Source organism: Eschscholzia californica, unplaced genomic scaffold (genome assembly GCF_041429995.1).
Source record: "Eschscholzia californica isolate CP2 unplaced genomic scaffold, dmEscCali1.0.p SCAF_6, whole genome shotgun sequence".
NCBI lineage: Eukaryota > Viridiplantae > Streptophyta > Magnoliopsida > Ranunculales > Papaveraceae > Eschscholzia > Eschscholzia californica.
In genome coordinates, this window is record NW_028238483.1 from 30,297,062 (window position 1) to 30,578,303 (window position 281,242).

A 281,242-nucleotide genomic window follows, 5' to 3' on the forward strand; every position below is an offset into this window, starting at 1 on the left:
CCACGTATTGGCCACCTATAGGAAATCTAGTATAAGAAACCCAAAGGGAGTGGCTAAAAACACCTGGAAAATTGTGTTAGTATCCAGTGGAAGAGATTGACTAAGGTCAATTTCGTTTGACACCAAATATTTATTGGCACTCAAGCACAAATCGACTCGTCTGAAACTTAAAACAAGGTTACAGACTCAGACCATTCCGAAACTTTGGTTATGGTCGATTGACCAGTCTGAAACGGTGAAACCGCTCGGATTGGTCTGAGTCCGAGACCAGTCCACCCTAAACCCTAAATCGAGATTAGGGTTTTCGAGAGTTTTTCATAGTGGTTTTGGATCAAGGTTTTTTCTCTCTCTGACTCCACATCATAGATAAAGGTTGTTTTGGAATCAAAGCTTTCCCCATGATGTTTTTATTCTCTTTCTCTCTCTAAAATAATGGTATTTCTCTCTAACTCATCATTGTAGATTGATGATAATGGACTTGAAAACAAGGTTGCTTCCATGATAACGCGATGATAATGCTACGAAGAAGGAGAAGGAAAAGAGAAGAAAAAAAGGGATGGGTGCGGCATGGGTGCTATCAGGCAACCGACGAACAACAATTCTGCCAGGTGCCTTTAGCAAATAACATAATCAAATTGTATTATATCTTTGGTTAAAAGTTTATAGCTACAAATAACATAATGAAATTGTAAACTTTATGTTTTTTTTCGTTGAACTATAAACTTTATGTTTAGATCTTAAAATAATATCATATTGAATATAAGTATGAGAAATGAAAATTTGTCGACAGAACATTTATATTTAGATCTTAAAATAATATCATATTGAATATAAGTATGAGAAATGAAAATTTGTCGACAGAACATCGATGATGGTAGCTCACATGCGAAGGGATATGAAATATGGAAGAAAGAAATATGGATAAAGCAATAATTCCTAATTTTTCAATTAAAAGAGAGATATCCCTAATTTTCCGCTCAATTCTCTTGCAAAAAAAAAAGAAGTAACGTTAAATTCCTCCTCTCATAGACTTAGATTCTCACAGCTACTTCCATTAAATGTTGATGGTTATACTTGGTGGTATTGATGATGGTGAAGAAAAGAAAGCCAAGGTGAGAGAGTAGACAAAGAGATGAAAGTAAAGAGAGAAGAGAGTCTTAATTCCCTTACTTAGAGTCTCAAATTAAATCAAATACATTCTTGTTTTACCAAATCAAAATATATGTAGGATTCATACAAATAAATGTAGGATTCATATAAATATACAAAAAAAAACATTTCTTATATGGCAATCGAATCAGAGAAATTCTTGCTTTACAAAATGAAATCGGCACATTCACACAAAAAATGTAAGTCTTATTCCATAAATGATTTTGTTATGTATTTATATAAATCCTACATTTATTTGTATGGCAGTCAAATTAAGACATTCTTGTTGTACCAAATAAAATTGGCACAAAAGGAGCAAGTCTTATTCTATAAATATATAAACTCTGCCATATTTTTATATGACACTTAAATTAGAGACATTTATTCTTGTTTTACCAAATAAAATTGGCCCATTCATAAAAAAGAAAAAGAATAGTAAATCTTATTCCATAAAGTATTCCCTTGTTCGCAACAGGGGAAGGAAAGTTCGATATCAAAAATGAAAAATAGATCATTCCCATATAACTAAATATTCAGGATCATTTTGCAACAAAAAAGAAATTCTTGATGGCTTAACAAAAAACTATCATATTTCAACAAAAAAACGAAAAACAAAAAACTATCATGACCAGGATCTTTTAACCCTTCAACAAAAAAAAAAAAAAAATCTTTTAACTCTTCAACAAAAAAAAGAAAAAAAAAAAGATCTTTTAACCCAATTTCTTTTTTTTTATTGGCAATTAGATAAGTGCATTCTTGTTTTACCAAATAAAATAAGGCAATGAATACATGTGTGTGTATATATATATATATGTATGGTTTATTTACAAAAAAAAAAAAAAAAAAGGTTATTTACTTGAAATCGCAATGGTGAAGGATTTCCTTTATGAACAGAAAGCGTAACTAAAACGCAAAAACCTCTAGATCTGAAGAGTTAGCGTAACTAGCTTAGGATGTATGCATGCATGCAAGGTCGTAAATTTTGAGATCAAACCTTATTCCTTTCCCAATTTCGTACAACGTGAAGTCTTAGTACTTCAACCAACGAGGACCCTAACCTGATTCTTTATTTAAATAACTACTCGTTAAGCGGAGATCACTAAGAAATATATTGATTTTGTTTTGGTGTATGTTTTTGCTCGTCTAAACCTAATGGGCCACCAAAGCGGTCGTTTTGGGCCTCAATGTGGTTTTTTTCTGAAACCATATTTCATTCATAAGTGATTAAATCACTGATTTACATGGATAAATTGATTATTCTTCTCGGTTCGGCGACATGAGAGTTACATAAGTAAATTTTCAGAACTTCAAATGTAAAGTACCTCATGAGGTGAGATAAATTGACTAGACTTTGACGAAAAAGAAAGATGAAAGGATCCTAAAGATCACGGATTAAGAGACCCTAAAGGTCAAAACAAATAAAATTACATCAATAATAATAAAACTAATAAAAGTGAAATCTTGATCGGTCTTTCTCTTGTTTTGTAATTCATCTTCAATCTTCTTGAGATGATCATTGTAGAAATAGGCAACATTAACTCTTCTTTTCTCATAACCTCTATATCCATATAAATCACCAAAAAGTTAATTATATCCTTTATCCAAATTTAATTGTTGTGAGGCGATCCATGTTGGAGAGAGAAGAACAAGAAGAATACAATAAGAAGAGAGAATTGACAACCATGAAACTGATATTACCCGAGTTACGAGAGAAAAAGAAACATTGTTTAAGATGAATTAGATTCCGCAATTTCTCTCTCTAAAAACCTACAAGACCTTATTATAGATCTAATAGAACATAACAACTAAAAGAGGAAGATCCGGAGGAGGGATCCCTCCTCCAGATAAAACCAAGATCTGGAAAAAGTTTAATAGAGAGAGAGAAGGGAGGAAACGGTTTTTGGCCCCAATGTAGTTAAGGGTCTCAAATTTCGATTTTTTTTTCTTTTTCATGATTTTTCATTATATTAGGGCCCCAAATTTTAACTTCGCTTGGGGCCTCCCAAATATTTGGGCCGGTCCTGAATGGTGGCACTATAAGAGCTCATGATGAAACTTTTAAACTATAAAGCGAAGTCGAAAATTGAGTCTACGAAAAAGTGAACAAATCAAGTGACATTGACATGTTAATAATGTAGTTTGCTTCCCAAACCTACATAAAAGAGATTTACTAATAATTGAATCGCTTGATGTCTTTATTCATGTATATGATATCTTTTGTAGTCGAGATCTTTAACATAAAAGTTGTTCGTATACATACATAATAAATCTCTCTGATACACATTTAATTTCTCTGATAGATGGAGATCTTTAATATAATCTTTGGGATTGCATAATCCTAGGTTAGCTAATACATATTTAATTTCTCACTTAAAAGTGACTAAATCCTAGGTTGCTACCTCTTATTAGACTTTGGTTGTTATTACATAAGAAAAGAGGACTATATCCATTAACTTGGGGACTAAAAAGTGCTAAATTCAAGTGGTTGGTAGGTCTGAAGTCTAAAAACCCACACTCCCTTTGGCCACTATAAAGTTCACACACTTGTGAGAGATTTTTCATTCATTTTCTAGCTTCCCTCGAAACTATCGACGTTGGAGAAAAATGGAGACGAACTCGACTTGAACCGCCATTACCGGTATATATCTCTCTCTCTCTCTCTAGATTCTCTCTCTCTAGATTTCTCATTTGTAGTTGAATCAGTTCTAAATTTTTCATTATTCAGAGGAAAATAACGGTTTAGTTTTTTTTTTGCTTGTTTTTCAAGTTTTTCTCTTTCTCAATTTCAATCTAAAGTCCGATCATATTATTGTGTTGATTTTGGTGAATATCTGAGTTAATCTAAGGTTAATCGGCCTTTTGTTTTTCTTTTGAAATTACAGAATTGGTTTTCTTTGAAAAAGATGTTTTTTTTTTCTTCATGTTGTTTAAGATTATGGGTATGAATGATGAATCGGATTATGTAGTTTGATAATTGGAGTTAGTTTTTGGGTTTCTTGTTTATTTAGAGGTTTTGATGTTTAGGGTTTTAATTATGGTTTAGATTGTTGGATGGGTTGGTTTTTCTAAAGTTTCTATTGTTTTGTTATATATTTAAAAAAAAAAATATGTATCTGCATGTTGAAGGTACAAGTTAGGGTTTGTAAAAAGATGATGTTTTTATTTAAGGGTTTTCTAAATGGAATTGTAGTTCTCTCTTGTAGTTGATTTTACTTGTTTACATTAAATCTACTTTAAGTACTTTATGATGTATTCCTTGAATTGTGAATCCTACTTTGATTGGGTAGTAATATCAACATGTATGTTTCTCTACCAGAGAGGTGAAGATTCGAATCTTACCATCTCGAGATTAATGTATTACTTGGCTTATTATTCAACAAGTCTACATGACCCGCCTCTTTGAACTCCCACTTGAACCGACTGTGAGAGAAACAAGGATTTCTCTCTCCACGTGACTGAACATGTGAAAGGAGAAAGAAACCCTTGTTTCTGTCTCAGTCGGTTCAAGTGGGAGCCTCAGGAGGCGGGTTGAGGATACTTTTTGTTTATTATTAACTTTGTCGAGTTCTTACGTTCTTCATGAAGTTTATACTTTATATGCATGATGCAGATGAACTTTTAATTAACTTGTATAGTAGATTGCATCTATTGATATCCTAAATTAGACATTAGGTCAAATTTGTCGTTGGAAGTACCGTTGATGATTCATGTACTTATATCTTGATTCAGCTTAGCTTTAATAAGTTTTGATGATTTTAATGCAGGATAATTAACTACTGTGATTTTGTCTGACCAAAGGTATAATTTCTTTCCGTTTATTTTCAACATTTTTCTTGAACACGATAATGACCTAATTTTTATTGAAAATGATTTAATGAGCTGTAGCTAATAGCCATATATCTCGAAATGATATGGTGAACGTGGGGATATTTTATCATATCTTGTGATACTCTATGGTATACTCAGTAGAGTTCAAATGTATTGTGTGAGTTCCAGCTCACTGAATCGTGGCACATGTTTATTCAATGGTTTTCGACTTCATCTTTAGTAATAATTAAAGATGTTACGTTCATTCCGGTTTTGACAGGTTCCCGCCGCCTCTCCTTCATTTTCGGTGGTTAATTTGGAACCTCGGATCTCATTGCTGAATTGAGGAGTAAGAGAGACGTGGCAACTATGGCATCCGGGTCTAGTGATTCTAAAGATGGTATTCAAATGTCTTCTAGCGAGTCACCCCAAGAGAAAGGCGGTAGAAATAAGAGAAAATTCCGAATGGAAATTGCTGATCCAACTAAGCTTAACTCTCCGTTCCAGACAGACAGCTCAACTTTTGAATTGTCTTCGGAGAAATGCGGAAACAGTTCAACCGATGAAGATCATGGTATTAGTCATGTTTGTAGTAAAAAACAAGATGATGCCAATACATTAAAACAAGAATTTGGATCATCCGTTGAGGCTGGGTCCAGCAAGCAGAAAGAGGATACAAAATCACAGAATTACCGATACGCTAGATGGAGTGATCTCACGAAGAGCGAGCTAGAGGAACTTTTGTTGAACCTTCTACACAAAACATTCGAGAGTGCGATAAATAGGATTACTGTGATCGGCTACAGTAAAGAAATTGCGACAAGAGCTATCCTAAGATATGGCATATGCTATGGGTCTAATGACCCAATCACAAATATTGTCGAGACCACATTAGCCTTTATGAGAAGTGCAGAACAAATTGATGGTCCAAGAGGTGATTTAGTTGAGACTCTAGAGGAGCTGAAAAAGTATACTATGATTGAAATGGTTTCTGTGCTTAGACAGGTTAAGCCAGTTCTAAGTGTTGCTGATGCTATGTGGCGCCTATTGCTATGTGATTTGGATATGAATCTCGCTTGTAAAATGGCCGATAATTCTTTCACTAGCGTTAATGCTTCTACCGCTGACCCAGGCTTTAGTTCATCAGGTCCTGATCAGTCTAAATTGGACGAGAAACCTAAGTTACCATGCACAAGTGATGTTCTTGAAGGATTGCCCCCTGAGAAAACAAATCCAGTTCCAAAATTTGATTCTAAGGGAAAATCAACCATCGATGGTGATCACGTCCAAACCAGTTCTCAGTCTTCTACCCCACCAGTCGAGCCAGTACCAGGGAATGGCAGAAAAGGTCGTACTTCTAAAACGGATCATGTCTTACAACAGAAGTCAATGCCATCGAATAAGAAGAATAGGGGTAAAGGGGCTAAAGGTTCTGCAAAAAAAAGTAATAGTAACTCCTCGGGCGGTTTGATCTTGGATAAGAAGCAGGATTCTACCACTGTATCGAAATCTGTCGCATTTGCTTTAAAGCATACTTCAGTAAGGATAACACAGGTAGCAGGAGTTGATATCTCTCAAACAAAGGGACTTCATGCCATAGCTGCACCTTTGTCTTCTAATACGAAGCCTTCCGGTGTTGCATCTGCACTACTGATGTCCAATACCGATCTTTCCTTCGCCCTAGCTCCAAAGAAAAACATTGCTCTGAAGCCCCCAAGTTCAAGTGCCGCGTCTTCCCATGATGACATGTCTTATATTCCTTATGCTAGAATAAATGAGATTGTGCCTGATTGCAAGAAAGATGAGGTGATTGCAAAGATGCTTTTGCGGAAGAAGGAATTGGAAAATGAAATTGAAGAGTGGACTTCATGGGGCAATGAAAAGGTAATGCAGGTTGCACGTAGGTTGGGCCAGGACAAAGCTGAAATGAAGTCTCTAAGGCATCAGAAAGAAGAAACAGCGCGTCTGAAACGAGAGAGACAACAAGTAGAAGAAGCCTCAAGGAAGAGGCTTTCTGACATCCATCATGAATTGAATAAGGCTGATTTTCAGATTGCGACAGCTAAAGTTTCTGCTGAAAAGCTCAAAACTGAGAACAAAAAGTTGATACAAAAGATGGAGGCTGCTAAAATAATGGCTGAAGAGTCGGCTGCAGCTTGTTCTGAAGCAGCTGAGAAGGAGAAGAAAACTCAGCAACAATTGCAGTCTTCAGAGAAGAAGAAAGCCTTGATGCAAGAGGAGCTCGCGACTCAAAGACTCGCGCGAAATCAGCTGCAACAAGAAGTAGATCAAGCAAAAGAGTACCTTGATTGGTTGGAGGTAACAATTCTATCTATCTTTTCTTTACTTATCGTTAACCTAGTATTAATCTTTTTTGGTTATATCAATATATCACTTTGTAGTTTCTCATCAATAATGAAAAAATCATAGGCAAACCGGAGAGCAGAAGAGACAACAAAGAACTTGTTACTCGCACAGGCCTATGCTATTAGAGAAGAAACACTACAGATAAAAGCTGCATCGAAGTTGAATGAAAAGTTGATTCTATCCAAAGCAGAACAGGACCTTAAGCAATCCAAAGAGTACAAGCAGAAGCTGGAGAACGAGATCACTCAGCTGAAGTTGAAGAACGAGTCTTCAGCATTGGCCGCGTTAAGGCAAGGTGCTGATGGTAAAAATGTTTCTAGTGGAATAGGAAGTCTTGAGATGGATCGTATCTCGGGGCTGATGGCAGGTCTTGATATCAAGCAGGGAAAAGGAGTTATGAAGCGGGAAAGAGAGTGTGTGATGTGCTTGTCCGAGGAGAGAATTGTGGTTTTCCTCCCTTGCGCTCATCAGGTTGTTTGCGCAAAGTGCAGTAAACTCCATGAAGAGCAGGGAATGAAGGACTGCCCATCTTGCAGGACTCCTATCCAGCAGCGAATTGTGGCTCGTTTCCGCGATTCTTAGTCCGTTTCATCCTTACCCTTTATTTCGTACTTTTTAATTGAATTTTACTTTGTTTTTTTAAAGACTTTTAGGACACATGTGTTTGTAAATCTCTCATTTAAAGAGAGATCCAAACACCCGCAATAATAATTGGGGAATGAATATTTAGTAATTTCATAAAAACCTTGAAGAATATTAAAACAATGAAATAGTTCCCTTCAATTACTTTCATATCTATCTTTCAGCTTATTACTTTCATATCTATCTTTCAGCTTATTACCCATTATTCAGCCACTAGTTACAAAAGTTTCGATTTTTTCGTTCATTTTAAATGAAACCTTAAACATTCCAGATCTTGGTGAAACTTTCTTAAAGTAGCCAACAACCCTTGGTTGGAGTGGTAAGAGTTTTAATCTTCCACCTTAGAGGTCAAGGGTGGTTGGAGTGGTAAGAGGTATAATCTTCCACCTTAGAGGTCAAGGGTTCGAGGCACACGCTGAACAATTCAAAAAAAAACTTTCTTAAAGTAGTGATTTTATGTAACTAGTGGGTTGAATGTTGGGGCCTTTAGCATTTTCGATATGATTTAGCTATCGTTTTTCAAACCTAGCAGTTAGTAAGTTGTATCCATATTTTGGTATGAGGTTTTGATTGATCTTTAATAACTTTGTGAGATAGGGGATGGTCTATCTTTGTGGATAGTCTCTATTATACAACTTGGTAGATTAGAACCCTGTGAACAAATTGCGCATACAAGATTATTAAGTGAAAATTTTGCTAATAGATATGCAACCTGATTTGCATCCAGCGGAGTTTGCACAAATTCCACTTTGCATAAGGTGCTTCGGCATCTTGTTTTGACTTGGTTGAATGTGAGTTGTTTGAGTCGGACTTTGTTTTGGTTAGAGGCATAAAAGTTATTTTCAGTTAGTTCGGACAATGACATCGGAATGTAAACTTATGTGTTATGGCTCACTCAAAATCTGCACGAGTTGGCTGTTCATATGACTCAGGTGATCGAGTCATAGAAAACAAATACTCTAAAACTTTAAAAGGAGAACACATTACCTATAATAAATCCATTATTAATATTTCTTGCTTGCAGCAAAAGTGGATCCTCACCAACCTAAATATTATAAATTTTGTCGAGTAAAGTTAGAATGAATGTGTGACATTCATATGGACATCAGATTTTTTTTTCTTGCAATTAGCCAGAGGGAGGAGCTGAAGGTGCCTAACATGATTGTTGTAGGCGCCCGATTTAAACATAAGGTCTTTCCAAAATTTACTCGTGAAAAGGTGCGTACAGCAAGTCAGTAATTATGATGGCCGCCTTTAGACCTTTCCTTGGGAGGAATATCTATAATTACTTTGGAATATATAGACAACGTACGTTGATCCCATGTACGTACAAACATATTTTAGAGATAAACCCTAAGTTTATAAATTTAGACAGTTTGATATCCATATTTGTGTGGGAAATTGATTACAAGATTTGCTCAATAGAAGAATTGTGAAGTTGCGTCCTGAAAAGAATATGATATTCGCATGAAAATTGTTAAGTTGTGACCTAAAGAGAATAGGGTGATACTCCTAAATAACATAAATAGAGAAAAGTAAATATTGAAAAAATGTAAAGTTGTTGATGATGTTTTATTTTGAAGGGGGTCCAGAGATGTTTTTCTTGAATGTAGAAATGGAAGGTCTTGATCATCTGTTGCTGGAGAGAACTGATGATTGTGAAAAAGGTTGAAAAGAAGACAATGAAAAGTGTCACTGATTCTATCCTGGCAAGGGTGGCTGGCAAAATTGCCAATCTCTATCCTCACTGATCATAGGGTCGGTTCGCCTGAAACCAGTGAAACCCTGCCCAAAGGTTTCGGGTGGCCAGTTCCGTAAAAACCCGCCACCAAGATGTTTCGTGCACGATTTACTGATTGATCTTCTGATCACTGGCATCACAAAGCTTCAAAATGTTGATTCAAACCTAGTTAGTACAACTGAAACATAATGGAGATGCTCCCAATTTACATAACATAAATGACTGAGAAGTCAACCTACTGAATTCATATGTAAGAAGTAAGAACACCATATAACATTTCACTAACTAAATTACTACTCATTCTAAATTCCCGAGTACAAATTACACATTTCTAAAACTGTTCTATACTTTTTATAGCATCTGCCTTGCAAGTTGTCTTGTAATGTCCAGTTTGGTTGCATTTACTGCAATGAACTGTGTGCTTCTCCCTGTTAAGGTCTTCTACACAAAGTCGCTTCTTCTCGGGTCGTCCTGGTGGTCGTCGAAACTTGGGTGGCCTAACAACTCTACTATCTTCATCCATGGGAGCTTCACTCTCCTTACTCCATTCAATTTTATCAGGCATAGGATGTATCACTTGTGAATATGCTGATCGATAACTTGAAACGGTAAAATACCTTCCTGAAAATTCGTAGATGTCTTTTCTACATGAGAGTATAGCTGCAACACCATGGGAGCAGGGTAATCCATAAAGTTGCCAGTCTCGGCAAGAACAACAGTGGGTGCCAATATTCACAATATCTGCTCGATCGGAAGATAAAACCTCAAATTCTACTTCATCTGATCTAAGGACTTGGTAAGAAGCAGAACGGGTAATTGCTTCTGAAATACGTTTTTCAGCAGATGGGGCAAGTGTTGATATCCAAGCTGCACCTCTTGATTGTCGTTCATTAAACTCTATCATTAGTTTATTGTGAATTCTTTCGACGACTTGGAGTATGGGTAGCTCTCGTGCTTCAAAAATCCATTTATTGAATTCGTCAATGTTAGAAGAGAGATGCCCAAATCGAGTCCCTTCAAAATATGGCAATGCCCACTGACAAGGTGGAATTTCTTGAACCCATTTCGCTGCTTCTGCAGAATATTCTTCAATTTCGGCTATTTTTTCTTTAAACCCAATGGTGGTAATCGAATAAGCTGCTTTCCAGAGTAGATGAACAAGCCTTGAGTTCTTAAATTCTTTACCAACACTTTCAGTCATGTGGCGCATACAATATCCGAGAAATGAAGTTGGAAATTTCCTTTTCACGGCATCTACAATTCCTTTCTGTCCATCTGATATAAATGTAAGTTGGGGCATTTTTTCAGTATTCATCTCGAGAAGCTTGTGTAATTCCGACAAAAACCACGTCCAACTTTCATCATTTTCAACATCAACGATACCAAAAGCCAGTGGAAACAACCCACCATCGGCATCAAAAGATGTCGCTAAAAGCAATGTCCCAAGATACTTGTTTTTCAGCTGAATCCCACCAAGACAAATAAGTGGCAAGCAACCGTTCACAAACCCATATATCGATGCATAAAGAGAAACAAACAATCGTTGAAACCTATTGTCTGCACCAACGGTGAACACCTGTGCAACGCTTCCAGGATTGGTTCTCTTTATTTCTTCACAATATGCAGGAAGCAAGCAATACCCTTCCTCAGAAGACCCATAAATTGCAGCTAACCCTCGTTCTTTGGCTCGCCAAGCTTGCTTATATGGTATAGTAATCCCGTACTGTTTCTGAATATCTTGCAATATATCTTTAGGCTTGTAATTCATGTTATCCCTCAATTTTTCCTCTATGAAATTCACAATCCAATCAACAGAAGCTTGGTGATGCCCATTTTGCGCGTTCTTTCCACAAGTATGTGTGCCATCAAGACTCCTTATTGTGAAAGTCGAAGCCTTTGGAAGCTTAACTGCACGAACTCGCCATGGACAACCCTCTGTGGCACATTTCGCAAAGTAGCGAATCAAATCACTTTTTATAATCCGAAGCTCAAAATGTTGTGCAATTGCTGCCTCTTTAATTGTTTTTCGGAAAGTCTTAACGTCGGGAAATTGTTGGCCAACATAGAAGTTGTAATCCTCCTCCTCCATATGTTAAGAAAAAGTTTCCAACTTTTCCACTTTCCTTGCAGAAACTCAAGTCTTTTCCCTCTTATTTTATAGCTTTGAACAAACTCCTTTTCAAGTAAGAAGTGATTAAACTCTCTTTCTCCAATTAGGGCAGAAACTGCAAGCAATCAATTGGAACTAAATTGACTTCCTCTTTTTTCTATTATTACAAATTTGGGTCATTCTGTCTAGAAATTGTTTAGAGAGAGAGATTCATTTTTCCAGTTACTAAGCTATAATCTTCAATTAAGTTCAAGAAAATTAAAACTTAGCTAAACAGTGTTCAAGCAATTGAAACCACAGAAGATATAATAACACTTACTCGTGAAATAGAGGAAAGATAATCAAATTCGAACTGTGAGATTTCAATATTAGGGCTTCTGTTCCTATCTGCACACTCTGATGACAATAACACCAACCTCAGAAATTCTTCTACCGGAAAGGATTGAGCTTTACGAGGTATATGTGCTATAGAGCGAGAAGAAGGAACTAGATCTCAGGAGATGATGAAATTTGGGAAAACATGAAGGAAAACAGAGGAGTTTTCGCCATGAGAGAGGATCAGAGAAGACGGTCTTAGGGATGAAAGAAGAAGAAGAACCCTTTCGGCATTCTGAAAAAGATTAGGGTTGATTAGGTCACCTAAGGGTATTAAAGGGATTTCAGTTAAAGAGCAAGGTTGTTTACGGGTAATATTTTTCTTAGCCTTCCAGCCCAATAAGAGAATTAACGGTAGTGAAGTTTGAGGGCACGCAAGAATTGCAGAGACATAATTGGTTCTAGGGTTTATGTTTTGACACCACATTAACCACATTAGATATTTGTTACATTGCACGATATTGATACATTACAAATATATATAATATGAAAATAAATGTAAGACCCATCGTGAATTCAATAAGTTTTATAAACACAAATCTACTTTTGTCTTCTACTGAAATATCTAATAGATGAATTGCCCTTACATAAAAATAAAACTAGACACGAAAGCAAATCTGATTGTATTTGAACTAAGACAAGATTAGGCTCTCAGTTTTGAACTTGGGAATCATGCCTCTTTCGGATTCAACCTTCCTATTGATTTGATACGGGTTGACTTGTTGAACTTTTGGTCCTTTCTTGACTTATAGGATCATCATTTATGAAAGATATTTTATGGTTACAAATGTTCGAGGTTTGTCAAATCGAAATTCGAATAAATCGAAGTTTGAAAGATATGTAAGCATTTTCGTTCGAACTTCGAACACATCCATTAGGGTTTTAGATCACTATGTGACGTGTCACATCAAAGAAGACAAGGCCTATGAAGGTTCCATGAAGACGGCCAGATCTGATGAAGACGATCAGATGTGACGAAGATGATCAGATATGATGAAGATGATCTATCTTGATGATTGTGTATTCTGGATTTTTTCGTCGTTTTTAGTTTTTTTATCTCTACACATACAAAATATGTTTTTGTCAACCGCCTAGAGAGAACTACACGTTCATAGTGGAAGTTGTTGATTTACGTTTTTGCTTAATTTGTCCATCTAATTTCCGTCTTTGGAAGTAGATAAAAAAAAGGGAGAAAGTTCGGGTATGGAAAGAAGACCATTCTTCCATTCTTGATAAGCCATCATCAGATGTAGTCGTTTTAATTAGTTAAAGTAATTGTTTGATTTAGTGGTTTTCTTCAAGTACTTTATTTGAAGATTATGAAAAATTTGTGATCAAACAACTTAATTTAAGGGTTTCTCTTTTATGATGGTGAAATGGAGTTCAACATTTCCCCTACCTACATCTATCACTGTATTTTGGTCTTTGTTAGTTCATCTACATCTTCCAATTCAGATTTGGCTAGAACAATTACGAAGAAATAAGGAAGAACACCAAAAAGAAGATTGGACAACATTTATTAAATAAAGAAAATACAACAACTTATTGAATCAAGGGGATAAGATGCGGGACAACATCTTATTCAGTCAACAACTTCTACTGGCTTAATAGATCCTACATATATTTAAGTATAATAAGTTTAAGACCTTTAGAGTCTTCTCATTTGTGATCTTTAAGATCTTTTGATATTTTTAGATTGTTATTGTTTGATTTGCTTGTTTTTTATATATTTATGATCTTTGTACGGAAAAAGAGATCGTTGGCATTACAAAACGATTAATGGGTTCTCCCAAAAGATTATTTTCCCTCATCACCCGAAGAATGATAATGTGCTAACAGAAATCGGTTGTGTACTTACAAGTATCAAGTGCATCTTTCAACAAAAGAAAAATAGAAGCATTAGGTGCATGCCTAAAACAAATACCACACACAAAAAAAAGGTAAGAACATAAAGATATTAATGCTACGTGCAATAATATGAATGATGCTCTAAGTACCAAAAGATCAAAAAATTATTGAGCATGATAAGAAGTTAAAACATACCAAATCGGTGATGAATTTTCATCAAAAAAAAAAAAAATCGGTGATGAACAATACAAAAGTTCAGCATTTTTGCAGGCTGATCAAAGCTATGTATTTTTCTTGCACACAAATATCTTCGTCCGTTTTGTCAAATATTATATTTTTGTCTCACATAATTAAGCGAAAAGTTACTCGTTGGGAGGTAATTTTATCCCCACTCTCTTGTGGCACATTTTTTTTTAAATATGTCACAAACTAAACTTACATTTTCCCTTGTTTTTTTATACTTTTTGCTCATCACTCCTTTGGAAATTGCCCAAATATACTAACTCTATTTTCTACATTTTATGGAACTACAATTGTCTAAATATAGCTAACAACTGCTAGCCCAGTTGATATTGTATCTAATACGAGCAGACGACCTTCTAGTAGGTTAAATATGGTTGTTGTCCAAAATAGATTTTTGACATTTACTTAAAGAATAATCTGTGTGACATACATCAATGAAGATGTGACTTGATGACTTTATGGAATGTTTTGGTAGGCTGGAAAAATGAGACCATTATCTCCCATTGCTAGGCTCTCCTACCAGACTGGACGGGACCAACCTATCATCTCCACCGCACCATTATCCGGTTGTCACATTTTCGCCAACACATGTAACCTATCCTCTCTTCAGTCACCACATCTTAAAGTATACAATGTGGAATCCCAACATCTTAGATCTCAATATTATGTATCTCTAGAAAATTCCATCCATGGATGGTTCAATAATTAATCCCAAGATTATACTACTAGATCCAACAAATTTAGTGCTATGTATTTTATATCAAAGATTGCTTGTAGTGCGAGTCTAATTAAGCTCCCAAAGACAGGGCTTTGTCGGACGGTTGAATATTCTAGAGAGAGAAAGTCTTCTGTCTTTCTGGTCTTTCTCTCTCTATCTATCCAGAGAACCAAATGGGTTTTCCACATGGGCCTCGTCATGTTTGTTGTCAACCACAATCATCATATTATATCAGGGAAAAGAAAAAAGTGACTTCCCGCGTAAATCACCATCCTCAAACCGAAACCCCCACAATTAAACCTCATTAAATTCCCACAATTAAATCTCTATCTTTTCCCCTCTTCCTTCCTTCTAATCCCTCCCTCAATCAATTCCCATCAACCCTAATTTATCTCATCTCTCATCCCCACTCCCCGGATCGCCCCAAGTTTCACTCAATATGACGATTTTGACCTTCTCAAACGAGAGGAAATACCGTCGTAGTCCAAGAAGCAACAGCGATCCTCTCCTTCTTCCCCAAAAACACGACAACAATTCATTCAGATCTCGTTACGATCTTGAAGAAGAAGATGAGGTTGGATTTGATGGTGCTTCTTTTTCTGGTGCTGTATTTAATTTATCCACCACAATTGTTGGTGCAGGAATCATGGCGTTACCGGCGACGGTTAAAGAATTAGGGTTAATACCTGGATTGACTATGATTGTATTGGTGGCTATATTGACTGAATCGTCAATTGAGATGATATTGAGATTTGGGAAAGCATCCAAATCGGTTTCTTATTCAGGGGTAGTTGGGGATGCGTTTGGTGGAACCGCGAGAAGGTTGTTGCAGATTTGTATCATTGTTAACAATCTAGGGTTACTCATCGTTTACATGATCATCATTGGTAATTTCTTCAATTCCCCTCTTTTTTTTTCTCTAATCATGATCCATGCATGCCAATTTAGTCTTGAATTGAGTAGCAATTTGAATGCTTTAGAAATTGGACTTGAATTTTATACCCAAGTAGATAGTATTTTTTTCCTCAAATTTAACATCATTTTTTAGGCGAGCTTGCATAGAAAAGATCAGATTTTTTTAAAAAAAGAAAAATGATAGGCGAAAATCTCAGCCTAGAATGGGCCGAAAAACGGGATTGAAAAATGAAAGACTCATCTTTGCCGTTCATCACCCGTTTCATCTCATGTAGTTTTAGGGAAATCATATGGTAGGTTGGTCCGAATCCCCTAAGACATAGCATAGAACTTGTCTTCACTGTACTTCGTTTTATATTCAGCTCGAAGCTTTTTGAAATTGAGCCATGTCTTCTGTCTGAAGCTAGAGATTCGAAGTTTTTGAATTGCTTCTTGCCCGATCGGTTTCAGTCCTTATATCGGAAGGATACTATAACGCATGAAGAAAGCAACTTGATTAGTTTATTAAGTCTAAGACCTTGCTTGTCAGTTGGTAGTGAATGCAGTGAGAACTTGTGTTGTCCGCTTTGTCTTCAGAACATTTCTTAACGAGAGTTGCTACTGATATAATATATATCGATAGTCCCTTACTTCTATGGATACTGAAGAACATGGTTCAATTATCAATTGTATTGTGTGAATTAGTTTGGCTTTTCCTTTTTGTGCCTCTTATGCAGGGGATGTGTTTTCCGGGACGAGGTCAGGTGATGGCAGTGCAGTTCATCACTCTGGGATTCTTGAGGAGTGGTTCGGACGACATTGGTGGACTTCACCTATACTCGTTCTCTTCCTCACCACTATTCTTGTTTTCTGTCCTTTAATCTCCTTCAAGCGTGTCGGTAAGTAATCTCGCTCCTCTTGAAATTTCTTTGGTACTTCCTAGTTCCTACTCTAGCTAATTCAAAGAGTATGCTCACTTAAAACTTCCTTTTCTTGTTCTTAGATTCCTTGAGATACACATCGGCCTTGTCAGTTGCTTTGGCAGTTGTTTTCGTTGTGATTACAACAGGAATAACTGTCATGAAATTGTTTAATGGAAGCATTGGAATGCCGCGTTTGTTTCCTCTTATGGCGGATCAGGCTTCCTTCTGGAAGCTTTTCACCACCGTTCCTGTACTCGTCACAGCCTACATTTGCCATTATAGCAGTAAGCCTTCACACTTGAGTAGTTTGAGTTCGAATCTGATTCATAAGCTACTTTACCGACCTGTTGTTTTCTTTTTCGGGTATATTTTTGACAGTACATCCTATAGAGAATGAACTGAAAGACCCATCACAGATGAAGTCAATTGTTCGAAGTTCTCTCACATTTTGTGCATCAGTCTATTTTGCGACCAGTTTGTTCGGATTCCTACTTTTTGGAGAGCAAACTCTAGACGATGTACTCGCTAATTTCGATACAGACCTAGGAATTCCATATGGAGCAATACTAAACGATGTGGTGAGAGTGAGCTATGGATTTCACTTGATGCTTGTATTTCCAGTTGTCTTCTTCTCACTTCGACTTAGTCTCGATTCCTTGCTTTTCCCAATGGCTGTACCTATTGCATTTGACAACAAGAGATTCTTGTCTATAAGTATAGGCCTGATGGGATTCATCTTCATCACGGCTAATTTCGTGAGAAGCATATGGACTGCATTCCAGTTCACTGGAGCAACTGCTGCTATCTCCTTAGGTTTCATCTTTCCAGCTGCAATTGCTCTAAGGTAAGTGTAAAAACTGAAACTCCCAAAAGAATTCTAAGAATCCGACATTGGATTAATAATGTTTTTTTTGGTGCAGGGATTCTCATGGGATAGCGACGAAGAAAGACATGATATTGTCTTGCTTGTTGGTGTTTTTAGCCGTGACTTCTAGCACAATTGCCATTTCCTGCAACATTTATAGCATATTTAATGGTCAATCAAGGTAACACAAGGGGGATAGGATGAGAAAAGTATTTTGGACTACAACCAGTGTCGAGCTCTTAATCATCCATTTTCGCCTTTTCTCTGCATCTTGTAATTTGATAGAAAGAACTAGGCATTGATGGGAATGATAGATAAGTGTGTGAGATTTGAAAAATTGCCCATTTATAGCTTCCAGTTTTAATTTTGAGCAGGAAGACTGAAAGAAAGTATAGCAAAGCTTGGGAATTTACCTCCCCTTATTTACTTCCTGTTGTATACCCAGGCGCTACATGCACCAAAAATCATGTATCGTGGACTTAATGTGAACAGAATACTTTTTAAGTGACATTTCAGATTGAGTTTCTTGACCTTTTTATAGTTTCTTTAAACAAATCCTTTTCACCTTCTTCACCATCACAACACCCACCGAACAATCACGTTTCTTTTTCCTTTCTCTTCTCTCTACTGCAAAACCTTCATCTTAGACAGTTTCCGCTGTCATCAGCAAGAAGGGAATGAAGATAGAGAGAAAATGAGGTTAACGGACGTTATTTTTTGAACTCTCAAAAGGCTACCTTTACTCTTCAATGCTACAAATACACCAAGAAAAGTTAAGGTATAACGCGGCACAAGTGAGATGAATGATATTAAACTAATAGTTTAACCATTTATAGGTACAATAATGTGGATTTAGTTCTCTTAATAACTCAAGGGCCAAAATTTTATAGAAGAATATAAGTTACAACTTCAATTCAATTAAACATCTCTGGCTTTCTTCTTCTTCTTCCTTTCTCCTTCCATGTCTCTGTCTTTCCTCTTTCCACCCTTTTGGAATTTCGTACCTCCCTGAAACCAAGTTCATCAAAACTCCATGAGCATATATAAATGTAATCAATAACTTTGTTACAGGCTACTAAGTAGTATCAAGTTTCAGTTCTTGGGTGGAGAAAGGTGGAGGTATCATTAGAATAAAAGGAGTAGAAAGAAAGAGAGCAGTTACCTCTTTGAGTGTCCCTCTGTTTCTTCTAGCTTTTGGTGGGAAAGTTGATCGACGGTTGGAAGTATTCCCCATAGCAGCTCTAGTAAGTTTTACAATCTTGCTGGCTTCCTGAGTTGTAGGATCTATCAGGTACTCAGGCAATTTATTTTGACGAAGATGGGGTTGAGAGGGTTTCTTGCTCAGTGCTATTCCATGCTCTAGCAAATCTGTCGAAATCGACAGCACAAATGGACAATAAGTATGCATGTAAGCATATGTGGGACGCAAAAGCTAGTTTACAAGAATAAATCACACTATCATATTGTAACAATTCATTACCTTTTTCCCTCGGATTAACCTGAGCTTTCAACCTGGACAAGTGATTAACGTTGTCAGTGAAAGAACGAAAAGCATGAACATCAAAAAAAAAATGTAACGAAAAACAAACATGGGAATAGAGAAAGAGGCCAAAGGTATAAAAGTTAGCTTTATCCTAGACATGAAGATTACATAAAAAAAGTTCAGGACATTTGGTAACTTCTAACCCTGCTAAAAGCTATTGGAGTTTGCGCTAAATCAAAGGTTCCATAACAAGTGGATATCGCAAATGACTTCAGAACAACTTCCAATGGGATTAGATGTCTTAAAATTAGTTGAATTTTTGCAATGTGTACTGGTGGAGGTAATCCACGCCAAGATTCAGCTATGGGTCTCTCACACAAAGCATTGAAGTACTTTATAGTGATGTGATAGCACAGTTTTATTTTATTGAATATGGTTCAAATGCAGCTTAAGAACTGAAAAGTACAGAAAGTAAAAGAATACACCAAGAAATAATACTGACGTCTCAGAGTTGAGCATTTCATTCCTCAGATCCTGAGCCCGTGCTTGCCTTACAGCGACTTTTGTGACACTCTTAGCTACATCCTGCAAAATGGGACAACTTCAGCTTTTAGCAAGAATAGTATGCTCTTAAGCTTCAATAAACCAACTCAGTTTCTATCATGATTAAAATGGTAAATCAACAGACAAGAAGAAAAGTAGACAACAAAGAATGGCGAGCTTATAATATACAAAAAGATACAAGGACGGACGACCAAGTCTCAGACGAAGAAACTTGCAGACATATAGCAATATACTAGAGACTTGTCCCTTGAAGGTTCGGAGATGTTATTAAACAACTCAGATCTGAGTTCAGTTTAGATGCAAGAGTGCCACTATGGGTAAAGTTTGAAATGCTTGAGATTAGGCTAAAAGAAACCTTGTGCGCGTGAAGTCACTAATGCTTAAGAAGGGATTTGCAGCAATGACTGATTCCAGGCAATGTCAGATTAATAATCAGATTCTTCTTCAACGCAAAATTTATGGGAAGGAGATACATACCTCGGCTCTATACCGCAAAGACTCCACAGCATTTTGAGTGAGTAATGGGAAGGGTGCAATGAAGTTTGAGCCCTCCTCGTTCTCATCTTCTTCACCTAATGTGGCCTTGATCTCATTGAAAATTTCCGTCTCATCTGAAGATACCTGACAACAACATAGTGGAGCAAACTTTTCAATCTGTAACATACCTAAGACAACTACCCAAGTAGACATTTCATACTTCCATCTAGGACAAGGAGTCTAGGAGATTCACTAAAGTTTTGGTTTCCAGGGATAATTACGAACCCCAGATTTGAGGCAACCACACGGCTCACATTTATATAGTCCAGTTACATGTTTGTATGAATATATGCTTTGTTAAACTGAAGTAGATTTTCTTTTACGAGACGTAACCATTTGAAAGACAGTTCTCAAGATAACAGTTCTACTGCATTACTCCTACATGCGGCCATGTTTTGAATATATTTTATTGCAAAGGGACTTTTAATTTATCATACAGAAAATGCAGTAGGCTTACAAGAGAAACTGATGCACCGGTGTTATGAGCTCTTCCAGTACGTCCAATTCTATGCACATATCCAGCAGCACTTAGAGGCATGTCAAAATTTATAACCTGCATAATGTTGTGAAGCAGGTTACAGGTAATAATAATGTGACAATTGCATTAGAACGTATTAGGTCATATTTTTACTTACTGTGAACACATTTTTGAAGTCGATTCCTCTTACAACTCCAAACTCTGAATCCAGTTTCGGCTTGCGATGCTTTTTTGATTTTTGTGACTGAACATTATTATTATTATTATTGTTTCCATTTTCTTGCGCTTTATCCTTTATATGGCTGTCGTCTGTAGCTATTAAGTAATCAAACATTCCTGCGTTGAATTTCTGAGCAAAACACCAACATTAATCACAATCATTTAAACTGACCATTATGAAAATTATGAAACTGAACCCTTGAAGACACATGCTCGATGAAAGCTACGAAACTGAACAAAATGCAGTAACTGGGGATACAGTGAACCATAGTCCAATAAGCTATATGGTGCTACTGATATGCTTCAAATTTAAAGGTCATCAAGAAACCAGCCTGTAGCTTTTAGCCTTAAGGCATTCCGCATCTTGAACTCTCTAAGGTGCCATAAAGCCTAGAGTAGCAGTGGGCACTGTAATCCCATTTTATGACAACTGCCATCGTTTGGAACATAAGATTCTCCTCTAAAATAACGTGTTAATGTTTTCAAGCTTGTTTCTCTAAGGAATCCTCGTCAATTCTGATGTCTACTTTGTATGAAGACGGACTGTATACAAGATAAGTGTTTACTAAGTCTTTTGTCTGTACAAAAATAGGTAACAGCTACTGCCACAATTACTTAGGCTTATTAAATGATCACTAAAAAATGTAAGAGAACCAACACCATGGCGTGGAGGTCAGAATCAAACTTTTCACGTAATTAAGATGAAATATGGTCTTTGAAAGCTTGTCCTATTTACTTTATGATCGGGGTTCCTTACACGGGAGTAGGACATGTTATTCATTTACATTCGCCTCCTCCTAACTGATTCACCATGTTGGGAGCAATTTATTATTACATCAACAGACCTCTTCTCAAGAGAATAAGATATTGAGAAAATGTCAAAATTTGGTCAGTTAATACTTCGTTAGTAGACAGGCAATGCAAATTAAATGACAGATGAAATAACTGCCCATTTTCAGAAATAAATACCGGAATTCAACAATCAACCAACATACCTCAAGGATATGCATACGTGAATTGTGTGGTAACTCTGCATTCAAAATAGCCGCTTTGATGCCAAACTGCAGTTAATGAAGTATCTCAATATCAGGAGCAAAATGAAAACAAAGCAATTATTCTTACTTTTTTTAATCAGTTCAATCATGAGTAAACAGAGAAGAATGTAGAGAAGTTATAACATCATAATTTTCAGTGTTATTTGTGAAAAAAAAACTGTCACCTAAAAGTTTGAAATCCAAGTTGCTGCTATAGATTATCTATATAATTAGAAATTAGAACTTCAAGGAAATAAATCCTTCACATTAAGGTCTAAAACCATCATTCTTAGAGTTAGCAGAAATACAACTGTGTCAATCATGTTACTTTAAGGACATTGGCAACCTGTGACAAGTTGAGTCTTGATAGACTAAAAGAGCACCTCATAGATACAGCTATCATTTTGCTACTTAGAGACTTGGAAATCGGAAAGTCACGGCACATAACAGGCACTTCATATCATTACTGACGTAGTGTAAGTAAGATTTTATCTCATAAGATGACACTAGTTGTCAAGCTTGAGTTAACCATTCAATTTTTCTAGTGCAGCATTGCATGACATACCTGTATGTAAGATCATATTTTTCCTTAGGATATAAAAAGTACCATACTACATACTTTCTCTATTTCTCACAAGACATTTTCAAGAAGTAGAAATGAGTATGCTGACATCACAAATATGTGAAAGTGACCATGACTCTGTCGTGCTAATAAAAAAATGAGGCATTAAAAAACCCAATAAGTTGATAAACCATGTAAAACATCTTGGAAAAATACTATGGAAGAAAAAATTGCTAGGACATAGAAAACACAAGAATATAAACTGAAATGTCAAATCTCTAACGGTTGAGGGAGTACCTGTTCAAGGAAGAGCCTCAATCTGAAGGCCATATCGATAGTGTTTACAAATATCAGAACCTTTTTCTGAACAAGTTCCAACTTCAAGAGCGGAAGGATGTAAACTAGCTTATCACGAACATTGCACGAAATCTGGAAACGCAAGATTAGTTATATAAGCTTATGTCTCTGTAATCAAAATCCATATGAATCTTGGCGAACTAGTAAGAACTGACACAACTGTTTTCGGGATATAGTAGCCATCTAGATACAACTCTACAGTTATGGACAAGAAATTACAAGACCGTGGCTCTTACCCAAAATTGTTGAACATTTTTGGGGACAATATCGTCTTTACTATCTCCAACTTCTGATTGGGTCAAAATGACTGGATTGTGCAGCACGAGCTTCTTCAATTTCTCAACATCATCACTGCCACAGTTTAGGAGACCAGAAAGAAAATATTTTTAATACCAATAACCGTTAAAGTGAGTTTGTAATAAGATGTTATGTGTCCATAATCCATATACAAAATTCGAAAGCTGGTAGAAGGTCCAATGTAACCATTGACAATCTACTTATAAGCAGAATAAATAAAGTGGTTTTGGAATACTATGATGAACAAAAAGAATGTGACACAATACATAGGAGCAGCAGTAATAAGTGCTAGATTGGCGAAAAGGGGGAATTAGAGTCGAATTCACAATTAAAGAAGGAACTCCTAATCTGTCAATAGAAAAATTATACATAGTAAACCAAAAGACGAAATGAACCAAACAACAACTTACCTAGAGGTGGCAGACATAAGTAGGCATTGGCAGCTTCGTGGAATATGAGGGGTAAGGACTTTCAAGTCGTCTTCATAACCATAAGACAAAAGAAGGTCTGCCTGAAGAAAAGTATGTCTGGATTAGAAAGTGAATGTTATGTCAAATACACAATATTATTATGCTATGCATTTTACCACTGGTTTCCCAAAAGTTACAATATCAGCCAACCCATATGGACTAAAGCACTAATTAGAGACTGATCACAATAGTAGTTTTTTTAAATGTTATAATAGAACATCCTAACTCCATATGTGTTAAAACTAAGACCCGCTACTGGTGAATAGCATTAAATATACATAAGTATTCACTTTAGTGTTTGAATCAAACCTAAGGTCACATAAACTAATCAAAATACAAACAAAAACATGATGTAATCAACTTTGTACCTCATCAAGCACAAGGATCGAAATAGAATCTCGGATAGAATTTCTATCCAAGACACCTGATGATATGGCAGTTGAAATACAAGCTGGTGTTGAAACCAAGATCTCGGGTGGCCCAGACAATGCTGCACGCTGCGAAAATATTATAGTAAACCAATCATACATATTTACGTCATATATGTACTAATCTGTTGTTGTATAACTTGACATAAATAATGTTTCAGAATGGGAAGCTACCAGATCAGAATTTGCCATGCCACTAGTCAATGAAACAACTTTCATTTGCACTTTACAATACTTAATAAGAGAGTCTACCTCTGAATACACCTGAATCAGATAGATATGATATTAGTGAATTATCAGAAATAACAACAAAGTAAATAGTTATCTACTAGGTGGATAGGTTATCTTGCCTGTTGACATAGTTCTCGAGTAGGAACTAGAATAAAAGCACTTGGGGCAGTTTTCTTAGACAACCCAGAATCAGAAAAGAGCTTCTGAAGAATGGGTAGGAGATAAGCATACGTTTTTCCTGAACCAGTTTTTGCCCTAGCAACAACATCTTTACCTTCCTATAAAGCAAAAAAGTTACAAATTTGGCAGCATTTTACGTTAATTGAATGCACTGAAATACAAAATTAGGGTTGACTGATTTGAAAAACTATATACTTGATGGTGTATGAGAAAAATACCAAAATCAATGGAATGGCTGAGAGTTGAATTGGAGTTGGTTTAGAGATATCCTTCTTTTCTAGGGCACGAACTAAACGGGGTTCTAAACCAAGTTCTTCGAATGTCTTTTCCTCTTCTTCTTCGTCTAATTCTTCTTCTTTTATCTTCTTGTCATCAGCTAAATCCTCTGTAACTGTTGACATTGAAACCTAACTAGAAATTCAAGTCTTTTCAATGGCGGCTTTAGATTGGGATGCAAAGAGATTATAGCTTCAATATCGTACAGATAAGTTCTCCGACGAAAGTGAAGGCCCTTGGCGCTTAAGAGAGAGGAAAAGCGAGAGAGACACTGAAAGAGTAATGGCGGAATTAGGGTTTTGCTAAAACCTTATGTTGACCGTTGGCGCGCGAAAGACACTAAAAGTTTTGAAGGCACTTCCTGGTTTTGTTCTATGATCTAGCCATGACTTAAGTCATTTGACCAAGATAAAAATATTGCAAGAATAATCTAAAACCCAAGTCCCAGGTTCGATTTTCAGAAGAGGTGATCCATGGTTATTGAATTTGGGTTTACTAAATGTATGAATAATGTAATAAGTTTGTTTGTCGGTTTTTAGACCTCTTTCATGTCGTTGGGCTTTTGGCCTCTTTCATGTTGGGTTTTGCCTCTTTCATATTGTTGGGCTTTAGGCCTCAATCATTATTTGTTTAACTTAAGCGGTTATCGTGCTTATCACATCTTCATGATGTTTCAATGTCTTGTAACGACTAACGTAGGTTGTATAAAAAAAAAATTGACTTAATTCGTGAGCTGCTGAATCACATTCCCTAAGGCCAGGTTTGGCGCGCGGGAATGGAATGTCATTCCCGGGAATCACATTCCGGTAATGTGATTCCCGGGAATCAGATTATTTTGGTTTAATGTTTGGTTCAACCAGGAATAGGAATTCCATTCCCGATGGATTCCTAACTTGTTGTTTGGTTTGTATAGGAATAAGTTTGTAAATTTTACGAAAGTCTTGTTATATCCTTTTACTTAAACTACATAAATTATAGGTTAACTTTGTTATATATATTTTAATTAGTATTGTCTATTCAAATTTATAGATATGAAATAGTAACGTAATACACTAATTTAAATTGTTTTTAAAGATTTATCTAAAATAAATAAGGTCTCGATTAAATTTTTTAAACGTTATGAAATCGATTTTTAATGAACAAAGAGCAAGAGAGAAGAAACAAAACTAGAGATATGGAGAGAGAGTTATGTTCGAGCGAGAGAGAGGGTGGGAGAGAGAGAGAGTATGTTCCTATGGTGGTAGTTCAAACCCTAGGTTTTTAATTTTTTTAGTAAAAATATTATGAGAATGACGATTTTAATATTAGTCATTCTAATATTTTATCAAGGATTATTTTGTCTAGAAATATTAAGTCAAATCATTCCCGGGAATGAGAATCACAAATCCACCCCCCTCCCGGGGTTTGCTATTACCCCATTTGGGGGGAATCCCATTCTTCCAGGAATAGGATTCCCCCTGCATTCCCGCGAGCCAAACAGTAGTCATGAATGTGATTCCCAGGAATCACATTTCATTCCCACGCGAATCCCGCGTGCCAAACATGGCCTAAAAGAACGTCCTAGATCTTTCTCAAACTTTCAACTTAAGAGCTACAAAAATTGTTCTTTTTTTAGATTGGATTCCAACAGTCGTTACTTTTGAACGACATTGATACATCATGATTATAACATGCATTTGAATGAGCACTATAACTGCCTAAAGACATCTTGGACCCTAAAGACCAAATAAAGATGCTTGGCGGGTCATCTTACAAAGCCTGAAAGTCCATCTATTCCAGTATCTACTTTATTTGTTGGCTTGAAAGGGGTATGCAACCACTTTAACAAAGGGGGTGGACTACAAAAATTGTTATATGCACGTATTGTTGACATGTTATAGTTACATATATCCCAATGGGAAGAGGGGTTTGACATGTTATAGTTACATATATCTCAATGGGTAGACGGTTTGACATGTTTGGAATCAAGAAGTTCCAAGTGAAGGACTACTTATGGATATCTTATGTATCTTAGAGGCCCATCATCCAGACTAAGAATATGCACACACTGCAAGTGGAATGAATGAGAATGCAAGTTTTTTTTTTTTGTTGAGAAATGAGAATGCAAGTATAACACTACAAAATTGTATACCAATGAAGTTTATTTGGCGTGAGCAGTGTAGAATTAAATTTTGAATGTTTATATTTCATTTCCTTAGTAGTAAATTTAAGGAAACTTTAATTTTACATTTCAGATCTCACACTATATACATTACATTCGAAGAAAGAAATCCAACGGAATATAAAGTAATATCTGATCTCACACTATATACATTACATTTACAATAGAATAAAGAGGCCCTTTCGTGGTGAGCTCTATTGTGAGTACCCAACCCTCGCCCCTCGGGCACTAGTGTAAGTAACATCTACTTAATTGATCAATATATAAAGGCCAGCGCTTTGGGGAAAGCTAAATAGTTTCAGGGGTGTAAAATTTTAAAGGGAATATGCAAAATTTTGAAAAGTTTCCGGGGAAATATATTTTATGGGGAATATGGTTCAAAATAAAAAAAACCCTCCACTTCACCTCTCTCTCTTCTCCGATTAAGTCGCCGGCCGGAAAATTTTCCAGCTGGCGACCTAATCGGAGAAGAGAGTGAGGTGGAGGGTTTTTTATTTTTATTTTTATTTCCCTCTAACAACTTACAAAATAAAATTGTCAAACAAAATTGACCAATTTTTGACTAAGTCTTCAAACCCCGGAAACTATTTTGCTTTCCCCAAAGCGCTGGCATATATAAAAATCTTATTAGTTCTTACATCTACTTTGTAACCCAATAGTTGTTCGTCCCTCATAAATCAAAGTGTTAACTCATAAGGTCGATTTATATAGACTATTGGTTAATTTTTCGAATTACTCAGATTAATTTATATGTATGAATAAAGTAAATATCGCCCTAATGAAAGGCATTGAGATTGTGCTTCATAACTTAGAACATTAATCTAAATTCTCGTATTGTTCTCGTAGTCTTGATAGGTTTGTTCCACCGTCATTTACTTCAAAACTTGATCTTTTATCTTCCATCGAAACAGTGCATCTAAATCATCCATCATTAATTTTCTCAAATTCAAGACCTCCAACAATCTTGATTGTTTCGTCTTTAGTTGGTTCGGTTCACACTACTTGCACTCTGATTCCAATCTGGCTCACGTTTAGTAGTCTGGCGGGCTCGGGTACGGCTCGAGTAAGTTTGTCGTCTTACGGATACCCACGAGCACTATGGATCCGTCTAACGACCGATCCGGCCCACGGCTTTTTCCCACCCTTAGTCCCCCCAAGCCCCAACCGAGAAACGGATTCCCGTGAGATTTGAAGTCTGGCTTCAGAAATTCAAAAACAGCAGAAGCTTGGACTTGGGAAAAATGCAGAGTGTGTCTTCCTCAAAAATTAGGCTCTTATGGAAATCCAAACTCCCATCTCTTGTCATCATTGACAGAGAAAACTTCAATTGCTTCAATCCAGGTCGACAATCTTTCAGTCAATCATCAAATCCCCAATTTTGTTACTCTCCTCCTCCTGGAATCTCAAGGCAAGAAAAATCAATCCTTGTTAGAAAGTTTTCAACTTTTTCAGTCGATGAAAATCATGGGTCAAGATTTATATTTCTCGAAAACAAAGAACATTTGAACAATTCGAAGCAAAACTCTGATGGGTATTCTGCAGATGTCGAAAAGGTTTATAGAATTTTGAGAAAATTCCATTCTAGGGTTGCGAAATTGGAACTAGCTTTGCAAGAATCAGGTATTGTTTTGAGCTCTTGTTTAGTTGAAAGAGTTTTGAATCGTTGTGGTGATGCAGGAAACTTAGCTTACAGATTCTTTTCATGGGCATCAAAGCAACCTGGTTATAATCCAAGTTATGAAGTTTACAAATCTATGATTAGGGTTTTGAGCAAAATGAGGCAATTTGGTGCAGTCTGGGCTTTAATTGATGAAATGAGGAGAGAGAATCCTCAGTTTCTTACAGCTGATGCTTTTGTTGTTTTAATGAGAAGATTTGCTTCTGCTAGAATGGTTCAGAAAGCAATTCAAGTGTTAGATGAAATGCCGAAATACGGCTGCGAACCCGATGAATCTGTTTTTGGATGTTTATTAGATGCTCTCTGCAAAAATGGTAATGTGAAAGAAGCTGCTTCATTGTTTGAAGACATGAGAATCAGATTCAAACCCAGTATTAAACATTTTACCTCTTTGTTATATGGTTGGTGTAAAGAAGGTAAACTAATGGAGGCGAAATTCGTTCTTGTTCAAATGAGGGAAGCTGGTTTTGAACCAGATATTGTAGTCTATAACAATCTTCTTAGTGGGTATGCCATGGCAGGTAAAATGCAAGACGCGTTCGATCTTTTGAAAGAGATGAAGAAGAAAGAATGTGATCCAAATGCAACTTCTTACACAATTTTGATTCAAGCTCTTTGTTCTAGAGAAAGAATGGAAGAAGCAATGGTGGTTTTTGTTGATATGAAGAATAGTGGGTGTATTGCTGATGTTGTTACTTATACTACTTTGATAAGTGGATTCTGTAAGTGGGGGAAGATAGCGAAAAGTTATGAACTTTTAGATAGTATGATCAAACAAGGTTGTAGTCCAAATCAGATGACTTATTTACATATTTTGTTGGCTCATGAGAAGAAAGAACAGTTGGAAGAGTGTTTGGAGTTGGTAAAGAAGATGAAGAAACACGGGGTAGTTCCCGATCTTAGTATCTATAATACAGTAATTCGAACGGCGTGTAAGCTTGGGGAGACTGATGAAGCTGTTCGATCTTGGAACGAAATGGAAATGAATCGTCTAAGTCCGGGTGTTGATAGTTTTACTATAATGATTCATGGGTTTCTTGGGCAAGGTTTTCTAATTGAAGCTTGTGAGTATTTTAAAGAGATGGTTGGAAGAGGACTTTTCTCAGTTCCTCATTATGGAACTCTAAAAGAGCTTCTTAATTCTTTGATGAGAGCAGAAAAGATAGAAATGGCAAAAGATATCTGGAGTTGTATAATGAATAAAGGGTGTGATCTTAATGTATTTGCATGGACTATTTGGATTCATGCATTATTTTCGAATGGGCATGTTAAGGAAGCTTGTTCTTATTGTTTGGATATGATGGATGCTGGTATTATGCCACAGCCAGATACTTTTGCTAAGCTTATGAGAGGTTTGAGGAAACTGTATAATAGACAGATAGCTATGGAGATTACAGAGAAGGTTAGAAAGATGGCTGCAGATAGAAATATGACTTTTAAGATGTATAAGAGACGAGGCGAAAGAGACTTGAAGGAAAAGATTAAGTCTAAAATAGATGGAAGGAAGAGAAGGTCTAGGAAACGTCAATGGGGTTCGCGTCAAGGTCGAACTCAAGCTGATGTTTTGTAATTCAAATAAAAATAAGATAAAATTTTGATCTATTGTTTCGTTATCAGACGGTTTTGGATGAAGCAGCAACGCCTCTCTATGTCGCCATGAACTACATCATTCGATCCGCAACATGATAAGAATTCTGCAACATATATGGTTCCAACTTCTCAGTTCTAAATGTGTGTGATTTTGTACTCTGTATTTTTGAATGAGTAGTAATTTAGTTGCTTAGTGGGGGTGGGAATCCATTGGAGACCATGAAGGCTCGAGTTCACCAAACCCTACACCTCCAACCTAGCCGGCTGATTTCTCTAGGGGAATCCCAGTTTTCGTTAATAGTTTCTATTGGATAACACTGAGTAGATATTCAAGAATTCTTTGTTTGATGATTTCCTTTTCTTGTTACAACTAATGTTTTAATATATGCTGTTACAATTTAAGGAGGTTTTGCTCTCACAAAGCAAGGTGGCGCCTCGTCCTTCTTGATTCGTAAAAAGTGTAAACTATTTTTCTGTTAGAAAAACGACATCATTATGTAAATTGTAACACAGTTTTTCTATCTTATTACCATGATATAAAGTCTCGAATGTTTTATAAACAAAAATGCTAATACTTTTATGTTGTTCAACAACTCAAAAATAACAGGTGACTTCAGATGTACAGCTTCTTTATTCTTGGATTCAAATTCATATTCCTTGAGGCGTCATGTAACGACCATCACCAACTTATTTTTTGAAAGATAGTTTGCCTTCATGGGTTTTATCGAAGTACCTTTACCGACCGCGATGTAAAAATTCAAGGCAATGTCTTCATCGGTTTTTTAAAAGTACCTTTTCCGACTGCGATGTAAAAATCCAATGCAATGTTGGCATTTTTATCCAAGAGGTTCAACCCAGGGTCATGAGGAAATTTGGGAGATGGCATTACCTGATCGGAATTTGTCTATAATAGCACGACCAGGCGGTCCATGAGGAAGGCACCATTTCAGATCGTCTACACCTCCATGTCGTAACATGGACTAGACTTTATTCCCCTTCCATTAGTTTCGGACTATGATGATAAAGCAGACTCCTTTTCTATTAAAATTCAAGACATATTGACGTGGATGATCACTCCAAGACTAGATTCACCTGGAGGGGGCATATGACGAAGACCATCTAAGGGTTCATCGAACTCGATGCTTCTAAGCCAGCCAGCGGTTATTCCTTAAGCAGAACATTAGGGTATTCAGGCTGGTTTGATCAGACCTAACTTCAGAATGTAATGCTCATTCCCCGACTAACTAGCCGGGCCAATGGGGTATCGGCCCCTTGGGGTCGAGCGACGATCAGGGCGTCTGAATCAGGAAAAAAGACAAACAACAATAATCTACATCAATATATGATATCATATCCAAATTACAAAGTTAAGACTTGAGCATGCATTTGAGATTCGCCATCACCAAATACAAATGCAGCAAATACATACTAGAAAGGTTACAGAGAGATTTCAAAAATTATAGGATCTAGAGGAACGCAAAAGAGAAGACGAAGATGGTAGGGCACAAGGTTGGAGAAGATAAAACAAGGTTGAAGAAGAGAAGGTTAGAGAAGAGTCGAGAGATCGGAGGACTTTTGGTTTCAGCATTGCCAGTCCAGAGAGATCAGATAACTTTTGGTTTCAGCGCTGCCAGTCCAAAGGTCCACAATTGTGGGGGCTAATGGGTCACGGGCTGGACAAAGATAGACCAGTCACTTGGTCAGGGTCCTCGTCATGTCCCAAACTAACCATCTGATTGGGTGAGTATACCCGTGTTAGATAGCGGGTAAAAATGAACCCTCGCGGGGCTTTTCCCCGAGCCTAGTGAGTTCCCTGAGCCTAGTGTAACATGTGGGTTCGTAATTCTTACCTATGAATTTAGAGGGGATTGCTTACCCATTTATGTACTGTAGACTGAGAAAATCTCCATAAGATTTCAATCTCACTGCTTAAAATGACATGTTGGTTCTTGATTCTGAGACTGGTGGTGCAGCTTCCAAATCAAACCTAAGGCTAACCTAGTGCAACATATCATCACTTCATTGTCAATAATTTCACCACACAATGACAAAATAAACATATAAAAGGATGCTTCTTGTCAACCCTCTTCTTTGTAAAATTTGAAATTTTCACACATCACATTCAACAGATTAATCAATTTATTCAAGGGAACTACTTCATTGTTTTACTATCCTCCAAGGTTCTTATGCAAATACTAAAAATATTCATTCCCCAACCATTATTTCATTGTTTCGACTCTCTTCAAAAGAGAGGTTTACAAACACATGAGTATATCCTAAAAGAAGTCTTGAAGAATTGCTATTAAACTAAGAAGGTAGGAAGAAGAACAGAGCAAGGGATGAAACAAACTAAGAGGAGCGGAAACGAGCAACGAGACGCTTCTGGATAGGGGTCCTGCAAGAAGGACAGTCCTTCATCCCCTGCTCCTGATGGAGTTTGTTGCATTTTGTGCATACAACCTGATGAGCACAAGGGAGGAAAACCACAACCCTCTCCTCGGACAAGCACATCACACACTCCCTTTCCCGTTTCATACCTACTTTTCCCTGATCAATATCGAGACCTGCCATCATTCCCGAGATACTAGCCACCTCGTTGTTTCCCTTTCCACCAGACACATTTTTACCATCAGCACCTTGTCTTAACGCAGCTATAGTTGAAGACTCGTTCTTTAACTTCAACTGAGCAATCTCGTTCTCCAGCGTCCGCATTTTCTCTTTAGATCGCTCCAAATCTTGTTCTGCTTTAAGTCGAATCATGTCTTCCTTTGACTTTGATGCAGCCTCCAGCTGTAGTCTTTCTTCTCTAATAGCATTAGCCTGGGCAAGTAGTGTTTCCTTCATCTTCTCTTCTGCTTTCCTCCTTGCCTACAATATTTCCCGCTATTGATGAGAACCCACGACGTGATATACTGATATAATGTAACATTTATAGATCTTTAAAAAGAACTGCAATTAAGAAACAAACTAACATAGCTAGCCAGAGCCAGGGGTGAAATCTATTTTACCATGGTGGGGAAGAGGGCTAAAGTTAGTAGATCAACTCCTGTTGCATCATGATGATTCCTCCCGCCATTGATTACCATAGTTTTGTAGTGACATTGAAAAATAATTTAAAAAGAAAAGAAAGAACATTACCTCCAATTGATCGAGGTATTGTTTAGCTTGATCTACTTCCTGCTGCAGCTGACTTCGCTTGCGCCTTTGACTCACAAGCTCCTCCTGAGTCACCATTTTCTGCCTCTCCGAGTTCCGGACCAGCTCCTGAGTTTTCTTTTCCTTTTCAGATGCTTCAACACAAGCTGCAGCTGACTCCGCGGCCCGTACTTTAGCAGCGTCCAACTTCCTTCGCAACTCCGTGTTCTCACTTTCAAGCCTTTGAACAGACATATTGGCCCTCTCAACCTGACTAGCAGCCTTACCCAATGCGTGATTCATTTCAGCAATCTTCTTCATGGTGTTCTGTTCCATTGCTTGTCTTTCTTTTTTTAGACGCTCTGCTTCTTCTTTTTCTTGCCTGAGAGCCTTGAGTTCAGCTCTGTCCTCCCCCAACCTGCGTGCAACCTGCATTACCTTTTGATTGCCCCACTCTGTGTACCTCTCGATATCATTCTCCAGTTCCTGCTTCCGCAAGAGCATCTTTGCTATCACCTCATCTTTCTTGTCATCAGGCACCAACTGGTTAATTTTGTCGTATGGAACCCGATACATGTTGTCTTTGGTAGACTCTGAACTAGAACTAGGGGGCTTTGAAGCAGTGTTGTTCTTTGGTGGTAAAGAGAGAGAAAGATCAGTGTTGGCCACTGGTAGTGGAGATGGAACACCGGAAGGTTTTGGATTAGAAGACAAATGTGCAGATATGTCATGGATTTCCCTTGTTTGAGACATTACTACCTTAGTTATCTTTGTGGAACCATTCTTTAAATCCACTGCAACAGAAGTCGAGCCAGAGATAGAATTATGTTTCTTATCGTAGATCAAACTCCCCAAGGAGTTATTCTTACTTGTTCTCATAGAACCTTTAGGCCCTTTAGTCCTATGGTTCTTATCCAAATGAATGGATTTCTGTCTTAAGATATGGTCTCTTTTAGAAGTACCTAAATGGCCCTTTTTGCCACTCACTGATACTGATTCGACGTGTGGGGCAGAAGACTGAGAACTAGTTCGGAGCTGACCACCATCGATAGTTGATTTTCCCTTAGAGTCAAATGTTGGAATTGGATTTGCTTTCTCAGGGGGTAATCCTTCAAGAACATTGTCTGCACATGGTAAATTAGGTGTATCTGCACTTTTTGAGATATCAGCCTGTGATGCATGGGAAGAAGGTAACATTGGAGTTTGTTTCTCTGGGTTTAGGAGTTGAGATGAAGTAGGACCTGGGTTTGCATTATCTTCAACTGCACAAGCAAGGGATACATCCAAATCAGATACCAATAGACACCACATAGCATCACCGGTACTGAAAAATGGCTTCACTTGTTTAATCACGCAAATCATCTCAGCCAATGTATACTGTTCCAGCTGTTCCAGATTTTCAAAGAAACTATCTTTTGGACCATTAATTTCTACTCCACTCCTCAGAAAGGTTAGTGTAGTGTCCACAATATTTGTTATCGTGTCTTTAGACCCATAGCAAAGGCCATACCTCAGAACAGCTGTTGTAGCATCTTCCTCGCTGTAGCCAATTGCAGCGAGCTTCTTAATCGCACTCTTGAATGTCGTGTCTAAACTGTTCAACAAAAGTTCTTCAAGCTGGTCCTCTGTCAGATCACTCCAAGTCGCATGTCGTGAATCCTCTAATTGAAGTTCCTCTTTCTGCTTACTAGACACAACGACTGCTGATGGCCCAGACTCTTGTCTCAAAGTATCGTTGTGATCTAGTTTATGACTACAAAAATAACAAAGACCATGGTCTTCATGTGAAGAGCTGTGTCCAAATTTCTCAGCAGATAACTCAATAGGCGGGCCTTCACTTTGAGACGAAGGGATAAGCTTAATTGGATCAGCAGTAGGTGTTTCCATTCGAAATTTTCTCTTATTCCTACTTCCTTTTTGTTGGGCTGATCCTGTAGAAGACGTATGACTATCACCACCAGAATTACCAGCCCCAGATGCCATAGTTGCCGGATTCCACTAAGCTGACACTTACTTCCAATAAATCCTCAATGCAGAAAATGATGCCTGGGTTTTAAAAATAACCACCAATATTAAAAGGGGGAAATAGGAAAAACTTGTCAAAAGCACAAGAAACATAACATCATTTACTTAATACTGATGAAGTCGAAAACCATTGGAACCTTTGTAATCAACGTTCAAGAGAAATGACGAAATAAATAGAGATAAATCATATTTTTTGTCACAAAATATATCCAAAGTTCGCTATCCGGCATCAAAATCATCATTATTTTTCCCTAAAAGTGCCAAGTACAAGTACATAACTCCTCAGCAGTTCCGCCCTGAGAACATATTGAGCTAATACCACATTTAGGATACTAGTACATGAAATCTAATTCACAATAAGTTTACAAGCTCATTCGGATCATGTATATAATTTTCATGAAATCATGCAAAAAACAGGAAAATTGATTTAATCTCAACAAGTAAAATTCACAAGCAAAAGAATTAAACTTCCAGCTCACTTCACAAATAAAAATCAAACTTTTAAAAGAACACGTCATTCATTTGGAGAAAAAAATCCAGAAACCCTCACTGATACCATAAGAAGCTTAATACTAATTCATCCAACAATCAAAACATGATCAACCCTAATATCAAATCGTAGAAATAAACAAGAAAACCTAAACGTTCAAACTACATGATATCTATTGTTTTAAACAGAAAACAAAGAACATCTTTCTCAGGACATCAATTCAACAATTTCCCAAAAAAAAACCAAAATTAGTCTAGGTTTACTTAGATATTCACCAAAAGGAACGAAAATAAACTATGATTGAAATGAAAATTGAAACTGAGTGAGGAATAGAATCGGATAGAGAAAATACCCAGCAAACTTTTCTATCTGATTCTCTTTCTCAATAGCCAATTATACGAACAAATAGATATTGAAAGTAATGAAATGAAAAAATGGTACATGAACAGATCTAGAGAGAGAGAGAGAGAGTAAAACCTAGAGAGAGATAGAGGTACTCTCAATGGCGATATCCCTCGAATTCGACTACGATTTTCCAACGTCAATAGTTTAAAGAGAAGATGAAAATTTCCCCTCAAAAATGTCTCCAACTTTTATAGTGCTGAAGGAGAGAGTGGGTGAATTGATTTTTAGACTTCAGACATACTAACCTCTGAATATCATCTTTAGTCCTCAATCCTAAAGATTTCATATTTTAGACAACCTCAGGAGTAAGGATTATATTATGCAATCCTAGGGATTACATTAAAGATTTTGATTAGGGAGAGCCAATTGGTACATTAAAGGAGAAGTTATAAGAAGAGTCCATTATAGTGGGGATTTTTGCCATACTTAACAAGGAGATTAATACACACTCACTGGAATTGTTCAACCACCGAAAAAAAAGTAGGGGTGGGAATTATGCGGACGGGTACCCGAGCCCAACGAGGATCATGGACAGGCATGAGTTAAAACCTGCCAAGTTTTGGTAGACGAGCATGGGTTAAAATCTCTACCCGCACACCACCCATGTCCGCACCTACTTAGCGTCACGCAGTGATACCCAACCAAATTACGTCAACTTTTTAGGTTGATGAAAAACAACAGTCTATGTTGCTAGACCTAGTTGAGCTAGTAAACAATACGTTTAAGGGCAATCACACACAACCAATGCATTGCTTTGCAATGATCCAAGAGAATTCCTAGTGGGTTAGTGAAATAGTGCTTGCTTTGAGGAGGCAATGAGCGGGATAAGTTTATATTATCACAATCCCTTGAGAATTTTTCCTTATTTTTCAATGTCAGGTTAAATCTCAAAAGAAACAACACAAATAACTTCTAGTTTTAGTCTGACATTGTCTCTTTAAAATTAGAAAGGGTGTTTGGAAACTTTATAAATGAAGAGGAAGGAATTAACTTTTCTAAGTCATGGGCTACCCGCTACCCGTCTGCCAATACCCGAATTACCCGAGCTTCGTAATGGTATTGAGCGGGTAATGGGTAAGGCAAATTTCAAAATTGCCCCCCTCCCCCCGATTAACCCGCTCACCCTAATAGCCATTGAAGTTTGGAATCCGATCCAGTTGATCTGATGCTTCAAGTGCCCGTGAACGGGCCATACATGCCCGATTATCACCCCTACTATCTAGTGTTCTATACAAACAAGTGCAAAAATATAAATTAACAAACCGAGGACATGGGAAAGTAAATTAAAGATAAGTTTTTGTAAGGTCTCCTCACCGTACGTCTTATTTCTTTCTACTTTTAACTAAAGTGTGTTTGATATCTCTTATTTCTACGGAAAGAGATTCCCTAGAAATAGGTGTCTCCGGTATTTGATAGAAAACACATTTTTTTTTGTGGTTTTATTTTCACTAGAGGATCTATTTTTATGAAATAGTTCATTTTTAATGTTTTGCTCCCCAAGTTGCTATCTGGTTTAGGGGAATCCTCAAACCAAAAATCGGTTTAGTTTCGGTGTTTCTAATAGACTAAATCAATTGTTTCGGCAAAGGTTATCCTTCGTCGAAACATATAAAGAGATATGGAGAAAGAGAGAGAAAAAAAAGGAAAAAATGAGCTAGAAATGGTGACGGTAGACAGAGGTAAGGTTGAAAATGAAGATTAAGGGACAAAAAACATAGAAATTGGACTTTGGACTCAAGATAAGGTCGTTCCCTAGGTCAAATCTAATTGACCAAAGTCTTTTTTCCCCAAAGAATATTTTGATGCCCCAAAACTGCGACCATTTAGATACTTAAAAACCTATCTTTGTCTCCATACATGTTCAAGACATTCTTACATATCAATATTAGCAAAGTGAGTCTACCGCCACTTGTTGCAATGGTTGAACATCTACCTGCATACTTGAGGTCCCAAGTTCGATTTCTGTGGATGCTGGAATCCACAATTTATTGAACTTAGGTAAAAATAAGGCAGATGTAGCAATCAACGGACTCTCATACCCCATAAGATGTCTTAAGAGTTTTTATATGGCCCTTATAACTCAAGCTGTATCAATGCCTTATAATGACAAAATAACTCTCGAGTCCTTATCAAACAAAAATATTAACAAAATGCATTTTTACATGTTTAGCTGCAAACGACTTTTTTTTACGGTTATGTTGATAAAATAACACTTTTACCCTTAGTTGGTAAAATGGCATTCTACCTTTTATACTACCAAATGACATCATCCACCCGTGCTACAATGTAGAGAATGAACAATTATAGTAAATAACCGTAAAACCTAATTGTATTGTGATTCAAGTTTCGATGTTTTGTGAAAATATTAAGTTTGTTACATTTAAAATATGAGTTGCTTAACCTTTACCTACTTTGTTATATTTTCTTGTCGCACTATCAATATTCACAAAAAATTGAATTTATGTAAATTTCTTATTTCAAACGTGTCATGAAAAATAGAGACACCAGTCTAGTCGGCTCTGATATCTTATGGGGCCAGTTGTTCAATGATAACCAACGTTTTCCATGTAGAGGTGATGCTCTAGTACACCTTTTGGCCAGGAGTTACTTTCTCTATCTATATCGTAACATGCCAGCCACGTACTCCTGCCGGGATTTGACAAGATTGTGGCAGGGCAGAGAAACATTTCTCTTCCATGTTGGACTGTGAGCGGTTGATCCACGGGTCGGTTAGGGTCAACACCCAAATATCGGATACTTATGGAATACCACTTCTTTTAGTTTTCTAGTTGAAGAATCATCAGCTCGATTAAACCCAACAATTCTTCAAATGTTCAGAGCCATTTCTCTGTTACGATCTCCACTTAGGGCTTTACCTTCTTCTCAAACCCTCACATCACTTTCTCTCTCTTCACTCTGTTCTTCAAACCCTAATCTTCTCACTTCATCCAAAACAACACATTTCAATCCTTCACCATTGATTTTCTCATCTCCAATACCTCCATCAATCTCCATTGTTTCTTCTCCTTTCTCTACGCGACAGAAAAATGAAGAAGAATACGATGATAATTATGTATACAGTGAAGAACCACGTAGCCCTCCTAAGCTTTTCGTCGTTCAACCTCGTCTTCGACCTGATCATGCTTTGAATGTTAAACTATCTGAAGCTTTGAACCTTGCTCATTCACTGGAAGAGGAGAGGGATGGAGATATCTTCGGCGGTGAATTTGGTGGAAGAGATTTGCCCCCTCATCTTATTGTTCAAAATCCGTCTGCTAGAGCGAAGAGAACTCGCTCAGGTTGATATCTCATCAAAGCTTCGATTTTTTATTTGATTTCTATGCATTTATGGTTATTGTGAAAAGAAATTTGGGCAATTTGAAGTGAAATCTAAAGTGGGTAGCTGATAATTGCAAAAATTAAACACTCTTTCAAGTGTTAAAAGAATTTGGGGAATTTAAGTAATTGCCATCATCTTTCTGAAAGACTTTATGTTCTTCAAATATGTACTAAATTTATGGATAGAAGTTATTCTGATCATCAATTATAAAATTTTGATTTGGGTATTAGAGTTATAAATTAATGTGTCAAACTTGGGTTTTTGTGGTAGATACATACTTTGGACCTGGAACTGTTGATACTGTGAAATGCCATCTTAATGAAGTGGAATCAAAGGCAAGGAACACCCAATGCTACTTTTGATTTTTTACCGATTAGATATTCATGGGTGGTGTTGTAATGAGTAATTTTAACTATAACTTTATAGTTTAACAGGATGGTTTAGATGCAGTTTTTGTAAATGCAGTTCTTACGGCGATTCAGCAGAGAAACTTAGAGGTAAGTGCTGTTTGTTTTCTAATATACGAAAACTGTTTTCTAGATTGCTTTAGTTAACGTCTTTTAGAATAAAAACTAATGATTCTGTTTTATCGCTATTCACCAACTATAAACTGCAGCGTGCTTGGGGGATGCCTGTTTTGGATCGTGTGGGCCTTATAATAGAGATTTTTAATGCTCATGCCCAAACAAAAGAAGCGAAGTTACAGGTGCAGTTACTTTTTTCTCTTGAAATTCCTATTGGTTTGGTTCTTTTTCGGATTAATTCCTGTTGTTGGAATGGCCTACTGACCGCGGACTTTTCATTTTAATAGTCTGAATTAGCAGCTCTGATGTACAAGAAAACTAGGCTCGTTCGTGTACGTGGAATTGGTGGTAAGCTTACTTTTGGAGCAAGTGGAGAAGCTGAAGTTGTTAGTGCCCGAGGGTGAGTGTGAATCACGAAATTTAAGCTATATTAGTTGTGCTATATGTGGTGGGAGATTTTAAATATGTGATGCTCTTAAGGTTGTTTTTTTTGTACTGTGATGCTCTTAAAGTTAAGCTATTTAACATGCAAAATAATATGAGCTATTTAATAACTTAACCAAAACTAGTTTAAAGGAAAAGAAAAGAAACAGAGACAAAAATCAACACGAATTACTCCTTCCAACTTCGTTCAATTTCAGGTTTATTTCAGATTTTACTTCTGTATGCATTTACGAAGTTTTGATTTACTATCCCAGCTAAAGAATGACTTCTTATTATGCGAAGGATTCTCTGCTGATAAGTATTCTAATTTAATGCACCGCGACTTTAGTTGCTTCAGGATGAGTTCATGTTGTTAGTTATTAATTTCTTTGAATTTACAAAAACGATTACTGATGTGAAACTGCGAATTTTATCAATCAGGAGAGGAAGCGGGGGTCGTGGGTTTATTAGCGGTGCTGGAGAAACTGAACTCCAGCTTCAGCGGCGCAGGTTTGTTCTATGATCTGCTCGAGTAGTTTATCTAGAAAGATCTATTTTTTTTCCTCTCAATTCCTTTCTACTTTTACTGTTAACTGACACGTATCGTATCAATGACTGGAGCTAGTATTCCTTTACTGTTTTTCTGCCCTGAGACCTGCACCTATGAACTTACTTCATTCTTTCGTTTTGACTAACTTATCAGAATTTTAGAACGAAGAAGTCGTTTATTAACTGAAATTGAAGAGGTTCGTCGAACTCGGGCTCTGCAACGTGCTTCCCGCAAGAGGCGTGGGGGTTCAGATGGTCAAGGTCTTGCCACTGTTGCCATTGTTGGCTACACAAATGCTGTACGTGGAGCTAAATCGAGTGCCAAGCGCTTTCATTTCTATATTTATATTTTCTAGTCATATTCAAATTATCTTTTTCAATATGTTGTATTATGCCAGGGGAAGTCTACTTTAGTTAGTGCACTTTCAGAAACTGACCTATACAGCGATGATAGGTATTTTTCTCACATATAGCATTCATTTTGCAGTCTGTTTATTTGTTAATCATTCTAACTTGTTGCTTGTTACGCTCTCCGGATATTCTTAGACTATTTGCAACAGTTGATCCTCGATTAAGGAACGTAATTCTCCCATCAGGGTAATAATACCTTCAAACATTCTATGACTGTGACCTTCAGATATTTAAACTTTTCACAGAGATTTCTCGATGTCTTTACCTTGTGATAATCAATCATCTGACTGAATGAACAGGAAGAAGGTGCTTCTTAGTGATACAGTTGGATTTATCTCGGACTTACCTGTGCAGGTAGGATGAAATAAAATTTAATACATATTGTACCTACTCATATGTAAAGTTAGTGACAATGCATTTTTGGACTGATTCTCGGTTTTCTGTAATTCGAAGTTAGTTGAAGCATTTCATGCAACTCTAGAAGAAGTAGTTGAAGCAGATCTTCTTGTGGTATGAAAAACCTCATATTTGGTTTCTTGTTACTCAAACGAGACATCGCGTACTTTTACTTGCGTAATACTGAATCCCTTTATTTAATTTGTTGAAGCACGTGATCGACTCAAGCGCCCTCAGTGTTGAGGATCAACGATCAAGTGTACTACAAGTGCTACAACAAATTGGAGTTCCAGAGGATAAGCTTCAGAATATGATTGAAGTTTGGAATAAGGTACTATTCTAAACTGCTTCTTTGATATGCATTCTTCTTGGTTATATGAACCATAAGTCCTTTCATCTCATGTACTTAGATCCTCGTGGTGTAAATTGTTTTTGTGAAATAATAATCTTGCATCCTTGTCGTCTTCAGGTAGACCTTCTGAGAGAGAAAACTGGAAGTGACGAGTTCATAGATGAAGGCGAAGATGATGATGTGGAAGAAGAAGACGAGGAAGACGTTGATGCTGAAGAAGGTGAGGAAGATGTTGATGCTGAAGAAGATGAGGAAGATGTTGATGCTGAAGAAGAAGGCGAGGAAGATGAGCTGTCATCAGAAGAGACTGTTCACAAGGATCCCATATCATCTGAGCTTTTAGCTGGAGAGAATCCAGAGTGTGTGAATGACCAAGAAAGTGAATATTCAGAGGGGTGGGAGATGGAAGATGACCAACAAGATAGTTGGGTGGATGTAAAAGGTAAACAAGGCATGTCAACAGAGAACTTGAAGGTAAATGATCAACAACTTCCCTTTCAACCTGAAAACGTCCAGCGGTTGGAAACTTCTGCTGTCATGGGAATCGGCTTACAAGAGTTACTACATGCCATCGACGAGAAATTACATTCACAAAAGGTAGTCGAAAGAAGCAGCATTGATTGCTTTGACCGTAAATGGAGACCCCCTCGAGTTGTTGATGATGATGCAGTTGTTCAATAGTAGCAAAAGATATAAGTTGATGGTCAGGCATGACTGACCAAAACCTTGAAACCCTAAACCACGACAGGAACATTCTTCAGGTTTCATCTCTTTTCTATATTCTGTTTCAGGAGCACAAGTACTATAGGCGTATTGTCTAATTTAAGTGAGCTTAGCAAGTTTTTTGTAGGTAGGAAACGAATAAGCCAAATCATAATGTTTACTGGGTGCTCCAAAATGTAATGTACTGGTATTTAATCTCCTCCTTTGAGTTTATAGCGCAATCTGGCTTTCGCAATTTGATGCATTGGCTCTCTTAAGGAGTAGGTTTGGAAATCCTCTCAGGTACTTCTCTGAAACAGATTCATGAATGTGCTTAAGAGGACATAGGAACCTTAGGGCTTTTATGATGTGTTTATATTAAAAAATCACAAGGTTAATCTCGCTCGACTCAAAATAGAAACTGGTTTAAAAATGTATTCTACGTCTTTTAATATGCTAATCCACACTAATACCTTTTAACTTAACGCATTTAATCCACAAAATTGGGGACTTTGATTGGTTTTAGTGTTTGTTTTTCCAAAATAATCTTTGTCGTGAGAAAAATGGCCAAATCTTATTTTTCTAATCTTCATATTGTTCTCCTCTAAACACTATCAACAAATAGAATAAGTAGTAGCTGTCCTCTCTCTTTGGCATCTAAAAATCGTCCACGTCTCGAATTACATCTACAACGAGTATGATTCTTCTCATCATCTTCATTGATCTAAATACGAAGAGTTGAATTTTTGTTGTTTTCTTCATCTAAAAGGAGTCTGATTTTGATTTGAATTGATTTCACATTTTTGTCTTATGATCGAGAAGATCAAAATCTTTTTAGGGTTTTCTTTCACTTTCTGGAAATTACGGGTGTTTGATAATGCATTATTCTCTGTCATAATGTTTTAAGTATACGCTATATCATTTTCGATGGTCTTAGGATCCAATTATTTTCAGAGCCGTCTTTTTAACCACTTCGTACTGCATTAAGAAGACTTCGACTTTTCATTTGATAGAGTTGATGAATCCAGTTTTTACAATCATAAAATTTGAGAGTAAAATTTTTTATCCATCCTTTCATTTGGTCCCTCCCCCAACCCTCCACCTGATGTGACAACATATCACTGAAGTATATACTCTCACATTCTCTATTCAGTTCTCCACGCTCAAGTAATATGTTGCCACATCAAGCGGAGGGCTGGGTAGAGACCAAATGAAAGAATGAATAGAATTTTTATTTTTCTTACCATAAATGGTAAGTTTATTGTGGAATCTCCAATACCCCTAGATTTAGTCCCCAATTAAATACAAGGTTATTTCTCAAATAGCTCCCAACTTTATGACTTGTTTCCTGCCTAGCCTTCTACTTTATCAAAAATATCCAGATGATTCCCTTTTTCAGTTACCGTTATAACTCCGTTAACTAGTCGTCACCTCTCTCTCTTCCATCTCATCACCTCTCCGCCACCTCATCGTCACCGGCCGGCCAATTTTCCAGCAAGCTACTTCGGTCTGTTCCACGAACAGATATGTCGAAGGTCTGTTCGTGGAACAGGCCTACTCTGGCGAAGGGTTTCCCTCCGCCAGAGTATTAGAGAGAGAGAAGAGAGAGATTTTTTTTTTAAATGCTTGGAGGTCGCCGGCCGGAGAATTGGTCAGTCGGCGACCTTCGTCGGTAAAGACGATGAGGTGGCGAAAAGATGAGGGCAGAGAGAGGTGATGAGATGGAGGAGAGAGAGGTGATGACTAGTTAATAGAACTATAACGGTAACTAAAAAAAGAACCATCTAGATATTTTTGATAAAGTAAAGGGCTAGTCTGGAAACCGGTCATAAAGTTGGGGGTATTGGGAAATAACCCTTAAATATACTAACAAGTTTGTACATAAAGACTTGGGTCGGGAACATTAACGATTAAAGAAGACATGACATATATAATTGAAAGCACATCGAATGACGGCCGTACGATCACACTACTTATAGATTCTGTGTTTATAGATCGGGCCAAGAAAGATTCTTTATTAAACTTAAAAACTCACTCTTCTATCTTCCCCTCTTTCTATCTATCATTTGATCTTCTTCGTTCTCTCTCTAAAGCTAATAAAAGTGGTACATGAGAAAACAGATCTAGATCCGGCTATCGAGATCCGTTGAACTTCATTAGGTAATTAATCATTCTATCCAATTCTTCATCTGTTTTTTTATACGATTTTCTTTCTCGTTTAGAAAATCCCTCAATTTTCAGGTTTCTTTTGTTGATTATTAGTGTCGAATGAGTAGAACTTGTGTTTTTATGGTTTTTCTGAAGCGCGGTTTACTCTGTTTGTTTCTTATCTCGAAGAAATTCGACTCTTATATTTTGCTTCACATTTCGTCATCGATTCAGGTGAAACTATATTGTATATGATTTCGTTCTAATATAATGGATCTGTTTGTTAAATCTAAAAATGTAGAATCTTGTACATTTTCCTGAATCTTCACATTTCGTCTAGTTTTCTGAATTCTAATTTGAAGATCTTCTTAATTTTCATCTTGAATTGGAATCCAGTACGTAATGTTTTAAGATCTGTAGAAATTGTACTTTTTTTTTTTTGCTTACATAGAGTGTGTGAGCAATCAGCAATGTGTTGGTAGGGAAATTTTATATTTTGATTCTGATTAGTACTTCTCCATTTTCTCTATTCCAATCAGCTGAGGGTTTCATTGGGTCGACCGTTTTCTTTTACCTATAAATATGTCGAGGAGGCCAGGAAATCCTGCTCGGCGATTTGCAGATAGTGGTACCACGTTTGGAGGCTCGTTGCATCACAAGTCACGATCTTCATCCTTGCTAAAAATTGCCCTTGTTGTCATGGTATTTTTCATTCATTCCTTATGGTTCTTTTACTGATGAGTCCATTGTACTTTTCGATTAGTCTATCAACTTGCTTTGGCGACCCCTCTAGTATGAACCGTCCATGTATATATATTGAAATACTGATATTCGTTTAACATTTTCAGGGCGCATTGCTTCTCCTTGGTTATACTTATAGTGGTTCAGGTTTGTGTTTTTGTTGTACCCTTACAATTGAAATTTTAGCATATCTTATCGTGAAACCGCTAGTTGCTCTCTAATTTCCTTTCCTCATTTTTCAGTGCTGATACTTTTTTGCTATATATAAACCGGACATTGTGTTTTAATTTTTCTCGTGACAGGAAAATCCAGTTCTGATATAGATGCTGTTAGCAAGGTTGAAGGTAAGATTGCTCAAATCTTCTTTTTTTGTTGACACTTTGAATGAATATATCATCGAAAGCAAGTATTTAGAAAAGCCCTATTATACAATCACCTTCGGAGGCTGGGTGGATCAGCTAGATGTTGAAAAAATCCGAAAATTATGTAGTTGTCAACAGTGTGTCCCAAGCGACTGTGATGTCGTAGATAGAAAGAGATCTTGCCCAATAAATGAAAATGGGTTTCAGTTTCTCCATATGTTCAAGGAAATTTCTTTTATAATACTTTAGTATTTAACATGTCAAAAAATGGGTTTCAGTTTCCCAGTTAATATTTATGCGATGAAACGAAATTAAATGAAATGAACCAATAATTGCTAGAAGTGTATATCTGCAGGTGATCTTTCATGTACAGGAGAACTTCAAAGAGCAATACCAATTCTAAAAAAGTCTTATGCTGAAAACATGCGTAAAGTTTTGCATGTAGGCCCTGATACTTGTTCAGTGGTCTCTAAATTGCTAAAAGAAGAAGATACCGAAGCTTGGGGTGTGGAACCATACGACATAGAAGAACCTGATGCTAACTGCAAGAATCTCATTCGCAAGGGCTTTGTCCGGGTCGCTGATATCAAGTTTCCTTTGCCATATAGAGCAAAATCATTTAATCTTGTTATTGTTTCTGATGCCTTAGATTACTTGTCCCCGAAATACCTTAACAAGACACTCCCCGAGTTGGAAAGAGTCTCAAGTGATGGACTCGTTATTTTCGTCGGTAACTTTCTAAACAATATATTACGACTTCCTACTAAGTTTCCCCATTTTTGCTGCGTATCGATCAATGTCTCTTAGTTTTCCCGTTCTTTCTTTAATTTCTTACGTAGGTTATCCAGGTAAACAGAGAGCTAAAGTTGCAGAACTATCGAAGTTTGGAAAGCCGGTAAGTGCATTGACTTAATGGCTTAAATCCTCTTATGTTTTTCCGATAATGACATCCTAGAATACATCCTTTTTTGTGAAGGCCAAGTTGAGAAGCTCGTCTTGGTGGATTCGGTACTTCGTTCAGACTGGTTTAGAAGAGAATGAATCAGCCATTAAGAAGTTTGAACAAGCTGCCGAGAAAAAGGGATACAAATCAAGCTGTCAAATTTTCCATCTGAGCTCGTAAGTTTGCAACATTATTATCAGCCATCTTCTCGAGTCAAGGCGATCTTAAATACATGCACGCGAGGTAAATTTTGGTAGTCACGTGCTTCTTAATCAGTTTAGTGTCTATTGATTTATCAATATTTATGGGAGAAATTTAGCAGTAATCGTTATTCCAAGCTTCTCTTTGTAGCTTCACAGACAGTTTCATTTTTTTATGTTCCATTTTTGTTCAGATTGTAATTCATGAACCAAAATATTGTCAATAATTAGTATGTAACTTCTTTTCCGATATATGTTTCTTGTGAAACTGCGATTTCTTTACGTTTATTTCAAGAAGAACCATCTTGAATTCTTGATATTATTAAAAATATGGAATATATTGTATTCAAGTTAACAGACTGCCCACATAAAAAAAGAAATCAATGAAATATGAATTCTAGTTATTCAAGAACTAAATCTCAATATGAATATTTCTAGTACCCTAGATGAGAGTAAAAAATCAGTACAACACTTGAGTTTTGGTGAAGGGGAGATTTTCAGAGTCAAGTAACTTGGGACTTTCCTTGAGATGATAAATCAGGGAGCTGTCTTTTATAACTTCAAAATGCCTAAGCTTAGCTCAGGTGTTTTTTATTCTCATCGTCTGAATCTGACTTGAACCCAAAATCAACCTGTATCAACCATTCAAACGGGCCAAACAAAAAACAACTCTGAAATCCGAGTCGAGTCAATTCAGACATCGAGTCTGAGCCAATTCAGACCTGACTTTGAAAAAACAAACACGACCTTAGTCTCCTCAGACTTCACTGGAACTTGTGAGTCACTCTCTTTCCATCTTGAGCTTGCTTATCAAGTCAAAATTAACTTTGCTCGAGCACTTTAGAACGGCAGATAGAGAGGTTTTGATGAATGAAGCTAACAATATTAGAGTTGCTCGAATGGGTCGAATATTCATCTTCATCCTCTTCACGTCTTGTGTGCAAATTGAAGGTAATAATCACCAATAATCTCCACAAGAACACTTGCCTTCATTGAAGCAATGAAATCTATGTGCATCTCTAACAGTAATCTCTCTCTTAGTAATTGCAGAAATGAACTTGATCGCGTTATGGCAATCCCCACAGATTCTAAGGTTCTTCACTACAAGTATAGGAACTCCATTTGGAGTACTTATCAACCCAAATGCAATCGCAAGCTTCTCACTATGATGACCTAACATCATTTCCTTCTCTCCATTCTCTCTACCATCATCCTTAACCAATGCCCATTTCAAATCAGGTATATATCCAGCTTCTTTCATTTTCTCTCTCATCTCCCGTAAGAATCCATGAATCTCTCTTATCCTTGGATGTGATCTATCCTCTGCAACAAATATATGTATTATCTTGTTTACCTCTATCCAACTACATCCTGGTTTCTTCTTCACCCCTTTATCTCTCATCATTTTTCTTATCGTGGCAAATTCCTCCCATCTTCCTGAACTTGCGTAAATATTTGCAAGCACGACATAAGGTGCAGCATTCGAAGGCTCAAGCTGAATAAACCGATTCGCCGCTTTAGCTCCAAGTTCTATATTCCCATGTGTTCTACAAGCACCTAGTAATGCCGCCCAACCAATCGAACCTGGATCAAATGGCATTGATTCTATCAGTCTCTCGGCTTCTTCCAATTGCCCCGCTCGTCCAAGTAAGTCGATCATACATGAATAATGTTCTGCAAGTGGCTCAATCTTGAACTTCTCACTCATCATATTGAAGTACTCCCAACCTTTTTCTACCTTTCCAGTATGTGCACAAGCAGAGAGAACAGATATGAAGGTGATGCTTGTAGGCTCATGATCTGATTCGAGCATTCGTTGGAACACAACTAAAGATTCATTTCCAAGCCCGTGTTGTGCATAACCTGCAATTATTGAATTGAACGAAACACCGTTATGCTCTGGCATTCTCTCAAATAATCTTCTAGCATCCTTCAAATTCCCACACTTGGAGTACATTGCTATCAATGCATTATTTACTGAGATTCGATTCATCGGGATATCCGATTTGATCACTAATGAGTGCATCTGATTGCCTTGTGATGGTGAAGACAGGTTCGAGCAAGCACTAATCACACATACAAAACTGCAGTCATCTGGTGAGTAACCAACTCGTAGAACCTGTCGAAAACAATCAAGAGCTTCTTCACTGAACTGCTCATTTTGAGAGTAACCTGATATCATAGTGTTCCAAAGAACCAAATCTGGTTTCGGAATTTCTTCAAACACTTTTCTTGCTTCTAAAACACCAGACCCACATTTAGAATACAAATCAATTAAACCACTTCCAACATGAGAGTTCTGATGAAACCCAGTTTTAATCATCTGAGCATGAAATTGAAACCCACCCCATAAATCTTTTAAACAAGTAAATGCAGTTAAAACACTAGCTAATGTGAACATATCAGCATTAAACCCTTTATGAATCATTTCTTGAAACAAATCCAAAGCTTTTGATCCTTCTCTATGTTGTCCATAAGCAACAATCATAGAATTCCAAGAAACTTCATCTTTAATACAACCCATCTCCTCAAATACCCTTTTTGCATCCATTAAAAACCCATTCTTACTGTAATAAGTAACCAAAACATTACCAACAGAAACAAAAGAATTCAAACCAGTTGTTATAGCTAAAGAATGAATTTGCTCAATCAAAGCAACATTATCACAAGAAGCAGTAATAGCTCCAGATAAGGTAAACCCATCCATATCTAGACCCATTTCTCTCATTCTGATGAACAATTTCAATGCTTGTTGTGTTTCGCCACGATCGGCATAGCCAGAGATAAGAGTGTTCCATGACACAATATCTGGTTGAGGAATTTTGTCAAATAGTTGATGGGCAATATCAATCTGTGATTCTTTAGCATAAGCAGAGATAATTGCATTGAAAGAGAATACATTTGGATCTTGGGTTTGATTGAAAGCTTTGTGAGCTGAAATAAGACGACCACATTTTGAGTAAAGGATGATGAAATGGTTGGAAAAATAAGTTGAAGAAGGAATGATGGATTTTATGTAAAGTGTGTGAAGTGATTTGCCAGTGAAGAGATCTCTTTCTGAAATGGAGGTTTTTAAAAGGTGACGAAACCATTGAAGATTCCATGAGAGTTGGTTCATCTACTAATTTAGCATAAACTTCTCTCTTTCCTTCTCATAAACATTTCCTGGTTTCTTGTTTTGAAGTTTAATGGAAAAGACCACGGATTTGGAAATTAAACCGTCACTATTGCCTTATGTTTTCAGTCAAACTTGTTTTGGTAGGAGTTAATCTCTTTTGAGGTGGGCCGAGAGCAATTTCAGGTGTGTCTATAGATGCACATAAAATTGAACACGGAGAATTTATTGGCAATGGCTAAACTTGTTAAAGACAATGCAATTTGCAACCTTAACTCTTCTTCTCCTCCTCTTCTTTCTCTCTTTAAGTTTGAAGGAAGAACAGAGAGAAAAATGGATTCTTTTAACTCTGATGGGCGGAGGGTGTCTGCCAGCGGCAACCTTCCGACGTCAAACATTGCCCCTTACACATACATTACCTGTAACTAAATTAGTGGTTAATGCCTAGGGGTGGGATTTTGGCCCGTGGCTCATACCCCCTCACGTTTGGTGTCCGAAGGGTCCGTGAACGTTCGGTGACCGAGCCGGTCAAAACCCGTCTGATCGATATATGTTTAGTGGACAGACGCGGATGAGGGGCCCTAACCGATGTATTGTCGAGTCCGCTCGTTTAGGTTGTCCGCTTACCTGTCAGAAGTACCCGCCTATAATAAATATGAACCATTAAATGTTTAGAGTAAGATGATAGTCTTAGATTAGTTTAAGCTATGCCATATAACCCTCGAAATCAGAAGAAGTTCAACCCTTTATTTTTCCTCTTCTCTTCGACTCTCTTCCAGTTATGCCTCGTCTGATTCTCAATGGGAGATCCTAACCTTTAATCATAATAGATGCTTCCTTCTCTTTTGATTTTCTTCTGAGATTATTTTTTTTTTTCTAATTGACGATCATTTATCTCAGTGTTTTTTAATTTTGTTCACTAAGTTAATGAACTTGGTGACTTTTATTTTTTTACAAATTACGATGTATATCCAGTGCCCCCCCCCCCCCCCCCGGTGTCCGGCATGTCCGACTAAAAAACGGACACGAACGAATATTTTTAGTTTTATAGAGAAAAACTGAAATGCTTGTTTGCCCAAACGGACAAGTTTGAGTTTCGTCCGTTCCCCACAGACCAGATGGGTAGTTGTCTGTGAACTGCCCCCGGACCGTTTCCCATCCCATGCTTGCCCGCGGTATAAAGTAAACCTTTGGGTCCGACAGTCCGAGCCTATTACCATGGAATATTTTTTTGACCCTTTAGGACAAATCCAACGTTTGGGGGCCGGGCTCTCAAAATTCAAATTTTGGGAGCCCAGAGCCCGTGCCTCCCAAACCGAGAGCCCCAGGACTGTGAACCCCATGCTCCCGGGCTCCCAAATGAAAGCCCGGGCTGGGGGGCTCCCAACCCCATGCTCTCGGGTTCCCAAATGAGAGCCCGGGTTGGGGGCCTCCCAGCCCCAATTGTTACCTTTGAGAAACTCCCAGCGGTAACAAATGGGGTGGATACCCCAAAAAAGGATCCACCTCACTTATATATATTTAAAATTTTTTTTTTAATCTTCTTAAAATGTTTCGAACTACTTTTATATCTTTATTTTTCCTTTTTTTTTTTGAAATTATCTATCTCGGACAATATCACATTTTAATTTATAATCGAAATATAATAATTCATAGTCGAAATCTAAAATCAAAATTTCGCACACGTACATTATTTAGATTTTGGAGCCTCTGTTGGGAGCATGGCGTTGGAATTGAGACAAAATTAGCCCCACATTGGACTTGCCGTTAGATAGATTGCCTTTGAAGGGTTGCCTACAAAATTTCCCAAATTGAACTTCATAAACATCACCATTCTCAACTGTACCAGATCACTAGATCCCGCCTGTTTAACAAGGACTTGTTTTCTTCAACCTTGGCTACCTCCGCAGTCCGCACTCACTCCCCAATTAATTTCTGGTACTAAACTAACAGTGTTGTATGTAGTAAGGACGAGAACAGTTCATGGCTTCCAGAGATCACATCTCCAAGAAAACCAACACTAATCTCTCCTTCTCCTGCAACACTTCCTTTCTCTTTCTCTCTCTACTCTCTTTCACTTCTCTTTTCTTCCTCTTCTTCTTATTCTCATCTCTCACTAACTCAACTCACTCTTCTAACAATCACAAAACCCTAGAATTCCAACACGAATCATCTACCTCATGTAATTACACACAAGGATCATGGATCTTCGATCCAACAACACCGCCATCTAAACGATACGATAACACTTGCAAAGAGATATTCAAAGGCTGGAATTGCATTTCTAACAACAAATCTAATGCTGATAACATCATCAAATGGCGGTGGAAACCTAACGGATGTGATCTTCTTCAATTCGATCCGATTCACTTCCTCAACAAGTTTCGGGATACTAAAATCGGTCAGTAGATTCTTCTTTATTAGACCTAATTGTTCATTTCTACAGAGAATTTGGATTAATTAGGAAGATTTTGATTATGAAATTGTTTGAAATAGTGTAGGATTTGTTGGAGATTCATTGAATAGGAATATGTTTGTTTCACTTGTTTGTACACTGAAGAAAGTGTCAAACGAAGTGAAAAAATGGAGACCTGCTGGAGCAGATCGTGGGTTTACGTTTCTTCAGTATAATCTCACTGTCGCGTACCATCGGACTAATCTTTTAGCTCGTTATGGTAGGTAAGATGTCTTAGTTGTTTATTTCTTGTAGTTATGGACACAATTGCTATTTAGAATTGTACATTAGGTGATAATCTGTTTTCTGTGTTTTGGTTTCAATCCTAAATGAGTTTGTGAGCGAATACATTTTTCGAAACAAAAATGTTAACTTTATAAAAAATAACAACTTGAGTTGCTATCATGAGCTGATTTTGTCGTAGCCAGATTGCTGTCTATGGGTTTAAATTTGATATTCTATTGTGAACGAAGGACCATGTTCATAAGATTCAGGGCTCATTGTAATTTGTATCCGGGGTGCATCAAACATTTTTCCGATTTTTAGACATGATTATGTACTTCAATTGTATTTGATTTTGCTTTGCCGAAACATTTTGCTACAAGAACCCATTCAGGGGAACTTTTTGCATTATTTGGAATTTCTGTCAACTTGGTGTTTTGGTTGCCTTCTCAGCGCTTGAGAACTTCCTTTGACACTTCCACTGTTAGGTTTCCGAGTCTTTTAAATATCTTGATCCTCATTGAGTTTATTCTGTCGTAATTTCTTAAATTTAAAGGCAAGTTTTGCTGTTTGAATCTGACTGTTCTTGTATAATATTACACATCTGAGAATGTGCATCGTTAAACTTCCTTATCTTCTTGATGTTTTTCGACTGCTTCTGTAATTTCAAAACAATATCCTTTTGTAAGAGTTAGTATGGGTGTAATAAAGGTATCAGTTATCTGGGTTAAGTGATTGCTTAAAAGAACGTTAGTGCACCAATGATAGTTATGTTGGTTAAGCTATTTAGAGGTCTCTATAAATACTGAAGTGTAATCATTTGAGACTATTGAAATTACAAATGAAATAAAATTTCATTACACGAAGTCATCACTCATCACCTTCCAGTGTCTCTCTGTACATTAACTAGTTAAGTTTCTAGCCTCCAAATAATGTGGATAATTTCCGTTTGTAATACTTATGTGGTGCACTGCATATTCAATAACTCCATGGTGGATGGTACTTTGTATCATTGCACAACTAAAACCATTTTCTATCTATTAGATTTCACCATTTCCAGTTTCTTGTTTTCTTCGTATAGGTGGTCAGCCAATGACGAAGGGGGTGCATTAGAATCCCTTGGATATAAAGAAGGTTTCAGAGTGGACGTTGATGTTCCAGAAGGCACATGGGCAGCGGCTCCAAGCTTCCATGATATTCTTATCTTAAATACAGGACACTGGTAATTAGTTTTCTGTAGTGCTTTTCTTATATTTTATTTTCTGCCAGCAAGTGCAGTTTGATATAGGAAGAATCATAAAGTGCTGGCTTAAAAGTGCACGGTTCCGTAGTCATTCGATGCATGACTTTGTTGGCTTTGATGCCGTCGTGCATACCTTCAATAGTTGCAATTTATCTTTTAAGTTATTTTAGGTCAATAGATGAATATCATTGATTCATCTGGTTTCAACTGTTTATTTTCAGGTGGTGGGCCCCTTCCAAGTTCGATCCTATTAAATCCCCGATGCTTTTCTTTGAGAAGGGATTGCCTCTGATACCTCCCATTCGTCCCGATCTTGGTCTAGATATGGTTCTAAAAAACATGGTACGTAGTTGCGTTAATTAGATGAAGTAGAGGATGTAAATGGCTAGCATCATTCGGATATGTTACTGATTTAGAATACGTGCCCAAGTTTGTTTAGGAAATGCACATCTATGGATTACTTCGCATAAAAGTACTTTTTCTCTGGATATGTAGAACTAGCTTGTTATGTTGGGATTCTTATCTATTCGTCATTATTAATACGTCATTCGGCTATAACATTTCACTGTATTTCAAACCAGATTTCGTATGTTGAGAGAAAAATGCGACCAGGAGGGATCAAATTCTTCCGCACGCAATCCCCTAGGCACTTCGAAGGAGGTGATTGGGACCAAGGTGGTTCATGTAACCGCATACAACCATTATCAGCTGATAAGGTAGTTTACTCTCCCATGATAATGAATCTTATTTAACAATGACCACCAACATATTTGTAGGAGATATGCTGAAAATGCAAATCTCTAGATGGAGAAAGGGATCATTGCGTATCTCCATTTAAACAATTTTACTTGAATATATCGATATTTATGTATGAATGGAAATTAATGAACTCTATGTGGAAACAATATATACTATGCAAAATCATTTGGTTATAGGATTAAGTAGGCTAGTAGTCATCACTTCACTAGATTGAACTCGTTTATTTATTTTTTCGCTAAGTACATGATCTATTAGTATGACAGTATCATACCTGTAGTTTGTAGGGTTAGCTGCATTGGCTTGAACTCTATCCGCGTTTAAGGATGTATCTGCGGTTAAATCCAATGGTTCGTGAGAAGCCCACTTTAGTTCCGCGGTAACATGTGCCTGTCTTCTTTTTGGAGACTAGGGTTCGAATCTTTGTTTATCCAAAAAGTCCAATGGTTCTTTTTCCATAAGTGACGTGACTGAAACAGAGAATAATCTCTCTAACAGTCCAAAAGAAAAGAAATAAAAATCATAGCGACCCAAAATTGTAAAGGCCATCTATAAGCACAAGTAGGATCATAGTTTGGTAGATATATTCGACCTTATGCTACTAGACATTTCGCAGTTACTGACTAATCGTTCCACTCCCACTTATACGTCTTTCTCTGCAATTTCTCATCTAGTTAAAATATACTAAATTGTGATATTTACTTATTTCAGGTTGAGGAATTCTTTGATTTGAAGAATAATGGGACTAACGTAGAAACACGATTAGTCAATCAAAACCTGTACAAAGCACTCAAAGGATCAAGTTTTCGCGTCTTGGACATAACCCATATGAGCGAATTCAGAGCAGACGCTCATCCATCAACTTCAGGTGGTAAAAAACACGACGATTGTATGCACTGGTGTTTACCAGGCATTACAGATACTTGGAATGACTTGCTTATAACATATCTTAACAATAATTTTTAGTGTCAAATTGTGTATTCTATAACCCTTTTATTTCTTAAAAATGCATTATCTCATTCTTTATAAATATACTAAGATCTGCATTTCCTTTTTATTGCTTTTAGAATCTGCTTCATTTCTTTTTTAGAGAATGCAAACTGCCCGACTTGTTTGAGATTTGATTAGTCTGGCTTTAATGAACACGAAATCAACCCAAATCAGTCATACAGACGAAAAGAAAATTTCTGAAGTCCGACTCAAGTCAATTCATATCTCGAGTCAGATTTCAAATCTGACTAAGAGAAAAACAAACACTACCTCAATATTAAGCCTATATCTGTTTTCGAGGATTTCTCGAATCTTACTTCAACTTCTAACACAAACTGTATTGTTCTAAAATGAAGCGAATGTCGTTTTCTTGAAGATCTCTATTTTATTTGAGTTAGGTGAGCAGAACTTAAGAACAGTCCAAGAGATTGGACATTGGGCCCAGACAGTCTCGTAGGTGGGCCAGCCGATGGCGGTCCATGTTTTTATCAGTCATGTTATGGCCAGACGGGCTCTGGTACCTCGGCCTGGTTGACATGCCAACACTGTTATTTTGTATGGAAGAACTAAAAACAATTCCACCCACCATAAAATTTTAAAATGGCTAGCACTTGTAAACCAGAGTTTCTTACATGTAACCTTCTTGCTACCTTCCCTTCATTCTTTTTAATGATGATGAAAGAAAACAATATTTCAGATGTTATAACCGGCGAAAGTTTATTAGAAATTCAAACTTTGAAGTCATAATTCAAATGTAATACGATTCTTGTGGTAAAACCAAAACAAACCCATATTCAAGAAAGCCAATTATGAAGACACAAGAATCTAACAGAGGGGATTTTTCATCTAAAAGTAATGGGTAATTTTCAAACTTCTCTTTTAAGAACAAGAAAGAAGAGGAGGAGGAAGAAGAAGAAGAGGGGAGCTTTAAAAACGTGGACCTCTTTTAATTTGATGAAGAAAGAAAGTAATTTATGAGTCCCATGGCAATGTTTTCTTGGGAGTTTTAATATGTAAGGGAAGGGAGTAACATGGGTTTCATGTTAGGTTGTCACCATGGAAGGGCACTTAATAGAGAAAAATAAGGTAGCAAGCACTTCACATGAGGCTCATTAAACCTTCTTCTACTACATTCCACATGTCTCTCTACCCCTCTCCATTTATTCCAAATACCTACTTATTCATTTTGTTTTTTTCATTGGCACATCCATTTAGAGAGAGACCGACTCATACATGACTTTACATTTTTCAATATTCCATTTTAAGTTGTTTATTCGAGCTCTTTAACATTTTCTAAAGTTTGTCAATGTATACAACATTAGACAAAATCATTCGTTTGACTGTCAATTTTTTTTTAGCTAATAGACTGTTTGACATTTTAATTAACGCTTTTGTTAGTGGACTTATGTCATCTTCCTTTTTTTTCTTTTGAAATTTGAAGTTTTGTTCTTTTTTTTGTCATTAACCTTTTAAACATTGTAACTTCTTGAAAGGATTAGAGAGAAAATGAGCAGAGAGGAGAGTGTTGGTGCTCTCCAAAAACCTTGATAGAGACAAAATGCCATGTTGACCCAAGTCTTTGTGAGGCCTTCTCTCTCTCTCTACGAAAGGTAGAGAGAAAATGCCATGTTGACCCAAGTCTTTGTCAGACCTAAGCTGAAGAAAAATGTGGCCCTTTGTGCATGAGGTGAAAAGACCGTTCATGTGATTTATATAATTATAGTTTTCTATATCTGAGAGTTTTTCAGTTTTTTTTTTACTTGATGTTTTTTAGAATTTTACAAAGTTTTATGATGTCTCAAGAACAAGAGAGAGAATAGAAATGAAGAGTATAAGAGAGAGTAAATGATGGCCAAAGAGAGAAAATGAGAGAGAGAATAAGTAAGATTTTAGTTCAACAAAAAAAAAAAAAAGTAAGATTTAAGATAATAATAATAGAGAGAAAATGAGGGCAGAGGGCCCAAGAGAGAAAATGAGGGCCAGAGAGAGAATGTGTGAAAATAAGAGCCTAAGAGGGGTAGTGGCTCCTACCCTACTCCCCAATGGCCCGGCAATGGGGCCATTTGTGTAGATGTATAGTAAGCCCCTTTAACCATCTAGTCCCTAACTTTGAGGCCTTTCCCAAAGTACTTACCACCCATGGCGGGTGCTAACCTTCTCTGTCAATATTCTCTCCCCTAAAAAGTCTAATAAAGGTGAGGGAATAAAATATGGACGCATGCTCACATATACAAAGTTTTTTTTTTTTTTTTGATGAAACTCACATATACAAAGTTGGAAAAAAGAAAATTAACTCACCGGCTCTCTAACAAGACTAAAAGTTGGGAGCCAAATCTATTTAAAAAAGAACACGAGATTAGTTGTCTTTGATGATGGTAGTTATCGGACTTATTCAATTTATGAATTTTTTTCATGAATATTTATGTCATATTAAATGTAATGACTCTTGAATTTCATGTAAAAAGGGAGAAAAATAGAACATTATATTCTAAATAGTGACATATTTGTCAGGCAGAAGAATTTGAAGTACCATATGGATTAAGACATTGGAAGTAGATGTATATGAGTGTACATCCCGTCACAAAAATATTAGTCCCTTTCCAAATGAATAAATTTCACTGTTTCCCTTGATTTGTCGTATATGTATTTTGTGTTTATCCAGCTTAATTATATATCTATTTGTCGGAAATTAATGTCTACTTCACATATTTATGCTAGATGTGACATGCACTCTGAGAGAGACACTCACATAACTACCCTCGATGTAGATACTAGAGAGGAACTTGACGGCAAAGAGAGACTAACGAAGCAACAGTTGGGTTAATTTGTAAACCTCATTTTCCCGAGAACCATTGCAACCGAGAAAAGCTCAATTACAGGCATTCCCCATGTCGCCAAATCAAACAAAGTAAACAAATTTCTGTATAATACTTTTTATATAGTCTCCGCATCATTTGAGGAGGTCCACAGCCTAAATTGTAGGTGTGTGCTTAATTTAGTAGGTATCGAGGTTTTTTAGGTGGATTCGTGGACTTTTGTTAAGAACAAAACCCATACGCATAGACTAGATGGGACTATGAAAAGCGGGAAAATATCGATAACTAATATGATTTTGGATGTTACTGATGGTATTAGAGCTAAGGACAACTCGTCTTCATGGGGTAGGTGTCCTGCATGGATGAGGAGAGCGTCCAAAGTCAGGATGATAGATGCCTGCTAAAGTTTAGTAAGTGTAAGGTTCCTTTGTGCCGCGGGGCTTGTGGTGCTTTTGTGGCAACAAAATTCCATATTTATATATTTAGTCCGGGTGTTAAAAGCGAACATAATATCGATAACTATTAAGGTTGGGCCTTCATAGATGATACTTCTTACTTCTTTATTCCACAACTCCTAAACTCTGTTTAGACTGTTCGTTTCATTAGCCATCATCTATTCAAAGATAACTAGAAAGTAATACCGTGCGACTTCCACTCGCCTCTAGTGGAAGGCCACTCCTAGTATTCTGGAACTTGATTTGGCAACTCTGTCCTCCTACCCCCCCTCTCTCTCTCTCTCTATCTGTTTCTTCGAAGGAGAAGGTCTCCTTTGGAAGCGGGAATGGTTTGGAATGCTTCCAAACCAGATCTCATTTTGCTTTGAGAGTTTCAAACCAACAACTAATTTGGTTTGTGGATTCTCTCACACCAGAATGCACTGCCATCTGGTTTATGGGGTTCAAACCAGATCGGCGAAGGGGACTACCCTTCGCCAGAACAGATGAAGAGAGTGGGAGGAGAAGAGACGTGGAAAGAGAGGGAAGAGGAAGGAAAGAAAGAAAGGGAGGAACGGGTAAAAGAAATGATGGTGGTGGTCAGTGGTAGGAAGAGAAGAGGAAGGAGGAAAAAATCTAGATTTTCATGTTCCCCGACGATAGAGTAAGGAGGGAAAAAAATCTAGATTTTCATGTTGCAGACGATAGAGTATTGACTGCTCTTGCCAGGGTGAAGAGAAGAAATGGGAGCTTGGGGCAAAGAAAAAGGTTCTCCTCCCCCAAATATTTTGAAATATCCAAAATTTATTTTTTGTTTTCACAAAAATCTAACTTAATTTAAAGTATTGCCCTAAGAAGTTCGAAGAAATCAAAAGGAAATGAGCTTTTCTTTTGATGATTTATAAATGGGGGAAATGATAGAGTGACTTAGAATTTGGTACTTAGTGGATGACATGTTTCCTCATTTGGAAATAAAAGCAGTCCCCATCGTGGTCAAACTTTGAAAAAACTTTGCCTTTTAGCGTTTTTTAGTGTACTCCACGTCATTATGTCATCCTCTAAGTCACCTTCTCAGTCATGGAGTGTCTTGCTATTCCATAATGTTAGTAATAAACACTCCATTTGATTGTTATAACATTATAATCCTGTCAGATTAGTAATGTGAGAATAGTCCAACAAGGGAGAAGGGCTATCTAGCAACCACGAATATAATATCTAGGTTTTCTCCAATCATTGCCGATTGATTTTGAGTTGGATGACCACAAACTTAACATGGTATCATAGTCTTCCGCTTAGCCGGCGATGGTGGTTCCATTAATAGCTACCTTCCGTCGGATTTTCGCCGAAATTCTCTTTTCTTTCGTGGTATCAGAGTTAAGGCCACACGTGATAGGCTTAAAATCAATACGTGTTCCATGTCACCCGAAAAAGAAACACGAGTTAGGCTAGCCACGCCACACGTGAGGGGGCGTGTGAGAATAGTCCCACATGGGAGAAGGGCTATCTAGCAACCAAGAATATAATGCCTATGTTCTCTCCACTCAGTACTCATTGCCAACTGGTTTTGAGTTAGAAGACCACAAACTCAACAAGTAATATGCTTATACATACGCGTTAAGTATCCCGCCTGGGGAGTTCGTTCGCAAGAATGAAACTCAAAGTAATTGACGGGGACCGTACAAGCGGCGGAGCATGTGGTTTACCCCGATGCAAAGAAAGTATCTTACCAGGACTTGACATGTCGCGAATCCTCTTGAAAGAGAGGGTATATTTTGTGAGCATAGAGAGGCCTCTTCTGGCTTCTGCTGCATGTATAAAAGAGTTAACCTTAAACTTTTAAACCTAACCAATTTAGAACCATGGGAGCTACCGTTTTGAAGTTAGAACTCCACTCATGTTTTTGGGGTTAGTTTAAAGGGGGCATGGTGGAGTGATGTAACAATGGGCATCAATATGTTGGCTGATGATGATCATAACTCAAAACTAACAGTACTACGTGCAATTGTTTATATATGGCATATCAAATTTAATGAAGGAATGATCCATTTGGTTTCTATTGTAGGCAACAACCAAAGCAAGGCTAGAAACCATCCTCACAAGGGCATACATAACTAGTTTAGTACAAGATTAGATTAATGTTATGACATTGCTGATTAGTGTTTGATTAGTAACTAATTACTTATTGGACTAATTTACATGCATGAGATGAGTAGGTAAAAAATCCATTAGGTTGTATTAATGTGTGATGCCTCAAGATTGATTTAGTTAGAACTTGCATTGATAGAATGTCAATCCCATTAGTTTCTTGACGATCTTCTAACAAATGTGAAGTTATCACAGGTTGTCACGTTGCTATCTAAAATTAAACATTTTACAAAGTTGCTTGTATTTGTGATTAGATGACAATTTCATAATAACAAGATAAAGAAAAATGAATTGGCAAAAAGCCTAGGTAATTAAGCATGACCTAGCTAGATGTGGGGTTCGTTATGGAGCTTGAAGAGACAAAAAGACTAGGGTTCTGATTTTGGTCTGTGTATCTAATTTTCTAATTAAAAAAGAAGTAGTTAATTAATCAACTCATGAAGTTACATGGAAGTATCGGATCAGTGTGACAGAATCCCACCTATAAACTCCAATTAGTCCAACCAAATTGTCTGTCAAATATTCAATCCCACAAAAATCACAAATATTCAAAAAGTCCAACTATAGTGAGCTGTCTTTCTCCATGACAAATCCAAGCCTAAAAAATAACTAAGAACAAATTAACCCCTTTTACATAGACCATTATATATACGAGAAATTTGATTGGTTAAATAACAAAATTATTTTTATTTTGTTTAGTTAAAAACCTAATATTTTTTTGTACTCCTAATTTTTTTGCAAGTAATTGCGATTATTTTAGAATCAGTGGAAACTCTTTTACAAACCGGAGTTACAAATGACAAAAAATTTATAGGGAGCTGAAGATTAAGAATGGGCAAGTCTTTTTCATCAAACCAAAAATTCTATAGGAAGTTTCGGTCAATTTTTCCCGTGGATCCGCATATTGGTCGGTCTCTTTACTAATAGTTATGAGTTTGTTAGTTTTTCTAGTATTTTCTATACAAGAATAAACAAATAAAAAAAAGAAATTTTGAAAATAATTTGACTACTCCAAATCGAGAATCGCATCTCACCAACCACATAATTTAGTAATTTAATGGCAAGAAATTAGTATTCTAATTCACTTTTAGGAGTGTTTTGTGGTTGAATTTTAAAAAGAAAGGATAGTTGGTATGATATAATCAAACAACAAAAGAATAAATGTCTTTTCGAAACAAACTTTAAGAACGGTTGAACTTGAGAATCAGGTAGCTAATATAAAACAAAGGGCGATTTACTAAATTGGTAAATTAATAGTAACTAGAATTTGTTTTTTCAAAACATACTATGTAAAAAATACTAATAGTTTTGTAATGTTTTTCTTCCCCTTTATTTCATTTTATTAAAGCATCCCACCCACTAGGAAAACCTAGTTAAACCCATGCGTGCTGCATCGCTATCCGCAAAAAGTAGGAGGAAAAATATCCGTTGCAACAAAGTTACTGTTTGTCTTCCTTAATAACTAACCATTATCAAAGTGAGAATAGTTTCACATTGAAAAATATGACATAAAATATTTAGACTCTTCAATTGTAATTAATTGCCTCAAACAATTGAACCAATCCGCTAAGCTTGATTATGACATGCAAACAATTTATAGGTTTGGACAAACTAGTCAGATTCAAACAATGTGCACACGTTAACTACTACGTGTACAGACACCACACTTTGTGTTACCTAGAGAGATGAAAACGTGACAATTTGATGGATAATTTTTGTCAAAAGAAATTTTGGTGCGAGAATTATGGTAATTTTCTTAATTAGATGTCGAGGCATATATTTGTTACCACGTGCTCAATAATGACACCTACTATGTGCCTCAACAAAAATGTATCAACTTTACATGAGAACAACGAGTAAATTAATGCCACATGGACAAAAGAAATACATATAATATGGTAATAAATGAAGAAGATAGATTAGTTAACCAAATCAATCTCTATATCAATATTTTGAGGATTATATAGTTAATGTATACTTTGAGTAAGATAGGTAAACTAACCAGATCAAATACAATTTGTATATGACAAAAGGGTAACTAGCTAGTTAAGTTTAATTAAGGGGAGAGAAATTAGCTAGCTACCTTTCATTTTAAGGGGTGGAGATGGAGAAATGGACTAATGGTGGGGGGGGCCTAGTAGAAGAGGAAGGAGGGAGCAATGGCGGACCATCTTGCATGGTCTTTGTGTGGTTTGTCAGATTTCTTGTCGGCAACTTTCTCTCTCTCTCACTTATTTTCTCCCTCTTTGTTTCATTCATTCAATTCAAGAAATATTCATTTTATTTGCCTCACTAAAAATAACATATAAATTGAAATCTAAAAAAACCCTGATTTTTATCTTTTCTCATTTGGAGGTTTTGGTCAAAAGTCAAAACAGTCGACTCATTGGTCTATGTGGCATTCTTCACCAACTACTATATATATATGTATCTCATCTCTCTATTGGCTATCTCACCTCTAATCTACTCCTTCAACATAGAGAAATAGTACTAGTACTAGGTCGACATTTACTAGCTAGCCCCCTTTCTCTCTCTCTCTCTCACTCCCTAAAGATCATGACACTGCTATCTAGAAAAGCTGGGTGTAATTCCCATGGGCAAGATTCTTCTTATTTCTTAGGATGGGAGGAATATGAGAAAAACCCTTATCATGAGGTTCATAATCCAACTGGAATTATTCAGATGGGTCTGGCTGAAAATCAGGTTAGATACTAGTAGTGATATTATTATCTGCGCATATACCACAATATGTTGGTTTAAAAAGCTAGTACTTGACCCCATTGGAGTAGTTTTCAAGTTGGTTTCTACTGTCGGGTCTCGTGGTGTCAGAGACACGGATACATTTCTATTTCTATTCTAAAAAGATTATTTGCTTAAAAAACCCCACATACCAAAATTGCTCCTTTCTTTTCAAGAGTTAATTCCGTTTTGGCCTCTCAGATGTGACAAGCGGTTTTGGCCCCCTTAGCTAACATTTCTCTTAGGAGAGATTTAGTGAGTTCTCAATCTCGCGAGTCTTGTTGATCTCCGATTCTCATCTCATATCTTATGCTTTTGTGGTGCATGCAGCTCTCATTTGATCTTCTTGAGTCATGGATGGCAAACAACCCTGACGCATCGGCGTTCAAGCAAAAGGGTGAATTGATATTCAAAGAACTTGCTCTATTCCAAGATTATCATGGCCTTCCATCCTTTAAGAAGGTAAATACACATACCTTTCATCCTTCTATATATATATATACTTAGATATGCTACTAGGAGACATTTTCATTATGACCTAATCATTCATAAAATACACCTTATTATTATTTGTTTCTAAAATTAGAGTTTGTTATTGACAAAAAGTTATTACTTAAATGTTGCAGTCATTGGCGGATTTCATGGCTGAAATAAGAGGAAACAAAGTATGCTTTGATCAAAACAAGCTGATATTAACTGCTGGTTCAACTTCAGCTAATGAAACTCTCATGTTTTGCCTTGCCAACCCCGGCGAAGCTTTCCTCCTCCCTACCCCTTACTATCCAGGGTACGTACATACATACATATATACGCGTTATATAGTTTTAATACGAGTATAGAAACTCAATGTACTTACTGAAGTTTCTTGTTGGATTATTTAGGTTCGATAGAGATCTCAAATGGCGAACAGGAGTCGAGATCGTTCCCATACAATGTTCAAGCTCAAACAACTTCCAAATCACCCAAAATGCACTTGACGAAGCTTATAAACAAGCCCATAAGAAAAACTTGAAAGTTAAAGGGATATTAATCACCAATCCTTCAAACCCCTTAGGAACAACTATAACCCGAAATGAGTTAAACCTTCTAATTAACTTTGTTGATGTTCATAAAGACATTCATCTAATAAGTGATGAGATATATTCGGCCACCGTTTTTGACTCACCAGACTTTGTAAGTGCTATGGAGATACTAGAGGAGAAAACCCTTGACAAAGATGAAAACAATCTTTCGGACCGTGTTCATATTGTTTATAGTCTTTCAAAAGATCTAGGGTTACCCGGATTTCGAATTGGTGCAATTTATTCAAACAATGGTGATGTTGTTTCTGCAGCTACTAAAATGTCAAGTTTTGGTCTTATTTCATCACAAACTCAATTTCTTCTATCTGAAATGCTTTCAGACAAGAAATTTACTAGCAATTATATCAAAGAGAACAAAACAAGGTTGATGAAGAGACATGACATGCTTATATCTGGTCTAGAAAATGTTGGTATTAGTTGTTTGAAAAGCAATGCTGCTTTATTTTGTTGGGTAGATATGAGACATCTATTAAATTCAAAAACATTCGAAGCCGAAAAAGATCTATGGAAAAGAATTCTTTTCGAAGCAAGATTAAATATATCTCCTGGAGCTTCTTGTCATTGTAACGAACCGGGTTGGTTTAGGGTTTGTTTTGCTAACATGTCCGAAGAAACGTTAACTTTCTCAATCAAAAGAATGAAGGATTTAGTTGAAACTATTACTATGGATGAGAATACAAGAAGGCATAAAAAGTTTTTGAGAAGTTCATCAAGAAAGATTTCTTCTTTAACTAAGTGGGTTTTTCGATTACCATCGTCTCATGAACGCGAACCTGAAAGGTAGAATTCATGTGTAGTTAGGTGATTCATAAATGGGTTTTGATTAGTTGCCCAAACTCCCCATACTTGGTTCATAAATTTGTGATGTAACATGAAGTCATGATGTATCTTTCTTCTTTTTTACTTTTTCTAAATTACCCTCTTCTTCAAATTATGAACTTAATTAAAATTCAAATTTTGATTAAGTTTTCTTTTGACAAGATATAACTTGTTAATGCCAGCATGCCCCTACATTAATCCTTTCCTTTTTGACCAATGTGGAATATTTAAATTGAATCCGTGTGGTTGTCTTTCTTAACTATCATGTCGATCATGAGACTAACTTTTTTAATTAAAAATTCAAAATTAAGGAATAAAAGGACAATTTGAGTTGATTTTGGTTTATAAGAATTACAAATATAATTTTATTTTAAAGTTGTATGTTTAATATTTTTAGGTTTGTACTTCATGTGCAACTGCAAACTTAAGTATACTGCTTGCACATTTGCTCGCATAAACTGTACAAAATTTAGGGAGTAAAAGCTAAAAAATTGGTAGATTATTTTTAATGAAAACATCAACCTATAGAATATTGACCAATTTCGGCTTGAGAAATGCTATTAGATCTAATATTACGCTACATGTTGGAGAAATAATAAAGTAAATAGAGACGGATTGAAGATTTGATCTGACTTGATAATGTCATAATTAGTTGTTAAGTTTCTCTTATGAAAACAAGGGAGCTAGCTTGTTGTTTTTGTCACTTTTTGTGTTCACCCATTACCACCATGACCGACATCAACAACTTTATATTAGAATACCTAATTAGCTTAAAGTCTAAAGTACCAAATAAACTAATGTTGGGAACAGGTAAACTAGATAAAATTTTAACAGGTGGAACTGTCGAAGAATGAAACTTATTTATACCGTTGTCGTCTATCACTTTAACGACAATCAATTCAAGATTATATTTAGAGAAAATTTTGTATGATGAAAAATAGTATCAGAAAGCTGGATCGAGGACTAAATTTAAATTTTTTTTAAGAAAAAGACAAGTTATATTTTATTTAGTAAAAACTCAATATTTATACTTTATTTGGTTAAAACCCAAAAAATTGGATTTTGTTAGTTAAAAACCTAATATAATTTTATCTTTTTGTAAATTGTCTCAACCATTTTGCATGTTGTGGTTTGCAAGTTGTCACAATCCTTTTGCAAATTCGGAACCCTTTTGCAAAGACAAATGTTGAAGGTTGAAATCATCCTCACGATACCAATCAACCTACTGTATAAAAGGATAAGTTTATCAAAGTTAAAAGACAAAATAAAACGAGAAAAGGTAGTCGATTACCTAATAAAAAAATGAAATGATAGCTAGGGTTAGAAACCACCAGTTTTCTTGGTGAACAAGTCCATGAATAAGTTATGTAAAAATAAAGCAAATTAAGCAAAGACATTATCATGGCCTTTTGACCTTTTGAATGTCTTTTTGTAGCTCCACAAATCTTATTTTACCGCAACTCTTCGTGGGGGCCCCTTTCTCCAAGTTTTGCTTATCACAAAAAATTCATTGACAAAAATACACATCAGCACTCAGCAGCACCTTCATAAACAACAAAACTAACCTATCTTGCTATCTCTCTCCAACAGTCGTAGTCCGCCTAACTGTCTGGCCAAAATTGAAACAACAGTCCGAACGTATACAATTATTTTTAATCGGTCTCATAAACAATACTATTGCTTGCTTAGTAGACCAATGAATCAACATATATTATGTACGAGTCTAATCAACCTACTTGCAATATGACGGTTAATTATACCGTAATAGAATTTCAATGTGGATCGACATGGTATGAACATTGTAGGCCCTTTCACATTTCAGGTGAAAACAAAACCACCTGCATTTTCTCTCTCTCTCTCTCTCTATATATATATATAATATATAGATTGATTTCATAGTGTCTATCTGCAGAAGCAACCTGGTATGCCAGGCCCCTATGGCCTTTTGTTTTTAGTTACTTTGGTGAAGACAAGATGGGGCCATATTGACATTATACCTTGTCCACCATTACACCAGACAACTTTGCCTAATATTTCTTTTACTTGTACAAGAAAAAAATAAAAAATTGTTATGAGCCGAAAGGGTCCCCATGCATAATGCATATATCCATGGTTTTCAAACAAAAATAGATGCTATGTTTGAACTTTCTATCTGTAATAATATTTGGTTAATATATTATAAGTCATTTTCTTAACTTTTATACCTGTTTTTCTATGATGATGAACTCACAAGCGCACGTATATATACAAAAGTTTAGGGTTTCACTAATAACCTTTATTTTGATCTCCTAAATCTTAATGTACTAATAACCTTTTTCTAAAAGGTCTAATAATGTGTGTGAGAGAGAGAATGAAAGAGAGTTTGTATGTGTGACAATCCATGCCCCAATAGTTACTAATTTTCTCTCTGCTTTTGACATTAAGGCCCGAACCGAAAGCAGACTGACTTTTGTTCCTAAAGAAGACTCAACTGAGCCTTAGTAAAAAAGCCCGGGCGCTTATTACGCATGAGTTTACACCTATAATCCAGACTACGAATGCTATCTCTCAAGTGATGTAGGATTGTGACGAGAGAGTATTTTTGCACAGACATCTCTAAGAGGGAACCAAGTAGTTACTGATCTTAAGATGTACTTTAACTGGAACCAAAGCACCAGAAAATGTAGAATGCCTATCGGATGCACATCTTATCTTATTCTTTTGAGATGCTATTAGTTTTGTTATACGTTACATACGTAGAAAGCCTATTTTCATTTTGGTAAGCGGATTTTATCTAGCCTCTTTCTATAGTGGAGATAGTCGCACTTACGACGGATCACGGCTATATTTAAAGCTTCAGGTAAGAATGGGTTTAGTCCTAGTGCCCATAAAAAATGTTCCCAAGTGTAAGCTCCCTGTCGCTTGTGTGCATAAGGCCCGTGTTATAGAGTATATATTTTCGATATAGGGATCATCCATCAACTTCCAGTCTCATTTTCCTCGGGATTAAGTTGACATCCGTTACATCTGTCCATTCTATTCAAAGAAACGACTCCTTTTTGTGCCAGTCTCTCTCTCTCTCTCTCTCTCTCTCTATCTCATTTATTCATTTATGTCTCTCAAGTCTCAAAGATCTATTTATAGACAAGAATCCCATTAGTTCAACAAAAAAAAAAAAAAAAAGACAAGAATCCCATTCCCTACGGCGATTGTTTTGTACCTTTTATAGGTAAAAGTGTAAAATACTGAAGTGGATTTTTTGCACCTACTGAAAAGTAACCCTAACTGTCAGCAAAAAAAAAAAAAAAACCCTAACAGTTCAAAATCAGTTTGCTTGACTTTTACTTTTGCTACTTGAGCTTTTTCGTTTTTCATTTTCTTTCTCCTCTTTCATAAATTTGTTCATCAAAAGAATAAACAGGTATCTCCACCAACCTCAATCATGCTTAAATTGCAGATTTCATACAGATCACAAAATCAAATGCACAAGCTAACTGACCAGGAAACAACAAATTCAGTACTTCATATGCAATGAAATTGTGCTGAAAAAGATGGCACATCAGTCAAAGAATCCCACAGTCCCAAGCTTTGAGTCGTAAGCTCATAGAATGACAAATAAGTCAACAGAAACATGAGATGTAATAGAACCATCTCCGTCTAAGTAGTATAGGCACCTACACGATTCCCTCAGCTGCCCCACTTTTCGCTAGGAAAACTTGGGAACTGAGTGGGGGCGAAGGAGCATCCTGTTGAGGTCTTACAAAGTAAATTAAAAAACACAAGCTAGGTCTAAGATCATCTTGCCAGAGAACAGAGCTGTTGGTATTCACTGATTAAACCAAACCTTTAGTTCAAAACCTGAATAAAAATTGCAATACAGAATGCTATGAAGCAGATGTTACCGTTTCATTATCAGTAAGCATGGAAACGAGGACCCTGAACACTGTTAATCCTCTCAATGCTCATCGAATTCACGAACTCAGCTAGTTGGGACCCATTTAGAACGAAGATCGGTCATTAGATAAGATCAAAATTTTGTCCTGAAATATACAACTCCCAGATACTTGGGTATTCTCAGTTTTCGATATTTTTCGTGATGGGAGGCTCCTCGTCCACATCTCGTTCTTCATGTGAGTTTTTCGATGACCACAAGATCTGCATCAATCCACCATTTCCGATGTGTGAAAGCAACACCTTTCCTCCTATAGGGAAATAAGCCGACACAACCTTTAGAAGAACAAAAAAGGCACTCATAACAACAAGGTGCCGCTTCAAACCTTCTTCCTGTCATAAGAATAGCACCATATAGAACAAAAATATCAGTAGATGCCAAAAAAAAAAACTAAGGCAAGAAGTTAAATTAGGAAGCATACTTTTGGGCTAGGAATTAGTTCCTTGGCAGTTTCCTTGAAGAAATCAGCTACCAAGCATCCAACGAAAAGACCTAGTGGGATAACTAGTTCCTTGTTTCTTGAAATGGAAAGCATTACATCTGATATCAAGCTGAGGGCAAGTAGAGTAAGCAGTGACCATTTCAGTACTTTTTCTCCAAGAAACTTTAATTGCTGAAACGCCGTTTCCTGTGCCGTTTTCCATGGAAATTCTTTGAGTTGTTGCGGGAAGGTCTGATAAAGTTTTTCCCCAAAGTTCTCAATTTGTATCTTCAGCTTATCTGGTTCACCAAACTGTGCAATAGATGGAACTTTGTTGGAGCATCTTATAGGTGTTGATAATCGATGATTAGGAAATTTCGAAAAATGTGAGAAACAACGGCCGTCAAATGTCTGCCCTTTGAAATGCTTTATCTGTACAAACAGGAAGGGAGGTGAGTTCCGGATTCACGTTTGGCCACTATCGAACAGAATTTTAGGGTTCATGGAACCGCTTCAGCAAGAACCAACCTATATAAACAAGAGGGAATCAAAGTGCAATACTTTTTCACTAAATAAGTAGTAACTAACAAATTATGCTTCAAGGTCAAGCATTTACCACACAATTCCAAATTGAATTCACTATTACTACCTAACATAAATCATAATAATTTCGCTTGTTTTTGACACTATCAATATGCAAAATCAGCAGTTTCGACAAAATTTAGCACTTGAATCATTTAACAACAAACCCAATTTTTAATAAGTGAGAATCATGTAAACTGAGGTCATTGACATATCGAACTTGTAAATTCAACATTATACTTGCTAATTGAATCATTTACCTTTGAAATGGGGAAATGTAGTACTGAATTACCTAGATACACATGATAGTGTCCCATGAAACTCGAAATGTTCGAATACAGGTCATAAACCCTAAGTTATGTTTGAAGTTAGAACGAGTGGCATATGTATGTATGTAAATCCTAGCTTCTATAACCAGAGAAACCCTAATATATATGATTGAACTAAATTAGTAAGCTATTGCTAGCTTTTTTCTTCTTACTGTTTTCTAGGTTAATAGATAACAAATTTGTAGAACAATTCGACAGTGCTGGAATGAAACTGAACAAAAAAGAATTAGAAGGATAAAATACCCGAAATCCGAAATTAGAAACTGAAGATGCAATTAGTGCCATCTCACTCTATCTCTATTAATCACGCGCCTTTTTTCTTCATCGTCTACCTCCAATCATCCCCACTTTCTCACTCTGGTTTAAGTCTGACACCGACAACCAAGAAAGTCCAACGGCTGAAAATAAATTGAATATCTGTAAATACTTTTTATCCGTCAGATCAGAGATGATTAGATCTTACGGATAAGATATAGGGAAGTTGAAAGAGCCCCCCCCCCCCCCCCCCTCATTTTTTGGGTTATTTTGGGAAAGGGTGGTATATAAGTTTCGGGTTTTGCGAAAAAGACATGACCGTTTGTTATTTTGTGAAGGGGTCGTGGATTACTATTGACCGTTAAATAAATGTTAGATTTAACTTCTTGTTACATGAACATGTAACGTCGAAATGTACATGTAACGCGTTGACTTCAAGTGAATTCAATGGACATCCTCCACATGGATGGTTAGTTTCTATTGATCAATTTTGCCTAACCTCACTTTTTATTTTTTGTTTTGCACGAAGAAACCTGTTCAGTTCATCTTTTTTTTTTTTTTTCTTTATTCAACTTTCCAGATTTTGGTGAGAGAGGTGAACACAAGCACCTTTCTTGACTGTAATGGAATGTTTATTAGTGCTTGTTGTGCACTAAAATGCTCATATTTGGCAACCACTTTTAATTGGATCATTTTATTTCATCTAATAGTTTAAAAGAAGTCAAAGTTAAGTGAATGTTTAATAGAGGTATCTAGCAAATCAGGAAAAATAATATTTTTCAGGTAAAAGTCATAATTTTTCTCTTTTGCCAATTTTCACGGTGAAAGTAATGTAGTTAGAATTAACGCTGTTAAAATGTAACATTGTTAGAATTTAACTGGTCAATACTAGTCCACAGTGGCGTGGCTGAGATTTCGGGGGCCCGGTGCGAAATTGTGATCGGGACCCTTTATATCGCGATATGAAAATAAAATAAAATCATACACCCTAAATAATTATCCAAACTAAATTTGTTGTAATTATTGTAAGTATTCAAAATAAATTTGTTGGAAATTTTTTTAAGTATTAAATCTCAAGAGCTTACAATTTCATTAAAATTGTTGTAATGATCGGAAAATAATAGTATTCATACAACAAACTAAGTTGACTATTTTTGCTTAAATATCAATACAAAAACAAAATGATTTTTTTTTTAATTTGATAGAGAAAAATACCTAAACCCTATGGAGAAAAAGAAAAATTGAAACATCAAATATTTAATTTTGATATTTTCGTTTGGGTTCGTCATTTGTGGGGGCTACAAAATAATATATTTGAGTCTTTAAACAATAGAGCCCAAGTCAGTCTTTATGCCCCATAAAACAAAAAACGAAACTGAACGTCCTACAAGGGAATCGAACCCGCGACCTTCATGTAAGTAGTCAAGAACCAAACCAGCCGGCCTAACTTGATTGTTGTTTTGAAGTTGCTTTCTCACTCTATATACACTTTCTCACTGTATATATACTTTTATATAAAACAAATTCAGAAAAAGGGGACCTAAGGGGAGGGGGGCCCGGTGCGATCGCACCGCTCGCACCCCCTCACCCACGCCCCTGCTAGTCCACGACCCCTTCACAAAATAATAAATGGTCATGCCCCTTTCACAAAACCCGGTACTTATATACGACCCTTTCGCAAAATAACCCATTTTTTTTCCTAAAAGCACCTCCCACCTTCTCTCTAAATTTGTCACCAAACGAATACAAATTGTGTGATTGAAGTTTTTTTCTGTGTTAGAAATCAGTTGAAGATGTTATTCGAATCAGTAAGTTAACTTTTTTTTTTTTGGAATTTGATAACTTCATTGACAAAGGCAACACAACCAAAAGAAATAACGAAGTTAAAAGAAAGAGTACATGACACTAAACACGGTTTGGAGTGCCTAAAGAGGAACAAACAAGTTAATGCAACGATGTATCCTGGGCCAGATTGTGGGCCTCGACGTTAGCTTCTCTAGGACAATAATGGAGTGTCCCTAGATTTCCTCTTGCGACCAAGTTTTTGGCCTCTTGGATGTAGGGCTGTAAGCGGCTAAGCGCCAAGTGTTGAAGATTGTGAACTACTTTTCAGTAACAAAATTTGTGAGTCACAAAATCCGTTCAATCATATCGATTTCAATTCTAGAATCTTCTCCAAATTACTAGAGTTGAAATCGGTGGATAAACTGGGTTTGTAAACCAAAAGAGGCTAAACCAAGTCCTTTTCGAGTTTTCGGGGGACAATGGGAGGAGCCAATAGAATGGAGGGTCCGAGGCACCACAGATGAAGGGTTACGGGGTACGAATAAAACTTGCTAAAGACACAAAAAACAGATAGTAGTTTGTAAAGCGAGGAGATACGATCATACAAATAATTGAGATCCAAGCCTTAGCCTGTGTATTCAAATATCCTTTTAATCTGAAGGCCCTAAACAGGACTTTAAGGTACTATAATCAAGAGACTAACCTCTTCTTCTTGGCAAGAGAATAAAATAACAAATTCATTACCCATTACAAATAATATATTATATAATTAGTCCTCCAATTAATTACTTAGTTTATTATAAACTAATTGTAGACCATGAATACTTTACAAATAACTTTAAATTTCAAAAAACATGTAGAAAACATTTGAAATCCGATCAGGATAATACGAGATTTGTTATGTTAGCAAGTGTCATAATCATCTAAACAGACAAACTTTTATTAATCTTTGTTTAATATAAAATGGTAAAAAAGTAGAAGCTCGTCGGTTGAGCTAATCACAATTGACAACCCAAATAGTCCTCCCTTAATTGTGGATTAAAGTTACTAGTAATACTTAAATTATTTGGGTTTTTTCTTGATGACTCTTTCTTCTCAACATCTTCTTCTAGGGATGGTTCTTCCTCTTTTGCTCATTAACTTTACAGATAACTAATAAGTTCTATATTTTGGCGATCAGAGCTTTTTGATCACTAACCCAAGATATATAGTCGTCTTAATTGAAAATTTAGATAATCTTCCTCCCAATCTCTTTTTTTTAAGCCTTTTCTTGAAAGTTTTGATACTTTATGCATTCCTTGTCTAATTTTAAAAGTTTTGTTTGCCTTAGAGCATCTCCAATGGGAGCTCTATCCCTCCAAAAAGTACAACTTTTGGAGGGATGGAGCTCCACTCCTTCTCCAATGGTTCTCCATATCTCCAAAGATTTGAAGAACCATGAATAGTGCTTCTTCAAACATGAAGGGGCACTATTCACCTTCTCCATATGAGATGTGACTTTTTATTTGGTCATTTTGTTTTTATGTATTTAATTTAAGTCTTTTAAATTATTTTTTTAGTCCTAATTTATTGTATAAGTTCTTACTTATTCATTTTAAGTCCCTGCTTTATTTTATTTTTTTGTACTAATTAAGTTTCATTTCAACATATTTTAATTAATAAAAATAAAATATATTGTAATTTTATTTTATAAAGATTAACATAACTAAATTTTCATTAATAGAAATAGATAGTACAACTCGAAACGAAGACAAATTAAACTGAAAACCAGACAAATTTTCATTAATAAAAATTTTCATTAATGCGGAGATGGATCCGGAAATGGAGACTTACCTCCATATTAATGAAGAAGTTTAAGTTTAAGTAGTGCAATGTATTGTAATTTTTTTGGGTTTTTTGGGCTTACCCCCTCGTCACTAATTGGTAATTGAGTTTACCCCCTTCAATAATGGGTAATTGAGCTTACCCCCTTGAACGTACTATTAGTGACAAAAACACAAAGGCTATGTTTGGCGTACGTGAAATAATTGCCACTACCAAGAACAACTTTTCTTCAATATGATTCATATTAGGGATCCTATCTCATTTTATTGTTTGATTTGGTCAGGAATATGATTAGTAAAGATCGATTTTGCTTATATATTATTTACTTTCTGATTTTATTATCACATACCAAACATATCTTTAGTAGTTTTGACAAAAAACTAAATTCAAGGGGGTAAGCTCAACTACCAATTACTGAAGGGGGTAAACTCAATTACCAATTAATTGTGAGGGGGTAAGCTCAAAAAACCCAATTTTTTAAGACTATTTTTAGTTTAATTTTCTTTTCATGCAATTTTTTTTGCATTTTTTTTTCTAATATATTAGTGATTTTTAATATATTTATTTTGTCTTTTTTAATTTACTATGTATGTAGTAAATGTGTTTTTGTTTAAATGTTAGGTTAAAATAATGTAGTAAATGTTTTGGAGGGGTGGATAGAGTTGGAACTATTGGAGAGCCCCTCCAAAAGTGGGCCCCAAATTTGAAGAAGATGCTCATTTGGAGGGGCATCTGGAGAAGAACCATTGGAGATGCTCTTAGAGATTACTATATCATATACTCGTATTATTACTATGTATATAAGATGGGAATTCCCGTTTTTTTTCTCTCGTTCTTATTTTTATCCTATATGACTTTAATATGATACTAGTGCCTATAACGTTATATAGATGTGAAAATGCTTGACTTTAATATCAATAAAGATATTTCTCCCTTGTTAAAAAAATTGTATTAGGAGTTGGAATTGATAATTTTGAATTCTATAAATAGTTTGACAACCAAAATATGTCAACCAAATATTCCATCTAACAAATCACTATGTACTCGAGCTACCAAACTTGTCTTATAATAACAACTTAATTTTCCCAATTCATTAGAAGAACAAGGAGAAAAAAGAAGGGGATGAGTAATCAGAAATGATTGAAGTGATACTATACTAGCATTAATCTTAAAGTATAACAACTCCTTTGAGAGTCAATTTTTTATTTATTGATTTAATCAATTTAGTAGCTTTTAAATTCATTTATTCCTCCTTCAATTAAACATATGAAGTTACAACTTAGGTAGTCAGAGAAATAATCACAAACACCTATAAGAAAAAAAGTGCGGACTTCAATAACTTATCACAAAATTACGGTCGAATAATCTCCTATGTTATCTCTTGCCTGCCATATGCTAAATTATTCGTACTATTTTTTGGACAGGTAATTGTTTTAGTATTCAAATTTGTACTTTACTGATCTAGGACTGAAATTTCTATTTTTCCAAATTTATCATCTAATTTTCCCATTTTTCGAAAACGAGAGGCATGTTTAGGATTTTCTAGCTAGCCCTTATGGTATTGCACAGCCTTGAACATGTACTTGATTAGATGCCCAGAATTAGTAGTGCCAAATAAGGTGTATCCAAAATATAAAAGCACATTCTTCTTCTTTATAATATCCTAACTCATTGGGAGAAGGAAATTCTAATGAATTTTTGTCAGTAACATGTAGACTCAAGACTCTTAATTCTGTGGAAATAAAAATATTGCAAGTTTTCAGAGATCTCTATGGTATTAGCTGCTCAAAATCATAAAATATAAACAAGAGCCACATAAACCACATTCTCACACGCTCCTTTACGTATGGGGTTCTTGAACTTAATACGTTTTTTTCTTTTCAGATGACGTAAAACATGTGTGGGTTTTAAACTAATCACGTGTAGATCGACTTAGCTTTTATGTCACGTTGAGTTTCCAATTTGTAATGAGTGGATAGTACCTGGGCAGTATATTCTTGTTATTGGATCACCATTTTCCCATGTGGGACTATATATTATCTGATAATTGAAACATTAAGTTCGAATTGTAATGGTGACAAAGAGACATATAAATTACTAAGGCAATCAAAATTAGATGATTTAGATCAATAATTCTTGAAGAAGAGAAAATAAACAAACAAACAAACAAACAAATCATGACTGAGTTGAGTTTATTAGGGTTTTATCAACAGGAAAAACCAACATAACCATCACAACTGAAACAACTTTTTTACACATAAGACATATTTCCATTAATATCTATCTACACTTCCAAGTTTTTATGACTCAGTCAGGTTCTTGTGATTGGGTTCTTCAAAATCATACCCATAGTTATTGGTATTGATATGAGTAGAAGGGTTAAATTCAAAAGAACTCATTTGATTATCAACCCAACTGCTGCTACTTTGATTATTTCTCACATTGCCAACTGATCCTTCTTCATTATCAACCCTAATCAACTCATCATTCTCAAACTCATCATCTGGAAAACAATTTAATCCTGCTTGCTGTAAAATCTGCATAGTCGAAATCGTCCCATCATCAAGAATATGATCATACTGCTGGTTCTTCTGGATATCCATATTGTTCAATAATTCAGTACAAGATGTGTTGTTATTCATCATAGAATAATTCATAGAGTCATGATAAGAAGTAGATGAAAACCAATTCTCCATTGGGTAGTCCTCATGATCATCATAAATTTGTTCTTCATGTGTACTAGAAACCTCACTAGGGTTTCCAAGATTCTTGGCAATACAGTCTCCGCTCATGACTAATTGGTTTTGATTAGCAGTACTAGAAAATCTTCCCCCAAGTTTGATTAGTAATTTCCTTATCGAATTGTGATCGTTGTGACTAGGGTTTCCATTTTGGTTGGTGTGCAGTGGCGTAGACGATGAATTAGTACCTTGTGGTTGTTCAGGAAAGTATAGATTTTGAGTTCCATTGTCAATAGTACTATTACTAGTACTCATGAAATTACCAGCCCTAATCTCTTTTTTGATCATATCTTGTTTTAGTACGGAATTAATGATCGATCTACGAGATTGTTGATCCTTTCGCTGCTTACCCAAGAGCTTTTTCTTTAGCCTAGTGTTCCAATAGTTCTTAATATCATTATCAGTTCTTCCAGGTAGTTGTGCTGCTATAATAGACCACCTAATAATTAAGATGTTCATATAAATACATTTTAGGGCAACCAATTCATGATCATATACCTAGCTATAGTAGTTTTGAATACATAAACATAATTGATAAGAGGATCATGAAAGAAACTCTAACCTGCTTCCAATACTTATATAAAGGTTACAAATGATGTTATCTTCTTCTTCTGAGAATCCTCCATGCTTAATATTAGGGCGAAGATAATTCAACCATCGGAGACGACAACTTTTACCACATCTCTTGAGGCCTAATAGAACCCCACAAGGAACCACTATTATTATGTAGTTGATTTAAATGTTCAAGCATAATATCAAACAAGTTTATATGTATCATATATAAGGTCTAAAGTAATTTCGATGTATATATGACCTGCAGGATTCGAATCTTAGCATATCGAAAATAAGAAACTAATGTTTTTATGTATGAAATATGTATGTACCTATTTTTTGTGGCAAGGCGATCCAGTTTCCGCCAGTGCCATGTTCTTGGATATAGGATTTGAGCTTGGAGTCTTCTTCAGGTGACCATGGACCTCTCTTAACATTTGCTTTGTCACAACATGGAGCTCTTCCCATGGTTATGTCCTCTAGGTATGTTAACTTGTTCTAGGAGCTCTTGTTAGGTTAGTGATGGATGAAGACCAAGATGGGTAACTATTTTGTATAATGGTTGGTGTTCCTGTGAGAGAAAGAGAGAGAGAGAGGGTTGATAAAAAAATGGTGGAAATGAGGGAAATGTTTCCTTCAACAGTGATAATGACTTACTTTTTAAACAGATAGGGGTGGGCTTAAAAGATGAGTCTCCATGAAAATGAGAATTAAAAAATGTTAGTAGTAAGGAATTATTAGCTAGGAGTGCCAGAAGAGAATAAGCAGTATTTTTCTTCTTGTCTTTCTAGTCCTCAAAGAATCTGTTTTCTTAATTTAATATAACTTTTAGTACTCCCCTTGCTTGGACTTGATTCTTTTATTATTGTTTGTCCAAGATTGGACATATCTTCAAGACTTTTTAATTTTTTTTTTAATCAAGTCTATAAATATTTAATTTATCAGGGGCCAAGTGAACCTGCAAATCTAATGTGGATTAGTTAGATATTAGTGCTGTCAAATGTAATTGGAATTTATCTACACAGGTGTTACTAACATTTTTATATCGAGTGCCCATCAATTTTGCCCATTAAAATGCCCAAATTTCGAAATAAAAGCGGTCCCACCGTAGTCAAACTTTGAAAAAACCTTGTCTTTTAGTGATTCCACATCAGCTGGGCATTTTAATGGGCTAAAAACTGGGCACTCTAGCATCTCCCCAATGTAATAGTATCATGGAACCCTAACTAGCAATAAAACTTTAAGTTTGTCAAGTCAGGACTAGGATTTAAATAGTCCGCTTTCTCTTTGCATAATCAGAATTTGCTTACACTAATGGCTCTTTTTGTATGTTTGTTTAAATTTTTTAGATGGACGATCGGAAGAAATAAAAAAAAAAAAATCTTGGGAATAAAATATTAAAAGGTGGAAAATTAAAAGTATTCCCCCAACAGACTCTCCTTTTAATATCGTTGGTATAGTCGTCTGGTGGCGAAAGTCCCTGGAGATTATCATCTATATCTTCTCCCTCCTACCCTTCCCTCTCTCTTCTCTCTCCCTTTCTTCTTTTTCTTTCTTCTCACTCTCTTCTCTCTGGAAATCAGGGCTCCGACGAAGGGGATCCTCCCCTTTGCCGAAGTCAGAGAGAGGAGAAGAGAGCGAGAAGAAAGAGAAGAGAGGGAGATAGAGAGAGAAGAGAAAAAAAAGAGGGAAGTCGAGAGGAAGAAGTGTCGCCGAAATTTGTTGTGGAGGTCGCCAGCAGGGGCGGACCCACGTTGGGGCCCGTGGGGACACGTGCCCCCACGGCCCAAAGTGGATCCCCTTGAGAGTACATACGTTTCCTTCAATAAATACCCCATTTAAGTTCCTCCACGGATATCCGCAGCCCAAAAGGCATTCATACCACAGCCCAAAAACCATTCATCCATTCCCGATGCCTATTACGGCGGCCCACTCGATTAAACAGTAGTTTTCTAACCCTATTAATTGCCAAACATATATGTGCTAGAGATTTTCACTTTCAATTACAAATTATAACACAACTTCCAAATTCAAATTAAATTAGGGTGTCCAATTTGGCAATTTAAATTCCAAATTAAATTAGGGTTTAAAGAACATTCTCACTAATTATTATAATTTCTTGAATTCAAATACCTATTTTCTCTCTATATATATTACTTTTTTTATTCTAGTTATTCAATTTTCTTTTACTGATTGGACATTCTCACTAATTCATCAAACTAAGAACGACAACTGAAAGTATGTGATATAATCTACTATACTATTTCTTATAATTTTTAGTTTATATCTATCATGTTTATCATAAAATTCACTATCGTGTATATATCAAAATTCAAAAATTAATCATATTTTTACATTCATTAGATATTCTAAGATAATGGAGAGACACTTTAAACGAATAAGCACCGTTAATGAGTCTTCAAATTTTAACAGACTCAATGGTATCTCAAGAGAGAAGGCTAAAGGTGTCTAATTTTATATTATTTAAAATTCCATTTAGTGTTTTTCTTTTTTTGGAATTTGACTTCGAAGTACGATAGTCATTACAATGGCGTTGATACATCAAAGATGTGATAAGAACAGTAACTGCGAAATCAAACAAAAACATATCTAAAGCCCAACTAAACTATGGCCTAAAGTTCATTTAGTGTTTTCAATATGTGCCCCACAAGCAAAATATCCTGGGTCCGCCACTGGTCGCCGGAATTCATGGTAGAAGTAGGAGAGGAAGAAGATGAAAATATTTAAGTGTTTGGATGAAACAAAAAGTTTCAATTTTTTTTTGTTTCCATTCAAAACTTTGTACCCGAAAAATTTCTTTATTTTTCCAAATCACTCACCATTTTTCATTTAGATGCACTTATAAATTTCAACACCAATGTTAAAAGTGGTCTGAATGGCCCGACAGAGCAAATTCCGCACATGATGTCAGCCGATTAGAGCCACATTTCGTCTAGCCCAAATAGCATTTTCCAAATTTGAAACTATACTCCCTAGGCCAACTTATATAAAGACTTGTAATCTAATCATCTCATGATTTTCTACAAAACTGATTCTCATTTAACATGAGTTGATATATTACCAATTTTAAAAATAAAAGAATACTTCATTCAATATTTCTCTAACTGAGAAGAAAACATTGCATTCAATATTTTATTTTTCTAAGAAAAAATGGTTACATTTAATGTATATCTTATTATATTAATTTTGTTTATCAAATTATTTTGTAATGCATTTTACAAGAAAATGACAATACGTAGGACAAACAAATAGTGATGTTCGAGAAAAAAATAATTAAATATATCGGCCTTTATGCATGTCTGCTCGAGTCATTACTTACTTTTTCTTGCTTAAAAAATATGCATGTGGATCATGAGAGTGTATATGAGTCAACTCGTTTTTGTTGTACTATTTTATTAAAAAACAAATTAAATACTAGTTCTTGGGTTAATTATCCAAAAGGAAATTAGGATTGAAATATGGAATTAGATATTTAATTTCTTTCTTGGTTTTTTTTTCTGTTATTTATAATTATTTTTTTATTGAAATTGTTTTCTTTCTGTTGAAACTTTAATTTGTTTTGGAGTAGAGAAGAGAAGTTCTACTGTAAAGATGAAGGAGAGAACATTAGTATGGGTAAAAGATCCACCATTATCACGGAGTATCTCCTTGTGATTGTGATCTTTTGGAAGTTTCTTCCATAATGGAGATCAGTTGGGCATATGATGGAGATCGAATACGAATTATCCCTTCATATATAGTTTGATTTTTCTTATTTAAAGCGATTTAAAATGGTTTTGGCCTCGCGAAAGTGATACGATTAAGATCAAAGAATAAAAAGTGAAGTAAAGTGATATTATCAAAAAGACGATCGTATTTTTGGAATTTTCTGTGTTGATTTCATTAATGTGGGACAAATTTTCGGGGTGTTCGATCCTTTGCAATTTTGTATTTGATCAATAGTCTCAACAAGAAGATGAACTTAAGGATTTATTCAACCTTCACATATTTTAGTCTTAGTTCAATCATTTCGTCGACCTTTAGGGTCTTTTCATTCTCGATCTTAAGGATCTTTTCATTTTTTGACCTTTAGGGTATTTTCTTTGAGTTTGTGTCTTGTCAATTCCTTTCCCTTCACGAGGTACTTTACATTCAAAAGCTCTGTGTAGAACTCTACTTATGTAACTCTCATGTAGTTCTCAGATGAATAAGAATTATCTTACCATGTAATATTGTGATCGATTTCACTTATGAATGTAATTGTGATTTTACTCAAAAAAAAAAAAAAAAAAAAAAACTGGGGTAATTCCTGTTTGGTCATCTCAAATGTAACAAATTCATCAATTTGGTCCCTCAAACGTAACCAACATATTATTTGGCCGCTTCTTTCAAATTTCTATTTAAAAGTTACCTCTAGGTAGGTAAGTCACTCTCCCAATAGGCAATTCAGCAGTCAGTAACAAGCTAACATCTGATAAGTGAACACACCTAGCTTAACTAGATACGTTTTAGCTTCTTCGAGTTAAAATAGTCAAGTCGTCCCTCCAATTTTGTTTTAGGACGAAATGCATGTCCTCGTTGGTACCCTGACATGCAACTAATTCGTGTGGTTTTGTCAAAAGTACTCATTACACCAAAAGTGGAGAACTTATGTTTGTGTTTTTGTAGAAAACCACATTCTCCTATTATGTCAAAAGAGTCAGAACTCGCCCATTCACCCTCAAATGAGATTATGTTTTTTAATCTATTACTTATGAAACACGAAAATAGAACGAGCAAGAGTCAAATGATAGAATGTAAAGAGATCCCAATCAATTTCCAAAACCAGTTGGGCGGTCTAAGGTGTATAGCCCCTGAGCCTCGAGGGTCGGAACATAACAATCTTATGGGTCACACGAGCTGTCAGGGTTAGCAAATCCCTAAGCTCCAAGTGTCCAACCTAAACGATAGATGGTGAGAGAGTGGAGCACTTCAGCTGCCAAGACCCCTCGTGGCTCGTGTCAACCCACTTCATTAGTCTCGTACAACATTCAAAATTGTCAAATTTTACAAAATATCAAATATATCAGAAGTCGTTCAAAACTATTTGTTTGTAAATCATTTGTAGGTGCATATAAACTTCATCGTAAACTATCAGATAAATAAGCAAAATTACTGATATAAACTTCATCGAAATTAACGATACAAATCATGCAAAGGTGGTCACCTACACATTTGCACAAACTTATCTCAAAGAGTTGAGATTATACACCCTAAACGTATCTTCAATGGCTAATATTACGCCTCCCAAACTTATCTTCAACGGTCGAGATTATAGAACTGTCCGCGCCCACCGGACACGGGTTATACACTCGCATATAGATTATTAGAAACGAAAACGAAATGCTCAAAATCAAATGCTATAAGTAGAACAAAAACGCGCATACATTAATTTGTGAGGAATAACGATAGATTAGAGAAACAAAATTCTGAAGTCTAAATAATTTATAGCTGCAAAAGGACTATAAATAAATTCAAATGAGACTCATTTATTAGGTTTCTTTTACTTTGCCTAATTTAAAGTCATAGTCCAACCCATCTTGTCTTCCGCAAGACCCATCTGTAAACTTGTAAGAGATGAATATAGTTGTCGCGAAACAATTCCAACTCCGGAGTCTCCATATGAGATTCTGCATAAACGAAAAAATCAAACATCTATTGAAATCCTTTGACTAGTATAAAATCTCATTTCTCAATATCTTCGATACCATATAAAGTTTATGATTTTGATAATGAATTGGACAGACAATATCTCAATACATAACACATGGTTTAGTTGAAGGATCATGATCTACATCCATGGAGACAACCTCGATGGTTTGTTTAATTTTTCACTACTAATGTTGAATCTAATTAAGAAAATAGATCCTTTTAGTTGCATTTATTGTCTGATCTTATTCAGCCTTCCACTCTATTTAGGACCCTATTTTCTAATAAAATGTGTGTTCTTGAGGTTTTACTTGAAATTGCGACAGGAGTCGTGTTCCTTCTTCTCATCTTCCATACTATGAAACTTCCTAATTTTCACAATTTGCGCGCTAGGGACTAAAGTATAGAATAAAAATACGAGGTTGCCTAACCTTGAAATACTTTCTGTAAGTTCATCAAAAAAGCAAATATCACCAAGCCTGAGGAAGATCACCTTTTACCACGATAAGTTATACTTCCGACTGGCGAAATAACGACTGCTGTTCCAGTACAAAAAACTTCATCAGCATCAAGTAATTCCTCCACCGGTATAAGACGTTCATCAACCTTCACATTACCAAATGAGCGAGGAAAAGCCTATCAAATTTTCCTCTCTGAGAAATAAACATACCCATTTTGTTTCAAGCATAACTAGCATTATCCGTGTAAAGATAAAGTATACATGATTTCGCTACAAATTACAACAGTTACTCCAGCAAAATAAAGAACTGCGTGACAAGAGTGATCCTAAAGCTAACATTTGATAAATACGCCAGAGAAAGTCAGACAACATTGTCAGCCTGAATTATAAGATGATAGGTCCTTTTCTGAAGGAGTTCCTGGATCTTAAAAATTTCCAAACACAACCTATATAATCTTGGCATAGTTTTTGAAAGATATGAAAAAGAAGAAAATCGAATCACGAAGTGAAGTATTATCTGAGTGTTGGTAAAATCAAGGAATGAAACTTCTCGAAATTACACCGAAAATTCTCGAAACGTTTCCTAAAATCAGATTAGGTGCACGAAGTAACATTTACAACTATTTCTTGCATAGTTTCCACCGACATGATTGAAATTTCCACCGAAATGGTTGGAAATATCGAAATTTTGACCGATATGGTAGAAATTTAGCAAAAATCCGGAGAAACTAATACTAGAAACATATCCCTTCCTTCGTCTTTTTCATATTTATTCCTCTTAGATCTCTCTTGATTTGTATATTATGTTTTTAATGCTTTTTAAATCTATTTGAATAATAGAATGCTTTATGCCATGACTTAACTTCCTAAATTGATTTTATCTTAGTAACACCCCTGATATAAATGCGTAATTGAGTAATTGACGATACCTTCTTAAACTAACATAGTTTGTTAACTATTAACTATTATCAGTAAGAATGTTATTTTTTGGGTGTTATAGCCAAAAAGTTATTTCAATTTACCCCCGGAAGTAACTGTGTAATTGTTAATACTCCCTCTGTCCCTCAAACTAATGGATAAGTTAAACATCATTTTTGTGCTTCATTATGGTTTAATAATCTTGTTATACATAACTGCATCATATTTCTATCATTTCTGTAAATTTGTAAGATTTCCACACTGACCGAAACGTTTATAAGAAACATGTCCACTTTTGGACCGACCGAAATTTCCACCAAAACCGAAATTTCATTCCTTAGATAAAATACCCTATCCTGATCATTAGTTGAAAAACAATAGCAACAAGCAGAAAGTTCATAATTGACCTGAAAAACTAGGAAGTACCAAGGACCATGTTCACCGATGATTTTTAGATATAAATAAGTACCTCAAAACCTTGGTTACGAGCAACATCAATTATACTGTTACGAGTAATGCCAGGAAGAATAGTTCCTTTGATTGCTGGAGTAGATATAACATTGCCCTAGGAAAGCATAAACAGTGAGAACAAATTAGAAATTCTAGACAACAAGAATTTTGAGTATGTTTATTTCACCAAGTACCAATTTATACTGCAAAGTCAAAATCGTACAGTTTAAGCACAAAAGCTCAATATGATACCTTCACAAGAAAGATGTTACTTGATGAGACCTCCTCTAGATACTTATTGTGAACAGAATCAAGGTATAGAACATCAGAATAACCTTTTGCTTTAGCTGCAGATTTTGCTTTCAGAACCTACACAAAATCAAACTTAAAACGTTATAAATCATGCTACTGAATGCCACCATTATTCTGTAAATGGAAGCCTTTTCCTTTCAATAATATATATAGATATATGAAACTTAACTAAATTAGCAATATTGACTCACCGAAGCATAATTCCCTATAGCCTTTACGCCTCCAGTTCCACCAGGAGTTGCACGATGGGAGTCATTCTCAATCACCAAATTTATTGGTGCCAGTCCTTCCTGATGTCAGTTAAATCGATACGTAAATATTACAACAGGACAAGCTAGACTGCTAGAGAGGAGTGAAGGAAATTCCAACTATTTAAACGATGTTCACAAGCAAGTGACACGGATATGCAAATAACTCTAGCTAATCAACTACCTTGAAGTAATTCCCAACTGGTGAAACATAAATGAGAAATGTGTATTCCGGGGCTGGTGAGACGCCAAGAACAGCTCCACTTCCTATAAGCAGTGGCCGAATGTATAACGTCCCTTTACCTGTAGGGGGTACCTGAAATTATAGAACAAAGCTCGGTTTAATCAAAACTGCAAGTAAGGAGTTACAGCTAAAAAAAATGAAAACTTATTAACAAATTACCCAACGCTTATTTGCCAAAACTGTGAGTTTCACAGCTTCGACAAACTGTTCAACGGTAAGTGCTGGCATGCACATCCTTTCCGCACCCTTTATCATTCGTAATGCATTTTCTTCAGGTCGGAATAACAAGATCGAACCGTCTTCTTTCCTGTAGGCTTTCAACCCTTCTAATAATCCCTAGAGGACAAAACAAAAAATTTGAAAAACGAAGAATGCAGTTTATTTGTGTAATATGTAATGAAAACCAACTACATATAAGGCAAAACAAGACCTGCCCATAGTTTAAGACTGCAGCAGATGGGCTCAACTCAATGTTCCCAAAATGCTTCAATTCACCTCCAGAAAAATCTCCCTCGGCAGAAAATTTTGCGACATACATATAGTCAGTTGGTATAATTTCAAATCCAAGATTGTCCCAGCATATATCAGCCAAATCATACTTCTCCCTGCCATATTTAACTTCCATAATTATTTAACCATACTACTAGTTCAATCAACCAATTATCTGTTCCGACAAAATTAAAAACCGCACTGGATGAATGAAAGTTAATTGAAATCGACACGAGCATAGAAGGACAATAGTATCCTTCCTCCCCTTGTGGGTTGGTCCATGGGTCTTACTTGCCCTTAAGTGGTCTTGGGTCTATCTCACTCAAAATCTAGCTCAAGAGCATTCCCACATTTACAAAGAGACCATAACTCCCTCCCACAATCAATGTGGGACTAGCAGAAATAATTTCTCCATCACACATTTGACTTGGAAAACTATTTTCTCTCCACAATGGACATGAAATATTTTGGTAAACTTGGCTCTAATACTATTTTCCCCTCCTAGTCACTTGACACATTTGCTAAAAATCAGATAAATTTGTTTGTAATTACCAAAAATGAGGAATTGTATTATTGACATTTGAATTTGTAATTCACAAACCTGACAGTTTCTGTGTTTGCTTCTTGACTTCCTTTACAACAATCAATTTGAACAAGAGAATAAGACATTTAGGAAGGAAAATGATCGGTTGCTGCAAAATAAACAAACGAATTCTTGTTTAGTTTTCTACCGAATTGCAAAGACTAATGGGAGGAGAGATATAGATAATAATAATAAGGGATAATAATAATAAAAGTACCTTGAGAATTGAAGAGGAAAAGTGTCTTTGTTTCAATGAGGACGAAGGTTGAGAGAAGAGTAGTGGACAAAGGTTGAGAGAAGAGATGTCTCGTTTTATAGGGTAGGGAACGAATACCTCCTTCAATTCCATTGACCAATATGCTCATTTCCATCTCTCTCTCTCTCTCAAAACTCAGAATTCTCTCGTCGTCTCTGGTCTCCTACTTTCACACTTTTACCTACTTCGCCGAGAGAGGACATAAAGCAACACGCAGCAGAGCCACGGTGTTGGAAAATGGTGGGCCTAGTATGGGAGACCTTCCCCTGGTTGCCTTGTAAGCATTCCATGTCAGCTAATTACCTAGTGGTAACAAATATACTAATGAGGGGTTGGGCAGAAGGCCCAAAATCAGCCCAACAATATGTATCAGGCCCACTGCAGATAAAGAATGAGGGGCAGGTCCAAAAAAGTCAGCTTAGGGGTGGAATTTCCGAAACACCCTTCTTCTTTTTGAAATTTACGAAACGACCATCGAAAAATTCCCGGGAAACTCGAAAATTTCTGACAAATAATCTGACACGCCTCCCATCAGACTGTGTACTTTCCATAAATTCACAAAATTGCCATCGAAAAATTCCCGGGAAATGCGAATTTTTTTGAAAAATAGTCTGACGCACCTGACATTAAACCTTGTACTTTCCACAAATTTACAGAATTGCCATTACAAAATTTACCAACTTGCCATTTTCGTTCTTTTTTCCAGATTTATTTCTTATTTCTTTTTTATTTTCTCCCACACATATTTCTCTCTCCAATCTCAACAAATTTCGTTCTTTTTTTCCAGATTTATTTCTGATCTCTTTCCAATCTCAACAAATTTCTTCATTTTTGGTAGTATTTCATTGATTTGTATAAAGAAATTTTCTTATAAACCGGGAACTATTTAGTGTACTGGTCATTTTTTAGATATGTACTACACATTTTTGTACTGGAAATTTTCTTGTGTATCGAGAATTGTTCTGTGTACAAGCCATTTGGTTATGTACTAGAAATTTTTGTAGTGGAAATTTTCTTGTGTACCGGGAATTGTTCTGTGTACTCGCCATTTGGTTATGTACTAGACATTTTTGTACTGGGGAATTTTCTTGTGCACCGGGAATTGTTCTATGTACTGGCCATTTGGTTTAGTACTGGACACTTTTGGACTGGGAATTTTCTCCTGTACCGGAAATGGTTCTGTGCACTGGACATTTGGTTATGTACTTTGATGTTTTTAGAGATGAAGAAGATAAATGTGAAACAAATAAGAGTGATGAAGAAGAAAAATAAGAACATAAAACTTTTAGAGAGAGAAAGACAGAAAACTTTAATGTTTTTAGAGATTGAAAGAGATGAAGAAGATAAAATGTGAAACAAAATAAGAATGATGAACACCCAAAAATGAGAACATAAAACTTTTAGAGAGAGTAAGAACAGAAAATTGATGTTTTTAGAGATTGAAAGAGATGAAGAAAATAAAATGTGAAACAAAAAAGAATGATGAACATCCAAAAATAAGAAAATAAAACTTTTAGAGAGAGAAAGAAAAGAAAATTTATGTTTTTAGAGATTGAAAGAGATGAAGAAGATAAAATGTGAAAAACAAAATAAGAATGATGAAGAAGATTTTTTGATGTATAAATAAGAAGGAAGAAGGAGTTGAAACAAAATATAATGGGAGGGATCCAAAAAAATTGGCTGAAATTTCGTCAAAAAATGGCGCCATTTTTGAATTTTCAGAAAATCTGAATGTTTCTCTGACATGACGTCATGTACAGGGAATTAATTGCTTCGCTGTCGTCCGTCAGATTGTCAGAAAACACAGAACTTTCCCGTGGAGGGGTGAAAGAGGGATAAATAAAATAAAAACCAGAAAACTGTGAGCTGTCCTGACAATTTGGACTGGGTTCTAATTTTTTTTTTTAGGCTGGGGGTAATGCTTATTTACCCTCCATTTTTTGGGCCTCTCACTCAAAAATCCTATACTAACATCCTTTTAGAGAAATGCTATTTGGCGGTCTGCTGACAGACCCAAAGCTGACGTGGTAAGCAACGTCGAGCCAAAAAGCAAGGTGACAGTGATTCCGCACTCTTTTATCAAAATTAGGATTTGGTCCTTATTTTTAATTTACTCCCCCTAACTCAAAGAGAAATTATTTCATCAAAAAAAAAAACTCAAAGAGAAACTAGATTCTGAATGATTGATTGATTGGACGACCTATATTAGGTTCTGGGGAGTCATCTTTCTGTCTCTCTTCTTCTCCACACGGAGGCGAGGATTCTTTTTTTCCACTGGAGCTTTGTAAAGATGGAAGTGCTTACAACAATAAGAACCATTGTAGAAGAAGATAACAGTAAGAATAAACTAATGGTGTGTTTGGTTGCAGGATTCCTAAGTAGGATTCCTATCAAAAGTGGGATTTGGTAGGAATCATGAATCCTTGGTCTGTTTGGCTACCAAGAATCCTAGGACTGTTGAATCCTAAGGATTCCTAATTCCAAAATTTGTATTGGACCAAAATCTCACCCTACCCCTTAGGATTTGCTAGGATTTTGGATTAATAAACCTAAATTTCAAACTTAAAATCAACAAAAATTTATTTCCCTTTTACAAAATAATGAAAATCATTATTCTTTTCAAAAATCATTACTTTTTTCAAAAATTATTATTTTTTCCAAAAATCATTATTTTTTTTAAAAATCATTATTTTTTCCAAAAATCATTATTTTTCTAAAAAATCCATTATTTTTGTAAAAAAACCATTATTTTTTTCAAAAATCATTATTTTTATCAAAAATCATTTTTTTTCAAAATCACTTTTTTTTTTTTCCAAAAATCGTTTTTTTCCCAAAAATCATTATTTTTTTCAAAAATCACTATTTTTTTCAAAAATCATTATTTTTGAAAAATAATTATTTTGTAGAAGGAATAATTTTTTTTTTGAAAAAAGAATGTTTTTAAAAAATAGTGATTTTTGTAAAAAATAATGATTTTTGCAAAAAATAATGTTTTTTGAAAAAATGATGATTTTGAAAAAAATAATAATTTGCGAAAAAAATAATGATTTAAAAAAAAATAATGATTTAAAAAAAATAATATTTTAAAATAATTATTTTGTAGAAAGAAATTACTATTTTTGAAATTTTCGTGAAAAAAATAGGTTTCATGAAATTTCAGTTACCGGAGAAAATAGGTTTCATGAAATTTCAGTTACCTAAAGACAATATTTGGATGAGATTTTGTTTTTGGGATATTATTCATAAATTTGAAGGATATTATTTTAATTAAAATCTTATTTTATAAGAATCCAAGTATAATAGACAAACAAACCAAAGGATTTTAAATGAAGGAATCAAAAATCCTAGAATTCTTATTGGTTACCAAACAAACCAAAAGAAACCATTTGGATTCATGAATCCGTGGAATCATGAATCCCAAGGACTCATGAATCCGTGGATTCATGAATCCTGCAACCAAACGCACCATAAGAATATATAGAGAAAATTTTGATGAGCAAGTAAATTATCACACTAGAGATAATCAGTTATAAGTTCGATTGGAACTGCAACTATGCAAGTTATGTGAAAATTCAAAGAAATCAAAGAGAAGATGATTTCAACGGAAGGAAAAAATCCTAGCTTATGTTTTTGCCGAGGGGAGAAGTGCCGGCAAAAAGCGAGCAATTTTTTAGGTAGGGTTTGTTTTTTCAAAATATAATCTTGACAAGTGGACCTGGATTCTGTTTTCTTTTTCGAATGACGAGAGTAGATTGGAAATAAGAGGGACTAAAGCTTAATTTCGACAAAGTAATGAGAAATTACCGTCCTCTTTTTTTGTTGTAAAGAAAGTGCAAAAATCAAATTACCGCCCTTGCCTTTTGGCCGGACGTGGCCGACTACGTCAACTCTTGGTCGGGAGGGAAGCAACCTCCGGTCAAGTAACATTTTTCATCTTTGTATACAAGTCTTCTAAAATATTTGGTCAATTAAGTCTTTCCATTTATTCCGGAAAGAATAAGAAATGGATGTCTTTCTTCTCAACAAAGCAAAAAATTTGAACTTCAACTTTATATTGGGTAACAATGCATTTCCTAAAGTACAATGATTGGTTATTAATTATTCTTGCAGTAGGTATCAACTAAGATTAGACTTTGGATTTGTTTTCAAAATATTAAGAAATTGATCTCCCCAAGAAAACAAAAGGGTATATTTGTATTGGGTAACAAAGCATTTATTTTGGAAGTATAATGGTTGTTATTGAGTATGAATTAGCTTATCTCCTAAAAAATTATGTCTTTCCTAGAATCCTAGTTACAACCCAAATGGGTACTTTGTATCCCACTTTCTATTGGGTAACATAGCATTTAGTAAAGTATAATGTAGTTGGTATTGACTAGTGAAGAAGTATAAATTAACATTGGTCTTTTGATTTGTTTTAAAGAACAAGAAATTGACTTTCTCTTCTTCACAAAACAAAAGGGTGGACTCCTTCAACAAAAAAAAAAAAGGGTGGACTTGCATTGGCTAACAACCCATTCCCTAAAAGTATAATGGTTGTTATTAATTATTATTCCTATAAAGTATAATGGTTGGTTATTTGATTTGAGATTATTAAAGTATAAATAATGTAGTTGGGCTTTAGGCCATTGTCTTGTTGGGCTATAGGCCCGGTCTTGTTTCATTTTGAGTAGCCAGTTATTGAATTTATCACATCTTAGATGTATTAATGCCAGATGTAACGACTAACGTTGATCATAGTCTGACTTCAAAAAAAAAAAAAAAAAAAAGAACAAGAAAATAGTGTCTTGGTTCTTTACAATAAAAGGGTGAATCCATACTGGGTATCAAAGCATTTTCTAATGTATAACGGTCGTTATTGACTAATTTTAAAATAGTTATCCACAACCACACCACTAATCTTAATAAAAAAAACCGCACCACCAAAGATATCACAAGTTCGGATGCTGTTGAGAGAATCTTCCTCTTACACAATCTAAATATTGTCGCTAAAACTTCTTTTTTTTATGGGCGCTCAACTCCCAAACTTGGGGTGAACTGATGGGCTAACCATACGTCCTCAGGCCCACTGGGCTCTAAATGCAATTAGGTTATGAGAGGTTCAAGGGATCCATTTCTATGAGTCTAGCCCAGATTCTGGGGAACCAGATAACTAAAATCAACCTATTCTAGATATGATTGTCAGAAGAATGGCAGAAATTATAGATGAGAGATACTTACTAATCGTGGGTTTGAAATTGTGAAGTGTTCTCGACTTTGTAGAAATGGTCAAGATACTTGAGATGCAAAATGATCTCCTCTGATTGTGGTAAAACTTAACTCCATTGATTGTGGGAAAAATTAGCTCCTTCAATTGTGGTTAAAGTTGACTCTTCTTTGTTTAAGTTTGTCTCCCCGTTTCAAGTTGGTAATACAATTATTTTTTGTGGAACTATTAACGTATCGTAATGTTGAAGCTACTCGTTTTGAGTGTTGTTTGTCAAACATATCTTCACAAGCATGGTATTGCCTAGGGAGATCTCAAATGCAAGATATGATTTTGATCGTTGAAGGCTATGTGTTCGATGATCTACATCTCTCAAATTTCCGTTATTTATATTGGTCTTTGTTAGTTCATTTACAACTTCCAATTCATATCTGCCTAGAACATAGATGAAGATAATACAAAGAAAGCGCACCAAAAAGAATATTGGACATCATCTATTAAGTCGAGAGGACAACAACTTATAAGATCAAGAGGGCAACATTTTATTCAACTACAACCTCTACTTGGTTCATCTTTCTCACATATAATTAAGTATAATAAAGTTAAAGACTTTTACGGTCTTCTCATTTGTGATCTTTAGAATCTTTTCATTTTGTGACCTTTAGGGTATTTTCATTTTGTTTTTGTAATGTTGTATCTTCATGTTGTACTTTACTTTTGTAAGTCTCATGTTGTAATTTACTTCAGTAAATCTCATGCTATACTCAAATGAGTCAAAAATATCCAAACCATGTAATGTATTGGATTGAGTTCCTACGTATAAATGAAAATTCTAGTTTATCTATTTGTTCATAATTACATTTTATTCGAAGTCAAAAATATTGTTTTCTGCATATTTCACTTAAACTAGTGGGCCAAGCAGAAATCTATCATAAAACAAGAGGATCATTTCAGATTTTTTCCCTTAAAAATATTGATCATATAGTTAGTCAAAATACATGTGAGTTAATAGTAAAAACATGACAAATAAATGCAGAAAAGTCATCTGATTCAATTATTTATTAAATTTAATTAAATTATTTATTAATTTTTTTTCTCTATAAATACATCTAACCATGAACCTCATTTTCCATCAAAATCACCAAAAATTCTCAATAGCTCAACACAATCAAGTGAGTATGAATACTTATTCTCACTCTAATAACCTTCAATCATCTTCTTCCATGATAGCTGCAACCTTAACCTTAGCCATTTTCATGAAACTCTCTCAAGCCCATTACTACTACCCACACCCACATCCGGGAGAATATCTAGCTCCTCACAATGCAGCTCGTGCGGAGGTCGGGGTTGGCCCAATGGTATGGAACTATACGCTAGCCGCGTATGCCCAAAACTATGCGTACCAAAGATCAGGTGGAAACTGTCCACTCGTTCACTCTAGTGGCGGGATTTATGGGGAGAACTTGGCTTGGGGTGGTGGGCCTCTCTCTGCTACAGATGCTGTTGGTCTTTGGGTTGGTGAGAAACCTAACTATGACTATGAAACAGATACTTGTGTAGGAGGTGAATGTAGGCACTATACAGCAGTTGTATGCAGAAGATCTGATCAATTAGGGTGTGCTAGTGTTAGATGTGGCAGTGGTGCTACATTTGTTATTTGCGATTATTATCCTCCAGGGAAACTAGGTGAAAAACCTTATTAACTAGGCCGAGATCGGTGTATATCGTGCCGGCTCTAGTGAACCAGGGCTTACGTATTTCATCCACAATGAACGCCTTAATTGAGAAACTAAATAATACTTCATTTTGTGTTTTAATTTGTCTCTTGGTGGTCATATTTTCCATGCTAAGTTCTACATTCTAAATATCAAATAGGGTGAGATGGTAGTTCAACAAAAAAAAAACAAAAAAAGGGTGAGATGGTGGTTGACTCTCTGAGAATAGTCTCACATGGGAGAAGGGGTAACTAGCAACCAAGAATATAACGTATATGCCCTCTCCACTCGTTGTCAATTGATTTTGAGTTGGATGCCCATAAACTTAACATGGTATCCGAGCTAGGGCACACGTGATAGGCTTAAAAGCCCCACGTGCTCCACGACACCTAAAACAAAAAAAGAACACGTGCTAGGCTAACCACGCCACACGTGAGGGGGCGTGTGAGAATAGTCTCACATGGGAGAGGGATAACTAGCAATCAAGAATATAATGTATAGGTCCTCTTCACTCATTTCTAATTGGTTTTGAGTTTTTTGACCACAAACTTAACAGACCCCACTTTAAAGTGATCCTTCTAAGAAAGCATTTGTCTTGTACCATTGCCCAACATACTACTTAAAATTGACAAAATCGCCATAGGCAAAAAAGGTTTTTTGAGTTTACTCTTTCGATATTAATCAGTAATTGAATTTACACCTCTCAGTAATTGGTAATTGAATTTACCTTCTTAGACTTACTACTTTTGTTAAAGACTCGAAGACAAAGTTTGATGTGTGGAAAAAGAATATGACGAGCTACCAAGAATATTTATCGGACAATGTGAGCTTAATAACTGTAATACCTTACTTTAGTGATAGGTTTAGTCGAGAATTTGATTCGTAAAGACTTACTTTGTCTGTAAACTATTTGATTTACGATTCCAATTGCTTCACGCCAAAGACGACCTTAGTATTTTGCAAATACAATAAATCAAAGGGATAAACTCAATTAACAATTATTGAGAAGAGTAAACTCAATCAAGGACGTTTCTATGTTGAGGCCAAGAGGGGCCATGACCCCTCCTGAACTCAACATAGGTAAGCTTATAAAGGGAAGCCACTAATTCCTAGAGGGCCAATGGTGTTAAAATAGATTAAATGATAGTGGGTGTGTGGGTTGGTTAAGTTCATATCAAAAAACCGCTCATCTCTAGGGGATTGATTAAGAGTGAACTACTCATGAAAATTCCATTAAATGTTAGTAATTTAATTAATTACTTAAAATTGTAAAAATTCTTATAATCTATTGTTAAATTAATACATTATAATGATTTACATTTAGAGATTGTACAACGGGGCGATCATCCTTGTAAAAATCCTTATATTAATGTCGTTGTATCATAGAGATGAATCAATGGAAACCGTTTATAGCAATAAGTTATGTATTCCAAGTAAGAAAACTAGAAAAAACAGATGTTCTCTAGATTTCTATGTGCATTTGGCCCCCCTTGGTTATAATTTCTGGTATCGTCCCTGAACTCAATTATCAGTTAGTATTGACGGTTGAGAGGGTAAAGTGAAAAAAACTCATTCAATAAAACCTAGTATAATGGCAAAAAACTAGTTTGCCATAAATGATGCTAAACAGAATAAAATGCCCCAGACAACATATGTCAAAGTATTCCATGGGTTGGAGAATTGATGCGAGGAGAAAAAGAAGAATGAAATAATATTCTCAAATCATTTATCTTCTCGAATACCTCTCTAGAAAAGGAAAAAACACTAGAGATCGTTATTTCCAGTATAATTTGGATGAGTTATTGTTTCTTACTCCGACAAGTAAGATTTTACATGATTACGAAAAGAAAATCTCATAATAATGGATGAGATATACTTATTACAATTTTGTGAACCTCTCTGAACACTACTTTTCTCCTTTAAACATGCACATAATTAAAAATTGGAAAGGTTGGAGTAACAATTGAGTGATGAGAAAACCACGATCAATTAAACTGGCCTCTGGCTTAAGAAGCATATAAACGACATACTAAGCAGAAGCGGGCTCAAAAGAAGGAAGATGATTGACTTCTTTAATTTTCTCCCATGAGTAAACTTATCCTAAGAAGAGCACCCTAAATCTTTACTATTATGCTTACAGTTAAGTTCAAATGGCAAATCATGGTTGAAGTGGAGACCAATTTATGATACAATTTTCTCCCTTGAGACGTAAATTTAATAAATTGAGATGCACATGGCCCATGAGAAACAAATTTCTCATTTGAGTTTGACAAATTTATGATACAATTTTTCCGAGTCCTTAGGTAGTAGTACTTACACCATCTAACCGCAAATTGCTTACGTCGCCACGTTGAGTCGGTGTCGACATTTCTCATCTCTTGTTCTCTTAAGCCTTTTCCAACAACTAGATCAAAATATGAGGCTTTTCGTCACCATTATACATCTAACTGTCTAAGATACGTTCAACAGTTTTCTTTTTACATATTAGGATCAAAAGAGAGACCCCTTGTATCTTTCTATAAGCTAGGCTCGATTACTACTTGTTGGGTAGCTTTGGGCCTCTATCTGATTCTGACGGTTTCAAAAAAACTAAACATATTTTTCCCATTTACGCACCACAACTAGACTATTTAGAAAGGCAGAAGAAGAATATTGATTAAGCAGCCAAAATTATTCTTAATTTATCACTCAAAGATTTAATTACTCCATTGTCAAGAGCTCAATAAACAGAGGACTAATCAAATTTAAGGAAAATGTTCAACTTCTAGAATCAACTTCTAGACATGATTGTGAGAAGAATGGCAGAAATTATGGAGGAGAGATAATAACTAATGGTGGGTTTGAAATTGTGAATTGCTCTCAACTTTCTAGAAATGGTCAAGATACTTGAGATGAAAAATTGCTCTCCTCTGATTGTGGTAAAAATTAGCTCCATTGATTGTGGTAAAAATTAGCTCCTTCAATTGTGGTTAAAGTTGACTCTTCTCATTGTTTTTTTAAGTTTGTCTCCCGTTTCAAGTTGATAATATGATTACTTTTTGTTGAAATATTAACGTATCATAATGTTTAAGCTACTTGTTTAGAGGGTTGTCTGTCAAACATATTCTGTTCATAATCTCGTTTTTTTTTCGAAGTGGAAAAGATGGTTTTCTGCATATTTCACTTAACATAGTGGGCCAAGGCAGAAATCTATCATAAAACAAGAGGATCATTTCGGATTTTTCACTTAAAGCATGTGAATTAATAGTAAAAGCATGACAAATCAATGATCATATAGTGAAAACATGCCCACAAATATCATAAGCCGAAAAAAATCTGTACAAAGTTCAGAGAAGCCATAAGAAGTTAACCAAACTATTCTTGAGACTTATGGAAATAGATAATAAAATATTTTTGGTAAGATAAAGAGACAAAATGCTAGGAATAATCTAAATAAAAATTTACATCTTACTTTTGTGACTAAATTACTCCATTTTTATTGTTATCTCGGGAATCATGTCTCTTAAAAAGCGTTATTTCTCTGTAGAATAGAGCAATCCTTCATGGGCGATTTTTAGAAGCGAAAGGTTCAAAAGGAACCTACTAACTCTGTTTAATAGTTGGTCCATTCGAACATTTCTACAGTAACTTTTCACTCCCATAATCTTAAATTTTCAAGGCTAGTGTCACACAATTAACTCACCTGGCTCCAATTGGTTGGTCCTAAGGTAATTAATTGCCCCTGACAAAAAAGATTAATAGCTAATGAACATATAATAAATTGTCATTAAAGCAAATCATTACAATTTTATGTTTTTTTTTCTCTCTATAAAACACATCCAACCATGAACCTCATTTCACCATCAAACTCATCCAAAAGTTCTCAATAGCTCAACACAATAGTGAGAATGAATTCATATTTTCTCTCTAATAACCTTCAACTATCTTTTTCCAAGATAGCTGCAATTTTAACCTTAGCCATTTTCATAAAACTCTCTCAAGCCAATTACTACCACCCATACCCACATCCAGAAGAATATCTAGCTCCTCACAATGTAGCTCGTGTGGAGGTCGGTGTTGGCCCAATGGTATGGAATGATACGGTTGCTGCATATGCCCAAAACTATGCGTACCAAAGATCAGGTGGAAACTGTAAACTCGTTCACTCTTGTGGACCTTATGGTGAGAACTTGTCTTGGGGTAGTGGACCTCTCTCTGTTGCAGATGCTGTTGGTATGTGGGTAGATGAAAAATCTTACTATGACTATGAAACAAATACTTGTAAAGGAGACAGATGTGGGCATTATACACAAGTTGTATGGAGAAAATCTGTTCAGTTAGGGTGTGCCAGTGTTAGATGTGGTAGTGGTGCTACATTTGCTATTTGCAGTTATTATCCTCCGGGTAACTATATAGGTGAACGCCCTTATTAACTAGGCCGAGAACGATGTATATCGTGCATGCTGGCTCTAGTGAACCAGGGCTTAGGTATTTCAGCCACAATGAACGCCTTAATTGAGAAACTAAATAATACTTCATTATGTGTTTTAATTTGTCTCTTGGTGGTGATATTTTTCTTGGGAGATCTATATTCGACATATTAAACAGGGTAAGATGGTGGTGGATTCCCACTTTAAAGTGATACTTATAAGAGAACATTTTTGTTATATCATTGCACGAGATACTACTGAAAACTAACAAAATCTTTTTTGTAAAAAAAGGATTTTAGAAACCATTTTTCTAAGAGGCCCAAAATGGATTTTAGAAACCATTTCCCTTGAGAATTAACCAAGCTATTCTTGAAAATTCCTATAATGAGGGAGTACAAAATATTTATGGTAGGTAGACACTAAAAGTACTAGGAATCCAAATGATTTAAATCTTAATTTGGTCACTAAACTACTTTCCTTTTGGTTTTTATCTCGATTATAAGATCTTTATAACAAAAAAATTTTGATAGTAGAGCACAAAGTGAGGACCCTTTGCAGGCGATTTTGAAGAAGGGGGAGGTTTAAACAAAACAACCCCTTTACCCCTTCTTAGCTCAAGTTTTGTTCTACTCAAACTTTTCTCCACTACAATTTCACTCTAACAACCTAAAAAGTTTCAAGTCTAGTGTCACACAATTCAGTCATACCTCCAGTTGGCTGGTCATTAGGGCTAATTACCCCTACCATTAAATTAGATACAGACAAAAATATTAATAGATAATAAATACATGACAATAAATTGTCATAAAAGGGAATCATTAGTATGTTTTTTTTCTCTATAAATACATACGACCATGAACCTCATTTTACCATCAAACTCACCCAAAACTTCTCAATAGCTCAACACAATCAAGTGAGAATGAATTCTTATTCCATGATAGCTGCAATCTTAACCTTTGCCATTTTCATGAAACTCTCTCAAGCTGACCGCAACCTATACCCACATCCAGAAGAATATCTTGCTCCTCACAATGCAGCACGTGCAGAGGTCGGCGTTGCCCCAATCGTATGGAACGATACGGTAGCTGCGTATGCCCAGAACTATGCAAACACAAGATCAGGTGGAAACTGTCCACTCGAGCACTCTGTATCTAATGGAACTTATGGGGAGAACTTGTCTTGGTATGGTGGACCTCTCCCTGCTGGAGATGCTGTTGGTTACTGGATAAGTGAGAAACCTAACTTTCACTATGACACAGATACTTGTGTAGGAGGTGAATGTAGGCACTATACAGCAGTTGTATGCAGAAGATCTACACAATTAGGTTGTGCTAGTGTTAGATGTGATAGTGGTGCTACTTTTGTTATTTGCGATTATTATCCTCCAGGGATACTAGGTGAACGTCCATATTGATTACTAGGGCTAGATCGATGTGTATCGTGTAGGGTCTGGTGAACAAAGGCTTCAGTATTTGATGCACAACAAATGCCTTAATTTGAGAAACTAAATAATACTTCAGTTTGTGTTTTAATTTGTCTCTTGGAGGTGATATGGTGAGATGGTTGTTGATCCCCACTTTAAACGGGCAAACTAGCCGGAGTAAAAATAAAAATAAAACCTAGTATAAGGGTCAAAAACAAAATTAGATAAAATATGAGGTTTTTCGTCACCATTATACATCTAAGGTACGTTCAACAGTTTTCTTTTTAACATATTAGAATCAAACGACAGACACTTTATATCATTTGTGCTTGATCCGGGGGCCTACAACAACTTTGTCTGGGGCCTTTAACCGCACCCTATTTTCAATAGCTCAACACAATCAAATGAAAATGAATATTTATTCTCACTCTACTAACCTTCAATTATCTTTTCTCATGATGGATGCAATCTTAACCTTACCCTTTTTCATTAAACTCTCTCAAGCCTACTACTACTACCCATACTCACATCTTGAAGAATATCTAGCTCCTCACAACGTAGCTCGTGCGGAGGTCGATGTTGGCCCAATGGTATGGAACGATATGGTAGCCGTGTATGCCCAAAACTATGCATACCAAAGATCGGGTGGAAACTGTGAACTGGTTCACTCTGGTGGACCTTATGGCGAGAACTTGTCTTGCGGTAGTGGGCTCTCTCTGTTGCAGAGATGCTGTTGGTATGTGGGAAGATGAAAAAGTCTAACTATGACTATGAAACAAATACTTGTAAAGGAGACGGATGTGGGCATTATACACAAGTTGTATGGAGAGAATATGTTCATTTAGGGTGGGCTAGTGTTAGATGTGGGAGTGGTGCTGCATTTGCTATTTGCAGTTATTATCCTCGGTGAATCTATATAGGTGAACGCCCTTATTAACTAGGCAGAGATCGATGTACATTGTGCCTGCTGGTCAGGTGATCGAACTAGGGCTTAGGTATTTCATCCTGAATATAAGAAACTAAATCTTCACATATCTTCAATATATCTTCAATATTCTGAATTCTTCTGGATCGTCGGATCTCGTCTTCTCGATCCGTCACGTACATACACGTGTTACACACGTATATTATTTCTGCACTTTATCTTTGACCGCCGGGTCTCATATTTTCAATCCGTCTTATGTAATGTATCCTATTAAGAGATATCTATATTCTACACATTAAATTGGGTGAGATGGTGGTGGATTCCCGCTGTAAAGTGATTCTCTAAGAAAACCTATTATAGTCAGCACTTGGTTGCCCGAGTGGTTAAAGTGTTGACATATACTCCAAAGGTCCCTGGAGGTCCCAGGTTCGATCTCCAAAGAAGGTGGAATTTCTGGATTATTGAACTTGGGGTCATTAGGGCATAAATAATATAGATGGACTTTAGGCCATAGTTAGTTGGCCTTTAGGCCATAGTTAACTGGGCTTTATGCTACAATTTAGATGGGTTTTAGGTCAGTTCTTGTTTGATTTGGAAGCTACCGTGGTTATCACAACCTTGATGTATCAACAACGCCTTGTAATGCCAACATATTTCCAAGTATGTCATATTGTCATGGGTTCCAGAAATGGTGTGAGTAGAAAAGAGAGAAGGATTTTTTTGAAGAGGGATAAAGAGAAGAATAAAGTAATATGCTCAAATCATTTATCTTCTATCTCATAAAAAAAAAATCATTTATCTTCTCAAATACCTCTCTTTTTTTTTTGATGAAGGGAAATTTCATTAAACAAAAGCGTCAAATACAAGCCAACTAAAATTCAGAAAAGAAAGAGGATACATCACTCCAAATATTCTTATACCCATGAGTACGACCCCATTTAGCTAAAGCGTCCGCATAACCATTACCATTTCTAGAAACATAGGTGAAAGTAATTCCCGCAAATATGTCCTTAATGTTCTTGATCTGTAGGATAATATCTTGGGATTGCCATTGAGTTTTACCTTCATCACCATTGATAGCTTGGATAATTGACTGATTATCACTTTCTAGATGCACGTATTCAATTTGTTTTTGTCTTGCTCCTAGAAGCCCATGTAATATTGCTAAGCATTCACATTCTTCCGCATTCTGTCCTCGTACAGTATCTGCTACTGCCATAAGAATTTTGGCATCTGCATCACGCATAATATAACCAATTCCTGCTTGTTCTGAGAGGTTCATAAAAGAGGCATCAACATTAATTTTAATATAAGGTGCCTTCGGAGGTTTCCATGTTTGAATATCCGTAACATCCTTACTCTTAGTTGTGATACCCTGAACTGATTTGAGAGGGGTAGTAGAGGTGTTGTTAATCCTTTCAATCGTTTGAGCTGGATTCTGAGTGTTCGTTGTGAAACAGTTCTCACATCTAGTCTTCCATAGTAACCAAAGAATTTTAGCGTACAAATTAATAGTATCTTCATCTAGGGACTTCCAGAGTGGAATCCATTGTATAATGGTCTCAATTTGATCTGTTCTAACATTATAATAAAACCAGACTGCCTTCGCAAAAGTGCAATGCAGCATCACATGATCAATAGTCTCTTCCTCATTACAGTAAATACAGGAGTAGTTATTACCAATGAACTTGCCAATCTTATTTCTGACTGGTAAACTATTCGTACAACATTTCCAGAGAAATAGTTTGATCCTAGGGATAGTGTTCATATTCCAGATAAAAAACCAGTCCATTTGATCATAAGTGTTAAATATTGAATTGTTACGTAAATAATTGTACATGGATTTAAGCGTGAAATTACCTGATTTTGTCAATGTCCAAATGGCTTTATCCTCTTCATTTGGATTGAGATTAATGCTAAGAATCGCCCTGCAAATGTCATCATTAAAAAACATATTAATCACGTTAAGATTCCAGTTACCATTGGTAATAAGTTGAGAAACCCAGTTCAAAGAGCATCCTCTATCATTCGTTATAGGAGGTGGATGGGTTGGTATCCAGTAGTCCGTCCATATATTGATTTTCTCTCCTTTGTTGATGTTCCAAAATATCAGATTCTCACATTGATCATAGAGTTGAGCTATAGATTTCCACGGCCATGAATGATGGTTCTTGGGTGGCTTTGGCTTATTTGAGTTGTGAAAATACTTCCCTTTAAGCACTTGGACCCAAAGAGCCTTCGGGTTGTTGATAATCCTCCAGTTTAGTTTGTGGAGAAAAGCTTGATTATCGAGAAGAGGCAGACGAAGCCCAAGACCTCCAAATTTGCGAGGTTTGCAGATCGAGTTCCAATTGATTGTGTGAAAAGTTTTGGATTTTCCCCACCAAAAAGTCCTTTGAATGGACTCGATGCTGTTGCTTATGCCTTTAGGAAGAGCAAAGCACTGCATCTGGTATCGGGGAACCGCCGCTACAATGGTAGAGATGACTACCGAGCGGCCAGCTTGAGAGAGGAGATGAGTTTGCCATTTGGCAAGCTTATTTTTGATTTGTGTGACCAGAGAATTGAAGGCTTGTTTTTTGTTACGATCAATAAAAAGATTGGTGCCCAGGTATTTATCCCCAGTAGATGAAATGTGGACTTTAAGTTCCCTGATAATCATTCTCAAATACCTCTCTAGAAAAGGAAATAAAAACACTGAGAGATCGAATTTATTTCCAGTATTATTATTTTTTTTGAAAGCTATTTCCAGTATTGGTACTTTTTGTTGATTTATTGTTGTTAGTCAAAGAAAATCACATTATAATGGATGAGAGATACCTAATTACAATTTTGTGAACCTTCCTGAACAGTAATTTTCTCATTTGAACACATCATTTATAAATTTCAGAATCATTAAAAATTTTCAGAACCAACAAGTAACAATTGAGTCATGAGAATATTGGCCCCCTTTAATCATTCCCCCATGACGAGTAAACTTATCCTGACAAGATGTTTTCAGTTTCACATACGCTAGTTTAAGTTGAGACCAAATCAATTACATAAAAATGGGAAATTAGTTTTGAACTCAACTAGTTTAATTTCTAATGCAACTCTTAATTATTGTTGGCGTTATTCAACGTTTCTTATGGAAAGTTTGTTACGCTAGGAAGGAGATAGGCGTTACCATTTCAAGAGGGCTGCCTAGCTCCGAGGCAACCTATCCACCTTGTCAATTCCATCTTTTCATTGGAATTAAATTGAATTTGAGATGCACATGGCCCATGAGAAACAAATTTCTCATTTGAGTATGACAAATTAATGATACAATTTTTCAGGATACTTAGGTAAGAGTAGGTACATCATCTAACCCCAAACTGCTTACATCGACATGTTGAGTGGTATGAACATTTCTCATCTCCTGTTGTCTTGAGCTTTTTCCAAAAACTAGATGAAATATGAGGCTTGTTTCAACAAAAAAAAAAAAAAAAGATGAAATATGAGGCTTTCTGTCACCATTATATATGTAAGATACAAAGCTGATAGGGGACTCCATGGGCATACTCCATGGTGTACTCCCCTAATAGAACAAGGGATTTTCACCACTTTTTGGTGTAGGGTAGGACATCCTTCTTAAGTCCAAGCCCCACGAGGTCTTGGGATCAAATCTCGATGGAAGCAGTTTATCATCAAGATTTATCGCATGTAATTTAGACATTAAATAAAGTGAATGTTGTCGGACTTTAGGTTCTTTTCTGTCGGGCATTAGGCCTCTTTAATTATCGGTTTAACTTAGGCGGTTATCGTGCTTATCACATTTAAATGATGTATCAATGTCTTGTAACGACTAATGTAGATCATAGTCGATTTTCAGAAAAATAAATAGAACAAGGGATATTATGGTATTTTGGATTGTGAAAAGACCAAAATATCCCTTGTCTTGTTAACCAACTCAGCTATGGAGTATGCCATGGAGTACGCTTAAGAAGTCCCCCAATCATTTTTGTGTAAGATAAGTTAAACAGTTCCCTTTTTACAGATTAGGGTCAAAGATAGACGGTACAGTATATAAACTAGGCTCGACTACTATTTGTAGGTATAGGTAACTAGGTAACCTTAGGCCTCTATCTGATTCAGATGGGCTTCTCTAAAATTAAGCATGTTTTTCTTCGTTATGTACCACAATCCACAAATTAACTATTTAGAAAGCCAAAAGAAGAATGGTGAGTAACTAGCAAAATCATTCTTAACTTACCGCTCAAAGATTCAAGTACGCGGTTGTCAAGAGCTCAATCAACATAGGACTACTCACTTAGCACTTACAAAATCGTAAATTTGTACAGACGAATTGGTGATAGAGTAATGAAATGATCAATGTAAACTTATTGAGATTTGAGAGCTCTCAACCCCATATTCAAATTTTGTCTATTACGTGGAATTTGTACAAGTACAAATTTTCTCGACACGGCATATTAATGTAGTCATTGTCAATTGCAAGTCAGTCAAGGCTAGACTGATCAAACGAAGACGAATGATGTTAGTATACTAGTCAAGTCAATATGGTGCATGTAACTTATATAGATTATAGGGTAGGAACCAGTTTAAATTCCTCTATAAATGCACTCAACCATAAGCTTCATTCTTCATCATAAACCTAATTAAGCTGATATTCACTCTAGAATATTTTAGACAACAATGGCATTGCCATCTTCTTTCATGTGCTTTATGATAGCAGGCCTGTCCTTAGCCTTGTTAATGAATGTCTCTCAAGCCCAAACCTCCCCACAAGATTACCTTGTACCTCACAATAGAGCTCGAGCAGAAGTTGGTGTTGGTCCCATGACATGGGACAACACAGTTGCAGCCTACGCACAAAACTACGCGAATCAGAGAGTCGGTGATTGCGTGCTACAACACTCGACCAATAGGCCATATGGAGAGAATCTCTCAGGAAGTACTGTATCTCTCTCTGTAAGTGATGCTGTCAAACTTTGGGTGGATGAGAAACAATATTACAATCATGCATCGAATACATGTCAAGAAGGAGAAGTATGTGGACACTACACACAGGTGGTGTGGGCAAAGTCTGTCCGTTTAGGTTGTGCTAGTGTGACTTGTAATAACGGAGGCACCTTTGTTATATGCAGTTACGATCCTCCAGGCAACTATGTAGGACAAAGTCCTTACTAGGATCACATATTGCCATAATGTTCAAAAATGAAATAAGACCAAATCTCCAACGGTCATTTATCTATTTTCTTAGTTAACCTATATTTATTAAATTATCTAGTCCACCACTATTTAGTGTAGTGGTTGGTTATCGACTTCAAATATCCAGAAATCCCGTATTCGGTTGACGGTGGGAGTGAGAATAATTAAAGTGAAAATAAGAATAAATGGGTTTTAAATAGGCCTCATAAGATGGCTTTAAGAGTTTATATGGCATTTAGAATCCATAATGTCTTTTATATAGTAGTTATAAGGGAAATGATAAAGTTACAAAAGATTTTGACAAAAAAATGTTCCCAACTGATGTGGCGGGTGTGGTTTCAAACTTTGACCAAATCTAGGATGTTGAGAAATGAAAATCACAACCGCCACATCAGCTGGGAACTTTTTTTTGTCAAAATCTTTTGTGATTCTAGCATTTCTCTAGTTATAAGGCTTATTTAATTCATGATGTAGATTTATATTATGTATTCATGATGTATACATGTCATGTAATGATTCTTGGAATCTATATCAAAAAAAAATTATGAAGTTCTTGTTCATTCCAAAATGCTATTTCTTACCATTACAAAATTATGGAGGATGTGTATCTTACTTGTCTCATTTATTAGGTTCAGTTCGCTCGTTAACTAGTGTTTTTTCTTGTTCCCATAATTTGGTTCTTATTTTAACTCCCTATGTCTTAATATATTAAAACAAAATCTCCCATTGTTTTCTAAAACAAAATCTCCCACTGTATTAGTTGGACTAATCAGGTCTATAGAGTAAAGGCCAATAGAAGAACTGAATCTAACAAAATCAAAATATCGGATTTGAGAATTTTTGAAGTCGTGTAATTCGGATGCGATCTTGCTGGCCTGATTAGATTTAGTGATAAAAATATATCAAAAGATGAACAACTCTGACTAAAAAAGCCAGATTGGGAAGCCAAAAGAGAAAAAATAAATTAGATTGAAGGAGAGAGACGGCTTGTTAAAGTGAGACCACAGAGAGAATGATGATATAAGAACAAGTGAAATATGAATATCACAACGATTTCTAGAAAAAATCAGAAATAGCAGAAGAAGAAAAAAATGAATCAGGATTTCGTAACCTGCTCTTGGTACCATGTGAAAGTTAATGTGAGTTGATAGAACAAAAGATAGAAACTAAAATAAAGAACACAATAGGTTACTGGTTCGGTCGGGGGATCACGACCTACATCCACGGAGAAAGCCATTAATGACTGCATTATATTTCTTCACGATCGATGGGATTGATTGATTACAGACTCGAAGACTCAATGCAACTCAATGAATAAATAAAATACATAGAGGTCACTTCTATCTATAGAGTGACTTGGGTATCTTAGCTTCCTAAGACTCTATCTAGGATAAGTACAAGATAATATCTTCCAAATCTTTATATATCTTGACGGTTGATATTTGATATCTTTGAATCTCGATCCGAGCACCTCCAATGCAAAACTCAAAAAAATCTCTATTAATCTTATGTGTCAAGTTCTAATTGAGATTCTCACTTTTAAGTGGCGTTAATAGAGATCCTCAATTTTTTTTGTCTCCAATGCAAAACTCTAAACTTATCTTATTTACTTATGTAGCTTAGTTGTTTTTGTAAATAAATAATTAGTTATTTTAGAAAATATAGAAGACTCGATTTCTATTGGTTGAAAATAAAATATTGATGAGTTGGAAAATTAGAGATATCTCAAGAGGACACTTTAGAAATAGAGTGTTCTCTTGAGATATCTCTATTCCACCTCGACACGTCATCTTAGAGATCCAAATAGAGTGTTGCATTGGAGAGGATTTTTGAGAAAAATCTCTAAAAATCTTAGGTGGCACTCAGAATTTTTAAGATTGAGTGTTGCATCTACGTCTTTACTACGATTCGGCCAAATATCGTTTAAAATTGGGACTGATTAAAATTGAAATATAATTTAACAAGTGAGAAGCTAACATTAAATCTATTTTTTTTAATATTAATTTTGACATAAACTAGTTTAATTTTGATTGCAAGTCTTGAGTACTGCTTAAAACTTCAAGTAATAGAACTATTAAAACTAAGAAGATATATGGTGTTTTTTAATCTTTATTTTTGAATGTTTGTTGCATTAAACAAATCACAAATGAAAGAGATAGGCAATACCAAGTCAAGTGGGCTGCCCTAGCCCCTAACTCCTAAGCAACCCATCCTTCCTTCGTCAGCTCCATCATTTCCTGGGAATTGAATTGATTGGAAGATTGATATGCACATGGCCCATTAACAACAATTCTCTCAGTTTTTTTTTTTTTTTGTTGAGATTCAATTCTCTCAGTTGAGTATCACAAATCAATTATTCAACAAAAAAAAAAGAGTATCACAAATCAATTAATGGTACACTTTTCCAAATAGACCAAGGTTGTTGTTATGATTAAGTAAGAGTGCTTACGCCATCCAACCCGAAATTGCTGACATGGGCGCGTTGAGTGGTATGGGCATTTCTCATCTCTTGTTGTCTTGGTCCTTTTCCAAAGAGTGGATGAAATGTCCATGCCACTCAGTTATCAACTTCACCGACTCAATAAACAGAGGACTAATCACTTAGCAATTAAAAACCAGTAAAATCGTTAAAAAATTGGTGATTGAGTAGTAAAACGAAGAACAAAGACTCATGATTAGGAGCTCATAACCACTTGTTTAAATTCTGTCTATTATGTGGAATTCGTGTAACTAAACATTTTCTTGACACGGCATGTTAATGAATGTAGTCACTGCAAATTACAAGTCAGTCAAGGCTTGAATAATCAAACTTAGGCAAATGATCAGTACTCTCTACCAGTCAAGTCAATATGGTGCATGCACCCGACTACCGGAGTCCTTGTTATTGCATTAATATAGGGTAGGAACCCGTTTAAATTCCTCTATAAATGCACTCAACCATAAGTTTCCTTCTTCATCATCAACCTAATTAAGCTGATATTCACTCTACAATTTTAATTTTTAGACAACAATGGCATTGCCACCTTCTTTCACGTGCTTTATGATAGCAGGCTTGATCTTAGCCTAGTCAACCAATGTATCTCAAGCCCAAATCTCCCCACAAGATTACCTTGCACCCCACAATGATGCTCGAGATAAAGTTGGTGTTTGTCCTATGACATGGGACAAGAATGTTGCAGCCTACGCGCAAAACTACGCGAATCAGAGAGTCGGTGATTGCAGGCTAGAACACTCGGCCAATGGGCCATATGGAGAGAATCTCTCAGGAAGTACTGGCTCTCTCTCTGTAGGTGATGCTGTCAAACTTTGGGTCGATGAGAAACCATTCTACCATTATGAATCGAATACATTTCAACCAGACAAAGTATGTGGACACTACACACAGGTGGTGTGGGCGAAGTTTGTCCGTTTAGGTTGTGCTCGTGCGACTTGTAGTAACGGAGGCACCTTTGTTATGTGCAGTTATGATTCTCCAGGCAACTATGTAGGCGAACGTCCTTACTAGGATCACATATTTGCCGTAATGTTAAAAAATGAAATAAGACCAAACTTCCAATTAATGGTCATTTATATATTTTCAGTTAACCTATATCTATTAAACTATCTTAGTCCACCACTCCTTAAGTGTAGTGGTTGAATATCAACTTCAAATACTCGAGGTTGCACATATTGGATTCACGGTAAAAGTGGGTATAAACAAAGTAAAAGTAAGAATAAATGAGTTTTAAATGTTGGGTTTATACAATGGTTGGGCCCATTTGGGTGATTCCATGGTTGGGCCCATTACCATCTAATAATTAATTGAGAAGTGAGCCTCACCCACTCACTACTAGTCAAGACAATTTGTCTTCTAGTTAGCACATGGGTGGGGTCCACCTCTAGATGTAAGATGTCATTCAAAGCTCTCTTTCTCTAGACAATTAATGTCCCACATCTCTCAACTAGTGAAACTAAATGTGCCTTATAATAAGTTGCTTGACAACTCATTGTAAAGCACATGGTGGAGTAGAGAAGGCTCCCACACGCGCGCGCACACATGTGAGGCATTTGGGCTTTTAACCAATTTGGTCTCTTTGGCTATTTGGGCTATTTGGACCACTTGGATTATTTGGGCTATTTGGGATATTTGGGCCACTTGGTTTGTTTGGGCTATTTGGGCTTATGGGCCTTTGGACCGTGAGCCCGTGAGCCCGCGTGCCCGTGTGCTCAAACTCGGATTTTGACTAAGTCGGTGGGATTAACCTAATCAGTATTTGAGTATATCTCTAACTGATTTCGTAGGGTTAATCAGTTTCCGAGTTTATCTCCCACTCCCTTAACTTCTCTACCACGTTTCCTAGGCGGTTAGGGTTTTCTCAGAGGCTATATATACCGGCCGAACTCAAGAGAGAGAAAACAACTCAATTTCAGCTATCTTCCTCTCTCTGACTGTTCAAGCTTTCGAGTTCTGTTATCTCCATTACTATCTCTGTTAGTGCAGACAGAGGAAGTAAGCTGTGGTCAATCCTTGGGGAGTGATCGGAATCAAGTAATTAGCACCCCGGTTACTCCGAAATCACTTTCAAGGCAGTGGCCTCCATACCACGACACAGTGAATCAGTTGTTTTCTATCCGACAGTTCCATTGATCTACCCTAGTTTTCCAACAATTTGAAAGTGATTTTCTCATCAATGGCTGCTGTTAATCTCAAAACCCTACCTGATATGTCAAAGATGATCCCTCTTGATGGAACTAACTACAAGAGGTGGTCACAGAAGCTGCTTATCTTCTTCGAACAACTCGAAGTTAATTATATTATGTTCGAGGATTTATCCACTGTTTCTTCAATCGACATCGATATTACCCCTGTTAAGGATAGGTCTTCTACTTCGAATGGTGATGTTGTCAAACAACAGAAAGACAACAAAATCGTTCGAGGACATCTGCTGAATCATATGGACAACAAGTTATTCGACTTGTTTGTCAACTACAAATCTGCTAAGGATATCTGGGATACCCTTCAAAAGAAATACGGAGTTGACGATGCTGGAAGGAAGAAGTACATCGTGAGAAAGTGGTTACAGTTCCAAATCAACGATGACTCTTCCATCATGGAGCAGGTTCATGTCTATGAGAACATGGTTGCTGAAATACTTGCTGAAGGCATGAAGATGTGTGAAATCCTTCAAGCTAATGTTCTGCTGGAAAAGTTTCCTCAATCCTGGAGTGACTACAGAAACCATCTGAAGCACAAGAAGAAGGACATGTCCCTTCAGGAGTTGATCAGTCACATGAGGACTGAAGAGGCAAATCGCCTCAAGGATAAGTTTGCTAACCTCTCTTTGAATTCCCCTTCTGCTAACTTGGTTGAATCTGTTCCCTCTGGAAACAAAGACAAGTCCAAAACTAATAAGAAGAAGAAGAAGTCTGGAAAGAGTAAGACTGGAGGAGTCAAGTCCAACTCGAAGATCCAGAAATCGAAAGGTCTCTGCTATGTCTGTGGAAAATCAGGACACAAAGCATACCAGTGCAACCAGAGGAAGGACCAACGCTCAAACATTGCTGTACTGAATATCGTTGAACCTGAAGAGATCATTGCTGCAGTAGCCGAGACTTGTTTGGTGGAAAGCAAACATGAATGGGTGCTAGACACAGGAGCTTCCAGGCATATGTGTGCAAATAGAGAGATGTTTCAGACCTTCGAGGAGATGAACGATGGATCCAGCGTCTACATGGGCAACTCTGCAAAAGCTGGAATCGTGGGCAAAGGAAAGGTTCTTCTGAAACTCACCTCTGGAAAGAATCTGTCTCTGAACGATGTTCTCTACGTGCCCACCCTAAGGAGGAATCTGATCTCGGGATCTCTTCTCAACAAAGCTGGTTTAAAATTAGTTTTTGAGTCTGATAAAATTGTAATTTCTAAGAATGGAGTCTTTGTTGGGAAGGGATATCTGAGTGGGGGCCTTTTTGTAGTGAACGTCGATTCAGAAATTAATAATACTTCTAGTTCTGCTTATATCGTTGAGTCTTCTAATTTATGGCATGGTAGACTAGGACACGTTAATTACGCTTCTATTAAGAAACTTAAGGAGAATGGAATCATCAGTGCAGACGATCTTGGTGATCACACTAGATGTCCCATATGTGTAGAAGCTAAACATGCGAAACTGTCCTTTAAGAATGTCACAGTTAGAACGACAGAACTTTTAGAACTAGTACACTCAGACTTAGCTGATTTCAGAAACCTAGCTAGCAGAGGAGGTAAGAGATACTACATTACCTTCATAGATGACTACTCAAGGTACACGAAAGTTTACCTCTTGAGGTCTAAGGATGAAGCTGAAGAAGCTTTTCTGAATTATAAGGCTGAAGTAGAAAACCAACTAGACAGAAAAATAAAGAGGTTTAGGTTTGACAGGGGAGGAGAGTATAACTCTAACACCCTTAAATCCTTCTGTGAAAAACATGGAATCATCCATGAATTTAGTGCTCCTTATACACCACAACAGAATGGTGTTGCGGAGAGGAAAAACAGGACACTCAAAAACATGATGAATGCCATGCTTCTAAGCTCAGGATTACCCGAGGAACTGTGGGGGGAGGCGACCTTATCTGCCTGCCACATACTCAACAGAGTACCCCACAAAGGGCTAGACAAAACACCTTATGAATTATGGAAAGGTTATGCACCTAACCTGAAATTTCTAAGAGTGTGGGGGTGTCTGGCCAAAGTGGGTATACCTGACTTTAGGAAAGTCAGTGTCGGACCAAAGACAGTTGATTCTGTATTTATTGGTTATGCTCAAAATAGTGCAGCATATAGATTCATGTTATTGGAAGATGAAACAATAACGGAATCTAGAGATGCTGAATTCTTTGAGCATGAGTTTCCTTTGAAACTACCTGTTGAAAATATTCCTATGAATGATTCGTCACTTACTGATTTACCCACACATGACGAAGTGCCTAACAGTATGCTCCCATCTATCTCCACCACAGATAATGTAGAAGATGGAACAGGACTTAGGAAAAGTAAGAGACGTAGGATAGAGAAAACTTTTGGTCCCGACTTCATTACTGCTTTTCTATCTGAAGGTGTAGACTGGCTTAACGATGAGTTTGTATCTAGTTTCTTAATTGAGACTGATCCAAAGACTTATCATGAAGCCATAACTTCAGTAGATGCAAGCTTATGGAAAGAGGCCATTAAAAGTGAGCTAGACTCTATCCTAGTTAATCGTACATGGGAGCTGGCCGACTTACCTAAAGGGTGTAAACCCATTAGCAGTAAGTGGATCTTTAAGAAAAAGATTCGGCCAGATGGGACCATAGATAAGTATAAAGCCAGACTGGTGATTAGAGGCTTTACACAGAGAGAGGGACTTGACTACTTTGATACCTACTCCCCAGTGACTAAAATCACCACAATTAGGTCTCTTATCGCGTTGGTTGCCCTGCATGACCTGGTAATACATCAGATGGATGTTAAAACGGCCTTCCTGAATGGAGATCTAGATGAGGAGATTTATATGTCTCAACCAGAGGGATTCGTAGTCCATGGTCAGGAGAGTAAGGTATGTAGACTGAAGAAGTCCCTCTATGGTCTAAAACAGGCACCCAAGAAATGGTATGAGAAATTCGTTGATACCATGTTGAGCAATGACTTCACTGTGAATAACTCAGACTCATGTGTACATTCTAAACGGTGTACGTCAGGATATGTCATCATATGTCTGTATGTTGATGACATGCTCATCTTTGGTGCCAATGAAGATGATGTGAATGAGGTAAAAACCTTTCTGTCATTTAAGTTTGAGATGAAGGACTTAGGAGAGGCAGATGTTATACTAGGGGTTAAAATCAAGAGAACCCTAGATGGCATCTCTCTGAGTCAACCTCATTATGTTGAACAGATACTGAGAAAGTTCAACTCCTATGATGTGAATCCTGTGAGAACTCCCTATGACCCTAGCACAACTCTGGTGAAGAATGAAGGACCAGGTGTCTCACAATCCGAGTATGCTAAGATCATAGGAAGTGTGATGTTTCCGATGAATCACACAAGACCTGACATTGCGTTCGCAGTAAATAGACTCAGTAGACACACACACAACCCTAATGAAGAACACTAGAGAGCACTTCATCGCCTGCTTAAGTATTTAAGAGGCACAATTGATCTAGGCCTGCATTATGGAAAGTTCCCAGCAGTGCTGGAAGGCTACTGTGATGCTAACTGGGTCACTGACAATGATGAAGTCAGTTCAACTAGTGGTTATGTTTTTGTGTTGGGTGGAGGTGCTGTGTCATGGAAGTCTTCCAAACAGACATGCATAGCACGTTCCACTATGGAGTCTGAGTTTATTGCTCTTGAACTGGCAAGTCAGGAGGCAGAGTGGTTGAGGAGTCTCTTGGGAGACATACCACAATGGGGAAGGGAAACTACACCAATTTCCCTTCATTGTGACTCACAGGCTGCCATTGCTGTTGCAAAAAATAATGTGTTCAATGGCAAGAAGAGACACATCAGGATAAGGCATGCTGTAGTGAAGCATATGCTGAAAAATGGTGTAATAGCCTTGGATTATGTGAGGTCAGAACAGAATCTGGCAGACCCACTTACTAAAGGCTTAACGAGGAGACTAGTTCTCGAGACGTCTAAAGGAATGGGGCTAAAGCCCCTGTGCTGATTTTCCATTCCTGTGACGTGGAGCGGAGTCAGGTAGAGTAAAACTAGCAGAGCTCCATTAAGGGGTCAGAGTTGGACCTGAGGATGAGCCTAAGGCTCTTAATGTATTCATAGCCCTTTGTGGTGGTTCTAATGAGACGGACTTGATGAATACACCGATAGCTAATATATCCATTACCGTAATGGTGGTCCTATTGAGACGGACTATATGGTGTTTAGCTGCTGATGATGATGATGAGGATGAACTTCCAAAGTTCTTAATGATTTCAAGACCCGAGTAAGGGGTCAGAGCCTGCGATGAGGTAGACTCAAAGAGATCACCTAAGTGAGCCCGAGGGTGTAAGGCCGCCCTCTATAGAAGACAGACAGCAGTTTTCTTAAAACCTCACCAGTCCCAAGGTATGTTCAGGGCCTACTTAATGAACATGAACGAATCGCGGAGAACGCAGAACTCACCGGGTATCGTATGTGTTGTGGGGGTCTCAGCCAGAAATCTCCAAGTTCAAGAGTAATTTCACTTGGTTGCTTTATTTTTGGTTGTTGCCTCACTCCACTATGTGTCAATTCAAATCGAAAGATATTGAACACTTAAGTACATGTCCCACTTCCAGCTTAGCAGTCAGAAGTCTTTGATAGCCATCTTGTGGGGGATTGTTGGGTTTATACAATGGTTGGGCCCATTTGGGTGATTCCATGGTTGGGCCCATTACCATCTAATAATTAATTGAGAAGTGAGCCTCACCCACTCACTACTAGTCAAGACAATTTGTCTTCTAGTTAGCACATGGGTGGGGTCCACCTCTAGATGTAAGATGGCATTCAAAGCTCTCTTTCTCTAGACAATTAATGTCCCACATCTCTCAACTAGTGAAACTAAATGTGCCTTATAATAAGTTGTTTGACAACTCATTGTAAAGCACATGGTGGAGTAGAGAAGGCTCCCACATGCGCGCGCACACATGTGAGGCATTTGGGCTTTTAACCAATTTGGTCTCTTTGGCTATTTGGGCTATTTGGGCTATTTGGGCTATTTGGACCACTTGGGTTATTTGGGCTATTTGGGCCACTTGGTTTGTTTGGGCTATTTGGGCTTATGGGCCTTTGGGCCTTTGGGCCGTGAGCTCCTGAGCCCGTGAGCTCGTGAGCCCGCGTGCCCGCGTGCCCGTGTGCCCGTGTGCTCGGGTGCTCGGGTGCTTGGGTGCTCGGGAGCTCGGGTGCTTGGGTGCTCGGGTGCTCGGGTGCTCGAGTGCTCGGGTGCTCGGGTGCTTGGGTGCTTGGGAGCTTGGGAGCTTATAGTGAAAAGACTCTTTTGCCACGAAGAGTAGTTTTACTCAAACTCGGATTTTGACTAAGTCGGTGGGATTAACCTAATCAGTATTTGAGTATATCTCTAACTGATTTCGTAGGGTTAATCAGTTTCCGAGTTTATCTCCCACTCCCTTAACTTCTCTACCACGTTTCCTAGGCGGTTAGGGTTTTCTCAGAGGCTATATATACCGGCCGAACTCAAGAGAGAGAAAATAACTCAATTTCAGCTATCTTCCTCTCTCTGACTGTTCAAGCTTTCGAGTTCTGTTATCTCCATTACTATCTCTGTTAGTGCAGACAGAGGAAGTAAGCTGTGGTCAATCCTTGGGGAGTGATCGGAATCAAGTAATTAGCACCCCGGTTACTCCGAAATCACTTTCAAGGCAGTGGCCTCCATACCACGACACAGTGAATCAGTTGTTTTCTATCCGACAGTTCCATTGATCTACCCTAGTTTTCCAACATTAAATAGGCCTCGGCTTTGGGGAATAAAGAATAATCTCTAGGGAATAAATTCTTTAGGGAATTCATATTTTTTTGTATATTCTCGGGGAAATATTATATTTTAGTCCAAAAATTTATTTCATCAAACATTGCTCCCTAATCTTCATCTTCTTTATCACCTTCACCACCACTACCATTCCAATCACCATTGTCATCTTTTCACTTTTTTTTCTTTTCATACTGATTCGATATCATTCTAGAGATGATTGGTGGGTGGTTGTCGCCAAATGATTTTACCTTGGGTGTCGTTGAATGCCTAGAGTCAGTGGTCGAAACCAATTTGATGTAAACTTACAAGTGGAAGCAACCTTAGAGGTTTATAAAGTAAACAGTTACAATCCAAATAAACATTAGAATTGAACTTTTTCAAAGAAATTTCAATAAAGCTTTGAATATTAAAACCCTTATGTTAATATTAACATAAGCTCCACTGTTGATGGAAAATTTTGATTGGTTTCAATAATTCCTCTTTCTCTCTCTACAAGTTTTCAAAGGAATCATGTCTCAAATCTTTTTCCCTTTTGTTATATATCCTTTGCTTTTAAGTTTTAGTGAATTTCATGACCAAACCAGTTCTCAGGAAAAGGTTGGTAAAAACAGTGAATGTTATTTCGAACTCTTTTCTACTAACAACTCGATCCACATCCTATCTCCCATGGGTTCTTCTCCTTTTAACCCCAAACAAGCTAGGGTTCCTCCTGCTCGTCCTTCTCCTTTACCCCCTATTACCAAGTAAAGATCTCTCTTTCCCTCTCTATCTACTATTTGATTTGGTGTTGAATTTGTTATTCTCTCTTTTTCTCTTTTTTGAAGATGATGAATGAAGGTTCCAGGAAATCTAAGAGAAGGGAGGAGGAGATTTAGACGCCATTTACATTTTGGGTGATTGTTTGCTTGGAGAGATATAGAGATAGAGGGAAAGAGAGGGGGGGAGATGAAGATTAAGGGGCAATGTTCGATCAGCTCAATTTTTGGACTAAAAAGAAAATATGTCCGTGAGTCAATATTTATTTACTAAATTTTTATTCCCCGGAGAATTTTTTTTATTCCCCAAAGCCGCGGCCTTTAAATAAGCTTCATAAAATGGCTTTAAGGGTTTCATGGCCTTGGACCCAAAACATCTCTTTGAGGATAGTAGTTATAAGGCTTACTCAAATAATTATGTAGATTCATATTATGTAATGATTGTTGGAATCCATGTGACAAAGAATATATAAGAAATTCTTGTTCAATTTAAAATGATGTTTTTTTACTATTACATAGTTATGGAAAGATAAGTTTGGTCCACTCATTAACTTTAATGGTTTCTGGTGTTCTCTTGATTATTTTTTTAGTTTTCACTCAATCCGTTTTAATATATTAACAAAATATCTGTTTGTTTTCTACAACAGAATATTTGACTCAACAGAGAGATAAACGATATTACCGACTAAAAAGTAATATTTTGTTCGACTATAACCGTGATAAACATAAAGATATTCAAAGGCAAATTCTCTTTCCTTAAGATATTCTACACACTCGTAACAGTACCAACAGTTTGGTGTATGTCTTTCAAGATTCAACGACTCCCTTTAAGAGGTGTGACGAGACTTCACGGTTCTCAAAACGTGTATTAAAATAAATATGAACTCCTTGACTGCTTTTGATTTGATATTCTACACTAACTAGAAATATTGTTCTTCTTGACTGAGTATAACGCTTCAGACTTGATATTCTACACCAACTAGAAAATTTCTGACTTGTTATTCTAGACTTACTAGAATGCTTTTGACTTAGATCTTTGAAACACTTCTGAAGAACTCTAAAATTTTTACTCTTCATACTCTCTAATAAGTAATACTACTAATGTTGAGTGTGTCGGAGAAAAAACGTGTGACAAGTCATTAGAGAGGTAAATCTTAAATCCCAAAAGCCCAAAAAATAATCTTGAAAATGGTCATCAGCTGACTGAAGTCAATAAGTCAAGAAAATACCAAAAATCGAACGGGTAAACCTGTGACAAGTCAAAAGAAAGGTAAAACCCGAAAGAACTCTACCACTGAAATCCGTAACTGGAGGGTCGGTACGAGTGTCCTACGCACGCCCTACATTGGCTCAAATACAATCAGGTGTATCCTGAGTTTTAAGAGAAAACAAGGGTCCTCGTAAGTGGGGCCGATACCTTAATCTTGAAACATAGAGATAGAAGCGTGTCTAATGTTTTACCGACTTAAGCTTGAATATTATCGAAGGTCTCAGTCAACGAGGATCTTAAGTATTCAAATAACTTAGTCAAGAGTCACGTGGGGAGGAACTTCCCCCAAGCAATCCACAAGATCGGAAACTCGATCAATCCTAAATACTAAATATTCTTGAATAAGTGAACTTACATCTATCAAATATACGATCTAATCTCAAAGAGGAATCCTAATATCTTAATGGAAGCTGCAAGGAGAGAGGAATGAAAGAGAGAGAAAGCCAAATCTAATATGAACGTTTAGTTTTTTTATATTTCTTATTAGTATTTATAAAATTGTTGTATGAGAATACAAAAATTTTATTTGATTTGAATCTATTACAAACTAGAAAAAAATATTTTGATTAGTTTTAAACTGAAACTATGTTCAGCCCACAATTTTGTGGACTAAAGACCTTAGAAATTAACCAAGCTATTCTAGGAAATTCCTATAATGAGAGAATGTATAAAATATTTTTTATAAGGAATGCTAGAAATCCAAATACAAGATTTAAATCCTAATTTGGCCACTAAAGTATTTTTTTTTCGTTTTTGTTTTTATCTTGAATATAAAATCTTTACAAGAAAAATCTTTGTTAGTAGAGCATATAGTGAGCCGTTGTAAGCTATTTTTAAGAAGGGAGAGGTTCAAACAAAACCTACCTCATCTTACCTTAAGTCTGGTTCTAGTCAAACCTGCCCTAAAGTTTTGATGTCTAGTGTCACACGATTCAGTCACCTGTCTCCAATTAGTTGGTCATTAGGGCTAATTACTCCTACCATTAAATTAGATAGGGACAAAAAGATTAATACATAATAAATTACCATAAAAGCCAAATCATTGTGATTTCTTTTTCAGTATAAATACATACAACCATGAACCTCATTTTCCCATCAAACTCACCCAAAAATTCTCAATAGCTCAATACAATCAAGTGAGAATGAATTCTTATTCTCATTCTAATAAGCTTCAACTATCTTCTTCTTCTTCCATGATAGCTGCAATCTTAATCTTTGCCATTTTCACGAAACTCTCTCAAGCTGATCGCAACCTATACCCACATCCAGAAGAATATCTTGCTCCTCACAATGCGGCTCGTGCCTTAGTCGGTGTTGCCCCAATCGTATGGAACGAAACTGTAGCCGCGTATGCCCAAAACTATGCAAACACAAGATCAGGTGGAAACTGTCAACTCGTTCACTCCCAATCTAATGGAACTTATGGAGAGAACTTGTCTTGGTATGGTGGACCTCTCCTTGCTAAAGATGCTGTTGGTTACTGGATAAGTGAGAAACCTAACTTTCACTATGACACAGATACTTGTGTAGGAGGTGAATGTAGGCACTATACAGCCGTTGTATGTAGAAGATCTACACAATTAGGTTGTGCTAGTGTTAGATGTGATAGTGGTGCTACATTCGTTATTTGCGATTATTATCCTCCAGGGAGACTAGGTGAAAAACCTTATTAACTAGACTCGATTTAGGAATTTGGTGTTTAATCATGTAGAAGAAAAACGCGCATCTTACATTAATGAACGAAATAATACTTCATTTTCTGTTTTAAATTTGTTTCTTGGTATATATGGTGACATTCTTTTATGTTTCTACGTTTTTTTATATATTTTGAATAGGGTGAGATGGTGGTAAAATCCCCAACTTAAAGTGATCTGTATAGTAAAAACGACAATGTTTTTATATCGTTCAAACAGTTACTACTGAAAACTGACGAAATAATGAAACGGTAAAAACAACAATTATGATGGTCGAAAGACTGGTTCTCTAAATGATGATTAATAGATTGACTGGGTTAAAAAGGTTCCAGAAAAACTTGGATTCAAATATCTTCTGCTAATAGATTATGGATTAGTTCGAATATTGGTACTAGTAGAAGAGAGGGAAAGAGAAGAATGCAGTAATCTCAAATCATTTTTCTTCTAAAAACACATCATTAGAATTTAGAAAGGAAAAAAGATAAAAGATCGAGTTTATTTGCATAATAATTTGGCTTTGATACTCTATAAAATGAGATTTTAGAAGATAAGGCAAAGAAAATCACATAATAATGGAAAATATATAAGTACATGATTTGAGATTATTTCATTGATAATAGCAAATTACACAAGAATCATTGAAGTTCAACAAGGAGTCTATGTCATTCTCGATTGACGTGGTCAGTAAAACTAAACGAACTTATCATACAAACAGACAAACATCTATTCTTCATATATACAAGATTAAAACATAGAACCTCAAAATGACGTTTAAAGATTGATGCATGGTGACCCTTGTACTCGTCCAATTGAACTGTCAGAATATCTGCACTAATTTTTGAATCTCGGTCGAGGAACACCCTTCAGTCTCGCTTCCATAGAATATTTTCAATTGAGTCAGGAGAACAGGCCCATTCAGTCTCGCTTCCATAAAATTAAGTTTTGCTAAATTGACCCCTACAACTTTACTGTGAAAAATAGGATTAAACTTAAAATATAATTTAACAAGAGTCATTAATTAAATCTTTATATAGTCTATGGGAGTAACTTAAATTTGATTGCTATTTATGATTTAAGTCCTTCTTTGTTTTCCAACGCATTAATAATCTAATTTAAACTAAATGAACAGCTAGAATTAAAAAAATAAGTCAAGTAGAACTAAAAATTTGTTGTGACAGGTGAAATATTCAGCATCATCTAGTCTTTTTCGAAGCAAATGACACATTAAAATGCTAGTCCTGAATACTAAGACGTTTTAAGAAAACAACAATGCTACATAGGCATAGCTCAATTCATGTGTTAGACAACAACAGAAAGAAATAAAAACTCATGCTAGAATGAATTGTAACTTTTCGTTTGATCGGGCTGTGTTAGATCACTTGATCCGGTCATCCGGCAATGAAATAATTCCCCGGGAAAAAGGACGTCAAGATGGCCGCCCTATTCCCGAAACTCCCCATCCATTTCTACATCAGCTTCCATATTTTCGTGGAAATTAAATTGATTGGAGACTTGAGATGCTCATGGGCCATAGGTAACAATTTACTCATTCCAGTATGACAAAATAATGACACAACTTGTTCACAAAACAATGGTACAGTTTTTTCCGATCCAAATTGTGGATGGTTGTTGTAACGGTTAGATCCTATCTTTCTTACGTCAGGTGCGTCTTGTACTGCTGGACACACATTTTTTCTTTTTTTTTCTACATTACTTGTTTCTTTCTCTCTGTAGTTTCTCTCCGAATTATCAAATTTAGATCTGAGAAAATCAATCAAAAATATTAATGGAATGAAGATTAAATTTCCCATTATAAATCGATCATTATTGGAGGAGGGGGAGCAATAAATTGGGGTTTATCAGGACCAATGTGCGAGCTTCCAAGAATCCAATCGGATCTTCGTTAAATTGATCATTATGAGTATGTTAAAGGAATTTAAAAATCCTTTAAGATTTGTTAAAGGAAACTAAAGGAAAGAAGATTAAACTTCAATATTAAAAGAAGTAAAAATAATGGTTGCCAATAAGTGGAGAAACAAAGTTATTGTGTGGACACAAATAGTTTTGGGTGCAAATATAATCTTTCAATTTAACGGGACAATTCTAGGTCTCTTTCTCTCTCTAAAATTTTTACCCTGCTCGACCGCCATCACCATGAGAGAATGGAGGGTTTTCACCCTATGCAAAATCACCAATTCCATCAACATCTAACTACTAGACTACCCAGTCGTGTGTGTTTTTTTTTTCAGTTTAATTTGGTATTTAGGGTTTGAAACTAAAATAATACATAGTAAATCTGGATAGTTTCTCGCTCTAGATTATATCATAAATTATTCTTCCAATGGTTTTATTAAGCAGGAAACCAGTGAAAAATTAGATGAACTGATGAATGATAAATTATAATCCTTATTTAAGATTTTTAAATTTTTTTTATTCACCAAGAGATATACCATTGACCGGAGAGAGTGGTACTGATGGTTGGTCGGAGAAGGAGGTGAAGAGTTTATTTGAGATTTTTACGGAGAATAAATTATCCCCATTAAAATTTTAGTTATACTTACACCTAACACTGTTGTCCACATAAGAAATTTAGTTGTCCGTATATTTCCCACCAAAAAAATCCCATATGAAATGAGAGAAGATTAAACTTCTAATAAAAAAAATCTGATGTAAAAGAAAATAAAAAATTCTTATTGATTTTTTCATAGGAAATCAAAGGAAATAAGATTAAAATTAAGAAGATTAAACTTCTTTACCTCTCTAGGATGTAAGGGAAATAAAAACACCGAAATAGACTTTTAGGGCAGTTCGAGGCCTTGAGCAAGACCAAAAGTAAAGTCTCAGACTACTGAGCTGCCCGAGGCCATGCTTTGAGGCCTAGACTTTTCAGTCTGAGTGGGAGGCACCTATAGTTGTCGGAAATTTGACTACGGTCTAATACACTTAGGAGTAGGGGTGGGATTTTGGCTCGAAAACCCGAAACCCGCTCACGACCATCCGAGTCCGAAGGGTTCGTGACCGTCCGATGCCCGAATCGGTCCGTACCCGCCCGACCGAAAGAGCTTAAGCGGACGGACGCGGACATAAGTCCTTACCCGATGATCCGACCGAGTCCGCCAAACCGAGTCTGTCTATACCTGTCCGTTTATCCTACATGTTATACCCGCCCGCCTATATGATTGATTTTTAGCCTTTAGATTTGTAGGGTTAGCTATAACCGTTAAATTTCAAAAGTAAAATATATACCATGGAAATCAATTTTATTAATCTTGTCTTCGCCTCTCTACTTTTCTAGTCTCTCTCTCCTACAAAATCTCAATATCTCATCAGTAACCCTATAAAATCCACGCCGATCGTAATCCATGAGAAGAAGAATACAACAGATCGTAATCCATGAGAAATCTCAATGATTATCTTTTAATTTTGTATTCATTTACTTGTTGGAACTGTAAAATAGAAGTTTAGACAATTGTATTTAGCTACTAAACCGTTATAATTTTGAACAAATGTTTCTTTATTTGTTTATTAGTGATGGTGCCTGACCGACAAATAACCGATTTGTCCGACTATCAAAACGGTCACGGACGAGCACTTTGCTGGAGAAAAATCTGAAATGTCCGCCCGTTTTGTTCGGATGTCCGAATGGACACTTAGGACTCGTGCCCGTTCCGCCCGGATCGGTTGAGTTAGTGTCCGTTTCCCGCCCGTCCAAACTGATTTCCACCCTTAATTAGGAGGCCTCTGTAGCAACTTTGGGAGGAACCCTTAGAAGAAATTAAGGTTGACAAGATCAAACAGTCGTCGAATACACTTAGGAGGCCCTGTAGCAATTTTGGGAGGAGCCCTTAGAAGAAATTAAGGTTGACAAGATCAACCAGTCGATCTGCTTCTACCCATTTGCTTTACTGACTTAATCCTGAATATTATCGAAGATCTCAGTCTGCGAGGATCTTAAGTTTTAAAATAACTTGCTCAAGAGTCCAGCGGGGAAGGAAAGTTTTCCCATGCAATCCACAATATCGGAAACTGATCTATCCCAAATACTACATATCCTTGAATAAGGGAACTTACATCTATTAAGTATATGAGATAATCTCGAAGAGGAATCCTAATATCTTAAGACTACGAAATAGTAGTTTCAATCCAAGACGTTGGATCTCAACCGCCTCATCTCAACAGCTCAACTCAATCGGCCAAAGAAGCCTATAAAAGGTAAAGTCTCGCCTTAAACTGGGTAACCGTTGAGTAAGTCATAAACCCTAAATTTGGGGAACACTCAATACTCAATTGGACGACTACCGGAATTTCGTTGAAAATCCAAGGAAATTTACTACTTTTTCTGGCGTTTTTCAATGATAATAAGGGTAGATTTTTCGTAGTTTGCCACAAAAATATAGGCAAATTTCTTGTAGTTTGCCATGAAAATATATGCAGATTTCTTGTAGTTTGCCTCGAAATACAAGCAGACCTACTTGTTGTTTTGGTACCAAAAAATCAACTTTTTAGGATTTTATTTTTTTATTTCAAGGGGTTTAAGGTTCATGTTGGGTTGGTTTTATTCAACAATTCATATTTAGAGAAGATTCTTCAATAGTTTCCTTTGATTTTCTTGGTGTCATGATCAACAATGTCTACAAAGTTTCTCTATCTACAATTTTTTTTTTTTTTTTGATGAGAGGTCTACAAATTTTGTTAGTTATGAAGAAGAAGTAGAAAAAGAATAAGGCTTAGGGTTTATGGAAGAAAAGAGGGAGGATTTAAAATAAAAATTCTAATTCTTAGAGGACAATAGTGAAAAATAATAGAGTTATGTCCCTTAAAAATTGGTGTTCATATAAAAATTTAAATTTTTCTAGTTGTCCACATAAAATATTTGTCTATATAAGATAACTGGTTGTCTATGTATTGACCACCTTTCGTTTTTTCGGGCCATAGGTATTAAATTGATTGGAGACTTGAGATGCTCATGGGCCATATGTAAGTATGTCTTCACAAAAAAAAAAAAAAAAGTATGTCTTCACTCTTCACCAAACAATGAAACACTTTTTTCGGATGCAAATGGTTGATGGTTGTAGTAACCGTTAAATCTCTATCTTCCTTACGTCAGGTGCGTCCGTAGGCACCAACCAATATATGGTTTTCGGCACTTTCGTATACAGGCGTACCTAGTACAGTCGAGCACACCTTTCTTCTTTTTTTCTTAGTTACTTGTTTCTCTTTTTTTTTTGATGAAATAGTTACTTGTTTCTCAGTTATAAATTTTTTTCTCAATTATGAAACTTAGATTTGAAAATCAATCAACAATATTAATGAAAAGAAGATTGAATTACCCATTAAGAAATCGATGTTAATGGAATTTTAAAATCCTTTATGATTAGTTAAAGAAAATTAAAGGAAAGAATATTAAATTTCAATATTAAAATGGGCCTCTCCCAAAATTGTTGTAAGCGCCTCCCTAAAGAGTTTGACCACACTCAAAACCCCGATAACTGTAGGCGCCTCCCGTTCGGACTGACTTATCCGAGGCCAAAATTATAGTCTCGGATTGGCCCAGTCCAAAAAGACTCGGACTGTCCAGCCTGATAGGATTCGGACTGGTCCAATCTGGTGGCGTCGGACATTATCGATTTTCATCCCCAAATCTCACAAATTCTGGGGTTTCTTTTTCGTCGGCTCCTCCATCTAGGACTTCTGTATCTCCAAATTTAGGGTTGGTTAAATCATCCCCATATTTAAAGTTTTTTCATCCGCTCAACAAAAACCTAGAGACGTTTAAACTTGAAGATTTAAGGGTTCTTTATTCCTAAGCTGAAGACGTTAAAGTAAATTAGGGTTTTGATTTCCTTCATGATGTTTAGTGATTACATTTGTTGGTAGATTAATGATTTTTGTTGGTTTAATATTTGATTAATTTTGAGATTGGAAAATTGTAAGAGAAAGTAGAGAGAGAAAGTACAGTAAGGAAGAAGATAGGGGTGATCGGAGGCGCCTAAAGCAATTTCGTGGAGGCGCCTAAGCAATTTCGAGAGGCGCCTATAGACGCGCCCTATTAAAATAAGTAAAAGAATCCGATACTAAAGAAAAGAAGATTAAACTTCCGATAAAAAATCTGACGTTAAAGGAAATAAAAAAATCCTTTATGATTTGTTATAGAAAATCAAAGGAAATAAGATTAAAAATAAGAAGATTAAACTTCTTTACTTCTCTATGATGTAAAGAAAATAAAAAATTTGATCTCTGTCTCTTGATTTTCTCTATTGATTTTCTAGTTTTAGAGTCTGTAGATGAGGGTTGTGTAGATTCTTGATTTTCGGTTTTTAGCGTTTCCAAAGATAGATCTTGACGGAAGAACGGCGAGAACGTCTTGCCGACCCAGTTCGAAGCCTCTAGCAAGACCTAAAGCAAGGTCTCAGACTACTAAGCAGTCGGAGGTCATGCTTTGGACCTTAGACTTGTCAGCCCGAGTGGGAGGCGCCTATAGTTGTCGAAAATTTGACTACGGTCTAATACTCTTGGGAGGCCCCTGTAGCAATTTTGGAAGGAGCAATCTGAAGAAATTAAGGTTGACAAGATCAACGTGTTGATCTGCTTCTACTCACTTGCTTCATTATTAATGATGGAATTACTAAGGTTTCCATAGGACTTCTTCTAAGTTTGTTTCCATAGGACTTCTTCTAAGTTTCATTAATGTTCAATCAGGGTGAGGCGGGCAATTGTCCACTACAATTTCTTTTTGATTTGTCAATTCAGACGCGTACATCAAACATGAGACCGATGATTAGACTAACAAGACATGTAGCTATTAAAATTTGGTCTCGAAGAACAATCCCAATCTGTAGAAGATAAAAGCCGCTTATAAAGACCAGAAAGAGTTCCATTAGCCACATTGGAAAATGCTAAGTCTTCTTCCATGATGTCAGATGTTTTATTCAAAGATAATAATTGCCATGATATAGAAAGAAATAAGAACTTCAAAAGCCATCTCCATTTTTTTTAACCAAAGTCAAGTTTATATGACATGTAGTAGGAAATGAAATTTACATCATAATCTAGGGCCTTACCCATTGGATATAAAATGAAAGGGTTATTTCCCAAATAGGCTCCAACTTTGTGACCAGCTTCCTGCTTAGCCCCCTACTTTATTAAAAATACCCAGATGACTTTCTTTTTCAGTTATCGTTATAACTCCGTTAACTAGTCATCACCTCTCTCTGCCACCTCATCTTCTCGCCACCTCATCGTCTTTACCGGCAAAGGTTGCCGGTCAGCCAATTTTCCGGCCGACAACCTTCAAACATTAAAAAGAAAAACATTTTTTCGCACACATTAGATTATTAAGGTTTTTCAAGTACGACTAATTCTAAGTTTCACTAATGTTTATCTAGACAAGGCCCCAAGAGGGCATGATACATGTAAAGTGTCCCCCCCATGGAAAAATACGCCCATTAAATAGTAATGTATGAGATAAATTGAAACTAAAAAATTCTTTTAATTTGTCATCAAATCACAAGGACACATAACACAAGCAAGTAGCAACGTAAATTATAGAATGTGTAGCTCTCAAAATTTGTATTATTAAAAACTATTCCAAGCAATAGAACAAGTTAATCTGACTGCAAAGTGTGCAAGTAGCCATTAAAAATGTGAATGAGCTTAGTCCTCAAGAACATTTCTAACAAAAAAATATAACGAAAATATCTTGAATTGGTGATAATTTTGATAATAAAAAAAAAACTTTGAAAGCCACTTTATTTTTCTATGAAAGGATAAGTGCATGTAACATGTTGGGTAAATGGATTTACGTCCACATCTAGGCTTACACATAGGATATAGTTAATGAATCAATCGATTAACTAGTACTAAGTCAAGTGCTATGGATCTACGAACCAAGTCAGACATGATCATGATGCACTTTACTCCATGAAATGGCCTTCTTCTACTCATCTAGGGTTCATATGAATTTTCCTCTATAAATACACTCAAACATGACCTTCACTTTTCATCAAAACACACAAAATTATATTCGATATCAAATTAAACAGCAATGGCATTATCTTCTTTCATGTGCTTTATGATAGTTGGAGGCTTAACCTTAGTCTTGTTGATGAATGCCTCTCAAGCCCAAAACTCCCACCAAGATTACCTTGTACCTCACAATAGAGCTCGAGCCGCAGTTGGTGTTGGTCCCATGACATGGGACAACACAGTTGCAGCCTACGCACAAAATTACGCGAATAAGAGAGCCCGTGACTGCAATCTTGTTCACTCTGTTGGTGGCCCATATGGGGAGAACCTCTCAAAGAGCAGTGGCGCTCTTTCGGTAGCTAATGCTGTCAAACTCTGGGTGGATGAGAAACCGTATTACCATTATGCATCGAATTCATGTCAACCAGGAAAAGTATGTGGACACTACACACAAATGGTGTGGAGAAAGTCTGTACGTCTAGGATGCGCTAGTGTGAGATGTAGTAATGGAGGCACCTTTGTAATTTGCAGCTATGCCCCTCGAGGCAACTTCATAGGGCAGCGTCCTTACTAGGAATATATATATATATATATATATATATATATAGTTGCGATATGGATGGATCACTTATCTAAGAAATTGTTGTGTGGTGCTTAGTACTATAGTGTGTGTGTTTGTTTGTTTGTTTATTTTATGCTTCTTTCGTGGTTTTTATTTTCGTTGGTAACTATATAACCATTAATAAAGTGTTCGTTTGTTTGTTTGTTTGTTTATTTATATTTTACTCTTTTTGTAGTTTTTATTTTCCATAGCTTTAATCCTATTTCGCAAATAATTAACCAGCTTATCCCAGGGCGGACCTACTAGGAGGCTGAATCGGGTAGTTGCCAGAGGTTAAATTTTTGACATCTTACTTGTAAGGTGTAATCTTGTATAAAAGGCAACAAGCATGATGTCGAACTTTAACTCCCTCATACATTAGGTCATTTGGTCATGTTTCCTTTAAGTGTATAGCTCCCATGTATCCAAGACTTTGGCAAGAATGCGGTTGTGGCTTATTGTTTTTTTATGTATAGTTGTTTAGGCCCTTCACACAAGGATAAGGATCGCCAAAACAAAGGTATGACTATATACGATATGTATGACGCAGAAGATACTATGTTAACAAAATTATCTCTAAATCGAACTTTTGATGATTTTTAGGTGGAAGTTTGATTTTCAGTAATTTTGGTGAAGCAATAACTGCTTTGTTGAATCTAAATTATGATAAAATTATCTGCAGAGTTAATACAAACTTATGTGGCTTCATCCATAAGTGATGGAGACCATCCGGCAAGTGGGCCTCACGGCCAGGATATTATGGGGCCCGATGGCCAAGTTGCTATATTAGCATAGTTTCTATATTTTAGTATTTTGAGTTCCTATAATTATGAGTCCTAGCAATCAAGGAAAGTATCCTTAAGTTGTTATCTTCTTTTATTTTCTTTCTTATTTGAGTCTATCTAGGAAATAATAATCTCTATAAAAGAGCAGTCCAGTCTGTCTATTGAACCATTGAATTGAATATCAAATACAAATCACCTTGATTGCATCTTCTTCCTTTAATTATTTCAGTTTATTCTTCGTTTATTATCGTTTATTCTTAGTTTTTATCGATGAATTCTATTAGTTTTACGCTTCCGCAACAATCTACATCAGCTGGTATCATGAGCCCTAAAATTCCTGAGCAAAAAGAGACAAATTTTTTTTCACCACCAAATCATCCCGAAAGAAATAAGGTTTTCAAATCACGTCTAACCATTAACCACAAGGTATGCGATTTTATGATTGATAATGGCAGTGAGGAAAATATAGTTTCTCGCCGTCTTATCGAAGTACTAAACCTTCCGACATCCGACCATCCGACTCCATACAAAATCGGTTGGACTTCTTCTCAGAGAGAGTTGCACGTACAACAACAATGTTCGTTCTCTTTCTCCATTGGTTCGCATTATCGTGACTCCATTACGTGTGACGTAGTAGACATGGATATTTGTCCCATTATCTTTGGTAGACCATGGATCTTCGACGTCAATGCTACTCACCATTGTCGCAACAACACGTTCGAATTCACATGGTTCCGGAAACGAATCACACTACAACCACTACCGGACGAACCGTCACCACCACCAGTGTTTTCTACACAACCACCTCTTATACCATCTTTTCTTTACTATTCCACACGACCAATTACACCAACTCCCCATCAACATCAAAATTATTCACTTCAGTTGGATACCAGTAATCCAGATAGTTTACTTCCTCACTTTCAATATCCAATGGCAAAGAAGAAATCTTCTCATACTCAAGATTCTCATCAAGAAGAAAAGTCATCTGATCTGGTTGCTCACCAAAAACAAGAAGAGGTTTCTCATCAAGAAAAGCCAATCACTCTCAAAGAAGCAAAAGAGAAGAGAGAACAGGTTAGTAAGCTTATGGGATCGGAGAAGAAAATACTTGAAGATAAAGTAGCGGCGGCTGAAACTCAACATAAAGAAACCCTAATTTCAGTCTCTGAACAATTTAATGAGAAACAGAAGGCATTAGAGGAACAGATGAAGAAAGAAACGGAAGAACTGAAAGATCAAGTGAAAGAGAAGATCAGAGAGATTGATGAGGTGAGTAAGAAGTTTAGTAGTTATCAGAATGAGGTAAAGAAGGATCTAGAAACGAAGCAAACGGAAGTTGATAGGTTGAAATCGTCAGTGAAAGATTTGGAGAAGAATAATGGCGAAGCTCAGAAAGAGAATAAGCAGATTCGGAAGGAATATGAAGAGGTTGTGGAGAAGAAAGATGGATTGGAGCTTTATGTTGGGAATCTAGAGAGAGAAAAGGTTGATGTTGTTAGAGAGAGAAAGGAACTTGAGAAAGAAAAGATTGAACGGGATGTTGAGATAAATGTTGAGATAAGTAAATTGAAGAATCAGGTCGATGTTGTCAATGGAGATCTAGGTCGTTTAAAAAGTTTGTCTGAAACTGTTCTTCGTGAGAAATTCTCAATCCAGAAGAATCTCGAATTGAAGACGAATGAATTGGAAAGTGTGAAAGCAAAAGTTCTTGAATTAGAGGAGAGTAAATCGAAGATTCAAGAGAAACTCAATCAAATTGAGAAGGAAAGAGACGAACTTATTGAAGAAGGGAAGATTATTCAAAGAAAAATCGAATCCTTGGTAAACGATAGAGATTCTATTCAAAGAAATTTGGTTGATTCGACAAAGTCAATTGCGAATTTGAAGAGTGAGAAAGAAGAAATTGTTAGAGAGAAGAATGAGATTGAAGAACAGAGAACTAATCAATTGGCGAAGATAGAGAAATTAGAAAAGGAAGTTGAAAAGCTTCATGCTGCCATTTCTGCAATTCGAAAGAATGAAGAAGAATTGAAGTCGAAAGCGATTGAGATGAACAAGAATTATACAGAAGCATTAGAGAAACTTGAATTGTTGAAAATGGAGTTGGATGCTTCAGCTAAAGAGAAGAGAGAGAAAGAGGAAACCCATGAATTATTGAAGGATGAAAAAGATTTGATCAGTAGAAAACTGAAAGAAGCTTTAGAGAAGTTTAGTAATCAGACAAGTGAATTAGAGAAGATAGGTAAAAAAAAAGCAAAGCTTGAGCAGGACAAGATCAATGGTGAGATTGAGTTTGCTGAGCTTCAGAAAGAATTAAGTAATCTCAAAGTTGTTTCATCCAAACAAGATGAATCCTTGAAAACCCAGATGGAAAAGAATGACAAACTTGTATCTCAAGTTAAGAAACTCAAGTGTGATTATGAAATAATTTGTACTAAGAAGAATGAGATTGAAGTCGAGGTTGATTTGATGAAAAAGGAGGAAGAAAATTTCGATGAGACAGATCAAGAAGAAGAAATTCATCAAACTAACACAAGCTCGAATAAGTTGTTTGATCCATATATGATTCCGGGAGACGCATTAGTTGTGTCGAATCATAAAATACTTTCTCCTCCATTGATTTCTTCATGGCTTTCAACTTTAAAGAATCATACAAACCAATCTTCATGGCCATCCATTGTTTTTCCAAGAACAAGACAGGTTGTGTATGTGACCTTTTTCGTCAAACTAAACGACGACGGGCGATGTCGCAATTTACTAGACGTATCTACGTTGGTATTACTTTTGCGAGTATCTTGGCAATATATGTTTCACATTATAATTGGTGATATTGTCAATATTTTTCTTCTTCAGATTTTCGGCAATTTTCGTGAAAAGTGGGAACTAAGGATTGCCTTCAAACTCGTCGCCGAAGTTACCTTCAACATCGCTGATATATATCCTCGTTACTTGGACGGTCCGCTTTATGACAACACCAACTTGGGGGCAAGTTGTTCCGCAGCGGGGGAGTATGATGGAGACCATCCGGCAAGTGGGCCTCACGGCCAGGATATTATGGGGCCCGATGGCCAAGTTGCTATATTAGCATAGTTTCTATATTTTAGTATTTTGAGTTCCTATAATTATGAGTCCTAGCAATCAAGGAAAGTATCCTTAAGTTGTTATTTTCTTTCTTATTTGAGTCTATCTAGGAAATAATAATCTCTATAAAAGAGCAGTCCAGTCTGTCTATTGAACCATTGAATTGAATATCAAATACAAATCACCTTGATTGCATCTTCTTCCTTTAATTATTTCAGTTTATTCTTCGTTTATTATCGTTTATTCTTAGTTTTTATCGATGAATTCTATTAGTTTTACGCTTCCGCAACAATCTACATCAATAAGATTCAAGACATGCCAGACACCAATATCAACCACATTGTCCCCGACAACAGATTAACATCAGCGAAGAATGGACACCCCCGAAAGATCTTTATATCAAAATCTAGACCGTCGTGTCCTTCTCTAAACTCACGAAGATAGCTGGAATAGGATGCATAGTCTAATATTCCATGGAAATCCGACCTTTGTCTCCTGATTTTCTCTATTGATTATTGATTTTGGAGTCTGTAGATGAGGGTCGTGTAGACTCTTGATTTTCCGTTTTGAGGGTTTCCAAAGATAGATCTTGAGGGGAGAACGTCCAGAATGTCAAACTGGCCCAGTTCGAGGCCTTCAACAAGACCTAAAGCAATGTCTCAGACTATTGAGCGGTCTGGGGCCATGCTTTGGGGCTTAGACTTGGGGACTATAGCAATTTTAGGGGGAGCCATCAGAAGAAATTAAGGTTGACAAGATCAACGAGTCGATCTGCTTCTACCCACTTGCTTCATTATTAATAGGGTTTCTTCTAAGTTTCATTCATATTCAATCAGGGTGAGGCTGGCGATAATCTGCTACGAACTTTTGTTGATTTGTCAATTCAGACGCGTACATCAAACATGAGACGTACCACGAAATGTAGCTATTAAAAATTTGGTCATGAAGAACAATTCCAATCTGTAGAAGATAAAAGCCGCTTATAGAGACCACAAAGAGTACCATTAGCCGCATTGGAAAATGCTAAGTCTTCTTCCATGATGTCAGATGTTTGATTCAAATGTGAAAGATAATAATTGCCATGATATAGAAAGAAATAAGAACTTCCAAGGCCATCTCCATTATTATTTTTTATCTTTTTTTTTTACTAAAGTTTATATGTTCAACAAAAAAAAAGTCAAGTTTATATGACATGTATCAGTAAGAGTTAATTCCAATTTGGCCCCCTAGTTTGTGACCAGCTTCTTTTATGGCTCTTTTTTTTCGTAAATTCAAATATGGCCCCTTTTTGTTAACACCGTCAGCTAACTTTAGTGGAACTCTTTTGTTTCCATTATTGCCCTTGTTATAAAAGAGATTTGGAAATTCAAATTTGGCCCCCTTTTGATATGGGTCAATTAAAAAAAAATGGGTTAATGGCCCCCTACTTTCTGACCAGCTTCCCGCCTGGCCCCCCACTTTACTAGAAATACCCATATGGCGCCCTTCCGTTATAACACCGTTACTCTCTCTCTTCCATTTCTTTTCTCTCTCCTCCAGTATGTTTTCTCTCTCTGCCACCTCGTTAAAACCAGCCACATCATCGTCTTCACCGGCAGGGTCGCCGACCAGCCAAATTTCTGGCCGGCGACCTTCAAACTTTTTTTTTTCTCTCTCTCTCTAAACTCCGGCGAAGACTACTTCGCCGGAGGTCTAGAGAGAAAAAAAAGAGAGAATGGAGGGAAAGAGAGAGAGAAAGAAAGAGAGAGAGAAGGAAAGAAGAAGAGAGAGAGAAAGATGAAGGAGAGAGAGAGAGAGATGGAAGAACAAGAGAGAGAAAGTTCAATTTTTTTTTTTAAAGTTTGAAGGTCGCCGGAAATTTGGCCGGCCGGCGACCTTCAACGGAGAAGATGATGAAGTGTCTGGTTTTGATGATGTGGATGAGAGAGAGGGAAAGATGAGGTATCTTAAGTGTTTTTAGATTGAATTTCATTTTGGCCCCTTAACTTTGTCCAAAATGATTGATATTTTTTTGGAATTGACCCATATCAAAAGGGGGCCAAATTTGAAGTTCCAAATCTCTTTTATAACAAGGGCAATAAAGGAAACCAAAGAGTTAACCACTAAAGTTAACTGACTGTGTTAACAAAAGGGGGCCATATTTGAATTTACGGGAAAAAGGGGGCCATAAAGGAAGCTAGTCACAAAGTAGGGGGCCAAATAGGAATTGACTTTATTAGTAAATGAAATTTACATCATAATCTAGGGCCTTACGCATTGGATATAATATGAAAGGGTTATATTCCAAATAGCCCCCAACTTTGTGACCAGCTTCCTGCCTAGCCCCCTATTTTATCAAAATACTTAGATAACTCCCTTTTTCAGTTACCGTTATAACTCCGTTAACTAGTCATCACCTCTCTCTCTCTTCCACCTCATCGCCTTTCTCTGCCACCTCATCGTATTAACCGACAAAGGTCGCCGGCCGTCAACCTTCAAACATTAAAAAAAAAACATTTTTTCCTCTCTCCTCTCTCTCTCTAAACAGATCTAGAGGGAAACAGAAGCTAAAGAGCAGAGAGAAAGAGATATGGACGGAATATCGTATCAGAGATTTCTGAAGGTGAAATCAGGGAAATGAAAGACAAATACATGAAGTTTGAGCTCAGAGAAACTGATCCAAGCATGGCTAAAGCTCTCCGTCGTGTAATGATTGCAGAAGTTGCCACCATTGCTATTGACCTTGTTGAAATCGAGGTCAACTCAACTGTTCTCAACGACGAGTTCATTGCTCACCGACTCAGTCTCATCCCTCTCACCAGTGGTCATGCTTTGGGTATGCGTTTCTCAAGATATTGTGACGCCTGTGACGGTGACGGTCTCGGTCAGTGCGAGTACTGCTCAGTCGAGTTCCATCTCTTCGTTCGTTGTGATTCAGATCAAACAGTTGATGTTACCAGCGCCGATCTTCTTAGCTCTGGCGCTTCTTTTGTCCCGGTCGACGTTGCTACTTGTTCAGGTTTTTAGGCTTGGATTCCACTGAAAATAGGTACCATTTTTTGCTTTCAATAACTTTTCCCCAACATTTCCAAGGTTTGTGAGTTGTGGGTTTTTAGGGTTTCAAGTTTTTGACTTCAAACTCTGATGTTATGGGATTATTTTCATTTTTATATAGGGGGATTATAATTGTGAAGTTACTTCGTGGGCAGGAGTTGAGAATGCGAACATATTTGCAGACCTTCAAAGGTTCGTACTCATCTCTCTCTAGATTTGTTTAGAGAGAGAAAGGAGAGAAGTTTTTTTTATAGAGAGAGGAAAAAATGTTTTTTTTATGTTTGAAGGTTGTCAGCCGAAAAATAGCCGGTCAGCTACCTTCACCGGTGAAGACGATGGTGAAGACGTTGAGGTGGCGAGAAGATGAGGTGGTAGAGAGAATCAATGAGGTGGAAGAGAGAGGTGATGACTAATTAACGGAGTTATAACGGTAACTGAAAAAGTGGATCATCTGGATATTTTTCATAAAGTAATGGGCTAGGAAGGAACCTGGTCACAAAATTGAGGGCTATTTGAAAAATAAACCAAAATGAAAATAGTTATTATTAGTCACTCCGTTATCATATAGTTATAACTCTCAATATACATAGAAAAAAATGAACAAGATCAACAATGGTCATTATAATAATTCTCCACATTTCATAAAAAAAAATGAACAATTCTTTATTCAGTCAATTATTCTTTACTACACCTATCAAAACGGTAATATTATTATTATTATCTGTTATATTATTTAAAGCAGGTTGAAGAGTGTTGACTGGGACAAACATAGAGACAAACATACGGATAAATCTATTTGTCCATCCAGATCAACACTAATAGCAACCTTAAATCCTTTTCAATTAACGTTAAAAAGTTACATCCAATTTAATTGACTCAAATACAGATACAAACGTAGGGTTAAATATATGTCACCCTTTTAGGTTTGGCACAATCTTACCCGTTAGATTTTGATAGATTATTTGGATTGATTTTAGTTGCTCTCAACGGAAACCCTTGATTTCAAAGGGAATATCCATCAAATTTTACCTTCGGATCTCATCTATAAGTATCATTTTCTTACTTAATTCTCTTAATAATTATCATAAATGCTTTTGAAGAATTTGAATAGTTTTAACCTTCTTGAATGGTTCTAATCTTAATCAATTTAATCTAATAGGTTAAAGAATTTCGGTTCACGTAGTAATGCTACATTGTCAATAAATTGTTTCAGAAAATGATCTTGCGAGATCCGAGAAGATACCTGATACAACTAGACGATCTGATTTGACTTTACTTTATGAGAAACGTGAATGTCTTATCTTTCGTTTTCTTTTTCATCCTTGCATTTTTTTTTAACTTTACCATGCACCTACTTAGACAAATAATCTACACACGTAAAGTGCATAAAGAAAGTATTCGTGTCGGAGGCACGGGTTATACCTAGTCTATTATATAAAATAGAATGGTGAGTGTTGATTGGGACAAATTCTGAGACAAACATGGAGATAAATCCAGCCATTCGTCCTAGGGCAACACTAATATCAAACTTTAGATTGTTTCAATTACGATTAACATTAAGAAAAGGTCGCGGCTTTGAGGAATAAAGAAAATTCTCCGGGGAATAAACTCTTGAGGGAATCCAGGTTTTTTTGAAAATTCTCCGGGGAATAAATTTTTATGGGGAATAAAGAATACATTTTTTTGAAAGTTCTCCTCCATCTCATCTGTTCAGTCTGCCACTTCATCTTCTCGACACCTCATCATCTTCTCCGGCGAAAGTCGCCGGCCGGCCAATTTTCCGGCCGGCGACCTTCAAACATAAAAAAAAGAAATTTTTAAAAATTTTCTCTCTCTTTCTAGAACAGATCTAGAGAGAGAAGGTTTGTTCGAATTGACCTTCAATGGTCTGTTCGTGAGAACAGATCATGACATATGGATCAGGAACGTGAGAAAGAGGATAGTAGGAGGAACAGGTAACTTACTTACTCATCATTCTCTCTCCTCCTAGATCTCTATGATGCATGGGGTTTTCTGTTTTATTGGGTACTAGGGGAGTTTGATTCTCTTTCAATTGGATCCAATGGGTTATCTTTTCTTTTTAGTTTTTTGTATGTGACTTACTAATTGATTTTGAAAAAGATGGATTGGAGATGTGATTTATATTCAATTGGTGTTGAAAATTTGGTATTGGTTTCATGATTTCAATCCATTGTTTGTTCTAGAGATGTTAAAAACGTAATCTTTTGAAACCCTAAAACTATAGAAATAGTGTTTTATGATCAATCATTGCCATTGGTACTACTATCTATCACAATGTAAAACTAGTGTTTTTGGAGAGCTCGTTGATTAAACATTTAATGGTTCCAATTAACTCCCCCCCCCCCCCCATTACTTACTACTGAGATTGCTAAGTTGTTTCTTCTCTTTGTGTGCAGATGATCTATGTATTACGCCAACGACAACAACGACCCTGGACAACCTTGACAACAATCTTCTTGGTGAACTTCTAACACGAGTGCCTGCAAAAACCTTAGTTGGATTGAAAGTTATCAACACAAGATGGTATGACATGATCTGTTCTCACGAACAGTCACGAACAGACCTTCTCTCTCTCTCTAGATCTGTTCTAGAGAGAGAGAGAGAAAAGAAAAAAAATTAGAGAGAGAGAGGAGAGAGAAAATAAAAAAAAAATAAAAAAAATTATGTGTTGAAGGTCGTCGGCCGGAAAATTGGCCGGTCGGCGACTTTCGCCGGAGAAGATGATGAGGTGTTGAGAAGATGAAGTGGTAGAGAGAGGTGATGAGATGGAGGAGCCTTTTTTATAGCATCTTCTAAAATTAGAAGCCCCTTAGCAATAAAAAGAAACATAAAAAGTCAATCTTATTTGACTAGTTATAAGAGAAGTTTTTATTCCCCGGAGAATTTTCTTTATTCGCCAAAGCCGCGGCCTAAGAAAATCATTAATTCATCCTAGTTAAGTATACATAAATCTTGGTCTTCTATTCTAAGCAAGTCTAATTTTAGCCTTAAGATATTTCTACGTTTCACTTAATTCTGGATAGACGTGAATGAATGTAATTTAATGCTAATAAATGAATGTAATTCACGTGGCTGAATAAGAAAACATGCAACCTCTCTCACTTCGAAACGCCTCTCCATTCTCTCTGGAGACTCAAAAGATTGAAACTCCAAAAGGTAAGTTTCTCCATCCTCTCTGGAAACTCAATAGATTGAAACTCCAAAAGTTAAAAAGTTATATTCATTGAAACATCTCAAATTAGTTGGAAGGTAACTTTTGAATTCTTTTTTAACTGTAAAGTTATGACCTCATTCGTTTATGGTTTGTACCCAGTAGAATGAGTAAGTTTATTTTATTCAATTTATCTTCCTCTGATTCATTATTTCTAAATTATCTGAACATTCTTTCTTCTTATTTGATAAAAAAAAATTTGTTTAGTTCTTCTTATTTTGTTGATTCATGGACATTCACATAAATTTTAGAGAAATTCATTTGAATCTCATTCACATGAATTTTAGAGTAATTCATTTGAATCTCATTCACATGAATCTATTGACTTGTTTAAGATTTTTAAGCAGAGTACTTAAAAAAAACAATGTCAAATTTAGTTTCTTTCACATTTAACTCTTTATGAGAAGTTGAAAGACATTCCAACAAGTTTGACTAACCAATTAAAGTGCAAATGAATCCGATTGTTTTGATAAAATGACGTATTCAAACCTAAATAAAAATGTATCTTTTCAATCTTATAAACTTTAAAGAGACTAAAATATTTGTTTCGAGAAATATGGTGTGACAGATTTAAACACCTAATCTGTGATTTTTTTCTTTTAATTTATCACTTTGGTAGTGTTCTTATTTGGGTAAAGTGTTCAATTGCAGTATCCGTGTCGAAGGCATGAGTTATACCTAGTCTATTATATAAAATAGGATGGTGTGTGCTGCCAGAGACAAACTCAAAGACAAACTCCGGGACAAACATTTAGATTGTTTCAATCACGATTAACATTAAAAAAGTCATTAATTTCCCCTATTTAAGTATATATAAATCTTGACCATCTATTTTAAGCAACTCTAATTTTAGCCTTCAGATCTTTCTACGTTTCACTTATTTCTGATAGACGTGAATGAATGTTATTTAATGCTAATGAAGGAATGTAATTCACATGGTTGAATAAAAAAAATGGTCATTCTCTCTCACTTCAAAACGTCACTCTATTCGCTTTGGAAACTCAAAAAATTGAAACTCCAAAAGATTAAAAAGTTATATTTATTGAAACATCTCAAATTAGTTGTTCTTCTTGATGCGTTCTTCTTGATGCTTCTGCAAAGGTAAGACCTTTTTATCTTTATTCATTCTTATGTTCTGCTTCATACTCCCTACTAATTTATGTAAAAGGGTTTTGAAAAGTGTAGGATTATCCCAATTTAATTCACGGTCATCACTTTATCTTGGAGATATTGGTATAACAATTGTTGCTTCAGGGCAACTGCGATTTTGAGCATGAACATGTACCATTCTTATACTTCTTGGATTTTAAAAGAGAAAAAGTCCAAGAAGGTAGCTTTTTGGATTATTTTTTACCTGTGCACGGGCCAAAATGCGTCACCAGGAGCGCCCCAAGAAATCCACGATTAATGGGCTTGGATGGTGACCAATTAATCCCATGAATTAATAACTAATAGTCCTGACCCATTAAGCTTCGGACATCCCGAAGCAACGTCAAAATACTCGAGCACTTCCGACCCTAGATAAAGAGGCCATACCTCATCTCCTCAGCAGACCTCCCACCATATATCCGTTGGGGGACGTTACTCTCATTCAAGAGGGCAATATCCTGGATATACCCGTTAAGGAGAGTTAATATACCCACATTTATGACGACAGCTCTATGCGTTACCGCATTAAAGAGACGACTCACTATCGGGTAACAGTATACTCAAGACATTATAAAATGAGCAAGCAGATGAAGATACTGATCATCTGATTCGAGGCAAACACATCGAGCATTGGCTTAACACTCTCGCCAAGCATACCAAATAAAACTTACTTTCTCTCTCATAGAGTCTTGCTCTATGATAGAGTCTCGCTTCATCATATAGTCATGTTTCCCTCCTCTCACTCATAGTACTATTACGTTCTTGCATCCATATACAAGACCTTGTCAAATATTGTGTGCAAAAGATACGAGACGATATACCATCTACAAAGGTACGAGATTACACTAGGTACAAGGCCTTACCAAGTACAGGGTTATCTTATCAAGTACAGGGCCTTGTGGAAACAAGCACCTATTTTCTCTCTCCTGACAACCACCTTACCAAGGGTTCGCCTACTTTGTCAAGGGTCTGTCTACTTCAAGGGTTCACCTACTTTAAGAGGTCAGGACCTTCATTCCTACATCACCCACGAGATTATCTATAAGAGTTGGTTCACTTATCTCTCCTGGAGATCAGACCCTTAAAGATCTCCATGTCACCCATGTGATTGTCCACATACAAGGTAAGGATCCTAGAGATTCTCACTTATTTACTGTACATACCCCTGAACAAGCAAACCACTTCAGGGTTGTCTCATACACGAGGCAGGCTTCATAATCTCTCTCCAAATAAGTCAGTTTATCAGTAGAGATCGAGCCTCGGTCACTCTACTAGTCGTGCCTAAACTCCGACCATTACCCAACCAACGGTTACATTCGAAGGATATCGTTCACGTACCTTTTACTTCTCTTGCAAGCTTACTGACCTCATTGTCGGAGCCCCCTTAGGTCGCCACCATCCCGGTCCCAGAGATTTTACGGTCATGTGTGTTCTTGTCTCTTGTCACAGGTAAAGTCCAAAGACGTCGGCGGTGCCCGCAAAAATATTAACAGGTGAAGGTCCGACATCCGGTCAACAGCCCGGTCCAGCTGACTTCTTGACCTGCGATTTCTTACCCTCACAACCTGTAAGGTTATGACCAGATCATTTATGGTTTGAATCATGGTGATTGAGTAAGTTTAATTTATTCAGTTTATCTTTCTCTGATTCATTATTTCTAAATTATCTGAACATTCTTTCTTCTTATTTGATAATTTTTTTTGTTTAGTTGTTCTTATTTTTTTTATTCATTGATCGCGAACATCAGTTTAACAAAAACTGAAAATTGGCATTCCATGAATTTTTGATAAATTCATTTGAATCTCATTCACATGAATATATTGGCTTGTGTAAGATTTTTTAAGCAGATTACTTAAACGGAAACAAAATATGGATTTTGTATCACGTCAAATTTAGCTTATTTTACCATTTAACTCTCTATTATAAGGTGAAAGACATTCCAACAAATCTGACTAAGCAATTGTAGTGCAAATGAATCTAATTGTTTTGTTAAAATGAGGTATTCATACCTAAATAAAAATGTATCTTTTCAATCTAATAAACTTTAAAGAGATTAAAATATTTGTTTCGAGAAATATGGTGTGACAGATTCAAACACCTCTTCTCTGATTTTTTTTTTCTTTTAATTTTATCACTTTGGTAGTGTGCTCATTTGGGTAAAGTGTTCAATTGAAGTATATGTGTCGGAGGCACGGGTTATACCTAGTCTATTATATAAAATAGGTGGATGGGTGTCAACTAGGACAAACAATAGACAAACACTGAGATAAATCTAGCCGTCCATTTTGGATTAGATTGAATCTTGGCCATTAAACCGTAAAATCGACCATTCGATTCCTCGTATTCAAATCTTAAAATTTAATCTAATTTTTTATCAAACTATATAATGGTATACTAACGAGTAATAAATTTTACAGTATTGACCATAAAACCAAATGAAATTCCAAAAAAAAAAGAATTGTAATTACTCCATATTAACTCGGTTGTTACAAAAGATGAACAATTTTTAACATTTCTTTGATTATCCTGTATTACTTAAATTAGGAAAACAACATTTTAAATATTTTCTAGAATTTTATTTATTCTTATTGCACGTAATGCTTTTACATTTTTATGGGCAGCTATTCAATCATTGATGTATTTTAGATTAGAGATGCGAATTCTTATGGACGTTACCTTAAAATAATTAAGGCAGATTCATGAGGTTCAATTTTCACCCACGTCGGTTAAGAGTTTGAGGGTGGGGCTCAAGTCTTTTGAGATGGTCTTGGTAATTACTCTATCAATACAAAAAAAAGCTACAGATTTATAGAGAATTATCGATATATGGATAACTGTCAGATGCAATTGAGATGAATTTCTTTTCATTTTACTGATTTAAACAACATAATATGCATTGTTAAAAAATTTGCATAAATTTTCTTGTACCATTTCGTTGATTTTCCATAAATCTTAGCAATTATACCAATATCTTCTAAAATCTAAAAAGTCTATCATATTTTCATAAACATAAATAAGTTGGATTTAACTACAATAGAAGTATTTAGATTTCTCGCAAAGTTTTACATTTTTATTCTTTTAAATTGATGTTTTCATATCATTCAATATTTATTTGTTGTGTAAATGCATACGATACCCGATCATGAAATAGATGTTAGCGGACAAAATTCTACGGTCTCTTATATGAAATGAGGAATAACTAAGAAATAGTCATGCGGTCATATCTTCGCCCATGTAAGCCAAACATTATATGGATATAATCAAAGATAAAAAAAAAATATTGTCCACATCATTGTGGTATTTTTAGCATTTCTGTGATATCTTCTAGCATTTTTCATTAACTCTCAACATTTCTAACGTATTTCACAATATTTATACTTAAGATATAAAGTGATTAAAATTAAGAAAATTCATTACAACATAATCCATTACAAGAACTAATAACTTAAATATTTTTTTCCATTTTTCCATCAATTCATCCAGTAACAACCAAGTTAATTCAGCCATCTTCCTCTGCGCTTGCATTGTTAAATTTTTAACTAACTTCCGGTGTCAAAAATGCATATAGTTATATTCGACCACAAGTTCATCCACGTGTAAAATCACATACAATCACAATCTCATCTATAAATTCGTAAAATATATTAGTGTTCAAACAAGTGTTTGCAATTCATGGAATGATAAAATATACAAACCTAAAAGAGTCGAAATGTAAAACTTTACGTAAAATTAGTACAGTTCTACTGTCGATAAAGTTATTTTAAGAGTAACACTGTTATGTTTGTAAAATACGTTATGTTTTGTAAGAATTGAGAAAATGTTGGTAAAATTTCCACAATTTATACAAAATCAAAGAAGTGCTAGAAGAAATTTGAGGGTGTTGCCGACTGAAAAACAATTACTGAATTTACATCATCAGAATCATGTTGGAGTTCAAAATCTTTTAAAACAAACATGGAGCTACATTTCATTCGCGATAGTCCATGACTCCAGTCTATCTCAAAACCTTAGAGATGACAAAATACTGAAAATAACCCCTCACAATATTATTAGAACTATGTCTATTAGGCACAAAACTAGACTAAGGCAAAATGCCTTTCAAGCCAAAATCTCAATTTTACTATAGATTTTTAAAATAATTTTATTATGTGGCATCATGGTTCAGTTCTGAAAGAATCCTGCACCATTTTAATCCCATGTGATAAAAAGAAATTGAAGTTGTTGACAAGACTAATTCTAAGATTTCTCAGATACAATGGAATAGTAAGGTTTTCCAAGTAGGACTAATTCTAAGTTGGACTAATGTTTATCTAGACAAGGCCCCAAGAGGGCATATGTATGTAATTCAGTGTAGCAGCCACCCATGACCAAATATGTCCGTTAAATAGTGATGTAAAAGATAAATTGAAACCGGAAATTTATTTTGACTGGTCATCAAATCACAAGAACACATAACACACGCAAGTAACAACGTAAATTATAAAACACTATTCCAAGCAATAGAGCAAGTTAACCTGACTGCAAAGTGTACAAGTATATAGCCATTAAAAATGTGAATGCGCCTAGTCCTCGAGAACACTTCTAATTGCATTAGTAGGTAAAATGTAAGAGTACGAAGAATATAACGAAAATATCTTGGACTGGTGATAATTTTGATAATTAAAAGATAACTTCGAATGCCATCTTATTTTTCTACGAAACGATAAGTGCATGTAACATATTGGGTAAATGGATTTACGTCAACTTCTTGGCTTAGGAACCAAGTCAGACATGATCATGATGCACTAAACTCCATGAAATGGCCTTCTTCTACTCATCTAGGGTTCATATGAATTTTCCTCTATAAATACACTCAAACATGACCTTCACTTTTCATCAAAACACACAAAAATATATTCGATATCAAATTAAACAGCAATGGCATTATCTTCTTTCATGTGCTTTATGATAGTTGGAGGCTTAACCTTAGTCTTGTTAATGAATGCCTCTCAAGCCCAAAACTCCCCACAAGATTACCTTGTACCTCACAATAGAGCTCGAGCCGCAGTTGGTGTTGGTCCCATGACATGGGACAACACAGTTGCAGCCTACGCACAAAATTACGCCAATCAGAGAGCCCGTGACTGCAATCTTGTTCACTCAGTTGGTGGCCCATATGGTGAGAACCTCTCAAAGAGCAGTGGCGCTCTTTCGGTAGCTAATGCTGTCAAACTCTGGGTGGATGAGAAACCATATTACAATTATGCATCGAATTCATGTCAACCAGGAAAAGAATGTGGACACTACACACAAATGGTGTGGAGAAACTCTGTACGTCTAGGATGCGCTAGTGTCAGATGTAGTAATGGAGGCACCTTTGTAATTTGCAGCTATGCCCCTCGAGGCAACATCATAGGGCAGCGTCCTTACTAGGAATATATAATTGCAATATGGATGGATCACTTATCTTAGAAATTATTGTGTGGTTCTTAGTACTGAAGTCGTGAAGTCGTGTTTGCTATAATGGTGTATGGTAAATATATATTACCTCTAATAAAGTGTGTTTGTACGTCTATTTATTTTTTATGCTTCTTTTGTGGTTTTTATTTTCGTTGATAACTATAACCATTAATAAAGTGTGTTTGTTTATATTCATGTTTATTTTACTTATTTTGTAGTTTTTATTTTCCAGTGTTAATCCTATTCCGCGAAGAATTAACCAGCTCATCCCAGGGCGGACCTACTAGTAGGCTGAATCGGGTAGTTGCCTGAGGTTAAATTTTGACATCTTACTTGTAAGGTCTTATCTTGTATAGAAGGCAACAAGGATGATGTTGTTAGTGGTTCATTAGTTTCCTAGACAGTAGACATCCTAGTGACAAGGGTCCAAACCCCCTTTCTTGCACTCCCCATTTCGTCTTTAACTCCCCCATATATTAGGTCATTTGGTCATGTTTTCTTTAAGTGTATAGTTCCCATGTAGTCTAAGAATTTGGGAACAATACGGTTGTGGTTTTTTTTTTTTTTTTTTTTGAATTTGTCAACGGGTTAAAGTGCCCGACACTTACAATAGAATAACTTTAAAATAAAGAATAAATGACAATTAAATAACTTCAAAAAAACTAACAAGTACTTAATTATGTCGAACTCTAATTACACCTCGTTTGTCTTCTTTCAATATCTTCTTGAGATCCTCTGGCATTTCTGGTGGTAACATTTCTAGTATGTCTGTATTTGGTTCTTTACATAAAGTTGTTTAAGCCCTTCAGATCAGGATACGGGTCACCAAAACAAAGATACGCATATATACAATATGCATGATGGAAAAAGATTCTATGTTAACAAAATTGTCTCTAAATCGAACTTTTGATGATTTTTAAATGGAAGTTTGATTTTCACTAATTTTGATGAAGCAATAACTGTTTTGTTGAATCTAAATTATGATAAAAATTAGGGTTATTTCCCTAATAGCCCCCAACTTTGTGACCGGTTTCCTGCCTAGCCCCTACTTTATCAAAAATACTCAGATGACCCCGTTATTTAGATTTCGTTATAACACCGTTACCTAGTCAACATTTCTCTCTCCTCCGTCTCATTACCTCTCTCTGCCACCTCAGCGTATCGCCACCTCATCGTCTTCACCGGCGAAGGTCACCGGTCGGCCAATTTTCCGGCCGGCGACCTTCATATGAACCAGATCTAGAGAGAGAAAAAAAAAATCTTTTTTTTGAGAAGAAATTTTTTTTTTAAATGAAGGTCGCCGGTGAAGACGATGAGGTGGCGATAAGGAGAGGTAATGAGATGGATGAGAGAGAAATGATGATTAGGTAACGGTGTTATAAAAGAATCTAAAAAAGAAGGTCATCTGGGTATTTTTGATAAAGTAGGGGCTAGGTAGGAAACCGGTCACAAAGTTGGGGGCTATTAGGGAAATAACCCTAATTTTTATCATAATTTAGATTCAACAAAACAGTTATTGCTTCATCAAAATTAGTGAAAATCAAATTTCCATTTAAAAATCATCAAAAGTTCGATTTAGAGACAATTTTGTTAACATAGAAACTTTTTCCATCATACATATTGTATATATGCGTATCTTTGTTTTAGTGATCCGTATCCTGATCTGAATCCTGACCGTTCAATATTAGGTTAACAACTGAGAGTGAATCCCCCTCAAGGTCGAAAGTATAAATGCCCATCTTCTCAGCCAAGCTTAACCCTAATGGAAATCCTTTCTTTTCACTGTGTAATGGTGAAATCGGCGAGAATACTTCCGTTAATGAATCTACCGTTTCTCCTCTCCAATTTCTTGCAACCGCCTCTCACCCCAAAAGCTAGCTCAAGAGGTAAGGCTTCTCCCACACTTATTAACACACCCCATCCACAATCATTGTGGGATTAACCTAACAATCTCCCCCTCACACATTGGCTCTTAACTTCAATAGTTATTGGGCCGAGACTTGTTATTATCCGGGCTCTGATGCCAGTGTTGGGTGGTTTTGGGCCTCTCTCACCCCAAAATCTAGCTCAAGAGATAAGGCTTTTCCCACACTTATTAACACACCCTTGCCCCTTTTACAACCAATGTGGGATTAACCTAACATGCAAAACAGAAGAAAAAGAAGAAGAAACAAGCAATAAAGGGTTACGACGAAGGTCCAAAGTAGTATTCCTCCAAATAAATAATTGGATTTTTGGTTCCGTTTGAGTCTTTTTCCAAAGCTTCGACCATGGAAAGTCAGTTGTCTCTGTAGATAAATTAGGTCTGACTTTGACGGAGTAGTAAGACATTGTTGTAAAGTTGCCTTTTTCTGTATTCTTCCATATTAGTCTGTCTCGCTCATAAGTAGATGGTAAGATGAGATTTGTGATAGCTGTTCTAGATTCCGAAGTGAAATATTGTTGTAGTATAGATGAATTCCAAATATTAGTATCCTTATCTATCAAATCAGCAACCCAAGTGATGTTGGGTGGAAGTTCTTGAATTAAAATTGGAATGTGATTTGTAATTTCAGGAACTCAATTATCCTCCATGTTCCGCGTATCTGTTCCATCTCCAATCATCCAGATTGTTGTTTTTCAATGTGGTTCTGGTTTGGAGAAGTGATCTCCAAAAAGGAGAAGCGGGTTTGTTTTTATCCACTGTCCAGAAATCCCCAGTTTTAATGTATTTTGATTTTAATAACTTCACCCATACTGCCTGCTTATTTGTCAAGAAACGGCATGCCATTTTTGCAATCAAAGACTCATTAACTTCACTTAGTGATCGAATTCCTAGGCCCCCGTGTTTCTTTGAACTACTAATAAGATCACAATTTATAAAATGTAGTTTCTTGTCATCTACTCCATGACCCCACCAAAAAAATCTTTCTTCCCTTTCTAATTCATGTATGACACCTTTAGGAATCATCTGATAACTGAATGGATAAGCACAAAGAGGACTCAATATTGACTTTATAAGGACAGTACGTCCAGCTTGTGAGACCAAATTTTATTTCCATCCTGAAAGAGTTTTCTTAAACTTGTCCTTTAACCGATCAAAGCTCTTTATTTTGTTGCTCGGTTTTAATAGTAGTGCACCAAGATATTTTGACTAATCCGTCATTATTGGAGCTTGAAGAGTTGATACATATTGGCTTTCAATGTAGGTGGGACTCCAGAGCTGAAGTAAATGGATGATTTATAAGGACAGTACGTCCAGCTTGTGAGACCAAATTTTATTTCCAACCCGAAAGAGTTTTCTTAAATTTGTCCTTTAACTGATCAAAGCTCTTTATTTTGTTGCTCGGTTTTAATAGTAGTGCACCAAGATATTTTGACTGATCCGTCATTATTGGAGCTTGAAGAGTTGATACATATTGGCTTTCAATGTAGGTGGGACTCCAGAGCTGAAGTAAATGGATGATTTATCGAAATTAACCGCCTGACCTGAGAAACTAGAGTGAACAGTCATAAACTCAAGAGTAGCATTTAGATTTTCGTTTGATGTTTTACCAAATATAATTAAATCATCGGCAAATAATAGATGAGAGATGGAGGGACTCGTGGGATTAATCCTGTAACCTGTGAACATACACTTGATTCATAATGAGAAATAAGTAGTGATAGTGCCTGAGAATTGAGGATAAAAAGGTAGAGTGACAAGGGCACCCATGCCTCAATCCTCTAGAGCCCTGAAAGCTCCCATATAAGTGACCATTTACCTGAATACTAAATGTGGGTGTAGTTAGGCAAGCAAGAATAAGCTGGACGAGTCGGCTAGAAAGGCCCGAAGCTTTAAGAACTAGCTCCAAGAATTGTCAGCTTACTCTACCATACGCTTTAGCCATGTCCATTTTAAGTGAAAACCCCCCACTTTTGGCCTTAGACCGGTGCATAGAGTGTAACAACTCTTGAGTGATAACTATGTTATCTAATATTTGTCTGTTAGGCGCAAAAGCATTTTGGGTCCACATTATGTTTTCTTCAAGAAAGTTTTATACGGTTGGCTATTATCTTTGTGATGAATTTGTAAATGGAACTGCAAAGTGAAATAGGTTTGAAATGAACAACTCGAATTCTTGACCTTATGGATTATAGCCAGAGTAATAAAATTAAGGGAGGAGTCAATAAAACCTGATTGGAATATACTTTGTATATACATTATGAGCTCGTCTGGGCCCGAGCTTTTATTTGCTCCCATATTCATAACTACTCCTTTAATTTCCTCTACTGTTGGGATTCCTGAGATGGCACTTATGTTTTTTTCTGAGATCACTTTATATGCACGAAGAACTTCCATTGGTGGTTGAATCACTAGTTCAGCTGTGAAAAATTTTATTAAATCATTAGCTATTTCTGTTTCATTGGAACTAACATTACCTGATTGGAGGCATAGTTGATGGATTCTGTTTTTTTGTCGTCTAATCGACATGGCCGTATGAAATGCTTTCGTATTCCGATCTCCGTATTCCGACATTACCTGATTGGAGGCAAGTTATTAATCAAATTTCATCATTTCCCCGAATTCCTAGTTCTATTAAGATTAGAACACAAGTTAGACCTAACCATTGGACGCCTCCGACCTATCCTTTCATCAAAATTAAAGTTCACGTTTCATTCATGGATATTAACAATTTTATTGGTATTAGCATTACTGGTTATGATTCTCAGGCCAAATTTATTGAAGCAAAAGTAGACACTTTTCGAGCTCGTACTAGTAAGGAAAGTAAAGCTAAAGCCATTGTCTCAGACATTCGTTGGGCTATTAAACAAAATTATGTGCACGTCACTATTGAAAGTGACAACCAAGTCTAATCCAGCATCTTCAGAATCCCAAAATAACGATCACCGGATCAACTGACATTTTGTCACCCACATGCAGCAGGTTAACGAGCTCACTACGTTTCTCACAAGTATTCAATTCTCACAAATCACCCGAACTCACAACAAACCAAGCGATACACTCGCGAAATAGACTCCGATAAATCACGGCAACAGATTATGAAAATATATCCCAAAATATATTTTGAATATGTATTGTACCCCTGCTCTTTTGTTTTAATTTTATATCTCTTTCCACCAAAACAAATGTCTATTAGGATTTAGGCACAAAACTAGACTGAAAAGGCAAAATGCCTTCCAATCCAAAGGTACAGTAAGGTGGCATTCACTAATACGTGGGCTCATGGTCTAGTTCCAAAGAATCGTGCACCATTTTGATCACATGTGCCAAAAAGAAATTGAAGTTGACAAGCCTAACTCTAAAATATTTCAGATACAATCCATTATTAAGGTTTGTCAAGTACGACCAATTCTAAGTGTCACTAATATTTATGAAGGCGGCAAGAGGGCATATATATTATAATTTAGTGTCGCGGCTCATGCCAAATATGTCAATTAAATAGTAATGTATGAAATAATTGAAACTGAAAAATTCTTTTGATTTGTCATCAAATCACAAGGGCACACTAGACAAGCAACTAACAAGGTAAATTATAGAATGTGTAGCTCTCAAAATTTGTAATATGAAGAAATATTCCAAGCAATAGAGCAAGTTAACCTGACTGCGAAGTGTACAAGTAGCCATTAAAAATGTGAATGAGCTCAGTCCTCGAGAACACTTCTAATTGCATAAGTAGGTGACATGTAAGAGTAAGAAGAATATGAAGAAAATATCTTGAACTGGTGATAATTTTGATAATTAAAAAAGAACTTCGAAAGCCATCTTATTTTTCTATGAAAGGATAAGGACATGTAACATATTGAGTAAATGGATTTACGTCAACATCTAGGCTTACACATAGGACATAGTTAATGATTCAATCGATTAACTAGTACTAAGTCAATTGCTATTTTAACCCTAAAGTGACAGAACCAAGTCGACGTGATCATGACGCACTTTATTCCTTGGAATGGCCTTCTTCAAGGGTTTATATCAATTTTCCTCTATAAATACACTTAAACATGAACTTCATTTTTCATCAAAAACACAAAATTATATTCACCATCAAATTAAACAGCAATGGCATTATCTTCTTTCATGTGCTTTATGATAGTTGGAGGCTTAACCTTAGTCTTGTTAATGAATGCCTCTCAAGCCCAAAACTCCCCACAAGATTATCTTTTACCTCACAATAGAGCTCGAGCCGCAGTTGGTGTTGGTCCCATGACATGGGACAACAGAGTTGCAGCCTACGCACAAAACTACGCGAATAAGAAAGCCCGTGACTGCAATCTTGTTCACTCGGGTGGCCCATATGGCGAGAACCTCTCAAAGAGCAGCGGCGCTCTTTCGGTAGCTAATGCTGTCAAACTCTGGGTGGATGAGAAACCATACTACAACTATGCATCGAATTCATGTCAATCAGGAAAAGTATGTGGACACTACACCCAAATGGTGTGGAGAAAGTCTGTACGTCTAGGATGTGCTAGTGTGAGATGTAGTAACGGAGGCACCTTTGTCATTTGCAGCTATGATCCTCAAGGAAACATCAGAGGGCAGCGTCCTTACTAGGAATATATATATATATATATGTATGCCTATATATATATACATATGCAAACATATACGCGTGCCCTAATGATAAGGAATGAAGAATACATAATTTGCATAGATGAAACATTATCTACGAAATTGTTGTCTGGTGTTTATTACTGTAGTCGTGTTTGCTAAAATGGTCTATGGTAACTCTATATTACCACTACTAAAGTGTGTTTCTCTGTTTGTGTATTTTTATGCTTATTTCGTGGTTTTTATTTCCGTTGGTAACTATAACCACATTATTAAAAAATATAAAGAAGTGAACGACGGCCGAAGAAGATTCTTATGTGGCAATAAAAAAATTTAATACCATTTTCTTTCAAGATAAGGAGATGAAGGATTGAGGAATAGTAAACTTATTCATAAATAATAATAAACCAATTAATAATGAATGAAAAACTGATATTCTTCTATAGTAAAAGCAGATTAGAAACGGTTTCTCTAGTGAAATTAATGGAGTAAATTTACTGTCAACTGACCTCTTCTTCAAATCCAACATTTTTTCAGTTGTCTTGGTTCTATCTTGTGGAATTTGTTTCATTTTTAATCAAAAGAAAATGGAAGCATCGTCTTTCTTGTGTTTTATGTTATCAGGCTTAACTTTAGCCTTGTTAATGAATCTCTCTCAAGCACAAACTACTCCACAAGATTATCTTGATCCCCAAAATGCAGCTCGAGCCGAAGTTGGTGTTGGACCGTTGAAATGGGACGACACCGTTGCAGCCTATGCACAGGACTACGCCAATCAGAGAGCAGGGGATTGTGAGGGCATCCACTCTGATGGAGAGTATGGTGAGAACATTGCATGGAGCACTATGGGCCCGCTCTCCGCGGCAGACGCCGTGGGCCTTTGGTTGTCGGAAAAAAATTACTATGATTACAATTTGAATACCTGTTTAGGGGAAGAATGTTTGCACTATACACAAGTGGTATGGGCAAAGTCTGTTCGTTTAGGATGTGCGAGTGTGAGTTGTGACACTGGGGGTACCTTCGTCACCTGCAACTATGATCCTCCGGGTAACTACAATGGAGAGCGTCCTTATTAAGAATGCTCTAACGAAATGAAACTTATACTGTTTATGTGTTTAGTTTGTAATAAAAATTAAGAATTCATAACTAGATGTCTAAAATATTCTTCTCGTGGTCAATTCCCTAGTACCACAGTCATGGGTGTGCCTTGTTCTTACACCAAACTCATCCAACTCTGTTTTGACGAAATTTAATGGAAACCATGAGTAGTGGAAGATTTGCTTATTACCGACAAACATATTTTACATTGTTTGTTTATTGTTTGTTTGTGTTCTCTAGAAAAAACCCATCTAGATAAACAGGAGGAGAATAGATAGAGAAGAGGATATTAGAGCAATTACCATTCATTTCTAGAGGCTTAAAACTGTCCTCTTCTCTTGGTAGTGATTGTTTATCCAATCTTTAATCAGCTTGATTTCTGTTTCCCTTTGCTCTATCAACCAATCAGGGTCCTCATCCGTTGCAGCACGTAAATCGATGTGATGTGCACCTGAAAGAGACAAGAGTCTATACATTACTTCCAAGTCCCAACCAATTATAAGTCGAAATTGAGATATGCTTTAAGGGTACATATTAACCACGAAGTACCTAGCTTTGTAACAAGGGCAACGATTGTTTCCGATACATTCTGCAAAACACTGCAAGTAACATAGCAAATATAATTACAATTTTAAAATAGGCGGACTGAAAAATCTATAAGAACTTGTATAAGATGAATGAGCACTCACCCTCCACCACTCCAAGGATCCAGCAACCCATTCGAGAAAATAATATTACTTCCAAATGTCTTCAAAGTCGATTTAAAGTCCTTCACAAAAGAGCATTTATAGAAAACTTAGATTTTATCACACATAAGAAGTTGGGATTGTTTTTTAACTTTTCATCTAACGTTGATGATAACAATTATAGCAGGAGCCTTTAAAAGATACACCTCTTAGAAATTACATGGGCATAGATCACAGAGGATTAGTTATGTAGCTAAATCGCTTCACCAGTAAAATATAGTAAACCAGATAGACAAGGCAAACACTCTTTTCTTCTGAAGGACTTCGGGCTTTTTATTGAAATCAATGAGAAAACACACAGTTGTTATGATGGTAAAACTTATTTTAGCAATGGTAAATTGGTAACCATCAAATATGGCTAATGGTCTAAATGATAATGCTAATCTTGATAAAAATAAACCTTAACAAGCTTATCTTAAATCAGTAAGGTGTGGTATGCCATTAAAATTTCCATAATACATTCACTATTTTCATGGCATCTAAGCAAAGACTAAAGACAAATTGGATAAGAAAGAACAGAAGAAAATACATATTGATATCCATTACTTTAGATGAACCGAAAAATGTCAATGTGATAATGTCCGAAGGTATCTTACATGACCGCCGAATTCAGTGGTTATCCATCGAGGCCTTGGCTTGATAGAATAATCCTTAAAGCATTGTTCTTCGAATGAAGTGTAGTTAAAATCATATGATTGAAACATGCTAGCAGATTTACTACTGGACATCGGCATAACCATTTCCGTGCAAGCCTACGAAATTGGATAATGAATTGGCCAGTTATTATCGCAGGTAATTTTTTGGAGAAACAATACAGAGGGGAATAAGCAATATAGCTGTCTAAACCACAGACCTGCCAACCCCAACCACTCATTCCATGAGGATCATCTCCGAGGTCAAAGCACTTAACATTCCCAGTGTAGTTGTAATAAATGCTTACACCTGAATAAATACGCTCTAGAACACTAGTGTCGTGAGGATGATTGTCAATTTTCTTGCACACCTACAAAAAAGATAAAACAATAAGGGTTAATTTTCGTGCTAGCTTAAGAATTAGATTTGGTTCAGACTATGGCAAAACAAAGTATATCTAAGACAACAAACAGAAATGGGGCAGAACGGCTCAAAATGTCCCCGACTCAACTGACCTCTTTTATTGGATTGGCTGGCAAGGGCATCAAAAATTCAGAAGGATAAGGGTAATCCACCATTGCCAAATAGCTATAAGCAGAGCTCAACCAGTCAGACAGGTCCTCGGTGCTATTCAGATTCCTGGCATTGCGTTTTTACACTTCAGAATAAAATGGAGAAGTCTATCAAGAGAAATACATAATAAAATGCATATCGATATGTTCTTACTGGCACAGGTGGAATGTTTTACTCAAGCTCAATAGGCCATTATTTTTCCGTCCCTCAGCTTCTATTGCTTGCCAGGATTTCTTAATGTATTCGAAGCAGCTCACACTTTCACGCTAAAGACATTAGAGACAACTCAAAGCCCATCAAAATTCTGCTTTATATAATCACAATAAAATATGACAAGTTAAACGAAATAAACCTTGAAATCATTGGAGACAATGTCGTAAAAGGACTCCGGGGGCACAATATTTTCAAATTGCAGTATGGGTGCAGATGAAGCAAGCGCACCAATGGCAATGTGTGGATACTTTAACCTCATCCATGATGCTAACACTGTTTCATTAAGAAACTAAAAATTGTTAAACTAATAGTTTGAATTCTTGTTCGATCCTATAAACGTATAGGTAAGAAGAGAACTTACTTCCACCATATGATCCACCAAACAACACAACAGGACAAGCTTCAGCGGACAAATTACGTTTTAAATCGGTAACCAAGACAGCATAATCCGCAAGTGCTTGTTCGGCAGTAAGATATGATAAAGAAGCAGCATTCTTATATGCTTTATCCTTACTACCGAATGGCATCGATTTTCCATAGTACCGATGCTGGCACATACCAGAACAATCAAAATTAGTCTTCATTAAATGTAACTTAATGCTATTTCTAACATAAGGATTCATTAAACCACAAATTAAACTCATTATGAAAACTTTAAAAAGGCAAATTGGGAAGTGGCATTGATTACTCCAGTTGCATTAATTGATAAAGTTCAGCAATTTTTTACAACTTTTCATCAACTTCCAATATAATCAAATATTTCAGAAACCCCAAACCCTAAAACACGAAAATTATCGAATTAGAAGTTAAACTTACTTCTGGGAAGATGACCATGGCGCCAAAACGAGGGGCAATTTCCCAAACAAACCCAGTATTAGCAGCAAACCATTCAATATCGCCTTCATTACCACAATAAAGGAAAATTGGTCCCATCCGTTTGGAGCCAGCCCAGTGATCAGTACTGATGAGATACCTCTGTTGGAAAGTTGGGAGATCTGAGAAGCTAAAATGATCAAGGGTTTGTGTAAAATATCGAGTTTCATATTGAAAGGGTTTCTGAATTTTGAGTTCGTTGAATTGATCAGCAAATTTTTCAAGTAAAAATGGGTTTGACTTGAATGAAGGTATCTTTAATGGAGATGATGATTGTGGTAATTGAGATGATGAAGAGCAGAGGAAAAAGAGAAAATGAACTAAAATTGAATAAATTAGGAAGGTGAGTTTTTCCATATTTATTGATTGTTGGACTGTGAGGGGAAAACGGCGGGTGATTCGGGTGAGGAAGAAGAAGATCGAGTTTTAAATGGTCTAGTTGTTTTTTTTTTGGAAAAATGGTGTAGTTGTTAAATTTGATGTAAACTCACTTTTAATTAGTAGATTAATGTTAGTAGTTAAGAAATTAGTGTGGTAATTTAGTGGTTAGTTAATGGAGTTAATAGATAAATTAGCGGGGTTGATGGATAAAGTCAGTGGAATCATGTTAGTAGTGGTCATAGTCAATACGGAGAATTTTGGTCTGAAAATTTTGATTATTTTTCTAGAGTTCAATCTATTGTTAATCGATTGCAGGTTAATGGTGAACAATTAAATGATTTACGTGTTATTGAAAAAAATCATGAAATCGTTGACATGTCGTTTTGACTATGTTGTTACTGTAATTGAGGAAGGAAGAGACCTCTCAACTATGTCAGTTGAAGGTTTAATGAGTTCATTATGTTCCCATGAACATAGGATGAACCAGAGAGTTGTTGAAGGGTCTATAGGACAAGTTTTTCAAAGTAAAGTGACTATGTTTGAAAATGGTTGTTCTAGTGGTGAAGAAAGTCATGGTAAAAATGGAAGTATGACAAATCTAAAGTTAGATGTTTTTGTTGCAAACAATTAGATCATTATAAATTAAAATGTAAAGTTTCCAAGAAACATTTTGGGGCATGTTAACTTTGCTCAAGATGATGTAGAAGAGGGAGAAACTATTTTGTTAGCTTGCAGAATTAATGAAGATGATTATGCTGTAGAAAATGATGAAGATGGAGTTTGGGATTGTCATGTCAAAGAAAATCATCAAATAGAAATTCATATTGATGATGAGACAATAACTTCAGAATCTCAAGTAATTGACACCCATTTCTCTCAGTAATCATGATAATTCAAATCCAGAATTATGTCTCGGCTCAACTCATATTTAAGTTATGTCGTCAAGGTTTAATGACTATGTTGTAAGCAATGATAATGATGGGACTAACGAGAATTTTGCAATTTTTGTATTTTTTGTAGATTGTGATCCTACCAATCCTATCACTTTTAAAGACTTAGGAAAAAAAATGTGGGGTGGTTTTCAGTCGTGGATGATGAAATTGGTTCAATTGAAAAAAGTGATACTTGGGAGTTAAATTCTCTTCCCGCAAGAAAGCAGTCAATCAGGGTGAAATGGTTTTTCAAAACCAAGTACAAATCAGATGATGATCATGCGGACAAATTATTTGTGAAATATTACGATGGAAACCCAAATTATTATAAAGTTTTTAAGTTGAAGAACAAATGTTTAATATTTTTACTAAGTCATTGAAGGTCCATTGATTTTTCAAGTCGAAGATCCTGATGGTTATATCATTTGAGCTTAAGGGAGGGTGCTAAATTTCATTTAAACTCAATTTTGGTTGGTAGATTAACGTTAGTAGTTAAGAAATTAATAAGTTGATTTTGTGGTAAGTTAAATGGGATTACTAGATAAATTAGTGGAGTTGATTCTTAAGTTAGTGGGAATCATGTTAACAGTGATCATAGTTAGTGGGTAGAATTTTGGTCTATAAATAGACTAGTCTTTGTGTAGTTTATTTTGAATCCAATCAAGTCGTATCAAATTCAAGTTTAATTTCTTATTCATTCTTCTTTGTCTGTGCAAAAGTAATTTTCTTTTATCAGTCTAAACTTAAAGTCTTTTAATTTTCAACCCTTGTTCGGGTCTTTGGTTGTTCCGGCTAAAGATACTAAGATCGAAACCAGGATTACCGGAGTCAATAACCGAAATGGTTCATTGGATTGAACTCAAGAACCGACCAAGTGCAAACTCATTACTTGCCCATTTAGGAAGGTTGCAAGCATCTCTCTCACCCAGCGACCATTTTATCCTCTTTTTTTTTTTTTTTTGTTAAAACACCATTTTATCTACTTAAGCACTTGTAGAGCCCACGGGTACCTGAAACCCGAAGGAGGATTCAACCCGACACGACGTTGTGAAATAAACGGGTCGCCCTCAAAGCCATACCAACTGAGCTATAAGTGGTTGCGTACCTGGCATATCTAACTTCAAAGCCAGATTCCCTAGTTGGTCTTTTTTCCTTTTGTTGCAACCCTAGTTTGTTAGGTTGGACCAAACTTGTGAGTTGTCTAGTTAAGTAGGTTTCCACCTCACTTGCCATCCTATGTCAAAGGGGCTCCAACTTAAGCATCAACTGGGCAGCCTATAAAATTTTCGACTCAGTTTGTTGGTAACATATTCTAAACAAATGGGAATGCCTAGGAAGGCCTTATGGGTTATTACTTTGTGGTTGTGAGATTTTTTTGGAAGTGCAAGGGACAAAAAAGATTTTACAATCGGCACACCGCCACTCTCTATTTTGATTCAAATTCATGAACAATCACTGGAAAAGGAAAAAAGAAGATGTTCGCGAATGTGTTCTCTCTCTCTCTCTCTCTCTCGCTAACTCACTCACTCTGTCGTTCTTCCGCCCTTTCTCGCAAATCCATCTCGAGTTTAAAATCGAGTCCATCCACAGAAAACCAACTGGCGAGGCGGGAGCTAGTGGCAATGGAGTTGTCTAGTACATGTGAGCCGGTTCAAGCCCACGGCCTTCTTTGCCACTCCTGCTCGAAAGTACCAAACGGGAACCATGTCGGTATTCCAAATAAACTAAAAAGCCAAGAAGAAAAGTGGTCATCAACTAGGAACTAGGCAAGAAAGTGGTCATAAATTAAAGAGTAAAACGAAAAATAATCTTAACTCTAACACGGTTAATCTACAAAATTTCTTCGAAATATTTTACTTTTCTATACTATTGAATCACGAGCTTGTGGGTGGGTTGCATATTGTTAAATATACATATTTAGGTCGGATTATAGGGGGTTTTGTCTTCCACTGTGCTTTGAGTGAATGGAATGACACCATGAACATGACCAAAACTAGATACATGTCCCATGTATAGGTCAACACAAGAGCACATACAAAGGCATGAAATGTCCCTTAAACCTCCAACACATAAATATGGGTCAGTGGGTCTAAAGTTAAAAGTACAGTACCCTCAACATTAATGGGCCATGAGCTATCAATAATACTTGGCCGTATTATTGGGATCATCATAATCTCATTTGATATGGTAACCCATATTCCTACAATACCTAGATTTCAGAGAGAAAGAAAGATTTTAAAGAGAAAGAGAGTACGAAAGCAAGTGGGCTCCTGGATAAGATTTTAAAAGTACTGAGCTTTAGATTAGAAAGTCGGTGCAATTGATTCTCTCATTGAACAATTATAAGCGAAACAAGCTTTCAAGTCGTACATTATTGTCTCTGCATATTCTGTTCTATAATTATTGTAATTTTGTTATCGTGATCATTATTTTATCTTGATCAGTTGATCGAGATCAATCTTATCTAGTAGAGAGTTTAACAAAACGTTCACGACATAAATAATCCAAAATATCATCCAACTATTTTGTTGTTAGTCTAATTAACATTGTACATAAAATGATCGCCACAGCATTATTCTTTTTCTCGTTTTAGTAAAGGTTAACACTAATCTAATCCATGTGGATATGGCAATTTAATACAGATTTGTCAGATACTTAGTAAAATTAAGTTTAATTGATGATATAGACACTAATTCGGTTCAACAATTAATCTTAAACTTCAATTATATTTGAGTGTTATTTCTTAGGAAATTTTAGGTTGTTGTCTCCCCACTAACATGCAATTGGCTAAACCCTATTTTTAGTGTCCATTTAGGTTCAATGACACATTTTCGTCCTTCACATACGTAAACTTATGTTCTACTTCTTTGTTAGTGCTTTTTATCTTTTCGGTCGATCCACTTTAATTTAGTGATGACAACATATGTGTGTCACAATTAAGATAAGAATTGGAATTTTACCGTATGAATAATCGGGTATCAAATTATCGAGCTTATCACGTCTATGATGTATCAATGTCAATTGTAACGATTGAAGTATATTGTAGCCAATTTCCAAAAATAAAAAATGGGAATCAAGTTGTTTCCTTAATTTAGACGGTTGAAAATAAGAAAAAAAAAAAAATGAAAAGTAAGTAGAAAAAGAAAAATGGGAGACAACAAAAAGAAAGGGATAAGCGCGCATAACATGAACATGGTCGGCTAGCCGTGAAGTAAGGGGAAGACATCAAGTCAAAATCAAATAAAAATCAAATCCAAGAAAACCTTATCTTTCTCCATCTCTAGGTACCTTTGATTCTTTATTTGATTTCTCACTCCTAATCATTCATTGTTGGGTAAGGGAATCCAGTGCCATCATCCCAAATCATTGGTGGGCTCCTCCTATGCCTAACCTATTATTACTCATCTTCTTCTTCCTCTTGACTCCTCCTTTCAATTTCAATTAGGCTGCTCTTTTGCAAAATTTGTTCTCCCCTCAAATTATGAAGAGAGAACTCGTTTGTACATACATCCTTCTTATGTACCTTTACCTAGTAGTGTAAGATGACCCGTTTGTATATACAATCCTTAATTATCCGTTGTATCTTCACCTAGTATTGTATTTAGTGTACGATGATGTTTAATTTTCAATTTTTCAAAGGGAAGACGAAAGAGAAACACTTCATGGTCCATACCAAGTTGTAAATTTGTATATTCATTTTTATAATTTTGGTACATCACCTTTGAAAAATAATTCGGTCTATACCCATAACACTCGTGGAGAATGCTCCTTTCCCTTTTATTATAAAGAAATTATACTATTTTTTAATCAAAAAATGGTTAATAATTATATTCAAAATCTTGGTGCTTGTCGGCATACTTCATTTCAGAAGTCATCCATTATAATTTTGTTTATTCTATTTTGTTCTATTTTAAACAAGAGAATAGACTATTATACTTCCTTAAGTTCCTTTTAAGTTCATAATTTTGTAGGAACTAATTAGGTCTTTGGGTCTCTTTGAATTATTATTTATATAAAATGGTCCTTTATTAGATATAGAGGACAACCCTATTATTAATGTAATTAGTTTCACAATCACAAGACTCTCATCTCTTATATTTAGAGATATGTTGGGTCTCCATCATTTTTTATTCCTATTAACTAAAGATTGAGGCCGAAAAATAAGAAAACGTCTAGGCGTTCCAACATTTGGTGAAGTTTCACATCAAACATGATATCATATGAGAGACTAATCGATGTTGGAGATTAGAGGTATAGATACTTCAATATTTTATATTGGGCCCAAACCCAAATTTGATTTAAAAGCCCCCTTTTCAACAATCGATTTGCTCGTAACTTAAAAATGTGTTAGGTTAAGAAACAATTATATCAATTGAGAGCACTATCTTTTCATACTGCAAAAGATGAAAATTCAATAAAAGTAGAAAATTGAATATTAACTTTACATGTGACCGGGCAATGTTTGAGAATTTAGAAGTCTAGTGAAATTTTTTAGGAAAATCCTATTTCTAACTAGTTTAGAGAATGTCGGTACGAGTAATTAAAAAAAAAGTGTGTAGAGAGGAAAGTTTAAAGAGATAAAAATTACAAAGGTCAAAACAACAAACCTATACGCAAATATTGGGGATTGAACCCTTTTTGAGGTGGGGGTCCGGGCGGACGCCCCACCCCCGCCCCCTTCCCCCCTATATTAGTTTGATACTTTCACATGATATATACTTGAAGAGAGGTGAATTTGTTCGTCTCATAGTGGTTGTATACTATGGTTGGAATAAAGCATCACTTTATTTTATTTTTTTTGGTGAAAGCACCACTTTATTGACTCCGTCTAATCCTAATCCGGAAGATAATCATTAAAGCGCAAAAACAAATTAACATGTTGAGTGTGTTAGCAATAACAAATGCAAAATTAATCGATTATATCAAGAGTTATATCTAGAATTTCATGTCAAATCAGGATCATAGATAGAGTTCATTTGACTAGTTTGGATGGTGTTGTTTTATTCAATATTGTCTGAATCTAACTCGCCTTTCACATGATATATACTTGAAGAGAGGTGAATTTGTTCATTTCATAATGGTGGTGTACTATGGTTGGAACTTGGAATAGAGCATCACTTTGTTGACTCCATCTAATCCTAATCCGGAAGATACATCACTAAACCGCAAAGGCAAATTAACATGTTGAGTATGTTAGCAAATACAAATGCAACATTAACCGATTATATCAAGTGTTTTATCTAAAATTCTATGTCAAGTCAAGATCTTAGATAGAGTTCAGTTGACTAGTTTGGGTGGTGTTGTTGTTGACTAGTTTGGGTGGTGTTGTCGTTTTTCAATACTGTCTGAGTCTGACTCAACCCGAATTAAATAAACAAAAATTCAATTCGAACAATTTATTTAGATATATAAAAATAAATTTTTTAAATTCTGACTCGAGTAAATATAGATTTCAAGTCCGATGTCTTATTTGACTTCGAAATAAAAAACTACTTTACCAAGGGGAAGTATCCAAAATTTGCATTCCAATTACTTCTAATTTTTTTGTCTCGTTAAAATTCAGAAGTGCTCCATGTACCATGAAAACTGTAAAATGATTTAAACAATACGTGACATGCAAAGAGCTTTCCAGATCAAGCTGGATTCAAATGCGATAGCCTTTATAAACAATTTGTTTGTGCAATTAAATATCTAAAAGAGTTCCACTATAATTAAAAATAAAGGTTGCAATTAAGGAGATAACACAAAATTAAAATGTGTCATATTTCTTGCATGGTTGATTAGATTATCTTTCTTGGTGTATGTGACAATGAAATGAATAAATGATATTATATACCTAATTTTTTTAATAGTGCTACACTGCTACTGCAATTATACCCAATCATCCACTACGAGACAATTATATATGTGTATGTATACATAATGATGATTAATCCAGTAGTTATCAAGTCAAATTTTCAACTTTTTGATGATAAAGATGATAAATCTTTAATTAATTTATTTTAAAATAGGTACTTGTCTAGCAGGTATTTTCTAGACATAATCCTTTCTTAAAGGACACTGCTAAAAGACTATACGTACACCAACTAATTTACATGCTCTCGATTTGTGACGAACTGGCCGTTTTGGCCCCCATAAGTGTCCGGCAGTTCGTTTTGGCCCCAAAATTTTCCTATTTGGCCCTAAATTTTATCCAACCTCCCAATTCTACCCCGGTGGCATTTCTGTAATTTTTATTTTTTCTTTTTGTTTGTCCACCTCATCTAATCTCTCCTCCACCACACCACCTCCTCTTCACCTCACCCTTCTTCTCCGGCGGGATGTTGTCGGCCGGAATAAAAAATTCCGGCCGGCCACTTTATTAAAAAAAAAAAAATTTAAATTCTCTCTCTTCTTCTTCCTTTCTCTCTCTTCTTCCTCCTTTCTCTCTCTTCTTCTTCCTTTCTCTCTCTTCTTCCTCAGAGTGAGGAAGAAGAGAGAGAAAGGAAGAAGAAGAGAGAGAATTTTTTTTTTAATAAAGTGGCCCGCCGGAATTTTTTATTCCGGCCGGCAACATTCCGCCGGAGAAGAAGGGTGAGGTGGAGAGGAGGTGGTGTGGTGGAGGAGTGATAAGATGAGGTGGATGATAAAGAAAGGTGTGATGTGGTTTTTTTTTTGTTTTTAACCTTATTCACAAATAATTTTGTTTCGGCCCCCGAGGATAATTTCGTCAAAAATTTAGCCCTTGGGGCTAAAACGAACTGCCGGACACTTATGGGGGCCAAAACGGCCAGTTGGTCACAAATCGGGGGCCAAAACGGAATTAACCCTTTACATGAGCCTATTACAAAGTTTAGTCATGTTATGTCCCATGAATTAATTTTTCATAATTTTTTGCGTTTGATGGAGAAATCAGAGATAAAAAAAAATAGGGTTATTTTTCTAATGGCCTCCAACTTTGTGACCAGCTTCCCGCCTGGCCCCCTACTTTACGAGAAATACCTATATGGCACCCTTCCGCTATAACACCGTCACTCTCTCTCCTCCATCATGTGTTTCTCTCTCTGTCAAGTCATGCCACATCGTCTGTTATGCCACCTCATCACCTTCTCTGCCGAGAGTCACCGGCCGGTCAATTTCCGGCCGGCGACTTCAAACCTAAAATTTTCTCTCTCTCTCTTAAAATTTTTTTTTCTTCTCTCTCTAGAACTAACAGAGAAAGAGAGAAGGGACCTTCAACAGATCTGTTGAAGGTCCCCTCTCTCTCTCTAGAACTAATCTGTTGAAGGTCCCCTCTCTCTCTCTAGAACTGTTAGTTCTAGAGAGAGAAAAGAAAGAAAAAAAAAATTATTTTTTTAGAGAGACAGAGAGGAAAAGAGAAATTTTTTTTTTTTTTTTAGGTTTGAAGTCGCAGGCCGGAAATTGGCCGGCGACTCTCGCCGGAGAAGGTGATGAGGTGGCGTAACAGATGATGTGGCATGACTTGGCAGAGAGAGAAAACATGATGGAGGAGAGAGAGTGACGGTGTTATAACGGAAGGGGGCCATATGGGTATTTCTCGTAAAATAGAGGGCCAAGTGGGAAGCTGGTCACAAAGTTGGGGGCCGTTAGAGAAATAACCCAAAAAATATGAAGAGTAGAAATATCACGCAATCAAGTTTTGGTAGCTTAGTGCTAAATAAATAGAAGAGTCCATGGGTATATAGACCAAAATTAATTTGATAATAGGTCTATAGACCATTCTTCTTAGATTATGGATTTTTGGTCCTTTTACAAGAAGGGTATAAAGTATGGTTAATTTATTGGGTAATACCAAATGTATCCCAAATCAAAAAACCCCGGGTTTTTTGAATTTACGAGGGTTTTAGGAAACTTTCCCAAAACCCGTGGGCGTGATTTGTGGGGGATCTTTATTCAGCCGAAACAGATTGGATACCAATCTTCATAAAGACACTTTCTCTCTCTAAACCTACTTCATTTGGGATTTCAATCGGTTTAATGTACCTTGATTTTAGGATAAATTTAGGAAAAAACGGTTAGATTCTCACGAAAATTTCTCTCTCTTCTATAATCTGTTTAGAAACAAAATCTAAACTTTCCCAAATCAATTTTCTCTCTCTTCTTTACAGATTTAATATGGAGATTTATTAGCCAAAAATATGGAGATTTATTAGAAAAAAAAAAAAATAGAAACAAATCATAATTTCTCTCTCCTCTAAACAGATTTGGAAATCAAATTTTCTCTTTCCTATTATCTGAATCAATCTAGGATCAATTTAGCGTGATTTGGGGGTCAATATACAAAACATATATATCACTTTCTCTCACTTAACTTTCAGTTTTGGAAATAGTATATTTTTCTGGGAACATTAAAGCAGCATTTGTTTTCGTTTTTACTCATACATAAATACAAATCGAATACAAATTATGAAACAAATACGTAAATTATGTATTATTTATGACGAATAAACCATCATTAGTCAAGTATACAACGTAATTTATCAAATGTATTTGGATCTTGTTCAGTAAATTACACATACTTTCTATTACATAACACATAATTTCTTTTACATTACACATCGTTTACATTCTGTTACCAAAAAATCGTTTACACTATATTGTCGAAGAGCATATGTAGTCTTGAGCAGGACAAACAACATTTACACTATATTGTCGAAGAGCATATCCAAATGATTTTGCACCACCAGGAAACAAATGACCAACTTCAGTAGCAAATTCCATAAGTAACAACAAAACTGCAAAAAGAAAACATATACATTTGTTAACAAAACAAACAATTTACTAGAAACGACATGTATAATGGAATAAATTATGCATACTGTTTGTTAAACTTCATAATGTGTTAGAAGACAAACATAACGTTAGTTCGAATCACAAGGACACTGTTATATGAAAAAATATGTATAATGTGCAATAAATTACATATAATTTTTGGAACATTTATTGTATTATAAACGGCAACTGTTTTGTGAAAAAAGTACGCGTAAAGTACATGTACTTTATATCCAGAGAAAACAATGAATCTGAATATACCGCAAATCTGAGTCCGTCAGTGAAAATGAATCTGATCTGAAAAAAACTTCAGTAATGATTAAACGAAAATCTTAAGATACATACCACGAAAATTGGAAGATATAGAACATACCTAGATTGAATAAAACATTAAATATGATATAAAGATCAAAGATTTCATTATTGATATTAAAATTTTAGAGAGAGAGAGAAGTTTAGACTTCCATTTCAGATCTATCAAAGATGGAAATATATATTATGAGAAAGATCTACAATTGAATCGTTTTTTCAGAAATAATACATAACAATTTGATACAGTTTAAAAAATTAATTATTAGATCTTAAAAATGAATCTAAAAACAAAACAGTAATATCAAATACATGAAAACAAAAACGAAATCTTAAAAATGAATCTAAAAACGAAATCTTAAAAATGAATCTAAAAACAAAACAGTAATATCAAATACATGAAAACAAAAACGAAATCTTACAAATGAATGTTCTCATTATGATTTTAGCTAAAATAATTACCTTCAAGAATTGATCTTCGATAAGTTTAATGGAGATGAATGTAGAGTTCTGATGTTAATAGTGGTTAAACAACTAGGTTAATGTTCTTGAAAATGAGATATACTATATTACGGTTACATATTAGATTTGTTAATATTTCTTTCATTATAATTCTGATTGGAGAGAGAAAGATGGAGACAATTAAGGAAATGATATATACATGATTATTTTGGCAAAAACGGTTACAAAATATATGGAAAGGTTATAATAGGTATTAATAAGGATTAAATATTATAGAGATTTGATATTTCTCTCGAGATGAATACAAATGGACTAGATCTCTTTTATGATGATTAATTTGGTTTTTAAATCCTTTTTAGGATTATAGAGGATTAAATCTCCTATTAGGACCCTATTTTTGGTCTATAGACTCAAAAATTATAAATAGAATTCATATTTTGCTTACGAGTTCAATCTAATCAATCAAATTATGAAATGTCGCCCTCTGAAAGTTAAAGAATTTAATACCACCTAGATGATAAAACTTTTTCTACTGTACTGATGGAATCCAACTCGTTGGAGCTGTTAGACATGTAAAAGTATTTTGATGGTCTACCAAAATTAAGCATTAAGAGAATATTATGTCATGATTAATTCCAATGTAATTAAAAGAAAAATGCACAAATTTTTTGGTATCCATTAGTTGAAAAGGGAGACCCTCAAACAAGTGGTAATAGTGATAATTATTAGGTAACTGAACAAAATTGAATGACTTTGGTAGTAAGTCTAAAACATTCAATATCAACTTTCTATTTAAGCTAAAAAGATGGTCAGATTCTTGTCCATGAATTACTTTCAGACTCCATTATAACTTTCATCAATTCAACTTAGAAGATTAGCTACCTAGGTTAAATGATCATGTCCACATCCACCTACTTTAATTCCTTTTCACAAATATTTCTAAGTCAATTTATTAGCAACAAGACTTAAGCTACCCAACATTGTCTCATTCCTAGAAGGTGGTGAATTGGAACTCCATGAATTCAAGTATAGACTTTTAAATTTTGACTCTTCTACATTTTATTAAACATGATGAAGTTAACAATGTTATTGTTATGACATAAAATGGATGACAGATCCAGCAAGAGCAATAGAAAAATAATGGTTATAACGCTAAAAAGCGGCAATTGTCCATTTATAGAACAATATTAATGTTAAATTTACAATTATGTGATAATCAGAGAAATAAATTGAAATAGTCGACAAGATAGTTTAACGTGGTTCTGTCGGATACTTACTATCTACATCCATAGAGAAACCAATGATGGATTTATTAATAATCACCACAATTGTAGGTTTGATTCGTTACATAGTCAGACATAACCAAATGAATAAACTCTTAGACCCAATTCATATTTATAGAGTAAATTAGGTTTCCTAGTTTCCTAACTAAAAAATAAATTATATACATATATGTGTGTGTGTGTGTGTGAATAATAATGTTAGATGATTACCAGAAATACTAAAAATATATGAAACTCAATGTTTTGGGTTTTCAAATATTATGGAATATCTTCAAACATATTCGAATATTTTGAATTTTTGTTGATGTCAGATATTCGTCTTCTCGATCCGTCACGTTATTTGCATGTCTCATTAATTAGTGCAAACATATTTTTCGAGTTCATAATGATCTCATCAATTGGAAAAAAAGTAACGAAATAGCCAAAAAAGACCCACAAAACCACATGAAATGAGATCAATGACCACAAACATATTTTGTATATCTAGGCAAAAAAAATTTATAGGATAGATGACATTTGGTTTGGTCTGCTACAAGGTGAAACCATATATAATTAATGGAAGTTCTATGGCTCACTTGATAATGACATATAATCAAATTTGTCCCTTCAAATTGGGTCATAAAAAAACTGACTTACCAATTAATCACAACTATACATCATTAAAACCAATGGTTGGAATTCAATTTCCTTACATGTAATTTAGCTTGTCTAACAAGTATACTTAGATGACTACATCAATATGGATAGAAAGGTAAGTAAGTATTAAAATCATAAAATTTAAAGGGAAACAAAAAAACAAATCATAAAGTGAATACTACCTTAGCTAAAACAAATCATGAATAAAAATGTAAATTATTATTGTTTACAAGTTAAGTAAAAAAAGAATTAGAAACATCAAGAATGAACCAACTTCCATGTGATGGTATTTGTCCAAATGGGTGGAGAACAAGATGAGATCCAATCATTCTTTTGATGTGTTTCTGTGTGTACCCTCACTTCCATGTGGATTACATACTCTACAATCAAATTAAGAGAGAGAGAAAGAGATGGATAAAGAGAAAAAGTTAGAGAGAGAGAGAGAGGGTGAGAGGAAGTTTCATGTATAATTGTACCCCACCAAAGTTGGGTATCTACTCATCTATAAGTCAGTCAGTTTATGATCTTTATCAACCAATACTAATTGACACTTTTCTTACTTCTTCATTCTTCCTTTTTATTCTTCTTCATATATTGATCAACCAAGTTCATATTTAACACTTGCTTCTTGTTTCTCTCTCTCTCTCTCTAAGGGATACTAGAATTGATTTAACAAAATGGGTTTTGGAGATTTTTGTAATACTGGTTTGAGTTTAGGACTGGGTTATGAATTAAAGAATGAGAATAGAGTACTAAACTATGATCATCGATTGTTTAATCAATCCATATTGACGATTCAAACGGGTAACTCGGTCGAGCCATCTCTAACCTTAGGCCTATCAGATGAGAGTTATGAACATGGAAGAAAGATAGATACCAAGAAAGGGTATGAAGAGTTGGTTGAAGTGCACAAAAGAGGTTCATCTCCTCATAATACTACTACTGTCTCTTCATTTTCTAGTGTGAAGAGAGAGAAAGATTTTGGGAGTGAAGAAGTTGGAACAGAGAAGGTTTTTTCAAGGGTTAGTGATGAAGATGAAGAGGGTAGTGCTAGAAAGAAACTTAGACTTACTAAAGAACAATCAGCCCTTTTAGAAGATAGCTTCAAAGAACACAGTACACTTAATCCTGTATACTCTCTCTCTCTCTCATGTTGTTTGTTGAAATCCTATATGGATTGTCGTGATTCGTGTTTTCGATGATTCTGATCCACTAAACAACGAATCAAGGCAAGCCACATAGGATTTCTGTTCGGAGTCTACCTAGTTTTTCTTGTTCTCTAGCATTACTCTTGTTTCTTTGGTTGGTATTGAATTTTATATGAAATTTTAATACCGGTAAGAAAATTATGTATGTTATCTAATATATATTGGTGTCGATTCCTTGAATTTCAGAAACAAAAACAAGCCTTGGCAAAGAATTTGAATCTAAGACCAAGACAAGTAGAAGTTTGGTTCCAAAACAGGAGAGCTAGGTAAGTTATCTTCATCTTCTTTAATTTCAATATACTTCACACATTTTTTTTTTTGATTTTATTTAATTGAATTTCTTATCGATTGGGTTTTTGTTTCAGGACAAAATTGAAGCAAACAGAAGTAGATTGTGATTTCTTGAAAAAATGTTGTGAGAAGCTAACCGAAGAAAATGGGATATTGAAAAAGGAATTACAAGAGCTAAGAGTACTAAAATTAGGGCCAGCAGGAGCACAATTTTATATGCAACTTCCATCAGCAGCTACCATCACTATATGTCCATCTTGTGAGAGGATTAATGGTGGTGTGATGGGTGAGCAGAGTTCCTCCTCCTCCAAAAACCCATTCACAATCATGGCTGCAAAATCCAACTTCTTGAACTCTATGACCCATCATCCATCTGCAGCTTGTTAGAAACCGAACGTAAATGACCCGCTTTGACTTAACTATTATACGTACGATGAGATAAATTCAACTTATTCGGGGGTATCATCCGTTACTTTTCATGGGGGAGACCGGGGTTTGATCTTTGGTGGTGATGTGCGTAGTCATCTTTATACGCCATGCTGACCTTAGGGGAAAAAATAGTTCGATAAATCATAGCTAAGCTGAACCCATAAACTATTTTTTCGGTTTAGGGTTTCGAATTAATTAGTACTAATAGTTATATTATGTCCTTTATTTTGATCCTCTCTTTGTGAGTAAATTTCTACTTTACCATGAGTTTCTTGTAATTAAATTATAGATAAAGATAGAAACTAAAACTTTCTTCTTTTTAGTTTCTCATTAATGGATGAATATATATGAAGAAGGATAGTGTTGAAGTTTATGTAGTGGAGAAAATTTTCATTTGAAACTCAAAAATTATGAATTACTTTTGAATGCACTTAAGATTTTAACTTAATTTTTGACTTGCTGACTCGTCCGGACGTAGTCAAATTCTGAAAAACACTGTTATAGTCTTTGCGAGTTCATTATGTTTCGTATGTTGTTTGAATTCTTTTCAGTAGTGACTTACTCGTGATGACCTAGGAATTTTCACCTAATCTATGATTATACTTGGTAAGTCAGTTTTATAGGGTCAAAGGATTATATTCCTCTTTCAACAAAAAAAAGAAAAGAAATTATATTCCATGAAAAAAATGACGTAATTGCATTAGTATTTAATGAAAGCTAATAGACAAAAGAGAAGCGTGTTGGACCAGAAAAAAGAAAACTAAAATCATATTCATGGACTACCATATGTGAGACCGACAACTCAATTTATGGTCCATGTTTACGAGTCATGTTTTTTTTTTGCAATGGATTTATGAGTCATGTTGCTCTAAGTAAATACTTCAAGATTCATGCATGATACTATGAAATGATTTTCTTCCTTGCAAAAAAAAAAGGATCTTCTTAACATGTTCCTCTAGAAATCTTAAGTCTCCCCTACGAAATTGCAACAATTAATTTTAACGGTGGATCAACTTCTATTTGGAAGTCAAGATCTTATTTTATTTTTTCGAACAAATACTTATACTTCAATATTGGTGTTCTAACAACAGCCTAACAAACAGATCCTAAGTTGTATATACTACTTGATAGATGAGTGTACCGCGTGACTATTGAAAGATCAGATACCAATGAAATAAGCCATTCAAAGAGGCCTAGCTCCACATACGAAATGAAGAAAGAAATTAGATCTACACGTATTCACATGTCGCCAGAAGTGTGTCGAGCATAAATCTACACGTACATGTTCAAATATATCTATCTTCACATCATGTGAGGTCAAGCGAGTATCAGTTATCTGAAATTATATATTGATTTCGTATGAAATCATGTACTGATTTCAGATCACAGGTATTCACATGTCGCCAGAAGTGTGAAAATAGACATATTTGAACATGTACGTGTAGATGTATGCTCGACACGAGGAGTAAGACCATGTGATCTGTCTCGACGACGTTAGCCAAGAGGGATCTACCGCGCCCGTAGAGCGCGGTGGGAACCTAGTACATAAAATGGAGAGAAACATAAAAGAACAAAAACTTTAAAGATCGCACAATCATGAAACATAGATTCTTAATCTATATTTAACCAACAAACAATTAATACAATATTTCGTAACTTTGCTACAGTAATGTTGAACAACATAAAACATAGATCAAAACTACTTGATTTTTATTAATCACATGAAATTATGAGCAAAAAGTAAAATTAATTAAGATATTTGAAGATGGAGGAATCTTAAGAACACTAATTTACTCTATAATATGAGTTTGGTTCTAGGTTAATCCATTCAGTTATGTTTGACGAATGTAACGAATAAAACTCACAAATGTGATGACTATTAATAAACTCATTATTGATTTATTTGTGGATGTAAGTAGAGATTATGGAGGACCTTTGACGGAATCAAGTTAAATATGGTGTTCATTGTTTTCCGTTCATCTCTCCCAATATCATCTAATCGTGAATTAACAAGCCCCCCAAACAAGTAATAAATTCACACTAGAATTTCTAGTAGCCAAAAAACGTATTCATGCCTTCATGGCGCTTGAAAATTACTGAGATCAATTCCTCTTCAAAAGGTCAGCTATGCTACCCAAGTTAATCGATATGAAGGGTATGGCTGTGGCACCACAAATTGAGGATGCCTATAACATCCCAGTGGGTTTACCATAGTAAGTCCAGTTTGATGGTGCTTTTAACGGTTTCCCTTTAATTGTGACAAGTTCTGTAGGCGCCACATTTGCTGATAAAGCCTAAAAGTATCAGTAGATAATGAACACAAACAGACCTGTTGCGAAGGAGATATATGCTTATTTGTTCTTTGGCTCTACTCTTTTTACTATAATTTTAAAACCCAAAATTTATGGGATAATACGAAACCAGACCCAGTTTAAAATAATATTTGAAAAAAACTCATTTTGTAACTTTACCCAAAAATTAACGTGAAAAATATTTTTGAAAATTTCTGATAAATCTTAGTGTGTTTGGTTGCAGGATTCCTATCAAAAGTGGAATTTGGTAGGAATCATGAATCCTTGGTTTGTTTGGCTACCAAGAATCCTAGGACTCTTGAATCCAAAGGATTCCTAATTCCAAAATTTGTATTTGACCAAAATCCAACCCTACCCCCTAGGATTTGCTAGGATTTTGGATTAATGAGCCTAAATTTCAAACTTAAAATCAACAAAAAAAAATATTTCCTTCTACAAAATCATTATTTCTTTTCAAAATCATTGTTTTTTTCAAAAATCATATTTTTTCTAAAGACGTTTAAAAATACTCAAATAATAATAAATCATAGGATTCTTAGTTGTCAAACAAGCCAAAAAATATTACTTGGATTCATGAATCCGTGGAATCATGAATCCCAATGACTCATGAATCCGCGGATTCATGATTCCACCATCCAAACACACCATTAGTTTATTCTCCACAATTTTGAAAATTTCTGAACAAATTTATTTTTACTCAAAAATTGTTTTGCTATAATGTTTTGCTATAATGTTTTGCATTTTGTCTTTTTGCATTTGACAAATACAGATTGACACTAACATTTTGGTTAAAACATTTTCGATCTGTCTTGTAAAGAAAAAGAATGACTTCCGTATTTTTTGTTTTGCTTCCGACATAAACATTTAAACTAATGCATCTTCTTCAATTGCTTTTTCAATGAAGTCATGCATTAATTGGAAAGGAAAAAAATTCATGAAAGTAACCTCTTAGATGCACCAATCAATACGAACATAGACCTTTCGGCACAAAGCTACCGACGGGTAAGAGAACATGTCGGTAGCCACACACTGGTATATTGTAGAACCTATCGGTAAGTATGTAACCGATTGGTAACAACCAGATCGGCTTATTGTCTCCAACCTTTAACAATAAATAGCGCCCGAATTTTTTAAAGCTTTCCCAAATCTTTTTTAAAGCTTTCCCAAATCTTTTTTAAAGCTTTCCCAAATCATATATGACGATCACTTTTTATACTATTCCAAAAAGCCAGTTTCTTTTCTTTTTTTGAACTAACAGCCAGTACCTCTTAACAAAAAAAAAAAAAAAAACTAACAGCCAGTTTCTTTTTCTTGGGATTCTTGGGACTTTCTTGTGCACCAATGATGAAGAATATTTTGGTGATAAGGTCAATAAGTAAAACAACACGGAGACTCGTGTCCATCTTTAAGGGAGAACATGGCGTAAGTGTTTATCCTCCGAGATGGTTGGATGTATATGGAATTCCGGTTGGCAATGAAAATTTATTTGTCCACTGCCAAGATGGTCTAGTTTTAGGTACATAAGTCTGTATTAGTCGACTAAGTTATCACTAGCTAATGTAGAAATTTTCTTATGTTTTGTCTACGAAAATTTTACAAGTAAACGTTCTTCAAAATTTACAAATGGATGAAGATCTCCTTCGTTTTTTATCCACACCTTTATTTTGTTTTTGTTTTTTTGGAGAAGATAAAATAGTATCATTAATGAAAAAACAATACAATGACAGAAGCCTAGATGGCTAACCATCCAATACACAGACAAAAGACAAGAAAATATAGATACAGTAGGCTTATAGCCTAGATAAAGCATCCCAATTCCTAATGTATTGGCTAAAAGGGGTCGACTTGCTCCATAGTTGATTGGTTGCCCAATAGTGAATTAGGCTCTTAGCTTGAATAATGATATTATCCCGTGTAGCTTCTCTGTCACTTTCTATCTCCATAACTCTATAATTACGCTCTAACCATATGACCCAAATGATTGCCGGAGGGGTACAAAGATGGAGGAAGGATTTTCTATCTGTTACTTTCTTTGGTTTCCATTCTATCAAGAAGTTGGAGATTAATTGAGTGCTACTGTTTGTATCATGAGAGGGGATTAAAGCTTGCCAAATCTTAGAAGTGAAGGTGCAATTAAGGAATAGGTGATCAGATGATTCACAATTGGACTTGCACAAAGAGCATCTGTTTGGAGTTATAAAGCCTCTTCGAATAATCTTGTCCATGGTTTGGAGCAGCTTTATGGATGATAGCCCAGAGAAGAAAAGAGACTTTCGAAGGAATACATTTGTTCCAAATCCAACTTGCAACTGGTTGTTGTGAGGATGCACCTTGATGTTCTAGCTCTAGATATAAAGATTTGACCGAGAAACCATGGTTCGAAGGGAGCCACTTACGTGAGTCAATCGAGGAATTGAGGGAAGATGAAGCTTCCGTTGTGGACTCAAGGAGAGAAGTAAGGGGATTAATCTCTGATGTTCTAATTGGTCGAGAAAAATGAAGATTCCATGAATCATCGACGAAAGCACCACCCAAATTATCCTCTATAGATGCAAATTTCTTCTTGGTAGCTCTCCATAGAGTAGGAAATCTAGACTTAAAAGACCCTCTGCCCGTCCAGTCGTCCAACCAAAAGCTAAGCTGACGACCTCTATTGATCTCTAGTTTGGTTTTCTTATGATAATAGGGGCCAGGGAAGATATTCTTCTCCAAGGGCCAACATTTTTGGATGTTATTTGGTCGCTTGGGAACCACGGAGCAGCACCTCCCTTATATTTTTCATCAATTATCTTCCTCCAAAAGCTATCAGGTTCTTGTCCATAATTTATTTTGTTTTTACTTTTTTCACATTTCTTTCAGTTTTTGGGCCGCGTATTGAGTATCAAAGCCATCTTTTTAGTTGAGTTCCATCTTATGGACAAAATAGCGAAGTCTACATGTTATTTTGGTTTTTTTCGTGGGTACGATGTGTACCAATATGACACACACAACATATATATATATATATATATATATATTAGTAGCTTCAATATGTTTTAATACATAAATTTAACAGACCAACCAGTCATTTCATAACATCAAATTGTGAACTTTGCCTATGACAGAGACCTTTAAAACCCTGATATGCCATCCACACAATTAATCTGGCTTTAATCTGCAGCATAAATTCAAGAAACCGTCAATAATTAACTTCAACCTGAATCATTTATCACAAACTTGCTCAAAATTATTACACAACACACAAAGTTCGGCTCTTCAACAAATATACCCATAAGTTTTACTACCCGACGACAATTACATGGCAACACCCTAAGTTTTTCATGGCATGCCATAAGCGCCAATTGGAATATTTCTAAACAAATAATGAAACACACAGACCATTGTTTCTTCCAGTGTTGGATGAGTCAAGGCCCCAAACGGTAACTTCCATCGCCAATGAAGTGCCCATCCATATACAATGCGCCACTGGGCGGATGTAGCCCATCCATCACGACAAATTGCATATCTTCGGAAGGCTTCCAGTGCCGTTTTCTTTGGTTTATAAACCAGTTATTTATTTGCTTCTGATCTAAACCTGTTGATTCCGCCAAAGCAACCTTCTCTGTCTCCTGTTCATATTGTAAAATATGTTAATGTATCACTCGAGCAAAGAAAAAATTGTAGATGGTCTTAAACTCACCAAGGGCATCTCGTGGTAGAATAGAAGAGTACTAGCACAAACCGAACTATACCCATATCAATAAGAAACTAGGGTATTGTAAAATATGTTAAAGTGTCACTCGAGCAAAGAAAAAATTGTAGATGTTCTTACGCGAGAAACTCACTGTATCAAGGGCATCTCGAGGTAGAATAGAAGAGTACTAGCACAAACCGAACTATACCCGTATCAATAAAAACTAGGGTATTGGCTACCTGTGTATTTTAACCTTTGTATTGTGTCTAGTATTAGTATGTGATCTTCAAACTAATGATTTTTAACCCAACCTCAAACTTCCTTGATAATTAAAGTGAAATTATTGAAGCGGTTTATATTTATCAACACGAGTAAGAATGAAACAAGTAGGACACGAGACGAGTAAGGTGCCTAAAAAACAAGAGCACCATGTATGTGAGGGTTCAAATGCTAATAATTAGCAGTCAGGATTGACGTACCGATGGATATGGCCATTTATAATGCAACTCCCACCAATTGAGTAACTTTTGCCTTGCATCTTTCGGCAACTTGCCTTTCTTCTTTTTCTTTGAAAGCTCTTTCTTTAGGCTGCTCAAGTAACCACTGTACTTCTTCAATAGGTGATTCTTAAGTTCTCTATCTTCAGCTCGAGGATCGATTTCAGGGAGTTCAGTTTCGCCCGCGCTGTTTTCTTGATCCTCTTCAGATGAACCAGCCCCCTCACACTTTTCATCTGAATGTGGAGCAAATGATGCAAGTATCGTGAGCTTCAAATAGGTAAAAGATAATAAATCTGACATTTGAAATCTAAAGAAATTAAGTGAAGACCATTTGAATAACATAGGCCTGCGATATATCTTGATCATATCAATTGAGTAACAAGAAGCATCCGTGAAGTTATCAAGTATACCCAATACTCCGAGTGTGAGAATAGTCCCCACATGGAAGAAGGCTGATCTAGTAACCAAGATTATAATGTCTAGGTCCTCTCCACACATTGCCAATTGGTTTTGAGTTGGATGACCACAAGCTTAACATGGTATCATAGCTGGGCCAACACGTGATAGGTTTACAAGCCACACGCTCTACATCACCCAAAAACACACACACACACACACACACACGTATTAGGCTCAAAGAACGCCACACGTGACGGGGCGTGTGAGAATAGTCTCACATGGGAGAAGGCCGATCTAATAACCAAGGATACAATGTCATAGGCCCTTTCCACTCATTGCCAAATGGTTTTGAGTTGGATGACCACAAGCTAAACAACAGGAACATTAGTTGCAAACAAGTATAAGAAAAATGGGCACCATTGTTGCTCATCTAAATCTCGAACTTAATTTGACATAAAGTGCATAGACTAGACATATAGTTATTACGCATTTATAGGACCTGATTACAATATATCATCGTAAATTTACTCCTATATTCACAAGGCTAGCTTCTGGAACACTCAACTGAAGTTGCAAGTTTCATTTCTCAACTCAGTACACAGAGATATATATGAATTTAGTACTTGCTACTAGGTCAAATACCTCAATAATTAGTTTGAACTTACCATGAATTTTCGTTTGCCTTAGCTGCACCGAAACCTTTATCGATAATTCAATTATCAATGAAGGATGAGGTCACTATTTTAAGCAACAAATATTTACTATTACCAAGAATTTATTGACTGGTCATCACATGCAAACTAAATGTGTAGACTGTATGAACTACGTAAAACACCATCCTAAAATCACTTCTGATTAAAAATACTAAAATGCCAAGGCTTTTTTGGAAAGAGAAAAAATATCAATCGGAATGATGGGAAGGCACTAAAATGCAATCGAGTAATGAAGGAATTGATATTCACCAACATTATCACATTATTCTACTCATTGATTCAGTACGTACTTAAATTTTCGGATAGAGCATTTCTAAAAAAGAAAAACTTCAATAAATCCCAAGCTAGCATATATAGTAACATGCATATAGTAACACCCCTCACATTTTGATGTAAGTATGAGCTAGAGTACCAACTCATAAGAACATTGGTTGGCAAGAGAAGATCACAAGAAAAGTGGGCGCATTGTCGCTCAATTAAACTCGGTAATAGCTTGAGATTAAGTTTATGCTTGCACATATAGTTAGCAAGCATATACAAAACTTAGTTACTCTATGTCTTACTCTGACTGGCAAGTTAGCTTCCAATACACATTATGAACTGAATTTGCATGTTTTAATCACTTCTTTGATTGTTTCACTTCCTAGGTCAAACACCTCGTTTATTTGTTTGAACTTGCCTTCGCACATTAAATTTTCTTTCTATCATCAGCTAATGAAACTAAAATTTAAACAGGAGCTTTGACAATTACCCTAAGAAGCAAAATTTTCTAAACACAAAAACAAAACAAATAAGGTACTGCATTTACTGAAAATTCAATCCTTGTCTCATACAATCTGATTAACTTAACAAATCCACAAACCAATATTATATCTAATAGTAAATTAAAATGTACACCATTTCCTTAGTCATCTACCGAGAATAAAAAATTTAAAAGATTTTCTAAAGTAAAACGTCAAATTACTTGTTTTACAAAAAACTATGTTATGTAACACATTGTCATACTAATGGCATACGCTTCATATATGGCATCTCAAGCATAAGGTTAAAATGCATACTCTTAAATCACTCAATGTGCAATATCACAACATTCTACACATGGATTCAGTAAAGGAGCCGAATAGAAAGAGTAAGAGGAAACTTACTCCAAATCAAACCAACTAAAGATTCTCTTAGATTTGTTTCTGTTTTTTTTTTTTCTTGCTTTTAAATATCTTTTATTTTTAAGTTTCAGATGTTTCCATACATTACGAGATACGCACATTATAAATAAGATGTACGGCAAACCAATTTAACAAATAAAAAACCATCGATAATCAAATTGTTTCAGGCGTGTTTGGCGTCCCGGAAATGGAATCTAATTCTGGTAATAACACTTGTGTAGTTTAATGTATGATTTGACCAGGATAAGAGTTTAATCCTTGACATAGTTTTGAACTTGGTGTTTTGTCATCTAGGAATAGGATTTAAAGATTTTGAGCGACGACCTCAGGAGCCTACTGAGTTACCAAGTGACCTTAGTGACATTTGGTGTTGGGTCATTCAATTTAACTGTCACTAAGTTATTGTAACTATGCAATAAAACAAACAACATAACAATTCATGTCGGAAAAAGATATGTCTTAGAAACAAACCTCCTACTTACATCCTTTCCGATTTGTCTCAAGATTTCGTCAGCGATGTCAAAGTCGAAAAAAGTTTTAGTCCAATAAGCAGATTCTATTTCAAAGTTCCACAAGTTAAAACACAAAATAGAAAAGATCATTTTAGAATGAATGTCCAAGTATGTCACCTGTACCTACACCCAAATTCCATTATGTTAAATGCAGAGAAAGGGAAGAGAGTGGTAAAGGAAAAGATAGAGAAGAAGAGATAAACTTATTGGTATGCAGGGCTAAGTTGAGTTATGTGCGGCAATGTCATTGACAAAGGAAGTAATTCTATTAATTGATGAAGGACTTTTAGTACGTAAATTTTAATGCAAACTATTCTAGGGGAATAGGAATCACAATTACATTCCCCTTCGGAATATGATTTCTGGTGCATTCCGACATACTAAACGTCATTACGGAATGTTATTCCTGGTAATCGCATTCCATTTGCGCACACCAAAAAAGGCCATTGTTATTAGCTAACTGCAAAGCCCAAAGTCTGAAAGACATGCATATGTAGAATGACATACCTTAACAGTTCTCAATCATAGATAGAACAAAGATTAATACTAATAACCTTTAGGAAAACACAAACTTATGCTTATATTTATAGTTTGAAACTAGTACAACTTTCCAAGTTCCTAAACAACACCATTAATGTTTAATTAGTATCTTTTACTATATGGGGACAGCACCAATGAATCTTTACATAGTTTCTCAAAAGCAATATAATCAAGAGGACAGAAAAGATAACAATAGTAAAACCCCTAAACCTCTATATACCTACAAGGCTACAACTAGTTGGATCCAACAAACATACTTCTCATTTCTTCAATCTAGGTGGACAAGGCGATAATTTTTTTTGGAAGATGCTAGGTTTCAGAAAAAAAAATTTGACAAAATTTTTTTCCGAAATGATGTGGCCAGATTCCTTCTAAGTTTGACTAAATCTAGACCGTTTTGTTTATTAGTCGTTCATTATTTAACAGTCAGGATTCAGTCAAACTAAAAAAAAAACTTGCCACATCATTTCGGTTAAAATTAATTTTGTCAAATTTTTTTGTGAACTTAGCATTTCCGTTTTTTATATTGTCCTTCTAGAAGTGTTAAACGATTCAACAATTTCGACGGCATCCCATGTTTAAATCTCTCAATGTTCCATATTAAATTTGACAAAGAAACGAACAAATGAAGAATACTAGTTTTATAAAAAGAACCCTATATTTTGGATTAAAAAGTGCAACTTTCATTCTTTGTTTTTTTTTGTATAAAAAGTTAGATTAATACCTTACATGTTTGGGAAACAATGACAATGATGAACCCCCATTACTCTACCAAGAATCAAATCAGATAGAAGAAGATGGTATCCCTTGGAACTATCAGTTTAGAGAGAATCAAATTATTTATAGACATTGATAACACCACTCTTAGTGCTTACATCATTTAATTAGTACTAGTAGTATCTTTCTTAAGAAGTGAACAAAATCTCCCACTACTGATCAAACTCTCTCTCTCTCTCTCTAGATTTCCTTCCTTTGAATATGTGCATTTTGGTCGGTCAAAGTTTCCTCCATGGAAACTAGAGTACGGATGGATGATTAGTCTACCCATTTTGATTAATGTCTTCTTTGGTTTAGTTTAGTGTGAGAGAGAAGTTAGAGAGAGAGAGAGAAGTTCTACTAGTACCTGTGAAGACCCGGATAGGACCATTAATGCAAAGGGTATTGAGCTGAGCTTCAATCTTCCTCATGAACTCCATAGCTTCTTGTAAAGGCCTAGTTAGTTCTTCACGATATTTAACCAACATATCATAATAAGCTTCCTATTTAGGGCATATATACAAAGATGATTTCAGTAAAGAATCATACTATTTGATAATTAAAGGGTAATAACTAAAAACCTAGTATATATGCTATATACCATGAATTGATCTAGTTCTGGATCTGCTGAAACCAACTTATCCCCACAGTTCACTGATGATTTTTGTCTTTCCACAAACTCTTGCCTAGCCTGTGTCAACCAACTCACTACTTCCGGTGGAGCTCCTACCTGTAAATTACAAGTTCATATAGTTACGAACTTCTCTCTAGTTCTTGTATGTTTTGGGTGTAAGGGGGGGTGTGGGTTTAGGGTTAAGTAGTAGTATTACCTTTTGACAATCCATATAAGCATCTAGGAGGTTAAAATACTGAGGGTGAGTGATAATTTTAGCTTTAATTGCATCAAGATCATTATTTTCTCCTCCTCTTCCTCCTTGTGCTTGTTGATGGTGGTGGTGGTGGTGTGTTTGGTGTTGTGGGTGATGAGGGTGAGGTAGATGAAATTCTTGATTATTATGAATAATGGACTGATGTTGATGAGAAGATGAACCAACAGCAGTAGCTTCAGTCTTGATTATAGTAGTTGGAGATGGTGATTGTTGAGATGAGAGATAATTAGGTTGATGATCTCCTTTTTGTTGAAGAAGTTGAAAGGTGTTAAAAGGAAGATGATGATCAGTAAGGTTTTTAGGGCTTCTGCTGGTGCTACTACTTCCATAGAGATGAGGAGGAGTTGAATTTTGATTATGAGAATACAAGAAATTATTCTCTCTTATAGATGATGATGATGTGTTCTCTCCTAGTTGCTTTGAATAATCTTCCATTTTCTTAACTAATTAAACAAACAGAGAAAAAAAACCCTATATTAGGGTTAGAAAAAGAATAACCAGAAGTACTTTCTCTATTATCTACTTGTAGTAACCTAATTCTGCCTAACCAACTTGTGGAAGACCTTGACAAGGAATAGCCATGGCTGCTTAATTATGGGTTTCATATAGAAGATGTTTGAACTCTTTCTCTCTCTGTCTAGATAATCTCTATAGAGTTGATGAACATCATGAGATTGAAACGTTAAAAATTAAAATGGAAGGGAGGAGGCCATTAAGGAGACATGGGTATATTTTGAGAATAAAATCAGATATACATCTAATCGTGTATTATTATCAAACAGCAGAAGGACTCAGTGACTCTGAAAGATGGATAGATAGATAGTGATGAGTGATGATGGTGATGGTGGTGGTGGTGGTGGTGATGAAGGAAGGAGGAGCGTCGGTAGGTCAGAAAATACAAACAGGACCGGCAACAGCTGCGTGCATTAGTGGGTTGACAAGACCTCCTTGTCTAAACTCTCTCTCTCTCTCTCTACTTTCTCCCTTGTGAGGAAAATGAAAGAATTAATCGAGTAAAGTAAAAAAAAAATAAAGTGCATATAATTGAAAAAAGATAACCACAAATAGACTTTTTAAAGATAAGTTAGAGGAAGCATATCATCATCCTATTTTTTTTTTCAATATTCTCTGCGTGTCAAATTTAGAGCACACAAATATACACTATTTTATTTGTTAACAAGTTCAAATTGGTAAGGAGCTTAGGGCTTACATTTTGAAAAATGTCATGCAGATCTTGGGTCGAAATCTTATGTTGTTTAATTTACTTTTGACAATTCTGATACATCGAACTACGAATCACGAAAAACTAAATAGGATTTTTGTCCAGAATCCGTCTAATTTGTCTTGTTATCTATCACTCGTATTACATTTGTATCTTGGAAAATTTGATCAAAGCTTTCTGAAAATTTTGGGTTTTGGTTAAATAGGACAAACCAATCTCCTTTACTCTTCAGTTCCCTCAATAGTTTTTTAAGGGATTTGCAATACTTTGCGACAGTTTTAAAACGTCTGGCGTTAGTTTTGGAGCGCCTTGCAACACCTTAAAACAGATTTGCAACTTGCGACAGCTTTGAAACATCTGGCATCTGTTTTGGAGCGCCTTGCAACACCTTAAAACGGCTTTGCAACAGCTTTACAAAAACAATTGAGTTTTTTACCAAACAAAACACAAATATTTGGAATTTTAATAAAAAAAAAATACAACATTTAAGTTTTTAACAAAAAATAATAGTATAAAATTTGAGTTTTTAACAAAAAAAAATATAATGTCTTTTTAAGTAAAAAAATAAATTGAGCCTTCGGCCTAATTTCCTGATGTATCTTTTGGGAGATGCGAGAATTGTGATAAATTTAGGGGAAGATGAATTTGAGGTAACTGAAAACTTGTCAAAATATGTCAAGATAATGATTCCTTCCTTAAAACGTCACATGCAATTTTTATGTCCCAAGATGTCTTTAATGATGGTAGAAAAATATTTTTGTGGGGGCACTTTTTAATTATAAAAAACCATAATATCATAAATAAATCAAACAATATCCATTTATTCACCATGTTGTGATTTAACATATTAAATGCCTTCGATCGACTCAACGGAAAAAAAAATGATCCTATACAACAATATTATATTTGGAGAACGACAATTTTAGACGCAATTTCAAAATAATATATTTTATTTCATCTTATTTGAATGATCTTAAGGAATACATATGTAAATTTCATTATGTTCTGAATTACATTTTAAAGTAATTTGATTTTAAATTTCGAACAACAAAAGAAGAATTACACGATTCCAAATAGAAATATAAAAGAATACTTACTTTTTAGAGGACAAAATATATCAACATTATTAGAGCGGATCAATATTAAAGTCCATAGAATAAGATGGGTTGTCTTGTTTAATTGTTAAGCTAAGGGGTTCATTACCCATATCTCGATCCACACCCATTTGCGGAATGAAAGACTTATCATCAATGACTTCTTGCTCAATTTAATCTTCGACCAGACCACCCACTAACGCTTCCTCGTGTTAAAATTTGTTCCTAATTGAGACTGGCATTTGAAATAAGGAAAGAAATCGCAGGAGAATCGCGGATAGAGTTGACACAATTTTTCCTCCTTTGGCAAGGTATCTTCATTTCCATACAACTAATTTCTTTTGAATCTTCTCAACAACAGGGTCTCAAAAAATTTCGCATTCACGAGACTTACCCGAAGGAGGATCTGAGTAGGTGAAAGGGAGTTATTCTTCAGTACATTTGAGGATATCTTGGATATCATTAAGTAAAGCTTGTTCCGTGATGCGAATAATACTTGATTAATCTCTATTGATTTTCAATCTAATGAGAGCTTCAAACTATAATATGATTATATTAAGAAAATTGAGCTGATCTTTGTTTCACTTGCAGAAAGATGAGTGTATCGTCTGCGTATTGCAGGTGAGATATCTGTGTACCCAACTCAATAGCCTTGACATCATGGATTTTATTTGAGGCAAGAGCTTCATACTTAAGGTTTTCAAAAGATTTTGCGCACCAAAATAATGATGAAGGGGATAGGGGTCCGGGTCCCCTTGTAGCTTTTGGAGAAGCCAGTCGATTCTCCATTAAGACTCACATAAAAATTAGCCGAATTGAGCCCTTGTTTGACCCATCTTCTCCATCTCTATTTGAACTTCATCTTATCGAGTATTTTATCTATTGAGTTTCATCTTACATTTTCGAAAGTTATCTCAATATCCATCTTGAGAATCAAACTCGAAGGTTTTGGTTTGGAAATTAATGACGTCAATAACCTGTGAAGCTATTAATATGTAGTCTAAAATTAAGGTGATGAAAGTGCAGTGCTGTAGGGCACCCAGAATTTTTTTTTGTGTGGCTACTTTTAATTATAATAAATAATTGTAGAATGTTTAAAGTCTTGATGTGAGATTTAAACCGGTGACTTACACAATTTATAGTGATAGCTTAACCGACGGGACTACAACTAATTTGTGAATTCTGTTGACAACAATTTTTATATAACAACTGTTCTTGTACACATTTGAATTATATACAAAAATATGCGTGTTTTTTATGTTAAAAAAAAATGAAAGTCATTTATGTAATGAAGAAAAATCACTACAATTTACGTTTTTAAAGAAATTTGGAAGGAGAGAGCATAGTAATTTTAGAAAAAATAGTGAGAATAGATACATGAGATAAAAGCTAAAGAATGCATCAGAATAACATGGGGAAAAAAATAGCTCGAACAAATTTAATGATTTTAATAATTGTAGTAAAATTGGTGAAAATCAAATTTACAATTTTTTTAAAAAGATGAGTAAATTTGAAAATAAAATCAAAAGAGAGAAATATAAGTCCAAAACTATATAGCTAATTAAAGTGTACGTGACACAAAATTACTTATAAAGAAACAGAAACAAAAACCATTGATATGGCGGAAAATTGAACCCTAGTTTTTTCGGGTGGACAACTCATTCGCAATCCACCAGGCCAACTCTTATTATATAGCTACTCTTGCGTCGTCATTCTCTCATTACATTTTATATCTAACATTGTGGTATTTTGCTATCTTTTTTTTTGTTGAAATGTATTTTGCTATTATATTGACCAAGTTGTTTCTGAAGTTGTTCGTGTGTCTGTCGTTACAAGTGAGATTTTTTACTATTCCAACAATTTCTTCCGAAGTAAATGGGTGTCTGTAAAGAGATAACTGGTTTCTCAGAGAGATATAGTTAGTTGGGGCATGAAATATGAATAATTGAGGACGAGGAAGAGTTCTAAGTTTATATGAAAGTTTACATCTGATCTGATCATCATCAACTGAATCGGTCCTAGTACGAGATGACGACGCCACATAACTAATAACCATCTTTGCTGCAGCAGCAGCAGCATTCCAAGTTTCCAACAACTGAACTGAACAACCTCACTGTGTGGGTTCCACTTTCTTATTACTCTCCCGGGGCACACACTCTCTACTTTCTCTCTCTACTTTTTATGTAAACTGTGAGATTAGACGTTTGTAAATGACAGGCTATCCAGCCACGAGAGACTACTGTTCTCTCTAGTTTTCTCCCCCACACTATAATTTCCTACGGCTATCTACTCCCTCCCATCACTTCTCTAGGTTTTCTATACTCAACTGACCACCACCCTTACTTCAACAAAAAAAAAAAAAAAAAAAAAACTGACCACCACCCGCACCTCTTCCATAAACACCAATTGACCCATTACCCTATAAACGGATCACGAAGATTGGACGAGACTAACCAGGATATTAGAAGATATAAAAGATATAATTTTTTATCACGATATCTCTTGTCACTATGTAATGAAAATAATAGATAAATATTATCTAATTATTATCTTAGTTAGAGAAACTAGAAAATCTTAAACCTTAATATCTCTATAAATAAGAGAGGGTTTTAGGAATTAAACCATCGAATTATATCTGATCAATGTAACCAATCAACCCCACAATTGAATGTGGTGATTATTAATGTAGTGACCAAAAATCGTCTTAGGCCCACTTTGGCTAAACGCCGCCTAGGCCCAGTATTCTTTGCACTTGGGACCAACTTGCCTACTAGTTGGACACTCTCCAACGTGTTACTCGACCCACTAGAGGTCCAACTGGCTCTGAGCCCTTGCGAACGTCCATCTAGACGAACAATAACCCATCAAAAGTTACAATGCTCCAAGCACCCCTTGGTCGCCCTCAACCGAGTCTGCCGGATACCGAGTCAACCTCAACTCCGGAGACCTCGCCACGTACCCATTTGACGAAGTCCCTCTAGAACCCCACGTCGCCTTAAGTACCGTTAGGCGATCTCAGACTACGAAGTGCCTAAAGTTGAGGCGGCGTAATCGTACGATCGAGTTACTCCAGGTGACAGATCGACTGCCAAGAACGAGTTTCCCTTAGGGTTTGAGGTCACCCTCGACCCCAATTATCTCGGATCTAACAGACTCCACGAGTCCATCAGTCGCCTATAAATAGAAGGAGACTCAGACTCCAAAGACATCGAATACCAGCTAGAAAACGACTGAACACTCTTCTCTCTCTCATCTTTAGTATCTTCAGTGCTCTAGACGACGTTAACCAACCTTCGAATTCCAGAAGACTTGAAGGATAATCTTCTAGAGGATCACTCTAGACGGCGATATTACATCTTCAAGCTCCATCACTCTCGAAGTCCTTCTCAAGTCCCTGTTACATCCCACTTCTTCCTTATCCAGAATCTCCGATCGAGACGACCTCTCGACCTGCTCCAGGAGATCAATCCGACCAACTATCCCGTAGAGTCGAAGCTCCGGCCACTCTACGAGTCTAGCCACCCTCCGACGATACAACACGGTGACACCCTCGGCATTCAATCGTTTAAATACTTATTTTTATAGTTTGCTGACTTGACCGTCGGAGTGCCCTTGGCAAGACACCATCCCGGTGTCCCCAAGACTTCACGGTTTTACTTGTTTTTGTCTGTCTACAGGTCCAACCGGAACTTCGTCCATCTCGAGGTCTAAAGCCCAAGTTGTCGGTGGCCCACCAATCGACGATCTACTAATTGTGTGATTTTCTACCGTCCACAGTTTGGCGCCCACCGTGGGGCCCCTTCAACTAACATCTCAGACGACCTCATCAATGGAAGAAGGAATGGTAGCCTCACCAAACAATGTCTCGACCCAGATCGCCGAACTCACTGCTCAGATGAAAGAAAATGCCAAAAAATTTAAGGCCTTGGAGGAGGAGAATGCTCTGGTTCGAGCAGAAAATCAACTACTTCAAGAAAAAGTTACTGAACTCGCCATGGTGTATCCAACAGGACCTAGGTTTCGAACTCCAGTCAACCCGATGCAATCCTTGGTGACCCCTGAAGCAGGAAACTCCTCCAGTCAACCAACCGTCCAGTCTGGCACCATTGGCGTCTCGATTTCGAATCCAGTGACTAATACTACGACTCCGACAACGACGTTATTACCATCTTTCCAGAGCTCAGCTCAAATCAATCAACAATCGCAGTCGATGACTGCCCCTCTTTTCTCATCCTCCCTTACTCCTCCTACTTTACTACCTACTAGTGTACCCTTTAGTCTGTTGACTGATGGTCTGAACTCTGGCTTTGCAGGAACCCCCTTGGAGCAGGCGATGGCTAAAAAATTGGCGGAGATGGAGGCTCTGATCACTCGCATTCCAGGAGTCCCAACCCCCCTTAGAAAGAGTCTACCACAGAGTTATGCAGACTCCCCTTTCGTCGACGCTATCGCCTTAGTGGAGATGTCGAAGAAGTTTTCATTCCCAAGTATGAGAATGTATGATGGCACCTCAGATCCAGACGACCATATTGCATCCTACAAGCAAAGGATGTTCACTGCAGCCATACCCAGGGACCTTAGAGAGGCTTGCATGTGCAAAAGCTTCGGGTCGAGCCTCATTGGTCCAGCTCTCCAGTGGTACACCAACCTGCCGAACAACTCCATCGCCTCATTTGCCCAGTTGACAAACACGTTCGTTGAACAGTTCGCGAGTAGTAAGAAGTTAGATAAGCTCTCTGGAGACCTTTACCGACTTAGCCAGAGGCGAGGTGAACCACTTAGAGATTATGTAGGGAGGTTCAACAGAGAGAAAGTCTCGATCCCCTATTGCAACCAAGAGACGGTAGTGGATGCATTTCGAAAAGGGTTACTTCCAGACAGTGAACTCTACAAAGAACTCACCAAGTTCAACTGCACCACCATGGAGGATGTCCTAGCTCGAGTTTGGGTAGCAATCCGTTGGGAAGAAGACAAGTACCATCAAAATAGATACTACCCTAGCGACGAGCGGTCTCGAGAACGTCGTTTGAGACGAACAGATCGTAGGTCAGATGGCGGACACTTAGAGCCCTACACTACCTCAAGGCGACCTCAAGCACGAGACGACAGAAAACCACTTGATCCACCAGGTCTAACTGCCGAACAGACCAGTTCGCATCAGAGTTCCAGACTACAACATGAACATCGAACCATCTGAGTAGTAGGGCAAGGTGGACAAACTGCAAGTCAAAGATGGACTCAACATTAATAAGAGTTGGAATGCAGCACATCTAAAGTTGAACCATTTCTAAACTCTAAACTGTTTTTATTACATTTCATCTGGAATAAACTTACTGACTTAAGCATCGGAGAGTCGGTGGCTACGCCACCGACCAACCCTCTAGCTCGATTTTTTGCATGTTAGAGCATCTTACCCAGACAACAAACGTCTCGCCAGAGGTGTATCTCTAACCTTCTAAATTCTACCTCAAAAGTTTACACTGTCTTAAAAACTCTACTGAGTAACTTTTGTACTGGAGGGTCGATGGTTTCACCATCAACCTCCCCTCTTACCCAATCGCAGAGCGACTAAACACGACCGGGGGACAAACATGGCTGGAAAACAACACCTCCATCATCCACCAACTTTAGTCGACTCTAGAGACAACAATCTGGAAAAGTTGATTCAACTTCTAGGCTAAAGGGAACGAAACATTCTACACCTACAATCTGGGGCAAAAAACATCAAATAGCCCCTTGGGAGCACAACCTAGCTGGAACCAGACCTGAATCTTGCACTATCCTGGACTCCACACAAGGTTAATCGATATTCATCTCGACTCCCATACTGATAACAGGAAGTATTGAATGTCTTCACCCATTATTGCTATCATTCTTTGTTGATAGAAAATCACTAATTTGTGCGCCGGAGGGCTGGTGGTGTTGCCGTCGACCTTCGCTTTTGTGTGTGCAGCTCGGTCAAAGCTCGTGGACAAACAGGAGAAACACAACCTTCACCCATCCACCGAAGCTAGCCAGCAAATAATCAACCTAAGTCCAGAAAATAATGTTCTGCACTTAGGCTGGGGGGGCAAATGGTGCCTAAAATGCGAGCTCGAATTCCCTCAAAGCTAAATGGAGACTAGAGCTATCAACCTTAAAACTTCAGACGAAGAACATAAGACTTCAACGAAAAACAAAAAATTTCTAGAAGCTTACTGTCGCTTCGACGAAGCAGCAAGGTTCACGCTCGAGCTCCAACTGGCCTAACAGGGGACAAATAATACCATGAAATGCAAGCTTAAACTTCCAACATAGCCACACAGAAGACTAGAGCTATCGACCTCATACTTCAGATGAAGAACATAAGACTTCGACGAAAAAACAAAAATTCTAAGAAGCTTACTGTCGCTTCAAACGAAGCAACGAGGTTCACGCTCGAACTTCAACCGGCTTTAAAGGGAGCACTACAATACTACATACCTTTTTGTACCCCCCACATGATCCACACAAGGCGCCATTAATCTCCCTTCCTCTAATTCTCTTTTTACACATTGTAGCGGGTCGAGACGTCTCCGAGACTCCACCCGGCCTAAGGAAGGTTCGAGATAGATACATCCTGGGGAATATAAATACCTCGGGTGTTACCGAAAGAGAATGAAAGCTCGAGACCTCCAAGTCATCAAAATAACACAACGGCTTCGAGATCTCACTCTCTTCTTGAAAGAATTCACCCTCGAGCTCTACATGGCAGAATGACGCCTTAAGGCTCTCGACTCTGATTCCAACTACAAAGTCTCAAAAGTCTACAATTCTAGATGAACGCATTCGAAAATGCTAGCCCTTGGGCCAACTCAGTAGACGACAGAACAACCCCGAAGGTCAAGCTCGAGAAGAGCTTCCTCATAATTCTCGCCACTAAGCTCGAGATAACAAACCTCAAGTCTGAATTACTTTAGATCATCGCCCTTGCAAATATCCTGATGTTCAGTTCTACTGATAAAAACCAAGTAAAGGAAAGTTAGAACAACAACAAGACATCGCATAAAAGCCCCATGGGCGTCTAAAGTCGCATACGCATCAAAGACGTTCAATACATGTCTAGAAGATGAAACAACATGGGCCATTTTCCACACTCTCTAGAGTGTTCACTCTCCTGCTACATCTCATTATGTACGAAGTCCTTTCTCATTCTCCATCGTCTTGTCTCGAACACACGATCTAGCAGAGTTCTCCACCTCAACGAGGTCTACCTCACATGTGTTATGCTCTGCCTTGAACCCTTCATAAGCGACCTTCAACTCGTCGAGTAGCTCGCCATCGACTGAATGATTTACTCATAATAGTCAGAGGGGACCTCTTAGCATGGATTTTTTTAGATACAATCCACACCAAACAAAGAGGTATGTCGATCACCCGGCTAAATATGTTTAATAGGTATTTGCGAAGTCTAAAGCTTGATAAGTATTTCCATATTACTCAAATAAGTCAAGCCGACACTAAGTCCATCGAGAGTATGTTTTATCTTTTTAGGGAAACTAAAATCCCGCTAACATAAAGCGTGTGGTCGGCTCGAGTCCAACATATAGTTGAACATCTAAAGCTACCAAAACTCTCCCATTTGACTGAGTCCATCATTAAACCATCTGGACTGCTCTAGGCAACTCCAAGGCCAAAATTTCATGAACTTCAAAACACATTGATTTTTATAAATATATTACCCACAAATATATATATATATACACACATATGTATGTTTATATATATGTACACCTTTATATGTATACAATACATAATAAAAAAAAAAAATTAAACAGAAACAATGTCCCGACCCCTCCTCTAGACTGCTCTTAGGCGGTCTGGAGGAACTCATCTCCAAACCTGCCTAAGGCAGTTTGGAGGAATTGCCTCCAAACCGCCCATGCATATGGCAGTTTGGAGGGAATTGCCTCCAAACTGCTAATGGGCAGTTTGGAGAAATTCTCTCCAAACCGCTCTTAAGCAGTTTGGAGGGAATTTCCCTCCAAACTGCCGATGGGTAGTTTACATTAAAAAAAAAAAAAAAATCTATTGTCAACCTCTAAACTGCCATGAAGCAGTCTAGAGGAGTCCCCCAGGCTACCCACGGTAGTTTGGAGAGAAACCCTCCAGACTGCCGAAAGACAGTCTGGAGGAATCCCTCCAAACTACCTCATGGTAGCTTGGGGGAAATCCTCCCCCAAACTACCTTAAGTAGTTTGGAGGAATCCTCCACCACCCACTAACCGTGGGCAATTTTGGAGGTTCCCCCAAACTACCTTTCGGTAGTTTGGGCAAGATCCGTCCGACTAATTTCGCGTATTTTTTTTAATGGATCTGTGAATGTTGGCGTATTTTTAATTTCTATAAGATCAAAGACCAATTTCGACACCAAGTCGTATTTCACTCGAAGTGGTCAGACAATCAATATGTTCGATGAGGGAACATATTTCGGACACGTCATACAATTTTCAAGAATACCGGAACTTCCCCGATCGAACGCTAAACACCGACACCTCCTCGGAAATACGAAATCTACTCTCTAAGCGAGCAAATCACTAACTTAGAGAGTGGGGGACAAACTGTAGTGACCAAAAATCGTCTTAGGCCCACTTTGGCTAAACGCCGCCTAGGCCCAGTATTCTTTGCACTTGGGACCAACTTGCCTACTAGTTGGACACTCTCCAACGTGTTACTCGACCCACTAGAGGTCCAACTGGCTCTGAGCCCTTGCGAACGTCCATCTAGACGAACAATAACCCATCAAAAGTTACAATGCTCCAAGCACCCCTTGGTCGCCCTCAACCGAGTCTGCCGGATATCGAGTCAACCTCAACTCCGGAGACCTCGCCACGTACCCATTTGACGAAGTCCCTCTAGAACCCCACGTCGCCTTAAGTACCGTTAGGCGATCTCAGACTACGAAGTGCCTAAAGTTGAGGCGGCGTAATCGTACGATCGAGTTACTCCAGGTGACAGATCGACTGCCAAGAACGAGTTTCCCTTAGGGTTTGAGGTCACCCTCGACCCCAATTATCTCGGATCTAACAGACTCCACGAGTCCATCAGTCGCCTATAAATAGAAGGAGACTCAGACTCCAAAGACATCGAATACCAGCTAGAAAACGACTGAACACTCTTCTCTATCTCATCTTTAGTATCTTCAGTGCTCTAGACGACGTTAACCAACCTTCGAATTCCAGAAGACTTGAAGGATAATCTTCTAGAGGATCACTCTAGACGGCGATATTACATCTTCAAGCTCCATCACTCTCGAAGTCCTTCTCAAGTCCCTGTTACATCCCACTTCTTCCTTATCCAGAATCTCCGATCGAGACGACCTCTCGACCTGCTCCAGGAGATCAATCCGACCAACTATCCCGTAGAGTCGAAGCTCCGGCCACTCTACGAGTCTAGCCACCCTCCGACGATACAACACGGTGACACCCTCGGCATTCAATCGTTTAAATACTTATTTTTATAGTTTGCTGACTTGACCGTCGGAGTGCCCTTGGCAAGACACCATCCCGGTGTCCCCAAGACTTCACGGTTTTACTTGTTTTTGTCTGTCTACAGGTCCAACCGGAACTTCGTCCATCTCGAGGTCTAAAGCCCAAGTTGTCGGTGGCCCACCAATCGACGATCTACTAATTGTGTGATTTTCTACCGTCCACAATTAATAAAGAAGTTATTCTTCGTGGATGAAGATCGTGATTATCCAACCGAACCACGTTATATTATCGTGTCAATTATTTTAATATCTATCTCTGATTATTATATAACCCTGATTTAACACCCTTTCTCCGCCAACTCAAAATCAGTTATAACACCTCCTTTTGTGAGAATCCATTTGGCCAATGAAATAAACAAGTCGGCTTAAATTTTGAAGTGTTAAATTTTGAAGTGTTATTTGACTTTTCGACTAAAGCTGATGTGTTAGTATTTGGCCGACACCACCTGCTTATTTGTGTTAGTCTATTAAAAAGTAATGAATGAATATAATTGGTTTGATCCCGCAATGTAAAGAAAAAATGTATTTTCGGATGACCTTCATTCACAATGGTGGAACTTCTCAAACTATCATTAAAGGCCCGTTTGATACGTGGGAAAACAAGGTTGCCAAAGTCACTTTTACAAGTGTTTGGTTATACTAAAAAAAAAAGTGTGATTGTTGAGTTCCCCTTGTAAACAAAAGTGGAAAAAAAAAAAACCTTAAAAATTTTAGCACAAAATGTACGAACGTACCCCTCCCATAAGTAGCGCATAAAGGTGTCCTGCTCTTGTATAGTGTAAACCAGAATATGGACACATTATATAAATCCGAAGTATTTGACGGGTTTGGAGTATTTTACACACCAAATATAAAAATCACCCACCCGAGTTGCCCCGAGAATGTTAATGTACATAAAAGTCAAAAACTCGATCACCCCGAGACGATGAGTGAGTAAGGCCGAAAACTTCTTCTTCCTCGTTTTCTCCCAATTTTGACCACCAATTCTAGCAACCATCTACGACCAATACCACCATTTTTCTCTCTCTTTTTTTGTGTTTTTTTTGTCTTTCTTTTTCTCTCAAACATAAACCCTAGGTTTTAGTTCGAGATCGCGAGAGGAAAAAAATCAGTGAAAAAGAGAAAGATTCGAGAGAGAGAGAGAGAGAAAGAGAGAGGGGGATCCAAGAGAGAGTTCAAAAGGAGGTGGTCAGAGGTGGAGAAGTGTAGATAAAAGAATCAGAAAAAAAATACTAAATGTTGTTTGCAATGGTCGCTCGCCAACGACTCTTGCTGCCGCAGAGCAGGGTCGTGGGATGAGAAGTGTCGGCCAAGCACCCGCACAACCACCACCACCCTCACAAGGCCCCCATCTTTTTCGACTGCTGAGTTAGTGAAAGCCATATGCGTTTGAGCCGCATTAATGGCAATTTTGCAATTTTATTGTGTAAGAGTCTATTTTTTTTTTAAACAGAGAGCCTAAACTAACTTACATGCTAAATCAATATTTGGATATCTAATCTACTGTGTTTACTTTAATACGTAGTCGAATTCTCTTAGGTTGTGTTTGATATCATGGAAATAATTCCAGGGAAATAAAAGAGTTCCATAGAAAGTCTTCCACGGAATTTATTCCGTGGAAATAAGAGTTCTTTCGTTTGATAGTCATTTATTATTCCGTGGAATTACGAACTCTGTTATTTGGTTGACAATTAACTTCTACGAATGTACTATTCAATTAAGAGTTTATAGTTACTCTTTGTGTAGTCAAAATGACATTTTTTTTTATATTACCGAAATTAAATTTTCGTCTATGCTGACTAAATTACATTTTTACCCTTATCTTTTTATAATTATACTTTTGCACCTATGTTATAAAATTATTTAACTTTGTTTCATTTCAATGTGAAGACATGCCATTTTTACAAGATATAGGTAAGAATGTCATTCAGACCACATAAGGGTAAAAACGTCACTTTGATTTATACGAGGGTAAAAATGTCATTTTAACATTAGAGTAAGATGTCAATTTGATATTATAAAGGGTAAAAATGTAATTTTGGCTATATAAAGCCAAAATGTCATTTTAACAACTTTGTAAACATGTCATTTGGTAAGAAGGGCAAAAATGTCATTTGCCCAATGTATAAATAAAAGTTTATTTTTCTAAATTTTATGGGTAAATTGTCATTTACAACATATATGGAGATAAATATTAGGTTTCAAGTATCCGGATATATTAAAATATTTTTATTTTGATTTTTGACTTTCCACGGAAACTAATTTATAGGGTGGAGCAAGGAATTAAAAGTGAGCTATTTCATGGAAATAGATTCCCTAGGGAATTAAAGTCATGGAATTATACTTCGTATCAAACGGTGGAAATACCTAACTCCATGGAAATTCTTTTATTTCTATGGAAATAGGAGATATCAAACACGCCCTTAGTATAATAACTAAGTTGTCATGGTATGTACGTAGTAAACAAGATATTAAGGATCGTGAATTTTGAATTGTCGTTGTCTCTCTCTCTCTCTCTCTCTCTCTATGCTTCTTGCAGGTACTCCCTCTTTCTTTCTCCCCTCAAGCACTCTCTCTGTTTTGAAAATCTCTCGGTGTTATTACCACTTTAAATCTAAAATTTGGATTCGATAATAAAACAAAAGTTAAAATTCTAATTTTTGATATTGTGCATGGAAAATGTAATTGTTTTTCTTAGACTTTTAGTTTTTTTTCCTTAAATTATTTTTTCTTTGTTGCAAGTCTTTCCTTAAATTCTACAATAATGCTTCGAGGAAGTAAAAGTCTCAATAAATCAAAGAATGAAAAAAATGTTAGATCGATTATATAGCAATTTCAAATTATTTCAAACACAATTTATTTTTATACAGATTCCGATTAAAATTTGGGACGGATATCTAAATTGTCAGCCATGATCTTGGCATAAAGAAGAAATAGAGCTGGTACTTAAAAAAAGAAATACTTGGGTCACAATTTTCATTCAAACTCAAAGATTTGTATGGGCAAAATTTTTTTATTCCCAAAAGGGAAGCAATTAATATATTTGGGACTAAACAAAAAAAAAATTAATATATTTGGGATAAAACCTATATCACTTGGTACTTTGGTGGTTAATCTTTTATAGTCACAAGACCCTAAAAATGATAGTACAATGTAAAGGATGTAAACCAACCACACAATTGTGTATTTGTACAAAACTTGCATTTATGTGTAAATGGTCGATTGTATTTCATTAATTTGAATTTGGCTATTAAAATATCATGGTACTCATGATTTATTTCACCTGGCTGAATTTTTATTTATGGTATACTTATACAGAGAACCACTCAACTTTCCAAATGACCTTTAATAATGTTAACAAACTTTTTTTTGTTAAGGAATAATGTTAACAAACTAGTCATTCTCTTTTGAAATATTCTGTAGTATAGATATATATTAGTTTATGATATCTCACTTTTGGTGGCATTTCAAATACTCTTACTTTTATATAGTTTAACACCAAAGATAAAATTTTACTTTTAAAATTATGATATATGCTGAAGACCACCCATATTCCACCCCAAAGAACAATAGTTAAAGCAATATAATTAGATCCCAACTTTATGGTGCAATAATCATGTTTATTAACTAGATTCTTTAATTAATTGAAGTTTTGAATGATGATGTATGCTATGTAAATGTCTTCTTTGAATGAAGTTAATTTAAAAATTGAAAAGTTTAGGACTAAATAAACATTTCAAATCTTTAATTATTTCTCAACCTATTCCAAAGTAAGGTTTTGATTGATTTGCCTTATATAATAGTCTCCCATACATTATCAAGATATATATGAAAATCATTCTCACTTTATTCTTTAAAATAAATATTATTTTATGCATAATAGAAACAACAAAAAGAATCTATTTTATAAAACTCGAAAGAAAGTAAATTTATGATCTTCTTGTGGTTGACCATGATAATGAGTCAATTTACATTAACATCATTGTATTAGTTGTATCCGTCTTATCACGAGTGTTGTTTGACAAGCTATTAGGAATTTTAGTTAATCTAATTATTCTATTTCCTTATAGACATACAAGTTACAATAATCAATGTATTATAAGAATATGAAAAAAGAATTAGCATGAAAAAGTGTTTGCATCATTGCATGTGATGATTGTGACTCATAGTTACTTCAAATACTTCTGTGGCAATTATTATGGATTGCTGAATTAAGATCCAAATCAAATAATATAATATCAATATTCCCAATAGTTAATTGAAATTATTAAGAGAATAAAAAAGAATCCAATGAAGGACAAGCAATTAAGATGTCCTTAGAAGATCAATGATTAATGATTCAAGCAACAAAGTTTACTGTTAATTAACCGGGCTAACTTTTTACGTATTGAGTGGTCATCCTTCCAGGCTCCAGCTGCTTATCATTATAGAGAACAGTAGCCAGTGCCTGTCTTCCATTTCGAACAAATGTCTAAAAATGAAATTTTAGACCACCAGGAGAAGTATGAATATTTGACGGTCTATCTCATAAACAAAACCCACAATCAGATCAATTGGTTGATGGTCGGACATGTTAATCCTGGTGGCATCAGACAGTCTATCTCAATCGCCTATCAAAACCCACAATGGTTAATGAGGATACGTATGAATAGCTGACCATCTATTTCAACTGCCTCATCATCATTGTTTATCAACAGTCGGTCAAAACAACATGTAAAAGGGCATCAACTCACCTCGAAAATGTACGAACTCCAAGGTTCACTCAATACTTAATCTACTAATTGCAAAGGGCAATATGACAATCTGACTGTCTTGAGCGTTGGAGAGGTTTCTGAGCTTCTAACAGGTTTTCTACCCAGGTTTCCAAGAGCAAGAGCGGGAACAAGATTGATCGCAGCGGGAATCAACAGAGCAGAATCACTCATCGAGACTTGATCCAACATCAAGTCTTCATTATTATGACTGATGCCAGATTGACAAATTTTGACATTAACATTATGTTATTAAAATGGCATTTTTAGGCTTATGTTGTCGAATTACATTTATAGCCTTTTATGATACCAAAATGACATTTTACCTTATGTTGAAAATGACTTTGTTACCCTTTTATAATACCGAATTGCCATTTTTATCCTTGTATGGTATGAATGACATTCTTACTCTTATCTTGTCAAAATGATATAGTTACCATATTATAACAATATCATTTTGATATAGGTAAAAATGTAATTTCGGTGGCATAAAGGTAAAAAATGTATCTTTGGAAATGTGAAGGTAAATATGTCATTTTCACAACATAAGGGTACAAATGTCATTTTTACAACATAAGCGTAAAGATGTCATTTTAACAATATGAGCGTAAAGATGTCATTTTGGCACCACAAATAATAAGCAAAAACTTTTAATTTTACCCAATATTAAACTTCCTAAATGTATGGTTTTTCGTATTTGTGGAAGTAAATTATTAACCAAATAACAGAATTATGTAATTCTATGAAATAACCAATGACAACCAAATGAAAGAAATCTAATCTCTACGAATTATATTCCATGAAAGACTTTTCATGGAAACGCTTTTATTTTCATAGAATTATTTCTCTGATATCAAACACAACCTAAGAGAAAGTCAAATTGTACGAGGAGAGTATGAAAAAAGGGGAAGCCACACGCGTTATAAACACACTCTTCCCTATTTTTTGTCGGATCTCACCGAAGTCCTACCACCAATATTTCTCTTTTTCCGTTTTTTTTTTTCATTCTCTTTCTTTCGCTTCTCTTTCAATTGTCCTCTTTGTCGACTGTTGAAAGAAAGAAAGATAAAACTCTCGATCGAAGGTTCAAATGTAACAAAATCGGGATCGAGGGTCCAACCGAAACTAAACCTCGACTGAGGGTTACAGTCGAACTCTTGACCAAATATTTTAGCAGAATCTTCGTTGAGGGTTACAGTAGAGAGAGGGAATAAATTTTACCTAAACTAATGAAAGTAGTAATAAGAAACAAGGGAACGTGATTTCTGTAGAGGAAAAAAGTTTTTTTCAAGAGTATTTTTATTTGACAATATATTTCTGCTCAAATGTTTTTAACTTTGATTTTAGCCTATCTTGAATGAAAATCCTAGATCGCCTTCTGATATGGAAGAAACATATTAATAAAAGCCACAGCCTACTTTGAATCAAATCAGTGGGCCATTCATTTGGAAAGAACACAGAAAAAATCCAAATGTAAATGATTCGTATAGTTTTTTTTTGTTAAAGCTTTCATTGAATTAAAGAAGGAAACTATTACAATACTTATTAATTAAAAAAGATGGAACAATTTTCCAAGACTTCGATATACTCTTCTTCCTAGCCCATTTAGCTAACTTGTCTGCTTGGTCGTTCATCTTTCTATTTGTGTAGCTGAATTGAACCCTTTCCAATCTGCTTTTAGCTTCTCTGATCTTCTTGATATGAACTTGAGAGTACCAATGGATGGTATGTCGCTTATCTTGGATATGGTTGATAAGGTTGATATTATCGCTTTCGATAATTATGCTTCTATAATTATTCTCTTCAGCCCAGATTAGACCTTGTAATATGGCTATAGCTTCACCTTCTTCGCTATTCATCGCTCTCGCAAAGGATGCGTACGCTTCAAGGAATTTGAAGTCTGCATTATGAACTATAAGACCAATCCCAATGTTTTCTTCCACGGAGATAAAAGAGGCGTCAACATTTATCTTGATGTAAGGATCTACTGGCGGTTGCCATTTAGGTGTATGGAAATTTTATTTTTAATCTTTACCACCGATTTTTCCGGAAAACTATTGATATTGGTGATGACTGTTTTAATCTCTGTGATGATATTTTGGAAGCAATTATCACATCTCATTTTCCATATGTTCCATAGAATTGAAACAAAGAAACAAGTAAATAAGTAATTGTAGACATCTTTTGGCCACCAGAACCATGTATTATGGTTAATGTACCATACACAGTATTTTGATACTACCCACACTGTGGTCTTTACTTTGTTAAGTTTTAAGAATTGATTTAGCATAGAAAATAAAGCCTTCGTCTGTAGGTGTGTACATTTAGTATCTAACCCGACCAATCAATACGATGTAAACGGATTTGGACGGTTTGGAAGATGGAACAAAACGTTATTTTGATTGGCTCGGATATGCGTAATTCGTTATTAGCTCGAGCGAAGATTTTGCTCTAGCTCGTCAGTCGATACATCAACTCGTAACTCGTTATTAGCTCGAGGGAGATTTTGCTCAAGACCCGTTATTAGCTCGTTACGCGATACATCAACTCGTAACTCTACGCTCTCAGACGACCTCTTTCTTTGCGAAGACCCCAAGGGTAGAAATCATTAGTCGACAATATCCAATGTCACACCACAAGGGAAATTTTTGCTCTGCACTCGTTATTAGTTCGTTACTCGATAAATCAACTCGTAACTCTACGCTCTCAAAGAACCTCTTTCTTTGGGAAGTGATGCAGGGAGATTTTCATGAGATATTCCAAGTATCTTGGATATCTTAAAATCTAGTTATTTTATTAGTATAATATTTTTGTTCGTAGAGAATTATTATTTTTAGCAGTTTTATATTTTTAGAAAACCTTTTAGGTTTTAGATTCTAGTATTTTATTTATTTAGAAGTTGTTATTAGAATTTGATTAGGTTTAGGAAAACAATATTTTATTTATTAGAAATTGTTATTTGAGTTTGATTAGGTTAAGGAAACCCTAAGTCTATATAAGGGGATCTAGGAGTTGTTTTTTTCATTGAAGTTTGATCAATAAAATTGAGTATTTTAGTTTAATATAGTTTAGTTTTGGTTCTACAAGTCTTAAGACGGAGATCTAAAGGCTTTTTCTGGGTTCAATAAGTTTTAGACGAAGTTCTAATTCTTTTACGGAATCTTCCGCTGCGTCAGTTGATCAAATTCTAATAACAACTTCTAAATAAATAAGGCTTTTGGTATAGGAAGAACACTATTTAGTAAAGGTAGTGCGTTAGAAAGGTCAATTTATTTATTTGCTCTTCCTTTACTAAATTAGTTTAAGGAGGGCGTTATAAGGATCATTTAATAAATACTGCCAAAATAGAAGGACTTAGATAACAATTAATAATAAATCTAATATTTTATTCACTTGTAGTTTCTCTCACATAAACAACCAAAACCTTAATATCGTCACTACTATCAACATCACCATTAGTATTAAAAAACATACAAAGTTTACCATCACTATAGTCTTTGTTTCGAGCTTTTAATGATGCCTCAAGATCTCATGGATGAGGAACCACCGTTAATGAAGGAGGCAACCTACAACAAGAAAGAAGATTCCTTTGACTTAAACGTGGACATCGACTTAAACGAAACCATCGACTTAAACAAGGACATCGACTTAAATGAAGTTATCGACTTAAACAAAGACATTTATAATGAAGATAATACATCTCGGGTAAAGAAATATCATTTTCTTGTCTTCCTCTATGGTTGAACAAACATTTTGGGGTTTAGGTCGTTTTTTTTCGTAAAGAATTTTCGGTCGACTGAAAAAGACAACAAATTTCGGTAGGGTCGGCTGAAAAAGACAACAAATTTCGGTAGGGTCGGCTGAAAAAGACAACAAATTTCGGTCGTAACGGCTGAAAAAGATGGCAAATTTCGGTTAGGTTGATTGAAAAGATAACAAATTTCGGTCGGTCCCGCTGAAAATAATTTAAAATTTCGGCTGAGATGGCTGAAATTAGTCTGTTTTTTCAACTGCTCTGGCCGAATTTTTTTAAAATTTTCAGTTGGTATTCATGAATTTTTATTTATGCTAAGCGAAATTTGTTTTATGTAAATGTCTCTTATATATTTTTCGAGTTACATCCTTGTTTGTATTCTTCATTGCAATATTGATACTTGAAATTCTTCATTGCAATATTGATACTTTAAATCTTCAAAAGTTATTTTAATTAGTGTTAAAATCCTACAAATCTATGAAGAAATCAAGCAATAACAAGAATTACTAACTCTCTATGGAGATGAGTGTTGTGTTAGTCATCTAGGGTTTAGGTCGAACATGATTCTCTCTTCTCTCTCAAAGGTTTTTAGTCGAACAGGAGGATACTCTCTTTTCTCTCTTTTGGTCCAAAATAGTTTCATGGGAGGGACCAAAGTATAAATTTAGAATATTTAAAAAAAATGTTTATCCCTCCCTATTCTAAAAAGAGTGCTCTCCCTATCTAATGCACTGCCTTTTCTAAAAAATGTTCTTCCTATACCATAACCCATAAATAAAATACTAGAATCTAAAACCTAAAAGGTTTTCTAAAAATATAAAACTGCTAAAAATAACAATTCTCTACGAACAAAAATATTATACTAATAAAATAACTAGATTTTAAGATATCCAAGATACTTGGAATATCTCATGAAAATCTCCCTGCATCAGGAAGACTTCAAGGGTAAAATCGTTACATCAAATGATACACATACATGAAAACTAAAATAAAACGTACATAACTTTCAAATTACATAAGAGAGATGCTACAACTACTTAGAGGATGACATGTTGATTCACTTTCACTAAAAGACGAAGTTTTATTAAAATTTAACTACGATCTGGACCGTTCTTTTATCCAGATGAATCAAAATATCATACTTTTAAGAGAAATTTTAAGTAAGTATAATATCTCTCATTACATATTCCCCTTAACTAACATAGAATATTCAAAATAATGATGGCACACAATTTGAAGTAATTTGAGGTCTCATAACTAGAGGAGTGTACAAGTAAGTGAGGTACAAATCTCTAGGTTATTCACTGTTCCAATTTGTACCATAAAAATGAAAAAAAATACAATCAATAAAAGTTTGGGGGAGGGGAGGGGAGGGGAGGGGTGGGTGATTGATTGGTCAACTGAATGAAAGTGAGAGATGGAGAGAGTCAGAATGATTGGACAAGTCTGAGAAACAACTGTGAGTAGAAGTGGGGAAACTGAAACAGAAAACAGAAACTTGAGTTTAAGAACTGGGGAGTCGTGGGGAAAAAGGAAGAAGCTCTCTGGTGGTCTCGCGGAAACAACGGGAGAGCTATTTCCCAATGCAGAGAGAAACCCTGAATGAATCCATCCATCCATCCATCCATTAACTCTTTCTCTCTCTATATACTTTTCATTTCCCAAACAAACACCTACTGAGATTCGATTTTACTTTCCTCAAGTCTTTTTAGGGTGTGGGTGGGACCTTCTATAGTGAATTCATGTTTTTGCCCATTTCCACTTTTTATTTGGGGCCCCCACCATCTATCCAATCCTAGGGAAGTAGATACAAGGTGTCTTTCTATCTCTTTGATTTGATTTGCTGTTCCCTTCCCACCTCTCTTCTTCAATTTGGTTGGTTTAGCCCCTTAACCCCCCTCCCCTTCTCTATCTCTATAACAATATATAAGACTAGGTCTTCTTGTGCCCACAACATTATATCCCATATAGGTTATGCAAGATTTAGTTATCTCAATATATACATAAAATATCAATTTTTTCTTAATTCAATGTAAACGTTATTATTTATTTAACAATAGTTTACAAGGAAAAGGGAAGGTTATGTTAGTCGAGCACATAAAATTAAAACTTAACACTCATAACCAGCTCGTAGCTGACTCTTTCAAATGTTGGGCAGTTTCTACAAAAATGGTAGATATCGAAGAAGATAAGAATTGCCACTTCTGTCTTGAGCTAGTAAATCCAGAAAAAACAACCCACTTCAAAGTACTGATGATAATGTTAATCTCAAGCAGCTTTAAATACATCGACAAACTAAACCTCTCCCAGCTAGGGTGAAGATAGAAATTAAATGACTTGTAACTACATAAGATTGAGCCTCTCATTATCACACACGCAAATAGTCTCCTTACCGTTATAGACCCCCTCCACTTAACCGATGAGGTTGACAACTTGAGCAAACGTCTCGTCACTGTCCATCTCGTATGTAATATAGACCAATCACATGTTAATGAGTTGTATGTTTATTTTTATTTTGTCCAAGCTCATTGAGTGATAACTTATTTCAATAAATGAATTTTGTTAGGTTGATAGTTATCCAAAGCTGACACTCATACAATCTACAAAGAGTACTAATCTGGTATCAATAACACTGCCCATTCTCTATGTGAAAATAAATTGATACCAAATTTTCCTCTCACTCAAGTTTGATTGAAAATCTTATTTATGCACCATTTTGGTTAAGCATCTCTAAAAGAGAGAGTTGCTATATGTCAATACTACCATCTGGTCAAACTAATCCGACAATTAAGTTCACAAGTATCTTCCTTTTGGTCGTAGATATATCAGCTAGAGCAAGAAGCTCTGTTCATAAAATTATGAAGGCAACTATGGCGAATTAGTCAACATGATATGCGTAACAAAATTTCTAAAGGCACCATCCCTAGCACAATTTTAGGGGGTGCACTAGGTATGTGAGACGCGCGCCTTCAGGTTTTCCAATTTGGAAATCCGGGGAAATCTTTCTTTCTTGCAAAGGTCAGCATATGTCAAGGGGCAAGGGATATGCTTTCGTGTCTCGAACCCAAGACCTATACAGTGCAAACCAACTTGATAACCACTTCAAGAAAGGGTTATTGACATTCTTATGGAATCTTTGAGACTACGAACACATATCTCTATTGAAATGATGGTAAGAAAGAGAGATTGCACAAAGTAGTCAACAAGAAAGTTGATGCAGCATTGTTGAATGAAAATTGGAGTAGCAAGCAGAGTTTTTTGTAGGGAGGTGGAACATATAAATTCATAACAATTGGTTGACTGCTCACTTGTGGATCACGAACGTAGTTTTTCTGAATTTTTCTATAATTGGATCCATTTTGGTTGACATGTAGTGAGAGTATCTTAGAGTACTTAGGTACCCAGGCGGTTATGCACTTTGGTCGCTTATTCAATTCCCTCATTGGGTTTTCATTGGCAGTTTCATTAAAAAAAAAAATTGTTGATGGCAAGTGTCATTAACAGACTTTTGAAGAATTTGTTATTCTAAGGTTACCTATAAAATTTAGTTTTCCACTCATCTAACTTAATGCAGACTTCAGATAGGAGATTTCTCAAGTCCTTTCATTTGTGCTTAAAGCATGCCCTTGGAGCCAAATTTTGTGAGGGTTTAGTTGAAAAGGCGCCTATAGCGAGAATGCGAGCCTCAGGTTTTCCTTTATAAAAATTATAGTACAAGGGAATTTAGGGGGTGCATACGAGGAAAAGAGACGTCTAAGATTTTTTGGGGGCGCTTTTAAAACTTCTTGTCTAATTTTGCTCCATGTAATAGCTTCCGACGAAATATAAGTGATGTAGAAATTCAACAAGATTTTAAGAATATCCGTCAACAACTACTTGACCAGTTGGTTGTGCATCTGCTCCAAAATCTGAAGGTAACAGGTTCAATTTCATAGTGGAGGTGGAATCCATTTTGTCGACTTGTGTTAAGGAGTATAAATAAAGGTAAGAATAACTTTCATGCTCCTAGGATAACCTTAAGGGTCTTTACATGATCTTTAAGGTCCAAGAGTCTATGGCAAAGGTAGTTATAGAGACAGAGATTACAAAAAACACCATTGAAGTCTCTACCCAAGTGCTCTTCATATTTGTTCTTGGTTACTTTCCAAAGAGATGAACATCACATTTAATTTGGAAGAACCATTATTCTTGGTCAAATTGTCTATCTAGAAACTCTGGTACTTATCACAGCTAATCTCTGACTTGGTAAGTGAAGATGCATGGTTCCGCTCCATCATACGGTTTGACCAGCGATGTCGTGGCGAGAGACTATACAGGGGTTGGGGTAGTTATGGGCAGTCGCGAGGCCATAAATTTTTGTGTGGGAGCACTTTTTCGTTATAGATAATGAAAGAATTCCGTAGTATATGATCAGGGAAGAATCAAAAAGCAGATCCTCAACAAAATTTTATTTATAGTTAAGATATTCCATTGTAATTTTGACGTATAACAAGCTATCTTTATAATTTTCTCATCAATATGGTTCAGGGATCTTTTTCCCAACTAGATTCCCAAATAATATTAAAATAAAAAACAAAGAGAAGGGCATGAAGAGACAGTGGTGTAGATTAAAATGAAACGATGGTGGAGACGATGAAGAGGAAGTGATCGTAATGGAAGAAAAGATAAAGATAAAGTTTTCTTTCTAATAACATGTTTACTATGACAAATCTGACAAACGTATAGAAATTTTTGAACTCCACAACACAAGTCACCGAAAACTCTAACAAAATTAAAATGTTTTGGTTATTTAGAAAATTTATCATCTCTACAAGCCCATTTTAGTAAGTTGTTCGTTTTGAAGATGTCAAAATCTGAGTTAGCCTAATCAAAACCAATTTAAGCCCAACATGGCTTAAGCTAATTAGTAAAAATTCTAAGAAGAAAAAAGTGTTGTACAGGGGACTCGATCCCACGACCTAATTTATGTAATCTAAGTCTTTCATCACCTGAGCTAGGCAAAGAAGCGTTCGAGAAATGGAAATACATATATAATACACTGCCCAGTGCACTATAACATAGACGAGCCACATTAGGGGTGGGGGCACGTACCCCCGTGGGCCCTTATGTGGGCTCACCCCTGGTTATGCTGGTGGTTTTGTAGGGATTTACACCCTTCTACTAGTGTTTATAGCGGAAATAAGACATCTAATGTCTACACTAGTATTCCCAGGATCACATGCAAAACTAGTAATTAATCTAATGGAGATAGTAGATTACCTTAATCTCTTTTCCCTCGAACTAGTTGAATTGATTGAAGAAGACCAAGAGCTTCAAGTGTAGCTCCTCTACTTGGGACACGAGCAATCAATTTGATCTCCCACCTTGTTGTATAGCTAGCACACCAATGGTGGTTGGATAGAAGAACACCTTCTTCTTTGACTAGATAGATAGTTAATGGGAATTAGCTCACTTTCTCCTCTCTACTTGATATGGTAGAGTAAGAAAGCTTAGAGAGAAATTCCACACCTTATTCTCTGCCCTAAGAGTGTTTATATAGAACCCTAATAAGAATCCACCTCCTTTTAGGTTTCCCAAAACACCCTTTAGAATAAGATTTAGGGAAATAGTCGAAAATAGCAACTATTGGTATTTTCTCAATTCCCTAAGGAGATGACGTCCAAACCCAGCCAAAATTGGCATATTTAATGTTCATAACATAAGGAAACGTCCCTCCAAAAATCAGCCCAATCCGAGCCCTAAAAGTGCCCGAATCGGCTAAGGCCCAAAAACCCTGTTTTTGGCCTTTTTGTACTATCTTTGCCTAATTCCTTTTTAGGCCTATGAGATATGTTTATGGGACACTCCCATGATTATATCTCACTCCCACTAGTCATATCCTAGATCAATTTGTCACTCTTATGTGTAACCCGTTGTAGGATCCGATCGAAGTTAGCCGCGAATTATTTCGTAATTCGACGATCGTAGTTGGTCTCTAGCTACAACTCTACGATCCCTAAATCAATCGGACTTGATGATCTTCCACATCAATTGTCCTATCCGACAAATTGTTCGCATTGTCACCTTGGTCGAAGGACATCTCCTTCAACTCCTTCAGACTCCCACTTGGACTTAGAACAAGTGCAATGCCTCGATTCCCGTGTCAATTTAGTATCCCATCTGATACGTCACATCATTCAGACTTTCTTGATATCCGAGTACAACTGTAAAAGACAAACGATTAACTTTTAATCCGATTGAGCGCGGCTATGCATTTTCAGTTGCTACTCATCAAGTGGCCTTGAGACACTTTGTACCTAATGTGATTAGGGTGACACAATCCATTCTTGCGCTCCCACTTAACTTCATGTCTATCCTGTCCTTCCCAGTATCCGTCTTTATAACCTCCTTTTACGACGCGACGTTTAACGGAACCAAAGTCGGGCATTCCTTACATAAGATGAGTGGAGCACTCATGTTTTGAGGAATCTCTCCAATTGTCTTTATGAGAAGTATTGACGTTCATCACGAATGATGTACTTCTCATTTGAGGGTTATCCAGTGTATAAACCTTTTATACACCCACGTAGTCGAATAGAATATACTATTCCTATAGCCCATGAAACTGCGCTAACCCATCGACTCCCGTGCTAGTCTTCGTGAGTCATTGTTGTCCATGCAATGACCTGGACCAAGGATTTTTGATAATAAATATTCCAAGTTCACTTAATAGGGTTTCATTCATCAGATCACGTATCTGACAAACCTATTCGGAATGTTTTATTATCGATGGACTGTCGTTTAAACACTAAACCAAGTTTGGACGACTGGTGAAATAATTCTTATTATTTCTGATAACGAGAGTTGTAAATCTGAGCCTCTTCCGTAAAACTCCTTTTACCCACTCAGTTTTACTTGTCGAGGTTTAAAATTTATACCTCATGCCTTAGACTGTGTATGAATCTCATACTATGTCTTAGGTGACAGTTTAGTTTGACTACCGTGGTAGTCGGTTTTAAACTTTGCTTATTATCAATTAATTTGAAGATTACTATCTTCAACCTTGATAATATCTAGTAATCTTTACTAGAGTTAAGGCCTTTAATTCTTTGTGTAGTATTTGCAACAGTTCCCGACTTAAAACACTTTTAGCCTACTTTCCTTCCATGTCTGGAAGTTTGCTACGATGACATGTTCAACTTTGTACTACTTCATCCTTTAGCCTTCTAGGATGTACTAAGTAGTGTTTCGGTTTTCCAATCCGAATTCGGATGTTTAAATGCTAATCATGTCTAACATGATTGACTTTATGTTTTCGAACATAAATGTCTCTCTCATGCGTGCTAGCTCATCGGTGTCTTTTAGACTCCGAGTTTTGCAACGCCCTCTGTCATGAGTTTTTGGGTCGAAATTCTTTTAGACTTTCCGAGTCTTAGATTTTCTGTTTCGGATCTCAAGCATCTCAGCGTACTGAGTCTCTCTAATCCTATCATCCTTTTGATCTATGCTTATAGATCTTCAGATGCCCAAAATGGCATTTTATCCTTTTGTGTGTGGTCCTTTATTGAGTCAGTTCGTTACTGTTATACAACACCTTATGTCGTACTCAATCTTTTGTATGTACTCTGCATACGGACCCGGAAGGTTTGTTTACTCCCACTTACCTTCTTGAAACTCGTGATTCAAGATTTTCTTCATTCTCCAGGAATCAAATTTCTCTGATTGCCTTTTGAATCGAAGATTCTAACTCTTGCGTGCTTTTAATCCGTCGATAGATTTCTGAAGCATGCTTGTGGACATAACTTGATTGGAAGAATCTTTATTCTTCTTGTCTCGTTTCGGGAAACACGAATGTTTCCATCCTTCTCAGTTTTCAATTTTGGAAAACCAATTTAGGTCTTTTGTTGACTTAAATTATCAAGCTTCATGTCTTGACGAGATATGGATTCCACGATGATTTTGGGTTCTAGCCAAAATCTAGAGTCAGTTTCCGTTTCTGCGCAGGTCTTTTATCTCTTCAGAAATAACCTTTATTTTCTGTGTCTTTGAGATTTGACCTTTTAGGGCTTTTGAACAACAATTTGGAATTTTCTCAATTACTTTAAGATATTCCTTTAGAGACACTTTCACTTGTTTTGAGAGTTCTCCGGCGAATGACATTCGCTTTTGTGCGGTGGGTTTATAAGATCACGTCTTTAACCTTTCCTTTTCCGAGGAGCCGCAGTTTGTTGCTCTTGGTCGACTTTAATCGTCTTGTACAAGTTTCATGATTGTTCTTCATGACCCTCCATGATTTTTCTCATGATCGAATTAAATCGACTTGTACTTTTCTCCCACTTATTCTTGTAATAATTAGTGTTTTTCTCCCAGACGACCAGGTGTGCTAATTATTAGAAGAATACTATCATGAGCAACAAACACTTTGTTCTCTTGATTGGTTGTGGAAGAAGCCCAAATTTCTTTCAAAAGAAATTGCGTCAGATATTAGCTAGTTTTTGTAATGCTTTTACAAGCTTAGCTGTTAGACAGAATTTTGGTAGTTTTGTGAGAAGCTATGTCTAGACTAAATGGATTTTGGAGGATAGAGTTCGATTCGTGTTCTTCATCTTAATCCTTTTGGACACTCCAAATATGGATAGGTTAGAAGTACGTTTGAAGATCAATCTCTGTTTTTGACTCAAGGCTTTCTTTCTTGTCAGTTTGATTCATGTTTTGGTTATAGTGGACTTGTTGTCCTCATCCCTTTCCGATTGGGATGAACCTATCTTATAGGTTTTTGACCAATTTTAGAATCTTTTGGTATAGTTTGTTAAATTTAGCACTTATTAACATCTCAATTTAGAAATAAAGTTCTTTATTGATTCTCCATAATACTTAGTACAGAGATGATGTTAAAAAACTAGAAAACGATTAATCTAGAATAATGCCTAAAGTAGACATCGATCCATTTCAGCATCCTTAGCAGTCGAGGCTTCTGCTCCCTCTTGGATCTTGTCTTCCTTAGCCAAATACTCAGTTCCCAGCTGCGCCTGTACATTCACAATGAAAGGGCAATTTTAGGTATCATATACCAAGGTTTGGGAATTTTTCAGTATTTAATAAGTTAACTGTTTATACCTGAATTGGAAGCCACTGTTCCATTCTTTTTGTCCTCCAAGAACTTAGGGCAGTTTCTTTTCCAGTGGCCCTTGCCACTGCAGTAGAAACATCTTGACGTAGATTGAATACCTTTGTTTTGAGGTTTAGCAATACGTTTGCCTTTTCCTTTTAACGCGGGTTTCTTCTTCTGCCTCTTGTTCTCTTGAGCCACAAGAATCTTATTCTTTGGCTCCAAGTCCATTGTTAGTCGTTCTGCTGCCTGAAGCATTGCATCAAGTTCCTCTAAAGGCTTGTTCCATCCATTCATCGCATATTCCATCTTAAATAGATTGAACCCTTCATGAAGTGAATAGAGGATCATGTCATTAGCCGCCGATTGGCTAACAGGAGAACCCAGCTCTTCTAGTTTAGCAAAGAGTTCTATCATTTGCCGAACATGAGGACCTACTGGTTTTCCTTTCTCGAGGCGCAGACGCAATAATTTACTGGTTGTATCAAACCTCTCCACTCTCGCTTTGCTTCTGATTGAATCCTCAGTTTTCGGAGTGATGGAGGGGACTTCCATGTTCAGAGGTTTCTCGTTAAGAGTAGCCTCCATGGCTGATAACAATCGAGAAGTCATTGATTCTGGTTCTGCCCTCTTTTGATCATCCTCTTGATGCTCTATTTCCTTAGCAGTCAAAAAATCCAAAATTGGATAGTCTGAGACATTTAGCTTGTTTTTAAACTCTCCATCCAATATTTGAAGTATTTCCCGATTCCTTCCTTCATGGATGTTTTCGTTTAACACCTTCCTTAAGTATGTTCCAAGGTCGAACTTGTTTCCTTGTGTCATCTTTAAAACTACATAAAGTAATGGCAAAGTTTTAAAACTCGTTATCGTTTTTGAAAAACATTAGTTTTCCCACATTATTCAATATAAAATCGTCCCCGATTGAATAAGTGATTCCAAGACCCCAGTTCTTCGAAGTAAAGCGGACGAAGGCCCTACCCTTTGACTCCGTCGTTCCGGGTGAGCGAACTACTTCACTGATCATACCTTATGACTCTTGGTTGATAGATTTCATTAATGAATGACTAATCTATCCTTTTGCCTCGAGTATCCAAGACTCTCTTGCTGATCTCGTTGAGTAGAACCATTTAGACGTGTAGGCCTCTTCTATAGACCTACCCGCATTGTCCCAAGGTAGAGGAGGTACTCTGCGAAGGCCGACCCACCTTCCTCGAACAAGGGCGCAACGAGTGTCTTAATCTGGGTAGGCGATTACTCAAGATTACTTTTGGGGACTTTTACGCTAGTCTGGCGTTTGTTATAGTGAACTATTTAGCCTAACTAACATCCACGACATAAAGCGTAAATAAGTAAGTAAATGCGCGCGAGAAAGTAAATCAAGCAGACATGGATCCTAGTATGGCCCCTAACCTAGAAGATCTAATCACCCTTGGTTTTCTTCTTGTTTCGCCTTTTGGTTCGTCTTAGATCGCCATCTTTGAACCTCCATTGATTTCTCCCACTCGCCTTTGGATTTCATCCTCGAGTTTCTTCAATGGACTCATAGACCCTAAACTCTAATTACAAGACTCTAACGATTCGCAGATCGTATAAACTTGAAATTAAAATTAATTACAAAGCATGCACCCATCCGTGCTTAAAACAAGAATAAAGAAATAAATCTATGGCCATACTAGTTTCCCGCATTCACATCACATGCAATCATATAATATATCAAGGCTAAGAATTATACATGCATGATTATCTTGAGAGATACTTTTGTTGACATCACATGTCACATTACGGACCTTAAGTCTAAATTCGAAGAATTCTACTAATGGTGCTTTCCGGTTTTATCTTTTATGATTTCTAAACTCATCTTTAAGAAAAACTCCGTTTTGGGCTCGAGAAAGCCCGGGTCAATTTCGGAAAAAATATTGGTTCGATTCTTAATGATTTCATAAATCAATTTAAAGAGAAATCCGTTTTGGGCTATTGGATGGCCCGGATTGATTTTGGAATTATTTGGTTGGAATCGGAAATTTTTTTGGCAAAAACTCCCACTCGAATGATGGTCCCTTTTCGTGGTCCGAAAAGCCTCGAAAAAGCCCGGGACAAGTCCTAGACAAGTCCCGGCCCAAGCCCAAAAAGGGCTCGGACAAGGTCCGGACATAGCACGGCCCATAGGGCCGGCATGTCCTGGCCGAGGCCTATCAAGGCCTGGTCTCGTCCTGGCCGGAGCCAGGACGCTAGTCCATGTACCAGACGCGTCCTAGACGTGTCTGGTACTGGACCGGACCAGCACTAGGTGTCTCGGACTAGTCCGAGACACCCAGAACCTCCCAGACGCGTCTCCAAGACGCGTCTGGTCGAGTGCTCTAGACGCGTCCAGGAAGCTCCCTCCGCAGCTGCTGGTCGCGTCTCCAAGACGCGTCCCAACAGCTGCTCTGGACGCGTCCAGAAGCTTCTGTCGCAGCTGCTGGTCGCGTCCTAGACGCGTCTCAGCAGCTGCTCTGGACGCGTCCAGAGGACGCATCCAGGAGCTTCTGGTCCGGCCAGGAAGCTTCCTGGCCGGACACTAGGGTTTTTCAAAACCCTAGTTTCCAAAATTTTTTTTTTTTTGTTGTGCAAATCTTATTTGCTAACTTCCAATTTTAAAACTTTTCTAAATTTTGAAATCTTTTAGAACACTTCTAAAATTTTTACAAAACTTGTAGAAACTTTTAAAATTTCCAAATTTTGTTTTGAGAGTTTCCTAAAACTCAAAACACTTCTTTTAGAACACTTCTAAAATTCCAAATTTTTGTTTTTCAAAAGTTTCCAAAACTTAAAAACAACTCTTAATCAAACCAATTTTGGATCAAAATCTAGGTTTTTGAAATTTTCCAAAGAACAATTTTGAAATCAATTTGAAAAATCTTTGAATCCAATTCAAAATTAATCAAATTTTATGTTTAAAATCTTTTAAACATAACTATCAATTTAATCAAGCATGGATTAGTTTGAAATTCAATCAAATTGAGACTTTTAAAATACTTTTTAACAATTTGATTCTCAATTTGAAATTCATTGAATCCCATTCAATAATATCAAATTGTGAGTTTAAATAATTTTTAAAAACACTTTTTAAAATACTTTTATAAACTCAATTTATTAAACTATCAATCATATCCAATGTGAACTAGTTCGATTCTTAGCAAAAACTAGTTAATTGCAAGAGGCTCTGACGCCACTGTAGGGATTTACACCTTTCTACTAGTGTTTATAGCGGAAATAAGACATCTAATGTCTACACTAGTATTCCCAGGATCACATGCAAAACTAGTAATTAATCTAATGGAGATAGTAGATTACCTTAATCGCTTTTCCCTCGAACTAGTTGAATTGATTGAAGAAGACCAAGAGCTTCAAGTGTAGCTCCTCTACTTGGGACACGAGCAATCAATTTGATCTCTCACCTTGTTGTATAGCTAGCACACCAATGGTGGTTGGATAGAAGAACACCTTCTTCTTTGACTAGATAGATAGTTAATGGGAATTAGCTCACTTTCTCCTCTCTACTTGATGTGGTAGAGTAAGAAAGCTTAGAGAGAAATTCCACACCTTATTCTCTGCCCTAAGAGTGTTTATATAGAACCCTAATAAGAATCCACCTCCTTTTAGGTTTCCCAAAACACCCTTTAGAATAAGATTTAGGGAAATAGTCGAAAATAGCAACTATTGGTATTTTCTCAATTCCCCAAGGAGATGACGTCCAAACACAGCCAAAATTGGCATATTTAATGTTCATAACATAAGGAAACGTCCCTCCAAAAATCAGCCCAATCCGAGCCCTAAAAGTGCCCGAATCGGCTAAGGCCCAAAAACCCTGTTTTTGGCCTTTTTGTACTATCTTTGCCTAATTCCTTTTTAGGCCTATGAGATATGTTTATGGGACACTCCCATGATTATATCTCACTCCCACTAGTCATATCCTAGATCAATTTGTCACTCTTATGTGTAACCCGTTGAAGGATCCGATCGAAGTTAGCCGCGAATTACTTCGTAATTCGACGATCGTAGTTGGTCTCTAGCTACAACTCTACGATCCCTAAATCAATCGGACTTGATGATCTTCCACATCAATTGTCCTATCCGACAAATTGTTCGCATTGTCACCTTGGTCGAAGGACATCTCCTTCAACTCCTTCAGGTTTTCCACTTATCGCAAGAGCTTCAGCCACTATTACAAAGGCTATTGGCCATATTATCTCGGTTCTGATTTGGCACATGGCCTCAACATCAACAACTGTATCATAGAAGATGATGCCACAACTATCTTTGATGCCTCTACTAAATAAGATAGATGCCTTTACTAAAGCCCCTTGTTCTTTCACAATCTATACTCAGAACATAGGACAGAGTTATATAAATCACTTGGTCTTTAATAAGATAGATGCCTCTACTAAAGCTAGAATGGATGCTAGTTGATATAAATCATCTGATCCAGATGGATATACTAATGAATTATTCAGAGCATCTTGGCATATCATCAAGCAGAATTTCCTGCTAGTTTTGGCCAAATTCAATTCTCTAGTTTATCTAGATCGGAGGTCCAACTGCACTTTATTGGCTTTGATTCCGAAGAAAGTAGATGACTTAGCAGCTAAAGATTATAGGCCGATAAGCCTCATCAGTGGTGTTCAGAAAAAAATTTCGAAGGCTCTTGCTAACCGTATGATAGAAGTTATACCCTCCATTATCTCTCCTAAACAAGGGGCTTTTTCCAAACATCGTCGAATTATAGATTCTATTCTTATGGAAACAGAGCTTATAGACTCGAAATCTAGAAACCGAGGAAAAGGATTCATCATTAAGTTAGACATTGAGAAAACCTTCAATAGTTTAAGTTGAGACTCTCTTTTGCAGATCATGGGAGGTATGAACTTTGGGTGGCGTTGGTGTCGGTGGATCAAGAATATGACATCTTTCCCTCACTTTTCAGTCTTGATAATTGGCAAGGTAGAAGGCTTCCTCAAAAACTCTAGAGGGTTGTGTCAAGGTGACCCTTTATCACCTTTCCTATTTCTTATTGTTGGAGAGGTTTTTGCAAAACTTATGCACTCAGCTTCATTGAAAAAGAAGATTCAAAGATTTAAAGCATCAAAAACAAGGAAAGAATATACTCATCATCTACAATTTGCGGATGACACCATTATTTTTATGGAGGCAAACATGGAGCAACTCGATCATCTAATCAATGTTCTTAATTCTTTCGAAGAATACACTGGTTTGAAAGTCAATAAGCACAAATGTCAGCTGATTGGCATTGGAATCGAAGAGTCTATCACTCTTAAGGCAACTGAGAAATAGGATTCTCGATTGGTTCTTTCCCCCTTTCTTACCTTGGCATGCCTTTGGGTCAGTCTCCTAAGACTTTATCCTTCTCGAATCCTATTACTGAACGAATTGCAAAGAAGTTTGCTTCTTGGAAACGAAAATTTCTCTCCAAAAGTGGTAGAATCGTGTTCATAAACTCTATTCTTTTCAGCTATGCCGCTTTACTTACTTTTTATCTTCTTAATTCCTGGTAAGGTAGCGAAAAAGGTTGAAAAAATCTTCAAAGATTTCTTATGAGATTATTCTAATTCTAAAAGGAAGCTCCACTGGGTTTCTTGGTACAAGGTCACAAAGCCTTTATGCAATGGCGGTCTCGAAATAAGAAGATTAAAATATGCTAACTTATCTCTTTTAGCCAAATGGATTTGGAGGTACGAAAATGAGTTGGATGCTATTTGGACAAATATGATTGGAGAGAGATATAAGGGTTACAAAAAACTGGTGGTTTCCGAAAGAGATTAATGTGCACGAAGTAGGTGGTCCGTGGAAACAAATTCAAACCATCTCCAAGAAAGTTAAAGCAGGTTCATGTGTAACTATTAACAAAGGCTCAAAAACTTCATTTTCAGAGGATGCTTGGGCAGCGTCAATCCCGCTTAAAGATGATTTCAATAGTATATGGAAATTCTCAAAGGCAAAAGATACTTCAATCGAAGAAGTGAAGTCCGGGATGCTATTTGGACAAATATGATTGGAGAGAGATATAAGGGTTATATAAAACTGGTGGTTTCCGAAAGAGATTAATGTGCATGAAGTAGGTGGTCCGTAGAAACAAATTCAAACCATCTCCAAGAAAGTTAAAGCAGGTTCATGTGTAACTATTAACAGAGGCTCAAAAACTTCATTTTCAGAGGATGCTTGGGCAGCGTCAATCCCGCTTAAAGATGATTTCAATAGTATATGAAAATTCTCAAAGGCAAAAGATGTTGGGTGCTTTACTTGTTCTTACAAGAAGATTAACAAGAAGATAATTGCTAAACTTAAATTGTATTGAAATGGATGCTATTGTTGAATGTTGTTTTTGTTTTTGCTTGATATCTTCTCATTACAAAGACATCTATTTATATAGATCATAGATGATAGACATAACTATTACAATAACTCCTAGACTCTTAGACTTACAAACTCCCAACTTTTGATTTTCTAAACTCTCAAGTCTTGATTGACATAACTCTTGACTCTTGAGTAACATAACTCTTATGTAATTAAAAACATACTTAAAACATAGATAATTATTTTTCTAGAAATTACTAATTACCTTTCAACAAAAGATACTTCAATCGAAGAAGTGAAGTCCGATGACTTCTCTTCTCATAATTAGGATTTAAATCTTTCAAGAATATGTTCTGAAACAGAAGCAGTGAAGGCAACAGACCTATTACTCAAGCACTCTAGTATCTCTCTTATGGATACTTCAGCTACTCCCACCAAACATGGAATCCAAACAAAAATGGTGAGTTTTCAGTCTCTTCTTTTTATCACCATCATTTAAGTTTCTTCTCAGTAAATAACAAAGCTAACATCCAGAAAGACTTTCGTAGTAAGAATATTTGGAATAACATCATTCCTCCGAAGATTTCTTTTGTTTTATGGGTCTTGTATCTTCAAGCTCTTCCAACTCTTGATATCCTTAAGCGAAGAGGTTTCATCTTCCCAAACAGGTGTGCTCTTTGTAAACATGAAGAAGAGACTCAACCATTTTTTTTTTCTCTTGCTCCTTCTCAAATCAGATTTGGAATTCTCTTACTCCATCTTTTATCAAGCTCTCAACTTCTACAAATCGTTTCAAGGACCTGGTCGACACAAATTCTCTCCCAAAGACGCTTGATAGGATAAATTTCTTGAGATATGGAGTTCCTTATGGAGCTTGTGGGAAGAAAGAAACACAAGGATCTTTGAAGAAAGCGTAAGTTGGTAGAAAATCTTATTATCTCGATCAAAGCTCTCATTTTTTATTGGTGTATAAACTAAGAATGGAAGACATCCACCACTTTTTCGGATTTGGTATTAATTGGGATGCTCTAGTAGTATGTAATTTTATCCTTTATCTCTTAATTTTGTTTTCCCTTTGTAATTGCAACCTTTGCAATTAATGAAATCTATTTTGCCCTCTTCAAAAAAAACTACCAGCGATGCCATTAGGTCGCCCCATTGGAAAGATAGCTTGGGAATTCAGACCACTCTTTCCTGACGTTTGTGAGTATGTTGTCGTTATAAAGACATGTATGAAATATTAGCATGTGGAAATTAAGTGACAATCAGGGGACTATCAATCATCTCAAAGACGCAAGAAAAAATTATTCAATGGCAATCTCAATTTCACATCACCAACATCAGGATGCTTCTATCGCATTTCCACAACATCAAATTCACATATATTCCAAGAAGGTGCGATATTCCAGCATCTTGGCGAAATGGACTAGAACTCACAAGTGTAATAGAACTTTTAATGTTATTCCTCTTTTTTTAATGCAACTATATGGTAATAATACTCTTCCCTATTAATATTAGTATTTGCAACAACAAAAAAATAGGAGTGAAGGTTAGGGATTTGAATGAGTCAAATAATGTGATTAAAACCTATAATGTACGTGCATGTCACGTGAGTTAATAAATTAATATGATTAAAACCTATAATATTGGTTTATCCTGAGAACTTGTCATTGCCAAGTACAAACCTTTGATTTCTATATGAATGTTGATGTTATATTATGTATAGGCGGCACTCACATACAAATGTCATTAAAGTCAGAGCCATATATAAATTAATTACTAGCTTATATATACTGGGATCGCATGCTTTCAACTTATTAGGTATTTCTTGTTTCTTCTCTTCCTCTTCATTGTTTAGCAAAGACTTGTTTCTCTGCAACTCTTTTCTTGATTCCTTAATTAGATACTTTTTGTTGATCATTTGGTTCATGGTTGAATGAGAAAACCCAAACAATGATTTCTACACGTAATCGGCTAATTAATTTGAGTTGGGTTGCTACTGTTTTACTAGTTCTTCTCATGTTCATAATTGTTCGGTCTTTTACGATAGTTCGAGCTCGAGAAATAGTTGATCTTACTCATGCTTTTGAGTTGTCTTCTGATTCAAATTCTACTGCTCAAAATAGTACTAGTTTGGATGACAAGAGAGCTGTTCCAACAGGAGCTAATCCTCTTCATAACAGGTAGAGCTAACAAAAAACCACCAAGAGATAGAGATAGATAGAGAGAAAGAAAGAGATGGCGGTTGAGTTTTTAATTTTTTAATAGTTTTTTTTTGAGCAGTTAAGTTTGATGAGATGAAATTGTATTCACTTTTTTGTTTTTGTTTGATATTGATGTGTCTTAATGTATGTGATATATGGAATCCTTAAAAGCATTAATTGACTATAAAGTGTGTGACTAGTTAATGAATTCTTTATTTTGGCCTGTTTATGCATGAGTTGTCTCTCTTGTTCTTCTTTTGATATTTGGGGATGCCAAGAGCCAATCTTTCTCTTGCATGATTATGGCCAAATAGATATATATAGTATAAGTTAATGTAGTCCCCACCATAACTCTTATCTTATGGGTCATATTTGAAGAGACTACAAGTAGAAAACTATACAAGTAAAAAACTATTCAACGCCCGGCGAAGTAAATTGTTTTTATTTTCGATTCAACTCTTTTTCATTTACTTGATAGACTTTCTTACTCCAGATGGAGGAAGAACCTATTTATGTCTGGAATGGAACATATTATTTTGGTAAATTAAACTACATGCATAATTAACTATAGTATTTAATATTCAAAGTTTGTTCCATCAACATAAAATTATGGAATTTGTTGATAAAAACAAAATGTGAATTTCACTTTAATTGGCAGCCCCAAGTTCCAACATTGATGTATTAAAGTAAATACTCCAAGAGCACCTCCCATGCAAGACTCAAAATTAAAAAATTCTAAGTGCTACCTGTGATTCTGTTAACTAAAAAAAAAGTTCTCTAGTGCAAAATTCAGTTTTGGGTCTTAAGATAGCAGTATTTAATTGTAAGATGTCTCAAGAAGAAACTCAATATTCGAAATTTCTTGAATATTTTAATTGTCCACTCAATGTTAAAAACAAAACCATCCATCTAAAAAATGACCCTAAGTTTTAAGTTTTAATTTAGAGTGTTGCGTTGGATACGTCTTTTGAATTGAGGATATCGATAGTGTCATCCGATCGAGACTTGACAAATAAGATAATTAGAGTGTTTTGCATTGTAGATGCTCTGAGTAGTAGACAAACTTTTAAAATTCCACACTTTGTGTTCTAGTTGCTACTTTTTTTTGTTGAAAAAGTTGTAATTAATAATGAAGATGTTATTTATTTCTATCGATAATTAAGATGTTATTTATACCTCCCAACCTTATCTCTAAGGGTTGAGATTACATTTTCCAAACTTGTCTCAAAGTTGAGATTATACCTCCCATACTTACTCTAGATGAATAAGATTAGACTTTCCAAACGGTTGAGATATCAGAACTGTATGTGCCCACCGAGACGGATTATACCCTCGTCTTACAAAGGTTTCAAGGCAGTTTATTAACTAGTTTATCTCATTGTAATGATCCTTCAAAAGAACAAAGAAAATGAAAAGAGCATCAACCCTAGCTGCTATGATACATAGAGAAGTAGCCGTACAACATAAACATTCATTATGTAATATCTCAATCTTGATCACAATATATATAATTAACAAATCATAATAATATTAATTAATACTTAGGCGTGGGATACTTTATTTTATGATAATAATAAATTGAGGATGTAATTAGAGAAGAGTGAATCTAAATTTTGGTGTTTAGTTAAATGGAAAGAAAGATTATGTAATAAAGAAGTAGGTTATAGTTGGAAGGTAGTTAGTGTTGAGAGTGAGTTGTTTGTCTTTTGGGTGTTGGGAGTCTTTGGATGTTTCTTTTTGGTGTCTGTTTTAGGCTCTTCTTGGTTTGGTTAGGTAAAGAACCTTTTGTTCTCCCCGCCTGCCTGAAAAGGGAGAATATTTAGGTTTTATTATTAGCTTATTCTTTATATATTATAGCAGGCTCACGGCTCATTACGAGACGGATCTCTTTATTCCTCGATTTCTCAAACCACCGAATTGAACCGAGTGCTAAATCTCCAGTGCTGGTTTAATGGTCTTGTTGAAATATCATTACGTATATTTTTTACACTTAGGCTCCTCGTTAATTCTATACGAGATGTGTAAATATTATACGAATGAATCCTTGAAGAAATTCTTTGTTAACTTACAATCCCGAAGAGTGTTCTATTCGGCCAACAAATCTAATGGTTTGATTTGGCCGACTATTGTCCACCCCTACTCTTCGCAAATCCGTGTAAACCCTAAAATAAGGAGTCAAATCCAAATGAGAGCACTTCAAATGAGGAACCGCCATACATCTCACTAAAATGAATTTTCACCAAAATTTTTGGCAATTGGTGAAAGTGAATCGGAAGGAAAAAATTACCATTTATCTCATCAAATTTCCTTTTTATTTCTTTGACAGTTTGAAGGAGATTTCATTCGACTAAGGTATCAATGCAATCAATTTGTCGACTATGACAAATGATGAAATTCATATGTCCGATCGTTTTAAGGATCGTAATGTTTAGCTAGAAACTAACTACGATTTGTGGTTCATTCGGATGACCGTGGCAAATGACGATCAGATCCTACAACAAGATACACGAAAGAGTGTCGACTTAATTAAAAGATATAACTAGAGAGAATGAGATAAATAACATAGATAAGATCTGACTAGGAAGTATACAAAGGGCCCGTCTAGGAGTCAGGCCAAGATAACACAAGGTTGGGCCAAGGGATGCCCGGTCGTATGGCACAGGTCATCCTAAGGGCGACCCTATGTGGGCCGACCAAAGCATGGACCAACCCAATAGAGTCCCATTGATAATATGACTCCTGTCCGACCATATCTGAAGGGTCCTAGATAGGACTTGGAACCCCACTTAGTTTTTTTTATTTATGTATCTTTTTTTTTAGGAATCCTATTTTGAATAGAATTCTAACTTTAGAAGTCTCTATAAAAGACAAGGTTTAAACAAAAATATGGTGGAAAATTCCCAGTAGTTCTGGCTTTATAGTTTCATTGACAGAAGACAGAAAACATAATCAATTCCCAAGCTATCTATCTAGTCGAAAGAGAATCAGTTCTCATCTTCACTGCTCAAGTAAGTTCTAGTTGACCAAATGAGAGAATCGAGTCACTTGGGAGTCTGAACTAAAGGAGCCGCACAAGTGGAGCTCTGGATCTTTGAGAATAAACAGACAAATAAGTCCGAGGAAAATACAGACCTAGTCCGAAGGAAAAACAGTTTAAGGTGAATTTATAAACTTCTAGTTCATTATTAGTTTTGGTATTAGATTTGGACAACCTAGACGTATAGACGTCCGAAATCCCCATTTAGAATATTATGTGACACCATAACCGACAGTTGTTATTAGTAATTTGATCAAATATTATTATGACAAGTTTCATACTAGGACCCAAGAGCGAGGTGATGGCATTCTATAAGCACCACCAGTTTGAATCGAACATGACGCACTATATAAATGAACGAAAAAACCCCCATTTTACTTCTTTTGTAGAAAAGATGAAACTTTTCCCTCCTTTTTCTAATCGATAATTTCCCGCCTTTTTTTTCCATTATCCGAACGATTGAACAATTGTGGTATAATCATTTCTTTGACTACATTTTTCTTATATTCTGTTAAATTCCTTAGGGTTCCTTATGAATCAATTTCTGACTTTTTCTTCAGTTTTAAATTTTCGAAGAAATCTGTAAAACCGAATCAAGAATTATCATGAAGAGCAAATCAGTAAGACATATAATTTTTGAGTCCTAATCGTACTTATAACATATTATACGGCCTAGTTAGGGTTTTTACTAATAATTAAGATTTCATTTCTTTTGAATTTTAGCAATATAATGAACAAAGTAAGAACAAGGAAGAAACCTCTTCGTCTTCATTTTACCGCTTGGTTTATTCACAGGTAAACTAGATGCAAAATTTCTTTGTCACATTTTTCTTGATTTCTTTAATTATTGATTAATTAATTAAAATTACAGTTTATAATAAAATAAATGTTTTTAATTCTTGGGACTTTTATCTTTTATTATGATTTGTGAATATGTCCCGGAAGTGTTTGATTATATGCTTGAAAAAGAGACCGCCTAATCTGTTGGCCCGTTTTGAATCTAGGATTGTCGATTGAACATGTTCTAATTTTATGAACTCATCTATGAGATCACATCTGAATTGGTATTCAAAATTTTTTTGTCAAACAATTATGTGAGAATAGTCCCACATGGGAGAAGGGTGATCTAGTAACTAAGAATATAATGTCTAGGTCCTCTCCACTCATTGCCAATTGGTTTTGAGTTGGATGACCACAAACTTAACAGATTAACTGTACGCATTTCTGAATACTCGTGAATTTGTATGAAAACATTGTTCCCGGTATGACGATCGTTTCCGTCAAAATTGGTTGTTACATGACTTACTCTTGCTCATTTAACAACAATACCCGAATTTTCCTTGGGTCACTGACTCATTTGTATATTAGTTGGATAACTTGGGTTTTTGGAGCCATGATGCTCGATCGTGAATTTATATTCATAGCATTTGGTTATAAGAGGTAACCTAATGTTTTTTTTGAATCCAAGAGGTAACCTAATGTTAAGTTTTACAATTCTTGTTCGATATAGTGCTCTAATATTTAGCATTGACCAATTCAGGGTGAAGTTATTTTCTTTTCTTAACCCATCTTTTCATTTCCCAAATTAAAAAGAAACTGATAGCGTAGAGACTGTGTTTTTCATTTAGATAGAAGAGGTTGGATGGAAACATCTGATAAAGGTGGCTGAAGACCTTACCTATGTTAGCTTCCGCATCTCGTAAGTTGAGCTCTTTTTTCATTTAATTTGAACATCAATTAGTTGTAGTTATATTTGATTAATCATTACCCTAGTTACGTTACTAGTTTAATCCATCTCCAACTATATGTGGTACAATTTATTATGTTGCTGAGTTTTTGCCCTGTCTCTAAACTTCTGCCTAACAAAGAAAAAATTGGTAAGTTTTTGACATGGAGAGAGTTTTGTCCCCGCGTATTTTAAGGCTCTATAGTCTATAAGGATTTTCCGTATTCCCAGGAAGCACATATCTCCGACAGGATGGAAACAGTAAATTAATATTTTTGTGAACCCATTATTTTGTGGTCTACTACATAGGCGTTTAACCTGTTTACATTAGTGACATATTTCCTTTTCAGTTTCTTGTTTTAGAGATTTATTCTGCTTGTTCGCTGCTGACTGTTAGGGACGCAAGTGGACAATCACATATTTTGGAGATACATTTACCTGAAAGCTATCCCAACTGTGCACCTTCAGTTTCAGCGGTTTGTTACTTCTTAACTGCTCTACCTTAGCGTTTTTCACCAACTCTAGATACAGACTGGGTTATTAGGGTTGAAACCAGAATTTAAGTGTTGCATTGAGAAATTTTTTTCGGAAGTACTAGCTCTGCTGGGCCCTTCTTCTGTTAAGAAATTGCAAGTTCTGATTAATAGTTCTGCTGGGAGTGTCCTATTAAATGTCCATTGACCCACATTTCGTCTCTCTTGACTCCTTAGTTGATTCAAGGCAATCTTCTTTCCCCCTCTCTACGTGATAAATAACATACTTAAGAAATGACAGAATATGATTTCTTACCCGTAAAAAATGTATAAATCAAATTTGTTTACCTCCCATTATTATACAAAAGAAAAATCATCTGGTTAACACTGCTAAATGCCCACTTATAGATCAATGACTTTTTTGTTCAGGGTCTTTTATAATCAATAATGTGGGAATTCGAAGTTCCTAACCCTGTAACATTAGTTTTTTTTTTTTTGAGAAATGGACTAGGATCTACATAAGTCATTTAGTCATTACAAGGCATTGATACATCATCAAGATGTGATAGCACGATAACCGCCTAAGTAAAACCAATATTTAAAGGGGCCTAAAGCCCAACAACATAGAGCCTAAAGCCCGACAAACTTATTACATTACGTATACCTTTTAATAACCCACATTTTTGTCAATTTTTCTTTACAGGACGTGCCTTACATTTGTGAGTTAAAGTGGTCAGTAACATCAAGACTGAAGGATGTTGTGCGCCAGTTCATTGAGGTAGATCTGGACATCTAGTAATCATTATAGCAAACTCCTCTATTATTGGATGTGTCGGTTATTCTTTATTTACGGTTTGGTCCTTTACATTGATTATCTCTTTGTATTATGACTGAACTCTCCCCGCTTACAATTACTCCCAGCATTTAGAGAAGCTTCAAGAATTTTGGTCTACCATGGATAATATTGACAGGTCTCTCTGGATTGTTGATCCCAAAATGCCTTCTCGGGCTACGTCACTTCGTCAGATCAATCTAGGTAAGGTAGTCGGTAACTTTACTTTTCATATCATTCAAGTTTTCCTAATCATCCTTTCACGTATGATGTGGACCAGGGAATGAATGTTTTCTCGTGTTATCCGTAAATGTCTACGACCCGAGGTCCTTACCGGAGTAAGAACTCATGTGGGATCACTTCAATTTCTTATTATTTGACGCTGTAGTCATTCACCAGTAATGAGGTTGCATTATTGTAGGTGCCGCTTTCTGGGTCCAGACTTCGTTGTTGACTCAATGAAAAAGAAATGGAAGAGAAATGCCAAAATATGGTACATTCATGGCACATAGTTTCAAATTATGTTTGTAGGTTTCTGGGCACTAATTAATGTCTTGATTAGCATATGTTTCTTCTTTCCATTTCAACTCTTGGTATTATTTTTCCAGTTTCCACTCTCATCCATTCTTGTATTAGAACTTATAAGTTCTAAGTGAATATTTATGTAATTTGTTTGCTTGCATAGGATAAAGGACAATTCCTTTGTCGAAAATCTTGCAAGTGCAATGGAGATGTCACTACCTGGACGTCCAAATTCCCAAAAGGATGACCCACAAGTTGAATGTGGAATTTGTTATGCTCAGTATCTACCAATCAGTAAGCTGACAAATATACTTGCTGTACAACTAACTTACTCAGATGTTTTTTCTTGTCCTTCCTTTTTCTTAACTTTCCCCCTTCGATATTTATGAAGGTGATGAACTTGGAGCTAAGAGTGGAAGTGGGCCTGACTACTTGTGTGACAATACGAGCTGTAAAAAGGCCTTTCACAGTGTTTGTCTTGGTGATTGGTTGCGGTCCATCACAACAACTAGGCAGTACGTAGAATTTTTCTTTTACCTTGTGGCGTTCAAGTTCAGTTTATGTGATTTATTCCATCAGTAAAGCAGAGTATGACGAAAGACTACTTGCAACTACACACACACACACACACTTACATACTTGTATGCTTCTTTTGGAGTCTTCCTTTTAGCTATGGAACCACCAGTTCAGTCCATAAGGAAGTTTGATCACATTTCAGCATGTTAAGACGTAGCAGTTTGTTATCAACTGTTCACCTTATTGGGATCAATTTGACGGTCTGAAATACCCTAAGTGTCATTTTCAACACTCAGCCTCCATTTTTATCAGAGAATAAATTTGATTCTTACCTAGTTGACCAAACTGGGTTTCACGGTTTATACTTTATACGTAGCTACAGATATTCACCCTATTTTGTCAAGTTCATGTGTGCTAAGGAGTTGGTGATTCAATTGCACTTAAATAAACACAACCAAGGCATATGTGGAATGTGAAAATTTGCAAAAGTTGCGCAGGTGGCGGATACTGATGGTGCCTTGGCTGTTAAAACCAAGAAAACTAACAGAAGCCTTGTTCATTACCACCTTCGACATGCTCTTCTCTGTAACTTAATTGACGAGATCGATTGATTGCGTTGCAGGTCATTTGATGTTCTATTTGGGAATTGCACATACTGTTCAGGACCAGTTGCTATCAAAGTCGACTACAATGCGTAACATTAGAGTTGCCAAATCAGACTGGTAAGTGGTTTTAACTTTTATGAATTCAAAAAATATTTTCTTCCTTTTTGTTCTTGATAAATAGATGAGCACATCTTTCCAGTTTCTGATGAAAAGTTTATCCTTACTAATTAACTAGAAAGATTTGATGCACCGACGAAATTTGACTAAGCCATACCGACATCAGTTTATGTCATTTGTCTTGTTTATTTAATTCAATCAAATTCATATTGAAACCGGGAAGAAAGTAGTCATATCCCTTCTCATTTAACTTCAGGACTCCATAATACACTTTGGCTATCATTTTCAACATTTAATTATTTAAGGAATTTATTCTTACAAACAATTTCCACCAAATACAGACATACACAAACTGACCTTTCAACCAAATACAGACATATAGGTGGATAGAACCGATCCGGAACGAAGTATAAATATATATGAGAACAAAATTATCTTGTTCCCATTATACCCTCGCTACGCACGACTTTTCTTTCACATAATAGATGCTTATAGAGGGTAAATATGGAAGTCTAGATACCTGCCATGCATTCAGGTGGGGTTACAGGGTATCTGGATTTGTCAGTGCAATAATCGTAGATCATGTGATTTACTCGAACCCATCTATATTTTCTAGCCTGTATAGAGTTTAGTTGTTGGTAGGATGGACCTTCCCACCAGTTGGCACTGTTTGAACTGCAGCTCGCTGGACCGGGAACAGGGCAACCTTCAATATCAAAATCTTTGTAGTAAGCGTAGAAAGGTGCTTTACTCCAGTCAATTTTCTCAATCCCTCCTCTAGTGGCCCAGTCATCACCTTCCCACAATGTTGAGTAGACTCCCATTGGTTGGGATTTTGGAAATGGAACCATTTTTGCCTCATTGTTCTTGTAAACCCTGATAGGTACGTCGTCGACGGAGAAGCTGCATAAGGAGCACCATGGTCATCATCTTCCGTTTTTAATAGTGATTAATTGTTTATCTACCTTGAGACCAATTATATAAAATACAAATTTTGTCATAGCACACCTACATGAAGATGGGGCAGTAAAATGGGGGATGGTAGGTAGGGTGTCAACATTTTAAACTAAGTGAGTCCAAAATATATATCTGAAAAGGCAAAAACTTTTATTTGTACTTCTCTTTTGTATTTTATAAATTTTCATCTGTATAAATATGTATATCATAAGAGTACATTTGTTCGCCCCGTCTGTACCTTTACCCGTCATATCTGATGACTGGTAAAGGCGAGTTGCCACGTCTTTATTGGTGTGAACAGTCATTCTAGATGGAGAAAGCATGCATTATATTCTAATTTAGCTGGATTTGAAGTGAGCCTTATACCTCGAGTCGTCATCCCAAGGGATTGGTGCAGGTATATATATGAACGTCATTAATATATCGGTATCTAAGGGCCTAAGGCCAGCAAGTTGGTAACTTGGCTCAAGAGTTCTCTGAAAGTATTAGCACTCAAGTTGTAGGTCTAGTCTCAAGTAGAAAAGTCATTCCATCATTTTCTATCCACTGGTCCCAAACTTGTTTTACTTTCTACGTATAAGTTGTTTTCTTATGCGGAATTTTTTGAACTTACACAACATGTCGATGATTCCAAAGGATAGAGTAAGTATGAAAATCAGCAGAAGGATCAAACCAGAGGTTGATCCTTTGTTCTCTGTCACCCTTTCCGTGTGCGTACACATTTGTTTGAACTGTATATGGCTGACCACTTCTATTTCCCAAGAACTCAAAATCTAATTCATCGCGGACCGTATCTGTGTCCGAGTTCATCTGCATATCTCGCCAAATTAAACATAAGTGAATGGATTAAGTAGAAACCGATAATTTGATTATGGAAACAACTATATGTATTTATGTAATATATATGTAACTCACATAAAAAGCTGTAACAGTTCCAGCAGAGTCACCAGGAACGAGCTTGATCTTCATACTCACTCGCCCGAACAAGTACTTGTTCTTGGAAGCAAATCCACATCCTGGAAAAATTAAACCAAGTTAAGAACATAACATGAACTAGTGACAGTAAATTTTCTTTCTAATTCATATTAATGAAGTTCATATATGTACCTGAATTTTGGTCTAGAGTCAATTGTATGGCATTCCCTCTTTCTAATTGTTTGATATGTGAATCAGACCAGGTGACATGAAAATCATTGAGGAAAGTACTCGGACGACCAGAGACGAATACGGTAAGAAAACATAACATAAGAGTAAGGCTTGTGTATTTTAAGGTTTTGGTTATATTTGCCATTGTTGAAACTTGTAGGTTTAACTTCTAAGAAAAGGAAGAAACCTATGATATGAAATATATGATTATAGACATGCATATTTATAGATAGCGAAATCTTCTGCATTCAAGTGAAAATATTAGTTCCATATATGACAGCTTTTCATTCAATTTACACAACTCTATTGATTTCATACAGCTAATAACAAGCATTCCTTGGCCCCTCAAAATTCACCTAAAAACAACTGTTTTTATTTCCTCACACATCCTTTAGTTAAGGTTTACTTCTGCATCATTCAATTATTATGTATTCTACTATTGTTTCGTGTAGTCGTCTTCGTTCACGTCCTCTTCGAACATATTATCTCAATTATTGAGGTATTGAAATGAATTTCGTTACGTTATATCTACCTACCAAACGAATGTAAAAGAAAAACGTGAACTCTGTTCTTGGATCATTTCTTACTATACCTCAATCAATGTCATGTTAGGGCATTCATTTCACAAACTTTATAGAGTCTTTAGTAGGGTTAAGTTTGTTTTATAGTTCCCATCAATGTCATGTTTCGTCGTCATCACCTTTAATGGGCATTGAAAAATGATTAGTTCATTTTACTTTAAACTATGTTGTGAATCTGTATTTTTACATGGTAGATAGTTTAGCTGGTCTGATGTTTATTGTAGTTAACGGCTTTATCTTGAGTTGCGCTCTCGCAAATACCACATTAGAAAACATGATGGCCTCTTCAACAAACAAAGTTGTAAATGCAAAATATAGGCATAGATATGGTCTCAAAGATTTTGGGATATAATATGTTGGAAAATCTGAATTACATTGTACCTCTCCTTAATGAAAGAAAAAGGGTTTTGAATCCTTTTCCATAAAAAGAAAAACTACTATTCATTGTTGGATAGTACATTCACTATTTGATTGTTAATGAGATTGGATCTTTAATAGGAGTGGGGTTTCATGAAATTATGAAAACCCTAGGCATAGATAGATGGGGTGGGTACAGGTTGATCATATCTCTTTTAGGTCTTATCTTTTGGTTAAATAGTAAAGATAGGAAGATAGAGGAGGTGAACTTGTGTTTTCAAGATTGCCACGTTAAAACTATGTGGCAATTCAGAGAATTTCCTATCACCAATTTTCAAAGATTTTGCAAGCCACAAGATTTTAAAATCAAAGATAAATAACTTACTATTGCCAACTTCATTAACAACATGAATTTAACAAAAAGTAAGCAGCGGGTTGGTCTCTATTTTTAATGACCTTAAGGATCTATACCGACAATTTCGAAATGTAACCCTTTCCAGGGCCGGCCCAAACATTTGGGACGAAACGAAGTTAAAATTTGGGGTAGGGCATATTCTTATGAATAAATCTAATAATGGTTCAAAGAGGAACCGAACCATTGAACTCTTGCATAAATCTCATCTTCTTATCCACTAAGCTACAACTTAACTCATGTTTAAAATCTATTTGAAATATAATTATTTTTCGAAAATATCATACAAAATGTGAAATTTGAGGTCCTTAACTATGTTGGGGTCTAAAGCGACTGCTTTGGTTGCTTTGGGCCTAGGCCGCCCCTGCCTTTCCTACAACTTCTTTTAAAGATGTCTCAAAAAGAAACTGTAATGACGGTAATTATTTTTATTTAAAATTGACTTCTAAAACATATAATTTTTCATTTTACAGATTTGGAATACTTTAAACTAGATGGGTACAGTCACTCTTTTTTTTTTCTTTGTGAGAACCTTGTTTTTTTTTTTTTTTTTTTTTTTTTGTTGAAGATTGTGAGAACCTTGTTTGGATATGATAAGACAACAACACTGAAGGGAGTACACATAAAAATTGTGAGCAATTGGAGTAATATATGATTTTCATTAAAAGAGTGGTTCAAACTCGTCTATCAGTAGTTGTACTACGCGACAAGTATTCCACTTTTTTTCATTACTTTGCCATATCAAATGAAAATGAGACACGTCAGGTGACACCCTCTTAATCGTCTAGGACCCCGACTGACTTGGAATATCAATGTCAACAGCCAACATGACAACTTTGGCATTATTCAGCTGTGGTTTAAATATGAAAATTGAGATTAGGAGTGCTTAGCTCATCCCGGAGTGCCCAGGTTCCATGCTGCAAATGGACTGACCAAAGCCAATGGCAGACTACTTGACCCATCAGTTGTTGATGGGTTGTTTTAGGGTTTCAATACAAAAGGTTTTGTTTTCCATCATCTCTAGATTCTATGGCCCGAGATAGAGAAAGAGAAAGTTTATATTCTTCTAGTGATAGTAGATCTTTTTTTTTTTTTTTTTTTTGTTGAAATAGATATTATATTTAGTGATAGTAGATCTGAAACTAAACCTTTAGGCTTAGATGAAACCGTCCACGCCTTGAGATACAATTTTGGTCGGGTGCTCATTTTTCCTCCACCAAAAATCTGTCTAGGAACATGTTATGTCATTTGTGACATTATTGTGGATTCAAGAACTGCCATGTGGTAATTCCGTAGAGCTGAAATAGTCAAGTTGATTAAATCGCCTCCTCCCACCTTTGAACAAGTGGGTTCTCATATTGTTTCCTTCATTTTTCACCTTTAAACAATTAGACTATTTTACCATGCCTATGATGAGTGTTGATGCTAAAGGAAAAGTCTAATTTGTGGAAATTTAATTTGGCCCGAAGCATTGCCGAAGGTATTTAGCAAAATTAGAAGGTTATGAACTTGTGTATTCCTATTTTTATGGAGATGAAGTGATCGTCGGCCAAAAACTAAATGATGCATGATGGTCCATTTGAAGCATCTTTGAAGCCTTGGATAAGGCTTTGTTCTTGGATTTTGGTCATCATTCTTCTAAGTACCTCGGTAGATAAAATATACCGAGGATAGAAGATTCCCTTGCCTTAGGTTTTTCGAAGGTCGGAAACTTTCTCCCTAATTACCATTAAGAAGTAGGGGGCGTACTGATAAACAAGGTGTCAGGACGACATTATTATGACTTTTAAATATTTTTCTTCTAAAAACTGTTTTAAAAGAAAGATTAAGATTCACAAATGAGAAATGAACGTCTAAGATTTATAGATGCAAGTTAAGACATGCCATTTGTTATATAAATCATGCCTAGTCTTTCTTGTGTATGGGCAAGACCTTGTTGTCCATCAGTCTAAGTGAAGGGATTCTCGACATAACCAATGCTTGTAAGCCCCAGTGTATCAATAATGTGAAGAATATGTCTAATTTCAATAGGGTTTGGAAGCCTCCCTCAGTGTAAATAAAACTCCACTTATGGGTTAACACTTGATAGCCCAAGTAATTGATAATGTTGACCTAAACTACAAAACTTTAGAGGTCCCAGGTTCAATTCCCACATGAAGTGGAGGATCCATGGTTTATTAAGGTATAAATAATGTACTTAGAAGGCTATGGTTTAGTTGGGCTTTAAGTCCGTTCTTGTTAGAACTTATATCAAGTTGTTATCATGTTTATCACATCCTTAATGTATCAATACCGTTGTAGTGGCAATCGTAGGTCGTAGTCAAATTCCCAAAAAGAAACCTACAGTTCTCGAGAAAGATAAAGTTTTGACCAACAGAAGTTATCAATAAGTATTAACTAATAGATAAATAAAGTCATAATAAGATATAACCAATTAACATTTTATGAATTAAAAAGCAAATCTCATTATTAGAAAAGCAACCAAGAGCTTCAATACACACAAAAAATGCAATAAACCCACCTTATACAATAATAAAATTTAAAACAAATCAATGGTGGAAAGGAAACAATAGGTATAAATAATCTTGCTAATCTCTGATTAATAAAATTAATCATGAAGAGTGGTTAGTATTTAGGAAGAGAGCATTCCTTGGGTAAGTTGTTGTGAAATCTCATATTATCCTTGCAGTAATCATAGATAAGGTGATATTTTCGAACCCATCTGAATAACCTTCTTTGAGCCCATGTTAAACTACTAAATCTCTCTTTGTTCCACCAATTTGTATTGCTATCACCTCTACAAAACCTTGGATTTCCATTCCAAACACAAGCATCAATCTTGTGGTTCTTAAATGAAGCTATAAATGGACCCTTTGACCAGTCGACTTTGTCGTGTCCGCCACGTGTCGCCCAGCTCTCACCGTTCCATAGGCTCACTTTTAAGCTCATCGGTTGCCACCTAGGATATGGGACTCCCTTGTCTGCATGGTTTTTGTACACTCTAATGGGTACCCAATCCACCATTAACCTATAATTTTGATAAACAGAGGATAAGACAAAGGTTTAGAAGGTTTGCTTTTGTATGACTCATTTGAGTGACGGATTAGGACTGATTTTTGACGGGATGAGTCAGATTCAGACAAAGAGAAAAGCAACAAAAACCACGTAAATGTTACAATAGTAATAACACCCCAAAACTAAATCTTTGCAAAAACAACTTACACAATTTGGTGAAGGTTCCATAAGATTGTGTACGTATGGAAGTCTTTAGTTGGATCAAACCACAGATATATCCTCTCTTCCCTGTCGTCGAACCCATCGGCAAACACATTTGTTTGTAGAATGTATGGCTGCCCGGATACATTACCCATGAATTCAAAATCTATCTCGTCTCGGTTAGGTTGATCAGAAGTTAGCTGCAGCCCATATATGTCATGTAAGTAGTCAAGTTGAAGCAACCCATAATCCTAAAATGACATTTTACAGAAAAAGAAAAAGGAGTTCACTAACATAATATCCAAGAACAGTGCCGGCGGAATGGCCAGGAACCAGTTTGATTTGCATATCAATCTGCCCAAACAAGAACATATCCGTAGAAGCAAAACCAGAACCTACCAAAAATCAAATATGAAATTAGAATGTTAATTATTCATGCGAGCAGACTAGTCTTTGGTGGTGTTTATTTTATTTCTCAATGTCAGACCTGAAATCTGACTCAAGGTCTGAATTGGTCAGAATTCGGATTGTTTGTTGTTGTCTGACTCGTGATGTTTCTCTCCTCTGAATGGCTGGTTTGGGTTGGTTTTAGTCTATATGATTTAGACGAGTCAGAGTCAGACAATTAGGAAAAGAAAAACACCATCTTCTTCCTCTAATAGTTTCAATCTTACCTGCGGCTTGGTCGAGCTTCAAACTCCGTTGACGTCCATCTGCAGACGTATTCACATGATCAGGAGACCATGTTATGAAAAAATCCTTATTAAAATCCCCCACAGACACAACAGAAGACTGTATAACTTGTACAATATTCAATATAAAACCGATAAATACGATAAACTTGATCATGTTTTTCATGATTAAGATTGCAAGTACTAATGAAGATGACAAGAAGAAACTGAAACAATTCATATTATATAGAGACTTCATGCTTAGAGTAGTGAAGAAAATCTAAGAAAGAATACCTTTAGATAGAAGCAAAGAAATGATATGCTAACTGTTACATTAGATCATCTACAGTTTAGATGGTTCGGCTATTTTCGAGATACGTGACATGGGAGATCTCGATGATGATCCGACAGTGAGGATTGTTCAAATACTGCTTACTTTGGCTATGGATTATATAAAATATGAAGAATTAGATACCAAGCTTTGTGTAAGCCTTAGGCTTTCTGTTTAAGGGCTCTTTTTTTTGTGTAGAAAGTGAGGTAGTAACTGCAGATTTGATTTATTTCTGGATTGCTTTTGTTGTTCTTTTCTTTTTCAGAATAACTTGGTTTATCAATCTTCCTCTACTTGACTATTTGGATAAACTTTTGTTTATTCTTGTACTTTATCTTGATCTGTTCTGGGCTGTAAATGGGCTGATCAACAACATCAAAGCCCACATGTTTCTCTTAAACTAGTGTTTTGTCTTTTCTCTAAATCAAATCCGAAATCTTACTCTCAATTAACTCGAGTCAGATTTCAGTTTTTTCCTGACTCGTGATATATGACTTGCCTAAGCCTCTAAGGCTTGTTCAGGTTGATTTTTGGTCTATTTGATTCAGACGGTTAAGTAGCTAGATATTGGGTTCTGTCTTCTCATTATCAATTTTGTACACATCTTATTATATATGTTAATCAACTCGCTAAGTGCTTAAAGAACGGACATTTAGAAGCTTATATATTTCGACAGGTGAAGCCCGATACTTCAGTAGTCAGCTTCAAAGAAAGAAAACGAAAACAAAAAGTAAATAAAGAATAAATCTTACATTCATCACTTCAAAGACATTCACGAGTTTAACCTAGTTTTAATTTATTCAGAGTAATTCTTGGGAGTTAAAACAAAGCCCAGAAATGAACACGAATATGTACTTCTATAAGGTATACACAAGACAAACATCTATGTTGAGGATAAATGAAGTTACATAATAAAAGAGAATACAAGACCGAGAGGAAGATTTTCTCGGCAATAGCATAAGTTCGAAAGAGACAGATTGCTTGCCAGTAGGTTAGGAAGATTCGGTGGATCTTCGAGCACACCGGCGAACTCTCCTGCAATAATCAATCAGAGATGGAAAGTATCAGTTTAAAATCATAATTCCAGATTGAATGAAGTATAAGTTAAGAAAATAGAAAACAATCACATTAAAAAGTAGAAAGACCTGTTATAAGCCTGTATATCGTGTTGATAGAGCTGAGCAGCTTCTGGGTTTGCAGGACTTGCCGGATTTGGGTCAGTGAGAAGTGACTGCAAAGTTTGATAGTCGACGAAGAAAGAAACATTTGTATAAGCAGCAATAAAAATAGGGGCAGAGTTATTATTATTGGACAGTAGTTAGATTGATTATAAGTCTATAATTGAAAATAAACCTGAATCGATGTAAGAATTGTTGAAACATTGTGACAGGGTGACCAAGCATCCTGAATGATGTCCATACAGAGTGATCCGTCGTGATAAACTGCAGAAGTCATACTCATAAATTGCAAACTATTGTGTTCAATTTATGTTCACTTGAGACAAACACACGTTCTAAAGTAAACTAGATTCAAAAGAGATAGGGTTTAGATGCAAAGTTACATGCCTAGAGAAAGAAAATTCGTCATCGGTAGTAAGATATATACTCCTCTATATTGAAGTCTTAATGACAATAATAATGGGTGTCAACTTTTGAGTTTTACAGATTACAACTAGCAGTCATATCAAGGAATATCCCTCTTCTTTACTTAAATCAGGTGTATATAAACATAAAGGCTTATGAACAAGTGTGTCTAGCAAAAGGGTACGATTTCTTGCTTCTACTTTTCAAAGTACAGAGTGTAAACGGAATCTGATAAAAATATATCACAGTATGAGTTGAATATTTATAGTGAAGCACTTGCAATGAGAGCCAAGTAAAACTAAAATTCAGCTCGTTCAAAAATTACATATTATTCAATGTAAAAGATTGGGGTAAAAGCACGCCACTACCCCAGGCATAATTCTGTATAAATTGCTACTTCTGTTAAACCTTTCGAGTAAATTTAGTTTATTTATTGTAGTGATCTTAATTCATTTTTTCATTTGTTGAAACAGATCGTACAAACTGAAGAACAAAAACGTCCTCGGTCGCTAATTGGTAATTCTGTATGGTAATACCAAGGATCTATTTCCAACAATATCCATTGTACTTCAAGGTATTTTCTGAGCTAATACTGCACTAGCACTCTATATTCTTCAGTTGTCTCCTTATTAACATTTTTCCTCTGATTCCTTGTAATTCATTTGTACTGCTTGGACACTAGACAGCAACTCCCCAAATCATCTCTGTTCTTAAAACTAGGTAGAATGAAAAAATTGGTGTTGGAAAATATGGAACTTGGAAGAATACTGGAATAGTTTAGTGGTATTATTGCATCCCAAGTTTGAATGAACTGATACATCTATTATTCGTAGATCATGTCATGGCAATTTGAATATTGAAAAACTAAATGAAGAATTCATTTCTACACTTGCCTTCTCTATTCCGTATAAAATAAAAAACACCCACGATAATAACAATTAGAACTCATAAATGGGTTCATGTTAAATATGTTAAAGCCTATTCGCCGGCACTCTCTTGAAAACCGGCTTGCAAGGAAAGGATTGTCCAAGGCTTATCTACTTTGCGAATTCTAATGCCTAGGGCCTAGGTGATTTGAAATAATGCTAATACCTCCTCTCAACGCTAGGGTTGGAGGCATTCACCATTCCCTTTCCATGTAGGGTTAAGGTTACTAAGTCCCAACCCATCACTGAGAGACTAGCTCTGATACCACGTACAGTTTCTACCGAACATTTACATCATTGAAAACCCAATCGTCATTTACATCATTGAAAACCCAATCGTTAGCCCCCATCTTCTTCTCCTTCTTCAGTGTTGTATAATCTTTGATAGAAACTTCACAAAATAGAGATTGATATGTTGTTCATTGTGGAGCAATCAGATAACTTGAAGGTAAGAAGACTAATCTAATCTAGGTTAAGTGATAGAAGAACTTTTCCTCTGTAATACCAAGATCAACAATATGGTAATCTTTATGAACACTAATGCAAATAATCAACTGACATAAGAAGAAAATTGAATTCAACCATGAAACACCAAACAATCAAATTAAAAACACAAAAAATGAAGAACATTTAAAAATTCAATGACTTCATAGATCCAGAGAATTGGAAGAAGAAATCCTACTAACCATTAGGATGGAAAATCTCCGATGTGAAACGAACACGAGGGGGCTTTTCCGGATAACTATCACCAAAAGTTAATCGTAAACCAAAAACACCACCTGAATTTACACACACAAAGAGAGAGAGAGAGAGAGAGAGAAGAATGATTCAAGCATGAGATCTAATACAAAAATTCAATCAGAAGAAATGAAAAAGGCAATATAGATCTACCTTCCCAAGGAGTTTCATCGGGACCAAAGATCGTCGCACTCCACACAAATAGATTTTCGTCGGATGAAGGACTCGCACTACATCCCTGATGATTCAAATACTATGAAAATTCAATTCTTGAAAAAGAAACCCTAGCTTAAGCGATAAAAGTAGGTAAAAGAAGAATGGTATGATACTCGCCTCAGGAGGTTCGTTTATAATGGATTTAAGATCTGACATAAGCCGAAGTTGAGATGAAGACGCCATGATCAAAAGATTGAGAACAGTTTAGAGGACTTCGGAGATAGAAAACTGTAGTCTGATGCTCAATTTAGAATGTTGTTTATTAGATCAGAGAGGGTAACCATGTGAGAGAGAGAAAGGTAGAGAGAGAAAACTAGAGGGGAGGGGATTTTTATCTATAAGTGGGAAGTAGCTTGTAATTTTCCCTCCCTTTTTCGCTGTTTACTTTTAGCGCTTAGAGAACCGAATAAAACCGTCGGTTAACCGGCTCACTTAAAAACACGAGCTCCCTCGTATAGTATTGATATTGATATATACCCACTAGATTTCTTTCAGGTTCTGGTTTCAGCTCAGGGACGTAACCAATTTAACTTAGCTAACTCCCGTAAATTTACTATATAGAGAGAGAAACATGGGGCTTGATTGAAGAGATCGTGAGAGAGAAAAATAAAGAGAGGAGACACGTGAGGTAGTAGTTACTTGGGTTATAACCCGAATAGCTTCCTGGTTTATGACCAATTTCCCGCCTAGCCCCTTAATTTATCGACTATTAAATTTTTTACAAGAAATTGAACTGATGTTTTATTTTGTTCAAAAGACAAATTATCTTTTTGTCCTCTTAGGCCCCATATATAGTTTGGAAATAGTCTTGAGGGACAATTCTAAAAGCACTCCCATTTATAATGTCGAAATTGTCCTTAGGATCTTAGCGTGCGAAGCTTTGCAAACTGGTTTGCATTCTAGTTTACAGAACTTTGCAAACTAGTTTGCCTTGCAATGACTTTGCAAAACTTTGCACACACTTTGCAATCTGGTTTGCAGAGCTTTGCAAACTGGTTTGCAATAAGATCAGATTCGTCTTTTCCTTATATTAGATAATTTACAAAAATGTCATGGGGAGCTGAAGCCTATAAAAAGTTGATAAATCGTTTTTAACCAAAACTCAAATTTTTTTTGGGAGTTTTGGGCCAGGTTTCCAAATTTTTTAAGACTTTCCAGAAATACTCTCATTTTAATTTTTTTCACATCTTTATCTCCCTGTAAAAACTCTCTCTATCTCCCTCTCTTTCTCCAGCAATTACCTCACTCGGATATATTTAGTATTATTAGCTTGATTCAAACTTGATTTTCAGATAGGTTCATTTCAAATGATTTTCCTGGTGATTTTGATTGAGAAAGATAGATTTTTCTTACTTTATAGCACAATTTAGAGATATTTTCTTCCCTAGATGAAGATACTTCATTCATCTGCATCTTCTGATACTCAATCATCTTTCAAAAATAAAAAAGAATTAGTAGTATAACTAGTTAACCTAACTAAATTGATTTAAAATCATTTGTTTGTGAAAGTCTTCTTGAGGGTGATTCCGGCATTGACGACGATGATGGAAGATGATGATCTGATGATTGAAGATGAAGATCTGATGATATTGAATGTGATGATTGAAGAAGATCTCATGATGTTGAATCTAATGATGAAAGATGAAAATCTCATGATCAATCATGCAATTTTCTTTTATTAATAAAAATGAAATCTTTTTTCTCATTTGAATCAATTTCTTCTGTTTGAGGTTGATCTTTCAAACCCTAAAAATTAAAAACAAAAACAGTATCATTAATCTCCAATATCACAAAACAAGATCAAATAAAACATAAATCTTAAAATTTGATGATTTCTCTTTCAATCTAATTTCTCTCTCTTTCGAACCCTAAAAATAAAGGACGAAGATGATGAGAAGAAAGAAAAAATCTAAGAACAAAAAACTGAAATTAATGAAAATAAAGAGAGACAAACAATGTTGGACCAACTTTGACTTGAAAAAAATGCAAATTAATATAAGCATAGCTGGAACAGATGATATAACTTTGTTAGAGTTACGACGGTAACTCCTACAAGGGGGTCATTTGTGTATTTTACCTAAAGTAGGGTGTTAGGCAGGAAGCTGACTATAAATTAAGGGTCATTTGGAAGATGATCCTAGTTTTTTAGATAGATCTTAACATATAGGGGTATTTTTTAGAAATATATAAAATAATTGACACTAATACCCTTCTGGTTTGAGTCGATTTACATGAAAAGAAATTTATATCAGTTGTTGGATGTAATCTTCATCAAACTCTTAATATAAATGGAGGGCCAGACTTAACTCTCTTATAACAGACCGAGTTATTTTATGATAATAGGTTTTCCTTTTTTATGTGAACTAATAAGTTATTACATGATATTAATACATTATGATTTATGAATATGTTACATCATAAATTAAATAAACTCTAATAACTATCATCTCAAATACATCTTAAGCTCTAAAGGCCATATAAAAACTCTTAAGAGATTATCATGTGAGCATGAAAGTTCATTTATTTATAAATCTATCTTATTTGTACTTAAGTTCAATAAATCATGAATTTTCACTTTTGTGGGCATGGAACTTGGGCCCTCATGTATGCTGAGTAGGTGTCCAGACAAACTCCCTTGTTATTTTAAGGTCGATGCTTGAGAAAATAAGAGATATTTTCCGAGTACAAAATAAATAAATAAGATTGTGGATTTTTTTTCAAATTTTACTGGGAAAGAAGTTCTTCTTTCCCGTCTCTAGCCACCGCCTCGCCACTTCTGACCATCGCCACCATCATTTCTTCTTCTTCTCTCTCTCTCAGATCTCTCTCAGGTCTCTCTCTATGCTCTCTCTCGAATTTTTTTTTTTTAGAATCTTTTTTTCTCTCTCTCGAATCTCTTTTTTTTCTCGGATCTTTTTTTTTTCTCTCTCTCTCGAATCTCTTTATTCCTCTATCTCGACTAAAAGAGGGACAAAAACACGGAGAGAGTTGTGAGAGAGAATCGAAAGAAGAGAGAAAGATTCGAGAGAGAGAAAGATTCGAGAGAGAGGTGTTCAGAGGTGATAGTTGAAGGAAGGAGATGATAAGAGAGAGAAAGATCTGAAGAAAGAAGATACTAAGATAGTCGGCAATGGTAGTTTGTCGAGACTCTTTCCAGCGTTAAGAAAATAGTGAAACAAAAAAAGTTTAGCCAAAAACACTCAAAAATATTTTCCCTCGAAACTTTTTTTTCCAAAAGCGGTGCCCAAAAAGATTTTGTTTCTTAAGTTTGTCCTATGGCCAATTTTTATCCACATTGACAAGGATCGTTAATAAACTTTAATTGCCGGTGATCCTTATATATTCTTTCTCAAATACTTTTTTCCTTCTCTCTGCTAAGTCTCTATCTCTTTCAACATTTGACTGATTGACTCTTCTTCTCCCTATCTTCATTGTTCCCGTGAAGAAAATGGTTCCTTCGTCGGAATCTCCTTTGACTCAGACAAAGAGTGAGCATTTCAGGTGAAATTCTTGAAGTTTCGCCCTAAACCTTTTAAAGTTCGAAGGAGAATTTCTGGTGGAACCTTTGAGGAGAGGTTTCACAGTCGGTTTCCATGAAACCAACCACGAAAGATCGTGGAAGGCGGGCCCGAGATGTTTCTTTAATGAAAGATTATCGCAGTTCAACGGATTGGATTCAAATGTTGTTATTTATTTTCTTTAATAATCATGTTTAATTTCATAGTTGATATTTGTTTAGAAACATCAAGATAATTTATGCTACCTATAGAAGGATTTTATCATTGACTAATCGCACCATGAAGTACCCAAAACAACAAATCTATTGGGTAATATAAGTAGAATAAAGTGAAATAAAGTGTTCAATAATTGGTGGCGGCACTCATTTCCTCCCCTACCACCTAATGCAATCTAATTGAAGATTTTGTCGTTCATCCTATCAGCTATTGCCCACCATGACTACTTACTTTGTTTTTTTTTTTTTTTTTTTTTTTGTTGAAGGGAAGACTACTTACTTTGTTAGTCATCATACAACCATTCCATGTGCTTTTAGCATAATAGTATGAAGAAATTATTTACTAGTACTTGAGACAAACCACTTTACAACATCCCATCATTTTCCTTCATTTTTTTTTATTTGTTACATAACCTATTCCATATCTAAACAAGTGAAAGAGACATAAAATCCAACAACATAATAATAAAAAAGTCTAAGGCTCAACAAACTTATTATTTATAATTTTAATAACTAAAATTCAATAACCATGGATTCCACCTCCTGTGAAAATCGAATTTGTGGCGGTATTTGGAATTTGGAGCATCTTCAATGCTTAGAGTGTCACGCAAGACTTTTTAGAGTTTCTCTTCAAAATCCATCTCCACTGCAACACTTAACTTAGATCTGTAAAATGAGGTGACGGTAGGTATTTTTGAGATCCTTAGGAGGACACTCTAAATTTAGAGTGTCTTCTTGAGGATTTCCTGAGTGTCACATAAGCAAATCAATCAATTTTCCATTAAAATATAGGTTTTTAGAGTTTCTCTTGAGTGTTACATTGGAGAAGGTTTTCCATTAGAGTATTTCTAAATAGCCAAATAGGAAAGAGACCATTTACATATCCATGTTTCACACTTAAAACATTGGATTTTTAGAGTTTTTCTTGAGTCTTGCATTAAGAGCATCTCCAATGTAAAACTAAAAAAAACTCAAATTGTCCTATATGTTAAGGTTCAATTGAGTTTCTCTTTCCTAGATGTCAATATTGAGATCATCAATTCAAAAGATATCTGCAATGCAACACTCTAAAAACTTAAAAATAACTTAGGTATCATTTCTTAGATGGTTAGATTTGCTTTTAATATTGAGTGGTCAATTGAGATCCTCAAAAGAAATCTCAAATAATGAGTTTCTTCTTAAGATATCTCAACATTAAATGATGTCACGTCATTTTGAGATGCAAATTGAGTGTTGCATTAGAAACTCAGAAAATCCTGGGCACTTTGAGTTTTCCAATTTGAGTGTTGCATTGGAGATGCTCTTAGGTGGCGAAAATAGAGGTGAGAGACTTTACGTTTTCATTGATTTTATCTCAAATTATGCAACCAGAGATTTGGTGGTCAAATTATTCCAATAACAAGAAAAATAGACTTCTCTTCACGATAACAATTGTTAATGTCCAGGACCTTCGAGTTTTATTTCAAACAAGAAAAATCTACTTCTAGAAAAAAAAAAGGTTATTTTCCTAATAACCCCCAATTTTGTGACCAGTTTCCTGCCTAGTCTCCTACTTTATCAAAGATACCATATGGCCCCCTTTCTTAACTTAATTATCGTTAAATGTCTGTTACTCTCTTTCCTCCATTTCATCACCTCTCTCTGCCATCTCATCTTCTTCACCGGTGAAGGTCGCCTGCCGGCAACTTTTCCGGCTGGCGACCTTGAAACATTAAAAAAAAACTTTTTCTAAAAAAATAAAAAATTTCTCACCTCTCTCTCTCTAAGTACTCCGGCGAAGGGGGTTTCCCTTCGCCTATGAAGGTCTATTCGACAGACCTATGAAGGTTTGTTCGACAGGTGAGATAAAAGAATATTTTTTTTTAGAAAGAGAGGGGAGAGAGATTTTTTTTATGCTTAAAGGTCACCGGTCGGCGACCTTCGCCGATGAAGATGATGAGGTGGCAGAGAAAGGCGATAAATTGGATGAGAGAGAGGTGATGACTAATTAACAGTGTTATAACGGAATCTGAAAAAAAGAGTCATCTAGGTATTTTCGACAAAGTAGGAGGCTAGGCAGGAAATTGGTCACAGTTGGGGGCTATTTGAGAAATAATCAAAAAAAAAAAAAAAACAAAAATGACTCCAGCATATGCGTCAATACTCATGGTTCTTTTTTTTTTTTTTGTTGAAACAATACTCATGGTTCTTAAAAAGAACTGGAATGATATCCCAAGACAATATCTTTCTTTTATTTAAGTCAAATATCATCTTCTGCTTTTTAGTTTCTAGAGGGCTCCTATGAGGCTATGACCGTTAGACTTTTTATTTTATTTTCTTTTTATTAGTCAAAAAAAACTTGAAAAGATTGACTTTCAATGATTGATATTGACCCTTGATTCATTTAATACGTATTACGAGAATCAATCTCTGTCAAGGTATTAGTCGACGACGTTTGGTTTACTTGTAGGGACCGTCTACCTTCATTCCCGTAACCCCACATTTTACTGATCTCTTATTTATCAAAACCCCGAAGAAATATCAAAGATTGATTTTTTAGATCATCAAGTGAGTAAATTATATGCATGAATAGTTCTAGAAGAAGAAGAAAAAAAACAATGGAGTCTGATAAGAATTCAGTAACTGTTACTGAATCTGAACCAACTACTACTACTGCATCTAGTTATGATTCAAATCATAAACAAAACAACAAAAAGAAGATGAAGAAGAAGAAGAACAATAGAAGTTTGATTTTTAGGTTTGGTTGTTTTAGATCAGGAAATGATTATTCAACTGCTGGTGAATCGAGTAGGAATGATTATACGGAGGTAGAATCTGTTAGTCGTGTTGGAGAAGATCGTCGTCTTCCGACTCACTTGATTGTCATGGTTAACGGTATACTAGGCAGGTAAGTTGTTCGATTTAAATCTCTGATTCTCTGTTAGTTGATTGCTAATTTCTATTTTGTTACAAGTCAATTTCTTCCATTTCTTCATTTGAGATTGCTAATTTCAAGATTAGTTGCTTGTTATTTTGAAATTGGAGTACAAAATTTTGATTTTTTTAGGTATGATGAGTTTGAGAACAGATCATTAGCATTTTAACTGATAAAATTTGCAAATTGTTATTAATTCAGAGAACATAATGTAGAAAATTAGGTCTTAATGTAAGTTGGATTTTGATCTTTATGAACTTAAAGGTTATATTTTAGAGCTACTTAATGTGCAGACAATTTGGATCAACTTCATGAAAGTCACTCCCTTTAGTTTCAAGTAAATACTTATACTACCTCAATAAGTTGAAGAGTTTCAGATTCACTTCATGAAGTAATAAGTTTCAAATTAATTGTCACGACGCTCAACTGAAGGCTCTGTAGAGCCGAATCGACAGCTAGGTCCGCATCTGGAAACGCCATATGTATTCGTAGCGGAACCACATGGTGTTCTCTGTCACTATCTGAGGCTGTCATCTTTCATGTGCTTGCCCTTAATTAGTTTTTTGTACTTTTTGTGGACTTAAATCGGTAGTGTGATATTGGTACCACGATTCTGTAGGCTACATGTTTTGCTTTTTTATACTAATATTGTGAAATTTTAATGTTAAATATTTACAGTGCTGATAACTGGAGATATGCCGCAAAACAATTTGTAAAAAGATATCCAGATGATTTTCTGGTGCATTGTGAGTTTTTTCTTACTTCGCATGACTTCTGTTATCCCAATTTTACTATTTGTTTATGACGATAACTGAAAATTTTATGCAATAATTGCTCTTGAATTATCGGTCCTACTGCTTTTATCCTTGAATTGTCTACGACTTTACGTTTATTTAGACTAGCTTTTAACCACCTTCTTTCTCGTAAATTTTGACAGTCCATGACAGAAGGAGTTGATTTCTTTTCCTTTAAGTCACTGACATGTTACCGACTCTTCTATCAGTTCTACCAATAATCAGTAGAACATATTCCAAATTTACTAGGTTTAGAACACAGGGTTATGGGTTGACATATGTAATATCCTTATGCGCTCGCTAATGTACACAAATTAGGTTACCATTTTCTTCTCTATCTCTCCTTGCTGATTCTTTGCATCTCACTATGCAACCACCGTATTCCTTAGTTTTAACTGGCTGGAAGAAATCATTATCGTTGTCACAAAATTCACAACCCCTTTTGGATGCTAATGGATAATGCTGATAGACTAAGTATACACGTAACACGTTCTTCTCGTCTCTTATGAATTAACATCACTATTGACTGTACGCGGAGCTTACCTTTTCAGCCGCCGACGTACTGTATATGTATGGTGCAGTGTGCATATAAGAACTTTCTACAATTTTTCTCGTCGATTCTCTGTTACCTTCGTGATATCATGTACATTTACCTTGTAGACTATTGCTCTAACCATGTTAGGATACTTTTCAGTTACATATTTCTGTTGCCGATCATAGTGGTGCAAGTTAGCATGCTTTGCTAAAAGAACATTTTAGCAGCAGTTGCTGTAACTCCATATACATACATCGACTTTTACAAGCACGTTTCCTTCAGCGTATAACATTGAAAGTTGCATTTGTAATTGCGAAATATGCAGGCAGTGCATGTAATCCCTCATCATTGACTTTTGATGGTGTTGACGTAATGGGAAAGAGGTTAGCAGATGAGGTGCATAATGTTTCTTACAACAACTTTATTTAGTTTCCTGCTCACAAATTGGTGTTCATCAGAATAGACCCGATAGAATCATTAAGTATCGCTGATAGCAGTTCCATTTTATGGTTACTAATTTCTTATACATCCTCTTATATTCATAATATCCATATGCAAGGATTCCTCATTCCTCAATCTGAAGTTCTAATGTTGGATTTTGATCATAGAAGCATCCATTATTTCAGGTGATATCAGTCATTAAAAGAAGGCCGGAGCTTCAAAGGATATCCTTTGTGGCTCACTCATTAGGTGGTCTAGTATCAAGGTATGCTATTGGTATGCTTTATGGACAAAACCCTCTGCACGAACACTGTGAGCAAAATGGAGATTGTAGAGGTGATGGACCTGGAAATGCATTCGTGGAAAAGAAATCGGAAGGCAAAATTGCTGGGTTGGATCCTATGAATTTCATTACTGTAGCAACGCCGCATCTTGGTTCAAGAGGGCATGGGCAGGTACTTCTTATACTATATGGCTGGCTGTCATCGTCTTAACTAGTATAAGTCAACAATCTGATACTGGCATTATTATATACTCTGATGGTTTTTTGAGTGCTAAGCCGGGGCATCGTTGAGTTTGATATCAGATTTTACTAAGTAATCCGGAAAGCTGGGACTAGTGCCATATGTTTTGTGTTCTCGCCAATGTGTCTATGTGTTTGCAATTGATCTACTTCTCTCAACATGTTTTACCTTTAGTTTGCTTAGGCCTATAAATTGGGTGGTTACTTCATAGATCACAATTTCCTACCTAGGCTTAACATGCTCATTAGTCTTTTCTACAGAGACACGATTTGAGCGTTTATGGCCAAAATTTTCCTTCAAGATATACATGATCCAATTGTATTTGAAGCGTATATAGAGATTATGATTTTGGACTGTAAAGTTTGAATAGAATAGAATAAAAACAGGAACAAGAAGTTTTAAGCACCTTCAGTACGGATCTTGTACTTCTCCTGCTGTAGGTTCCTAGTGTAGTAAGATCTCTCACGGGATAAATAATGGGAGTGTAGTAATATGTTTCACCTAACCATTCTTGACTTGTTTCTTTTGTACTCAGGTGAAATGCATTTACCATCTTACTATGTTTACCATTGTAATGACAATTAAATGGTTCCCTATATTTCGATATATAACTTTTATGTACTTGCAGGTTCCAGTTTTTTGTGGCCTTCAATTTCTGGAGAAAACAGCAAAGCGTACGTCATGGTTGCTTGGGCGAAGTGGAAAACATCTGTTTCTTACCGATGGCCATAATGGAAAACCACCTCTTCTTCTTCAAATGGTCAGTGACTGTGAAGATCTTCATTTCATGTATGGCCTCTTAAACACTTTTCTCTTTGTTGATATGTTTGAAATAATAGTGTTTATTTACATGGCTTCTGAAGTCCTTGTGACTTGCAAGTTGCAATTGTTGGGATAATCCCACATCGCCTGGAGAATTATCATTTGTCAAAACTAGAGATATTTAATAACCCTTTTTAAGCAGACTAAGCTCAAATGGGCCTTCAGTGAGAATTTGATAGTTTGTGGACGTACTTGGTTATGAACATCTTCTTCTTTATGCAGGTCTGCTCTGCGATCCTTCAAATGCCGTGTCACCTATGCCAATGCATTTTTTGATCGTATCCATATGACATTTATTTGTGTATCCATTTGAAAATATTTAAACTCTAGATACTCGTTAGGTGAAGATACTTGATTAGTTTGTCCACTCAGAGAATCCATGCTAGTAGTTATTGCGTGAGACAGGATTAACAACCACTCCTTAGCTCTCGACACTTCCTCAGAAAAGAGGACCCGTGCACATTATCTCAATTTATCTAAAATTAGTGGATCAGCTTCTTAAAGGTGCCTTACTAAATTGTGGATCCTAGAATCACACCGGCCTTGGGTGCCAACGAACGTGTCTAGTCTTTCAAGTAGATACTACTGAGTGCGTCCTTAAACATTAGTTGAGAAAACTACTAATAGACGAGCTTGATAATTCTGTATGGAGAAAATTAGGGAGTGCGGAAACTTTCAACTGGGGTTTAACTCTACCTTCTCTATGTCCACTTCATCTTTTAAACTTAAGGGAACGGACAAATTCACCATCAATACTTTTCTTGAGTTTTAGAAGACACTAAAAGATGTCCCGGGGTTCTATTTCTCATTCCTTTGAGAGTCCGTGGGTTGAGGTAATGCTACTCACCCCCCACTTCCACTAGCACAAAAGAAAAAAATTCACATGCTGTGTGTGCTCCATAGATAAGGGAATGATCTTACTACGAGGATATTTTGGCTTGTACTTTTGCTAACTTTTTCTTGTAAGAATTGGCTCAATGAAGTACTTAACTTTTGTAAAGATCTTGTCGGATGGAGATCAGCGTCAATACGTCGGCCTAATGAGCTTCCGAAGGTAAAGATTTCAATATATCGATTGTAGATTTTTCTTGTCATTCATCTTCTTATATTTTCTTTTACAGCGTGAACAATTTTTGAAGAATGACAAATATCCACATATTGTATATGAGGAGGCAACAAAAATTGTCGGTAATGAGCACGAAGTCCTTGGGGAAGCCAAAGCCAATGAACTCAAAACAAGTGAAATGGAAGGTTTGTTCCATATATAAGATCCTTTCATCTATTGCCAACATAAATGCTTTCTGTCTTTATTTAACCCCCGTTTAACTAAATTAGTAACAAAGAAGGCAATTGTGGAACTTTTATATCATTTGAAAGTCGAGGAGTTCTTAATTTTTGTGAGGAAGACAAAAAGGGGGTGGTTTATGGGTTTGGAATCATCTTCGAGCTTGGTACCTTCATACTTTTCTCTTTCGAAAAACAAATTTAGCTACCAAGCTTTGAGATATCTCCAAATCGAGAAAATACATGTATGTATAACAATATCTCATGGAATCACCCTTTACAGTTGGGGACAATTTTTATTCAACTCTGCATTTTATGGAATTAGTACCACGGTATTCGAACTCGACGATAACTCTCTATTCTGGCCTTGCCACCGTGAGAAAGATTTTCTCACATTTCGATAAGCTTTTATGTGATTTCTTCTCCATAACTACTCCCATTTTAAAATGTTGGTCTATTCTTCAAGCTTTTGCTATCTCTATGTTTATAAAACTGCAGAGGCAATGATTAGAGGTCTAACCAAAGTGAGTTGGACTCGGGTAGACGTTAGCTTTCACAGAAGCATACAAAGATTTCTCGCGCACACGACGATTCAGGCTAGTTTCTTCATTTTATTTTTTATTCATTGCCCTAGTTAATTAATTTATCCGCAGTTTGAATTTATGAAATTTTCAGTGAAAGATAGAAGTTATTCAAACCAAAGTTTAAGGAACTCTGGATTGTAACCATCACTTAGCCATTGTGATTTTGATATGATTTCTACATCACCAATAACCAAGATATTCTTGCACCACCAAAAGTTGCAAAATTTCGTTTGTCTGTCAACGTATTGAAAACTTACACAAATAGTTTACTTCATTACTTTCAAGTTCGAATTTGTGAAGGCAGGTTTTAGTTGTCAAGTTTGATTAAAACGTGACCGATGTGTCAGTAAATTTTTAGTCAATTACCCTCAATTTGTTCTCTCAACTCTGTTTCAGGTAAAAACTCCCTCCATTAATTCCGACGGCGCTGATGTTATTACCCACATGATCGACAATTTTCTCCTTTAGCAAGCACCAGTTTTCCCCTCAATTTCTTCCCTCGGTAAACCTACAACGACAACATATACATACAACTTCTGGACCTGTTGAGTGAGGTACCGCAGTGTGGAGACAACCATTCTCTTGTGATTATCAAATGGATCTAGAGGTCAGTTTTACCGACTAAAATTCTTTATACAAGGAGCATTTTCCCCTCTTTTTTGTACTTGTATTTCCCACGTCCGATCTTTATTCATGTTCCGGTTTGTCTTTTGTACTGAAAACATTATCCGGTTTCTTCATCGAAGGATACCATATCAATATCATGTTGAAATTAGTACTGAATTTTGAATTTTGTATTATGACTACATATGTATATATATATATATGACTTTCATGATTTCCTCTGAAAGTAAGGGTTGATGAGCATTATTAGAACACATTAAATGTCATTGTGGTATCAGATGTCAATATGGATGTTTTCACCACTTTTTTCTTAGATAGTTTATTTTGCAGTTCACTTTATAATAGAAATATAGTGATAAATAGAAGCAGCAGGTAGATATGTCACCAACTCACTTCACCTAGGGTTTTGAGAAGACTATTCAGACACACCCTCACCTTGAAAGAGTGAAAACGTGTGAAATAAGTAGGTTTTTCCTTCTCTACTCTTCTATCTACTTTCAGAACTTTGAAAATGAGCTATATAGAGAGAGAGAGAAAGTAGTTGTTGTTTCATTTCATTGGTACTGCTATTTGTTTTGTAATTTCATATGTTTATAGTACTAATTGATTGGTGAGTTTGACAAATAAATTGAATCATATCTTAAATAGAAACTCTGATAACATATTTGAGCCAGAGAGGTAGCTTTTATATATAAGTTTGGAATAATTCTGAGTCTTTTTATTTACTGTTAGCAAAATCAGAACTTTATTGACAAACTTGGTTAGTAATTATATTTCTTTTTTAAAGAAGATATTTGGACTACTGTCATTCACAAACATAGAAAAAAAATTCAGTACATATGATTCTTTAAAACAGTAAGGTTCTTTAATTCTGATAACAACTTAAGCATTAAATGCAAAACCATCACTTCAATTTATAGCTAACAAAGTTAATATCATATCAAATAGTAGGGATCTTTAGTACTCTTTCTTTTATCCTCAATTTGTTATTTATTTCTCTCTATAAGTGTTATGGTAAATGATGGGTAGTATAAGTTACAACAAGAAGGGATGAAAAAAAGTATTTGATAAAGAGACAAGATGAAGCAATTCTTCGAATGAATTTCCTAACATCTTTATCGATTTATTGAGCCCGAGAAACTTGGCCAACTTCATGGCCGCAGCCGTGATTGGCTCAGATTGGCCCAACAATGTGATTGGCGCGCGACCGTTAGCGGATGTGTAAATTTAGTTAGGTATATTGGAATATTTCCCTCCCATGGAAGGAACTAATTATTTGGGATATTTAGTAAATGCCCCCCACTTATTTAGAAATATTAGGACTTCACCCCTAAAAACATTATCGTTCAGGCGTTAACCCCCATTGCCTCTTTTTCCGTCAAAATCTCGTTATGTAGTGGGCGTGCGAGTCGCGTGCTTGTTATCGGACCAAAATACCCCTGTCCTAATTTTTAGTATATGACCCCCATTTATTTAGCTATATTAGGACTACACCCCCGACCAAAATACCTTGTCCATTCGAATAGTTTATCCCGAGCTAATACCTTCCGATGGTAGCGTGGACCATGTCTTTACCAGTCCGAGGTAGTTGTACCATAAAATTACTCGTATGGGTCAAGTTCAAGTTATAACATCCACCAAACAGAACCCGAAAAAGAATGGAAGAACAACTAGTAGTAGTTGTACCCAAAAATGGTGTAATTGGTTTCAAAAGTCTCTGTTTTATAATTGTTTCTCACAAAAATCTGATATTGAATCTTCTAGTCCTGTTTTAAGGAGTTGTCCATTGCTTAGACATGGGTTTCAAAGAAAAGATGAAATCTTAGAAGATTTTGCTAGAGAAGAATTGAACTCTAGAATAAATGTAGAAGAAATTGAAGAAGGAGAAGGAGAATCAATCAAAGAAAAAAAATTAAGGAAGAAATTCATCCATGTTAAATCGATTTTCAGATTGTCCTTCAACAACTAACCAAACTATTTTGGTTGGGGGTGTAGTCCTAATATAGCTAAATATATGGGGGTCATATACTAAAACTTAGGACGAGGGTATTTTGGTCCGATGACAAGCACGTGACTCGCACGCCCACTAAATAACGAGATTTTGACGGAAAAAGGGCAATGGGGGTTAACGCCTGAACGATAATGTTTTTAGGGGTGAAGTCCTAATATTGCTAAATAAGTGGGGGGCGTTTACTAAATATCCCTAATTATTTTTGTCTAATGCAAATTTTAATGTTAGTGAAAAAATGGGGAATATTGGGAAGGAAAGAAGCCAATGACTAAATCCAAAATTCATCTAATGTATCACTCAAAAAAGGGTGTGAAATAAGTTTGATATGTCAACTCTCAATCTCTATATCAGTATCAATAGGGTTAATAACAAAAAACAAGTTATGAATTTGATGTGTCATTCTCTATTAAGTAATGGGTATTAACACAACAAAACACAGTAACAAAACCTAGAAAATATCAAGGGGTTTGATCTGAAAACTCTGCCAAAAAGAGTTGTTGTTTTCTGATGGAAGAACCTTTGCGTGAGTAATCATCTTCTATAACTGTATGGAAAAAGGGATCACTACCACCACAATCACATAATCAGGCTCTGACACCTCTCTCTATCACTTTCACTCACTAAAATCAGTTCTACCCATCTCCATTGGGAAATTAATTTTCATAATTTTTCAAGTTTTCTTGGGTTAGAAATCTTTCATAATAATAATAATAATAATGTAAAGAAAAGACAGAAATAAATCTTTTAGGTTATTTTAGTGGGTTAATGGTGATTCCACAATCGAGAGATTTGTACTACACGAGTACTGATCTACTGCTGCCATATATATTCTTCATCTTTTAGAGAGAGAAAGTTTAATAGAGAGAGAGGGAGAGAGTCTTGGCGTGTATGGATGGGATTGTACAGAGGAGTCTCAAAACCAACCACCACAAGAAACAAAAGGGAAGATTGATAAAATTATAATAAGAAAAGAAAAGATGAAAGGAAAACGAAATCCCATGAATTTAACAGCTGGGTTTTACATGTCTGTTTGTGGGAATCAATCTTCATCTGGGTTTTTGTGATTTTGCTGTTTGAGTTTTTGTTTTTCTTTCTCTCTCTCTATAATAATTTTTTTCCAAAATGGCCCACTTTCGTCCTTGTTATTTTTCTTATCGTTCCTTTTCTTCTGCCATTTCAGATGCTCTGGTTATGTAATTTTTATGTTTAATTTTCTATTATCTTGATTGTTGTTTGAGCAAAGGGTTGGGCTCAAGAATCAAGATTATTTGAGGTTCGTTCTTCCATTTTCTGAGTTTACTTTTGTTAAGGCTTCTTCTGCAATTCTCCTTGTCCTTTGATTGATCTTCCATCATCAAGAGAGAGAAACTAGTGAGAGAAAGTGGTAACCAAGCTTTTTGTATGCTCTGTTTTTTTTTGTAAGGCTTTCTTAGCATTCAATAACTGACCCATTTCTTAGGACACTTTTCAGACTTCCAACAACTACCTCTATTTAATCTCTCCTCCTTCACACACACTCTCTCTCTCTCTCTCTCTAGGATTCATAAATTGCTCAGAGATCAGATTCTTCAGAATACTAACTGGATCAGTAATGGGTTGTTGCCATGGACATCCTCCTCCGATTACAATTTCCTTGCTATTTTTCTTGATTTTAGGCTCAACCCAAGTTAGATTCATGGTTGAAGGTAAGTGGGTCTTACTTCAAATCTTAGTTAAACAAGTAATTTCCAAAATCAAAAGTGTTCTAAGTTCAAGTTCTCTGCTTTTTGTTCTGTTATTGCAGGTAGATTAAGTTCAAAACTCATGGAAACTTCCAAAGTGAGTTCCTTTTTTAGTTTCTTGTCTTTATAGTTCTAAATTTGATTAATTGAAGTACTAAATTTGTGTATTTAATGAATAGGAGGGGGTTCAAGTTGATGATAATAAAGAAGAGAAAATTGAAATAACAGAGAGAGTAATGATAGGATCAAGACCACCAAGATGTGAGATGAAATGCAATTCATGTAGACATTGTGAAGCAGTTCAAGTTCCAGCAGTTCCACAAGAAAAGAAGATTAAGACTCATAATAATCCAAATTTGTCATCTACTTCAATTTCTGTTTCAATGAGAGGAGATGATAATAGTTCTAATTACAAGCCAATGAGTTGGAAATGTAAATGTGGTGATATGATCTTTAATCCTTGATCAAATGAAGAAGAAGAAGAAGAAGAAAGATGGGATTTTTTTTCCATTTGAATTTTGTGGATAACGATAGATACTACTCAAGTGAACATTCTTTTCTCCCTTTTTTTTCTTCCTCTCTCTCTCTCTCTCTCTAACCTAGCTTGTTGATTTTTGGTAGGATTTTTTTCATCTTTTTTGTCTTTGCATGTGTCATGTGTGTGTGTGTGTTATGAGAGTTCAATTATCTAATGTTTTATCATTATCAAACTCAATTATACATTAACTTAATTATTATATATAATAATGGTTGTACTTATTTTGATTATGGGTTTGCTTAATATGTATAAGTACATATGTTTAAACTTCTAACCATTTTTAGAGAGAGAGAGAGAAAAAAGAGAGAAGGGTGTGATGTGGTGTGACATAGTCTTGTTGATTGAAGTGAGATGTTTGCAGTTGTATAGGAGTTGGTGTGGAGTCACGGGGGAGCACTAACTTACCCCTATGAATGGTCTTGTCTTGGGTCCATCTTGAGATGTAACCATACAAGTTTATAACCCCAAACCTCTGTCTGATTGATGGGTATGGTTTCGTATGGTATGGTGTGGTATCTCCTTTTGATTGTTTTTCCCAAAAATACCCTTGAATTTTAACTAAATTTTGGGCATTTACAAGTCAAATCTTTGGGTACTAACATGCTTGACCAAGATTTTATAGTCAAAATTAGTTTGACTAATTCAGGTAGTTTGGATGATTTGAAATGATCCACTAAGAAGTGATTGCAGTAACATCTTGCTATTCCAATCTCTTTGGGGTGTTCCGTTGCCCCAAATATGATAGGTATGATCCAAGTTCATTGGCAGGTTTTCAATTCCTTTTTCAACAAAAAAATAAAGAAAAGAGGTTTTGAATTCCTTCATCTTTGTGTGTGCTTTCACATATTCTAATCGAGGAAGATGGTATGTATGAGTTCGGGTTCACCATATAACCACCGTGTGTTTGAGTATGTATGAGCGGAGGACAGAGAGAAAGCATCACCATAGAGATTATTTTTTTAAAAAAAAATTGAATACGAAAGTCATTACAGAGTATTGATACATTAAAGATATGGTAAGAACAACTGTCAAATATTGAACTCTAAAAGAATCATGCCTAAAGCCCCAACTAAACTACGCCCTATGCCACAGAGACATAATCGAGCTATCACCTAATATTTGAGCTTTAGATGAGTTCCCGATAACAAAGGACCCCAAACAAATAACCTTGAGAAATTTGTACACGACCAAATAGACCGGAAACTAAGGACAAATTTCATTTTCTCGCATATTGACTTTCTCTAGCTTACATGGTAATATTTTTTAAGGGCATCGATCTCCTAACACAGATATGTTCCTGATGATGCGAATGAGTCAACTTAACACATAAAATTAAGGGTTATTTCCCTAATGGCCCCCTACTTTGTGACCAGCTTCCTGCCTGGCCCCCTACTTTACAAGAAATACCCATATGGCCCCCTTCCGTTATAACACCGTTACTCTCTCTCCTCCATCTCTTTTTCTCTCTCTGCCATGTCACGCCACCTCATCACCTTCTCCGACAGAGGTCGCCGGCCGGCCAAATTTCCGGCCGGCGACCTTCAAACTAAAAAAAAATAAAAAATTCTCTTCTTCTTCCTCTCTCTCTCTCCTGTTTTCTCTCTCCTATTTTCTCTCTCTTCTTCTTCTTCTTCTTCTTCCCCTCTCTCTCTCTCTCTCTCTAAAATGGCCGGCGAAGGGGGGAACCCTTCGCCGGCCGTCGGTCTGGGAAACCAGACCGACGAGGTCTGGTTTCCCCAGACCTTCAGATCTGGGAACTCCCAGATCCGAGAATTCCCAGATCTGAAGGTCAGGGGAAACCAGACCTTCGTCGGTCTGGGTTTTTCCCAGACCTTCGTCGGTCTGGAACCCTTCGCCGGCCATTTTAGAGAGAGAGAGTGAGAAGAAAGGGGAAGAGAGAGAGAGGGAGAGGAAGAAGATGAGAGAGAAAGGGAGGAAAAAGAAGATGAGAGAGAAAACAGGAGAGAGAGGAAGAAGATGAGAGAGAAAGGGAGGAAGAAGAAGAAGATGAGAGAGAAAACAGGAGAGAGAGGAAGAAGAAGAGAAAAAAAATTACTTTGAAGGTCGCCGGCCGGAAATTTGGCCGGCCGGCGACCTCTGCCGGAGAAGGTGATGAGGTGGCGTAATAGATGATGTGGCGTGACATGGCAGAGAGAGAAAAAGAGATGGAGGAGAGAGAGTAACGGTGTTATAACGGAATGGGGCCATATGGGTATTTTTTGTAAAGTAGGGGGCCAGGCAGGAAGCTGGTCACAAAGTAGGGAGCCATTAGGGAAATAACCCTAAAATTAACTTAACTCTATTAAAACTTAACATCGTTTCCCACCTAATGTCGTTAGTTGTGCCTCTAGTGTCAACTTAACATCCTGGCCAGCCTAATGTTTAGTTGTACATTTCTTATATCTTTGAATGTTTTCCTCCATCAAATTGTTAATTTAAAAAATCCCATAAATTACAGTTATACATGGACTATAGAATTTCTCCAATGCTGCAAAAGAGGGATCAATCAAATTGAAGAACTTGAATTGATGTTACATGGAATACAACTCAAGGGTCCCCCCAAATAAATTTTGGAGGAATATCTGTCTGTCACCCGCCAAGATCCATCCAAATCGTACCCCACCAATTCTCCATTGTCAAACCAACATCAGGATTCAGGTGGATCTCCAAATGTGTTGGGTTTCTTTTGTGCAATAGTTAACCCTAAAACACACAACAAACATCCCTTCATTCAAAGAAAAATAAGGGGTTAATCCAATTTTGGCCCCTAATTTACCACTAATTTGTTGTTTTAGTCTCTAATTATGTGATGTAGTTTGTTTTGCCTCGGCCACCATTTGTCGAACTTATTAATTTTGTCCTTGTGGTACTTCTATGGTAGTAATTTCTTTCTTTTTTAATTTCCTTCCAACTCATTACTCTTCTTCCGTCTCACCTTATCTCATCTATTTGAACAATAGGCGGTTCAAGGGTCCCCAACTACCAAACCATGCCAGTTGCCACCCGCTCTTTTTCTCTCTTCTCTCTCAACTCTCACCACCACCACCACTCCAACCACAACCACAACCACAACCACAACCACAACCACCAACCCAATTTTAGAGAGAGACCGAAATAGAGAATTTTGGGTGGTGGTGAGAAAGAGAAAAAATATATCACCGTTACAAATATTGGTCGGCTTCCTTACATCAACGATTTTGCAGGAGATAAAGAGATTAGATAGAAGAGAAAGAGGGATTATGTGGAGCAGAGAAGAAAATAAGGAAGATAAATAATTTCGAATGAACCAAGAAATAATTTTTACTAAACTACTACAAATAAAAATTAGTAAATTTGGCAAAAGATAGAGACAAAAACGAATTGTTAGACACAACGAGCGACCAAAATAGCCAATTGATCATAATTGGGGGCCAAAACAGAATTCACGCACAAAGAAAAAGAAGGATAAAAATATTTTCCCAAAAGTGGAACTAAGGTTAGAAAAACATCTGACTTCGTTGGAACTCCCGACCCAAACAGAGTCGTAAGCGCGCGGTATCCGTCCTGAGTAGGCTCGACCTGTGAGAACAGAAGGACGGACTCACGCGAAGGGTAGGAACTCTCTCCTGACGCCAAACCCGAAAGGCCCATCCATAAGTGGATACGTTATTGGTACCCGACCGATAAATCAATCATTTCTTTTTGTCGATATGCTATCGTCGTCGACCATCTGCGGACAGATATTCTTTTTCGGTATCAACTCAACCTTTTTCTTCTCTCGCATCCATCTTCTTTCTACACCTTACCAATTTATTTTTTTCTTTTCTCTCGTGTCCATCTTTCTATCCTACCAACACCATTTATCTAACCTTTAAAATTAAAAATGGTAACATCCTAAACCAAAATTCTTAAATTCTCAATCGTTCCCAGTGATTTTGGTTAAAACTGATGTTTTCCAATATAACTAATCTCAATGAAATCCTCTTGATCTCTAGTATTCTATGAATTATAGTTAGTATGACTGAAAAGGATACATACCCATATGACAAACTGAAGGAAAAATCAACAAATTAGAAAAGAAAAGAAATACTAGAGATCAAGAGTTGAGCTTTATGTCGACAAGAGAGATATGAGACGAAGAGGGAAAATGTAATAACGGAGAGATATTCTTGTATTTTTAGGTGCAAAAGTGGTGTCTCACTAATGTCCAATTGAAAGAGAAGGTATCTGTAATTGAACATAATTGGAGGGGTAATGCCTAAATTCTCAAATTTTATTTCCACATACTTGAAATGGCTGCCTTTTACTTTGATAAGGGTAAGTGAAAGTCCAATGTTGTCAAATCGTAAATCGTATCGCAAAATCATTTTTCAATTTACTAAATCGTATCGTATCTATGAATCGAAAATCGTAAGATTTATATATATATATATTAATTAACTATAATATATTTATATATATATATATATATATAATAATTAACTATAATATATTTATATATATATATTATATTCAGTTATAATCTTACCATTAATATATTAATAAGTTACTGATTTTACACTCATCTAATATATTGTAAGTAACATATTATAGTTATTCAATATACCATAAAAAGATATTAATACGAGTGAAGAGAAAACAAAATCAGTAACTATGACTAATTTAATAATAACTGGTCAAACAAAGAAAACAAAAAAGTCAACAAAAACAGTAGAACTGATGAGTTGTCTTCTATTATCTATATAATAAAACAGAAGGAAAAACGATGACTGGGACAAACATCATTTTTTAATAAGGGATATTGTCTAGAAGCCCTTCTCAAAATTTAAAATATAGTTCTTCGTAGAAATAAAGTTACCTATTTGAAAAACAATAATCGTTTCCTTCTTAGAAATAAAATAACTAATTTAAGAAAAAAAAGAAACAAAATAAATTTCAAGGGTTAAAAAAAGAAATTAAAATCTCTCTCTCTCTTTCAATAAAATAATAACTAATTTAAGAGAAAAGAAACAAAAAAATAATACAAAAAGATAATAACTAATAAAAATCTCTCTCTCAATAAAATATACTAATAAATTTCGTAACATTTGATTAATACAAGTGTCCGTGTCCTAGGGCACGGGATATACCCTAGTATAATAATAAAAAAAGCAGCTAATAAAAGATAAAGAGGAAAGAAAACAAAGCCCACATGTGAGAGAGAGACTCGGTCTCTAGAGAGAGAAAGAGCTGTAACCTTCTTGTTCTTTCTAGAGAGAGAGAGAGAGTTGTATTCCAGAAGACTAGAAACCAGAAGACACGAAAGAGGGTAAGAGAACCAGAAGACTAGAAACCAGATTCAAAGTTCAAGGTTATTAGGGTTTTTAGAAGACAAGTAGAAGAAAAAGATAAAAAAAAACAGGCTTTTTGGTTCGATTGAATGGTGCTGATTGATGTAGATGAAGTTGAAGTAGAGTCTTTCATTTTCTTTTCTTGATTCCTTCTTCTGATTTCTTTCTATTGTACTCAAAATCCCCTTTTGCTTCTTTAATTTGGACTATGATTTCTAATCAGAAACTAAAACTCCTTAATTTCTGACCGACATTTGGATCGTGGGATTCCTTGGAAATCCCACGATTCATGACTCAATGAACGATTTAAAAAAAAATCGTGCGATTTTAACTCAGTTGCGATTTGGAGAACGATTCAAATCGAAAACTGAACGACTCGATTTAAGTCCCAAATCGCACGATTTTAACATCACTGAGTGAAACTACAAATCTTTCCTCCCCACACAAATTTATCCATCCCAAAGGGGTGAAAAACCTAAACAAAATGAATAAGAGAGGGCCATGGACAGTGGCAGAGAGGTAGTCATATCATAGAAAGAACACAACAAAGTCACGTGACATGAGACCCATGATAAGAAATTCAGAATTTGTAGATGCTAGAGAGAGAAATAGAGAGAGTAGAGGTGAGTGATGGGTGAGAAAGTGAGATACAACCCCATTCTCCTCATCTGAAAAAGCTGAATTTATGGCGAGTTGGAAGAAAGTGAGAAAAATAAAGCACTAAATTTTTGTAGACTTGTTTCTACACTACTTAATCACATATCAGGTAAAAATATTTCAGCACAGGTTACTTCTTTTCCTTTCTTTTGAGGAATAAGTGATTTTGTTTAACAAACAAATTTCCCCACCCCATACCAAAACATAGAATACCATCCAAGTCATGTCTCTCATTAGAATTTCTATAATAAATGTTTCCTCATCATCATTAACTGTTTGAGTGTTCGAAGGTTTTTCAACATAAATTTTATAAATCTTAAGTGGTAATCTAAGTTTTAGAGGTTGAGTGTCCTATTGGAGATGTTCTTAAGGGGCAGCCGAACAGAAATTTGGTTCATAACTCATCTGTTGAAAATCTCGCATTATTTATACATATACATACTGCCATCCTGGGTCCAGATGATCGTTAACTTATCTCTCTAATGAACTTCTGTTTTTCTTTTTACCAACAAAATGCTACTTACACAACTAAACTGAGGTTAGACAATCTTGATTTTAGATCATATGCATAACCACTAAAGCAGCGAGAATAACAAGTAAAAAAACATAATAATCTAAAGAAACTGGCACCAGGGAAACTACATATGAATGTTCTGGCACACCGCAAACGCCAGATTGAACATTACAGTTTTCATACGATTTCCTACGCAGGCCCGATGTTTGTAAGCACAACCAAAACATTCTCCATAATAATTCAATCCATCATCAGTCACATAATTAGCATAGTAAATAGAAATAGACATCCATCAACAAACATAAACATGCCAAAGATTTTTTGCAGGTATCACCCTAAACCAACTTCTCTGGTTTACATCTCTATACAATTCCTGAATGCAAAAGGATTATATGTATAGGTAAACAACATTTATACCAACATGGTATTTTCAACTCCTATGACTTCAAGTTGCTAATGATTATCGTAAAATAAAGGTTTAATAACTATTTAAACAAAGGTACATGCACGATATTGTTACCTAGTACACAAATAGCTCTAGTACAGAAACCTGTATGCGATACGCTACAAGGTGAGTTTCAAGTACATGCTAAGATACACCTGCTGTTCGGTAGGTTATTTTTGTTGTGGTACGCTTTGGACAACTACTATCCTAGACAGTAGACACTGGGTACTCTCCGTGATGCATATATAATAGATACATCTACTCTGAGACAGTTTATCTCCACAAAACTTGAACTAGTTAACCAAAAAATCTTGCAGTTAGACACGGAGCTAGTCGGCCGTATAGATTTTGACAAAGAACTAGCATTAATAGATGCTGATACACCATATTTGGGGTACGGTATCGCAAACCCACCCAAGAAAGAGTGCGGGAATCTGATACACTGTACAAAGGGCAGGTAGAGTATCCACTAACATTGGGTATTATTGCAAAAGCAGATCTCTTTGTTGGTTGTTACAGTGCCCTGTTCCCTCAAGCTCTAACAAAACTAACTGATCTCATGAACATGTTCACACTGTTTGCCCTTCATCTAAGCTAAATAGAAAGGTTAGTGGAAGCTATACAACTATCAAGGGGGGGACCTTCCTAAAGATGTTCCAAGTCCTTTAACGGTTTAACCATATTTTCTATTATCAATGGCCCTCTAAACATGCCAATTGACCTAACCTAGTGGTCTAAACTTACCGCTTTTGGGTCATTATTAAGTTAGTATACATATTGTCAAACAATAAACAGAACCACGCTTTATCAAACGTTACAAACTATTAAAAGAGATTCAAACTTTATTAGTTATGCAAAATAAAACCCCACAAAAACCTTATAAGCTATACACATACAAGCTTACATGTTCAAAGACAACCATTCTACTGCAGGAATATGTATTATCCGTTTTAACAGAATATGGCCATAATCTAGAATTTCGTAAATGTTTTTTGTAACTTAAAGAAACCTGGATGTAAGCCTGTGACTCCGTGAATACCGCCCTCCTGAGCAGCAGCAGCTTAATAGTTCATATCTTTCTTATTTATGGATCTATGGTCGCATCTGCCAAACTCAACTCGCCTTTCTTGCGTCGATGTCTATAGTTGCATTTCTACCATCTAACGTTTTGACCAAATCAGTGTTGTGACCATTGGATACTCTTGATATCAATTCCTTCCTTGACCATCTCATAAAGAGGACTCATCTCTCTCAACTTCTCCACCTGTTTAACAGTAAGCTCAACAGCTCGATCGATCTCTGATTCAGTAGTAAACCTACCAATCCCAAACCTGATTGACGTATGAGCCATATCCTCTTCCACTCCCAAAGCCCTCAAAACATAAGATGGCTCCAAACTTGCACTTGTACATGCACTGCCACTAGACACGGCTACTTCCTTCAATCCCATTAATAAGCTTTCCCCTTCAACATATGCGAACGATATGTTCAAATTACCAGCATATCTCCTCTCCGTACTTCCATTCACCACAACTCCATCAAGCCTTGATCTAATTCCATTCAACAACCTCTCCTGTAGAGCCGTAATTCGTTTCTCGTCATATTCCATCTCTTTCATAGCAAGCTCACAAGCAGCACCCATTCCAACAACTAATGGAGTAGGAACAGTCCCACTCCTAATACCTCTTTCCTGCCCTCCACCATTCATCTGTGGCTCAACCCTAATTCTCGGCCTCCTCCGCATGTAAAGCGCTCCAACTCCCTTCGGTCCATAAATCTTGTGCCCACTAAGTGACATCAAGCTCACATTCATCTTATCAACATCAACTGGAATCTTCCCAATAGCTTGAGCTGCATCAGTATGAAACGGGACATTGAATTCCTTACAAATTTTCCCAATTTCCTCCATTGGTTGAATAACCCCAATTTCATTATTAACCATCATAACAGAAACAAGTCCGGTATCGGGGCGAATAGCCGAGCGAAGTTGATCAAGATCAATAATTCCATCACTACCAACAGGAAGATAAGTAATTTCAAAACCCTCTTGTTGTAAATGTCTGCAAGAATCAAGAACACACTTGTGTTCGGTTTGAGTAGTAATAACATGACGTTTCTTATCCTTATAGAAATGCATTAAACCCTTAACAGATATATTATTACTCTCGGTGGCACCAGAAGTAAAGATGATTTCTTTAGGAGAAGCATTAATTATTGATGCAACTTGAGATCTAGCATTCTCAACAGCAAGATCAGATTCCCAACCATAAAGATGAGTACGAGAGTGAGGATTACCATATCGTGAGATGTAAAATGGAAGCATCGCATCCAAAACCCTAGGATCAACAGGAGCTGTCGCCTGAACATCTAGGTAGAGAGGTCTGCCGGAGAGTTTGATACCTTTCATAGTAATACCTTCGGAATCTTCGTAATCATCAGATAATAGTGGAGGTGGTGACGGAGCAGTGGCGGCGGCGGCTGCAACCGAGAGTTTCCTGAGCTGTTGGAATGAAGTTCTGGAACAAGTATCACGGATTCGAGAAGCGAAAAGCTTGGTTGCCATGGTTAGGGTTTGGGTAATGGATTTTTTTCTCTCTAGAAAGTGAAATTATTTCTAGGTTAAATTGAAGGAAACTGCAAGTGTCCAATAGGAGAGGAAGAGTGGAGAAGAACGATTAAACGCGGCTCCTTATCCTTCAAAATCAACCAGAAATGAAAACCGACCTACCAATTTGAGGATCCATTTAATGACGGTTCGGGTTTGGCCACGGTTCAAGTTACACCATTTCGCTTTGGTATAGAACTACAAACCAAGTTTGGCTCATTCTGTTGAAGGAAGTTTTCCCGCATACACATTCTTAATGGGATTGCAACAAAAAAAAGTGTCATTCTTAACGGGTACGTCGGCATGGACCAAGTCTAACGGTTAAATCTATTCAATGAACTGTAAATGCATAAGAGAGAAAGGTTTCTTTCTCCTTTAACATGTTCAGTCACGTCGAAAGAGAATCAAAGGTATATCTTAGATGTCATTTAAGTGACGACTCGTTAAGGCAGTTAAAATACATCCGTTGAAAAAAAAAATCATATCTTCGTAAATCGCAATCACCATTTTTTGTCCTCTTACCTTCCTTTAAAAAATCATATCTTCGTAAATCGCAATCACCATTTTTTGTTCTCTTACCTTCCTTTTGTTTCTTCACCACCCTCTCCTTTTTCTTTCCTATCGTCTTCTTCACAACTTTTAAGTTTTAACCTATCTTTCAGATCTCTTACGGATTCGCTTCACTTATTTTAGAGTTCATAAATCTCTTAGCCTATTTTAGAGTTAGAAGAAGAAAGGAAACGGTTGAATTGCCCTTTCTCATAGAAATGGCTAGGAGAGAGATGCTAGGGGGTGGTTGCCACCCACAATTGCACAACGTTGGTGGAGGTGGTGAAGATGAGAGGGAGAAACAGGCAGGCAAGTAGCACCCCTGCGGCAGGGGTTTGAGTAGGCTGCTTAGGTTTACCAACTCCAGAATCACATAATTAAAAGCAATTTTGCATCCCAAATGCTCTTGGTAGATCCCCAATAGGGGTGGCAATGGGTTTCCGTTTACCCGAGAACCGAACCTACTCCGAGTCTTAATGGGTAGGTTCTTGGTATAGGTTTTTAGATCCATTAAGGAAGTCGGGTCTTAAATGGACATACCCGATAGGACCCGATTAGGAGGCGGGTCCTTATCGAGTATATCTGTCGTGTACCCGACGGGTAATGGGTACCCGAGATAATACGAAAACTACCCTAGATTATATAGTATTCTTGTACGTCAGGGTTTTTCTCACCAACCAACTCACCAATTTGTGAAATTTCTCAAATCCTCTTTTCCTTGGTTGAAAGCTAATTTATAAAACACAAAGGAGAGTGAGTTAATATTACATAAAGGTTCAATTCTTCTTTCTTGATTCTCCTAATCTCTAATCTCTTATACTCATCAACTATTGCACCCGGGAGATTTGCTTATTTAAGGATTTATGTCGTTTATGGTATTTCTTTTCTCTAGATTCATGCAAATTCTTCGACTTTAAGAAATATTTGATATACTCTTGTGTATACCCAATGGGTACCCGATACTCGATGGATACCCGATAATCGATGCGTACCCAAGAATTTTAAAGGTTCCGGTTCTGGATCCTTTGATTGAGGTACCGCTACCGGAACCGTCAAGAACCAAAACTGTTACAATTTATAGGTTCCGGTTCTGGATAGTTAAATACCCGAACCGGAACCGACCCGTTGACACCCCTAATCCCCAAAGGTAATATGAGAGGAAATGAGAAATACTAATCACAAACAAAACCAGATTATGTATAAAGCATGATTAACCAGAATATTTTGACTAAAGTGAAAGTCATTCAGACACCACTGTTGAATACTGTTGATCCAATATCAATTCTTATTTGGACAGGAACATCAGAGAAACAAACATAAAATACTTCGGCACATCTTCAAAGTTTTCTCGACCGAACACTGAAAAATGAGCTAAAAACATGAATCAAGTGATATTTCCTCAAGAACCGAATCTAATGATCGTGGGGTTTCACCTCGAAGAGACCATCTGGACCTGTTTAGAAGCCAAAAAATAAGGCATACATTGGTTAACAGAGAATAATTAATCCAAAATTAAGTAATACATACGATATTTGGTTCTTCAGTCTCTTCATAGACTGATTTTTTTTTTCAAAGGCATGTATATAAGCATCTAATCACATCTCAGAGTCAAGCACATAAAAATTTCGAAATGCTTACACCAAGAATGTTTCTGTTATTTGGGACAACAAGATGTCTTTCAGCATAAATGATCTTCGATTAAGTACATCATTTCAGGCAATTATCAAGAAAATTAGAGCGTCATATACATGCAAGAATAAAAAATCAATATAAAACAAACTCCTTTCACTATCTATTTGGGATTGTAGTTGAACACTGCATAGGAAGCATAGGACAATAAATCCATATTAGGTGGTCACAAACTCAATTACAGATAGAGAGGGGCGTTTCATGTTCCAACTAAAGCAGTGTACAAGTATTGTAACTTTCCCTTATATAGTCATAATACCAACAATTTTATCTCCAAGAGACAAAAAAAAAGACGCCTTTCGGCGAGACTCCATACACCAATTGGACACTTGACAGCAAATTCCTCAACATGAAGCATTTTCTTGCTCATTTTGATTGCACTTCATTTACTTGCGCTGTTTTCTCGTGCTTTTTCTTCGTGTCCGAACAAGGTAATTCATATTTAAAATTTGAAACACCTAGGTTTCTCATTTGTGATGTCAACTGCACTAATTATTAACTCAAAAGCATAAAACGATTCGGTAAAACATCTAAAAGAACTACCATAAAAATACAAAAAAAGGGCACCAATCATTAGTCAAACCAGATAACTGTAGTAGTCGAGTGGATCACAAGATATGCATTATATAAAAACCCAAATCCAATCTATGAACATCCATAGTCACATTGAATTACTTAACACAGGCATCGAGAAAGAAGAAAATTTACCCCATGGAAACTCCTTGTTTCGGATGTGCAAGTAGGGGTAAGCCTGCAAAAATAAAATGAGAATTCTTCAGATCAGTAAGCATAAATAAATTAGAGGCCAATACTAAACCACCAATAAAATTGAAAAACAACTAGAACCCACAATTTATAATACCCTTATTGATCAATTGAAAAACAAAGAGAAGGACTTACAGGAGGCTCATCGTAGTGAGCATGACCCTTTGAGAGGATGTATGTGGCAAGTAAGGTGCAGGAAACAATTCCAGCATATGTAATTTTCTCCCATTTCGCAGTCTCATCTACAAAATTAAACGTTAGGGTTTACACTTTCAAGTATTTAAACATTAAAAATTCTACAATTAGAAATTAGTTTTATCACCAGAGGATAAATCACTGGGATCCAATAATCAAACCTATCTGATTTATAAAATTAGATATACTTAAACTTAGGAAATACAACCCAAATAATCAAATGATCGGGGTATGATAAAGTCCTAATTTATTCAACCAATAGATTATCGAATTTGAGAACAAACCCTAAATCGTAAATTGGAAAAGGGAATGGGTTACTTACGGGCATCATCATGCTGAGCGGAGGAAGAGAAGTTCCTCTTTGAAGGAACGTTGCGTCCGCTTCTTCGGAGGACTGATTGGAATCCAGATCTCACCATCGACATCGCCATCTCTCTCCTTTTCTCTTTCGGAAGCTTATTCTCTCGCTATTCGTTGATGATTGAAACCCTTTTTCTCTGGTTTCTTCCATTTTTATATTCGATGTACACTAATCTCGAGAAAAGATCAGCACGGCACTCATTACCATCCGATAATAAATCTCGTAGACCTGCTTATAAAAGTGGGTGCCGCCCACCCACTGGGGAAAGTTTTATAGGGCCCATTCTTGTTAAAAGGACCCTCTTTGTGAGTTCGGTACGAGCCACCAGAATTCACAAGAGACCATTCTGTATGAGTCAATCGAAATTCAGTCCAGTAGCTTAATTTTGTGAATTAGGTGGACTCGTTTGAGTATACCGAATACAGGAGAGGAGCCTTTTTAACATAGGGCCCTTGTAAACCTCCCTTTGAAATATATGTAAATTCAACTTATCGTCAACCATTTCATGGTGCAGTGGTTGGACACATAATTCTGGAACACAGAAATCCCAGTTCGATGGAAGTTATAAACTCATTTAATTTATGACGTCTCTATATTTTATATAAATGTTGTATCAACAGAATTTAATGAACGTAATGACTCTAAAAATATATGTCGAAAGATATTAGACACTTATCAAAAACCTGTCATTTTATAGGAGAAGTTGATCTATAATCCGACATGGAAAAAAATATTTTAGACCATCTCTATATGAATTCATAAGCCAATGAAACCTATAGGCGTATGTAAGTGAATATTGTAGCATGTATTTAGTGTAAAGTTACAATATCCGAAGAAATGCATACTAATTCCATAACCTAAATAATTGTATTTAACTGCTGCCAAAGAAAATGAGGAATGCTTCTTTCTAAAGGTCTTATTTAGAGCTTTTATGCAGAAGCTGATATGACATAACACTCCGAAAACATATTTTTGTTTATGATTCTCAAGAACTTTACCTGTCAATACATAAATTCACAGAGAAACAACTCATTCTTCTGATCAGCTAGAGTTACAAAAGTTCACAGTTAAGTTAATCGGAAATTAAAGGATTCAGAAAACAAATCAGAAGAAAAAAAATAAGGAAGATTAACAAAGCAATAGAAGCTGAATTCGCCGGCAAGAACTGCTTAGGTTTTAATCTGATTTTGAGATAGACTGAGGTTGATGTGAATTCCACTGCAATAACATCCATACTATCGATGTACCTGATAAGAAAACCCAAAGAAAAATTCATGAATCCAACTCAAATATTTGATTGTTTGACAAAATCTATTTGTAAATGGATTTCCCATCATAGTCTAGCATTTTTCGTAAATATACACTAATTCAAACTAATGCTAGATTGAGAGAGAGAATGTTAGCTGAACATGCTCATGAAACACTTGAGAACGAGCTAGCGAAACCGACAGTCATTACAAATGTGATTGCAGAAACTAAATGGACCAACTTAATTAGAGGCTCATTCGGCACAATATTGAAATTTCTTCTACTTATCAATGCTTGATGATGCATAATTGAAGTGCTACCGTTCAACCATTTTGTAGTCAGCCCACATGAATTTGGCCAACAAAAAGGAAGTGGTCGTAGTCTAAAATTGGATGTGAATAGTTTAAGATGGTTCACCTAAGTAGACTACACTGGAGATAAAGTTCATGCGTATTTGGGCATTAGGCCCGTAAGAATTGAAACAAATTCAGGCAACACTTACTAATGCGATAACATATTCAGATCTTTGAGGTACTTGATGTGGTTCAAAACTTCAAATATCAAACACTACTCCACAGTTCTTTTATATGCAGCCAACTAGTCTTATTCATCTCGCTTATCATTTATATAGTAACACTATATTTGATCATTATGTTGAAAGGGAAAACGTATATGAAAGAGTTCAAATGATAAAAACTAGGAATAAAATAACATGATATGGTCAAGAAATCTCAATACCTGCAAAGATACCAACTGTTGTAAGATTTGAAATAGCCATTGTTTGATAGATCAAGTATTCCGTCAAGAAATGACCAAAGGCATAAATGAAAGATAGAAAGGTAGCTGTGTACAAAGGCTTGTTGTCGAGGTTAAATGCACAAAGAAAGCATAGAGTGCAAGTTAGAAGTGTCCAAACTCCAAATGTCCTTCCATGAACATCAGTCACTACAAAAAGAAAATTACATAACTCAGGAATGGATTCTTCGCTACAAAATTTACTTTCATAAGAAATAACAAAGACTTAGAGAGAGAATAAGAGTAGCGGAGTAATGGAATGAGAGATGCTGAATATGATTATTAGATTGAAGATTTCAATGTGGGTTTAGGCAAATCAATCTACTGTCTATGTGAACTTCGACCGACCACAACTTCTCTATGCAAGCAAGCTAAAATGTTAAGGTAGGCATTCTACTATTTCCATCATAGTACTGTTGGCACTTGGCAAAAGCATGTGGCATAATAAAATGGCTGAAGTTCATTACAAAAACAGCATAATACTCGCTTCATAAACATTATGGAAAACAAAGGAATTGAATCAAATGCAATATAAAGAATGAACATGATAATGTTGGTTATCAATAAACATCATCTAGTGTATGGTCCATTACAATTTTCTTCAACAAGTCGTTATTCATATTGGTTCATAGATTCCTCATCACATGGAGGTGGGAAATGCTTGGGAACTAATTTCAAGACGTTAAGAAATATTCTTTCGCAAAAAAGATGAAAATCTTCTAGTTGTCATTTATAAATTAGATGACACAAAAAAATGAAATGAAAACATGATAAAAAGATCACCAAAATCAAGTATGACAATTGCAACCTATCAAAGTTCATAAATTTAAAACTTCCCGAAGATGTTATCGACATTGTTCCTGTTTTTGACACCCAGGCCCCAATCCAACTCATACGGGGTTTTGTTCCTGCGAAGGCTACACGAAGCCATCAAAATGCCTTGTGTGGGAGAATATCCAAAGCCTGAGCTAAATGTGCGTGCTCAAGCTTAGTTGTGTCAAGGTTACTATCTTCAAATTGTCAAAAGCGGGGATAATATCGATATCTGCCAAGGCTTGGGGCGGTTACAATGAATAGATGAATTGAAAGGTGTAGCTTAGACTTTGGCATGTTAATTTTGACCAAATTTTAAGTGACAATGAACACTGATCTTGCCAGAAAAATAACAAAACCCATCAATTCAATTTTTTATGGAATCACATATTTCATCATCTTTTAGAAAAATCTTATGAAGTTAGCCATATAAACTAAACTCTTAAATTACAAATTTAACTAATAATTTCTTCCATTTGATACTTCAATATAATCTTCAAATTCCAAAATCAATAATCTCAAGAAAACACAAAATCCCTAATTCATACTTCTCTAATAAATACATTACCCCCAAAATCAATCAGTAATCTGAGATTGGCAAATCACAAAATAGAAACTAATGAAATCTAGAGAGAGAAAGAGAGAGAGAGAGAGAGAGAGGGGATCGTACTAGTGGTTTTGGAGAAGACAGCAACTCTAAGAGCCCAAATGTTGAAGAATCCAAACCAAACTGAAGCTAAACGAAGTGAACCAACTAACATCAACCACCATCCCAACGGCTTCATTTTTCTTCCCACACTATTTCTTCTTGGTCTCTCTCTCTCTCTCTCTCTCTCTCTTCTTTGTTGAGATTTTAGTACTGATGAAGTGATGAAGAAGAAGAATGATGTTGGAATTGATGATTAAGATTCAATGGATGTATCCTAATGCACCAGATGATTGGGAAAAGATCGAACGGCTAATATCTTCTTTAACAAACAGATTAACTATCAGATTCAGATGAAGATTTGATCTGCTGTTTAGCACGTTCTTAGGAGATCTGACGACTTAAATTAATCTCTAATATGGTGAACCCCAAAAACCAAAACCGAGTATTTTATTTTTTTCTGGAACAAGAAAATCCTATTTTGTTCAACGAAAAGAAAATCCTATTTCAACTAATGAGAGTCATGTGTGGGTGGTTGACGGTGATGACATTAATTCTAAAACTTCAGAAGTTTCATGTTCGATTGTTAAGCGGTTATCGTGTTTACCACTTCGGCTTCTCATGCTAATGTAATAATGTTCTCGAAAAGTATATGTAGATCCACCAATTATTTAGCCGAGTGGTTCATCTGTATAGGAGCATAACCACCTTAATCAAATTTCAATAAGTAAAATTTGGTTTTATGTTTTATAAGAAATTTTGTCTCTAGAAAATTTAAATGATTATCTAAATGGATTGTTGCAAATATACAGAAGGAAACTTCCCTTCGCGGGTGCGAGAGAATCGTCGGTGCGAGAGAGTTGTCGATGCGAGAGAGAGAAGAAGTAGTTGGTGATCGAAAATTGTGGTGGTAGAGAAGTGAACGATGAAGATTATTATGAGACAAAATACAATCAAATAAAGGCTAAAAATTAAGGTGTCACTTACATCAAATTTGATTGACTAAGTCTTTATTCACCCGAGACTTTAACAGATGGCTCGAAGTGGACTTTTTAAACGAGTAAGCGTATTCCCTTGGCAACCCCATGTGTATGAGTGGATATTCTAGAACGGGAGCCTACTGTCACGGGGTAAAAGTTCGGTCTATAAATTTTCACCTTACGGCATTTGCTAGATTCTTTCCCGCGCACAAGTCTAAGCCTTCAACTCAAATGCCTAGTGTAATCTTGACTAGCTAGGCTATTCACTTCACTAAATATGCTCCAAGAAAGATAATCTCAAAGTATGCAAGAACTCTTGAAAGGAACTTAAGTTTTATTGCTTATGAACTCAAAGCTTACGAGTGTGGACACACTTCCCAAGTCACTCTAACTCTACAACTCTTATGCATGATTCCTAACTTGAACGTTTACAAATGAAGGGATGATCCCTTACTACTAGTTAGCTTACAAAATGGATGGTCAAGATTGGACCATATGTCTTTAAACCATATATCTAACATCTAGGAACAATGTAAGAATGCTTTGGATGACTCTTAAATCTCCATCATCCTCTAGAGAGTTCCATCTAAAATATCTCCAAGTATCTCTAGAAAAGTCCTTCGGGCTTAACACATAGGCTTGCCAAATGAACCTTAACACCGTGCACAAGCCAGACAAGCCCATACTTTTTCTTTTTTTTTTGGGAAGCCAAGGGCTAAATGTCAATTACGGGGAAGTTAAAAGAGGACGAAAAACCAATATAAAATTACAAGGGAGTAGAGAGCAACTGAGAACTATGGACCATAGCAGAATGGGCCAGGTGATGGGCTTCGGTGTTAGCTTCACACAGAGTAAATTGGAGTGCCCATAGAGGAGAGCTTGCCAGACCAATGCGTGCTTCAAGAATGTAGGGTTTTATCCGCCGCGGGAGAGAATCCTGGCCCATACTTGTTGTTTGGTGTTCATTTGGTCTGCTCCTTGGTGCTTTGTGGGTTGCTATTGTGGGGTGGGCATGCTGCTGTCTTGGGCCAGTGTGTGCTGCATTTTGGGCCTTAGAAACAGGTCATGACTCATGACACTACGGTTGCCCCATAGTAAGGAGGGACTACCAAGTGTAAAGAGAACGCCTTTAGCAACGAGAGGTGATAAGGGTAATTTTAGAAACACCCCTCCAAAGTTTTATTAAAGCCCTTTTCCGGCACGAGTCACGTCCACAGGAGGGAGTGTCAAGTGTAAAGAGAGCAGCAATGACCGGTGGTAAGGGAAATCATGGAGGTGCCCCTCTAAAGTGTTATTGGACAATAACTTGAAGAAGACGCCCCTTTTCCTCACACCATCTCCGATATTTACTTTGAAGAAGGCACAAATAACATTTCAGAGGGGGCGTCCACCCTCCATTGGTGCAACGGTTGGACACCCCTCTTAAGTCCATTAAGTCGTGGGATCGAGTCTCGGTAGAAGCAGTTTGTCATCAATATTTATCCCATATAATTTAGGTAATATATAAAGTAAATAATATGAAATTTGTCGGGCTTTAGGCCTCTTTCATTATGGTTGTAACGACTAAAGTAGATTGTAGTCGATTTCTCAAAAAAAAAAAAAATATTCAGAGGGGCGCACTTAAATGTTACTTGGGCGATAATCTAGGAAATGGACCGTAACCTCACACCAGTAGACCAAACCCACCTAATCCAGCCCACTAGAATCAGTTGGGTCAAGCCCATTGTTAGCTATGAGTGCTACTAGGCTCATTACATTAATCATCATTCACTATGTTGCATAGGAGTAGAAATAGTGTGAAATAGTATTTGGCCAGAGAACCAGGTTATTTTGGTCTTTAAAATACATATATACTATTCCACCATTAAAAAAGAAATGTTATCAATAGTCAAATGCATTTCTAAATTTCAAGATGATTTATTAAATCAATCTTTTCTACTCCGTATTGACTGTAGTGCTGCAAAAGATATTTTGCAAAAGGATGTTAAAAATTTAGTTTCTAAACAAATTTTTGCAAGATGGCAATCTGAATTATCTGCATTCGATTTTAAAATTGAATATATTAAAGGAAATCAGAACTCTCTTCCTGATTTTTTAACCCGTGAATTTTTGCAGGATAAAGATGGAACCACCTGATAAAGGAGCAGGAGGATCTAGATATCCGAAGAAAGTAAATCAGAAAAAAGGGAAGTTTTCTTCTCTATCAGAATTCCCTGTAGTAGGATCATCCTCTCAGGATAAACCCAATCCGAAACTAACTGCTAAAGATATCCTAAAAAAAGAAATCATTTATGCTAAAAAGTTAATAACTGAAAAAATTCTATCTGTATCCTTAGAAGATGTCCAGTGGAAACATGATCCATGGCACATCAAAGAACGGTACTTAGGAGTACAAAACTATCCTATCCAAGATGGCAAGCATAGATATATCTATGAAGCCATTTTGAATGAAACAGAATCTGTACAAATGGTACACCACCATTATAATCTGAAAGACAGTAAGTCTCCTATAACACATTCTAAGTGTTATATAGTAAAAGTCTTACATATAACAGAATGGGCTCTTGACCCCTCAAGACCCAGAAGCCTGAAATTGAATGGTCAAAACTATAATTATTGGGATTATGTTTTGGCATGGTCATTCATGTTCTATTATCAGAATCCGATCAGGAAACACTCCTGGTTTATCAGTATTAACCCTGAAATTGTTAAAGGAAAAGGTTTCCCTCTCTGGTTTCTGCATTGGTGGGAGAAATTCGGTCCAGAACTGAGTTTCTTACCAGATACACTGAAGGACCCTTGGCTAAAATGGTATGAGTATCATCCAAAGCTCAAGGGAAAAACTGCAGAAAAAACCCCAAAAGGGTTATCAGCATTCTGTTATATGGCAGAGTTCAAAATACCATGGATATGGAGATGGGATCTAGAATTTCACTTTGATGATCTCTTAATTCCATGTATTAGCAGAACTTTTCATTACAAATGGTGGGATGGATTTCCTATTACAGATACCCATAAACTCATTTGTCAAACTGTAATTGAGTATGAAAATGCCTATAAGGCTACTCAAAAATCCGTATCTATTTCACCTTCTGATAATATTTTCCAATTTTTATTGGATGATATTCAGAAAAAATATCCGAACCTTTCATCTGTAGATCAACAGATTAAAGCTATGGAAATAATTAAAAATCAATTCCTAGCTCATCATCAGAAGCAAGATATAGAGACTGAAATTCTAGATGACTCGTCATCTCAAGAAAATCAGTATGCTGTATTGGCTGGAGAAAGCCAAGATCCGAATGAGGATTTCGATGACTCAAAATCAGCAAAATCGGATACCTCAATGGCAGATTACTGGGATGCTATCATCGAAGTGCATTCTCAGAAGTTACTAAAATCTGCAAAAGGCAAACAAAAAGATCAGTAGTTTGCTACAGTTACTGTACAATTGTACAGAAAATCCGTATTTCAGTATTATTCGACAGTATCAGCATCTAGAAGACACTATTCAAAATAGTGATTGTCAGCTTAAATAGTAAAGGTCAAGACTGTTTCGACAGGAAGAGTCAAGAACTATTTTGACAGGAAGAGTCAAGAACTATTTAGACAGGAAGAGTCAAGAACTATTCTCAACAATAGAAGGCGGCTTACTGTGCCAACAGTAGATGGCGGCTTACTGTGACAAATAGTAAAAGGCAAATAGTAAAAGTCAATTTTACTATTCACTATTCATCAGAAGACGACAAAGTAGACCTGGAAACCGGAACTGTTCCGGTCATCTAAAAATTTTTATAAATTCCGAATGTTGGTTCATTCTGAACCTAAGTTTTTTCTTCTAAGTTTTTCCTTTTCAAGTCTTTAGTTTCTTCTCTTTCTCTGTCAAGCTCTGTAATAGTAGTTTGTAATTAAAGCTAGAAGATTAATAAAGCCGAAGTATTTTGAAGATTAAGTCTGGTTTCTGCTCTCCCATCTTTGTAAGTTTTCTCTTTATCTCTTATGTTAAACGAAGCTTCTTAAAGTTTTTGAAGATTAAGTCTGGTTTCTGCTCTCCCATCTTTGTAAGTTTTCTCTTTATCTCTTATGTTAAACGATGCTTCTTAAATTTGGTATCAGAGCCATGATAGCTTAAATCCGAATTAGAGGAGAATATGTAGATATAGACTAAATCCAAATTATGATAGTTAGAAATTTCCTTTTAGAAATTTGTTCTTAAAAATAATTTATTATAATCCTTGAATTATGGTACGTCACCCAAGTCGCGTATGGGTTTAGATCCGTTGTTGCCGGGTAGGCGTTGAGGATCGTTTGATACCCTTTAAACCGTTGACAGACGTGTAATTTAATAATTATATATAAATATTTTTAAGAATATAATTTTAAAGGAAATTACTAAAAATCATAATCTGCTATTTATGCTAAGTCTATATGATTTCCTCTAATTTAATTCAATGAATCAATTGGATTCTCGAGACTTAACTGAAAGTTCTATAAAGAACTCCGTAATTGAAGAGTTTGACCAAACTAAACAATTAAATCAATGGACCATACCCGCAATAAAATCAAATAAAATCTATAAAAAAGGATTTTTTGATTTCATTAGTCAAAATAATATCAAGACTCTTGAACAGTCAATCGGACTTGACCAAGAAGTCAAAACCCTTAGACTTTTGAGTCTTAAAGATATTGAAAAGTATTTAAAATCTAAATACAACTACCTGCACGTTGGATGCATTCAAATAGCATTCAAACCTTTGACTTTGGCCGGATTAAATGCCAGTATCTTATCCTATTTGCGAGATGCTAGGTGTTTGGATTTCTTACCATCTTTAATGGGAATAATCCAAACTAGTTTATGCCATGGACCGGTTTATTTTAATGTTTACCCGAATTTGACCTTATCTTTGACAGATAGAAATCTGTTTGAGGCAGTGTCCCTGCATATTCAAACACAGGGATATAATTATCTCCCTGGATCTGAGACAATATCAGTAATATTGTAGACGGTGAGAAGTCTACGGGTCGGAAGTCAGAAGGTCGGTAGCTGAAACGTCTTCTAAAATTCCAAACGTCGAGTTCTTGATTGATGGGCACCAGCAACGTGTGAAAGAAACCTGCAAAAGAAGGTGAACAGACACAAACAAACCCGTGAAGGCTTGGGGGGACACCGGGATGGTGCCTGCCAAGGGCCCTCCGACGGTCAAGTCAGCAAAGTATTACAATGGATAATAAACGAAAAGCCGAGGGTATAACCGTTGATGTATTATCGGAGAGTGGCTAGGCTCGTAGAATGACCGGAGTTCGAATCTACGGGAGTGAAATGATCAGAAGTACGAGAGTAGATGTTACCAGTAGCGTCGAGCAAGAAGAAGGTTGTGATCTCCTCGAAGACGTCTGGAAGCGTCGAGCAGGAAGCGTCGAGCCGGAAGCGTCGAGCAGGAAGCGTCGAGCAGGAAGCGTCGAGCCGGAAGCGTCGAGCAGGAAGCGTCGAGCCGGAAGCGTCGAGCCGGAAGCGTCGAGCAGGAAGCGTCGAGCAGGAAGCGTCGAGCCGGAAGCGTCGAGCAGGAAGCGTCGAGCCGGAAGCGTCGAGCAGGAAGCGTCGAGCAAGATAAGCTTTAACACCCTTGAGGCGTCTAGTAGAGTCGAGGACCAGAACCAGGTGGACTTGTATGCAAACGTCTCGAGGATAATCGAAGAACAGAGGGCGAGTGGAGAAGAAGAAGTTTGTATGAGTTGCTTTGCTCTGTATTCGATGATCTGAGAAATGAAAGTGCTCCTCTTTATATAGGCTTGAGGAGTGATCCGTTGGGAGGAGTAAAGGCTGACCGTTACGGAGTAAATGCATATCAAGATACCTGGGATATGGTGACGTGTACACTGGCTGTACATGCACAACGGTTGTGCATGTTCTCTGACAACTACTCTGCATGTGCATGGTCTCGTATTTATTTGAGACGTTACCATGTTACATGTCAATAATGGGGGAATATTCGTTGTTGGGGTTACGTTGACCAAGTCTGATATCTTTGTCATTATGGATATATTTGACATGTAGAGTATCTCTTCATTAAATAATCTCTTACACGTGGTACGTGGAGATATAGACGTGTCGAGCGCCAGACGTGTGGAGATTCGGGCGTGTGGAGCTTTGTGCACGTGGAAACTCTTTGCACGTGATTGGGCCTTGACACGAGTTTTAGGGTCTAGTTGACGAGTGCCCATTAAGAGACTTCTGGGCTGGGCCCAAACAAGGACAAGCGAGCCGGGTTGGGCTTGACGTCTCGATGGACATTTTATCGTCGAGGGCCCAGGTGTAGTTTTTGGTCAACACAGTTTGTCCCCCACTCTCTAAGTAAATGGTCTATTTCCTTGGAGAGTAGATGAGAAGGAAGGAACGAGGGCGGTCCCGTTGGTTAGATGATTTCTGTGTCAGGTGTGTGAACCAGATAACAACGTTGCAGCCCTGCTTGGGAGGAGAAGTCCGGGAGACCTTCCCCGTCGTCGGGCAGGTTTCGAGATGTCCCTCGCATTATCGGAACACGTCGAAGGTTCGTCGGGCGGGTTTCCGGCGTGAAGCAAGGTCTCCACGCTGCCTGGCAGCGTGGAGCAGGTTCCCCACGCTGCCTGGCAGCGTGGAGCAGGGTCTCCACGCTGCCTGGCAGCGTGGAGCAGGTTCCCCACGCTGCCTGGCAGCGTGGAGCAGGGTCTCCATGCTGCCTGGCAGCGTGGAGCAGGTTCCCCACGCTGCCTGGCAGTGTGGAGCAGGGTCTCCACGCTGCCTG

General features: G+C 36.1%; 33 protein-coding genes and 6 pseudogenes across 38 annotated transcripts; 24 read left to right on the plus strand and 15 right to left on the minus strand.

Annotated features, from left to right (window-relative positions):
- Positions 1–3,494: 3,494 nt before the first annotated feature.
- LOC147533409 (putative E3 ubiquitin-protein ligase RF298) lies at positions 3,495–8,106 on the plus strand. Its single transcript, XM_086650641.1, has 4 exons — positions 3,495–3,787; positions 4,914–4,947; positions 5,237–7,275; positions 7,387–8,106. The coding sequence occupies exons 3-4, from the start codon at positions 5,326–5,328 to the stop codon at positions 7,903–7,905; spliced, it is 2,469 nt and encodes an 822-aa protein (XP_086506767.1). The 5' UTR covers positions 3,495–3,787; positions 4,914–4,947; positions 5,237–5,325; the 3' UTR covers positions 7,906–8,106.
- Positions 8,107–9,910: 1,804 nt separating this feature from the next.
- Positions 9,911–12,425, minus strand: LOC147533410 (uncharacterized). 2 transcript variants are annotated; one of them, XM_086648536.1, is made up of 2 exons: positions 12,136–12,425; positions 9,911–11,931 (listed from the first exon to the last, which is right to left on the minus strand). In XM_086648536.1, exon 2 carries the CDS (start codon positions 11,793–11,795, stop codon positions 10,038–10,040), a length of 1,758 nt encoding a protein of 585 aa, XP_086504662.1. In that variant the 5' UTR covers positions 11,796–11,931; positions 12,136–12,425; the 3' UTR covers positions 9,911–10,037. The 2 variants fall into 2 exon arrangements, with proteins under 2 accessions (XP_086504662.1, XP_086504663.1); XM_086648537.1 differs by having other exon boundaries at positions 9,911–11,641; positions 12,136–12,420.
- Positions 12,426–15,039: 2,614 nt separating this feature from the next.
- Positions 15,040–18,203, plus strand: LOC147533411 (amino acid transporter AVT6A-like). The gene is made up of 5 exons (XM_086650647.1): positions 15,040–15,887; positions 16,632–16,793; positions 16,898–17,101; positions 17,196–17,661; positions 17,738–18,203. Exons 1-5 carry the CDS (start codon positions 15,440–15,442, stop codon positions 17,865–17,867), a joined length of 1,410 nt encoding a protein of 469 aa, XP_086506773.1. The 5' UTR covers positions 15,040–15,439; the 3' UTR covers positions 17,868–18,203.
- A 274-nt stretch (positions 18,204–18,477) lies between these two features.
- LOC147533412 (P-loop containing nucleoside triphosphate hydrolases superfamily protein) lies at positions 18,478–25,552 on the minus strand. Its single transcript, XM_086650646.1, has 15 exons — positions 24,741–25,552; positions 24,462–24,620; positions 24,286–24,375; positions 24,052–24,180; positions 23,624–23,724; positions 23,153–23,267; positions 22,857–22,988; positions 21,959–22,024; positions 20,902–21,093; positions 20,724–20,819; positions 20,207–20,350; positions 19,668–19,750; positions 19,163–19,194; positions 18,845–19,050; positions 18,478–18,690 (listed from the first exon to the last, which is right to left on the minus strand). Exons 1-15 carry the CDS (start codon positions 24,921–24,923, stop codon positions 18,601–18,603), a joined length of 1,818 nt encoding a protein of 605 aa, XP_086506772.1. The 5' UTR covers positions 24,924–25,552; the 3' UTR covers positions 18,478–18,600.
- A 2,579-nt stretch (positions 25,553–28,131) lies between these two features.
- On the plus strand, positions 28,132–30,793 carry LOC147533413 (Tetratricopeptide repeat (TPR)-like superfamily protein). The gene has a single exon (XM_086650644.1). The coding sequence runs from the start codon at positions 28,201–28,203 to the stop codon at positions 30,205–30,207; it is 2,007 nt and encodes a 668-aa protein (XP_086506770.1). The 5' UTR covers positions 28,132–28,200; the 3' UTR covers positions 30,208–30,793.
- Positions 30,794–32,348: 1,555 nt separating this feature from the next.
- LOC147533414 (RING/U-box superfamily protein) lies at positions 32,349–36,746 on the minus strand. Of its 2 annotated transcripts, none has more exons than XM_086650642.1 (3): positions 36,355–36,746; positions 33,366–35,408; positions 32,349–33,095 (listed from the first exon to the last, which is right to left on the minus strand). In XM_086650642.1, the coding sequence occupies exons 2-3, from the start codon at positions 35,343–35,345 to the stop codon at positions 32,577–32,579; spliced, it is 2,499 nt and encodes an 832-aa protein (XP_086506768.1). In that variant the 5' UTR covers positions 35,346–35,408; positions 36,355–36,746; the 3' UTR covers positions 32,349–32,576. The 2 variants fall into 2 exon arrangements, with proteins under 2 accessions (XP_086506768.1, XP_086506769.1); XM_086650643.1 differs by having other exon boundaries at positions 36,230–36,515.
- Positions 36,747–38,860: 2,114 nt separating this feature from the next.
- On the plus strand, positions 38,861–43,235 carry LOC147533415 (GTP-binding protein, HflX). The gene is made up of 13 exons (XM_086650645.1): positions 38,861–39,581; positions 39,893–39,957; positions 40,057–40,119; positions 40,239–40,328; positions 40,434–40,546; positions 41,011–41,079; positions 41,273–41,417; positions 41,517–41,572; positions 41,665–41,715; positions 41,829–41,883; positions 41,983–42,039; positions 42,137–42,256; positions 42,395–43,235. The coding sequence occupies exons 1-13, from the start codon at positions 39,113–39,115 to the stop codon at positions 42,956–42,958; spliced, it is 1,917 nt and encodes a 638-aa protein (XP_086506771.1). The 5' UTR covers positions 38,861–39,112; the 3' UTR covers positions 42,959–43,235.
- Positions 43,236–44,868: 1,633 nt separating this feature from the next.
- On the plus strand, positions 44,869–47,625 carry LOC147533416 (putative pectin methylesterase CGR2). Its single transcript, XM_086650649.1, has 7 exons — positions 44,869–45,139; positions 45,667–45,829; positions 45,976–46,015; positions 46,171–46,212; positions 46,586–46,960; positions 47,070–47,125; positions 47,207–47,625. The coding sequence occupies exons 2-7, from the start codon at positions 45,710–45,712 to the stop codon at positions 47,351–47,353; spliced, it is 780 nt and encodes a 259-aa protein (XP_086506775.1). The 5' UTR covers positions 44,869–45,139; positions 45,667–45,709; the 3' UTR covers positions 47,354–47,625.
- Positions 47,626–47,647: 22 nt separating this feature from the next.
- Positions 47,648–50,855, minus strand: LOC147533417 (Pentatricopeptide repeat (PPR) superfamily protein). The gene has a single exon (XM_086650648.1). It carries the CDS (start codon positions 50,489–50,491, stop codon positions 48,332–48,334), a length of 2,160 nt encoding a protein of 719 aa, XP_086506774.1. The 5' UTR covers positions 50,492–50,855; the 3' UTR covers positions 47,648–48,331.
- Positions 50,856–52,335: 1,480 nt separating this feature from the next.
- Positions 52,336–56,219, plus strand: TBL13 (TRICHOME BIREFRINGENCE-LIKE 13). Its single transcript, XM_086650650.1, is given in 7 exon segments — positions 52,336–52,889; positions 52,990–53,167; positions 54,247–54,387; positions 54,630–54,750; positions 54,990–55,124; positions 55,876–56,037; positions 56,039–56,219. Coding segments are annotated over 7 exon segments (1,224 nt in total). The 5' UTR covers positions 52,336–52,471; the 3' UTR covers positions 56,108–56,219.
- A 7,883-nt stretch (positions 56,220–64,102) lies between these two features.
- On the plus strand, positions 64,103–66,154 carry LOC147533419 (1-aminocyclopropane-1-carboxylate synthase 3-like). The gene is made up of 4 exons (XM_086648277.1): positions 64,103–64,252; positions 64,619–64,750; positions 64,915–65,075; positions 65,170–66,154. The coding sequence occupies exons 1-4, from the start codon at positions 64,106–64,108 to the stop codon at positions 66,152–66,154; spliced, it is 1,425 nt and encodes a 474-aa protein (XP_086504403.1). The 5' UTR covers positions 64,103–64,105.
- Positions 66,155–69,663: 3,509 nt separating this feature from the next.
- Positions 69,664–71,960, minus strand: LOC147533420 (uncharacterized). The gene is made up of 3 exons (XM_086650651.1): positions 71,696–71,960; positions 70,542–70,973; positions 69,664–70,452 (listed from the first exon to the last, which is right to left on the minus strand). Exons 1-3 carry the CDS (start codon positions 71,735–71,737, stop codon positions 70,243–70,245), a joined length of 684 nt encoding a protein of 227 aa, XP_086506777.1. The 5' UTR covers positions 71,738–71,960; the 3' UTR covers positions 69,664–70,242.
- A 5,453-nt stretch (positions 71,961–77,413) lies between these two features.
- Positions 77,414–79,247, minus strand: LOC147533421 (uncharacterized). The gene is made up of 3 exons (XM_086650652.1): positions 78,942–79,247; positions 78,620–78,749; positions 77,414–78,496 (listed from the first exon to the last, which is right to left on the minus strand). The coding sequence occupies exons 1-3, from the start codon at positions 79,075–79,077 to the stop codon at positions 77,617–77,619; spliced, it is 1,146 nt and encodes a 381-aa protein (XP_086506778.1). The 5' UTR covers positions 79,078–79,247; the 3' UTR covers positions 77,414–77,616.
- Positions 79,248–84,015: 4,768 nt separating this feature from the next.
- Positions 84,016–88,430, minus strand: BCAT3 (branched-chain aminotransferase 3). 2 transcript variants are annotated; one of them, XM_086650423.1, is made up of 10 exons: positions 88,219–88,430; positions 88,020–88,110; positions 87,360–87,534; positions 87,089–87,265; positions 86,870–87,001; positions 86,629–86,727; positions 86,378–86,494; positions 86,145–86,240; positions 84,791–84,903; positions 84,016–84,278 (listed from the first exon to the last, which is right to left on the minus strand). In XM_086650423.1, exons 2-10 carry the CDS (start codon positions 88,085–88,087, stop codon positions 84,161–84,163), a joined length of 1,095 nt encoding a protein of 364 aa, XP_086506549.1. In that variant the 5' UTR covers positions 88,088–88,110; positions 88,219–88,430; the 3' UTR covers positions 84,016–84,160. The 2 variants fall into 2 exon arrangements, with proteins under 2 accessions (XP_086506549.1, XP_086506548.1); XM_086650422.1 differs by having other exon boundaries at positions 88,016–88,110.
- Positions 88,431–94,610: 6,180 nt separating this feature from the next.
- LOC147533423 (pathogenesis-related protein 1 pseudogene) lies at positions 94,611–95,275 on the plus strand (annotated as a pseudogene).
- Positions 95,276–99,065: 3,790 nt separating this feature from the next.
- LOC147533424 (pathogenesis-related protein 1 pseudogene) lies at positions 99,066–99,590 on the plus strand (annotated as a pseudogene).
- An 871-nt stretch (positions 99,591–100,461) lies between these two features.
- Positions 100,462–101,119, plus strand: LOC147533425 (basic form of pathogenesis-related protein 1-like). Its single transcript, XM_086649456.1, has one exon. The coding sequence runs from the start codon at positions 100,507–100,509 to the stop codon at positions 100,999–101,001; it is 495 nt and encodes a 164-aa protein (XP_086505582.1). The 5' UTR covers positions 100,462–100,506; the 3' UTR covers positions 101,002–101,119.
- A 349-nt stretch (positions 101,120–101,468) lies between these two features.
- Positions 101,469–101,920, plus strand: LOC147533426 (pathogenesis-related protein 1 pseudogene; annotated as a pseudogene).
- Positions 101,921–106,524: 4,604 nt separating this feature from the next.
- LOC147533427 (basic form of pathogenesis-related protein 1-like) lies at positions 106,525–107,350 on the plus strand. The gene has a single exon (XM_086650668.1). The coding sequence runs from the start codon at positions 106,610–106,612 to the stop codon at positions 107,102–107,104; it is 495 nt and encodes a 164-aa protein (XP_086506794.1). The 5' UTR covers positions 106,525–106,609; the 3' UTR covers positions 107,105–107,350.
- A 2,744-nt stretch (positions 107,351–110,094) lies between these two features.
- LOC147533428 (basic form of pathogenesis-related protein 1-like) lies at positions 110,095–110,849 on the plus strand (annotated as a pseudogene).
- A 9,909-nt stretch (positions 110,850–120,758) lies between these two features.
- Positions 120,759–121,289, plus strand: LOC147533429 (pathogenesis-related protein 1 pseudogene; annotated as a pseudogene).
- An 8,083-nt stretch (positions 121,290–129,372) lies between these two features.
- On the plus strand, positions 129,373–129,849 carry LOC147533430 (basic form of pathogenesis-related protein 1-like). Its single transcript, XM_086650740.1, has one exon. The coding sequence runs from the start codon at positions 129,373–129,375 to the stop codon at positions 129,847–129,849; it is 477 nt and encodes a 158-aa protein (XP_086506866.1).
- A 745-nt stretch (positions 129,850–130,594) lies between these two features.
- On the plus strand, positions 130,595–134,106 carry LOC147533431 (uncharacterized). Its single transcript, XM_086650039.1, has 2 exons — positions 130,595–133,213; positions 134,019–134,106. The coding sequence occupies exons 1-2, from the start codon at positions 130,932–130,934 to the stop codon at positions 134,104–134,106; spliced, it is 2,370 nt and encodes a 789-aa protein (XP_086506165.1). The 5' UTR covers positions 130,595–130,931.
- Positions 134,107–136,314: 2,208 nt separating this feature from the next.
- On the plus strand, positions 136,315–137,145 carry LOC147533432 (DNA-directed RNA polymerases II, IV and V subunit 3 pseudogene; annotated as a pseudogene).
- An 8,926-nt stretch (positions 137,146–146,071) lies between these two features.
- LOC147533433 (basic form of pathogenesis-related protein 1-like) lies at positions 146,072–146,571 on the plus strand. The gene has a single exon (XM_086648226.1). The coding sequence runs from the start codon at positions 146,077–146,079 to the stop codon at positions 146,569–146,571; it is 495 nt and encodes a 164-aa protein (XP_086504352.1). The 5' UTR covers positions 146,072–146,076.
- A 6,053-nt stretch (positions 146,572–152,624) lies between these two features.
- On the plus strand, positions 152,625–153,133 carry LOC147533434 (basic form of pathogenesis-related protein 1-like). Its single transcript, XM_086648324.1, has one exon. The coding sequence runs from the start codon at positions 152,642–152,644 to the stop codon at positions 153,131–153,133; it is 492 nt and encodes a 163-aa protein (XP_086504450.1). The 5' UTR covers positions 152,625–152,641.
- Positions 153,134–153,717: 584 nt separating this feature from the next.
- Positions 153,718–154,236, plus strand: LOC147533435 (basic form of pathogenesis-related protein 1-like). Its single transcript, XM_086648668.1, has one exon. The coding sequence runs from the start codon at positions 153,718–153,720 to the stop codon at positions 154,204–154,206; it is 489 nt and encodes a 162-aa protein (XP_086504794.1). The 3' UTR covers positions 154,207–154,236.
- A 160-nt stretch (positions 154,237–154,396) lies between these two features.
- LOC147533436 (Serine carboxypeptidase S28 family protein) lies at positions 154,397–157,773 on the minus strand. Its single transcript, XM_086648667.1, has 10 exons — positions 157,210–157,773; positions 156,755–156,941; positions 156,533–156,666; positions 156,334–156,446; positions 156,123–156,246; positions 155,828–155,977; positions 155,571–155,726; positions 154,918–154,997; positions 154,778–154,827; positions 154,397–154,679 (listed from the first exon to the last, which is right to left on the minus strand). The coding sequence occupies exons 1-10, from the start codon at positions 157,621–157,623 to the stop codon at positions 154,540–154,542; spliced, it is 1,548 nt and encodes a 515-aa protein (XP_086504793.1). The 5' UTR covers positions 157,624–157,773; the 3' UTR covers positions 154,397–154,539.
- A 12,500-nt stretch (positions 157,774–170,273) lies between these two features.
- Positions 170,274–172,342, plus strand: LOC147533437 (homeobox-leucine zipper protein HAT22-like). Its single transcript, XM_086650310.1, has 3 exons — positions 170,274–171,171; positions 171,436–171,515; positions 171,615–172,342. The coding sequence occupies exons 1-3, from the start codon at positions 170,719–170,721 to the stop codon at positions 171,925–171,927; spliced, it is 846 nt and encodes a 281-aa protein (XP_086506436.1). The 5' UTR covers positions 170,274–170,718; the 3' UTR covers positions 171,928–172,342.
- Positions 172,343–177,447: 5,105 nt separating this feature from the next.
- KNAT1 (homeobox knotted-like protein) lies at positions 177,448–184,559 on the minus strand. Of its 2 annotated transcripts, none has more exons than XR_015227829.1 (5): positions 183,368–184,473; positions 183,139–183,267; positions 182,905–183,040; positions 178,143–178,687; positions 177,448–177,991 (listed from the first exon to the last, which is right to left on the minus strand). XR_015227829.1 is itself a non-coding variant. In XM_086648809.1 (5 exons), the coding sequence occupies exons 1-5, from the start codon at positions 183,860–183,862 to the stop codon at positions 177,686–177,688; spliced, it is 1,218 nt and encodes a 405-aa protein (XP_086504935.1). In that variant the 5' UTR covers positions 183,863–184,559; the 3' UTR covers positions 177,448–177,685. The 2 variants fall into 2 exon arrangements, 1 of the variants encoding a protein (XP_086504935.1); XM_086648809.1 differs by having other exon boundaries at positions 177,448–177,889; positions 178,434–178,687; positions 183,368–184,559.
- Positions 184,560–224,815: 40,256 nt separating this feature from the next.
- Positions 224,816–230,997, plus strand: LOC147533439 (zinc ion binding protein). Of its 2 annotated transcripts, none has more exons than XM_086647461.1 (12): positions 224,816–224,911; positions 225,016–225,059; positions 225,163–225,234; positions 226,068–226,138; positions 226,563–226,641; positions 227,342–227,416; positions 227,560–227,674; positions 227,751–227,808; positions 227,892–227,963; positions 228,156–228,286; positions 228,384–228,507; positions 229,131–230,997. In XM_086647461.1, exons 2-12 carry the CDS (start codon positions 225,045–225,047, stop codon positions 229,204–229,206), a joined length of 888 nt encoding a protein of 295 aa, XP_086503587.1. In that variant the 5' UTR covers positions 224,816–224,911; positions 225,016–225,044; the 3' UTR covers positions 229,207–230,997. The 2 variants fall into 2 exon arrangements, with proteins under 2 accessions (XP_086503587.1, XP_086503586.1); XM_086647460.1 differs by having other exon boundaries at positions 224,825–224,911; positions 225,000–225,059.
- Positions 229,440–232,376, minus strand: XTH6 (xyloglucan endotransglucosylase/hydrolase 6). The gene is made up of 4 exons (XM_086647462.1): positions 231,295–232,376; positions 231,103–231,203; positions 230,801–230,997; positions 229,440–230,133 (listed from the first exon to the last, which is right to left on the minus strand). Exons 1-4 carry the CDS (start codon positions 231,476–231,478, stop codon positions 229,743–229,745), a joined length of 873 nt encoding a protein of 290 aa, XP_086503588.1. The 5' UTR covers positions 231,479–232,376; the 3' UTR covers positions 229,440–229,742.
- A 2,747-nt stretch (positions 232,377–235,123) lies between these two features.
- Positions 235,124–236,813, minus strand: XTH10 (xyloglucan endotransglucosylase/hydrolase 10). The gene is made up of 4 exons (XM_086647458.1): positions 236,574–236,813; positions 236,194–236,294; positions 235,906–236,099; positions 235,124–235,711 (listed from the first exon to the last, which is right to left on the minus strand). Exons 1-4 carry the CDS (start codon positions 236,809–236,811, stop codon positions 235,309–235,311), a joined length of 936 nt encoding a protein of 311 aa, XP_086503584.1. The 5' UTR covers positions 236,812–236,813; the 3' UTR covers positions 235,124–235,308.
- Positions 236,814–237,632: 819 nt separating this feature from the next.
- On the minus strand, positions 237,633–241,261 carry LOC147533442 (ubiquitin-conjugating enzyme E2 2-like). The gene is made up of 6 exons (XM_086647463.1): positions 240,482–241,261; positions 240,302–240,386; positions 240,097–240,189; positions 238,255–238,343; positions 238,047–238,132; positions 237,633–237,936 (listed from the first exon to the last, which is right to left on the minus strand). Exons 1-6 carry the CDS (start codon positions 240,545–240,547, stop codon positions 237,894–237,896), a joined length of 462 nt encoding a protein of 153 aa, XP_086503589.1. The 5' UTR covers positions 240,548–241,261; the 3' UTR covers positions 237,633–237,893.
- Positions 241,262–246,545: 5,284 nt separating this feature from the next.
- LOC147533443 (putative lipase ROG1) lies at positions 246,546–252,845 on the plus strand. Its single transcript, XM_086648847.1, has 10 exons — positions 246,546–246,984; positions 247,690–247,757; positions 248,666–248,736; positions 248,967–249,236; positions 249,934–250,094; positions 250,350–250,405; positions 251,129–251,181; positions 251,249–251,378; positions 251,910–252,007; positions 252,392–252,845. Exons 1-10 carry the CDS (start codon positions 246,662–246,664, stop codon positions 252,461–252,463), a joined length of 1,302 nt encoding a protein of 433 aa, XP_086504973.1. The 5' UTR covers positions 246,546–246,661; the 3' UTR covers positions 252,464–252,845.
- Positions 252,846–254,836: 1,991 nt separating this feature from the next.
- Positions 254,837–257,061, plus strand: LOC147533444 (EPIDERMAL PATTERNING FACTOR-like protein 2). Its single transcript, XM_086648848.1, has 3 exons — positions 254,837–256,315; positions 256,414–256,448; positions 256,531–257,061. Exons 1-3 carry the CDS (start codon positions 256,222–256,224, stop codon positions 256,813–256,815), a joined length of 414 nt encoding a protein of 137 aa, XP_086504974.1. The 5' UTR covers positions 254,837–256,221; the 3' UTR covers positions 256,816–257,061.
- Positions 257,062–264,638: 7,577 nt separating this feature from the next.
- NFS1 (nitrogen fixation S (NIFS)-like 1) lies at positions 264,639–268,146 on the minus strand. The gene is made up of 2 exons (XM_086648115.1): positions 268,101–268,146; positions 264,639–267,373 (listed from the first exon to the last, which is right to left on the minus strand). Exon 2 carries the CDS (start codon positions 266,375–266,377, stop codon positions 264,992–264,994), a length of 1,386 nt encoding a protein of 461 aa, XP_086504241.1. The 5' UTR covers positions 266,378–267,373; positions 268,101–268,146; the 3' UTR covers positions 264,639–264,991.
- A 44-nt stretch (positions 268,147–268,190) lies between these two features.
- Positions 268,191–270,107, minus strand: LOC147533446 (cytochrome c oxidase subunit 6a, mitochondrial-like). Its single transcript, XM_086649060.1, has 4 exons — positions 269,940–270,107; positions 269,558–269,664; positions 269,366–269,408; positions 268,191–268,421 (listed from the first exon to the last, which is right to left on the minus strand). Exons 1-4 carry the CDS (start codon positions 270,046–270,048, stop codon positions 268,381–268,383), a joined length of 300 nt encoding a protein of 99 aa, XP_086505186.1. The 5' UTR covers positions 270,049–270,107; the 3' UTR covers positions 268,191–268,380.
- An 831-nt stretch (positions 270,108–270,938) lies between these two features.
- Positions 270,939–273,732, minus strand: ERG28 (ergosterol biosynthesis protein). Its single transcript, XM_086650666.1, has 3 exons — positions 273,505–273,732; positions 271,965–272,171; positions 270,939–271,225 (listed from the first exon to the last, which is right to left on the minus strand). Exons 1-3 carry the CDS (start codon positions 273,617–273,619, stop codon positions 271,155–271,157), a joined length of 393 nt encoding a protein of 130 aa, XP_086506792.1. The 5' UTR covers positions 273,620–273,732; the 3' UTR covers positions 270,939–271,154.
- Between the last annotated feature and the right edge of the window lie 7,510 nt (positions 273,733–281,242).

What these genes read in the sequence shown, in the direction of transcription:
- LOC147533409 (XM_086650641.1), top strand. Translation starts at nt 5,326, where the DNA reads ATGGCATCCGGGTCTAGTGATTCTAAAGATGGTATTCAAATGTCTTCT. An exon ending in AGTACCTTGATTGGTTGGAG is followed by an intron (nt 7,276 to 7,386) that starts GTAACAATTCTA and finishes AAAAAATCATAG; the next exon opens with GCAAACCGGAGAGCAGAAGA.
- LOC147533410 (XM_086648536.1), bottom strand. Translation starts at nt 11,795, where the DNA reads ATGGAGGAGGAGGATTACAACTTCTATGTTGGCCAACAATTTCCCGAC.
- LOC147533411 (XM_086650647.1), top strand. Translation starts at nt 15,440, where the DNA reads ATGACGATTTTGACCTTCTCAAACGAGAGGAAATACCGTCGTAGTCCA. An exon ending in CGTTTACATGATCATCATTG is followed by an intron (nt 15,888 to 16,631) that starts GTAATTTCTTCA and finishes CCTCTTATGCAG; the next exon opens with GGGATGTGTTTTCCGGGACG. An exon ending in CTACATTTGCCATTATAGCA is followed by an intron (nt 17,102 to 17,195) that starts GTAAGCCTTCAC and finishes TATTTTTGACAG; the next exon opens with TACATCCTATAGAGAATGAA.
- LOC147533412 (XM_086650646.1), bottom strand. Translation starts at nt 24,923, where the DNA reads ATGTCAACAGTTACAGAGGATTTAGCTGATGACAAGAAGATAAAAGAA. An exon ending in TGAGGCTCTTCCTTGAACAG is followed by an intron (nt 22,025 to 22,856) that starts GTACTCCCTCAA and finishes CATTAACTGCAG; the next exon opens with TTTGGCATCAAAGCGGCTAT. An exon ending in CTTTGCGGTATAGAGCCGAG is followed by an intron (nt 19,751 to 20,206) that starts GTATGTATCTCC and finishes CCCATTTTGCAG; the next exon opens with GATGTAGCTAAGAGTGTCAC.
- LOC147533413 (XM_086650644.1), top strand. Translation starts at nt 28,201, where the DNA reads ATGCAGAGTGTGTCTTCCTCAAAAATTAGGCTCTTATGGAAATCCAAA.
- LOC147533414 (XM_086650642.1), bottom strand. Translation starts at nt 35,345, where the DNA reads ATGGCATCTGGGGCTGGTAATTCTGGTGGTGATAGTCATACGTCTTCT. An exon ending in AATACCTCGATCAATTGGAG is followed by an intron (nt 33,096 to 33,365) that starts GTAATGTTCTTT and finishes GAAATATTGTAG; the next exon opens with GCAAGGAGGAAAGCAGAAGA.
- LOC147533415 (XM_086650645.1), top strand. Translation starts at nt 39,113, where the DNA reads ATGTTCAGAGCCATTTCTCTGTTACGATCTCCACTTAGGGCTTTACCT. An exon ending in TCTCGGACTTACCTGTGCAG is followed by an intron (nt 41,884 to 41,982) that starts GTAGGATGAAAT and finishes TGTAATTCGAAG; the next exon opens with TTAGTTGAAGCATTTCATGC. An exon ending in TGATTGAAGTTTGGAATAAG is followed by an intron (nt 42,257 to 42,394) that starts GTACTATTCTAA and finishes TGTCGTCTTCAG; the next exon opens with GTAGACCTTCTGAGAGAGAA.
- LOC147533416 (XM_086650649.1), top strand. Translation starts at nt 45,710, where the DNA reads ATGTCGAGGAGGCCAGGAAATCCTGCTCGGCGATTTGCAGATAGTGGT. An exon ending in AAATTGCCCTTGTTGTCATG is followed by an intron (nt 45,830 to 45,975) that starts GTATTTTTCATT and finishes TAACATTTTCAG; the next exon opens with GGCGCATTGCTTCTCCTTGG. An exon ending in TATCGAAGTTTGGAAAGCCG is followed by an intron (nt 47,126 to 47,206) that starts GTAAGTGCATTG and finishes TTTTTTGTGAAG; the next exon opens with GCCAAGTTGAGAAGCTCGTC.
- LOC147533417 (XM_086650648.1), bottom strand. Translation starts at nt 50,491, where the DNA reads ATGAACCAACTCTCATGGAATCTTCAATGGTTTCGTCACCTTTTAAAA.
- LOC147533419 (XM_086648277.1), top strand. Translation starts at nt 64,106, where the DNA reads ATGACACTGCTATCTAGAAAAGCTGGGTGTAATTCCCATGGGCAAGAT. An exon ending in TGGGTCTGGCTGAAAATCAG is followed by an intron (nt 64,253 to 64,618) that starts GTTAGATACTAG and finishes TGGTGCATGCAG; the next exon opens with CTCTCATTTGATCTTCTTGA. An exon ending in GCCTTCCATCCTTTAAGAAG is followed by an intron (nt 64,751 to 64,914) that starts GTAAATACACAT and finishes TAAATGTTGCAG; the next exon opens with TCATTGGCGGATTTCATGGC.
- LOC147533420 (XM_086650651.1), bottom strand. Translation starts at nt 71,737, where the DNA reads ATGGCACTAATTGCATCTTCAGTTTCTAATTTCGGATTTCGG. An exon ending in TTTCTAATTTCGGATTTCGG is followed by an intron (nt 70,974 to 71,695) that starts GTATTTTATCCT and finishes CTGTTTGTACAG; the next exon opens with ATAAAGCATTTCAAAGGGCA. An exon ending in AACTAATTCCTAGCCCAAAA is followed by an intron (nt 70,453 to 70,541) that starts GTATGCTTCCTA and finishes TTCTTATGACAG; the next exon opens with GAAGAAGGTTTGAAGCGGCA.
- LOC147533421 (XM_086650652.1), bottom strand. Translation starts at nt 79,077, where the DNA reads ATGGGAAGAGCTCCATGTTGTGACAAAGCAAATGTTAAGAGAGGTCCA. An exon ending in CGCCTTGCCACAAAAAATAG is followed by an intron (nt 78,750 to 78,941) that starts GTACATACATAT and finishes GGGTTCTATTAG; the next exon opens with GCCTCAAGAGATGTGGTAAA. An exon ending in TATATAAGTATTGGAAGCAG is followed by an intron (nt 78,497 to 78,619) that starts GTTAGAGTTTCT and finishes CTTAATTATTAG; the next exon opens with GTGGTCTATTATAGCAGCAC.
- BCAT3 (XM_086650422.1), bottom strand. Translation starts at nt 88,350, where the DNA reads ATGGAATTGAAGGAGGTATTCGTTCCCTACCCTATAAAACGAGACATC. An exon ending in TTTTGGCAAATAAGCGTTGG is followed by an intron (nt 87,002 to 87,088) that starts GTAATTTGTTAA and finishes CTATAATTTCAG; the next exon opens with GTACCCCCTACAGGTAAAGG. An exon ending in CTCGTAACCAAGGTTTTGAG is followed by an intron (nt 84,904 to 86,144) that starts GTACTTATTTAT and finishes GGTAATGTGAAG; the next exon opens with GTTGATGAACGTCTTATACC.
- LOC147533425 (XM_086649456.1), top strand. Translation starts at nt 100,507, where the DNA reads ATGAATTCTTATTCCATGATAGCTGCAATCTTAACCTTTGCCATTTTC.
- LOC147533427 (XM_086650668.1), top strand. Translation starts at nt 106,610, where the DNA reads ATGGCATTGCCATCTTCTTTCATGTGCTTTATGATAGCAGGCCTGTCC.
- LOC147533430 (XM_086650740.1), top strand. Translation starts at nt 129,373, where the DNA reads ATGTGCTTTATGATAGTTGGAGGCTTAACCTTAGTCTTGTTGATGAAT.
- LOC147533431 (XM_086650039.1), top strand. Translation starts at nt 130,932, where the DNA reads ATGAATTCTATTAGTTTTACGCTTCCGCAACAATCTACATCAGCTGGT. An exon ending in AACACAAGCTCGAATAAGTT is followed by an intron (nt 133,214 to 134,018) that starts GTTTGATCCATA and finishes GAATTCTATTAG; the next exon opens with TTTTACGCTTCCGCAACAAT.
- LOC147533433 (XM_086648226.1), top strand. Translation starts at nt 146,077, where the DNA reads ATGGCATTATCTTCTTTCATGTGCTTTATGATAGTTGGAGGCTTAACC.
- LOC147533434 (XM_086648324.1), top strand. Translation starts at nt 152,642, where the DNA reads ATGGCATTATCTTCTTTCATGTGCTTTATGATAGTTGGAGGCTTAACC.
- LOC147533435 (XM_086648668.1), top strand. Translation starts at nt 153,718, where the DNA reads ATGGAAGCATCGTCTTTCTTGTGTTTTATGTTATCAGGCTTAACTTTA.
- LOC147533436 (XM_086648667.1), bottom strand. Translation starts at nt 157,623, where the DNA reads ATGGAAAAACTCACCTTCCTAATTTATTCAATTTTAGTTCATTTTCTC. An exon ending in TTGTCTCCAATGATTTCAAG is followed by an intron (nt 156,447 to 156,532) that starts GTTTATTTCGTT and finishes TAATGTCTTTAG; the next exon opens with CGTGAAAGTGTGAGCTGCTT. An exon ending in TGCCCTTGTTACAAAGCTAG is followed by an intron (nt 154,680 to 154,777) that starts GTACTTCGTGGT and finishes TGTCTCTTTCAG; the next exon opens with GTGCACATCACATCGATTTA.
- LOC147533437 (XM_086650310.1), top strand. Translation starts at nt 170,719, where the DNA reads ATGGGTTTTGGAGATTTTTGTAATACTGGTTTGAGTTTAGGACTGGGT. An exon ending in AACACAGTACACTTAATCCT is followed by an intron (nt 171,172 to 171,435) that starts GTATACTCTCTC and finishes CTTGAATTTCAG; the next exon opens with AAACAAAAACAAGCCTTGGC. An exon ending in TTCCAAAACAGGAGAGCTAG is followed by an intron (nt 171,516 to 171,614) that starts GTAAGTTATCTT and finishes TTTTTGTTTCAG; the next exon opens with GACAAAATTGAAGCAAACAG.
- KNAT1 (XM_086648809.1), bottom strand. Translation starts at nt 183,862, where the DNA reads ATGGAAGATTATTCAAAGCAACTAGGAGAGAACACATCATCATCATCT. An exon ending in CTTATATGGATTGTCAAAAG is followed by an intron (nt 183,268 to 183,367) that starts GTAATACTACTA and finishes TGTAATTTACAG; the next exon opens with GTAGGAGCTCCACCGGAAGT. An exon ending in TCCTATCCGGGTCTTCACAG is followed by an intron (nt 178,688 to 182,904) that starts GTACTAGTAGAA and finishes CTCCACATTCAG; the next exon opens with ATGAAAAGTGTGAGGGGGCT.
- LOC147533439 (XM_086647461.1), top strand. An exon ending in ACCGCTTGGTTTATTCACAG is followed by an intron (nt 225,235 to 226,067) that starts GTAAACTAGATG and finishes TTTTTCATTTAG; the next exon opens with ATAGAAGAGGTTGGATGGAA. An exon ending in ACTTCGTCAGATCAATCTAG is followed by an intron (nt 227,675 to 227,750) that starts GTAAGGTAGTCG and finishes GATGTGGACCAG; the next exon opens with GGAATGAATGTTTTCTCGTG.
- XTH6 (XM_086647462.1), bottom strand. Translation starts at nt 231,478, where the DNA reads ATGGCAAATATAACCAAAACCTTAAAATACACAAGCCTTACTCTTATG. An exon ending in GACTCTAGACCAAAATTCAG is followed by an intron (nt 231,204 to 231,294) that starts GTACATATATGA and finishes TAATTTTTCCAG; the next exon opens with GATGTGGATTTGCTTCCAAG. An exon ending in TGGAATCATCGACATGTTGT is followed by an intron (nt 230,134 to 230,800) that starts GTAAGTTCAAAA and finishes CTCCTTATGCAG; the next exon opens with CTTCTCCGTCGACGACGTAC.
- XTH10 (XM_086647458.1), bottom strand. Translation starts at nt 236,811, where the DNA reads ATGAATTGTTTCAGTTTCTTCTTGTCATCTTCATTAGTACTTGCAATC. An exon ending in GAAGCTCGACCAAGCCGCAG is followed by an intron (nt 236,295 to 236,573) that starts GTAAGATTGAAA and finishes GATTTTTGGTAG; the next exon opens with GTTCTGGTTTTGCTTCTACG. An exon ending in TGGAACCTTCACCAAATTGT is followed by an intron (nt 235,712 to 235,905) that starts GTAAGTTGTTTT and finishes TCAAAATTATAG; the next exon opens with GTTAATGGTGGATTGGGTAC.
- LOC147533442 (XM_086647463.1), bottom strand. Translation starts at nt 240,547, where the DNA reads ATGGCGTCTTCATCTCAACTTCGGCTTATGTCAGATCTTAAATCCATT. An exon ending in GGAGATTTTCCATCCTAATG is followed by an intron (nt 238,344 to 240,096) that starts GTTAGTAGGATT and finishes TGACTTCTGCAG; the next exon opens with TTTATCACGACGGATCACTC. An exon ending in GATATACAGGCTTATAACAG is followed by an intron (nt 237,937 to 238,046) that starts GTCTTTCTACTT and finishes TGATTATTGCAG; the next exon opens with GAGAGTTCGCCGGTGTGCTC.
- LOC147533443 (XM_086648847.1), top strand. Translation starts at nt 246,662, where the DNA reads ATGAATAGTTCTAGAAGAAGAAGAAAAAAAACAATGGAGTCTGATAAG. An exon ending in AGATGATTTTCTGGTGCATT is followed by an intron (nt 247,758 to 248,665) that starts GTGAGTTTTTTC and finishes CGAAATATGCAG; the next exon opens with GCAGTGCATGTAATCCCTCA. An exon ending in TGTGAAGATCTTCATTTCAT is followed by an intron (nt 250,095 to 250,349) that starts GTATGGCCTCTT and finishes TTCTTTATGCAG; the next exon opens with GTCTGCTCTGCGATCCTTCA.
- LOC147533444 (XM_086648848.1), top strand. Translation starts at nt 256,222, where the DNA reads ATGGGTTGTTGCCATGGACATCCTCCTCCGATTACAATTTCCTTGCTA. An exon ending in AGTTAGATTCATGGTTGAAG is followed by an intron (nt 256,316 to 256,413) that starts GTAAGTGGGTCT and finishes CTGTTATTGCAG; the next exon opens with GTAGATTAAGTTCAAAACTC. An exon ending in AACTCATGGAAACTTCCAAA is followed by an intron (nt 256,449 to 256,530) that starts GTGAGTTCCTTT and finishes TTTAATGAATAG; the next exon opens with GAGGGGGTTCAAGTTGATGA.
- NFS1 (XM_086648115.1), bottom strand. Translation starts at nt 266,377, where the DNA reads ATGGCAACCAAGCTTTTCGCTTCTCGAATCCGTGATACTTGTTCCAGA.
- LOC147533446 (XM_086649060.1), bottom strand. Translation starts at nt 270,048, where the DNA reads ATGGCGATGTCGATGGTGAGATCTGGATTCCAATCAGTCCTCCGAAGA. An exon ending in CGCTCAGCATGATGATGCCC is followed by an intron (nt 269,665 to 269,939) that starts GTAAGTAACCCA and finishes TTAATTTTGTAG; the next exon opens with ATGAGACTGCGAAATGGGAG. An exon ending in CTCACTACGATGAGCCTCCT is followed by an intron (nt 269,409 to 269,557) that starts GTAAGTCCTTCT and finishes TTATTTTTGCAG; the next exon opens with GCTTACCCCTACTTGCACAT.
- ERG28 (XM_086650666.1), bottom strand. Translation starts at nt 273,619, where the DNA reads ATGAAGCCGTTGGGATGGTGGTTGATGTTAGTTGGTTCACTTCGTTTA. An exon ending in TGTCTTCTCCAAAACCACTA is followed by an intron (nt 272,172 to 273,504) that starts GTACGATCCCCT and finishes TTCTTTTTGTAG; the next exon opens with TGACTGATGTTCATGGAAGG. An exon ending in AACAGTTGGTATCTTTGCAG is followed by an intron (nt 271,226 to 271,964) that starts GTATTGAGATTT and finishes TTTTCTTATCAG; the next exon opens with GTACATCGATAGTATGGATG.